The sequence below is a fragment of the Falco rusticolus genome, chromosome 17 (assembly GCF_015220075.1).
Source record: "Falco rusticolus isolate bFalRus1 chromosome 17, bFalRus1.pri, whole genome shotgun sequence".
Taxonomy (NCBI): Eukaryota; Metazoa; Chordata; class Aves; order Falconiformes; family Falconidae; genus Falco; species Falco rusticolus.
Genome location: NC_051203.1, coordinates 6,899,760 through 7,164,848, shown reverse-complemented (window position 1 = coordinate 7,164,848; position 265,089 = coordinate 6,899,760). Strand labels below are relative to the sequence as shown.

Here is a 265,089-nt window from a genome sequence, read left to right as displayed (position 1 = left end):
TGCTCTCCTGCTCTTTCCATGAGCAGCTGGCAAGGACAGGCCTTATTCCAAACTGCAGGACCTGATGCGCCTCCTTTCCCACAGCTTCATATCCCCCAGAAAGAGGAGCACAGCTAATAGAGGAAGCTGGTTACGTTTCTGTATGAGGATCCTTGGGAACGGAGACGATTGCCAACACATGTGTCATTTAGGATTAACTCTTCTGTCCATTGTCACCTGTGGAAGGAGTTTATTAAGTTGTGAAGTGATCAGCAAGGGTTTTCTTTGTTCTGTTATTACTGATAGGAGTATTGCAAATGCTGCTTTGGGCTCCCAGGAGAGATCCTTGCAGAGGATGCTCTGAGGGTAAGCTGTGCATGTAACACAGATCTTCCATGCAGAGTTGTGTGTTTCTAGCCATAAAATCGCTTGGGTTGCTGGCTCTGGATCTTGTGAAAGAGGTTTGCCACCATCATCCAGGATGCGCTGGGACTGTCCAGGCAGCAGCAGGCAGGCCTGGCAGCAGGACCTCCCCCCCGCCTGGTGTCCATGAGGGCAGGGAAGTGCCTGGGGGAGTAGGAGAGAGGCACAGACTCAGTGGCCAAAGATGCGGTGCCAGGCTCAGTTCAGATGGGCTGGGTACTGCAGAGCTCAGCAGGCGAAGAGCCGTCAGTCCCTGCGGGGCTGAGTGGTGCAGAGTGACGGGGGTGATGCCATGTGGTGTGGGGCCATGCAGGGCAATGGGGGCGATGGGGGTGATGCGGGGCAATGCGGGGTGATGCAAGTAATGAGGGTGGTGCGGGGAGATGCAGGGTGATGCAGGATGATTGGGGTGATGTGGGGTGGTACGGGGTGATGCAGGGCAGCAGCACTCGGGAGCGGGGGCTGCGCCTGTCTGGAAAGCACCGTTTGAGAGGAGAACACTCACATCCTTCGGAGTGTTGGATGGAAAGCATCGGGGTGGGGGAGCAGATCCTGCAGATCTGTGGTGCTGCTGGAGGCTGATAGAGCAGGTTAATCAAAGAGCTCTCAGGTTTCTTTTCACATGTTAATTTTCTCCTGAAATAAAATCACTACAGCATTTACTCTCAGAGGCACAATTGTGCACCATTGTTTTTGTTTTCTCTGTTTTAGAAATACTGCTATTTTTATTACTTGTATTTCCACCGAGAGGGATAAAAATAACTAGAATATGGCAAATACTTTGTAAGCACACTGAGGGGTAAAAAACCAGCTTATACCTCCTTATTTTCCATTACAGATATCAACTTAGTTTGTTTCTTCCAGAAGGTTGAGGTTAAATATATTCTACTTTGCTTTTCTATTTCCATGAAAAAAATGGTTGTTAAAGCCTGTGTTAGTTCCGTGGAGAGCTGGGCTGGCAACCTGCACTCTGCCAGGTGTTACGGCCTAAAGCGCAGCAGAAAGGTGACTGCAGATGGATGTGTTCCATCTCTTACTGTGCTGTACAGATGTGGGATTTTTTCCAGATTTTTTTATCCAGCTCTCTCAGTGTCTAACTCTTCTTTCCTGAGAAGAAGCCACATGTGGTGCAGTCTGGGGCTGTTTCAAATCTAAACACTACCCACCTGATGGCTGCTAGAGCGGTGTGCCTAGGTGGGCTTCAAAGTGCCAGGTGAACTGTCAGTGGAAATCACCAACCAAGCCCTTGTTCTGCTCTGGAAACACTTCATGCCATCAGGGAAGTCCTGGATGCTATCGTAGTTACGCTGCAAAGGGGCTCCACCTGCTTCCTGGACTTGCGGTGGCTTAGGACTGTGCGAGAGCAAAGGCTTTTCAGGAATCTTTAGCGCTTTATTACTAAAGACAAATTTTAATCTGCCTTCTGAGTTCTGACACCAGCATTTCATTGGCCTTCAAGGAAAGTGCAGTCTTTTTAAAGGAAATGATGCAGTGATACCGGTAATAGTGTCCACAGCACAGAGGGCTGAAATGAGACCCTAAAAGCAAGTTTGTATCTCTTAGAAAAAGAGTGTGTTAACATCTGTTGTTAACATTTATGCTAGCTCAATCCTTCCAGTAGCTATGTATCAGACAACAGCCACACCTGAGGTTCCCGCAGCATTGCAGAAACACGCTTGTGGCCTGGGGGGACACAGTAACTAACTTCATAAATCAGGTTGAGGAACTGAAATGGGTCTAATCCCAGCCTAACCTCACTCCTGTGAGGCCATACCATGTTCGGGTAACAGGATTTGCTGCCATAATCTTCCTGAAATTTAGGTCCTAAGTAACTCTTGCCTGTCAAACGGCTGGGGGGGCTGACGGGTCGTTGTGGCACCGTGTGTCAGCGGGACCCTGCACACAAGGCTGGGCGCAGCCAGGGTGCCAAGCCCACCGGCAGGGACCCCCGTGTGGGGCCCAGGCTCTCACTTCAGTAAGTTTATTGAGATTGTGCCTTGTGTTAAATGCAGATGTTTGGTGCATGGAAGGTCGGAGGTCCCCCAGCTATTTAGCTAATGGCTTTTGAGCGTGGCTGATGGCTGCAGTACTCACTCGCAACCACATCTCTCTGATACAATCTCATCTGATGTCTCTCGGCCACGTGATGCTATTGGAGCAGGAATGGCTTTTTAGAGCTTCCAGCCCTGCGAAATCACTCTGTGACTGTTCACCTTGAGGACATACAAAGATTCCAGATCAAGAAAATATATTTCAGAAGTCCCATCACCAGAAAACAATTTTTGATGACAGTCCTGCCCCCCTAGAAAGCTTCTTGTCTGGATGCACTTGGCTTCAAGGAGGTCTGTCTTCAGTGTCCATTTTGTTGTGCAATAAGCTGCAATGCGTCTTGGAATCAGGATTTTCAGGACACCAAGGCACCTTTTCTTGCCATGAAACTGACAAAGCCAGTGCTACCCAGCAACACCCCGCTGACACTTGAGGGCAGGAGCCTGCGGCAGGGACTGCTCGCCCCTTGCCGCCCTTTTGCTGCGCAGGGGCATCATGTGCTGTGGAGTGAGCGAGTTCATCCTTAAACTTCCATCTCAGAGTTTGCTTGCAGTGCAGTCCAGGGGCTGTCACTCTAGGCTACAAATTCAGGGTTAATTTTCTTTCCCTCTTCCTTGTGTCACCAGGATATTCAAGGAGAGGTGTGTCTAAGACTAACAGCTCTCAGGAAAGCTCAGCTGGGGAATGAGCAGCCACCGTGCAGCTGGGAGAGCCTCGGTGCACACAAGTGGGGACCCAGCATTTCCTTCACGTTTCTAGTCTTACTTTGTGCAATAAATGGAGCCTGGACAAGTTCTGTTGCTAAGCAGTATGAGGGACCAGGGTCCTGGAGACCTTGGTGTCAGTGAATGTTTCTGCTGGAGGTGAAGAGAGGAGCAAACAGAGGTGCCGTTTGTGTGAAAAAAGTGTAAATCTTTGGGGAAAACACGGCCCTGCCTGCCTGCCCTCTCCACCATGGGAGGCGCTTTTTTTGCAGCAGCTGCCAGCAGCGATGCAGAGCCCTGGCGGCTCCCCAGGGCAGGGGCAGGAGGCTGCTGCTGCCTGGCAGCTCTGCCCTGCACACAGGCACCAGTACAGATCTAATAGGTGGCACAGAGCTTGTTTAAATATTTTTTCCTGAAGTTAGTTTGAGCTCAATTCTTGCGACTAGCGTTGGATTTAAGCTCATTCTTAAAGCTCTGTCTCCGTTAGGACAGGCAGGGTCACCTCCTCCCTCTGCACGTGCCGGTGGGAACAGGATGCTGGTTTCATTTGCCGCTTGCACCCCATCAGCCACCACAGAAGATCTGCAGATCAAAGCCGTGCGTGAAGGTGCACAGCAACACATATTACATTTATACACAGATGGCACATTGCCGTTGCCAAAGGACCCAGATCAGCGTCTTTTTTCCTGGCAAGCAGCTCTGAACAATTTTTGAGTTATTTCCAATTATATTAACTGGAAGAGTAAATAATATAACACTGTTAGTCACACTAATAGTTAGGACTGACACAAATAAATGCTGCTGCTCTGTCTATAGACTTGATTATTATTAAAAAAATAAAAATCACCTTCAAACACATCCTAATCCAAATTAAATGAATAGCATATTCTGTCTCAGCTGGACAAGTGTGTTTGTGATTCTACCTTAGTGGCACACATTCCCATAGGTGTGATCAGATACATTGCATAGAAAAAAAATTGTACATATAGTTAGCCATGTTAGGACTCCAGACGTGAACAGCCTACAATTAGATACGTATTGAACACACTCTCGTTAATCCAATTGCAGTATGCCCAGTTCCTCAAATGTTTATGGTGAATTGTCTTTGGTGATTGTCTTCTGCTTTAGCGAAGGGAAAATTGCCATCCTTTCTCAAGCTGCTCATTCTCGGATTATGGCGTGTTTTACTGCTTTCGGTCCCGGTCACCAGGCAGTAGGCAGCCCCTAACTGATGCAAGTGACCGCAGCGCTTCCACTCGCTTTGTGGTCTTGGTTGAAGTGATGATTTCAAAGGTAACGCCAGGGCTGGGGTGTTGCATGTAATGCATTTCTGTGTGTGATCCAAGTCCATTGAGCCATTTCCCCCTAACATTTATTCAACTCTCGGTCCTTCTGGGCTATCTACAGATGCAGCCTTTTCTGCCTAACAGTTTGTTCTGCCTCTCGATGTGACATCAGGCCACTGGACAGGAAGAAGATAAATGCTGCCATGGGAGAGGAAGGCATGCCGTGCTTGCCTAAATGCCATGTGAACGCAGCTGCAGGGAAAAGCTTGCCAGGCACGGGAGTCTGAAATGCCAGCGTGGGTGTGGGTGAGACAAAGCCGCTGAACCCCTCAGAGACCATCAGCTCTGCCCGGGGGGTGGGGGTGGGCTTGCCTCTGCTGTTCGTGCTGGAAGGTGGAAACAGGACTGAGGGAGTGATGTGCCCTCCGAGTACAGGTCAGTGCCGAGGCAGGCTGTGCAGGACGCGCTGCAGCAGCGCAGGAGCTGCGTCTGGCACTGGTGCCCACCCTGTGTGCAGCGCAGCTGCAGTGGGGCCGGGGGCACCAGCAGCCCGGACATGGCAGTGCCTGGGGACAGGGGTCCGGCCCCTCTGGGGCTTTCTCTGGGCAGCTCCAGGGACAAAACTGGAGCTTCCCAGTAGGATGCGGGTGGCATCACCTCCCATCTGGGTGGCCGTGTGTAGGGGTACGGGAGGAGAGAAGGAGGTGCGAGAGTCCTTGCCTGGGAAAAGCAGCGGTGGGATCATCAGGTGTGGCAGCTGCTACCTGGCTGTTTTCCAGCTAGGAAATGTAGGACAGCAGACGGTGCATATGACATAAATTCAAAGTTACAAGGTGCAAAAAAAAATCTGGCTTTCCATTCCAAAGAAATATTTGTTGGGAGTATGGACACTAATACCAGGGTCTCCTGTTAGTGTTACCCAGCAAGCCTGGAGTCCTCTGATATGGAAATGAAGGTGAATAATTGACCCAAGGTGACTTTAGGTTTAAAAGTAAAAAGTTCTTGGTATTACATTTGAAATAAAATTAGCCTTTTTTCCAAATAATTGAATTTTATTATTGATTTCTGTGTTATAAGCTCTCAATTGGACATTAACCTTTTTCTAAGGGTTTGGTTCATGGAGTTTTTGTCTGTTGAAATCTCTTTAAGGTAAATTACAGTTTCAAATGCAATACTTGACTGATGTGTTCCAGAATGTTGTGGTTTAACCTGGCAGGCAGTTAAACACCACACAGCCTCTCACTCACTCACCCCTGCCAGTGACATGGGGGAGAGAATTGGGGGAAAAAAGTAAAATTTGTGGGTTGTGATAAAGGCAGTTTAATAGGGCAGAAGAGGAAGGGAAATAATAATAATAACAACAACGCTACTACTATACAAAACAAGTAGCGCACAATGCAGTTGCTCAGCACCTGCTGACGCATGCCCAGCCGGTTCCCAAGCAGCGGCCCCTGGCCAGCCCCCCTCCCAGTTTGTATACCGAGCATGACATCATATGGCACGGAACATCGCTTTGGCAGGTTGGGGTCAGCTGTCCTGGCCGTGCCCCCTCCCAGCTCCTTGTGCCCCCTGCCTGCTTGCTGCCTAGGGTGGTATGAGAACCTGCAAAGTCCTTGACTTAGTGTAAGCTCGGCTTGGCAGCAACTGAAATGCCGGTGCGTCACCAACATTCCTCTCAGCCTCAAGCCTAACCTTAGCACTGCACCAGCTACCAGGAAGAACACGAACCATCCCAGCCAAACCAGGACCAAGGAATTCTTCTCTTGGTGCCAGTTTTGGTGGCTCAGGCAAGAACTGTTGCTGTGCTGGGGAGACATGGTGATGGGACCATTAGCCAGGGGCACACTTGCATCCCCTTTGGGTTGGGGACTCTGGGCCACAGGTGCCTGGAGAAGGTGATGAAGGGAGGAGCAGAGCAGCGGTGCTGTGCCCTCACCAGGTCCTGGTCAGCTCCTCTCTTGCCTGGCTGTGAGCATGAGCACCCACCGCTGCAGCACTGCTGGCAGGCACGAGCTGATTGCCAGCAGCTCTTGCGAAGCATCATCTGAGATGCCGGTGCAGGCGGCAAGGCCAGCCATGTGTCTAACACATGGATTTCAGTGGTGCAGGGGGAGAAACTGCTCCATTTAGAAAAACCTTAGGAGGCTGAGATGAGCGTTGGTGTACTTACTCCTTGCTTCTTGCTGGTATTATCTTGTATTCTGAAGCTGGCTCACAAGCCTGGCACTCTTCGTTGCTTGTGAGCTGTAGGTGGTCACTCGGCACAGGAGTTCGTCTCTAAATCCCCATGTACATGACTTCCACTGATTACCAGGACATGGATTGCGCAAACCATAGCTACTTGTTCCACTGTTTTGTCAAAGTAAATTGGGTGAAATCTCTTTTTTTTTGGGGGGGTGGTGGTGTGTGTATCACAGTGACAAATGTAAACTTGAGCCTACTTCAGTCCCCTACTAGAAGCTATGTGAGCCTGGTTCGGGATGGTATGATGCTCTGTATGCATTTCCCACCCCTGTTTATTAGAGTACCAATGGCTTCTAGGATATATGGTGTTTCATGAGGCCACAGAAGCTATAAGAAGGCTGGATTTGCAGTGCTCTCAAATTTAGCATGGCTTCCATCCTGACCCACAGAACAGCCTTCCCCAGCGCTGGGGAATCAGGTGCTGGTGTTTGTTCCCTGCCCTGCCGTGGCCTCCCGGACACTGCATGCACCTGAGTTTCCCCGAGGAGGGTAACATCATCCTGAAAGGTGGGGGTTGTTTTGCTAACCTGTCTCTAATGACTTCTGCATACCCCAATGGGGTTCCGGGCCTGCTGCCATCAGCAGAGCTTTCAGGCAGTGGGCAGCAGGCCACTGACAGAGGCAGAGCAGCTCTGTGGGTCCAGTCACCCAGGGGAAGACTAACAGGGAAGCAGCAGCACTGGCACAAGGTGATGTAACCTAACCTATGTAGTGTCTTGTTTGGTTTTTTTCCTTTGTATGCTGACTGATGTGTTATTAATTTGCTCAGGTGAGCAGCACACTCATTGCAGTAAACCAGTTAAGTTTTGTCACAGTTGCCGAGTAACATCATCTCTGATCCTTCCAGCCTCACCACAGAGGTCTTGGGGCCCCAGCTACGGCTTTGCCCTGCGTGGGCTCTGGCAGCATGCTCTGGGGACTGCAAACCCCCATGCTCAGCAAAACTGTATCTGCAGGGTGGACTCAGCTCAGCCCGTGTTCTCTTTCTCGTGCATCTTCTCAGTCACAGGTGGAAAAAATATTCTGCAGGACCTTCTGCAGTGGCCCTAAGGTTCTTTGCATACCTGAATTGTGCATGTACAAGTTTTTGCTCTGGAGCAGGAGGCAGAAATAAACCAAATGTTCAGCTTTGGAAAAGGCTGAATGCCTGTTGAAGCAAAACCATTGTTAACTCCTTTATACTGCAGTGCAGCTAAAAGGCTGCAGCAGGGGAAGGCACAGCCCCTGGCAGGTGTTACATGGACCCAAATCAGGCAAGGAAGGGCTCTACAACCTCCGGAAAAATACCGTGAAATTAATAAGGAAAGATGAAGGCTGGGCGTGTGTGTCAGTGATGAGAACAATTTGGGCATAATTTCAGTTTCAGTTTTCTTAAAAAGATAAATAGGTGGGTGGTTTTCATGAGTTTGCTGTAGAAATGTGATGCAAACCATACCTGAGCTTGAGCTCCTGGCAAATTACTGGTTTGGCTTCCAGCCTTGCACAGTCTGGAATCTCTGCTCAGTAAACACAGAGCTTTGCAAGCCATGGTGCTGCCAGCAGGCAGCTGGTGGTGTTGATGTTTGCTTGCATGTGGTAAACACTTCCAGTAATACTTCCTCATCTGCAGGTGTGCCTCAGACTGTTTGCAGCAGAAGGTTGTGTGGCACTGACCGGAAGGTGGTAGTATCTATTTAAAAGTGTCTCTTTGCGACCAGCTGTAGGATATTGCTGTGTTAATAAAGATTTCGCTCATGTTGTCCTGGCAACAGAAGTTTTTGGGAGGAGAAGTGCTTAGTAGGAAGTTGCTCCTGCCCAGAGGGGGGTTGCCATGCTGGCTAAAGCACGGTGGCAGAAGCCCAGCAAGCCACGGTGAGGCGTCCCAAGCGCCTGGCGCGGGGCAAGGAGGCAGCAAGGAGCGGCGTGACCCAGAGGGCGCCGGGCGCGGCCCGGTGCCGGAGCGGTGCCGTTGTGTGGCGGCCACACGCCGCCGCTGCCGGCCGCCCCGCCGCGCTGGCAGCGAGTCGCTGACCCAGCAGCTGGAGGAGACGCAGCACGTTTGCTGCGGGCAGCGAGGGAGCGGCCAGTGCCCAGGGGGCTGTGGCGTGGTGGAAGGGCAGCTCGGTCCCGCGGAGCACCGGGAGAGGTGTGGGCAGCGCTGCGTGCCCCGTCCTGGTGGCGCTCAGGCTGCTCCCAGGCAGCAGGAGCAGGCAGGAGCAGGCAGGAGCAGGCAGCGCGACGGGCACCCGGGTAGGCGCTGCAGCTCCCAGGTCTCAGACACAGAGCTTTGGGGAGGGTCGCTGCCCTACACAGCCAGGGGGCTGGGCGGCGGGGCGTGCTAGAGGACCCACGTTCCAGGGGAGCCTGGTGCTGCGTCGGGTGCTTGGGTAACTCCTGGGACTCACGTGGCGTGATGGCTCAAAGTGCTTCAGCAACTAATTAACAAAGAAAATAAATACAGTGGCATGAATCTAAGCATCCTCTATGGCAATGTGGGGCTGAGGGACCTGTGTAGCTTCAGCCCTGGCTCTCTGGTATGCTCATTATATCTGTACTTCTCTGCTCCAGAAGCTGCAAGAAACCATTCTGCTGTATGTAATTTTAATTGCCTGTTACACAATTGCTTCTTTTCCCATGACTGTCAACTATATACTCTGTTCAAAAGTGTAGCGCTACCATGAGGCACGACCTGTCTGCTGAATTAAAATAAGAATAAAAAAACACTGCAGAAAATAATAATAAAAAATATCTTATTATAAAATACAGTGGTATTCTCAATCTCTATTGCTATTTGCAGCCTGTTGTGTTAGGACCAGTGCAAACAAATCAACAGAACCTGCTGCTTTTCTTACGTTGCCTTTAGCCATTGTAAGTAGTTTGTGCAGTGTTCATGGCAGCAGTCCTGTTTCTCCTGTCTGATGATGTGCCGTCCTCAGCCAGAAGATTTCAGCATTCACTTTATTTGCAAAATTGTGCTGGGGCTGGGATTTGAAACTCTGCACCTGGAGAATGGTGAAGGGGCAGCAATGAAATGGTTAAAAAATTATCTAGGCTGCAGCACGAAACTGAATTGGGTAGGAGGTTCTTCGCCTGGAACCCGCCTTGGCAGTAAACAGCTCTCTGATCTCAGAGGCAATAAGGCATCAGGAGCACTGGCAGGACTGCAGGAGGCTGGTTTCTGGAGGCTGACCGGAGACTCCCTGCTCTGGATGCCGAGGAGGGTTTGTAGAGCTGGACCACTGCCTGGCACAGGGTGTCCCTTAGGGTGCTGCCATGCCAGAGGGTGGAACCGGTGTGGATCTGTTAGTGTGACTGAAAAAACCCAAACCCTCTTTTCCTAGTTTGACTTTCTTAGACAGCAGAGGGGGATAGCGGAGAATGCAGTGTGGGAGATGAGTGGTACCAAGGATGACAGCCGTTGTCAGAAGGCAGTCCGCATTGTCACCGAGCTGTGCCAGAAGAAAAGCCTGCCTAGCTTGGACCTGGACACTTGCAGGGAATTCCTCCTGCTGCCTTCCGACCAGAGCCTGATTATCTCCGAGCCAGGTACAGTACTCTGGTCCTGCCTGCTCGAGTGGTGCTTGTGAGTGCCAGCAGCCAGAGGAAGGCAGGAGGACTCTCACAAGGGGAGGGCGATGTTTGCAACCCCCGTGCTAGACTTGGGGAGACTGGTCTCAGCACGCATCGCTGCGTGGCTGTTTTCCATTACACGTTCCACTGTCAAGTTTTGGGTGCAAGTACTGCCTCACCTGTTGAGGCGAAACGGTGTAGCCTGATGGGGGTCGCTGCACGGAGGGGACAGGGAGACTGTTACGTGATGGTGAGGACGTGGTTAATGAGATAAAGTCTCTGTGAAAGTTCCTTATTTAAAAAAAAAAAATGGACCCTTTGTCCTGTAGAAAAAAAGCAGTAAAATGCCTGTTTAAGTAACTGAGATGACAGGAACTGATCACCATTATCCCAGTTTGAGAAAAGGAGGGACTCGCATGGATTTTTGTCCATCAGTCAGGGATCTAAATGTACTTTCATGTATTGGTTTTACTTTCCCTAAGACCTGCCTGAAGCTGTTCCTTGCCAGCTTACAGAGCTAGGGAGACACGCTGGCATGGCAGTGATGAATCAAGAGCGAGCATACTGCTCTTGGAGCGAAGGAGCATTTCTTTGTTGCAAAGAGGTTGGTTTTCTGTGCACTTCTGCTCACGGCTTCATGTTCCAGAGAGGTTCTCTTCTGCTGTAACTTCAGAAGACATTGGCAGGGGGAGCTTACATCCCGGGCTCATACACCAAGGAGCAAAAACCAAAATCCTGAGCTTTTTAGCATTATTGATAACGTGCTGTAAGTTGTTTGCATATTAGAACATTTGCACAGAGTGCTTCTTTTAAGGTTTCTGTAGATAATGATCTACCAGCCCAGCCTGATTTTGCAGCATACATTTTCAGAAACTTTCCTCCTCTTCTTCCAAGGACGCCTGTGCATAGCCCAGGTAGAGGCAGTAGCCTGTCAATCCCTGTCCAAGTCTTTCTGTGCCATCATCCTTCAGTTTCTTCTGCCTCTCTCTGCTAGCATCTTGCACCGGGATGCGACTGGCACCCGGGGCATGCTGGCAGCTCTCTGGTTTCGCTGGTCTTCTGCCATCTGTCTGCTTCCACCACTGTTTTGCCAGTACGTCCAGCCTGACACCTTCCTTTCACATCCCACTCTACTTGTAACTTAGTTGTCATCTTAAAATGACTTATCCTTATACCTGCTTGTTCTGAAGGCCTCTTACCACCGCTGCTGGTACTGTCCCTATGTGGTGCATCCAGTGCAGCTCTTTCCTCTATAGCAAATAACTTGCTGCATTGCTTCGTAATTTTTTACCTTGGTACCAAAATCAATGTTTTCCTGACTGTGCAGCAGAAGTATCTGTACTGGCCTTGTTCTCTCCACCCTGATATGACTGATTCCCATTTGCTTGTGCAGCCTGTTCAGGACCTCATTTTCAGGTCACCATATGCCTTTAGCATCTCAAGTGTTTGTCTGCTCTGATCGCTGCTCTAAGTGTCAGCCTCTACCCCAGTGCCCCGAGCAAGTCACGCTGGGCTGGCTGGCTGCACCGGCTGCGTTAGCAGCTATCGCCGCTGTCTCTGCTCTGCACGGCTGGGCCCATTTTTATGTCTAGACAGCACAGACGACACGGCTGAGCCCAATGGATAGTAGTATTTCTCAAATGCCTGGCTGTAAAATTGCTCCAGCAAAGGAGAGAAATCTATTTGCATTAAGTGTTAACGAATCTAACAGCTACAGTGGTGAGATACCTTTCCTGTTAGTGTCTGGATGTTTATTTAGTTATCTGCACTTGTGCTTTGTCTGTTTCACACTGAAGACTTACGTTAAGCATATTTGCTGTCGGCTACCTGGGGTCCTATGAGCTGGCAAGTCCTTCCTCATAAGGATACACAAATAAAATGTGAGGCTGTGCACAGAGGAGCAGTGATACAGCCTCGAGACAGGCTGCTGTGCCAGTGCGGGCAGGAGGGTCAGCGGAGCCATGCAGCACCAGGACTGGGTCCTGCTGAGGTGGACCTGTGCTGGGCAGCACAGCCCTGGCCACTGGGCTACCAAGTTTGCTGGACTAAGATGGGGTCTATTTGGCACCATCATGTGAAAGCAATGGCTTCTCTGCTGGTTTGTCACCTCCTGGGTAAACCCATTAGCAAATGGCTGGATCAGCTTGGTTTGTCAAGTATCGCGATGAAGTCTGTGTCGTCCATGAGCAGGCAGATGAAAGCACTCCCAGGCCTGCTTCTGCACAGCTCTGCTTGCCGTTAAACCCTCAGGGGTGGTTTGTTTTTTACTGATGTTCCATATATTAATGGAGAGCAGTATCTTCTGAGGAGCTGTGGGGTTGCAAAGGAATTAGCCAGGTATTAGTAGCCCTCTTGACCTGCATCTGACAGTGGAAAAAAACTGTGACTATGGAAATATTAATGGATAGTTTATGTAAGAACATGCCAGAGTATGATTTTATGCAGTGATGATGGAGTTTTAACATTTTGGACTGAATGTGGAAGGTGCTACTGTGTGTGAAGCGGATGCTCCCCTACTCTCTGTAGCCCGGGTTATGTAACAGCTGATTCTCCTGCTTAAAGCAGTGAGAGAAATGGAGCTGCAGCATTTCCCCAGGATGCTGTACATTACTGTACATCCAACAAAGGAGCGTCGCAGGCTGCTGCTGCTGGATGGCTGCTGGCTAGTAATCCAGCAGCTAAGTATGTCAGAAAAATAAGGTATTTGGATGAAGAAGGTTTTGGTATCGATGCGTCAGTGGATATGCGAGCATGAGCTTTGCCTGCAGTTTGGCCTGTGGTGGTGCCAGGAACAGAACTGATCTCTTGGCTGTGGGCCCTGAGATCGAGCAAGATGCAGCATCTTTTTGTTGTGCCTCTCTAAAATCCTCCCCCGTAGCTCCCTCCATCTGATAGCTCTCTTCCCTGCCAGTCCTCAGCCATTGTGCAGCAATGCTGTGAGTGTGACTGTGTATGTGGGCATAAGCTCTAGACAGTGGAAATGCCTGTGATACAGGGACATTTACCACTGCGGTGATGTGCCTTAAATAAATGGATAAATCTTTCCTCTGCTCTGGAGGTGCAGTGAGTGCTCTAGGATATAGCTGAGAGAATTTGTGGACAAGCCTTACTGAAGTGCTAAGTACTCGGCTGGCGATGCAGGGGGTGCCAGACCCCACAGGATGGCTGCAAGCCACCCCACGTCACCCGGTCCCTCTGCCCCTGGGAGCAGAGCCGCTTGCTGGAAAGTAACAGGCGTCAGGGTCTTTGGGAAACAGGGTGCCAAATCCTGCTCCCCAGGGCTCGCTACAAGCTACTGCGGTGCAGTGAGCTCTTGCCTGACTGCTCCTGCCCAGGGTGCTCCCAGGGGCATGAAGCCTGTGGTCCTTGCTGCAGGCAGCTCAGCTCCAGCCTGCCAGCATCCCTGGGTACCAGGCATTGTGCCATGCCCTGGGCAGCTCTTGCCACCATGAAGTGTGCTGCATGCTTGTCTGCATGGGCAGGTTGTTGCTCAGTTTGGGCTGAATTGTGTTACTGACTCACTCCCAGCATTTGCCTGAACGAGGTCCCATCCCATGGGGCTGCGGTGCCAGGTCTGGCCCTGGACAGAGGCTGCCAGCCCATCCTGGGAGGTTGTGCCAAGCAGGGGATGGTACAGATGGTGGGAGCCTGACTCCACAGAGAGATTTAAAAACAAAATGATCATTCTGAAATGAGTGTGCAGAACTGCTGGGGTGTGACTGGAACCTGTGGCTTGTGATGCTTGCTGACCTTAAAGGACAGTACATGGATACAGGAGAAATTTTCACTAGGATCAGAGCACATCCAGGAGCAAACCCCCAGGTTTGATTCCTAGCTCCAGCACTACTCTGTCGGAACTTTCTTTAGATAACATAAGTGGGGGGGAGGGGTTTGCCTCAGTGTATTTTTTGTAAAAAGCTTCACTGCCCTGCAGAGTATGTACAGGATAGAATGGATGATGTGCAGAGGTGTTGCAGGCTTTACCCAGAGAGTTGCTATAGGATTGCATGCACAGCAGTCCCTGTTGGTCCCGGCACAGTTTGTGTCCCCTCCTCAAACCCTTCCTTATGCACTGATTCATCCCAGGAAAATGCTCTAGTGCTTTCCTAGTGCAGGGTGTGAAAGCTGAAGTAAGAGACAGAGAAAGGATAGCTGGGGAAGATGCAAAACCAGGAGAGACTTCACGGTATTTTCTGTTCCCTAGCACACTGTCAGCTGTCCTTCTGTGCTCTAATCCCACAATAATTCAGAGCACATGTAGAGTTTTGCCCTTTGTATGAACTGTTCTTTTTAAACTTCATGATACAGGCAGTACATCCTGTACAGCACTGAACACTCTCCTGGCACTTCGCAAATACTGTTAAAATGTTAAACCCCCAAGTGTTCTTGCTGCAGGCAGAAAAAGGAGTGAATTTTTGTGCAATAGAAGTTCTTTTCATTGCAGGAATGTTGATGCGGAAAGATCACTTTTATATGGAGAAATTGCACCTGGAGTATTTTTCTTGGAAAACAATTATTCCTCGATAGGATCATTTGACTAATGGGAAAATTAGTGACATGCCCATTCACTGATATGGCATGCCTACAGCCACTGCCTATGAAATATGGGCAAGTCTTGAATTTACTTACCAGCTGTAATAAGACACTTTTCTGAATCACTGGTCAAGTGCATTTTAAGTCAATACAACAGTAAATATGTTTAAAACCACCCAGGCAAAGCTAATATTAATCACTGAAGCTTATGCTTCCTGAGGCCAGGCATGTGAGGAGCAGCGCCTTGGGGCAAAGATCTTTCTTATCACGGAGTAATGCACTTGCAAAATGGATCTTGCCTTCCTCTGTGAGTCTCTGGTCCACCAGCAGGAAAAGAGCCAGCTAGAGCTGCATGCAGCAGATCTGCTCTTTAGCTCAAGTAAAACAGGTTTGTGCTCTGATGCTGTAGGTGTCGGGTTCAAACCTTGCTACCAGAGGAAGGTTTGCAAAACTGAATTAAAATAAGGTTAAAACCAGCAATGTACATCCAGGAAAAATGGATTATATAGCCATGTCTAGGGATATGTGTCTCTGCTCATGTATTGCGCGTGGATCTATGACTCTACAGCTGTCTCTGGCTATGCACTGTGATGGTCCCAGTAAATAAAATGCACCTATGGAGCTGTGTGTGTGGGGTGTGTTCAGGAGCTTTGCAAGTACCTCTCTGCATAGATGCAGGTTTGCATCTGCCTAATTGCTGTTGGTTGATTCATTCCTGAAGCAGTACAGGGAGGCTGATCATGTTTTAGGTTTTTTTGTGGACCTCGGAGCCTATTCCATTGCAGCTGCAGTAGCCTCATGCATAGTCAGGGATCAGCATCTGAAACTCCATAGAAACAGGCAGCCAGATTGCTGCTGGTGTTAATTGAGTGTGTGAGCAGGCTGAGGACAGTGACCAGGGGCTGAGCTGACGAGCAGTCACCTCTTGGGTAAGTCCACATTTCTGAAGTTACTTTGTTCGGGTTTTTGCCTTTTTTTTTTGTAATACGAAGCCTCTTTTCCTTAACTAACGTTTTGCTTCAGCCGTTTGTTGTTTGCTGTTGAAACATTTTCTTCTGCTTTCAGGATTGTCCCTACCTTTCACTGAAACCAAGCATGTGCTTTTAGCTGGTTCAAATCAGGGCATAGCCTGACTCTTATCTTCTCCATTGTTTTGTGGGATCCCTCAGAGAAGCTGGTGGATTTGTGTTTGCAGGTGTTTGTTGCTTGACATCTTTGCTTTGCTGAAGTCATACTAGTGTGATGTGCACAGACTGCTGCACATACCATGAATTCACTGATAGTCATATAGCTCCCATGTGTGCATCCATTGTTCAGAGAGGAAAACAGAACCATAACTGGATCTCACGTCTGATACAATTTTCCATTTCATTATCGTTTCAACTACCCTTGTTTTTCTTAACGGTTTCTTCTTCTTACTGTTCATTTCCCAGATACAATTGCATATTCTTCCTTAGGACCCCAGGTTTCCATGCCACGTTGGTCAGGCAGCTTTTTCTAGCTTTAAGATTTGTTATTTCTTTTTCAGAGATGAAAATGTGTTTTTTTTCTTCTTATCCTTATATTGTAAAATCAGGAAGCTTGTCTGTAACAGCCCTTATTGTTTCAATCCAGTGGGCTCACTAATGTAACAGTCACTTAGGCTGACAGTTGTTTGGGAGATGTGATTTGTCTCTCTGCTATGTATTGTCTTTAATTATACTTGTACATTGCAAAATGGCATCCTAGAGGGACAGAGAAGGGATATTAGGTGTGACTGTATGTTAACTGTATATTTTCCATGTCTGTGGAAAAAAGAAAGTTATCCTGCAGGGTGTCATGTATATAGTGAAACTGCAGATGCTAATTGAGGCTGCCTTTGTATTTAGTTCAGTTTGTTATGCTGTAGCAGGTTAGTGTTTGACAACATCACAGAAACTGTGCAGCGAAGGCTAAAGGCAGGATGCCAGAAGCTCACAAGCCCTTTCAAAACCATCATTAAGACATACAGTCCCAGAGTATTTGGTTCCATGGAATAATAATTGCCCAGAAATTCTAGCACACCAGTGTTTCTGTTAATGCATTACTCTGATTTTCTATGCACGTTTGTAACTGCTGCACAGAAACACATGTGCTCATGTAACAGCACAGTGTGAGATGAGTAGGGCGAGCACCCCCGTAAATGCATGCTTTCCATACGCAATACTTCATCATTCGGATAGCTGCGAGCATTGGCTCAGAGTTATTTGCTCAGTTCCAAATCCGGTCTCTGGTCAAAATGTTCATGCTAAAAGGGTTCTGAGCTGCATGGTTTGGAGTGATACAAGTCATTGACACGGGGGAAAAGGAATCCCAGAATCCATTTAATAAATCTGTAGGATCAGGCATTCCAGCCTACCCAGGGGGGTGCTGTGCAGTACATTTTAGGGGTTAAAGATCTCTGTCTGTTACAAGCTAATGGAAACAGCAGCAGCAGCTAATGACAAGAGCAGAGAGCCATTCAGGGAGGAAATTTCCTGATCATTCAGCAAAGCTTGAACAAAGAAATGCTCTTTTCATAACCACTGCATTTTAGTGCAGGGTCTCCACCGTACTGAGCAGCCGGTCCCATGCAGGTGGGCGGCTGGTGGATCCCCCCTAGCTGCTCTGCATCCCGCACAGAGCCCGCTTCAAACAACCACTGCCGTTTTGCCAGGCAGGTCAGACTGGTTTTTGTGTGCCAGGGGTTATCAGCGTGACAAGTTGAGAGAGAGAGAGAAAGAGGGCATGTCATGGGTTTATATGGTCATACTGGGTCTAGATGTCTTTAATGGGTGACCTGACCTCCCGAGGACATGGACCTGTACACCACCCAGTCTTTGCAGCAGCTGGAGCTGGGGGAGCTCTGGATGAATCCCGCATCTCTTGTGTTGCCTTTCCTGTGGGGCAGGTCCGGGCAATAAGGCTCTCCCAGCATGCTTTCATGTAATCAAGGGGGTCCCTTGCACTGGGGGGCCTTCTGCCCCTGGGACGGAGGGCACTCTGCCAAAGGGAAGCCTTTGTCCCCCACATGGGGCCTTCTGCCCTGTCTTGGCTGAGCTCTGCTTTTTCGGGCTCACAGGCTGTCCCCCCGCATGCCCCTGGATGGTGAGCTGGAGGCTGCCTGCACCCATGTGGGGGTGAGGACCAGCACTGGCGGCAGCGCCCATCCCTGCAGGGGTGCATGCTGGGATGGGGAGAGACCCTGCTTCTGCTTCTAGCCATGCTTTAGCTTCAGGTCTTTTCAAGGTGGCCTGAATCTAGGTCTTTTTCAACAAAAATGGAGTCAGAGCGAGCCACAGGGAAGCATTTCCCCAAAACTGAATCTCACTTTCGAAAGTGAAGGGCAGGGGGATGGCAGCAGTGTGGCAAGCCTGGACACCGACGTGCTGCTGACCCTGGCCTCTGATGTCTCACAACAGTTGCGGCTTTAACCACATTTTTGCAGCAAAATTTTAAGATCCAGGTCTTTGGTCACCTAAGGGAGATAGCGTGACAGTGAAAAGCTTTTGCTTGTTTCATTTGCATTGCATCTTGAAACACAATTGTATTTCTGCGTCCGTCCCAGAAGTGTCCATATTATAGGGTTTTGCACTCCACCCAGCTCTGCTCAGCTTCAGCAGGTCTGGATGAAGACCTCCCGTCCTGTGTGGAACAGCCTCAGAAAGGCCAAGCCCTGGTGCGTCTTCAGGGCTTGGCCCAGGACCTGCGTGTACGGGGTCACATCATGGGAGGAAGGTGATGCTCAGTGTCAGTTATCTAACCTCAGCCCAGGGACACCGCGTGTGTTCAGCGCTGCCGAGTTGTTTACAGATGTTGCTACAGCATATTGTGGTAAAGTATCGTGGGATTAGCACACAGCTATGCACTATAATTATATGCAGTATGGCTTACAACAGTTCGTTAGATTGTCATCAGTTAGGCATAGAGCAATGACAACTCTTGCTGTCTCATTTATAATACTCTAGAGAACAGCTGTTTAAGATGCAAAGCAACCTAAATCACTGGGGAATGTTTCCTTCAGTTTGGAACAATTGGGGTTTTTTGTTATTTTTTATCACTTTTGAGAACAGAAATGCTGCGTTCCCCTTCTGGTTGCACACGCCAGCAAAAATTTGAGTACCAAATGTGCCTCTGATGCAGCCTGGAGGGAAAGTGCAAATTGGCAGGCGGGTCAGTAACCATTGGACACCAACATACCTGGTCTTGAAGCCTTTGATCAGTCTTCTCCGGTCCAGCTGTTCTGCTGGGGCATGGCCATTTTAATGTGCATTAGTTATATTCTCTGGGTATTGGTATGGGCTTCTCTGCACTGTGTATGAAGCCCGTTGTCACTAATGGGCCAGGCAATGGTGGAAGGAGGGACTTTCATGGCCAGGTCCCAGCTGGGAGCCCAGGCTGAGGACAGGTTAGGGATTGTCGTTGGCAGAGCTAATTCCGAGGGGGGCGACACTGCCGGGGATGTCCCTGTGCTGATCTGGCCACCTGCTCCGCTCTGCCCAGCATGAGCTCTGCTGCCACGTCGGCTCTGCAGTGTGACCGACCCTTGCTCAGGGCCCCTGATTGCTTCTGCACGGTGTCCCCTGCAGCGTGCCGGAGCTGCGCCTGCCTCTGCATGGCTGGCCAGGGAGGAGAGAGCTGCAGCAGCTCCCGGCCCTGGGGACCACCCGCCATCAGAGACCTCCTCTGCCAAAGCTGTCTGTCCCTGGGCATCCTCTGCAGCTGCCCCGGGCTTGGCTCCCTTCCCACATGGGGGAGCATAAAGAGGAGGGAGGGGGGCTCCCCAGCTGTGCCGGGACCCTTTCGCAAAGAGCTGCTCCAGATGTTGCAGGGGCTTGTGCCACATGGGCAGTGTCACTGCTCTGCCTGTCACTTTTCTAAAAGCCCTGCAGCCAAGGTGATAGGCAGCACGTTAGTCCTGGCTCCAATACTGACCTTGGTGGTTTAATACATTTTGGCTGGATCTTCCCACATGGATTTGAGATTTTCCCGTTTCTAATCCATTTCCACGATCTGATCTGGGGTTTTAAAGACGTTCAGCTTATGTGGGCTTTCACTGAGCGACCCGTCACCTTCGATCTGAAGGATGGTGAGTAAGGGAAAGGAATGGGCTTTTTCTAAGCTCGAAACTCTGATTTTCTTTCCCCTGTAGAAGGTGGCACTGGATCCACAAGTCCTGTGGCTGGAAATAACTTTTTGTTTTGGCCTGTTGCCTCGAATATGTAAGCCAGGAAAAGGCTGTAGGCAGGAGGAGTGCCTGACCTGTGGTGGGTAGTAGGCAAAGCCCCTGGCCACAGTGGTGTGGCATTCCTGGTGTTCCCGGCACGCCCAGCTGTTCCTGGCGATGAACACCGGATTGCAGGCACCTGAGACTCCTTCAACCTGCTTGGTATTGTGGTTGCCACAGTCTAAATGAACAAAGAACCAGGTATATCGTGCCACGGCAATTCAGCAATTCCCGTGGCAATCCCTCTCACCCATAGTTGGCATTGCTGCTCAGCAGAGATTTCGCTGAGCTCTTGTTGTGGGGGCACGGTGTTTCATAGCTGTGTTTTGGCTGTCCAGAGCCTGATACGGTGGAGCCTTCTCCTGTATGTAGCAGGCATGCAGACATCTTTTGCTTGTCAGCTGTTCATGATCTTTCGCCTTTTTTGGGGGGCAATTAAATCTTTCTTCGTTCTGTTTCAGTGAGCAAAGCAGAAGCTCCAGGCTACCAAGGTCTTCTCCTACGTAGCATTCTTTTGCCTGGTGTATTACATATTTTCATATGTATATGGGTTTTTTCTTTTTTTTAATATATACATACATGTGTGTAAAGTACCTCATTGTTGACTCTGCACTTGAAAATCACCTTTGGGTGTTTCCCTCTGAATTACTGTTCAGATTTTCTTCTGCTCTTTTAAGCTCTGCCTGGGGGACTGGTGCACCTCCCTCTCCTGCATCTGAGTGCATTTACCGCCTGCTCCCTTGCTGATAAATGTTCCAACCCATAAACTGAAAAATGCCAGGTAGTAAAGGGTATGATAGCCTCTATTTCCCCCACCTTTCCCCTGTTTAATGCACTTGTGTGATCAGCTCTCCCAGACCATCAAGTGTGAAGGACCCTGGCAAGGGATGGGGTGCCCAGGTGCAGCAAAGATAAGGACAGCAAGCATTGCCCTCCCTGAGGGAGCGAGCAGCTCGCAGCCCTCCCACCGGCGCACCACCTTCCTCCAAGCCATCGCTGGAGCTTCAGCTGAAGCCTGGATATGTAAGCAAAAATAAGAACAACTCTCTTTTCTTCTTGCAGGCAGTGCACAAGGCAGTTAACTGCTCAGGGGGTGTCTCAGGACCCTGTCTTCTTGCAGCGATGGGCTGCCACAGTCTCCATCACGGCATGGGAAGGGTGGGTCACGTTTGCCTGCTGCACCCACGGCCGGGCTGCTCCTTGCTCCTGTGGCTGGAGTTGCTGGAATAGTTCTTTATTCCATGTGCAAATTTATTGTTTAAATGTTTTCTCCTTAATTATAATTTGAACCGGAGTTTATAAAATTTGTGAATTTGCAGGTACTGTCACTAACAAGCTGATAGCTGGTTTCCAGGACAACAAATTACTCAACTGTTAAAGGAACAAAACTTTGCCTGAAGTTGTCCGTGTCTCATGTTCTAGTTATCCTCCCAGCTACAGAGCCGCGTCCCCTGAAAAATTACAGTAAACGGTGAAAAATCCCTGGCTTTGCTTAACCGAGGAAGTTTTGTCTGGACAGGAGTTATGAGGTTGCTGTTGGCACTTGGACCATAGATCATAGTTGCTTTAAACACTGGATCCCTGCAAGGTCTCCTTATGAAGCAAGTTTCTTCATACTTAACATGCAATAATGAGATGGTTTGAATTTTATACTCTTATATAATTACTCTCAAAATAGCTTCTGATTCATCCTTCCCTTTGAAGCTTATAGTTTGCATTCCAATAAGCTCTTCCATGGCAGGAACCCTGTGGTAGTGGCAAATTAATTTTTAAGAAGTTTTCTTTCTATCTAGCTGATAGAAATGCCACTTTGGGCATTCATGTCTCTGTCTTCTTGTAATCCGCTACATAGCTGGGTGCGCACAGCAGACGAGGAGCCTCTGTCTGGGTTCCTGTGGAGCCCGTGCTTGCAGGAGGCTGGTGGGAGCTGATAGCACAAGATGCAGTGTCCAAGGGCTGAGGAAGCATGTGAGCAGGGTAAACCTCCTTTGAGCTTCATGCGGGAGGAAGGCTGAGTTTGCAGAGCTTCCAAGAGGGCAGTTCAGAGACTCTGTGACTGTCTCAGAACATCTGCAGCGTTCGTCTCATGAGGATTTCCACCCCTCTGCTGAGTTGTGAGAGGAGTTTGCCATTGAGCTACGTATGACGAACAGTGTGTGAAAGCGCTGTTCATCTATGAAAACTCTTCCTGCTTTCACAGCGTTTTCAGTTTGCTTTCATTGCACTGTCTTCTGTGGGATTGCTTGTGGCTGACATAGCGTAACAAAACAAGATACGGGCATGCTTCACAGCAAAAACCAGCTGGAGCCAGTGCTTGCCTTCACCTAGAGAAACTGTAAAGCATGCCAGGGTCAAGGGAGTGTGCACAGTGCAGGGATCTCTCATGGTCTCTGCAGATGTTTTGTACCATTGTGGTGCACTGGGCAGTTGAGAGGAATCATCAGTGAATTTTTACTTACATTACGAAGAGGCAAAACCACCCCGCTATCTTTCTTTCTGGATAGGTCGTGGTATCAAATATTTCTGTGACTTCGTTTTCCTCTCCCATCCTCTAAGGATGTGGCACTCTCCTTGACTGGGAAACACTGCTGTCCCCCTGCAAGGAAACCTGACAAGCAGCCAGGGTCTGGGCAGGGAGTCAGTAGGAGCAGGCAGAGCCAGAAGTGACAGCTAAGACTTGCTTCTGTTGCTTGGGTCACTCCCTGGATAGGAGCGATTTGGAGGCTCTAAGAACATGGGCTTATAACCCGTGGACCTGCGGGTGACAGATACCCTGGTGCTCCCTGGTCTTGCTGCCTGACTCGCTGCTGTGCGAGGGCTGCTCTGCAATCCATATCGCCACCTGCAGCATGAAATAACGTCTGAGGGACAATGGAAGCTCTGCTCAATCCGTAATTGTTTTCTGACCTGGTCCTTTAACATCTGCTGAGAACTTGATGAAATACTTCCACCTCACTAACGACCCACACCTCCCTGATCTTGTTTGAGCAGCAGTCCCTGCTGCAGTGCTTCACAACGCATCCAGCTCCTGTGCTGCTGCTTGTGAAAAGCAATTTGACTGCAGTTAGACTTCGAAGTGACAGCTGCTAATGACTTGTCTAGCTCAAGAATATTTCACGATATACTCCTCCTAGCTGCACAGAGAGCACCACCAGCAAATCAAGAAGAGAGGTGTTGCTGAAGTTTCAAATGACAACCAAATGGCAGCGAGTTGGCCTGGAGGTGTGACACTGGAGACACCAGCAGAGGACTGGCACGCTGGGCATAATCCCAGCAAACAGAGGCAATTAGTAAGCAGGCTTGCAATGCTTCCCTCTTGCAGCCATGTTCTCTGCAGCCCTTAGCTGCAGGCTTGGTGAGATATTGCTGCTTGCTGAAGCTGCACTGGGTGACACGGACAATCTGATCTTTATCATTTGCTCTGTTCCCATTCCCAGCTGTGGCATGTGTGAGGAGGGGATGAGGAGCTGGCTGAGAACCACACGCTGCTGCACTGCAGCTCACCTCTCATCCAACACAGCATTTCACAATTTAGAAGACATCCAGTTTCCTTTTCAAAATTCCTGTTGCAAAGTGCTCTGCCTGCTGCTGCAGCCCTGGCATCTCGCAGAGTTTGCTCGGAGCTATATTCCCATAGGGGCAGTTCCCGCGATCTGCCAGGTTTGGGTTTGGGTTGTGGTGCTGCTGGATGCTGTGCTGCTGTGTTGGTTTAGCATTCGGTTTCTGTTCCATCCAGTCCCTGCTCCTTCCTCTGTGAAGCTTCAGAGCTGAATAGCACGGCTAAATAAAGGTGACTACAGCTAGGATTTAATGGAAACCTCTTCCTCTTCCCCTGATGTTGTCCTGTGCTCTCCCCTGCCCCCACCTTGGGCATCTGAGATTCACCAGTTTCTCATGCCCAATTTCCAGCTCTCAGCTAATCAGACTTATGTTGCTGATGCTTCTTAACTGACAGAAAATTAAATCAGTAGTTGGTGGGTGCCTCATGTGGCTCTTTGTAGCCCCAGAGCTGCCTGTCTTCTCCTCCAGCAATAACTCTCGTAGTAATCCATCATTTGAATGTGTGATCTCTACAAAGCCCTACAGAAACAGAACAATATATTCTCACAGGCACTGTTGCAACAGAAAAACATAGCAAAAATGGACAGAGAAGCCTGGAAATATCTCCTGGCGTGGTATGAGCAATGGTTGATACATTACACTGGAAAACCAGTCCCGCAGCCAGTATCAGCAAGGTTAAGGTATGTCACCATCACCCCGTGCCTCTGGGCTCTGCCATCTCCTCTAACTGCTCTTCCAGGAACATTAGCTCTGGCAAGACGTTACATGCTCTGAGTCATGGCTCAGAATAGCTGGGGGCTGAAGGAAGCCTAGTGGGGAACAAACCAGCCAGAGCTCTCCCTGGAGCTAAGTTTTTCCAGTGACCACCGGGAAGCTTCCCAGTAAAAGCCCCTCGCAGGGAAGATGTCCATCTGCTCTTGGCAGGATCAGGTTCAAGGCTTTGTCCGGCTCTGCGTGTGATGGCGGAGCTGTGGGACCCAACGTGCCGTGGTGGTGGTGCTGCCAGCACCCCACCTCAGCACCAAGTCAGGGCAAGGTGCCCGCACTGCTTTGGTGCTTCGGGTGCTCTAGGGTCTGCAGAAACGCATCTGCCCTCTTGCAGGAGCCGAGGGGCTTAGGAAGGGGACCACCAGGTGGTCCTGGTGGCTGGTGTCCACTGCAGCCCAGGCCCCCCAGCATAAGCCTGGCCCACACTGGGCCGCAGCCTATAGTATTTAATTTTTTCAACCCCCTTGAACTTCCACTTCTGGTATTCAAGGTTTAAATCCAACAGGTAGCAGGAATGACTAATAGGTGCTGGAAGCACTGAGAGAGCAATGAAACATATTTTGTTTTCTCTATGGGCAGTGGGTGGAAGGAAAGCTAAATTATGTCTTCAAGATATTAAATATAACTCTTCACATTAAACTCAGAGTTATCCATGAATCTTTTTAATGATAGTGTGAGCTACTTAACAGTAATAAAAGTCAATGTTGCCATAATTAGACCAGTATTGTCTTGCAGTTAACAGACTGTTGTAATCATGGCTTTGTCATATCATTAATCCTTTTCTGTTTGGACTTTGCTAATTATCCCCTTTGGTAACTCAGTTTGGGTATTATGAAGTCATCAGGGACATAAAGCTGAAAGGTAGTTCCACCGTATTCTCTTAATTACTTCCCATCCAAGATGAAACAAAATGGGTAGTTGTGCTGATGAGCTGCTTTCTGAGGGCTGGGCACCAGAGCAGGGGAGGGGCTGGATAAACCAAGAAATGACCCCCCTTTCCCAAATTTGCTTTCAGCTTTGCAGTTTTAAATCACTCCACTGTCCCCTTGTCCTGCCCTGGGCCATCTCATCTTTTATTTGAAAGGCAGTAGAAAGTAGTGACCTTCTCAGAATTTGTATTGCTTTGAGCCATTCTGTGAGTTTTTTGTAAGACTCAATAGCAAGGTTTCTAGAAGTTACAAAAACACTAAAAACACAAACCAAGAAGTCAAATCAAAAGAGAAACAAGATAATTTGCTGGTAAAGTTGATGGGTTTCAGATCATCTCCTTTGTGCTCTTGGCGTCACCATTGCTTGCTGTCGACTTCAGGTCTTTTCTGCAGTGAGATTGTTCTGTCAAAGAGCATTTTGCTCCTTGGGTCCTCCACCAAACATTCACAGTCCTGAAATGTGTTTCTGTTTAAATTCTTGAATATGATCTGGTGTCTCAGATTGCCACTGACTTGGGGTGTCCCTGCATGTCCACGTTGTCTTGCTGGGCTTGCCACTGCTCCTGATGGCTCCGGGAGACCGGTGCTGCCCTTTGCCATGGCAAAGGGGCAACCCTGGGCCCCACAGCTCCTAAGCATCACCCAGCCAGCTTCTCGCCGCCCTCAGCCCCAATTCCTTCGTCCATACCTAACTGCTCCTGCTGCAAGAAAACCAAAGCACAGTGTTGGTTTTGTAACAACTCAGCCAAAGCTGTTGATGCAGTCTCTGAAGTCTCCGATTCATTTTTTTCCCTTATGCCAGACTGCAGGTGTGGGAGATCAGTGTCTCCGTTGACTCAGTTTTGACATTTAATGGTACCTCCTATTGCATAAGTGATGATAAATGATCATTTATCATGAGCATTTCAGGTATGGCTTGCTTTCTCCTGTTTGCCAAAGGAAAGCACAGCAAAGACCATGGTCTGTGGGCCTTCCTGTGCGTATGTTTGTGTCTCTCCTGGTGGCAAGTGGCTTTCTGGTTTAGAAAGCTCTGTTTCTCTCTCCATCGACTGCTGTGATGGGGAATCTGTGGCACAACTCATCAAAAGTTCATTCCTGGCTGAGAGGAGCCTATTGCTGGTTCTCCTGGCAGGGAAAAGCTTTTGGTGAAGGTCTCTGCTTTGCAGCGAAGGGCCAGGGCTGCTAGTGGTGGCTGTCAGTGGTCATTGTTGGGGCGCTGCTGGGGGATGTGATGGTGCTCTGTGTCTGCCTCAGTTCAGGTGCAGATGGAAACATAGGAGGTCACAAATTCACAATTTCTCTTTTGTTTTACATACCGTGCTAAACCTCTTCCTCAGAAAGACCTTCTGAAGTGAGGCAGACCATCCCTGAAGGAGCTGTCTGCATTCCACTCGGTAAATGACTTATGCTAAGTGTATCAGCTTGTGCAGGTAAATGTTGATGTCCGGTCCATGTCTTTGCTGTTGCTTGTTCTCCCCTCCCTCCTTGTTAGTCATGCGAGAGCTTTGTCATTGCTGCTTTGTAGCAGTTTCCAGCTGAGGGTTCCTTCGGGAAACAGCTCAGTGCTCCCAGGGGGGTGCAAGACTGGAAAATAGCCATATTAATTTGTATTCCACCTCCTCCTTTTAAGCTTTATCCTTCCAAATTACAAGTTGCAACAAAATCCGTTTTCCAGCATGGCAGTTTCTCCCGAGTCTCTCGTGGGACCTGGGCTAGGATGAGGTCCCAGCACCGAGTCAGAGAGGAGCAGGGTGGGGAATGGCTGAAGCTGCTCTGCACTCCTATGGCCTCGCTCCCCTGGTGACAGGGCAACAAACAACTCGCTGTTATTTTCTTAGAGAACGGAACAGAAAGAGAGTCCTTGTACTTTTCCTCAGACGGGCTGTTTCCCAGCCTGCCGGGGCCGGTGGCACCGTGCGCAGGGGGGGCGGCCGGCGGGCTGGCTGGGCACGAGTGCTGGTGAAGCCAGAGTCAGCTGCGGCCCTGCGGTACTGCCGCCTGCGCTGCCCTCCTCACTCTCCACCCGGGCAGCCTCGGCTCCAGGCGTTGCGTGTGGTGGGACAATATAAACCCACAAGTTGAGGTGCCCTTTGGGTTTGTTCTGCCTCTGGCGAAGCCTTTGGGGACGGGGCCTTACCTCCGTCTGTGCCAGCAATATCCAAGCAACCTTGGCCCTGGGGTATCTTCTGTTAGACGAGGAGTTACCTTGGTTTTACAGTTTCTTGTAAGTTGAAGGACATTTAAAGCGTAACATTTCGAATGCTAGGAATGTTTTTAAAAAGTAACTGGTATTTTCAAATTCATAAGAGAAAACTCATTAAATCAATTAAGGTCAGCTCTGTCCAACTGATATTTAAATTTAATAAGTCACGAAAATTCTTGGGGAATTCAATGTCATCTTCAGAGAAACCAATATCCTTCTCAGGCAGATGCTTAAAAAATGTCTGTAAAATCCTGATCCTTTCTACTTGTACTTTATGTGAGCTGTCAGAGGAAAGAGTAGGAGGTCATGCATAAAAGTATCTGTGAATCCTGTCAAATACATTACGAATGCCAGCTCAGCAAGAAGTGACATGAACTAAGATCTTTCTCAACCTGGCAATAGGTTTTCGGGGGGATAACCGATTATTTCTGATCTTTTCTGTTAATGAGTCTGGTGTGCTGGCAGTCATGCATGCTACATCACTTCTCAGAACAGGCAGAAGTAGCTTAACAGAAACTTCTGCCACAGAACAGCTCCCAGCAGCGATGGGTTCTGCATTGCCACTGTTTCCTTTGCAACAACACAGACATATTTGCCAAAAGTCCGGGTTCTTGTTTCCTTGTGAAACCGTTTGACGGAGTTTCCTGGGCACAATTCCAACACTTAACTGAAGGTATGGGAAAGTGGTACCTCTGTGCGCTCCACTGCAGTGAGGATACATTTAGCCAAATCTCTGAGGAAGCTCCACCACTGACTTGTACAAAGCAATCCCATTTATTATTGAGTAAGATGGGGCCTATTTATTCACCCCAGTAGTGATTTGTAGTTCCACCTTGGAGCTGCAGCAGAAAATAAATGGTGCAGTCTGACCTGTACAGGGGGCTGGAGAGGGAGAGGAAAAGCTGCAAAAACCTGTGGATGGCTTCTCTTCTTCCCTTCTGTACCTGTGGGCAGCCTCCAGCCCTTCCTTTCGAGTTGGAGAAACTGAGGGCAGTCAGGAAGCTTTTACCTCAAGCTCTTAGTGAATTTGCTAAGCTAGGTAATTTTGTGGAAAAACACTGCTTTTCCTCTGGGATATCCAAAACAACATATGGTTTCCCAGGTGTTCAGCAGAACTGTTCTGGTGTAGATGTGGCAATTTGCATCTGGTGCTTCCTTGAGATTTCACTTATAAGAACTGATGTGAAAATCCTAAATATATAGTTACTGTTGTATTCCCAGCTAGCATGTTAGCAAAGTTTGACGGTATAAATGGGTTCCTGAATACTTTGCTGTTACGATTCATCAATGGTGGTTGGGGTTTTGTTAAGTTTCTCAAGAATTTTTTAATTCAGCTGTTTTGTCAAGGTAAAAATTTAATCTTTCCTCTCACATTTCCTCACACAGATTTTTCTCAGCCTCAAATATTAAATGTCTTATTACAGCTGTACGAAAGTAAACTATATCAACCAAAGGAAACAGAAGGTATTCTGGCTTCTGTTTAAGGTAAAGCATATGTGGGGGATCACACTGACAGCAGCTATGAGGACGCACAGGTGCGAGTTTCCCAGTTTATCTCCTAAGAGCTAAACTTCCTGGTAAAGGTGGATTTTGTGGGAGATGGTTGTTTTAAATGCAGTTTTTGAGTGAGTCTAGCATTTCTTAGCACTCATGGAGGCGAGGAGGTGTTTTCTGTAAGTACATTTACACACAATCTAGAGAGGTGCTGTCAGCTCATGTGGACAAAATCCATACCCGCAGCCATGAACTTCACTTTGAAGCAGCTTTGCCAAAGGGCGGGCTGGCGTGGCCGTGCGGAGGGAGGCCGTGCAGGCCCCAGGAGCAGGAGCAGACCTGGCTGCGGGGATGCTATCCCACGCCTCCCAGCCGGCATGGGCTGCGTGCTGAGGAGCAGGGCTCAGCCCCGTTTAGGAGCCAGCCCTGTGCTGCAGGTGTCCTGCGAGTCCCCAGCCACACATGAAGCACTTGCTTTCCAGCAGCTACACCTGGTCCTGCCTCCCTTTGGTTAATTTTACAAGAGGCTTACTCACTGGGAGTCACTTTAGCTGTGACTCCTTACACAAGTCTGAAATACGCAAGGCACGAGCCCTGATCCTCTGCTCTCGGGTAGGGGATTAAGGAGCTGCTGCCTGTTTCATGTGACAACACAACATGTTTATGGTCCAAGCATACACGTAAACGCAGGCAAGTGAGCGGCGATGGTTATCCTGCATAAACTTTTGGAGTGTTGGATAGTTTTTTGCCTGTCATTCTGTCCTGGCTTGCACTTAGGTAATTTAAGGAGTATGGCTTTACAGGGCACTGCAAGGAAAACAGCAGGCAATCAAAGAATTGCCTGTGAACTTAGCAATCTGTGATGGCAGGCTTAACTCCAGAGCAAAACCTGCCTTCATCTTCTGGGACAGGATTTCTTTGTGATTCTGAACTCTTGGTATTTTAGTTTGGGTGGGAATCTGGGAATTAATACACTGTAAGAAAGGAACTAAAAAGAGCTAATGTTTTTTCTTTTTGAAGTGCTGTGAATCATTTCACAGTCTAGATCGTGTGTGTGTATATATATAAATATACACGCATCTATATATATGTCTCTATATCTATATATATCTCTCTTCCTTTTTTCCTGATCCTTCAGCCGTAGGTATGGGAGCTCTTTCCTCTCCAGAAAAAGATTGAAATATGCTGAAAAACATAGCTTATGAGGCAAAAGTGACTCAGAGAATCAGAGAACATACACAGCTTCTGTGCTATTCAGAATAACGAATAATGTGTAGTACTTTCTGTACAGCCTTTTTCTATATTTAGTTTCACTGCATCATCAGCTTGTGATATTTTTTTTTTTTTTGTATTGGTGTTTACTTTTTGTTCCCTATGGGCACATCTGGACAAGATGTGAGCTTGGGTAGCACAACAACAATCTGCTTCCAGGATCATGGTAGATAGATTATTTATTTTTTAATATGCAGTGTCTGAACACCTGTGGTATGAAGCAAAAAAGTAGTTTCTGTCAGTACTGGAGCTTGTTTCTATCATACAGTTCTGCAATTCTTCTCAATTTCAGACTCAGCAGCTTGCCAATGCCACAAAACAAATCAAGGATGATATTTTATAGCCAGTCTAAGCATCACAGTGTAAAACTTCATAGCTCTGGCCATCTGGAGACATGCATTTCTACCCAGATGTGTCTGGGGCAGGAAGTGGTCCTGAATCTGTCAGGGGATGCTCACTCAAGTTTGAGTCTTGCTTGCAGAACTTGCTAGGAGTTCTCCTTTAGTCATGATTTAAGTCAGTTTGGACCATTTCTTCCCTTTACTTATGGTTTTCTCTATCTTTCTTTTCTTTTCTCCTTTTCTGTTCCCACCCCCTCCCTATCGCTGTCACCTTCTCTGCCCCTGTAGAGCTCTCCGTCAGCCTCCTTGCAGTGATAGTTATTGTGTGTGGACTGGCCCTGGTGGCACTTTTTCTGTTTCTCTTTTGGAAGCTGTGCTGGGTTCCCTGGAGGAACAAGGCCATTCCTTCTAACCTGGCCGTCTTGCAGAGCGAGGCAGGCTGCAATAAGGAGAACATGGCAGACAAGCTCAAGGACACGGGTGCCCTAAGTTTCCTGGAGGCAGCAGTGAAGATCAGCCACACATCACCAGACATCCCGGCGGAGGTCCAGATGTCCATGAAAGATCACATCATGCGCCGCACGCGGATCCAGAGGCAGACAACGGAGCCTGCATCTTCTACCAGGTGAGCAGGAGCGAGGCCATGCTCCGCCAGGATGCTGTGCCCTGCACCGGCTGGCAGGGTGGGAGCAGCGCTTAACGCAGCCTCAGGTTCAGATACCCTTGCTGTCTGTATTCGGTGTCTTTGCTAAAGAAAGCACTCCCACCTCCGTGCTGGGTTACTTTCCAGAGACTGGTCATTAACCAATTAATGTGTTAAGACTGGCTTACTGTGGGCGCTTTTAAAAAAATTAAGGATTCAAGGCCTATTACTGTGACTTGACCTCATTGTGTCAAGGCATCAGTATGCTTTGGCCACTTTATTTTTGTACCAACATGAAAGGCAGGCTGAAGTATCAATGATGGTATGCTGTCAGCCAGAATTAGACCTTTCTGCCCTCTCTTGTTGTTGTGGCTCCTAGCAGAAACAATTAGATAAGCAGAATTGACGTCTCGCTCACTGCACAAGCTTAGAACCAGCTGCGCTCCGCACTGGTGCTTCGTGCGTGTCTCTGTCTCAGCCAGGGACAGAGATGTCAACATCATACTCAGTAAATTGGGGAAAGGCTGTACGAACCCCGGGACACCTTCTCTGCAAGAATACTGAGAAATATGGTACCTCTTCCTTGACACAGAATGCCGTGAAACTGGGACGGGAAAGGGTGATGGCAGGGGCCTGGCTGCACCCCAGCACTTCTGCTTGCTTTGCTGGCCCTGCCCATGATGTGCACGAGAGTGCAACTGTGAAAACAGACATTGGTAGGAAAACTGGCTGCAGCATTCCAGAATTAATAAGGCACCGATCACAGCCTTCTGTTGGAAGAAGCCAGAGTTAAAAGCAGCATGGTGCCACCCACAATTGTGCCATATACTCTGATTTAACTGCAGTGCTTTGTGGAGAGCTGATTGCCTCTTGGCCACGCACAAGCTCATTCTGCTTTTATTACACCTTTCTGATGGAGGAGAGAACAAAAGCTCAGCCTGTCTGAATTAGGAGAAATAAAGGGGGATTTGGTTGCATGTGGGAAAGTTTCAAACTCACTTTCTCAAGCAAAAGAGCCCAGCATGAACCACGTTCAGGCAGCCAGGTCCAGGGACACGAGGGAACAGCCTCAGCGGTTTGGGACCTCTGACTCATAGCCCAGGCCAAAATGCCTTTGAGGAGTGAGGTCTCTGAGCACCACACGTCACCTAAAGCTAATGCTCTGGCTGTACAAGTTCATAGTACGGTTAAATAACTCCATATACTGCTCTTGGAAACGCCAGATAATCTGAAATAATGCCCCGAGCCTGCAGAAGGGTTTTATGCTTTGCTGAGGTAAAGCTTTGCTTACAGTTTCCCTTGTGCCAAAGGGGAGCCCAAGGCAGGAGGCGGCTTCCTGATGAGGCTGTGTGGTCCCCCTGCCAAGAATTATTTATCAGTTTCTGAAGAGAGTCTGCTGGAGACATTTGGAGGCAGCAATACCCAGAATAAAACCTAACTCTGTGATCTGGTTGTGGTTCTCTCACTTTAAAAGGGTTTCCCCCCCCCCCCCTTTTTTTTTTTTTTTTTTTGAGGGAAACTTAGTCCCAGTATCTTGGAAGTGTAAGGACTGAGGGTGGAGAAGAGTCTCCGCACTGGGTTGTCTGTGGCTTGGCTAAGGAGTTGTTTGGTCTTGTATATTTAGGTGTGGACTGTTACTTGTGCAACAGGTGAAAAAATGCAGCTTGCTGCAAACACTCCAGAAGTTAGGAAATTTGCTGGATCGGTTCCTTTTGACCACTGGAGGTGTTCCCTTGAGTGTTCATTTCCATCACATACCCAGTTTCTATACAGAGATCAGGAGCGCCTATTGCACTCATTCTTGTGCTCTCCCTGCTTTCCTAGCATTAGTAGTCCAGGGGAGAAAAAGGATAGAAATGTCCTTGGAAAACCATACAGCTGCTGTTTTTCCTCCTGCAGGCACATCTCCTTCAAAAGGCACCTTCCTCGGCAAATGCACGTATCCAGCATGGACTACGGCATGGACCCGCCAGCTGTGGCTGAGCAGCCGACCAGCATCGGTCGCATTAAGCCCGAACTCTATAAGCAAAAATCTTTTGACTCTGAGGACCCCAAAAAAGAAGTAGCAAAAACTTGTGGGAAAATTAACTTCACTCTCAAGTATGACTATGAGAACGAGACGCTGACTGTCCGAATTCTCAGGGCTTTTGACTTGCCAGCCAAAGACTTCTGCGGCAGCTCAGATCCCTATGTGAAGATCTACCTCCTGCCTGACAGAAAGCGCAAGTTCCAGACACGAGTCCACAGGAAGACTCTGAATCCCACCTTCGATGAGTCCTTCCACTTCCCTGTGCCCCATGAGGAGCTGGCAAGCAGGAAGCTCCACCTGAGCGTCTTTGACTTTGACAGGTTCTCCAGACACGACATGATAGGAGAAGTTATCTTGGAGAACCTGTTTGAGGCCTCAGACCTTTCCCGGGAGACTTCCATCTGGAAGGACATTCAGTATGCAACGACGGTGAGTATCTGCTTCGGAGGGCCATCCCTGCCCTGGGAGTGCCGGCAGCGTGGTGCCGTGGCGTGGCCATAGTACCGTGCGTGCAGAGGACGGGTACTGAGAGTGTGGTGAGCGGTGCCAGGACAGGTTGGTATTCTTTTTTTGGCTGGACTGCCTAAAGGGGTAAGTCCCGCACAACAGGCATCCGACAGGTTTATTGCCTCTGGGCAGATGGTACCATTAGCCCTGGGGACCTATGGCCATCGTGAAGGCTGCTGTACTCAGAAGCCTGTCAGCTTCACCTGAATCCCCATTTACTGGAATTTCTTCTCCTTACTCAGTGAGGGAATTTCATCCCCTTGCTGTTATCTCACCCACAGCGAGTCTCACTGGTAACAGGTTTGCTAAAAAACAACTGAGGGGTCCAGTATGTTCCCTGGCTGGCCTCCCACTGGCACATGAAGGGTCTCAGGTTCTGGCTCCCTGCCACGTGCACATGATAACAGTAAGAAATAGCTCAGGGGGCCACTACCAACCCCTCGGTGGTACTGGGCTTTGATGTACTTGAGAGTGTTGTCCGGTTCGTGGCTGGCAACTCTTCCAGAGCTTGATGTGGGTCTTTTAGTAGTTCTGTTGAAATCCCTCTGAAAGCGAAGCCAAGTGTCAGAGAAGGAAAAGTCCCAGCCACCTTCAGAGTGGCAGGGAGTTGGCAGGAGAAGCCACCTCCTCACATTGATCGCTGAGAAGCAATGACATTAACCTGTACATAATAGCTCTCCGCTCTTCCACTGTCCTCCCAGGAGGGCCTGGCTGGTTCTAAGGGCAAATAAATGATTGAACTGCTTTGCAGTTGAACCCAAACTTAGTTGTTTTCTTTGTCATTTCATATTGTTATTTCTGAAACTGGGATGTGAAGTGTCCTTCACCTCTGTGGCTGAAAGCACAGGCCCTGTCAAATCCTTCCTAGTGATTGGCATAAGCCCATGACTTGCAAAAATCTGTTCTGCAGTGTAGCTCATCTCATCCTTTTGCTCTCCTGCTTTCTGTATGGGGGAATGAACTGTCAAACATAAATATTTATTGCATTGTGGTCAGCAGTATCAGAAGACATTCGCTTTGTAACTCTCCGCAGCTTTCTTCTCAGTACCACGTTCCTTAGCAGTTATATACTTTGGTCATTACTATTAGTGCTTGTTCTTTCATTGTAGCGTGTTTGTAACAGTCTAAAAGAACTGTGAGGTCTGATACACGTGCCACAGCTGGGACTGGGTGCGGGAGCTCAGCGCCTGGGCACGGTGGGGAACATGGTGCGCGCGCAGCGTTTGGCCCTGGTAGGCAGCTCTCAGTCTAGCAGCTGCCCTGGCAGGGTGCAGAGAGTGGCCGTCATGCTTCTGCGGCTGTGCAGGTTTTACTGTGCTGGTCTAAGGACACCGAGGTGTGTGTGGTGCCTGCCAAGTGCCCCAGGGCACTGCTGGGAGCACGCTGCGAGCTGCACCTGTGTTGCCTTTTGAGCATCTTGCCTGCAAGTGAGGTGGGAGGGAGGCACAGGATCAATCACAAGGAAAGTCAATGGTATTAGTTAGCAGGGTGTTTACAGCTCTTGGCTTTCCGTCCACAAATAGCCACATCTGTTATGATTAATGGATAGTAATGAAAGGAAAAATGCTGGCGAAGAGGCAAGCAGGCATCAGGCACATCCATTTGCCTGGCAAAGGTTTTACTAGGAGAAAAACAAGGTGCATCACACATGCAGATGCCTCTTGGAGGCATCTACCTGTTTGTATCTGCTCTGGCTCTGAGACTCAGCTTGCTGTCAGCTCTGCCAGGTGGGCTGTGATGTGCCGTGGTGCTGAATCCTGCTGTGGAGCCACTTGTGCGGTGGCAGGGAGTTACCATTTTCCTTGCTATAATGTCAGCACACAGTGTGGTGAACCTCAAGAGTTCAGAGGGAAAAGACCTGTGGGTGGAAGTGGACCCGGGAAGGGTAGCACTTGGTCTCACTAGAGGAAAAGCACATAAAACATGAAGCTGTAGGAGAACGTTGTGGAGTTTTTAATCTGTGTACGTTCTGTGTTTTGCTGGGATGGTTCTGCAAGAAACAGTGAATGTTTTCCTAGCTAAGTAAACTAATTTAATGGGACTTCCCTCCCCCCCCAAAAAAAATACCCCAAACCCAAAACAGGTGAAGAGACACCAACAGAAGGGTTGTTGAGGGAAAAGCCTACAAAGAAGGTGTGAGAGGAGCAGAGCCAACATCATCCCCAAGACACTTTGTGTAGCAGTCCCGTAGAGCTCCTGCAGAAACATTGAGTGCTGCATTTGGCTCCATCCCCTCCTTCTCTCTGTGCCATTCTTTGGGAATGGGCCAATAGTGGTACATCTCAGCTGGTTGTAACACACCCAAGGACATTTCTGTTTAATCAAAAATGAGAAGGGTAAATACAGTTTTCATAATACCCCCAGAAAGCTCCTGGTGACTAATAATACATTAGATCAATCGTGTGGATAAGAAGATCGGAACACACTTAAGCAATGATATAAGCTATTAAAATAGCTAGCACTCAATTATTCAATTAATGATTGTACAGCTTGTGAATCAGTGAAACATTTTTGGTTTCAACTCTGCAAAGGTTATGGATTCAGAGCTTCCATTATTTCCTAAGAGGTACTGATAGGAATTTTGGAAATGTCCCAACGTCTATAATCTGCAAGAAAATAATGTACCCACAGGACACGTTTTACTCTCTTGTATTTATGGTTGCAAAGAAAAATCTCTTGACCCAATACAATGAGGTCAAAGAACAATTTGTGTTAGTTTTATACCCTGAACAGATCCTGTCAGTGCAAGGAGAGGAATAGAAGATGAGATGATGCCCAGAGGGTGGCCCCACGATCTCATATAGGGCTGCTCTCTTCTGACACTTGTGTCCAAGGTTTCCTGCTCTCGTCCCTCCCAAACCAACATGAACCAAAGCCCCTGGGAGGACAGACCCAGCCCAGTGTGCTGTCTGGATGCCAGGCACCCTTGCACCATGCAGCGGACACAGCCTCCAGTATAGCCGGTCAGATTTGGGTGCTCATTTCTTTGGGAATAGAACAACCATTTCTAATCATAATTTCAGAATATTTATTTAAAATTATTTTCTATTGTCAGTAAGGTCTATAGGTGACACTGGTAGATGCAGTGTCTGATTGGAGCTGGAGGCACCAAAGTGAAAGTTACACTCGCAGTCCTCAGGCTTAGCTCTAATGCAGGGCAGTGTTTGTGGCAGGTTCCAGACTCTCCTTACAAAGCACTGCCTCCTCAGTGCAGAGTTCTTTATTCAGGCTCTTCGTTATGTAAAACAATTCATCTTAAAAGAGGAAGAATAAGTCTAGAGGTAACAAGTGCCATGTTTTAAAAAGGAAATTATAATTTCAGGTACATGGGTTTTGAGCAGTCATTTAAAGACACTGTAAATGAATGAGGCTCCATAAAAGGCTGAGCCCCCTGGCCTCCGAAAACTGGCTGTGCTGGGGCAGGCCCAAGTCAGCTCAGTTCTCAGGGTGCTGGTAACACCAGCAGTAAAAGTGCCAAACGTTTTGGAGCGCTCAGAGGTCTTGCTCATCGCTGCTGTGCCCCCGGAACAGCAGCCCGGCACGGGGGCACACGTGATGTTCAAGGTGCCACAGCTGAAACGCAGTCAAGGGTTGGAAGCTGACGGGGGCTCTAAAGGCGCTTTCATGTGTGATGAAACTGATCCTGGTACCTTAATATGGTACCTTTAGTACAATATTTTGTGAGGCAAGAGATTTAGCTCCCAGTAGAGACATCGAGAGGCACTAAAGGTAGAGGAATAACAACTCAGTAAATGTTTCCACATCTTCCATTATTGCTTAGTGATGATGAGGCTGTGACTCGACATCATTTTGTCACACTGGAAAGGAAGCTGTTTGGGATGCTGTTGGCTTATTAAGGTGAGCCAGAGATCGGAGCAGGAGCTCTGAGTGGGTGAGGGTATGAAACTGTTATCTACCAGCAAATAGCAGCTTCTGAGGCAACGTTTATTTAGGTACTTACAAGTCCAGTCATACATTGCTGTGTCCAGGAAACATTTGGCTGCCACTGTTTCTTTCATACACTCTGTGCTTGAGATTTTCAATTTATTTGCTAGGCAAGTGAACTCTTGTCAAGAATCAAGACTTTCATATAACGTTCATTAGTATTCGGCATGTCTAGGTGGAATATCTATCCTTTGCCTTACCAGAGAACAAGAAGGAAATAATTTGGCAAAAATCTCATCTATCAACAAGATCTATTCTTCTAACACTTAGCAAAGCTTTAAGTGCATTTACTTGTCTTTATAGTTCCATCGCTCTACTACTAGCAGCTACAATTTCTTTTCAGCAGATCAGTGTATCATACTGAAATGAAGCAAACACTATGTTTCCAAAAATGAATGGGTTGTTTGCTCTACAGATGTGGGATCTGTATGTACAAAATAAATTTTATTTCTTTTTATTCCACTTTTGGAAGTTGCTTGGAAAATTTCTGCTGACTTCAGATGATAATGTTTTCTAGTTTAAATAGTACTTTTGGATTCTTTAATTTTTTTTTCATGAATTCCCGTGAGCAAGGCAATGATGCTTATCAGGAGATAAGGCTGCATGTACAAGAGGGCTGAGTGACGTGTGGAAGTTGTTTCATGGGACACTAGGAGAGTAAACTGTATTGGCCTCTGTGTAATCCAGAAACTACCAAATGTTGCTGAGTGCCATCTGCTGGTTAATTCACTATTTATATACATACATATATGTGCCTCACGCTGTGTTAGCTCTCTGAAGGCATCTCGGAGGGGTCGGTTGTCAAAACAACAGCAAGCCTGTCACTCAGTTGCCACTAAATGGGTCCCTTCATGGTTCTCTTCTGTTTTAAAGCTATGACCCCCGGGTCTGTAACTTATCTTGTAATTCGTGCTCAGCTTCAAAGAAAATCACCATGTTACTCTGAGCCATCTGCACTCTCTGCAAAATGCTAGGCACCGACAAAGTCCCTGAACCTCTATTACTGAACCAGTGGCGCCGAGCGCACTAGAAAGCCATGAGTGGGCTTGTCGCCGTGTCCGGGCAGAGAACACGGCATGGCTGCGTTCTGCCGTGGTCTTGTGCTGGGTTCGTACTACATTCCTTCATTTGAGGAGATAGATGTTTGTGTCACACCCTTGGCACATACGTATTGTACATTCAAGCAAAACTTGATACTAATATAATTTCCTTAATGGCCTTCATTTGATGTTAGATATCACTTCACTTCTGCGTAAGAAATGGAGCTGAAAAAGAGGCATGCATTAGCTGTGATGTTGCAGTAGGACTGTGCTGTGGCAGTGCAAGGTGGTCCTTCACTATGATTTGAAGCTGTAACATGTGGACACATGTTTTTTTTTCCTGTTCTCTGTATTCATTTTTAGCCAAACAATGGCTGGGATACACTAGAAGCGCTGCCATATAGCAACGTGTCATTCGCTTGAAAATGTCAGGAAGGAGAAATAGTGTGAGTGCTGCCTGAATCCTGCCTGAAATATCATGGTGGAGCGTGGAGGCAGCCTTGCTGGTTCTTGCATCTTTCCAATATAATGTGTTCTCTGTTTTATTGAAGGAAAGCGTGGACCTGGGAGAGATCATGTTTTCCCTTTGTTATTTGCCAACTGCAGGTCGCCTTACCTTAACAGTCATTAAATGCAGGAATCTCAAAGCTATGGATATCACTGGTTACTCAGGTAGGTGCTGGATGGCTGAGGACCCCACTGCATCCACACTTCTTCCTCCTCCCTCAAGGTAGTCTCAATGAACAGCAGGCATATGACTCTTGATGCCAAGGATGTATCATCATGGAAACACCTGACAAGCTTTTGTCAAGTATGAAAAAAGTGTTAAAAGTAAAATTATATTTTAAAACCATTCCCAAGGGCATGAATCCAGGGAAGGGGATTATACATGAATACGCTATTCAAGGAGATGGCCAGTGGCTTCCCATCCCTATTGAAGGGTTTGCAGGGCCAAAGCTCTGCTCCATCTCTTGGTTTGGAAGCTTCAGACCTGTTGCAGGTTCTGACCCCAGTAGTTTTACGTTAGTAGGGAGTTTTCCATCAGATAACCCCCTATAGCCAGAATCCATCATTTCACCCCAAGATTAGGAAAGGATCATGGTCCACCTGGGCAAATCCCATGTGAATGTACAGTGGCCAGTACTTAAAACTTTAGAATCAAAGTCACCTGAAGACTGTATGCATTCACAGTCTCAGAGGGTTGGCTTGCAAATTCAGCATGCACAAATTCTGGATTTCAACATAAAAAGCAGTTTCTTTTCCAGAAATCAACATCGTAGTATTTGAATTTCATCAGCGACTTGTGTAAAAGGCAGTAGCAATACAGTAAAAGATCTTTGCAGAAAAAATTTCTGCTCAGCTGGAGCTTGATGCCATATGGAATGTCTCAGAACTGAGACTTCAGATTAAGCCAGCTCAGTGTTTCTGTAATAATACATTGCACGTTTACTGTTACTTGAAAATGCATTGAACTTGCCTGGGCAGCCGTTTGTAACTTCAGGGCATTCTGCCATGACCAGCCAGTGGAAAGCATGTGAAGCAGAGCTGCCCTAATACCTTTTCTTTCTGCTGCTCTCTGACATTGGGGAAATGGGGTTTAAAATTCCTCTGCTTGCTGTCACTCTGCTATGTCCTGTTAGCAACTGGATAGTTTTGGTAGCAGTGCAGGAAAGGATCCCTGTAAAATAACCACCTCTGCCTGTTTGGACTGCCAAAATGCAGCATTGCATTTTGCTCTCTTAGGCACATTTTGAAAAAGTTGCAGTTGCTCGCTCTGCGAGCACAAGTTGCTGCCTGTGGCCATGCAATTAGCACAAGCTAGGGTGCCTGAGTCCCCATTACCATCTTTGGAGGAATATTGGCTTATGGTTCGATGTTGGTTCTTCTTACACTTGCAAAACCCTTACCACAGCAAAACTGATGGAAGCGGCTGATTTTTCCTTGCAAGAAGTCTGCAGTACTGGTTCCTCAGTGCTGGAACCTCATGTAGCACTCACACCAGTTCAAGAAATGGTGGATTCAACTGGTACACAGACATGTACTTTTTTCTAAAAGTACATTTGAGGAGTGCCTTTGGCTCATGGTAGCTCACAGTCTGTGAGCTACTATTTCGATAGTGCTGTTTCTGTATTGTGATGGTACCAAAATAACCTTCCATAAGCAGAAGGCCTTTTCCTATCTCTTCCTCTCCAGATCCATATGTCAAAGTGTCATTGCTCTGTGATGGGCGAAGACTGAAAAAGAAGAAAACCACCATAAAGAAAAACACACTTAATCCTACTTACAATGAAGCAATAATCTTTGACATTCCCCCAGAGAACATGGATCAAGTCAGTCTGCTTATCTCCGTCATGGATTACGATCGGTAGGTGGGAGGCTCTGGAGAGCAGGAGGGGAAAACATCCCACTGGTTGCAGGTTTTCCAGCTCAACAGCCGTTTTCCTTAGTATCAGGGACTCGATTGCACAACTCTGTGGCATCAATCTGTCTCTAGCGATTTATTGTTGAAGTGTCATTGGTATTTATGGTTATGGAAAGTTACCTGCTGGAATAGTATGGTAAAGCTGATCCTTTGCTTTATGACATTTTCTTGAATGAGTACTGTGTTCCCCTTTGCTATTTGCTTGTCCTGCAAACCATCGTCCTATTTTAGAAAGCAAATAGTCTCATGCTAAGCAGCAATTGGTGTAGGAATTATCCATTACTGAACTTGTACTTATTCTTGCTGTACACCACTACACCACACAACCTCCAGATTCTATATCTGGACTGATCTGCAGTTCAAATAATTTTAAGGCTGTTATAATTATCTCTGGCAATAGCAGCCCCTCACGGCGCTGAAGGCTGCATGCACTGGCAGTGGCAGACAAGATCTGGGTGTCGTCGCGCAGCTGCGACAGCCCGTGTTCACCAGCACCATGCCTTGGGGCACTCCGACAACATGGGGTCAGAAGCCTCGGTTAGCCAGCACACGGACAGTCTGAGCGAGGGATAATCATGTTTCTTTCCTGTTGTTCTTCAGGGTGGGTCACAATGAGATTATTGGGGTTTGCCGCGTGGGAGTCAGTGCTGAAGGACTGGGCAGAGACCACTGGAATGAGATGCTGGCGTACCCACGCAAGCCCATCGCACACTGGCATCCGTTAGTGGAAGTAAAGAAGTCTTTCAAAGAGGTGCGTGGAGTTATTTTTCCTTTTAATGCATGTGTTGAGTATGAGTGAGCTGGTTCAAGGCTTTCAGAGAGCTTCTACTTCAACTTGGGATTTTCTGACAAGAGCTGAAGGAATTTTCTCACTAGAAATAAACTCCAGAAAACAAGCATCTCTGTATTGTCTTGAAATAGCTCCTTGAGCTTGCAAGCAAGAATGAAAGGGACTGTATTTACAGATGTGACTGCTACCGTATTGGTTTTTCTCTTTTTCTTTTTTTCTTTTGTTTTTGCTTTTGCTTTTGCTTTTTAAATTAGAGACCAAGAGCAGTAAGGAAAGAGAATGCTGTTCTGATGGCAGAACAAATTGTCCAGGGATATCACCTATTTCAAGTTTAAATTTTTTCTTCCTAAAAGATTTTTCTGTTGACTCATCTTCAAGCTTTTGATGGAAGAATAAATAGAACAAATGTAATTGCTCTAAGCATCTCCAGAGAAAGAGATTCACTTGATGCAGCCCCAGATGATAAAATGGGGCTTGAATGCCTGGGTACCATTTTGACCGTCTCTAGCATTTTCTTTGTCTTGGCACTCCATTTTGTCACCCTTCTGTAGAACTCTTTGGTTTTTGCTGATTTAGGTCGTAAATTCTGCAGGAGAGAGATGTGGGAAATGGAATGCATGCTGTTGACACTTCAGGTATGAAAGGAAAGCCAGCATTTGCAGCCAGTGATAGCATCATAAAGGCAATAAAACCTTCCACTCTATCTGGGGCTAAGGAAGCATTTTCCCTCAAAGCCGCAGACTAAGTGCAGAAAACGCATCTTATTTTCCCCTTCAAGCTCAGATACTAAGCTCTACTGGAAGGCAGATACAGAGCTTGGTGATCTTCCACAGCACTCTGAATTAGTATGCATCAAGCCCTATGTTTCTTTGAAATCTGCTCTTTAACAAGAATGCAGTTTGTGCTCAGCGTGCTCTGTCCCATCTCATATTCATCAGGCTGGTTTCTGAAATTCAGACGTGCCCATCCCAGAGGCAGGTCTGCTGCTTCTGTGGGTTTCTTTCTTTCTCCAAGCATTTGTAAGCAGCAGCTGTGTGAGGTGATACCAGCCACCCGGGCACAGCTCTGCAGCAGTTTTCATTACTGCTGCATCCCTCGGTGGGCATTTCTCTATCGCAGATGAAGCGCGGCTGTGGGGCCCTGTGCAGAGCCAGGGTTTATCAGAGAGATATACTCACTTCCCAGACCCAGGCCGATTACACTCAGTGGGAAAACCTGGCAATTAATATTTTAGTTTAAGACACAACAGAGGTGCATAGATCAGACAATGGAAATCTGAAAATTCACAGTTACTTGTATGAGGCTTGTGTTGTATGAGGCATGTATGTTACATATCATGATCTCATATTGCACCAATGTAAATTGGGAGTAACCACCTAGGTCAGCTATGCAGAACAGGTATAGATCAAAACAGAATTAAACCGACGTGCAAATTGTGTATGTGTGTATATTTATATATATATAAAATGGTAAATACTGCCTTTGGGTGGTGAGCAGTACCAGGTTTTCATTAGCCTTTGCATGCTAAAACACTGGCATCGTACACATGAGCCGTAGCTGTTTGGGCAGGCAACACATGCCATCTCACACCACCACTGAGAGCTGGGGATCAGCGGCCGCTGAGCTTCAGCATAAATGCTTAGTGATCTACCATTTCATGGGTTAGCTCAGTGTCTGTATCATCCGAAGCACCTCACAGCATGATACCAGCTGCCACACCTGACCCAGGGGCAGGAGTTCCTTCTCCAGTCTGTAATTTATGACTTCATTACACTATTTTTCAGATGCAGGTAGGAGTTTGAAAGAAAGACTCCTGTAAAGTTTTTGATAATCAATAGGAAAAAAAAAAGCCATAATTATTGTGGTGAAACTCAGAGAAACAAAGGAAGGCATGTAAGATGACTCACCTTCTAAAATATACTTTGAAAACTACTGCTGAGCACGCAAGACTTTGGAAAAAAAACTGAATGAATCATTTCACCCCCCAGTGTACAGGTCAGGAGCTCTGCTTAAAAGAAAAGAAGAAAAAAAAAAAGGCAAAAAAAAGCGCCTCTGATCATCTGTTCTGGTATTTCTGCCACAAGCTGGTGCACAGAGCCAGCGAGCAAATGGTCCCTGTATTTATTTGCCCTTTTAAGTTTTAGCACTGCTGTCTGCAAATCCCTAGTGAAGCTTAAAAAAAAAGAACAAACAGAAAAGGCACAGGCTCCTGGAGAGAAATCCATGGGAAATGGTGTTTGTTGGTTACAAGCAATTGCATCATCTTTTCCATATGTGTTTGTGCATTTTTTAAAAGCAATCTGGGCTTTGTATCCTGTGTCATCAGCTCCAGGTCCCCGCACAGACGGAGGCCGGGCAGCAGGGGCCGATGGCTGTGGCCGAGTTGCCTGCCAGCTCCGCGGTCCAGCCCCGGGGCTGCCAGCCCCCTGCTCCATCTGCCCTTGACTGCAAGTGCTGGGGTTAAGCTGCTCACCCTCCATCCCTTTTTCACCCTCGAGTATTCTTGGAGGTGAGCTCAGGTTGTGCTGGCAACCTGAGCGGTCATCTTCATCTTCACCTTCAAAAGCATTTGCTGCTGGGTGCCAGCAAATGGAGTGTTTGCTTTCTGGCTGATCCTTGTGATTGTCCTCCATTTGCTCCAGTGGTTAGTGATGGCCTCTGCTGTACATCAGTGTCTTTCCTGATGGAGGGCTTGATCTTAAGCTGAAAGCAAGAGAACTGGGATTGAATTGTCTTTCTGAACGTATAAATTGAGCAGTGGATGACTGGAGCTGTTAACCTAGGAGCTGCTCTGTGCCTGCTGCCGCCTGCCCACGCTGCTCCTGGCTGGCCATGCAGCTCAGGGCCACAGGAGGGTGAAGAAAAGAGGCAACCTGGAATTTCTGTGCTAGCCTATACGCCTACTGCCCTGCCTGCTATGCCTTGGAAAAACCCTGGCCAAAAAAGGGGGCTTCCACCACATTGTGGCTGAGGGAAGCTCAGAGTTGCAGGTTCTGGTGGAGTCCCCAGGAAAACCATCATGTGTTGCACCAGGAGGACCAGCCGCGGCCCTGGCGCCAGGACAGGCAGATGGGTGCTGGACCACCGCAGCACAGCTCCCGAGCTGTCCCATGCGGGGGCCTGGGCCGAGCCGAGCCGGTTCCCCTGGCCACAGTGCGCTGATGCGCCCCCAGACCCTCGTCCCTGGGGGGGCAGCTTGACCCGTGTCCTGCCAGCCTGCACCCCTGTTGCGCTTTTGTCTCTTCCATTGCCAGAGCCTTGAGGGGAACTTGCTTCTGTTACATTTGATGTCTTTGGTTGCTCCACTTTTATCAACAGTGAGTAGCAAACAGTAATGACTGCACTTCTTTAATGACCATCGCCATTAGAAAGAGAGCACGTGCAAATGAATCATTAATTACAGACTTCTAAGTACTATCCTCCTCACACAGTTGTTTAGAAGAAGAGCTTGTAAGCAAAGACAAGAATCTCACTTAGTGTTGCATTTTGAAGTTACTCTGGCAATGAACTCTTGTCCTCAGCACAAAGCTGTCCCCGTTTTTCAGCCCCGAGGTTCCGCTTGCACCCGCTGCTGTGGCCTCGGCCGCCCAGGTGTGCCTTGGCCACCCCCCATCGCCCATTCTTCTACATTGCTCAGAACACCCATCAGCCAGGTTAAGTGATGTGTCTCTAAAAAGAAATACAAAATTTCTTTCTGGAAAGACTTTGAAGGGGACTTCTGGAAACTGGAAATTTCTCTGTTATCTATGAAAGACAAACTCTTGTCTGATATCACAGAGTAGCATCGTCAGTGCAGTGCAGAATGGGTCTTTGATGTTGCCGAGTATGTCTGATATTCAGCATAGGAGCATTTATTTGTTTTAAACGTTTCTCCAGATAAAAACTGGTAACTTGGCTGAGAGCTAAGTCATGCCCATAATGAAGAGCAATCATTTATCTTTAAAGACATGCAAAACCAGCCTCTTCCAGATTTGTGGGCATGTTTGACTTTCATTGAACTGTTTGTAGCTTCTGACTTCTAATTACTAGTTACTAGTTGGTTTACCTTTTCTAATTAAATAAGGGAAAATATCATCCTCATGGCACACTGGTGTCTTGAACCTACTCTCAGAAGAGTTTTCATCATTATTTTTGGAGTAGCAAACATTGTCACTGTAACTGCAGGCAGATCAATGCGAGGAGCATGCGGCGGACTCTGCCAAAATCCCGTATCTATTGCAACTGCTGCTTATCTGCTCATTTATTGGTAGTTCGCATGGGAAGGCTGTATCCATATTATCAGTTCCTCAGGGATTTCAGCAAATATGTTTGACATGAGAAACAGAATAAACTGTTTTCTTACCTTAAGGTAGCTTGTTTGGATGGACAAATTTTCCAGCTTCTTCATTCATTAATTTCTGCTCAGCTCTGATGAAGTATGGCCCATATAATGCAAACCTGTGCAGTACTTTACAGACTGGTCTTTTTGGGAAATTGGCCGAATTCTTGACCCTATCTCTGCCCCTGCTTTGTAGCTGGCCTTGAACGAACATGAAGGTGCTTTGTGCACTGCACAGGCAGGGCAGACCCAGAAAGGGCTGGCGCCCATGAGCAGCCATGCCGTGGACAGCAGACTCCATAGCACGTCACCCACCATCATCAAGGGCTGCCTGCAGGGTTGCAGCCTGTGGCACACAGCAGCCAGGGAAGCACTGGGATGCAGTGGGGTGCACCCCCAAAGCAAGAAGAGGGCCCTTGGATGCAGTGGGATGCATCCCTGGAGCACGGAGGGGGCCCTGGGATGCAGGAGGATGCACCCCTGGAGCAGGGAGGGGGCATGGCCACCCCAGCCCCAGGCCCTTTGTTATTGCTGACACCGAGAACATCTGCAGACGGCTACTTGGCTTGCTCAGCCTTCCCGCAAGCACCATGCTGCCTGCCTGTTCTGTCATCTTCAGTTGCATTTCATCTGGAATGCCTTTGCCGAGCAAGGGTGAAGTTCAATTTGCTGAATGAGTTTTCACCCACAGAAGTGAAATTCATGCACGCTAGAGCATTAATATTAGCCAGCAAAGAGTTTCAGCTTACGTAGGAGAGGAAGGAATTGTTCCCGAGGGAGGATGGAGCAGTGGAAATACTCTGCCTCCTGTTGTCTCTAGGAGATGTATATCATTTGTCATTTGAATTTAATAAAATAACATAGTGAGATGGGCAAGGGTTCAAAAGCTTAAGGAATAATGGGTTTGAATTATAATAACAGACCCCAAGGCAGATGGCTAGTAATTTATGATCCCATAAGTATAGCAAAAAAAATGTTTGCTACATCCACTGACTCTCTGATCTGGTTTTCACTTTGAGAAATATCTCTGGCACTGTGGACATAGTTTCTGTGGAGTAAAATTACCAGACTGGAAAGACTTGAGTAATTTGCAATTAGGCAGTATTTCTAAAACAAAAAGGCAACAGCATGAAACCAGGAAACAGCAGAAAGCTGAACTGAGAGCAAACTTTGTCTTCATAGCACACCCAGACACCGATTATTTTTCCTTTTTTGTGAGCACTCTTCATGATTGTGAATTGATTTACAAAGCAATAAAGTAAATTGTTCAGTAATTCTTCCTGAGTGGTTAAACGCAGGCGTTCAATAAGTTGAAACAAGCTGTAAGGCAGATGAGAAAACTGTGGAACAGGAGACAGGCAATGCCGTAAGGGGACATGAATTTCAAATAATCTCTCCCATTTGCTGAGACGTTCTTTCTTTTTTCTCCCACCAGTGGCAAGGCCGGGCAGCGAGCTTTGACAGCCAGGGCTCCTGTCCCTCACCTAAACCACCACCCACACCGTGATCCCAAGCGCGGCCAGCGAGGTGGGACTAAACCAAGTTATTTTTGCACTTGGCCTACAGTCTCAGTAATTTGTTGCTGAGTGGCAGTGGCAGCAGAGAGACTTTCCAGTCTAGTTGTTCCCGCGTAAGTAAAGGCAGAAACCCGTTTTGTGGTCAAATATGTCTTTGTCTAATACGTCTCCCAAGGTGATTTTTTTTGTGGCTTTTACCGTATGGATCTGTTTCCAGAGGAAGAAGGTGGCCTGAGACATGAGCTGGAAGTTAGGTCTGTAAACTAACATGTAAAATAGTTTTTAGTGTGTACAGAGGCTGGAAAAGTGCAAAGATGCTCTGAATGTCTACAGACAGCCTAGGTGGCCAGGAGAGGGGACATGCGGACCGGCCCTGCTGCCCGGGCTGTGCCTGCTTGGAAAAGCAGCAGCAACAGGCATGAGAGACTTCTGATCTGCCAGCAGCTCTTTACTCTTGTGGTCAGCCCAAACCCAGCAGCGTGTTCACGGGATTCCTGTTCTTGTAGAGGTGTTCATGAGCTGTTAGCAGTTTGTGCAGTGTGTATCCCAAATTCCTTTTGTCATATATAAAAAATGCCGTTGATTCCTCAGGGGGGGGGAACTGGGTTTTTTTCCCTGTATTTGAAGTCTCCCTAGAGCTACTTGCATGAACAGTTTCTTGAAGACCCCTTTGTACCTGCTGCTTACCCCCCTGTACATCACCACGTCGCCTGGAGTGCAGTGGAGAGAACTGCGCTGCCACGAATGGGGCCCAGATGTACAGAGGGAAAGACGTTACAGAAACAGGTGACCTCCTTGCATGAACACTAGATCTTTATTTCTTATATCACCTTAGTAATAAAGATGGAACAAAAGGGTAAAGGGGAATATAGAAACACAACCAATACTAAAAAAAACTTCAAAAGTTTTTCCTTGAACTATCAGCACATCCTTACTGAAAAAAGTTTCTAAGGCCCAAACCCTGGAGGAGGATCAAGTTTTGGAAAAAAAAAAAAAAAAAAAAAAAAAGAAACTTTGCTGGTCTCTTGGCTGCAGAGGCCAAAAATGAAGTTATAACATCCCAAGTACTAGCTTTGCAAATGCAGCTAAATCAGCTGATCTTTATCAGACAGCTGCAGATTTTGGACACTTTCTCATTGTGGATTTTTCTCTGAGTTAATAAGTACATTAGTGTTGTTTGTTCCACTGTAATTAAATTAAGTAAATGCAAATATTTTGGTTTTGAGTTAAAACGAGACTTGCTAGCAAGGCAGCCATTTCTCCTCACATCAGGTTAGTGGAACTGCACGCATAGGCCATGATCTTCAGGTCAACTTCAGTTTCCACGTTCCTAAATGTCACAGCATCAGCCTTCACTGAACATCATGACTAGCAGAGAAGGGTATTTGTTTGCGTTGTTTTTCTGGGTAAGACGAATCCTTTGTTCAGTGAAGGATAAATACATGTTTTCTCATCACACCTTATGTCTTAATTCTCTTTATGTGCCACATGCTGTAGAAGCAGAAACTCAATAAAATTATTTTATTTGTAAGACTTGCCTCGCGTGGTGAAATATTTCCTCTTGTAGTTATGTGATTTTGGACAGTTACAGTAACCACAGCAGATGCTATAAAACGTGGCCACACCAGCCCCCCACGTGGTGTGAGGCACTGCAGGGGCCGGCTGCAAGACACGGAGCAGAGGCTCCTTCAGCCATAGACTCTGCAGGTCTTGGTTGCCCTGGGACAGCAACGCACACACCCCACCCCACCCACCCCCGGGAACTGCTGAGCACTAGTCACAGCAGAAAAATATATATATCAAGCACGTACACTTCACTGAAATAAAAAGGTAGTAAAACTGCATTAGCTTTGCATGATAAAGAGCACTGTAGACTTTTACTAAGGGACATGGTTGAGGGCACCCCTTTTTGGGACACCCGTCCTTTCTGGGAATGTTCCAGGTCTTACTACAGGAAAGAGTTCTAACTGTTCAAAATCATTGACTTACAGGGGTGGATGGTTCAAAAACTGACTGCAAGCCCCCTGAACCTTGACCTGGGCTGCACTGAGCCGCAGGTCTTCAATGCCAGAAGCTGGAAGGGCCCCTTGCAGGTCTGCAAATCAGAGTACCCGTAAGGCAAGGCTTACCCAGGAGAAGCTGCCGCAGACCCAGCTGGATGCAAGGATGGCACTTGACAATCATAGATTGCACTAACCCACTCAAATCCTTTTCTTCTTTAATCTTGGCTTCTTGGTTTTTGGTGTTCTCTGTATAATCTCTGTCTTTTATCCATTCTTCTCGTTATGTTGGATTTAGTCAAAACATACGTGGGATTTGACACAAAGCTTCTATTTTTAATCCTTGCTTCACACAGATAATCAATTTCCACTCAATACTGGCTGTCACTCGCATTGCTTGAAAACTGGATCTCACGCTAGTGACTAACACCCATGCCTCGATGGCTCAAACCCCCTACACTTATATTTTAAATGCTGAGATTTTGCCACATCCCTCGGTGACAGGATGATCAAACCATTGTGTGTTGATCGTTGCCTCGGCACAGCCACTCGAGAAGATTGGTCACACTAATGGAAACAAGATATGCCATACAAGTGCAAATATTTCCCTTTCATCTAGAGAGGGATTATAACTCTGAAAAGGAGCCGAGTTTAGCACAAGTGCCATCCCAGGATTAGCTAAATTGCTTTCTTGCTCCTCACTTTCCATGCTGCTCTTAACTGTAATAATCGTAACCCCCAGAGAGGTTTAAATTATTACCAAGCAAAATAAGGCAGACCACCACAGGCCCACATCCCATGGGAGATGCCATCGTGGGACTCGCACCCCTTTGGAACTTCTGCAGAGGTGAATTTCCCTGGCCGGGGAGGCTGCCTGCTGCCCTCCCTCTGGCGTGGAACCAGGCAGCTGTGCAGGGCCCGCTGTGCCGTGCCAAGCCGGTGGCAGCGTGCGTGGGAGCCATGCTGGGTGGCCGGAGGCACCTCCTGGTGCACGGCTGCTGGCCACGTGGCCAGCCAGGGAAGGAGACGCTCGCAGACCCCTTAGTGCCTGCTGGGCACTTTGCAAAGCCTGCAAGCAGCCACAAATGAGTAGTCTATTTTATTTTGAGTACTGCAAGCAAAATAAAAACACATGAGCATTCCCAGACCTTGGGTTTTTTTCCCCACCCCTTTTTAGTTTTCGTCTCAGTTTCCAATTTTGTAGAACAATGGCTGACTGCAGGAAAAGAGACACTGAGGTCAGGGCTGCCACAGCGACTGCTGGTTTAATGATGGGGACACAGGGAGGAGGGGCGTTGCAGGGGTCCACTGCACTGCTCGTTACAAGGGGTCAACTTGTAGCAACTGTCCCAGCCAAGTGCTCTCCCACCGACTGGAGAACAAAATAACTTGGTAGATGAGGAAAAAAATGCCTAAGTGAGTTTTAACTAAGAAGTTAAAAATGCCTAAGGAAAGTGACTTCAGCCATGGTGAAACTTTGTTCTTCATGCTGTGAAGGAAGCTGGGATGGGAAAGGAGGGATTGTTCCCCCCCGGGTGGTGGCCATGGCCATGTCACAGCTCCCACAGCAGCAGGAATCCCCTAGTCCCAGCACCAGCGGGGGGCTCTGAACAGACCCCTTGCTTGGGGAGGCAGCTGTTGCCCTGTGCGCCCGAGAAGCCCACACAGCAGCGCACAGTGCCCGCGGCTGCCCTGCGGCGCCCCGAGGGTTGCAGGGCTTCTGCTGTTGAACCCAAGCACTGAGCACCGCATCCCAGTGCTGGGACTGGTGCTCACCAGCAGCAAAGGCTGGAATGAATCATCTCTCCAGCATCCCCCCTTGAACAGTCCCACAGCCTCCGAACATCCACTGTATCAGGCAGGTGCTCAGCAAACTGCCCCTAAGCTGTGCCGCTGGGGACATCAGCAGCAGCTACCGGCGTCTCCGAAAAGCCTTCACCTCCTCCGGCGTCTCCAAAAAGCCTTCATCTCCTCCGGCATCTCCGAAAAGCCCTCACCTCTCCTGCTCCTGGCACAGAGCTGCCTTTTCAAGCAAATCCCAAGCACTGTCCCTGGCAGAGGTGTTGCCAGGATGGAATGGGCTGTTCTGCTCTGCCAAGCAAACGGCCCAGGTCAGCAGGTGCTGAGAGGCGGCAGGACAGCTGCACTGCCCTGAGCAGGGTTCAGTCCGAAGCTGCACCCCAAGCCTTCCCTGGCGTGCCTCAGACGGCTTACTTGGCATCGCTGCTGGCACCAGGGAAGCACTGCCTGCAGCTCGCACCAGCCGTGTCCCCCCCACCCTCCCCGCCAGCTGGGAGCCCTGTGTCGCTGCAGGAGGGGAACCTTTAAATATATTTGCCTTTTCAGTTGAGGAGCATACACAGGCTCTTCTCTGATATGGGTTTCCAGGCTGATTACATTGTTGTGTGATTATTTTTTTTTCATACATCAGTGATGCATGGTTTGGCAAAGAGAAGAATCTGTGATAACAATCTAGAGTTATTCTCCAAAAGCAACCTTTAATTTCCAACTATGGAATGCTACTCACAGGTAGGCAAATAAAATAAACAGTGATGAAGAAAACAACCGGGGATTCATAGGGTTTTAAGAAATAAATAAATAAATGCTCTGTAATTATCTTAGGAAAAAAAAACCCTCACAAATAAATTTAAACTCAGTACTGATGCTGAATGCGTGTGTCACAACTGCCATATTAAGGATGGCCCTGTGTCCCCACCTTTTACAGCTGGGGATCGCTTATTATATAGGAAGTTTTTGTACAAATTTGGGCAAGACTCACAGACTCCCCATGGATGCCAGGAGCCAGAGGGAAGGACTGACAGCCTGGGGTGTTTGGACTCTGGATCACAAATCCCTTACCACCGTGCAGCCTCACTGGAGCCACTGGGACGCTGGCAGTGGTGAACAGGACAGGCACACAGGACAGGCACGGGGGGTACTTGGGATACTCACTGTTCCTGCTCACCCAGTGGTTGCCTCCCACGGTGACAGCACTGGCCACTCCAAGGGTGACTCGGCAGCAGCAGACGTGGGCTCCTGGGCAAGTGGGCAGCTCGAGCTGACCTGTGCCTGCCAGGGGCTCAGCAGAAACTCTCTAGCAGGAGCAGCTTTGTGTGTTTTGTTTTAAATTCTATTGTATTTCTTTCAAAACCTTTTATTTACACGTAATTCTTGAGTAGCCTATGAAGAGTATGTAATAACATATACTCAGTCCCATACATGTACCAATCCTGCTTTAGTCTTTAGTCCAAGTATCTTCAGTCTGGATACTTTTGTCTTCATTTATGCAGTAATAAATTAAAAAGAAAATTATAGTTCATTTGAGAAAAGTGCAGCCCCATTCCTTGAGATCCTTATCTCAGTTCTCTGTTTGTTCTTTATTTTTTCTACTTTCAGTATTTGCCCTCTTAATTGTGTCTCTAATCTAGCAATGCCAGACTTCTCCATCTCATTTTGCTGGAGGTTTTCTCCCCCCAGGGCCCTGACCATTCTTCCTGCCAGTAAGATTATATATGTCGGTATAGTTGTGCACTTATTTAAATGCTGGGTCAGGAATCTAATTACTGGTTATAATGCATCATGCAAGGATGAACTCCCTGGGACTGGAAGCTCTGTCATTTATACGGAGTCACAGCTCCTAGATGCATAAACCCAATTGCTTTACTGTCTTTGATCTCTGCTTACACAGCTGCTGCCAGGGCATACCCCCAGCCCCGAGCGGTGGTCGTCCTGCACCAGCTCCAGCTGCCACCGGTCCCAGTGGTCCAGGAAACCTGGGTCATGCCTGCTTCAGCATGGTGGGCATCCCACACAGGGCAGGCTTTTGGCCGATGTCTGAGGAGCGGCACCAGTCACAGTGGAGCTGCTCATGCCCTCAGGGAGGACGCAGTCCCGAGATACTTGTCTTGGACCAAAGATCTCATGGTGCATGCGAATACACTCAGCGCTTGGTCACTCCAAACAGACAGGGAAGAGGGGTTGGGTTTTTTTAATTTTGCGCTGATGGTTTGTTGTTTGTTTTTTTTTAATGCCCCCACAGAAAAAAAAAAAACAACAACAAAACACCAAAAAAAAACTAGTCTTCATTTTGCAATAAAAGGTAACATAGCCTGCTTTTTTGGCGGGGTGAGCATCACCCCAAAATCAAGGCTGCCAAGAGGCCAGTGCTCAGATGAGCCTGGGAGAAGTGCAGTTTTGCTCCTCTTTGCAGATGGCCAGGCTTAGAAAATTTGAATCTTTTTGTCCAAATGCCAGAGGCTTACCTGCACAAGCCTCTGCAGTCAGCCTTCAGCAGCAAAGTTACTGGAATGTTCAAGAAATGTTGGGGTTTTTTTCCCTGGATTTTTCTCGAAGATAATTTGTAATTATATTTTACAGCTTTGTATATATATATGGGTTTTTTTAAGACAGTGCATTAGTCACGCAAATATAATTATGTATCTTATGTTCCCATGTCATTTGTAATTAAAAACACGGAATTTAAAGCACATATTTCAAAAATCCAGTGTAGGCTTCTATTAAAAATGCAGTTCATTAAAACTAATAAAGTACCTTAGAATGGGTCAAGGCAAATCCAGCGCACTTTCTGTTGCCATGGCAACAGCCGGGCCCAAAGCCAAGTGCAGACACGGTAACCTGCAGCATCAGAAATAACCGGCAAAAATATGATTAGGAGCGAAAGCTGCCCCAACCCCAGAGCAGCATTTTCCTGTCCGTGGTGCCAGCCTGCTGAGATCCTCACAGTCCTTCCCGGCACTGGTGGAACCGTCGGGACCTGCCGGCCCCACGGCCCCACCGTGGGCTTGGGCCGGGTGCGGGGCACAGTGCTGCACCCCCAAGGAGGGGTCCTGTGGTGGTGGGGAGTGTAGCAGCCTGGGGGTTGTGGGACATCGGCTGTCGCAGGGGCAGCAGTGTCAGAGGCACTGCTGGGCCCCTGGCAGGCAGAGAGACATCCCATAGCAGAGCTGTGACTGGGAAATGCGACCCAGTCATCAAATTCACAGCTGTAAATACTTTCTGCATTGTTAGTTGCTTCCAAAGTAGAAGACTTTCTTCTAATCTCCCATTACAACTGCACACTCCTCTCCACCCCAGATTGCTTTAGGAGATGAAGGCTTGTTTGCTGCCATGAGGGGCAGAGTGGATGAGCAGTAATTAATTTAAAAATGAAGTCCATTTTCTGGCGTTACTCTTGGATAGCTTACATAAACGAAGGAGGATTTTGCTCATTGCTCCACTGATTTCCTCCTGACACCCAAGACCACCCTACCGACCCCTCCAGCCCCTCAGTCCCCAGCCGTGGATGCTCCACCAAGTCTCCCCCTCCCTGCTCCGGCAGCCCCGCTCTCTGCCTCAGCCCGCCGGGGGCTTTGACCCCACAGGGCTGCTCCGGCGCCGCAGGACCCCCCCACCCCCCCGGTAGCCACAGCGCAAACCCCCTCGAGCAGGTCTGCGGCCCCCACCCACCGGACGCGCATCGATGCCGTTTTTCCAGGGCAGAACAGTTAAAGAGACCAGCAGGGGCTCTCCGCCTGCTGCAGGACCTCAGCTTTGTCTAATGAGCCTCTAATCGCTGCGTGCTGCGAGAGTTCTGCAGGGCTGCGGAGCCCCCTGCCCCCTCCCTCCGACGCGGCAGCCCCGGCGCCCGCAGCGCGGAGGCAGCGTGTGTCCCCGGGCCGGCGTGGATGCGGGGACCCGGCTGCTCGGTGCGGGGCCGCCGGCCGGGAGCACGCGCGGCGGCGGGGACCGGCCCTGCGCGCGGACCCGGCTGCGTACGACACCGTGCGCACGCGCCGCCGCTTCCCCGCACGGCGCCCGCCCGCCCCGCGCCTGGGTGCGAGCCCCGCTGCAACCCGCGTCTGCGACGGGCGTGCGGGGCCGCGCGGGGCCCGGCTCACCCGGTGGGACGGCGGCGCTGCTCCCGCCTGCAGTCTCAACAGGAAGAGTATCGCGAAGGCCCCGCACAGCACCGTGCAAACAGGAACTGATGTTGTGTTTGTTTTCCAGATAAATGGGCTCGTGCTGGTGTGGGAGAGGGTCCCCCCAAGCTCATCCCCCCAAGGCAATGCCGCTGGCGAGGGCTGTGCTGCCCCTGGGGTTCCTGGGGACGCTGCTGCAGCGCTAAGAGCACCTAACGTCATTCCCAAAGTGAGAGCTCACAGCAGCAGGAACAGAGTTGATGATGCCATGAAAACAATTCTTTTCTAAAATTTCATGTTCCTCTAAACCTATGAAAGGGGCTGTTGCAATGAAGGGGAAAATGGAAGAGCCAGCAATGCAAATCAGTGGCATGTGGTTGCCTGGCTTGCCTCCTTACAGCTGCACAGCACGAGGGGTACCGCACAGTCAATACATGGGGCGGCGACACTGCGCCCCAGCTGCGCAACATTTCATGGGGTTTATTGGTACTGATGTCTCTTGATTAAATTATATCTCTTTCTTCATTTTTTTCTGTAACAAGCTGAACAGTTTCAGTTTCTGAGGATTGGGAATGGAAGGAAGCAGGAGATGGCAGATGATGCTGACATCAGAGGTGGCGCAGTCGGGGAAAACTGGTTTCCATTTAAACCCCTGCTTTCCTGAAAAACTGCAGTCAAGGAAAAACTGACAATTTAGAGCAAAGCCGTGAGGAGTAATCTTCCGCAGGAGCCAGTTACAAAGCACAGCACTGGTCTGTGGCCTTCGTGTTTGGCTCTTAGGTGTCCTCCAGGCTGCAAGGCTTGAAGCGGATTTTGGGTTAAAAGGGAATGAAAACTAAAAGACGGGAAGGACCGTAAAAGTCATGGACTGGACTCCAACATTTGGCGAGGAGCAGTTACCTGGAGGTCAGGGACTGGATTTCCATTGCAAATTAGTCGATGGATTAACATTTATTCCTTTGTTCTCATTATCCCCTTAGTGGCATGTGTTAAAAACCTTGCTTTCCCATTCAGAGTTTGCCTGTCATCGCTGCTGCTACTACCCCATTCCTGCGGGACCCCTGCCCAGTGCATGACTGGCTGGTGGGCTCCTGCTGCCCGTGGCCACCACCGCTGCCTGGTGGGGGGCTCTGTCCTGCTGCCACCTTGCCCTCCCTGCCGCAGCACTTCATCTCTGTTCACCCAGAGCCCTGGTCATCCTCTGCCATCCCGGGGCTGGGTAATCTGAAAAACACCGTTGCTCTAAATCAACACTAAAATGTCTCTACAGCCACAGAACGTTTATAGCTTGAATTAAGAGCTATTAAGCTTGCTTCTTGGCAAGGGACGAAGAGTGAGGCATGTTGCTTTGGGGGACTGACAGATCAGTGTTGGTGGACTTGGGACCACCAAGTGCCCTCTGGGATCAGAAATGGGGACACACCAGGGACATGCATGTCTGTGGCCTCTCACAGGCGGGTCTGGAGAAGGACCCCGCAGCAGCACCGGCACTACGGGCACCACTGGGAATGGCTGCACCAAGCACCCACCTGCACTGCTGCAGATGCTCTAGTGCAGTCAGTCCCTCAGCACACCAGTCCCTGTAGCACGACGGGCTGACTGCCCCTCTGCACGCTGCACCTCTGTGCCAGACATCTGGTCTCCTCGGACAGACGCTCCTCCAGTGGCTTTGCCTGGTGGATTTAATCAGTGCTTTCATTTTTCTTTGCCTGAGCAATTCCATGGAATGCTAATCTTTGCATGGGTTTAATTTACAAGGGTTAGTAGGTAATTTTGAAGAAATCCATTTAACTGAGCAATTACTGAGTCAATAATACACTTCTCTATTTTATTAGAAACAAAAAAATTGGTAATTTCTGTTTGTTTTGACCCTACCTCTGTAGTAATGGCAGCAATTTTCCATAATAATCACAGTTACCATGGTTATATCTCCCTCCAGGTTGTCAACCACCTGCCACAGCAGGACACTGTCTCTGCATGAGCACTGCCAGGGGTGCTGCGCTGTGAGGGCAGCTGCTCCAGCCCCCCACGGGGTCCCACATCCTCATGTCGCGGGTGCAGCTGTGGGTGCTGGCTCTGCCAGAGACCTTGGGCAGAACAAGGCACGTGCCTCTGCCAGCACCGTGCATCCTGCCCCAGACGGCTGATGGGAAGAGGGGGGGCTGGACACCCCAAACGGTGGGGGTCCCGGAGCAGTGCTGCTTCAACTGCCACCAGCCAGGTGTTTCAGGAAGGTGCTGCTGGAGGTTGGCAGCTTGTGCCTGTTGATGTGACTAACTCTCAGGGCACAGCTCCTGCATGTCTGTGGCGAATGGTCAGGTCATTGGTTTCCAGATGTCCATACTAAACATGGTGGCTGTAGGTGTGAGTGCTGCTGCTAGTAACTACTACAAAGGAGAAAATTTCAAGAGTTAATATGATGAATTTTTCCTAGTTGAAGTTGCTTTCACAGTTCTGTATGATTTGGAAGCTCTCCTGACAATCTGGTGTTTGGGTTTCATGGGATACGTCAGCTCATCTCTTCACAAGTGTGAGTTGCTGCTTGTAGTCAGAACCACTCTGTATTTCTCCAGACCTTTATCCCTCTTGGTGTACATATTTTCAGTTTCTTAGAGTAGTTTGGCTTATAAAGACTCTCCTGCTATGGAGGATTTGGTGTATAAGATATTTGGACCAAGAAAAAACCTGGGGGTTTGGTGGTGTTTACTGCCAGCCTTTTAACCGTAATGTCAGAAATCAGTTTAAAGATGTTCTGCTTTGTGGAAGAACTGGACAGATTTACAACCTCTCCACAGGCAGGTATAAAAACATCGGTTATTCTTTACTTGTTATTGTTTTCTTATCATTGATAAGAAATTTTTTTTGCCATTGATGGTGGAGCTGGCAGCGCTGGGTTAACAGTCGGATCTTAAAGGTCTTTTCCAGCCTAAATGGTTCTCTGATTCACTGAGCCTCAGCTAGGGGTGAGGGAGCTGGAGGCAAAGACAAACACAACTTTATCTCATGTTTCTTGGAGCTGGCCCACAATCCCCAACCTGCAGCCAGTGCTGGGGCAAAGCACTGGGGAGGGAAACCCAAGCCCTCCTTTGCACAGATGGAATCGCTGCATCCTTCAGCATTTTTGCCTCAGGAGGATGTATTAAGTAGAAAACTCGGATCTGTTCCAGAAAGGCTCTGGGGAGCTGATTTTTCAGAGAGGAAAGAAATTAAAGAACTGCTTAGCTGAATAGCTGAGCTAGTATTTTTTTCGGTCCTCAGGAAACAACTTTCATGATAATAGCATTAGTAGTAATAACACCCCAAAGAAAATCTGAGTGAAATCATGTAGACTACAGGATGCGTGAAATCCCTGGGATGGTGTGAGCTGCCTGCATGGGTCTTCCTCATGTCAGTGCTGTCCTTGTGGCTGGAGACGGATACGTTATCACAAAAGGGAGCGGTGCCCACGGAGGAACCCATCTTGACCAAAGTACTGAAATAACTGCAAATTCTGATCACAAATGAAACTGTCCAGAAAATGACGACACTCTGTGTGTGTCACAAACAACAGCTCCTCTGAGAGGGTCATGAGCTCCAAATTCAGACGCTGTATTTTTAATCTTCCTGTCAAGAGGAAAGGAAGGAGCGGGCACCCCAGCACCTCCAGCATTCAGGTGGGCTGGGCCAGGTGGGTAACCAGCTCTGCAGGGACCCTACCATTCTGCAACATCCACCTTTCTAAAAGAAATTTTTGTTTCTGTCCCTTAGAGCTGCAGCACGCCTCCTCCAGCACAGCACATGCAGCAGTGAGAGAGCAGAGGAGGTGCGAGTGCTGTGGTGGTTCTGGGGGGCTGGCAGTGGGCAGCACAAGGGACAAGGTGCAGCTCCATGCTGCCGAGGGTACAGCAGGAGCCACGTTTGGTGTTTGAGGAGAAGAAGCAGCACTGGGGGAAGTGGGGGCAGACTGAACGCAGCCAAACGCAGCTATGGCCTGATGTGCTCATCCTCAAATCTCAGCATCAGCATCTCCCCCAGGCAGAAACAGCTGTGGGTGAGGGGACCCCCAGGGACACTCCCCAGCCAGGCTGAGCACCCCTGGTTGGACCATCCAGGGCTCAGCCACACTGCAGGCGAGGGACATCCCTCCGGCTGGACAAGCATCCCAGGAAAGCCTCGCCCAGCACCCTCTGCAGACCCCCCACTGCACCCCCACTCCTGGGGCTCGCCTGTCCCTGATGCCACAAAACTGCCTTGTAGGTCCCTGAGATCACTGACGATGTGAAAATCAGAAGTAGCACAGAGCTCTGATTAAGCACACACTTCTAAATCCCTGGTATTAATCAGAAGATCCCACTTTCAGTGGAAGGAGACTATCGATTTCAGAAAGCAACAGCCGGTTGTCCTCGCTGTCAGCACATCTGGCCAGCTGCTGGCCATGCTCGGCAGAGCTGGATTTAGCTCCAGCCCACACCAACACCAAGCCACAGGCCTGAGCTCTCCCTCTCTGCAACAAAGCTCCAAGCGAATATTTCTGGTGAATTTGGTTTTGCTGCTTCTACATTTTCATTGTGCAAAGGACCACAAGCAAGCTGCTGCCATTCTGCGTCCCTCTGAGCACATCCGAGACCATCCCAGGCTCCAGTGTCCTCCCACTTCTGCTGCCAAGTCCTGGGTAGAGCGCTTTGTTGCCTCCCAATTCATGTGTGATGAGTTAGACCTCAAGCAGATGTTACATGGGCAGGAATACCTATTTGAAGTTAAAAGCCTGTGATTATTCTTGCCAACCAGCCATTAGGAAGGTGTTAAATGGAGAAATTATCCCTCCATCCCTTGTTTTAATACAATAGCATCTTTATAATACACTTAAGTTGTCTGCTTTTTAGCTCCCTTGCTCCTAATAGTACATTTCACTTTATCAATAGCTCCTGTGAGCTGGAAAAGAGTCAGGGAGGAAAAAAAAACCAATATCCTTGAGAATTAGACAAAGGGGGGGATATTAGCCAGAAGATCTTGCTTTCTTTTTCTTGCTGCTAACATAACTTCTCAATTTACTTTACCAGATTGCCTTCTAAAGAGAAGTATTTTTCAAGAGGAGCGGAGATGAAAGGGGTTATTACTTACAGAGACTCTTCTTTAAGGAGATAAAATATTTGGCAATTAAAGCACAAGAAGCCGTGGACTCACAAGGAAAGCAGCCACTCCGCTGGAGCAGTCATATTAGCATATTTTCCACTAACCCCTTGCTACGGAAAGCGATAATGCTGCTGCAAAGCGCTGCTGCTGCTGCTGCGGGACTCCCCCGCCCGCTGCCCAGCGCGGGTCAGGGCACAGGGCCACGAGCCCACAGGCAGCGGGGGGACATGGGGAAGGGCCAGCCCTTGTCCCAGAGCCACCTCTGTCACCTGGCTGAACAGAGCCAAGGGCTTGGCAATGAGGATTTTTATCAGCCTGCTGTGGGGAGAGGGCCTGGGGGTCCGCAGCGGCTGCAGGGAACCTGCCCAGGGCTGAGCTGGGGACGCGGTGGGGGTCTCAGCCACCTTGAAGTCAAGGCTGAACTGTCCTGAAAATCTGACAGCTCAGCGGGAGCGGCTGGGAGGGCAGAGACCGGGGCAGCTCCGGCGCCGGAGCTGCGCAGAGCAACCGGGAACAGCATCAAAACTGACAAAAAACCACATTTCCACAGGGGCAGAGGGGCTTGGGGCAGCCCCGCCAGGGGTCCCTGCATCCCGCCGCTCCCACGGCGGAGGGGCTGGCTGGGCAGCACAGCAGGTGGGGCTGGTGGGAGCAATTAGCACTAATTAGGGCACTTGGGATCCCGACAATCCTACCAGCTGTGGCACAACCTTTGCTTTCTCCTAATGGGGTTGATAAATACTTAAACAAGAAAAAAAGGAATCAATAAGCCCTAGCAGGAGGCGAACTCCCACCTTTGCCAGCAGCAACACCCGCGCGGTGCATGGTGAGGTGGCCGCAGGGGATCGGGGCAGGAGCCCCCAGCAGGTGGGGGAGTGTTTCCACTCCACAGTAAATACAAATGGTAAATAAACCCCTAAACCTAAACTGAAAAACTGTAAATAAAACCTGAATCTCTGCTGCTGTTCTCTCTGGTGAACAACCTTCTCTTCCGTGGGCTGAGAGCGGCTCGGGCAGCCCGTGCCGTCTGCCCAGCCGGGTGGTGGCGGGGGGTCGTCGCCAGCGGGACGAGGGGGTGCCGGGCGGGGCCGACCTCATCCTGGGGGCAGCGCAGGGCCGGTCCCGCCGCCCGCACCCGGGCTGCAGTCACCCTCCCGGGGAGGGCAGCGGCCGGGGGGCCGGGGGCTCGCCGCGGTTCGCGTGGCCCTGCGGGGCCACGGCGGGGCAGCCGCCGCTCTTGGCCCCAGCTGCCGCCAGCCATCTCGGCTGAACCACTTCTAATGATCAAACTCGTGATTTTTGTCAAAGTGTTTGTCGGCAAACGAGGATAATGCCGTTCTGCTTTACGGGGGCTATTCCAGGCATTAATTAGTTGATGTTTCTCGAAGCGCTTTGAAGATGCGGAGTGCGCGGTAAGTGCTGCGCCTCACAGCCCCATCAGGCAGTGCAGTTCGTTTTCCGTTTTGCTTCTCATTCCCAAAGCGTTTGTACAAAACAAATCCCACCAGCATGTGGTCACTGCAGGCGCTGGTCACGTCGGGGCTCTGCCCCCCGCAGGGCTGCGCCTTCCCGTGCTCCTGACCGCGTCCCGGAGGAGAGGGGCCGGCCGGCCGCGGCCACGCGCCCCCACGGGACATCCCCGCCGGCACAGGCGGCACCGTTCGGGGGTCCAGCGAGGGACCCTCACGGGGGTGCGAGCGGGGGACCGCACCGCTCGGGCAGCCCGTGCAGGGAGATCCGTTTTCCTTCTGCTCCACGAGCAGATCCCTGGCAGCGGGTGGCAGCGGCGTCTCGGCCCCCCGCAGGGGCGCGGGTGCCGCTCGGACAGGGTGACCTGCGCGGCCGCTCCTGGCTGTCCCCTCAGCCGCGGCCCTGGCCACCCGCCCTGCCACGCCGCCCGCCTGCCCCTCCTGCCGTGCCAAGACGAAGCCTCAGGAGGCAAATTTTCTAAAGAGACTAAAATACTTGATGAGCACGCGATGATCAGCACAAGCAGGACTCTGGCAACTGCTGCCAGCAGCTGGACCCTGTCCCCCGCCTGTCCTGCCAGGGTGAGCACCGCTGTCCCAGGGAGCGAGTGTCAGACTTTGCAGGACTTGTTTCAGGTTAGGAGATGGTTTATGGTGCCGAATCATTACTGCCCCATCAATTTTAATTCAAGCTAGAGAAATCATTGGCGTAATTATTTACAACTGTGCAATTTCTGAAAATTATATTTCTGTTACTGCAGTTATTGATCTTGAAAAGAGCTATAAATTAACTTGACAGTTCACATAGTCCTTCCCACTTGAAGGGAGTCTCTGCTTGACTTGCACTGTGTTGAACTTTCAGCACCATCCAATTACAGTCAAAGTCCATATTTAAATGTTTTTCTTATGCAACCAAAAGATATTTTAATTGTAATACAGGAGAACTTGAAGCAAATACTAAGATACCTCCACATCGCAGGACAGCTTCCCTCGAGATGGGCACAGGGGGATGCCGAGTGCCTGGCTTTAGGGCAACACCAGGGTGGCACGGCCATGCTGTGGCTCTGGGAGGGCTGGTGACCCCGGGAGCCCCCCAGGTGCTTGGCAGCAGTGCTCCCCCAGGGCCAGCGCCTCCCCTGGGTGTCTGAGTAGCTCTGTGGCCTCTCGCCTGGGATGGGGGCCCTGAGCTGGCACCGGCAGGGTGCAATCCTTGCCTGGCCAGAACCCCTCACAGCCTCATGTCTTCAACGTTTGTCCCCAGAATTAGTCTCTGATAGGAAAAAGGGATGTTTAACCACACATAAACACCTCATAAATCATCCTCTGCGCTCTCAGGTCACTGTGACAGGGACAAATCACAGCAAATCCAGGTTTCTCAGGGGGCCCACTGCATCTCTGCCCAGCAATGGGCCACATCCTGCACCTCCCAGGGCTGTGGTGCAAGTGGCAGCATGTGGAACAGTTGCTGCTGGGTCACATGGCAGGGACAGGAAGGACATGGTGTGGTGGCCAGGTGGGGCTGTGTCTGTGCCCAGCAGGTGCCTGTCACAGTACCAGCCTCTGCCTCGGGGACGGGGGTCTTGAGCCTTGGCAGTGCCATCCCGAGGGGCTCCCAGCACTGGCCCTGCACTGCCCCATCCCCTCTGTGGCGCCGCTGCCATGGGTCCCTGCAGGGACTCAGCACTGGTGAAACAGGGATGGGAAGAGTCTTGGGGGGACCCAGGGCCTTACATAAAGTGTTTGTGGCAATCCTGCGGCTGCAGGGGGACAAGAACTGTGCTTCATTAGAAATTAACTGGGCAAATCAGCAACATCTGGTGCCTGCTGGCTGGGATGCCTCCCTGGCATGCGAGGAAAATCTCCAGTTGTTCTCTCAGATTAAGGGATTTTGCTCGCAGTTTTGTACATGCAAAACAGGCCAGCCCCGGCGAGGCACAGAGGGTCCCCTTGCTGCAGCAGGAGCCTGCTCAAAGTCCCAGCTTAAATCCCTGCCCAAAGCTCTGGCCAAAACCCTTCCCCAATGCTCCAAAATAAATCCCTGCCCAAGGCCCCTGCCCAATCCCCCAACCCAGCCCCCCAGCCCAAGCAGCTGCCTGTGCTCGCTGCTCTGGCCAGCCCTGCACGGACACCCCACCCTTGGGAAGTGTCTTTTGGGGTGACTCTGGGGCAACGTGGAGCCCACAGCTCTGGCAGCCTGGCCCCAGTGCCCCATGCTCCCCCAAGCAGGTGTCTGCAGCTCGCTGCATAGTATTTATTCATTATATCACAAAGAAGAATATTTCATTAAATTAGTCCTGGTTTCTGCAGGGTGGTCCTGGCCAGGGATGCTTGGTGCTGGTGGGTGGAGGGTTGCCAGGCATGGGGGTCCAGCATTTCACCATTTCGCAGCGGTGGGAGAAGGGGAGAGATGCCATCCCATGCCAGGGCCAGCTGTGCCCCGTGGGGTGAGATGGCCAGGGCTGCACTTGCCTGGGCAGGGTGACCAGACATGCGGGGGTGCCCTGCCGTGGCCCCTCAGACCTCCAGCTTCTTCTTCATCTCCATGCGGTAGATGATCTGGTAGCCGTCATCCCAGGCATAGATCTGCCTCTCCCGGGGACTGTACTTCATGCTGGAGTGGGAGCCATAGCGCTTGGGGAAGTAGACGAGGGAGGCGTCCTCGGGGGACAGCGTGCCACTGACATCAAAGACACACTGCACACGGGAGCGGCTGGGCAGGCGAGTGTTGTAGACCACATGCAGTGCCCCACACACCACAAAGGCACCCTCAGCGTTCTCCCGTGGGCACGGTGTGTCCCACATCTGTTCGATGTCCAGCGAGGTGGGGTCCAGCTTGGCCAGGCATATGTTCTTCTCGTCCTCCTTGGTGGCGTAGATGGCCCAGAGCCCCTCCTCATCCGCCGCCACCTCGATGTAGGTGAAGGGGGAGAGCCCAAAGACAGGGATCTGCTCCTCGGCTGGGAACACCGAGCTGTCCACGACTGTCTTGTTGGCCAGGTTGAACTTGATCACCTGGAAGGGGCCCTGCTGGCGGATGTAGTAGAGGTGCCCATCATAGACAAGGTGCCCGGTGCCCACCCAGGGGTAGGGAAGCTTGATGCGGGCAGCCTTGCGGGTGGCGGAGAAGAGGGTGAACTCCCGCATGCGGGGGAAGACGTACACAGTGTCATTGGCAGTGCCGTCAAAGACATAGATCTTCTCAGAGTTCCCCGCAGCATCTTTGGTCCAGAGCCCTGAGGTGCTGCCGAAACGCTTCAGGATCTTCATGGCTCTGACACTGGCAATGGTGTCGCTGCAGTCTGCAAGAGTGGGGCAGGTGTGAAAGCCTGGGAACCACCCAGCCCTGCAGTGGGCACCGCTCTCACCGCACGCCAGGGTCCCACAGGTCCCACTGTGTCCCACCCCAGCCCCCTGGCAACTGCCTTGAAAACTTGCGGAGTCTGCAGTGCAGACCCTGGTGGCATCAAGAAGTCCCCTTGTGTGACACACGGTGTCACGGGCAGGGAAGGCTACCGTCACCCAGTCCCTGCCCCAAGGGCTTTGGTGAAGCCCAAAGCTCTGGCAGCTGTGGGGATGCAGGATTTTGTGCCAGAGACACCTGAGAGAAGCCCTGCTGGGACGTAATGCCACGGTGCGTGGCCGGGGCAGACTTGGACCTGGGTGGGGTGGGAATTCCCAGGCTAACCCGCACCCAGGACCACCTCCCCAGGGAGCCACGGCAGCCCCTCACCTGTCAGCTTGGTGTATTTCTCGTTCTTCCTCTGCTTGGCCGTGGCCACTTGCTTCTCCATCAGTGTCTCATCTACCTCCACGCAGGGCGGTGCGGGGTTCTGCGTTTCCAGGTAGTCCACTTCACGCTCCAGTCGGTCCACACGCACGGCTGCGCTCTCTGCCTCCGACCGCATTGTCTCCCGCTCCTTCTCCGCTGTCTCAAGCATTCCCAGTACCTGGTTCTTGAAGTCCCGCAGCTCTGCGGAGTAGCGGCTGCTCTGGTCATGCCACTGTGAGATCCTCTCCTGGGGTGGCCAAGGGGACACTGAGGGAGACCTCTCCACACTTCACGGCCCATCCACAGCAGCCATCCCACCGCCCACGTGTGGCTGTGGGACCCGGAGCCGCAGGCGCTGCAATCCTGCTGCTTCTCGCTCCGGTCCCATCCTGCCACACCCCACACCCTGACACCCCTGATGCTCCCTGACCCGCGATGGTCACCTTGCTTCAGCGGGACCCGCAAGCCCTGGGAGCAGACACCACCGGACCGGCGGTGTTCCCAGACCCACGGTGGCCCCGCTGCCGCGATCCACCAGCCCCACGGGGCTGCCGCCACGCTCACGCTGGGCCGGGGTCCCCACGGCAGCTCCGCTCTGCTCGCGGCCAAGCGGGTCAGCGCGGCCGGCCCTACCTCCAGGAGGCTGAGGCGCCGCTCCACGTACTCCATGAACTGCTGCTGCTGGGCGCGCAGGGCCCCGGCCAGGAGCGGCAGGAGGAGCAGGCAGCGCCAGGGCCCCATGGCCTCGGAGTGCTGCCGCCACCTCAGCGCTCAGGAATGCTCCGGCCTCAGCCCTTATTGAGTCCAGATGTGAGCGGGGGGCTGCGCCTTCCCCGCAGGCCGGATTCAGGCGCCTTAACCCCTTCGCGCCCTGGCGGGTGCCTGCGCAGCGCCGGCGGCCGCGGGGGGCGCGGGGGGCGCGGGGGGCGCGGGGTCGGTGCCCTGCGCAGCCAGGGGAGGCCTGTGCCCGGCGCCGGGGGCACGGCCTGGGCCAGCGCGGGCCGAGCTGGGCCTGCTGCGAAGCCACAGGCTCCCGGTGGCCCGAGCTGCAGACGCCTGAGGCAGGTGGCCCCCTCGAGCCTGCCTCGGCCGAGCACCCGGCCTGGTGGGGACAAAGCTGGGCCGGCGGCACAGCCTGCAGCCCCCCGAGCCCGCGGCACCCCCTGGCCTGTGCCCGCCTCACGGGGGTCACACCGCGCAGAGCCGGCCAGGCCTGGCAGCTCGGTCACGGGCAGCGGCCACCCGGGGGCTGCCCCGCCGATGCCGCCATTTGGGGCCGTTTGCTCAGCACCTGCTCCCCGGGCTGCCCCGGGGGGGAAGCCTCTGCGCCCCCGTGCCACGGGGCAGGCCCAGGCGCAGGGCGAGGGACGGAGACTGCGGCTCGGTGCCCCGGACGCAGCCAGGCCCGCGGTCACACCCGCAGCCCTCCTGGGCCTGGCCGTGCTGCGGGTACTGGCCCGTGGGCCCTGGGGTCTGCGCAGGGCTCAGCACCGGCCGCATCCATGCGCAGCGCTGCGGTGCTGTGCGTGGGGCGAGTGTGCCATCTAGTGCTCCTGCATGCGGCACGCCACAGCCCCCATGTGCACCCCCACCCTGCACCCTGCATCTTGCACCCCACATCCTGCATCCCGCACCCTAAACCCTTCAGCTCGCACCCTGCACCCCACAACCCCCACCCTGCATCCCACACCTTGCAACCTGCAGCCTGCAGCCTGCACCTCACACCTTACAACCCACCGTGTGCACCCACAGTGCCCATCCTGCACCCCAAAACCCACAACATGCACTCCACAACCTGAAACCCACACCCTACACCCCACAACCTGCACGCTGCACCCCAACACAGCACCGTCCACCCACGGCCCCAGGCTCGGCTGAGGCCAGGCTGGGCCCCAGCACCTCTCTGCTGCCTTTCACACCCACCGCCGTTCCCAGCAGGACACATGGCTGCCAGTAAAGTGCAGCCCACGGGCGGCTGGGGTGCATCTCTGCCAGCTGGGTCAGTGGCGCTGAGCACAGCAGCGCTCACCCCTCCTGTGCTTGGGGGGTGGCTGAAGTGTTGTCGGATTGTTAAAAAGTTAAGATCAATTGATTTTATTTGTTTGATTATCTGTTTTTATAGAGTTATTTTCTAGAATAGAAATATAGGAGGATAAAAATATATTTTGAAGAAAGTTATGATTATTTAGTAAAAGCAGTTGTGAGACCCTTTGTACATTTTGTACTAAGGCCAGAAGAATGGGCTGGAATCATTGTTGAAACGTAAGTAATAATTTAGGGTTTGAAAGGTTTCTTTGTGTCTAACTAGTCTTCTGTATATAGAAAGTATATTGAGATGTCAGAACGTAGGATTAATGGGAACTGGGGGGAGTCGACTGGAACAGCTTGTGGTTACCTGCCAAGAAACCGTGAACTTTAGTAAAAGGTAATTCCGGCAGGGGGAGATCGCGACCACCGACTCATACCACCTACCCAAATCGTACCCCAGACCCATTTCTAGACCTTTCTAAGCTCTACTGTGCAGAATCGGATATAGGAGGAGAATATGTTAATGATTTATGGGAAATATCATGGTTATTTATGAATACTTAATGAATATGTATGAATAAGTTCTATATATGGAATCTGATTTGGGGACCTGGCGTGCGTTGATCGTGAGAGGACTCGCTCACGCACCCGGCCGTCAATAAAGAAGTGTCTGCTTATCTACATCACATTGGTGTCGATAAGTTCTTCATTCCGAGATTTCGGTAACAGAAGGAACCCACCCGTGGCACCGTGACGCTCCTAGACCTGTGATGCCCCTGCTCCCATCTGTGATGCCCCCACTCCTGCTATCCATCTGTCCCACGGTGCTGCCATGCTGCTGCTGGACCAGTTTCAGGCTGGCACCGGTCCCTTGCTCTGCAGAGCGCATTGGCCTTGGCCAGCGCAGGGATCCTTCGTCTGGCATGGCCAGGCTGCTGGGCCCAGGAGGGTCGGGGTCTGCCCCGGGACCAGCACCAGGCAGGGGGCTGCGGCAGCCCTTTCCTTGTGCAACTTCCCCGGCGAGGACAGGACACCACGTCACCGCGCTCGGGAAGGTGACTGGCTCTGCCCTCGCCTCCTGCCGAAGCCCACCCGGGGACCCTAGTGTTTCGGCACCTCCCAAAGCAGCATCTAACCCAGGTGGGACCCAGACCAGAGCGGGAGGCAACACGGCAGCACAGCCACCTTCAGCAGTGCCCAGGTACCTCAGCCAGGTGTGCAAAAGCAAATGTGTTTATGAACGTGAACCAAGGTGACGGGAAAGCTCTTTTTCCATTTGAGAGAGTCCTGATCGTGGTTCCCCCACCACGAGCACCGCTGACAGCTGCAGAGCCCAAGGGACCCTTCGCAGAGCCAGGGGCTGCTCCAGCCCGGGCCGGGCTCTGCGACCGGCACCGCGGCACGGTGCCACACGGTGCCACCCATGCTGCTGCCGCTCTGAGACCAGCTTGCTGAGCATCTTGCATCGCGCGCTGCCCCAAATGTGCAGTGGCACCATGATCTCAGCAGCGAACAATTAAATCAGTGCTGATACTTCACCCTGGATATCCCAAACCCCCTTTTCCACCCCCTTTAATAAATCAAGTGGCCACATGAATAGAGTACAGAAAATTAACCCTTTTTATTGATGCATTGCAATTGTTCTACATTTTTACCATATTATGTAGAAAATACTTAAAATACAAGCTACTTTGTAAAACCAAAGACAAACATTGAATCCAAAGATAAACTATGTTTTCACAATGGACCCTTTTCCCATATAGTTAGTATTAAATTTTTAAATATCTATTTCTTTTGTTAAAATGATTTTTACATACCCCCTAAGTACATCAGCAATACAAACATAGATCAGTAATTGTCAGAAACTACCTGTATCTAGCGGCTTGTAAAAAGGAAGAGCACAACCATAAAAGAAAGTTAAATTTTACACAGTAACTAGCATATCAAATACATTTAATAAAGTAGGAATTCCATTGCAATATCAAGGATTCAAGCAGAAATACTAACGTTACATATAATGTACTGCTACATGTAGTGAGATAGATATATTTCAAGCTGAATCTGAAATCACACATTATATAAAGTTCAGCAACAAACAACCATGTGGACATGCGGCACCATTCAGAAGTTTAAATAAAAAAAAGAAAGCAGGGCTGTGCCAATCCTGTCATTTAGAAGCAATTTAGTCTTGTGTACTAAAAGAAATTGCTCAGTCAGAGGTAAATTGCTGCATCCATCAACTAGGTGCTACGCAGGGAAGCCTCGGCAGTTGCCTCTGCAGCGGCTATCATAGCTGCGAACACAGGTCAGGCAAGAGGAACAACTGACTTAGTTCAAGAATCACGCAGACAAGTCTAGATGGGACCACACTCATCAAGTATTCAAAAGGTGAATCCCAAACTAGTTTTAAAATAAAAGGACTCCAATTTCTATCCAAAGATGGCACATTTCTTTACAGAATAGGTGTAGTGGCTCTGATGACGACAGTTAATTCGTTAGCCGAATTTGAAGGCTGGATATTGGAGGGAAGAAGGGATGTATCTCCTTAGAGCAGACTACCAGACACTTAGACTGGGCAGCACATACTGGGGCCAGACCGGGACCCACCACTCCTGCGGAGCCAGCACTGTGGTAAGACCTGGCCCTGCTGGGATGGGGTGGTGTTCGCTTGGCTTCTGCTGCGCATCACAGAGGAATTTCAGGGTAATCAAGAACCTGTTTTGAATGGAGTATGTTTCATTTTACTTATGCCGTTTCCATCTCGTCCTCCCTGTACCAATACTTTTGGAAACTTGGACAGTGGAAGAGATGACAACGTGCTTTGTGCGCACACTTGACTGTTTAATTATGTAATACGGACCCCAAATGGTCATTTTAACCTGCTTTTGGCGGGGGGGAGGGGGGGAGGTGGGCAAGTTCTTCTCAGAATTACTAGTAGATTCTGCTAGAGGTCTTTTTTTCCTGTTAGGACTTCATGGAAAACACTTTACTATTTGTGAAACAGGGAATGTTTTCCCAAAACACAGGAATGCGAGCTTATTTTGCCTTTGATGGAAAGGCACAACTCTGTACCCAAGAGGTATCTCAAGGCAAGTACTGAACACAAGCAATGTAATACAGAGAAAAGTAAGAAAGTGCCCACAGCAACAGATATCATCGTTTACACCAAAGATGTGGCATAGCAAGATCGGCTGGTTATCCGCACATTTACAGAAGTGCTCTGACTAAAAATACACTGAACAATGACGTCGCTAATGCTACTGTCCAGTTCCAAAGTCCTTGATCCCTCTATCGAAAGAGTTGCCAAACCTTTAAACAGTTCATCAATTTTGGGTCAGACCAGACTTTCTTCTATCAATAATGTGGAATTTCAGAAATTACTTTTGCGCTTCTTGTCACATACTGGTCAGAGAACTGGCCTCTTTTCCACTGGGACAGAACATAAACTGGGATTCAAGGTTACCAAAACCTCTTATTGCTGCAGTAATATGACCGCTCAAGCCAGTTTATCATCCATTTGGACAAGATACTTAACCTACGTACTGAAGATGAGAAATAATTCCTAGTACAAGGGACCCAAGAAAACAAAGTGTAGTTTAAAAACTGCACCGATTATCCAAAATGAGTATTTCCTCTGAACACTAACTAGGGCTAGAGCTGACAAACCTTCCCAACAACTCCACATTAGCAGTAGCATTACAAAACTTTTTAATGGTATTATGTGCTTTACAGCAGGCTCTCTTTGGTATAAATAGTCTATCACCAAGCTAGCAATATTTTACAAGAAATGTCTGCTATTAACGTGGGGGAAGGTAACGCCATACTATCTAATAAAAAGTGATTGCACATATTTAATCACTTCTGCAATATGAGACTAAACATTCCAATGCATTCCCAGCACTACCTTATTCGAAATGCACTGACAGACATCTAACAGTACATGTGCCATTTCAAGGAAAAGCTTTAAGGAAACATCGCTTCACTCCGAACAAAAATGTAGCTTTTTATGATAGCATTAAAACTGAGAACAATGCACCTATGCAACATACTGCTGTTCTTGCTGTGGTAAGCTTAGTGAATTGCTTCAATTCGACGGGGGCTTGCTGGTCCCTCATAAGGCAAGCTCACTGTAAACTCTAGTCACACTACATCATCATTTAAGGCACTACAATAAGGGGACACACCAAACAACTCTTCATCACACATACCTGTGCAAAACAAATCAGAAGGTATCCTTTCCTCTCATGAAGCTCTACTCCTCTCTCAGTGCTACAGTGATGAGCTCTAACCATTGCATTATATCACATACATTCCAACATGAATCAATTCATTTTGGTTTAAATACAAAGGATACATCAACTCCATCCCCAGGAACGTTTAAGATTTAGACAAACACTAAGTACAGAGTTCAAGTATAATCACTACACATTTTGATTACAAAGACAGAACGTTTGGGGTTAGCAGGAAGTTTTGCTTGTTATATTTTTCTAATCAATATGTACATATTTCATTTTATGTAAAATATTAAAACACCACCAATACAAAACCTCTAAAATAGTTTTAAATTCAGTAATAAACTTTAAAATCTGGATTTTTTTTCCTTTTTTCTTTTTCTTTCTTCCTTTTTTTTTTTCTTTTTTTGCGATTCCTACATGCGTGTACTGTATACAAGTCTTAATAAGAGCGCTTTAAAGTAGCTGTTGACATATCCAGGAGGATACGCTCACAGGAGTAAAAAAGGCTGTACACATCAATACAGTGATGTTTCATTGTATTTCAAATTCAACTCCCTCCTAAACAAATCATGTGAAGAAAAGTATTAAGAAAAACAGAACAAAGAAAAGCCCTGTGCTTCTGTGAAGGAATCCAGCTCCGTTATAGGGCCAGCATCTAATAATTTGCAGAAACCAAATTTTAGATCAATGCTGCACTATTCATTCCCAACTGAAGACCACAGCATCCTGACAAAGCTGCTGAGTTCTGTTACACAGTAAAACCTTGAATACAGTTTGAAAAACTTAGAAGAGTTCTGCAATGAATACAATAACAGGTCAACTGTGTTATGGAGATACAGAATTTTCAAGAAAAGACAACAGATTTCAAGGTTTACACAGACTCCTGAATATGTGATGCTGCCAGTATGAGGCTGCTGCCTCTACCAGTCCTTAAACAAAACAGAGGAGTAAACAAAAAAACCTTTGACAGTAACATATATGGAGATGTAATGGCTTTTGCAGAACCAGCAATTTGTTAAGAGACAAAGTAAGTTAGAGAAAAAATGTTAAAATAGATTTTAAAACTGCCCCAGCAACGTAACGAGATAAACATGCATTACATTTTTAGTGGCAACATGGATTTGTGCAAGCTGCTAAATATAATCTGCTAGTCTGTTTAAGTTATACAAGTTAAAAAAGTCATCAGGATCTGTCTTCCAAGATGCTGATTTCCTTTCCTCTTTTGATTAGCACAACATAACAATTTTAAATAAATGTGACCATGAACTTTTTAAAAGCATCTATAAAAAGTAAGTAAAATTTAAAAAACTTAATTAGTGACCCTCATACTGGTAACAAAGCACGCTGCTCAGTGATTGAACGCACTAGAGACTTTTTTGAATAACATACAACCACATCAGGGAGAAACAAAAACCAGACAGTCATTACCAGGTAAAGGTTCACCTGAAATCCTTCTCCAATCTCTCAGGCCTATTGCAGGACAGTGCTTTACTGGGAACTACAAGTACGAGTACTGGTTGATCTTTGTAGGGCTCAGCGGATATCCAGTGTAAATAGCAGATCCTCTGGAAGCACCAATATAGGACTGGGGAGCAAACTGGTGTTGGTACTGCGCAGGTGGAACATTTGCAGAAGTCAGCAGACTTGGACCAACACTCACAGGGACCTGGTGGACAAGTGTGCTAGGGTGGGCAGCGTACGTGGTGTGCCGCGAAGAGCCCTGAGGAGAGAAGAGGTGGGCGATGGAGGTGGTGGAGCCCAGTGTTGCAGCAGTGGTTGGAGCATAAGTGTACATATGTGGCTGGCTGGACAGGTGTGCGTTTGCCGTTGCTGCTGCCAGGTGGGGATGCACTGGGCTGCTGTGCTGAAACGTGTAGGGAGCCTGAGAAATAGTTGATGTGAGGGGGGCCACATAAGCTTGCTGCCTACGTGGGACAGCATTTCCACTTCTCTCCTGTGAGGCCAGCACTGTTGTTTGCTGGTTCTGCAGGGAGAAGAAGTAAAGAAGGTTAGTGGCTATCCTCAGGGAAAAGTGCAGGGGACAGGAGGTGAGCAAGGAAGGGTCAGTCAGAGCCTTCCGATCAGCACCTCCATGTAGCTGCAGGACTGACACTCCTAGAAATCCTCCCTTCCCAGCTCTGTGAAACCCTCACGTAAATTTGGGAAGGGTTACTGCAGTTCTGCTGAGGCAAAGGTTACACTTCTCCTCTACAGTGGGATCAAACTGCCACACCCGGGGTACCACAGTCCAAGTGTCTGCAGATCTGAAGACTGACCGACCTAGCCCTTGAACTCCTCACACATCTGTTCTGCACCTCAGTGAGAGTGGCAGCAGGGCTGCCCCATTTCAGCACAACAAAGCCTGTCTTGTCCCCACGCCAGAAATTAACTGGAGGTGTTAATGCTTCCTCCCTTCTGAAAGGCTACTGCAGCTTGACCCAATGATCAAGAGTTGCAACGCAAACTGAAGTGAAACCAATCTCTGAAAGTTTCAAGGGAAGACAGGTGCTAACTGTTTAGTTTGAGAGACAAGGTCCAGCCTTAATCTCCTGGTCGGGCCTTTGCGAGAAGGTAAAGGAAGGTAAGGAAGAGAAGAATCTCCTCATACTGTTGAGTGCCTTCAGTGCTACTCTAATTCAGCAGCTGGATCCTGGTGTCGCTTTCCCACCCAAGTATCAAGAAGGCCTCGCTGCAAGACAGGTATGACTAGGAGCACAACTGAAGAATACGGACATAACCATGCTTCCTTCTCCTGCCCTCTGGTACAGGAACAAAGAATTTGTTATGAAGTTGAGAAACTTCACATATACTCCCTGTGGAGTTTACCCTACCCTGCACAGCCAAAGGACAGAATTGGCTTCAAAGAATTAATGAGGTAGCAGCTAACAATCTTCTTGCAATCAAGTCATTCTCCCTGCCGTACAGCACGATGTTTCTAAAGCAATTCTAAAGCATCATGTTCAAAGGTCAGCAAAAGCCATGCAGCACTTACCTGGCTGAGATTGAGAGGCTGCACACCGCTTGTGACCACGCGATGCGAGCGGTACCCAGTAGGTGTTATACAGCATCCTGACGACTGCCCGCTCACAGAGGCCACTGGCTTGGTCTTACTGGTGCTGCTCAGGATGCCTGAAAGATTTCAAAAGCTTAGCCCATGCTCCCCTCTCACACACCATGCACTGTGATAACCAGCTTAGGTAACCAAGGACTGTACAGGGGCTATTTCCGTAACAGGGCCTTTTCTTCAATTATGATTTAAAATCTGATTGTACAAGAATCATTGTGAATTTTTACCGATCTTTCTAAAAGCAGCCAAACATAGAGGAAAGGTAAATCTATCAATGAAACTGAAAACAGACCAAGGCTTGCACTCTCAGAACAGCAGCTGTGAAACCTAAAGCTGCTGAAGACCCACTGCAGACAGTCCAAAACTGTGAGAACAAAGCTGTCAGGGACAAGACAGCACCTGAGCCTTAGCAAAAACTACTGAGCACAGCAACCTACGAGAGCACGCCTACCTGAAGCCTGGGTAGCTACAATGCAGTCATTGAGCTGTGTTTTCAGTGGCGGCACAATGATAGTCCGAGAGCTGGAGCTGTCAGATGCTCCTCTACTCGGCAGCTCCAGGGCACCGCCTGTACTCCTGAGAGAGGAAAGTGGGTCTGTGGCATAGGGGCTGTTCAGGGAGGAGTCGGAATCAGGGGAGTCATTAACAGTAACGTAGCTGATCACATTGGATCTCTGCTTCATACCCAAACTGCAGGGGGAAAAAAAACAAAACAAAACGCAAAAACATTCTAGCTTTTCCCACAAGATGCAGGGGTTCTCCCTCTAGAATCTCATACCCTCCCCTCCATATCAGATGAAATTCTGGTTAACTAGAGACACAAACTGCAGACATAATGCAGAATTTTCTGTCTTACGCAGTGCTTCTTAGCCTAGCCAGGGCTTTGCATGTAGTGTTCTCCACTCTCCTTGACACTTGGGCTGAGCTCAGGACAAATCAGGACTGGCTGCTGAAATGATCTTCCTACCTGGCAGGTTTGTATTTGCTGTCCTCTTCCTCATCAGTGTCGCTGCGAATGGTGATGACGCTGACAGGTGGGCTTGGAGTGTCTGGGATCACAATGGGCTGGTGCTGTTCCTGCACTGGGACGAGCACGTTAGAAGAGGAGGAGGTGGAGCGCAAAGGACTGCTCCCAATGAGCGAGTAAACTTGAGAGGGCATGGTCTCTAGAGTTGAACTGGGCCTGATGGAAAACCAAAGCAGTATTCAGCTTCGTGTCAGCAGGCTGGGACAAACCAGCACCAGCATTAGGAACAGCCAGGCTCCGGCAGGCTGGAGCACATGTATGAGAAGAAACATCTTGAAACACATAGAAAGAACCTCAGCACAGACACTCATACAGGAGAATGCTGCAGAACACATCCCAGAAGAGAGCAATGCACTCAGTGATGCTCTGAATGGGACCGATTCATCCGAACACGGCCAGAAACCTGCCACCCCTTGTTCGACAGCTGTCAGCTCTGTCACTTCTATTGGTATGGCACCAACACACCCTGAATGTGCAAACCCCGCCTTTGACCAGTACAGTAAAGCACTTGGTCAACCACATCCCCTATACTCTCACCAAAATTAGCATTGCTTGTATCAGTGACTACAGCGTGAAGACTTTTTCCAAGATATCTTTAAAAGCAACTGCAGCACATAAAAAAGCTACACAGACAACACCACCATGATCAGAAGATCAGTTTTTCACACCATAACTAAAACCTCCACAAACACACCCACAGCCTTTCTAGGACCGGGAAAGGAAGCCTTACTTGGCAGCGCTTGGTGCTGGCTGCTTGTTCTTCTTTGCTGGAACATTGCTGCTCTGCTGCTGCCTAACAACATGAGCAACTCCAACATTCAGAGGCTGCGCTGTAGCTAATGTCACGTGGTTGGTCAGTAGTGATGGCTGTTGCATGAGAGTGCTATACTGATTTCCATGGGAATGTGCATTCCTGGAGCAGAAAAACAGAAAGAAAAAGACCCAAATCCCATGGCTACACTGCAGGAACTGCAAGCTGCACCGAGCACTGCGTGAATCTGAAGGGAAGGGAGAAATTCTGTACATTGCAGGCAGTACTGCAGTGGCACGTATTTCCATTCAGCACAGAGCTGGACCCTGTGCAATCCCTACCTCCAGTCAGCTAATTGCTGGCTGCCGCTGATCGTCTCTGGAATCACAGTCGCTGGCTGAACGGAGTTGTGCAAAGCAACCCCTGGGAGCTGCTGCCAGGTAGAAGGAAGCAGTATCTGCTGGGTTCCCCCAGGCCAGGCCTGCTGCAAAACAACAAACAGATACACAGATTCACTAGATTTCAGTTCCTACAGGTGAAAAGAGATTTGTTCCAAGCAACAAATGCACTTGTGTAGATTGTTAGCTTGCAGAGATAACAGCACATCATTGCACTTTCTCAAAAGGTCTCAGTACAGCAACAGAACAAGAAAACCAGAGATACAAGCTTCCCCTGACACTTCACTAACCTTCTGTATCACAGATGTTACCTGGGGAGAAGAGTGTTAATACTGTACTGCACAATGCAGCCAGATACTGTAAGGCCAGACGCAGCCTGAGTGTTCAGGACTGTTTCGGCATGTAAGTTTATGCACACTGCTCTGCTGAAGGATTCCAAAATAGCAAGCCAATTTGGTCCTTTCTGTTTTTCTGGCTTAAAGGGCTCATATTGAGAGAGCTGAGACAGTGTTACTGTTGTGGAAATTCACCCTACCTCAACTAAAGTATTTAAGAAAAACCACACTAAGAGAAACATTTAGTTACAAGGGAGATATGTGAAGATATTTTTAATTCATTAATATTATTAATGTTCCTGTCCAAATTGACAAAACACAGGTTTTCTCTGGAAAAAAAAACCAAAACCAAAATAAATTTGGCAGTACAATATTTCTATGATTTTGAAAATACATGCCACTCTTTCTTGCAGTTTAAACTGCAAAACCATAAACACCTGCTGTTTTAAATAAAATATTTCTGCAAGTAACAGATCCACTTATTACAAATGCCAGTTCCAAACAAGAAGCCTCCAAAGCAGAGAGCTGCTAAAACCTCTGCCAACATAAGCGGAATAATAATATTAAAAAAAAAAAGAAGGAAAAAAAAAAAAAAAAGAGAAACATGTTAAAAGTCACACCATGCGTCTTTCCAAAAGCCAACACCTGCACAAGACAAAGCAGAGAGTTTAATACAGCAAGATATAAATTCCCAATGAGAGGCAGAAATCGGGCCTTCCAAGCGACGAACTGTTTTGACAGAGGAAGGACAAAAATATGCAAAGCTTAGCAAATGGCTAATGCAAACTCAGGGGAAGCAGCAAGGGAGAAGTGTCGGAAGCACTAAAGGTGAGCAAATTCACTCCAAAGGCTCCCAGAATCCAAACAGAAACAGTAAGTCCTCCAGAGAAACTCAGAATCCAGGCTCATAGTCTGGAGACAGCTGGCTCTGATCTCCACTGCTGTACAGCGGAGTTGAACGACAAGTCCACTGCACACACGCAGGAGAACAGAATTTGCCTGTTGAATCAAAAGCCCAAATACACTTTTGACAACATCACTAACAACTCGCTTGTGTCCCAAGCTCTGCTACAGTCACCCCTTGCCGTTTTCAGAGCCCAGATTGCAGCCTTTCAGCAATCAAAATTCAAAAGGAGGAAAGGAGATGCATCGCTGGGCTGATACACCCAGGAGAACTCCACTCTCCTGCCTTCCCATCCTCAGAAACCAGAAGCAGTTAACTTGGTTCAGAAGAATCCAAACAAGTGGGTTTTAATTTCCGTACAGGTATGACTTGAGCAAACTCCACTTCAGCAGAGGTCTCCCTCTTGGAAGAAAATGACACTCAAACTATGACTTTAAAGCCACAAGAAACAACATGATTCACATAATGGAATGTGCTTTGAAAGACATGTGAGGATACCAGCACGTAACTGTGCACTGCAATGTTTTCATAAGCTTCACTGATCTGATTCTGGAGTTTCACAATGACTTCTTTGTGGCACCTGCAAAGTTGTTCTGATGCAGGTGCCAAATGAATACAGAAGAGGACAATTTTGAAAACATACATTTCTTAAAGGTGTGTTTTAATTCCCTTCCCCCATACTTTTTAAAAATTGTTCCAAATAGCCTAACAGCTAGCTATTGCCAATTTGGATACTAGAGCTCACCTTTAATTTCAACCAAGAAATACATACGAACTGAAAGTATCTGTGAAGAACAGTATCTTTATCTGGATGAAGTAAGCTACCTGCGATTTGCTATAAATAATAAAAGGCCAGAAAATTATTGTCAGTGTTCAACAGAGGTTAAGAGAAATCGACTGCTAAAGCAATACATTAAAGAATTTGCTATCATTAGAGATTTTAGCCTGGGCTTAACGACCTGAAACATTTCTACATGCAAAGCAGCTTTACACGTGTTGAAAAACAAAACATACTGCTAACTTGCCAAGTAGTTCAAATTCTGGCCATCCAGGTACCTGTAGCAGAGTCAAGCTAAAGACTGATTCCTTTGCATTCAACAATCAAAAAAGCAAAGATAGGATAGTAAGCAAAGAACAAGAACAATTACAACTCTTCTACAGTATCACTTAGAAGAGCTTTATAATACTAGGCTAGTAAAAAGTAATAGTCAATGGATCTGGATTCTTTACAGAGCCACACTAAACGTCAGAGTCAGACAGTGCTTCAGCAATGTTGGGGAGGAAAACAACAAGACATTAAGATGTAGCAAGAACACAGCCACAAGATGGCACATGCTTCCATGCCCTCTGCAAGTCTAAGTTAAAACAAAAACTCAGTTAGTGAACACAATCAAGGGAGGCAATTACCAGTACTGCTGCCGTCTGTTCTACTAGCGCTGGCCGGCCGGCTGCGCAGTTCAGAGTAAAGGGGACCGCATACTGCGGCGTGATGGTGGCTACTTGAGGATGAAGAGTTGCTACCATTAGTGGTGTACAGCTTCCCTGAAATGTAGATCAGGCAGTGAGTGAAACACACGTACTGATGCAGGTAAGTGGGTTCAGCAATAGGGCCAGAAAAGGTTTCACCTCACTGGCATTCTATGGTGCTTGAGCAGACTCCAGAATTGCAATGAATGCAGTGAAACCAGAAATACCCAGACCCTCCGGGCATGTTCCTCTAAGCACTTACATGTCCCTGAGGGGAACACGAAGAACAGGGAATTTGGGAACAGGATCTCTCCGATGACACATTTAAAAAGTAAAAACGAGATAGTGTTCAGCTATTGATACTTGACTTGGTCCCAGCAAGTTACACTACATATGCTGCGCTAACTGTTAACACAGACTGCACCCCTAGCAGGATGCAGCATTTACTGTCGTACCTCCAAACTCACACACAGTACTCTTGGAAAAAGATAAACTATGGGATTTACTAGAAGGCACGGTAGGTCTTTTGTGTCATCAAAGCGCAAAGTTACCTGTGATGAAACTATCAAGACACATATTAGTCCATCAAATGTCCAATTAAAACTAGATTCTTAGTGTACAATTTGCACTCTCAGGAAAAGCAGGTTTTTGATTCCTGTCAGCCTCCTTCAAGTATTCTGCTTTTTGGATACCATTACCTGTATAATTATGCTAAACAAACCAGATCACAGAATGCCACCAAAATTATTTAGACCAAACAATCTAAAAATTACTCCTCTACAAGTATGTCAGTAAGTACAATATACTGCACTAACAAAATGTGTGTTAATGTCAGCAGAAACTAAAACTATCCAAATAAATAAAGTGTACTTAATTATAAAAGCATTTACAAATTTTCAGTGAATAAAACCTGTGGCTCACTGGGAGCTGGCTACATACTAAAGCATTACTAATTGGAAATAAAAATTGTTTTACTTTACGACATACTACTACTATTTACAAAATAATTTTTTAGAATGATTTACGAATTTTGCTGTCGTGTACAGTTTAAACTGCAAACAACAGAAATAATTATGTCATCACTTTGCATCAATTCACACTAATAATGTAACTAATTAAGAATTCAGAAATAATTTCATTAATTTAAAGATGGAATTTTAACATGAGTAATCTGTGTTGCCACTTCTGTCCACTGGGTTCTCACTTCTTACAGAAATTATTTCTTCTAAAATTTGCTGCCATATTTTTAACATGTAGGCAAAACCGTACACCACTACCTACAAGGCAGTGTACACCTGTGAGAAAATACAGCCTGTTTTTAGCAGCAGCAAACTACATATTTATTCCCGTTATTAAATAAAACTCCTAAAAGCAGGGAGGGACATAACATAAAATAGTTTACACTTCAAATATTACAGAAAAAACAAAACAAAAAAATGCTGTCTTAGAAGTGATGTGCATTTAACGTTTCAGAGTTAAATGAAATTGCACTCACCCCAGCACCAGAGGGGCAGTCAGGTTCTCCAGGATGGTGGCAGGAGTTGCAGTTAATTCTATGGGTGTTTGGGGGTTTTTTGTTTGTTTTTGGTTTTTTGTTTTCTTTACCTGCGTGAGAACTCCAGACTGGATCTGCAGTGGCTGTGCTGCAGGTGCCTGTGGTACAATTGGGACAGCGTTCTCCATCCTTACTGGGAACCCAGAATGCTTTGTAGTTGCCTGAAGTCCAGCTGTGGAGGACAAGAATACATCACTGCTAAGCTGCTTTATTATTCTTTTTTCTTTTTTTCCCTAGTTTCTTTCCAAAATCAAATTTGTACCAGGTAAGGGCAGAAGACAGGGTCAGATGAAGAGAAAGAAAAGCTGTTCCCTTTGTCAAAAGCGTACTAATAAAACACCAGCTGAAGTAAGTACTTCTGAAGTCCCAGTATGCCAAAGGGCAATGATGGACAGTCCTCAAAAGCTTGGCTCTGTTGAAGTCCATAGTCATGTTTCCAGAAATACAGATAACACAGACATCTAATTCTGTGTGGCTTCAGACTATGTTCAAAGTTCAAACCTTATACTACCAGTTCCACTTCATCCATAACCGTACATACCAACACAATCCAGATATAAGCATAAACAGGGAACTTTCAGGATTAACAGACCCGTGCTTGTGCTAATCTTTTTTTTTTTTTTTTTTGCAAGCTGTGAAGACGTGCTGCAAACAAACTACACAGCTGTATCAGTGCCTGTGAACCGAGACTCAAAGACCAGACATTCACTCCTGACGTACAAAACACAGCATGAGACTTTCTTGTTTTCAGATAGGTCTGGCTCCTCTGTTCACTGCTTTCTGTGGAATGCTGTTGTGTTCAGTTTGGGGGGAAAAACTGGTTGGGCAACCAGACCAAGACTGCAACCTAGGCAGGCAAGATACTGTCACCTGTTCAAGCATGATCTGGAAGAGACCCAAGTGTCTACACATGTCTGACCTGATTCTGCACTTACATCTGATGCAAGAGGACAGAGTGGTCTTCTGCACTTTCTCAATTTAGTGCAAATTACAACTTCTCTTTTCTACCTAATAGAAACCACAGTATCACACAAAGGGTTTTTCCGCTTACTTTGAAAAGCAGGGGGACAAACAATGAACGTTTGCTGGAATGGGTCAGCCTGCGTGCAGATCTGGGTGGTTCCAGGTTGCAAGGAAACACTCTGTTGTGTCACTCCTGCAACTGGTGCTGCAGATGATGGATACAGAGCAGACTGATAGTTTAGCAGCGAGACATCTGAGTTTGCCAGGGAAAGAGTAGCAGCAGCAGTAGAATTGGAAGCCAATACACTGGCCTAGGAGGGAAAAAAGAAAAACAAAAAAGAAAAAAAATCAGATTACTTGTTATAAAACAACAGGAACCATCAGTATCATACTATGAAGTAAGCACCAGGAAAATGTTTCAGGTAAAAACAGAACCTGTTTTTAGGTTCTGTCAGAAAAAACCAGAAATTGCAGAAACTTTACTTATGTTCCTCAACTGATAGGCAAATATGATTTGGTGAAGTAAAGAGACTGCCTTGGCCTAAGTTTTGAAGAACTGAATTTCAAGACAAGACTATAAATCCTGGGGAGTAATTTAAAGACAATGGTTTTGCAGAACAGGATTTGGTCTGATGGAACAAAATTAAGATGACTCTGTTTCTTTGATTAGTATAAAATAGCTAAAAGATGCTATACCTGATTGTGTACTGTATTGAGCTGGTTGTTAAAGCTCATCGTCAGATTTGTGCTTGTATTAGGAGCAACATGAGTCATGAATGGGCTTTTAATCTGATTCACTGTATCATACATGTTAACTCTTCGCTTGCAGATCTCCATATTTTGAAAGCAAGATTTCACACTGAAAGACAATGACAGAAGGAAAATATCAGATATGTAAAACCAGTACAACAGAGACAGAACAGATTCCCATCTTTGTGCACATGCCTTTACGTTTAGGTTTTGGCTTTTTTTAAACCAACAAAGGATGTCCTAAAACATGAAAAGGAAGCTTATGAACATTCCTTTGCTTATACATGCCATCACTATTTTCAGATCAGCCAGAAACTGCAGAAAACAGCATTGACAGAAAGCAGAAAAGTGCAATGCCGTGTTTCCAGTAAGCCAATCCTGAAACAAAATAAGAAATCTAAGGAAGCCTACTGATTACTGTGTGGGAAATCCAGTAGGTGTGTCATTGTAACAAAAGGATGGTTCAAAGTCTTCAGTGGAGTAATTCTCTTGTCTGCATCAATTGTCAACATTTTCTTCAACAAATCAATATATTCCCTTCGGTCAGCCTTCTCTGCCAACATGTCAGTCCCTTCTAAGTCTGTAGACATATTCACCTTGAAAATAAAGTGAGAGTAGTTCACACAAACATAAAATTAATCGCTACATAACAATTCAGTAATTTCACATCATGCAGAAATATTTATTGAGCACTTCTGTTTCTTAGCCAGCTTAATTACAGACACTACAACGCTAAAACACAATCTTTCCCTTGCCCATTCTATGAAAGACAGTCAAACTTGCACACTGATTTCTCACTTGGTCTGTTCAATAGATACCAACCAGGCTTCAGTCTCCACTGCCTGGCAATATGCCCTTATTTTCTGTGTGGGGCTATAAGGGGCTGGCAAATCAGAATGGCAAGATTCTATATTCTCTGCACAGACGAAAAGTGGTAACAGCTATAAAAGCAACAGAAAATTAAGACCAACATATTTCAAGACTCAAGGCCTCATGATATTTCAAACAATCAGATATTCCTTCATTTTACTTCTGAAAACAGAATGAAAAAAATAGAACGATCTGTAGTTCCTGTCAACATTTCCGAAGTCCGGTAAGAAGCCCAATCCTGTAAACACATCTGAAGGTGTTCAGCTACTGCTCCTACTACTCAGCTACCTCTAGTGACAACAGGCTACGCGCACTTGTTGCATCTACCAGATCAAGGCCTAAGAAAAAACAGGAAATTTCTTAACAGCTTCATAATTAAAATTTTGAGGGTCTTTAATACAGTGATTTCTGATGCAAACTGGCTCCATGGAAAACCCATATCAGTGCTCTCAACAGCATGCAGAAGAGGACTACTGCAGCACAGGAGCCTCTTTTAGGGATCCCAAATAATGTATGTAATTAATATGATAGTTATCCGTGTGTTACAAGATTTCCACACACCTGCGCCATATCATCCAAACAGTTGAATATATATTTCCGAGCCTCTTTTGATTTTATTCCTGTCTCCAACTCATGCTCTTCTGGGGTCTATAAAAGAAAGCAGTTGTTAATACAAAGATATCACATACTGATAAAGAAAAATCAGCAAGAAAGAGTTAAGCCAGGTGATCTTTCGCCTCTTTAAAACAAATCAAGTGCCAGTAGGCCAAACCAAAACACCCATGGCTTCTCATTTCCTCAGCTGGAAAGATCATTCATCACAAAGCTAAATTAACAGCAGGATGACTTAATTTCAAGGCTTCGTTAGGTAGTGCAGTAGCCAGAAGAACTGAAGATATCTGATTTAGGAAAAGAGGCTATAAATATTTTAAACCCCTCTTTTACAAAAGAGGAAGAAAGGCAAAATCCCCTTCCTTCTGCTGCTCAGATTTAAAGGCAAATCAAGTGTATATCTGACTCTTTCCTGTCCTCTGCCAATACATAAATAAATTTCTGTTAAACTAACACAGACTATCATGAAATACTCCCCGTTTTACTTTTTGTATTGTCAGGAGATGACACACTTCACCAAGACTGAGCAGGCCGTAATAAGTAACCATTATCTCAATTACTTTAACACCCACTCTTTGCTGGTACTATCATGCACAGATGCTATTGTTAAGATGAGTACCAGGAGGTCTGTACAGGTTCTGAAATGAAATACACAAATCAGCTATATTTGAATGGCATTTCACATCCAGTCTTCACTCAGAATGTTTTCACAGAACACTAAAACTAGGTGTAAATTTACGTGAAGCCCTCAATGAACAAAAGAGAACTGAGAATTAAAAAGACAAGACAAACCTTTAGCCTCCAAAGTGGGTATCCCAAATTTGGATCTCTGTTAAAAAACCTGCTTGTTTTCGTTCCTGCACTGAGAAGATACTCTGCTGGAAGGCCTTGAGTTTGTGAAATATAACGGATCTAGGAAAGAAAATTAAAAAGAATGAGGACTCCCAATATAAAGAACTCATAGCTAATGGAGTAATTATCAGCCAGGTTTGTTCACAGCAAATAGGAAATAACATGTAAATAAAGAACGCCCAGATAGTCCCTTTAATTTTGCACTTTCAGCTATCTCAAGCATTTATAAAGACACCTAACTTTTTCAATCATATTATCTGCAGAAATTTTAGGTTTTAAATACATCTTTCTTATGTTACAGAAATATTATTTGTACAAGTGTATGTGAGCAGCCTGTAAGCTTTTGATATGTGGATAAAGTAACACCAACAGTCTAAGCAGTACATATTTTAAGAGAAAAATACCACCATGTACGTATCTGTAATTAAACATATAAGTATCCAAACAACACTGCTGTGGCTGGCTACATGTACTCTAGGTACATGATTTAAGAATAATGTCATGGTGAAGCTCTCGCTGACCAAGAAAGCAAGGCCAAACCTACAGTACAATCAGGTTCTTATATTCTCAGTAACATTTCATGTACTTCACATGTAACAAAAAAGTGGCTCAGAATTTCGGAAAATGCACCTGAATAGTTGTGATGGTATCAACAAAACACTGGTAAAGAGCTAACAAATAAAAAGGTATGCTCAAAAGGAAAGAAAAGAGCAAGTTATGAAAAAGCACAATAATAAGCTCTTTAAAATATTCCAAATATTGCCCAACTGCTAACGCTATTTGCTCTTAAGATGTATGGTGAGAAATGTGACATTCATGACTTTAAAGAGGTCATGACTTTGAAAGAGGTCTACTTTAAAAGTTTAAGGAAAAAACCTGTTAAGTCTGATTTATAAAATGAGGACTGGAAACACAGTGTTAAGGTAACTAGGTTTTGTTGGAATTAACAGCTATAGGTCCCTTAGCATGTCACATTTCTTATTTGCAAAACTCCTGCTATGCCACTGTGGCGAAACAGATGAACATTGCAGGGCACTTAACTCACTGTTCCAGCTTGTGATCCGTATGAATTTATTGACTCACTTTTCAATTACGCCAGTGTGAATCTGAGTGTCTGCAAGCGAATATTTTTTGTATCTACACAAGAGTTCAGCTAAAAGTTCTGCTATTTTTGTGAGACATAACTCTTATTTTACAGCCAAAGGGTGTTTCAAAAGTAACTGTAAATCCCATCCCAACCCATAAACCCATTCCTGGAGAGGTCCTCTCAGAAGACCTGCCTGAGCTTTTACTTGCTGCTGCAGAATCTCAGAAAACATGAAAGCAAGTCATCCCCAGTTTTTGAGGGCAATTCAGATATCAAAGTCAACCACATGAAGTCACACCTCACGCTGCATCACAAAGGACTGCAAAATCCTATTAAGCAATGGAAAAAGCACCTCCTCCCCACCCACCTACATGACTAGATAAGGTTCTCAGAATTACACAAAAGTCAGTGTGCAAGGAAACCGCCATGCTGTACCTCAGTTATTTTCTAACTTATTTTGCTCATTAAGGTATCACTGTGTTTCTTTTGGAAATTTACAGTGCCGGGAAAATGTAAGTTTTCAAACTTAGTAAGTTTTTGTGTATTTTATCACACAAGGAAAAGTATACCAAGCACTGTAACAAGATAACACCATAAAAACCACAGTGGAAAAGTTACCCTCAAAAAAACTCTTATATAGACTTTTTGCCCTTTTATAGGCAACTGACTAGCCCAGGTAATAATGCTAAAGTATCCACGGAAAGAACTAATTAGTTCAAGAAGCCTTTTCGGACTCTTGCCCTTGTATTTCAGGGACAGCTTGGGGCTCACACTTTGCGTTAAAAATGAGGGCTGCTGTAGGTATTAAGAGGCCATTACTGTCTAACATTAGTGTAGGCTCACGCTGTCCCCACACGGAAAAACTGCCCTCATAGTAAAATTACAGAGAGCGTTTCAAGTCAGGGCACACACCTCACTTCTGTTTTGACAAGAAGGTATTTCAACAGCTTTTGGGCTTGGAAGCCAGGGGTTAACCATAAATTGACTCTCTATATTGGGTAACTACCTTCAACTGAAGTTAAAACACAGAGAACTCCACGCTCTCCTGTACAAGAGAGACAGGCAATGCGAATATCTCTGAGAGAAAATGAACTTAAGATGACAGATAACAGTGATTTGTACTAGGTGAAATTTGATGTAGGATACACTGGGTTCAGAGGGTCCAAAGACAGATCAGTGTGGTTTCATATGAACATCCCCACATCTGCCCCATACTCTCACCTGATCGTACTCAGATGCTCCCGGATACAGAGGCCAGCCTAGAAACAGCTCCGCTATCACACAGCCCAGTGACCACATGTCAATAGCTTCACAGAATGGTAAACCCAGTATGATTTCAGGAGCTCTGTTGGGAAGAAGAAAAAAAAAGAAAAAAAAAAAGAAAGAAAAAGTAAAAACATCCAACTCTGAAAGCACGCAGCTCTTTCCCATAAAACACTCTGGATAATGTCCCTCCTCCTCTCCTTCAAGCACAAGTAAATCCATGTGAAATGAAGTGATTCACTTTAAAGCAGAAGATGTTTCCTCAAGTGGCCTAACAGATCCCAACCTTTTTATCACTTAGCAGCACGGCTGGATTCGCTTTATTGACATGGTGCCCTCCAACTCCTAGGCGGCCTTTATGCAGCTGTAAGATGAAGTTACTCCTTCAGTACCCAGTTTAATTACACCTGACAGCATGTATGGTGTGAGGCGTCCCTGAGATGGCACACAACCTACCCTAACAGAACTGGGAAGAAAAGTTCTGGGAAATGGTGCTCAGACTCTTCTCGGAAGGCCTCAAGATCACAGGTAACCAGCTGCAGAAGACTGCCTATTCTCGTGTGGAAAAGAACAGCATCTGCAGAGCCAGAAAAAGGAACCCTTCAGAGAGCTGCTTAGGTTTTCACTCAGGGTTTGTTTGGAGAGGTTTGAGTTTGAAATGGATGGAGAGAACACAGCTGGAGACTGTGACTGCTTTGTAAGGTTGTGTTACAGGTTTCTGTGCACTGAACCACACCTAATGCAAAATTTACCTGTCTGGCCTAGCCTTTACAAGAAGATGATGAAAAAAACTCAAACTCCAAGCAGGGTTTGCTTCTGCAACAAGGTGGAATTTCAGGGAGATTTCTGTCCGAAACTGACTCAGAACACAAAAGGATGGTTTAGTACAACTCTTCACCTACACACAGTTCTGAAACAAACCAATGCCCTTCCGTCAGGCTAAATTCTGGTCATATATTTGCATAGAGCATAAAACCGAAGTGCTGCAAAAACCATGTGAGATTGTGTGGGATTTTACTCCGGAAAGTACAGGAAACTCAAAAACCTTGATCTTCTTCATGCATAACTAACACAAGCACAAAGGAAGACAGAAAAGTCCTAAACTCCAGGCTATCTATTTTCTGGTTGTGACTCCTGTAGCATGCCCCAGGACCTGCATGACATTTCTTGCGTTATAGTGTGGATATTTCAATTAAACAAAGGCTCCGAAACCAGTTCTGACCTTTCTACAAAACTCTAAAAGAAATACCCAGGGCTTGTACAACGTACAGGTACCAATAGATCTCCACCAACAGACACTCACCTTCCTCCACTGTTCAGCCTGAACATACCTCCCAATTGGCTCGTACATGGCAAGAAGTGACTCTCCAATTAATCACCCTTTGTGTCGTGGTGACATAGATTCAGCTTTTGTTTTAGGTGACTACACAATTACCATTAGCCAGTCTCCAAAACAAATGCATTCATCCCAGTTGCCCAGGCACAGTGCCCCTGAGAAAGCACAAGATCTATCAAAAAGATAGATAGCTGAACCAGCCGGTTGCTGCAGTGGTCATACCTATTCTCTATTGTTCAGCTTTAAAGCACAGAGGACCTTCAGTTATGTCTGAGCCCCTCAAAAACAGAGCCCTGATACAGCTTCGGTAATCAGAATAATAGATTATCTAAGCTAATACATTCCAACCCTTGCTCTACCTGACACTGGCCTGTTTCTGCCTTCTTGTTTGTCTATCCCTGGCAGCAGCCAATTTTGCAATGGTTTCGCATACGTGAAAATATAAAATTATTATGCAAGTATGATAGGTATCCAATATTTGAATGCTGAGTGTCCTCCTAAACATTTATATTTTAAAGAACTACACTAGAATAGATCCAACTTTCTATAGGCCAATAGCTGCAGCCAAGAGGAACCCACTTCTCTAGTACTTTGGCCTTCACAAGCAGAGCAAGCATGATGTAGTCATTCACACAGGATTTTCAGAACCCTGTGTGCCATCAGTTTTCTAGCCATTGTCAACTGTATTGATTCTCCTGATTATCCTACTTATGCAGGTATTTCCAATTTACATAGGATCGGCCCCAAACTTGTCATATAAGGAACACTGCACACAAGTTTTCTCTGTTTGGGCTGGCAAACGAACTAAAATACAAGTGGTTTGTGGAGTAAGCAGAGCATGCTAGCCCTTCACATGTGCATTAAAAAAATCCCACTGATTCCAATGGGAAGAGAAGTCAGTGGCAACAAAAGCTGGATGTGACGGTTTGTTGGTCTTTACCTACATACTGGAATAGACTTAGGTACTTCAATACCAAAATGACAGCAAGTTGAACTCTGCATTTTATTCCCTGAAACTAAATAAACTAATTTCTCACAAGCCACCTGATTTCATTTTGATTGCAGGACAGAACTGGTAAATCAGAATCTCTCTCACCCCCTTTTACACCACTGTAATCAGTGGCCTTACGAGATGCGAGCTGAAACAGGACAACAGGCAGAGGTCACTTTCATAGCTGGTCTGTAGGGGATTAAAGTGATTTTACAATCTTAAGCTCTTTGAAATAAAAATCAACAACATTCATTCTTTGCACACATGCCTGCCAAACTCTTAACTTCCAAAGCTGGCAAATATGCTCCAGCACTCTCAGAAGAGAGAAGACTCACAGCAGCTACAGAAAAAGTCAAGACTGACTTTCAGCATTTCAAAACACACCATGCTTACACCTGGGTCTTCAGCCCTCCCCCTTGTGAAGAACGAGAGTAATATGAAGCTTGTACAACCAGCAATGCAGAGAATAACACGATCACCACTCAGAGCTGGATTAGCAAGCAGAGTTAGATTTGGCAGCACGCACTGCTGCTTCCCAGGCCAACACGACTGGGGCAGAAGTAGGTCATGTAGCCCAAAGCAGACCTAAGAAATACTACTGCACTCTGCAGGCTCCCTCAGTCTGTTCAGTCCTTCGGCTTCAGTTTGCTAGGCGCCTCTACAATGACCCACAGGAAACATCAGGAGGTAGGGATCTGAGTAAGACTCACATGATGGCTCTACTTACATGACATAGGACACAAGTAAACCTCATTCTCTGCAGAGCAGGGGGATCGGTCTTCACAGGGATCTTTCATTTCTGCAAGCTGTCTGCTTACTTCTATTGCTTATCGTCCCCAAGGAGGACAAAAGCATCCCAACCCTTCCGCACCTGACATAGCCAGCACATACTCTAGTTTTCAGGTCAGGAATTACTGCTAACAGATCTCAGGACTGCCACAGAAACTAGTCACTGCATAGAAGCATGACTCCTAGAGTTAGTCCACTCCTAGTCCATGCCTGGCTTCAGAGTCAAAGAATTCTTCACAGGAACTTCTACCTGTGCTTTAAGTCAACCATATTCCAGCAGTAAAACTGCCCCTCTTGACCAGGGTTACAGGGCAGAGGCAGCAGTAACGCCTGTGGAGAGAGGGAACCTGCCTCAGCCCTGAACACATTTGCCTGGACAAACCCAATACTACATCCCAACTGGACGGTACTGCAGGAACCACACACTGCGACCAATGCAAGCCATCCAGCTGCCAGAAGTACAGTCAGAACCTGGAGCGAGCAGGGCTGTTGGACAAGATGACCTCCAGCAGCACTAAGCAGAATTAATTAAGGAAGGGTTTTTTCCCTTCAGGGTGTGGGGGTGTGCTTGTACATATTTTTATATATATCTATATATATCTCAGAACATTCACCTTACAGTACCTGAGTTTGGATGGTTTAGATGTCTCCACAGGAGACAGAGGTAACAAAAGTGCCAGCAACAGGTACTAAAAACAAAAAAGTGAACACAGAAGAAGAAGTCTATTTCTAATAGCTGACAGAGAACTGAATGAAGAATTGGTCTATGCTGTTTAATAAAAAAACAGCAATGAAAAAAAAATTTACAACATGGAACTCATCTGAACACTAATTTAATGTGAACATGGTTAAATAATCAAGTTCTCCCACAACAAGCTGGTTTCTACACTATCTCCATAAGTTCCTAGACTATGCATTTTAGTAATCATCACTATTAAACTAATTACATATCACTAAATATTAGATTTCCACATCACAGCATTCTTTAACTTCAGTCAAGCAGACAGTCTTAAATGCTGTTTAATCTCAGGTTATTTGCCTTTCTGGCAGTGTCAGTCACCCCGCGTCAGGGAGGCGGAAGTGGCTTGGAGTTCAGCGCCATACACAAAGATGAAGCAGACAGCTTCCTTCCAAGCAGCCCCTTTAAGATACTAATCATCCCTTGCTGCTTCTGCCTCAGCCAAATCTGGTTTTTGCAATACCAGAAACTGGAAAGCACTATATGCCTCCCCAAACTCTTTTGATCATGTGTGGCAAGTCAGATAGAGCAGATTCGTGATCAGTGGTCACCTCTTTCAATGCAACAACAAAATTGATAATGTGTTTTAGACAGTGAGCATTTTGACAGAACTACGGCACACAGAAGACAACTGCATTACAAAAAAAGAAGGATCAATAGTATGGAATTGGAAAGACTAGTACCAACAAGCTGAGTGAAGACTAAGAGGAATGGATTAAGAAAAGTCTGTATCACATGAAAGAAATGGCACAGACAGCTGGTACTCTTGTGTTGAGGAGTAAAAAAAAAAAACCCAACCCCAAAACAAAGGGGAGAGGGATACAGGGAGTATGAGGAACAAACAGAACGAGCCTACAAGCCAGGGCTTTAAACTGAAGCTAGGAAGACGTGAAAGACATCAAACAGGGCAGACACACAGGGTGGGGTGGAGTGTCTCAAGTCCTCTTGTCTCCCAGCTGGAAGGACTAGATACTAGTTAAGTTTTGCGTCGAGTGAGCTCACATTCCACTGAAAGCAACCCTGACAACACAGCACAGCCTTTTTCATGTTCCTTTAATGCCAGAAGTTCTTTCTGCATCCATTTATTGAAGTCTACTCCTACTTATATTGAAATACACACTATTAACAGAACGAAGCTGGAAGAATAAGTGAAAGAAAAAGCACAGCTTTCTTTAGCTACACAGTTTCTTGACTTTTTAACATTTTTGCCCACAGTTTATTTTTAATTCTTAGACAGGAGTAGGCTAGAAGCCACTTCTACATTTTGCTAACGGAAGCAGAGATCTAGCTCATTGCTGTTTTAAAAGAGCTACAGGTCTCATGAAAGCTTGACTTATCGAGGGTTGACATAGGAAGTCATGCGTTCGTGAAGTGGGTTCGGAAAAAGATGGGAACAGAAGAAACAAGACAAAAAGAAACTGGCATGCCTTTGACTTCTCTCCCTTTTAAATGATCATGGCTAATGAACTAGTTTCAGGTCATGGCAAACAATCCAAAACGTACTACTTAATTACCAGCATACTACTTCCCCAGTCTGCTACTTCACACATCGTCACAAACTAGTGACAGGGTAAAATCAGCTTCCTGCACTAATCTGGGATAAAAGGTAGGTACGGGACTGCATATTATGTCACACTCACAAAGCAGAAGTTCTATTTATTTACATACAAATTTCAGAAGAAATCTCCAGGAAACATGCTGGACAGTGGACAGGCTGATCATTTCCTCCCCCTCAACTGGGATTAGACCTAACGGCAGAAGAGTTAATCTTTTGTGGAAGCAAACCCCTAGCACCTCATCAGTATCAGCTTTACTTTGCTTGCACAGCATATGAAAGTGAGCGCACTGTCAGCACTTACCTGTAATAGCGTGACTGCAAGTAAGTGGAGCACACTGCTTTAGACACGTGGCTGGCTGAACCAAAGTCTATCACCTTCACTCTGTAGGGCTGTCTTGCAGGATCCACCAACATGATGTTCTCTGGTTTCAAATCAGCATGTATCAGACCTAAGCTCTTTAACTTCATCAAGGCAGTAGCCACTTGCTGCAGAATTGGCCGGATGTATTTCAGGGGCAACGGACTGAACTTATTTTGCTTTAAGAAATCATATAAGTTCTGTTCTAGCATCTCAAATACAAGGCATGTATGATTCTTGTGTTGAAAGCACTCATAGGAGCGAACAAAGTTATATTCGTCAGCATTCTCACTGCTCAACCGAGAGAGGATGCTCACCTCTATCTGGCCCTGCCTAGCATAGGAAGGATGGTTTTTTAGGATTTTGATGGCTACAATCTCCTTCGTGCTACGTTTCCAGCATTTCGCCACCTGCCCAAACGTCCCTCGGCCCAGGAATTCCAAGACCTCGTAGCTGTTTGTCATAGAGCACAGGATCTCATGCTGGACCAGCTGATAATCTCCTTCACCACTGGAACTGCTGCTTTTAGTGGTTACCGTGGTGGTTGTGGCCGCAGCACCCACCGCAGGTCTGTTTTGCAGCATGAGAGGTGGATGTTCCTCAATTATCTGCACACTACCGTTGCTGTCGACCTCTTCACTTTTCCTTTTTAATCCACATTTTTGGTATGGTTCCAGTAAAGAAACGTTGCTCCTATGCGTTAGGGTTTGGCTGTTCTGGAAGGAAGCTGTGGCGCTGCTGCCTGTGCTGTCAGCTGCTGTAACCACAATGTGCTCAACCGAAGGAGCAGGGAGAAGGAGGTTCTGATCGTAAGCAGGGATGCTGAAACTGGCTACCTGATGAGAGGAGCTTGCTTGCCCTTGAGCTGCTGGGAGGTTTTTGCTGTGGGTATAATACTTGTCACTACTGCTCTGTCCTGAAACATCCCAGACAGAGGGCTCCACTTTTAGTTTCTTGGCACTGCAGAAGGCACTCGAGGATACTGACGGAGGGGAGAACACCTGCAGCTGTGAGGCCATACCTGAAAAGGGAGAGATAGAACGCATTAGGACTGCTTAGCAGCAGCAGGCTGTCGCGGGATGGGATCCTCCATCGCACAAAAACCAGAATGACAAGTATTTTTCTAAGCACCGTGTGGTGCCTGCCGCCCAGGAAGGCAACCTTTTGAACGGCGGATCCCACGGGCACCCACGGAGCAAGGCTCTCTGGCAGAACGGCTGCGGCTGGCCTTGCTGCCCATGGCACTGGCAGCAGGCCGCTCTGTATCTGGCTTGCTGAAGGCCAAGGAAATCCGGCACGAGAGGGAAAACGGTGCTGAAGGACGGGAGACAGCACGGAAGTGCCGAAGCGCAGAGGGAATTCCCCTGGCTCTCCCTGCCCGCCGCCCCCGGGCCTGTGCCCCCCAGCGTTGCCACAGCAGGACGGGCGGGAGCCCCGCGCCAGGCTCGCCGAGGGCGAGAGCAACGCATAGCAACGCAACGGCCCGGCCCGGAACGGCCTGGAACACCGCGGCTCGAGCTCAAGGGCCGGGCCCGCGCCGCCAGCCTGCTTGCCCGGCGCGGCGCGAGGGCCAGGCCCCGCGCGGCCCCCTCGTGCCCCGGCGCGGCCCCCCCGCCCCGGCGGGTGCCCAGCCCGCAGCGCCGCCCCGCCGCGTCCCGCCGGAGCGAGGGGGGGCCGGGCCTCCGCCGCGCGGGCGCTGAGGCGTCCCCAGCCCGGCGGGCCGCGCCGGGCCGGGCCGGGCCGGCCCTGCCCTTCCGTCCCCGCGCCCCGCCGCCCGCACTCACCGCCGGTGGGGGGTTCTCAGCCGCGGGCCGGAGCTGCCTGGGGGACACACGGGGGTGCGGAGCCCCACAGCGGGCGCATCATAGCCTCGCCGCGGCCGCCGGCCCGGCCCGCTCGGCCCGCGCACGCCGGGGGGAGCCCCCAGGCCGCTCCGCCGCCGCCAGGCTCCGCCGCGCCCTCACGGCCCGGCCGGGCTCCCCCCCCCCCGCCCCGCGCCGCTGCCGCCCGGGCCCGCGCGCCCCCGCCGCGCTCCCGCCGCGCCGCTCCGCGCCCCTCGGCCGCCCGCGCCAGACTGAGCCAGCCGAGCCCCGAGCCGGCCAGGCGGGCCGAGCGCCGAGCCCGCCCACGTGACCGCGCACGCCGCCGTCGTGACGCGTGCGGCCCGGAAGCGGCGGTCGGGGGGAGCTCAGCCCGGGCCGCGGAGACCGCCCCAGGCCCGGCGCCCCCTGACCCGGCACGGGCCCAGCGGAGCGGGGGGGCGGCCCGGGGGTCCTTGCCCGTAAACCCCCGGAGCGGGCTGTACGCTGCCGCCGGGCCTGGGGCTCCCCAGCAGCCGGCGCCCGGTAGCCCAGCACGGAACGGGCCGCGGCTGCCGGAGCCCCCCGTGGGCCGAGGCAGCGCCCGGCGGGGCCGGATCATCCTCTCGGCCGCCAGGCGCTTCCACGAAGCACCTGGCGAGTCACACCAGCATCACCCCCCAGAGCTCCGTCTCCAGCGGCTTTTATTCAGCCCCTTTCAGAGTCAGCACACCGGAGGGGTTTCTTGGGTTTACTTCAGAAGCTCACAGTCTTTTAAAAAACTATGTTTACAAATACTCCTGCCCAAATCTCAAACCTTCACAGCTTCCTGTTTACTCTTATGTGAACAAGCGTGAACAGGAACCTTCTAAGGAGTGTAAATAATCAGGGATAGCAGTTTGCACCCGGGTGGAGACAATCAGAACAAAAGAAAATGCAATAAAAAAAAAGAAAATCCCGTGATCTCGCAATCCATTGTGTGCTGCTTGAGTTAGACCCTTGTAGGCAGAGACAGGAATAAGGTGAAAGAAGGAGACCACACCAGCCTAGCAAAAGCCACCACGCATGGCCATCTCGAGCATTTTGAGGCTGTTGGAAACCTGCTCCCATAACTCTGGGGCGTTCATTAACTGGGCACAGCAATGCTGAGCTGGCAAAAACAGGTCTCCACAGCCCGGAATGTCACGGCGCATCTAATAACTTCGCTTCCCCCAAGGGCATGACAGGACTTTTGGTCCTCAGAGAAAAAGCACCGAGTTCCAGCACTAAGCAGACTGCATTGATCAGGGATGGTCGAATGTTCATCGTTAAAAAGTACCAAGTAACGTCCGCTACACATAAAAACGCAAGAACAGAAGTACTATTCTACAGTTCCTTCTGAAATGCAGAAGGAAGTTGGCCCTCCAAGACCCCTGAGAGATGCAGGCACATGCTAAAATGCAAATCTGGGAATGCACACTGACAGAACCTTCCTCGTGGTGTTCACTATTACAAAAGCGCCTCTCTGAACCGTCCTCAGGGCCACTGTCAGATCCCTGGGGGAGGGAGAGGGCTCGGGGTGTGCTGAGGTGGTTTGCTGCCTTGCAGAAACTTAAGCACAGCTTTTTTGTGTGAGTGCTGGGCAACTCTAACTGCAGCCATGATTTGAGGCACAAAATAACATTGCACTGGACAGTGAGACAAGCAGCTGTCAGCAGACAAGTGCTAACGGGACATTACTGCTCTTTTGTGGAAAAGCCTACAAGTAAGGTGTCTGTGTGTGCTTCAGATTCCAGAAATAACATTTCCCACTTTCTTCCTCCAGCAAAATACTGTTCAGAAGCTCACCCCTCTCTACTATCCGCTAAAGGAGGGTCTCAGTCCTGCACGGAGGACTTGGGGGCTGCAGTTCTCTTGGCCCTATTTTCTTCAGGCTGACAGTGAACTCCAAAGTGAGAGAGCATCGAACATGCTTCAGTGAGGGCTTGGCTCAGAGCCCCTTGAAACCTGAGGGAGCCTGACAGTCTGTGCCCTGGGCTCACTGTGGAACTCATGCCCTGCAAGAAGCAGGGGAACCCACCTCCACAGGCTCTCCCTCCTCCTCCCTCATGTAATTCTATGGCTCCTGCCTGTTGGGGTGAGGAGTATGGCTCCCCAGATGGCCTGAGTCCCACACTCCACCATTTAATGGTAGCAACACTTAGAAAGCAATCATCAGGTCAGCGCCATGTGCTGCTCCATGCTGCACATCTGCCACAAGCAGAACACACACACAAAACGAAACTACTCTCACCTTCTCGGGCACCAGCTCACGAATTCCCAGACTGCCTGAGTCAGGGCCAAGAGGCTTGCTGTCAAGTAAGGTCCATCTCGAATGATTTACTGCATGCTCATGTCCGCTTCTGCTGAGGCTGGCATTTGTCCAAGTACAAAGTGACAGCAAGGAAAACTTGGGCACGGTAGCAACCTTAGCAAAAGAGCCCAAACGTAGCAGAAGGAACCACAAATGCACACAGAATACCCACAGCCAGCCTTCACTTGAACAAGGCACCTCACATGATTATCAGGGTGACTCCACCTTTTCTACACTTTTTCAGAGGGCTCCACAAAAAAACATAAAGCCAGAAATTCTAGGCTTGATGTTCATGTGGAATAAATCCAGCTTTTCTTGGTGAAGCAGAAGATTCCTCCATTACACAGTTCTTTTTATCTAGAAAATAAAAACCTATGCTGCAGAAACGGACAGCAGCTCTGCAGCAGAAAGTTGTCCTGAGAGCTTTAGCTTTGTAGTGTGGGAAGCAGAGTGCTCTAGGGTGTTCCCTACAAAATTGCACTATACACTCATTTGCTGTGAAGCACATGAACTAGGTTAAGTTTTACCTCAGTCTCTTGGCAGCAACCTAAACTTAGAGTAGTTCTCCTCCTCTCCACAGCATAAGCAGGGTACCCCTTCTCGGGTTTCTACTCTGTTTTAGAGAAGCTACATCCAACTAAACTGTTTCATAGTAGAGCAACTAGACTTTCACCGGCAACTGTGTGAAAGGAGATCAGCAGGCAGCCCTGCTCCCAGAACCAGCTTCTTAAAAAAGGTGCTGAAAACTTGCCAAAAGGAACTCAGCTCATTCCTACCTCCTCTGTCAAGCCTTGGGTGAGCTGCTTCATCCCACTGGGGCTTGGTTCCCAACTGTGGAACACAGATAAGCAGCTCAAGCATGCTCTGCATCTATAGATTTGGGAGGGCTTTGGTCAGATCACCATGGTGGTTTTTTTCCTGCTGGAAAACTGTATGTTTCCAAGCATGTGGCCCTTAGATACCCCACCAGCAAGCCAATACTTGGCTACAGCTTCTCATTGTCACTGTTGTGAGCAAAACACACCTGTGGCAGCAGCTGAGCTGGAAACAGCATGTTCAGACCATGGTGCACGTGACGCTCCAGCTCTCGGCTGCACCAATGCTCCCCTGTGAGCTAGGCTGGTGGCAGGGAAAGAGGGAAACTTTGGAGGCAAGCACAAGGGAGGGAGCCTGTAAGAGGCAAGCTACATGCTGCTGGGAGACTTCAGGACAACTGAAGGATTCTCAGAAACCTTAGAGCTCAGCAAAACTATACTGCCAGTTTTCCCCACAAGGCCACGTTTTGTTTTCCAGGATTTTAGAATAATACACAAAAGTAGTATTTTAATGCCCAGGAGAGGGAGGAGACACGTGGCACTCTAAAACGCCTCATGCACCTGCTCTGCAGAGGCAAGATCTCCAACGTGCTGACTGTTGGTCAAGCCTTTCCTGCTTACATTGCCTTTTAAAACCATGGAGAGATTTTAAGTTGCCTTGACTCTATACTATTTGGATGATTTCTTTCTTAAGTGGCAGAAATTACCTTTTAAGCTCTAGTAAAGGAAGCCAGCATGTCTTCTGCACTTTTAAATAAGTGTTCAGAAATGGGGTGCAGATCCCCAGCTTCTGGTCTGCAATTTTCACTTCTTTTTGTGTGATCTAAAGATCAGACTTACCTCAGCAAAGAACTACCATTTACAACTCCATTTTGCCCAAAGGTTCACCAGGAGGTTCTCTATTTCATTTACTTGAATAAAGGGTTGAGAAGAAAGGCTGGTAAGAATAAGAGAGGAAAGGCTGGAATGCAGTGAAATGCATCAGATCTCTGAGGTGATTTGCAACATACCTAATTGGAGCAGTGAGTCAGAAGGCAAACATTCCTTCCGAGCAATGGAGAGGCTGCACGCACTAGCAGGATGTGGAATCTGGGAGTTCAGGCAGTGCCTCACTCACCTGCCTGTCAAATGAGTCACTTAAATTTCAACGCTATTGAAATAACAGCCTGCGTCTCCAAGGCAGCCAGCATCACACAAAACACTACAAGCATAGCACAATTATTCCCTGGCTGCCTCAGATGTTATGAAAGATGCAGGTGTCACCACTCAACAGTGACCCCATGGAGCTCTGCAGCTGAGTTTTGCTTAGCAAATAATCCACACAGAAACCTCCAAGGAACAGGAGGACCACACAGACCACGGCAAGAAGCTTGAGCTGCCCTTGCTATCCCTTTTGAAGTGTGTTGCACAGAACCCTAGTCCATCATGTCCAGCATCCCCTTAAGCAGCTGGCAGGCAGAACCAACAGGCAGTCACAGCCAGAGGCGCTACTTATTTTATTATATATTGTTGCAGTGCCTAGGAAGGCACAGGGTTGCGAGTCAGGACTCATGTTTTACAAACAGCTTTCCAAATATACCCACTTTTGTTGCCACCATGATTACTGTTCAGGACAGCCTAGATTTTAACAGGTGCGACTGCTGCATCCACAGGCATCTTTGCTTTTCGCAAGCCCTAGCTTTACTAAAGGAACAAATGCTTCCTTTTCTGGCTCGATTCAGGGTATTCAATCCATCTAGCTGATTCGTCTTGGAAAGACCTTGCAGGACGCTACATTCAGAAGAGACCCTGATCCTGACTTAGACCACGTGAAACATTTTGTGTTGAAAGTAACGAAAAGGAGGCTAGGAAAAGCTGAGTAACCAGCTGGTTTGTAACTCCAGGAAAGTGCCTACTGACCACTTCCACTTGAGTGTTGCTGCCTTGCCCACGCAGGGAGCCAATCTGTAACGTGGCTAGTGCAGTTTGGCACAACTACAGCATTTCCAGGCTCCACAGTGGGTGCCCGCTGGCTGGTCACGCTGCTGACACTTCCTGACTGTGCCAGGCTGTGGCTCTCTGCAGTCGATCTGGAGTGGGAAAGTGCCCGACCTCTAACTAGCAGAGCCAATTTTGCTGTTCAGCTACAGTATTCCTTCCAAACAATGCTGCTGAGACCAAGCATTTCATACCACTAAGCAGATGTTTCATTATCTTCCATCCCCTTTGCTATTGCTTGAGAACAGGCAGCAGATGGGAAGGCAGTGGGCCTAGCAGAAAGCTGGCAGTTACTACAAGCGCTTTGCAGTCAAGTGGAATTCAGACATGCAAATTTGCATGCAGAGACTGCAGGGATATCGTGATGCATTATGGAAAGTCCAAAACTCAAGAACCCAGACAATTCCTACTTTTTCCAGCCAGTAATCTGAAAAAGCATTGATAGTTAACATTAAGATGGTGCTTTCAGGAGAGCAGAACTACATCCAGCTGCAGCTGGCTGGATGCAGCAGTAGTGCTGTCAGTAGGTATTAGCAGATCAGTAAACAGAAAACAGATTAATAGACTTACAGGCACTTCATTTTCTAGATTTTTTTAATCAGCATTTCTTAAACGTACCTTAATACATAATATTTGTAATGCATCTTGGAATGAACCAGTCATTGTCAATGAGACATTACAGACAAGCAGAAAGAATCTCTTGCTTTTTTCACCACGTTCCAGCCCCATTAATTACTTCAGCTGCAAGCAGCTCACACCCTCTGCAGCTCAGCCTGAATCAACTTAGCAGCATTTTTTGTCACAAGAGATAGGCAAGACACCGCAAAGAGTGGATACAAGGCACACAGGCAGTGGGGCTGCACAGCCCGAGTGTAGTGTGGAGACCCAACAGGTGTAGACAGAGATTTAAAAATAAATAAATTTTGAAAATACGTAACACTGACAAAGTGGTTCTAGTTTCCTCCTTGTCCTCTAATAAGAGGTAAAGAAAGAAGAGTGCTATAGCTCAGCAGCTCTCCCCGGATGGGAAACCTGAGCACAGAGAATGGGACACAGCAGTAAGACCTCTAGAATCACTGCCACCAACTGCATTGGCAAGCATCACGCTATTTTTTTGGACACTTCTCCCCTCCTTAAAAAATCTTCTACCCGCTTGTAAAAATTCTGTGTGGAATTCTGCTTTAGGACATTTAAGGGAGTGAGTAAATACTGCTCTGCAAATCCAGGTGAAAAGTGCTCATCAGAAACAGGTGCCTGACTAACAGTGCTAGCTGCCCTTGCTACTGCTGGCTGTGCACTCATCTCTTCATTCTCTTTCTCCTTGCCCATATGAGAAGTGCAACCTTCTTTTGAGCAGAAAGCTGACTCACAGCAGTTCTGCTGAGGGGCATTAGCACCTGTGAACTCTTCAGATTTCTCAGTACATTTTTCTGGGGACTCATAAACAACTCCTTGGGGCACAGAATGCCGCACAGCTCTTCTCAAGAGACACATGGGTTGCTGCCTTTTTCTTTTGCTTTGCTGCTGTACAGACTCTTGCACAGGCTTTGGGATTTTGAGGTCAGGAAGCGCCTGAGGGGCAGAACTTAGGTATTCCTGAAAGTAAGCCTGGCACATGCTGCCCCTCACAATTGGAATGACCGAGCAAGGTTTCAGCCACTTCACAAACTCGCAGAGCTCTGAAAAGGACGAGTGATCCGAGTACAGAATGGGGTGGATGTTGGGGTGGGTGACTTTCACAGGCCTGCCGGTAGGGAGGATGGCGATGGTAGGGTGCAGCATGTTCCAGCTGATGAGGGTATCCAGGCGGATCTCGGTGACATCCACAGCACGGATCCAGCCGGCCTCCTCCTCGGTAGTGAACACATCGGGCATCTCCAGCAGCCGCATCTGCTCCAGGCGCCAGGGGCTCACCACCACCCAGGTGCTGAACTCCAAGGCCAGGTCCACCAGCAGCGTCTCCTTCCCCAGGCTGTAAACACCTGCAAGGAGAGCAGTCAGCAGCGTGCCAGGGACGGGGCTGAGGGGCACGAGACCCTGCCAAGGGGCCCTGCCACCGGGAGGGAAAGGGCAAGGATGCTGCGGCATGAGGCAGCACTCACCGATGACGACCCGGTGCTGTGGGTGCGTGCGGATGATGTGGGCGGCCTGGCGCATGGCGTGCTGCCGCGAGGGCAAGGGCCGGTGCGGGTGGCAGTGGGTGTTGTCCAGGTAGAGGCGGTCAATGTGGCGGCCCCTCAGCGCTGGCTCGCTCCGCATGGTGCTGGTGTAGCGAAAGTCCCCTGCAAGGACAACACCGTCGGGGTGGGAAAGGCCGCGGCGGGGGCCACAGGGGGCTGCCCTGTACCTGTGTGCAGGATGGTGCCGAAGGCGCCCTCGAAGAGGAACATGACTGAGCCGGGGCAGTGGTTGGAGTCAAGCAGTGTCACAGTCACCTCGTGGTCCAGCACATGGCTCTGCCCCACCTCCAGCGGCCGGATCCAGCGCGTTGGCACCTGCAGCGGGCCGGGGGCAGTGGGGGCCGGGCCGAGCCGGGGCTGGTGGGGGCAGGCTGGGGGCGGTGAGGGTCGGGGGCGGTGGGGCCGGGCCGCGGGCGGTGGGGGCCGGGCCGGGGGCGGGGGGGCCGGGCCGGGGGCGGTGGGGGCCGGGCCGCGGGCGGTGGGGGCCGGGCCGCGGGCGGTGGGGGCCGGGCCGGGGGCGGTGGGGGCCGGGCCGGGGGCGGTGGGGCCGGGCCGGGGGCGGTGGGGGCCGGGCCGGGGGCGCGTACCTGCAGGCGGCGGTGCAGCAGGCGGGCGGTGAGCGGCGAGCAGTACAGCGGGCGGCTCCAGGTGCTGGACAGCCCCACCGTGTGGTCCGAGTGCAGGTGCGACAGGAAGAAAAGGCGGGCGCCGCCCGCCCTCCGCACGCTCCAGAAGTCCACGGCGATGGGCGTACCGGGGATCACCGTCCCGCTCATGGCGGCCTCCCCGCCGCTTCCCGCCGAATTCGGCGGGCGGCACCGCGCGGGCGCAGAGCGGCGTCGGGGCGGGAACGCGTGCGCGGGGCGGGGCGCGTGCCGCAGCCATGCCGTACCTGGGCGGTGAGGAGACGGTGCGGGAGCTGCGGCGGGCCCTGGCCAACCCGCACGTGCAGGCGGACCGGCTGCGGTACCGCGCCGCCGTCCTGCGCGTCATCCGGTAGGTCGGGCCGCGGGGGGGGCCGCGGCGGGGGGGAGGGGGCGGCAGGGGGGCTGCGTCCGCGTCTCCGCCGGCGCTGAGCCGTGTCCCCGCTGCAGGCACATGGCGCAGGGCGCGGACGTGTCGGGGCTGTTCCCGGAGATGGTGAAGGCTAGCGCGGCCGCCGACGTGGTGCAGAAGAAGCTGGTGTCGCTGTACGTGCGGGCGCAGGCGCCGCGGCAGCCGCAGCTGGCCCTGCTGGCCGTCAACACGCTGCGCAAGGACTGCGCGCACCCCAGCCCCGCCGTGCGCGGGCTCGCCCTCCGCAGTATGTGCGGCCTCAGGTGGGGCTGGGGAGGCCGGGGGGGCGGGGCGGGGGGTTCCGTGCTGTGCCGCGGGGGGGCTCAGGCCTGCTGGTGCCCCTCCGCAGGATGCCCGGCATACAGGAGTACCTGCAGCAGCCCCTCCTCAACGGCCTGCGGGACAAGGCCTCGTACGTGCGGCGAGCGGCCGTGCTGGGCTGCGCCAAGATGCTGAAGCTGCAGGGAGACGCCGAAGTGGGTGAGCGGCGCCGGCCCCCCCCATCCCGCGGCACGCACCCCCCCCACCCCCCCCCCCCGCCCCCACACACACCCGCCGGGCGGGAGCAGGAGCCCACGCAGCTGTTTTGTCCTGGCGTCCGACGCTGCCTCTGGGTTGTGGCCGCAGGACAGCGGGAGGGAGATAAGTAGCGGTCGCCGTTCCGCGTCGGTGCCCCTCTCCTGCCTGCTGTGGCAGGACCTCCGGCAAGTCATGGCTGTTCCCGCAGCCTCTGCTTGGCCGGGTGCTGTTCTTGCACCCGCAGACTGTCGGGGAGTTGTGCCAGGGGCATGTGCTCCTGTAGACCTGGAAGTTTTGTTGACTGCTTCTTCCAGATCAAGCTGTATCTTTTGTCTGAGATAAGTGTTTATAAGCAGTAATTAAATCGCAGTGTGTCAGCCAAATTTGATATAAAGACCTCTGCTGCTTTGCAGATGGTGCGTTGGTGAATGAGCTATACAGTTTGCTTCGCGACCAGGATCCTATTGTAGTTGTGAACTGCCTGAGGGCCTTAGAAGAGATCTTGAAGAAGGAGGGAGGAGTTGTCATCAACAAACCCATTGCCCATCATCTCCTCAACAGGTTTGTTTCGTTTTCTTTGATACCAGGATGGTGCTGGAAGCTTTGTTCTTGTGTCCTGTCAGTGAACTTGAAGTTCTGACCTCCTGTCAGAACTTGCAGGGAAGAACCTAGCACCTGAGATGGTGGTGCCCATCCTAAGAGAAACAAAATTACTTTTCCACTAAGGTCTTAAGAGAGATTTGAGATGCTCTGTTTTTCTAGGGAGTCTTTGCTTCAGCTGGTGGCTTGTTCTGGAATTGTAGGTTAACATGATTAGTTGTTTTTTTTTGGGGTGGGGTTGGTGACAGTACTCAAGATACATTTGCGGGATAGGTATGTTCTAGTATGTCTCTTCCAGTCCGTTTGAAGATACATAGCTTATCCATTGCCATTGCTTGAAGAAATTAATTTTTTTGCAGGTAATTCTACACGATCCAGCAAAAGAGGGGTATTGCTTTGCCCAAGGTTCTTATCACTATTGCTGTTTGGCTTAGAGCACCAGCAAAAGTGCATGTGACTGATACTGAGCCTATGTGCATAAACTGCTTGATACCCTTGAGATGAAATTGCTGTATCTACTTCTGAAGCATAGCATTTGGTTTGGAACAGAGACCGCAAGAAACTCGGAAGCTAAGGCCACTGCTCTGCACAGCGCAGATTTTCACATACTTCTTGACTTCTGGAAAAACTGTGTTTATTCTCTTGGCAGGATGGCTGATCTGGATCAGTGGGGGCAAAGCGAGGTGCTTACCTTCCTTCTGCGTTACAAACCCCGCAGTGAGGAAGAACTCTTCGACATACTCAATTTATTGGATGGCTGTCTCAAAAGCAGTAGCCCCAGTGTTGTGATGGCAGCCACCAAGCTTTTCCTGGTGCTGGCCAGGGAGTACCCACATGTACAGGCAGATGTTTTGGTGAGAGTGAAGGGACCGCTGCTGTCTGCCTGCACCTCTGAGAGCAGGGAGCTCTGCTTCACCGCTCTGTGCCACGTGCGTCAGATCCTCGGTAGCCTTCCCGGCCATTTTAGCAGCCACTACAAAAAGTTCTTCTGTTCGTATTCTGAGCCCCACTACATCAAATGCCAGAAGATGGAGGTGTTGTGTGAGCTGGTGAACGATGAAAACGTGCAGCAAGTGCTGGAGGAGCTGAAAGGTTATTGCACCGATATATCGGTAGAGCTCGCCCAAGGGGCGATCTTTGCCATAGGTAAGAGCTGCGTCTTGTCTCGGGAGCAGCTGCAGCCCTATACCTTTAAGGAGGGCCTTTCTCTGCTGAAGTGTATCTGGGCAAATGCCAAATAACTGATCTGTGCTGAAGCAGTACAGCTCTCTGCAGGCCAGCCTCCCCAGGAATGTTTTGCACGCACCTGTGTTTCTAAACCACGATTGTGCTGTGTCTTTCAGAAGTCCTGGCATTGCATTGTTTCAGATTCCGCATAATGTCCGTGAATCTCATTCAGATGTCTGTGCTCTGATGAGATGCTCTGAAGAAATTGTGTCATTTCATCTTATTAACGAACCTTACAGTGTTGAGTGGAACTGTGTAGTGGGTGGAGTGGTCTAATACCTGCCTGTTCTTTGAGTTGTGATGGGGGCAGAGTTAAGGTGATTTGGGGTATTCTAGTTTTGTTTTTGTAAGCTTTAAAGTAGGTGAGTTTCTATAGTGTTCATAAGGGGAAAGGCATTTTAGCATGACTGGCTTTCTTACGTGTTATGCTTAAGAAAAGCTCAGACTTCTGAGGCATGGCTTTGGAAAAAGGAGTTCTCCCTTGTGTGGAGAGCAAGCTCGTTTCACTACACTTTCAGAAATTGTAATCAAAAAGGAGAAGGGAAAGACTGTTTCTTTAAAGTGAGTTTGTGATGAATAGTTGGGCTCATGGTTCCTATTTCACTCTTACAAAAGGCTGACTTCTGTGTCCTCTGGCATCTCTGCAGGCAATATTGCTAGGACATACACAGAACAGTGTGTGGGGATTCTGACAGAGCTCCTGGGGCTTCAGCAGGAACACATCACTTCAGGTAATCAGCTCCAGGTTGTTTGCCTGGCTTATGCTTTCAGGAAGTGGCCTTCTGGGGCTTGTGAACCCAAACTCAAGGCTCTCAAAGGCACTTGGCTTTTAATTTAATTGGCATCTTCGGGTGGAGGTCTTCCTGATGCACTTGGGTGTATACAGTGTATACATTGTAGTTTTTGCTTCCGTAGGAATTACACTTTGTAGTGGAAGGGGCAGGGTCCTAGCTGCGTTCATGGTCTGATGTGGAAGCTCCTTTCTGGCTGCCACCTGCTGACTTTGGGAGTGAGGGACTCGGCAGAGACACTTGAGTGACTTGAGGGCCAAGATGATTAATAGATCTTTTAAATCTTTGTGATTTCTGTTCCTTGTATAGTAGTCTGGATTCACTTGTACCCAGGTTTCTATTGATCTTGTCCTGCCCCTCAGATCTAACTTCATATCGTTGCTGTTTCTGCTCTCTCTTTTAAATGGTCTTGCATTCAGTTCTGAAAATCGCACACTTGCACTCAGCTGTTGAATTAGATCTCAGAAGCTGCTAGTATTTCTGTAAGCGGGCAGCAAAGTCTTTAAAATTTTGACTTAAAAGTTTATGAGGCTCATTTTGAATTGGTATTAGTTTTAATTTGTCATTCTAACCTTGTGTGTCTGAAGCATCATGAATCAGTGTCTTTTTAAAGGCTGGGGAATGTCCAGAAGAGAGATTACTTTCCAGCAGACAGAGGAACAAGCTGAAGTTTCAGTGCTTTATTTGAGACTTGGTATAACTTTGCTCTGACAAATGCAGTTTCATGGGACTTTGAAGGAGGGTGTCTCAAATCATAGTCACAAGCAAGGCACTGACCTCCCTGGCTAAGACTTGCAAAACGTCTTGGCTGGGGAGGGTTGGAATTATTTTTTTTTCCCACTAGTGGTTGCATAACTTTTGGGTAATGCTGAGCATTTTGTTTCATTGCAGCGGTAGTACAGGCTTTTCGGGACCTGGTTTGGCTGTGTCCCCAGTGCATGGATGCAGTGTGTCGGGCCCTGCCTAGCTGCGAGGACACCATCCAGGACAGTGAGGTAAGGTGGCTTTGTGCCGTGGGCTGTCTGCCCTTCCTGTTGAGGCTGGGTGGACAACGACTGTTTGGCTTTTCTTTGGCTCGGCATTGGTGGGCAAAGATGAGAAATCTTCAGAAGACTTGTTCTTTTATATCTGTTTATTTCATGTCAACACTGTCTTTCTGGCAAATGATGCCTATTTGCTATTTTTCCTGTGGTTCCTTTAGGGCAAGCAAGCACTGATCTGGCTCCTGGGCACACATGGTGAGAAAATACCAAATGCCCCCTATGTTTTAGAGGACTTTGTGGAGAACGTGAAATCGGAGATGTTCCCAGCAGTGAAGATGGAGCTTCTGACAGCATTGGTGCGACTTTTCCTGTCTCGTCCTGCTGAGTGCCAGGACATGTTAGGGAGACTGCTCTATTACTGCATAGGTGGGTTCCCTTTCTTCTCTTTCACTGAAGCAGTAGTACAGGCTTTTTGGGACTTGGTTTGGCCGTGTCCCCAGCACACGGATGCGGTGTGTCAGCATCCTAGCTGTGAGGTGACAATCCAGGGTGGCAAGGTAAGGTGGCTTTATGCCTTAGGCTGCTGCTTGGCCCCTAGCTGTCTGGCTGATTATTGTAACAGGCTTACTTTATCCCTGAGAATCTGTTTTTAGTAATTAAGCGTTAGTACTTCAGGGAAATCTGAATGGTAAGAGCTCTCCATAAAGTATGTGTCTCTGATTCCCAGAGGAGGAGGCAGATATGGCAGTACGAGACCGTGGATTGTTCTACTATCGCCTTTTGCAGTCTGGTGTGGAAGAAGTGAAACGGGTCCTGTGTAGCCCCAAGTCTGACCCCTCTCTGGGCCTCCTGGAAGACCAAACTGAGCGACCTGTGAATACATGGGCTTCAGAGTTTAACACTCTTGCACCTGTTTATGGCAGAGAACGCTGGGCACTTGTCACTGCTCACCAACCAGCAGAACCCTCTTACACTTGTTCTCCTTGTACTGATTCCAGGGAGAGAGACACAGGTAACCTGCCTCACCTTCCTCTGGGATCTGTTTTCCCTTTGTCAGTGGAGACTTATGTGGATTTCTTTGAAAGAAGATCACAGTGCTTTGCTGATGTAGTGTTCCAACTTTCTCCGTCTTGTGCAAAGCATGACTGGTCACCACCTCACTAGCCCAGGGTATGCTGCTGAAGGTGCTGTGATTCCAGCCACCTTTGTCTGATGGCTTCATAAGATAGTCTTTGTGGAGTTGGAAACGGCACCTTATATGCCACATCTCACATGTTTGTGGTTTCGTTTCAGAGTCCCTGATTTCTGAAGGGAACAAAGAAGTCCTCAAGGTTCATCCCAATACAAGCAGCCTGACCTTAATTCCTGACGTTTACCTGACGGCAGAACAGTTTGAGAAGACCTGGCTGAACCTAGACGTGAGCTGCCACTTCTCTCTGCCCTGGTGTGGGACTGTTCATCAAGATACCATACAGACTGCTCTTCACGTTGTCCACATCCAGACTATTGCTATGAGCAAAGCCGGCGTCCAGCCCTGGAAAGCTTATCTCAGTGCTCAGGATGACAAAGGTTGCCTCTTCCTAACAGAGCTTTTGCTTGAGGCAGCAGATTCGGAGATGCAGGTTCTGGTGAAGCAGAGTGAGGCAAAACCAGAGGCACTGCAAACCTTTATTTCAGCATTAAGGACAGTCATGGGGACAGTTGCTGGACTGAGGGCCTGACTGGTCCCTGATCCCAGTAGGATGCTTGCTCAGGACACAGGAAAAGTTTATTTCTCTGGCTTCATTTGCCATACCCGATGCTGGTTTTGTGCTTTTAGATTGCAGGAATGTTAGCAGCCCTTTCTTGGGCCTAGAGGGCATGTGTGGTGTGGTGGTAGCTGCAGCTGGCAGGCACAGGATTGCTGCAGCTGACAAATGGGGCAGGGTGAAGGGTCTGTCCTCCTGAGCTGGGGAGGGGACAAAGCAATGCATTTGTGAGCCTGCTGCTTCTGGCATGAGTCACAGAAGTGGTGCCATCTATGGTGATTGTCACAAGATGCTAACGTGACAGATGGAACCAGAAATGAGCAAAATTCAGGGATGTGTTTTGGAGAAGTTTTTTTTTCTGTTGAGAACTGTAAACTCAAAAAAAAAAAAACAAGTTCAGAGGCTCCAGGACTCTGCTACTTACCTCACATTAAGGGGAACAGTGCAGTGAAGAGAGAAGTATTTTAGTTCTTGGCTCCCTTTACATGTGATTTAGTTTTCTGTCTCATAGAGGGGTTTCGGTAGTGGCTTTGTGTAACAGGTGAGCGGAGCTCTGCTGTGTCAGAGATGGGTGGACGGGGTACGTTGTGCTTACCGGCACCAGCATGCTGCTTTCGCGAGAGAAAGAAGTGTATTTTCTAGTTGAAATGTTCTACTGTAATCACGGATCCCCCTCTCTGAAGTTCTTCCCTCTGCTCCCTGTGGCCAGGGTGACTGTAAGAAAACACAGGAGCATGCAGCTTGTGTACGATGTGTTTGTGTGAGTTTTGTAGCCTGAGTTTTGTAGCCTGCATCACTTTGGCCGTGTCACTGAGCTGTCGGTCCTTGGTACTCACACCAACAATGGCAGAATTGCTGTTTAGATAATTAACCTGTATGGAATATTTAATTTTTGCTAATTCTGATTTTTACCATTTGTTACTTTGTAACTGGAATGGGTGTTTAAAGGTGTGTTTTCTGTGTGCACTACTGTCATCCTGTCCCCACAACACAGTACATGAGTATGTGACTAAAGTTTTACAGTTTTTAAAGTTATCCTGGTCAGCTTGGGACTTGTTTTTTGAAGAGCATGTTGAGAGCACTCCATCTGCTCTATTGAAAGTTACAGAGAGTTGGACTTCGTACAACGTCATGAAGAGTTTCCGTGTCACAGCCATGTTTTACACAGTGGCAAAGCCCTGGAGAAGGCTCCTTGGCTGAAGGTTGAGGTCTGTAGGTTGCTGTAACGGGGCTTTATGGTGCTCTGTAAGGAGTGGCATTGTTAGACCTGTTCTATAAGATTTCTTGTAATTTTTAATTTCTTTTAATGACTGTATTGTACCTTTAAATTGCGATATGCCTTCCATGCCAGTGAAACGCTGCTGTCACTGTTAAACAACAGGTTTTAGTTTTAGTTCTGATTTTCCTAATAAAATGTGAAACATTCCCAGCTGGTTTCTGGAGTACTTGTTCACTCAACTGTGAAGTTGGGGGTGGAGTTGTCCGATCACTACCGTGGATCCAGATGGGATCTGGATCGGGATGGGACTTCGAGCTTCTAGCCTCTTATCCAGGCCCCTTTCTTGATGAATGAATAGGTCAGCAGTCTTCGAGAACTTGTAAATATTTCAGTTGATCTTAAAAGAAATTACTTATTTTGAAACTAAACCACACCCATAGCTCGAGTGCTGACAGCTAGGTACCGGTGTGTTGTGCTGGCCCAGGGAGGAGCCTGGGGTTACCTTTTCCCAGCAGGAAGGACCTGTGCTGCTCTGGGAAAAGGAAGCCAAACCCCCGAGAGGCAAAGCTCACCTGCAGAGGAGCAGCTGCAGCGGTGTCCCCGCCACCGGGACACGGGACACGCACTGCATGCAAGGTGGAAGCCTTGGGCTCTGACCCCGAGGGGAAGCTGAGAGCGGCTGCCCGAGCTGGGGGGGGAGGTGAGGCCTGCTGTGGGAGGGAAAATGCTTTCTTTGCTGCAGATGAAAAGAGCGTTCGGACTGAATGCTTCAAGGAAGGAGGCTGTAGCTTGGGGGGGTTGGGTTTCCCAAAATGCAGGCTTGTCATGACTTCCAATTATCTCTCTTTTGGCTGATAAGTTAGCAGAGTAAAGGTATTTGAATGCTGGCCAGCCCACAGTCGCAGCCTGCCTTGGCAGGGCCAGGCTGGGGGGCTGCAGCGGAGGGGTGCGAAGATGGTGGTGATGTTTGCCGAGGTATTTATGGCTCTTCCTTTGTGTCTCTCGCCTCTCCCACTGGCCTTGCTTGGCTGGTCACTGGTACCTAGCGCAACCCTCAGCCACCCGCACCACTGACCCTGCACGTAGCCGTGGGAGCATGACTTTGCTGAATGCCTCGGTGAAGTCTTACTGCAGTCAGCATAAAACGTCTCATCCGCTTCTCTGTCTCAGGGTTTATAAAATTCCTTATCTCAGTATCCTGGGCGCTAAGCTTGCTCCCTTAGATGAGAATCAAAATCACGAAGGACGGGCCGTGTAAAAAGCGCTGCCCCGCTGATGTGGCTTTATAGACCCCTCCGTGCGTTTTACAGGGGGAAGGGATGAAATCGGTGTGGGAGATGGGTCACTCATTCCTCCATCCTTGAATTCTTTCTCCAAAACACACGCACATGGGGGGCTTTTGTTTGTCTTCAGGAGAACTTGGACAATTGAGAGAGGGCTATAGTACTTTGCAGAAGGTGAAGCTGGGCTTTTCATGGATTTAACTTGGAGAAATGCTGTTCTATTTCTTCTGGAGACTACAAGCAGAACTCTACACATAAGTAACATGTAGAAGAGATTCTGTATCACTACAAGCAAAAAATCATGAATGTTTGTCATTTTTAATTTGAATTTGTTTTTCTTGTTGTATTTCTCTGAAATTTAGCCATACAAGTGGGCTTCGTTCTTACTCAGTTTCTGCATTAGTACTTAGTGCTGCAGACTCTTCAAGTGAATATTTATTTTAAAACACATTTCCATTCATTATTCTAAAGATCTCTCTGTTCCTCTCAGGTGATTCAAAGGGTTATTTTTGCGAAATTAGCATTTGACATTATTTTAAAGTAATGGTGATGGCTCTTTCAGAGTAATCAGCAGCCCTTTGCCTTTTAGCAACCAGATACGGAAACCCTGCGGCTATTCTGTACCTGATCTGCAAGAAAACACAGATGGGGAATACGTGTAATGGCTCTAGTTACAATCAGAGAGAGAAACAGCTTTGGTACAGCTAGGCTGAAGTCTGTGCGAAATGTGAGGTACTTGAAAGATCAAGGTTGTGATTCCCATGTAGTTTTTGGAGGTTTTGGGAGCTGGTTTTAGTTCAGTTTTGGTTAGTTTTCCCCGCTTTGCAAGTAGAGGAAAATGGATGGCCTTCGAGAGCTTTGCTCTCTGCATCCTGTTCCCACTTTGGAACGCCCTGCGCTTTGTCCTGCGGGGATTGTTGGAGTACCTCTAATTGTTACCAAGAGTGAGGTGAATTAGGCTGGCATAATTAATTTGATTTCTACAGCCTACTGGAGTCAGATTTGACCCTCTCTGCTGCCACAAGCTACCAGACGTGGGGAGCTGTGGCTGGAAGAGCTGACCTGAAGTACGCTGATGGGTTTTTCTCTGTTCAGAAGCGATCGTGCAGTTCAGGGGGGTAACACGCTCAGCACCTGCCTGCAGTATTCTTCCAAAATATCTTGCAGTTAACGTGGCGAACAGACCACATTGTAAGTATGAAGGGAAACTGTGGATTTTGCGTGCTGGTTTAGGGACTCTTCCAGCCGTGGCATATTCTGAGCCTGAAGCCTCACCCCGGCAGCAAAGTGCAGCCCCCGGGCGGGTGGGCGCTCAGCACAGCCCCCTCGCTCACCCCCCCGGACCGTGGCCTGGCAGTGCTGCGCTGCTGGCAACGGCTGGACATGGTGCTTGAAGAAGTCAGATGTCGGGGTGCTTGGCTCTGCTCTCCAGCATCTGCCTACCTTCGAAGCACGGTGAGCACCGGCCCCCGAGGGACCCCGTGCAGCTCGGTGCCACCTACCCTTGCTGCGGGGAGCACGTGCAGTGCCTGTGGTTTAAAAAGGAGGTGCTAGAGCCCCAGGTTGTGTGTTTTGTTTTGTTATTTGACCACAATATCTGTTACGTACTAATTTCCTTTAAGACTTGTGATGAAGTCAGTAAACCACAGCCCGCCGCGAGCGCTCTCCAGGCTGGTGCTTTCCACGGCAGCACACGCGTGACATGTCCCAGGTTTGGCAGGCCAGCCACGCTTGGTCTCCGGCAACATGGACCAAAGGGAGATTCTGCTGCAAAACCTGGAAAGGGCCCAAGGCAAGAAGCTGAACCGAGAAGAGTTTGTAGACGAGTTTTTGGTAAGTTCACTTCAGGCACAGCTCTGTTTTAGCTGATTTTCAAGGGAACCCGCTCAGTCACGTCTCCAACGGGGACGTGATTTGCATGTGGCAATAAGATTTTCTACGAATTTTACAGCAGAAGGAGACACAGGAGTTAACTGGGGTAAAAGGAATGTAAAGACAGAAAAGTAATAGTTTGCATTCAAAGTAAAGCTGTTTACTTTTTAAAGATTACCCGAGCGGTTCCTGTTTTCTACTTTGTGAATGCACTTGTCAGGACACAGTTTCACTTTGCCTGGTAATACAGCCAGGGCTGCGGTGAGGAGCGCAGAGCTGCTGCTCCTTCTCCCCGCTGCACCTTGTTCTGCCCGTGATGTGCGTGTTCCTGTCGGGGTTCGCTGGCTGCTACCCGGCCCCGTGCAGCCTGTGCCGCAGGGAGCGGGGGTTCACAGCAAGGCTCTGTGGACCCCAGACTCTTCTGCCTCACATCGGCACTGGGCACCTTAGCCCAGGAGCAAGGAGGCAGTGACCTGGGCAGTGGAACGGGTGTTTCTCCAGCCCCCAGTGCTGCGCTGGGTTACGTGCGAGGGCTCGTGCATCCACCCGCAATGGGAGAGTGTGCCCTACGCCCAGCAGTGCTTCTGGCCCTTCCTGGAAATCAATTTCTTGTTCCCTCAAGGCAAAACTAGCAAAAAAAGCTGATGGCTGTCACCTTCCCCTGTATTCTGCAGTGTCTAGCTGGTTGAGTGTGCAGTGCCATGATCTGTGCACTCTGAAATCTTTTTATTTGCTTGGCTGGCAGGGGTGAGTCCTAGGTGGCAATCTGCTGTCTCACAGTTAAAGCTGATGGCTGGCGATGGCTGCTGAATGTGGCTGGAGGAGGGCTGCTCTGGCAGGCTCTCTGGGTTGCTCTGAGAAGCAAAGGCATTGCCCAGCTTTAGCAGACATAGGGAAGGATAAAACTGGTGCACCTGTAAGATCTGAAATGTCTCAAACACCAGAATAACCACTGACCCCGAGCCACCTCCCCAGACAAGGGTTGCATCAGACAGTGGTCTCTGGGGAAGGCACAGGGCTTCCTTAGGAGTCCCCATGAGATCTAGCCCTGCTTTGTCGTACCAGTGAAGACTGGCACTTCAAACACTTGGGAAAAGATTAGCACTTGGTTTCCAGGTGTCTGGGTTGAAGGGAAGTGATTAATCTGAGTCTGCAGCAACAGTCTGTTGTTCCACGGAACAAAGCGCTGTCACAAGCTGCTGAATTTCCCCCTCGCTGCTGTGCTGGGGTTGCACTGCACCATGCGAGGCAGCAGGCTGCCAAGCCCTGCTGCACGGGATAATTCTAGCAGCCAAATGCACCGTCAATTTTCTGACCAAAACAGTAGGTAGAAGCGGTCAAGGCTGTGTTTCCTCTTGTACTGGGAAGCAATCTTCCCAGGATGGCCTGAGTTGCCGGCCACTTTTGCAAGTGCAGAAGCCTTAACAGGCGATTGTGATGGCATGCATTTCCGAACTTGGTAGAATGTTTGATACTATTTCTCCATCCTAAGGCCTCCCTTCTCTTTGTGTGAGCAAGCATTCGTACATGCAAATTGTGGTGGTGTTACTGGAAATGGCAGGGTTTTTTGTCAGAGTCCCTTTTTTCTGTTTGTGCAGTCTCACAACCGGAGTTTGATCCTTACTGTTCTCACTTGCTTTCTCATGCATAGACATTTCCCAAGCAGTTTTATGTCAGTTTATGCAGGGGCAGAAAAGTAAGGCGATTCAGAGCCTCAGCCATGACAGGACTGGCTTCAGTACTAAGCGATGCCCCTTTCATAAAAGCTCACCTTGGAAGCTGGGGTTGCCTCAGAAGGAGGCACAGGAGGATGCAACCAACGCCAGAAGAGCTCAGGAGGTTACCTACAAAAAACATCCTGATCCCACAACTTCTATCACACTGTGCCTGCCTCTGTGTTCTTGATTAATAGGGCACGGACAGGTGGACTGTCCTGGCCCTCCTGTACTTTATTCCTGACTCATTCCATCCAGGTCAGTGAGATGCGACTCCTGAGGCATAGTGGCTAAGGAGCAGCAGAATTTAGGGTTTAAAAATTGCAGTTTAATGTTAAAAACCATCAGCTCTGACTTGGATCTGAATTAGAATATCTGTGCACAGAAATACTGCAGAGGTGAGGTACACGTTGCCATTATACACCTTTTATCTGCAGTATTGCTAAAGGGCTGCTTGGCTTGGTTAAGTATGTACAAGCTACAAAGCCCTGCAGCTCCTGGTGTGGCCTTTTGGCAAATATCTTCATTCTGTGGCTTCATGCATGCTGGGCCTGGAGGGTGGCATGTCCCAGCAGGTGCTCATCTAGAGCAGGCTGGAGTCAAGGGGAGTTTTGCAGCTCTCCTGCAGCTGCGAATATATCAGCTCTGCAGCAAGGAAGGACGGGGGACAGGATTCTCAAAACTGGATGAGAACTTTCGGGAGAGCTGAAATGCAGTTGCTTATGAGCTCCCATGGGCATGCCATAGGTGAGCACCCAAAAATCGGGGCCCTGAATCTGCCAGGGCTGCGTGATTCTGGCTCACCTGCTCTGCGCCAGAGCTGCAGCTCCGAGCCCTCGAGCGCGCCAGGTGGGTACCAGCAGGAGAGCTGGTGTAACCCCCGGCATAACTGCTTCGGCCACGGCGCTGTTTTGGTTTGGTGAGCCCAAGACCAGCAGGCTGCTTTCCCCGCGCCGTGAGCGGCCGAGCCACCATTCCCACCTGCTGTTAGCAGCTCAGGTGTGTCACTGCGAGGTGCACAGGAGCATAAGGAACCCTCTCACCTTGCAGCTCAGTGTGCCTGTGGTCCTTTCCCTTGGCTCTTTTCCCCTGCACACCTTTCTTTCACAAAGGCAGCCGATCCCGAGGCTCTCGTGTGTCAGCCCGATTCGCTGCACCCCAGCTGTGATGTCCAAGAGAAGGGCTGTGAAGGTTGGCTCCAGGGTGGTGGGAAAGGGAGACTTGCCCTTGGGAGTGTCCAGCCATAGAGATGCTCGTTAGAGATGGCCTTTTGTTTTAACTACAAAGCACCCCTTGATGGCAAGAAAAGTGGTTAGGTAGACAAAAAATTATGAAAGAAAAAATACAGCAAGAATGGTGCTTTCAAAGTTGATGGTAATGAACGGTGTGTGTTACTTAGAAGCGGATGTCAGTGAAATAAAATTCTATGCTTTGGCAGGAAAAAGATGCTTGAACTCTCCAGGAGTGCTGCAGCTTTATCCTGGAAATGAAAGAGAAGAGAGATTCATACCCCTAAGGGTCCATCCCAGGACTCCTCCTCCTTTCTCTTTCATCAGTGCAGGTAGCTACTTTGCTCGGATTGCTTGTGCTCCTTCAGTGGCTTGAGCATTGCTGTTTGCAGCTACAGATGGAGGCATCTTTACCAAAGTGAGAAAAATCAATTGATTTATCTGTCTTTTCTTAGACAGTTTGTTAAAGGTGATGTAACATTGTTACTCCTCTTATCTGGGTGACATTTATACTGAGGATGATTCCCCTGTGTCTCACTTATTTGTAAGGGCGATGCTTTGTGTGCTGTATAAATGTATCATTTCATTTCAGAAGCCTACGTGCCCGAGACTCGTGTGGGCACTGCCTCAGCACACACTTTCCATTCTTCAGGAGCCTGTGCTGGAGCTCTTGGGTGGCTTCTTTCTCTGTTCTTTTCTTGCTCTGAGTACCTTGAGAAAAACCACTCAGGAAAGAATTAATGGTGCAGACCTTGCTTTGTGGTAGTGAACCTGACCCCTAGAGACCTTCACACGTTCTCTAGTAGTGCGTTGCAAGTAACACATCTGCTGTAATTTGTTCCATTCTTTTATCACAGAAGCTGAAAAGGCAGTCAACAAAGTACAGATCGGATAAAATCTACCCTACAGCAGCATCTGAGCAACCAGAGAACATCAAGAAGAACAGATACAAGGACATCTTACCATGTAGGTTGGAAATAGAAAATGTTCCTATTCCGGCTTTTTTTTCGTCCTAGCTCGAGTCTGTTCCCATCCTCCAGTATCTGCCTGCACGGTTGCTTGTGTGTGAGGATACAGTTGGCTGTCAGTTGGCCTTGAATTCTGCTGTTCAGTTTTAAGGCTTTGACTGTTGCAGTGCATGCTCTGGAAGACTTTGGCATGCATTTTCTACAGACAGAACAGAACTTCTGTTCAGAAGGAAACACATCCTCTGATAATTATCCTTGCAAGCTTTCAGGGTAGCATTGCAGCCACTTGTTTTCCAAGGCCTTGTAGAGAACAGCTTTGGACAAAGATGCCTCCATGATGTACAAAGCAGACTATAGGCAAAAACTGCGGTGGCTTGTCCTGGCTTGATGCAGTAGTCTCCAAAGGAAAGCCTGTCCTAGGATCAGAGCAGATTGTTCCTTTCATCCGTTCTAGCTTGAAAAAAGAAAAAAAAAATCTAAACCCACAGACCTCACCTGAGCCTGTAAGGCGGAGTGCAGGATGATTTTAGGCTTGGCTTGCTCAGTGGTCAGAGATGAGCGTTGCACTGGGCTAGTGGCAGCATCTGCAGCTCTTGCCTAAGCCCTCACTAACGCTCTGAGAGCTGGCCCATTGCTCGCGCAGAGGCAGCGGCAGCTCCATGCAGGGCTGTCGGTAGGCATGGGAGGAGGTGTTAGCTGCTTGCACAGCCACCCATCTGCTATGGGATGAGCTCTCTGACACACATGCTCCTCCAAAGCACCCTGTGCTGCAGTCTGAGGAGCTCGGCTACCATGAAGGACAAACAGTAACTGCTGCTGCTTCTGCTTTTGTGCCTGCAGTTGACCACAGCAGAGTGGAGTTGTCCCTGATTACATCAGATGAAGATTCTTGTTACATCAATGCCAACTTCATCAAGGTATTGCTTCTTTCACGGTGTTTTACCGTGCAAAGGTGCTTGTGGCAGCTGTTAGTGCTACCTGGTCGAGTTGTGACAGGGGGAGCAGGTCCTGTGGCACTGGTGAGCAAATGGACTGTGCGTAGTTCTGGGCTGTGCTCAGGGATAACTGATGTAGCGACGCGCACAGTCAGTGAGCGCTTCAAAAACACCCCTTGCAGGAGGGAGGCACCAGGCCACAGGGCAAGGGACGTGTGCTCACGTTGGGGTGGGTAGTGGAACAGTTTGTGGCTCGCAGCCCCCACTTCCTTGGTGTCACTGCCTTCAGTGGGTGACAGTGGTGCAAAACTGCCTGCGGCCAGAATCGCCACGCACAGGCAGGAAGCCGCACAGTGCAGCACCGCTGAGCCCCGCTGCAGCCGCGAGCCACCAGGCAGGTCAGCGCAGGCTGGCTCTCCATCAGGAGCTCCATGTGCTTTGGGGCTCTCCTGTGCTGACGACCCTTCTCTGATACATAGAAGGTTTCCTTTGTTCTCCACCATAGTACACGAGGGCTCTGCAGAACAGACCTTCACAGGGGGATCACGGTTTGTTCTTTGGCCAACAGACACAACGTGCCCAGAGCCACGCTGCAGAGCTGGGTCAGCTGTTGCAGAGGCAACAATGCACAGCTCCCAAATGCACCGCAAGAACTGGTGGCCTCTGAGAGCAGGTGTCCCCTCAAGCCCAGCTCCCTGGCTTGGGTCTGCCTTTGGGAGGTTTGCACACCGCTGGTTTCTGGTTGCTTAATTTAACGTAGGCGCCTAAAATTTAACTATGTAACCCCCCTTCTAAATCCTTAATGGGCTCACTGAATAGAAGTAAGATTCAGAATAAGGAATTACTTTATTTCTGCTAGTGAACTATGCAAAGATGTCTCCATGTCTGATTTAAATGCTGTTTTAGGGTGTCTATGGGCCAAGAGCATACATTGCAACGCAGGGTCCTCTCCCCACAACTGTCATTGACTTTTGGAGGATGATTTGGGAGTATGAAGTCCTGGTAAGGTGCAGATTTATACACCTTTCCCTTTTTTTTTAAAGAAAAGTTGTCTGTACAAAGAGAGCCAGAAGTCCTCTTTGTCTAAGCTGAGAGCCGGAGTGTCAGGGCTTTACTCCAGATGTTGCATGCGCCCCACACCCTTCCTGTGAGCCTCCTCCATGCTGGTGCTGAGGCAGGGTCTGCTCCTGGCTGCCTCTGCGGTTGGGCTCTGGGTGGGAAAGGCCCTGGCGCCCAGGCTGTCCGTGTTGTCCCGGGTTTGATCTGCCTGGCGGTCCGGAACTCTGGGGAAGGCAGCCCACAGAGCTTCCTCATTGCTGATAAGTACCCACAAGTGATGAGTTTGATTTGCTGTCTGGATAAGACACTCGCGTTCAGACTTTCCTAATGAACGTTCTTTCTGCAGGTTGTGGTCATGGCTTGCGTGGAGTTTGAAATGGGAAAGGTGAGTAACGTGTCAGAGGTGGCCTTTGCTGTGACAGTGCCGGGACAGGGTGGAGAAATGCAGGTTTTCATTAATTTCATTAGTGCATTTCTGGTTGATACGAGCTGTTCCCTGGGGCTCCAGCTGCAGAATCTTCCAGCAGCGTATCTGGCTTCTTTGGGAGGGGAGAACCCAGCAATGGTGGCTCCAGGGAAGGGGAGGCTGGAGCTGGCCAGCAGCGAGAGCCTGGCCTCTGCCGAGTATGAGTTTTGTCTTGCCAAGTGAGACAGGAGACAGCGTGGGTGGGCCCGTGGTGAGTAACCAGACGTGTCCTGCTTCTGGCAACAGAAAAAATGTGAGCGGTACTGGGCAGAGGTGGACGGCTCTCCCCTCCAGTGCGGCCCTTTCTCCATCGCCTGTGTGAGTACAGCTGCAAGCACTGGGTCACATCATGTGCGCTGGAAACTTGTGTCATCTGCAGAAAATGTGACTAACTTCTTCTTCTGCAGGAAGCTGAAGAGAAGAAAAATGAGTATGTGATTAGGACTTTAAAGGTGGCCCTGAATGAGGTAAGTAGGAAAGGCCAGTGCAGGAAATGCATCCTGGCTTGCTTTGCTATGTAAATGATATATTAAAATATGGCACACTTTGTGCAGAAAATGTTATGCTGCTCGGCCTGCTGCTTTAGATTTGACAGTAGCTAAAGGAACAAAGAAAGTGAAAAATTAATTATCTCGAACCTCAATTTCTGAAGCTGTTTGCCAGCTATGGCAAGTCAGACCCTGGGTAAGTAGGGTCAACGTGTGACATCAGGAATGTATAAAATGGCAGTGCTGCTTTTATAGCGAGCACAGCTGCAGCCTGCACCTCTGACCTTCGCCTACCAATGCAGACGGGAACTGGATGTGCCTGCATCACACCAGCTTCCCGTGCCGCGCCACCGTCCCGGTCTGCGCCTGCAGGAGCTGCGGCAGCAGCCCCTCGGTGGCGCGGGTCAGCCCCAGCCCCTGCCAGTGCTCTTCTCCTCTTGCAGAGCATCCGCACCATCTACCAGTTCCACTATAAAAACTGGCCAGACCACGACGTCCCCTTGTCCATTGACCCCATCCTGGACCTCATCAGTGAGATTCGCTGCTACCAGCCGGATGACAGCGTCCCCATCTGCATCCACTGCAGGTGGGTGAGCCGGTCACCAGTGGGGAAGGGCTGCCGGACCCCTGGACCCCACAGTCTCGCTTCCCGAGCGGCGGTGGGGGTGGTGGAAGCTGGCACAAGCCCCAGCCAGGCTGCTCTCATAGGAAGTCTGAAGGCAAAGGTGTCTGCTGGGGACAGCAAGCACAGCCGGGTGGCAGGAACGGAGACAGGCAGCAGCAAGCCAGCAATCGTGCATGTAGTTAGGAGACCACCACTGCTGTCGGGCATCTCCACATGCGGGCTGGTCGCCACAGGAGGACTGGGAGCTGTTTGCAGGAGCACAGATGTGCCTGCCAGCCTGCAGCAGAGCTGTGGGCAACTGGAGCTTGGCGTGGGGTGGGTGAGGTTGCAGCAGGGCTGGCTGGTGGGTCTGCACCTCCCGCAGTGTGGGGCGGGAGGGTCACAGGGGGCTTCGGACCTTTTTCAAATACCCTTGTCAGAAAATACAGCGTGCCCATCCTCTGACCTCTGCTAGCAACCCCGCTGTGACTGTCATTGCAGTGCCGGCTGCGGGAGAACAGGCGTCCTCTGTGCCATTGACTACACCCAGAAGCTGCTGAGGGACGGGGTGAGTGTCTGCCCGCGCTGCGCTTCACATGGCGCCGCAGGCAGCAGCGCTGCATCTCTCTGTCGCTCCCTCACCTTCTCTCTCCTCTTACCTCACTGCATGCAGATGTGTTTCAGACAACAGCCATGAGTGAGAACTCCCCGCAGCCTGACTGGAGAACAGTGGTGGCCAAACTGCCGATGTCCCGCTCCCAGTTGGTGCTGCTCCTCCTTCTTTAGGCTCTGCATCATCCACGCACTGCTCGTTGCCATTGCTCCCCTCCCCATCCTGATGCTTGTACCGATGGGGCAGAATCCTCCCTCTCGTTGCTCCTTCTGGCAGGACCTTCAGGTCACAGAGCTGGGCTCTGCACTGGCCTTCACTCTTCAATATGACTTAACTATATGTGTCTCTCTGCACTTAAGCATCAGAAATCCAGTGTCTCCAAACTAACACCTTGCTTTACTCTGACTCTTTAATAAAAATCTGTGAGGTAATCCCTGGCCCTGGGGCAGGTTGCTGGGACTCAGAGGAGTGGCTGCTTTCTGCACCACAGCACCCCTGAACCCACTGATCTGGGAAATCAGTGTCTTGTCTTTTCATGCTATTCGCAGCTGTTACCAATACTGTTATAAAAAGGGTATTTTCTGTGGGATGCAAGACAGGAGGGAGGAAGCAAGCTGGTTCATAATAAAAAAAAATAATACTTTAAGCAGTTCCTTTGTTAAAAATTCTTGCAGCGACAGGGCTGAATTCTGGACACTGCTCTAAACTGCATCATGACTTGGAAGCTGCTTGGAATTAGACCTGTCTGTAATTTTTCATCTTTTCTCTTTCTTACAAGATTGTTCCGGTGAACTTCAGTATTTTCAGTCTGATCCAGGAAATGCGCACGCAGAGGCCTTCCATAGTGCAGACCAAGGTGTGTTTGGGCAATTCCACCAAGTGGTACGCTCTCCATATTGGGAGCTCAGCTCTTCCCCAGGAGGCTTTGCAGTAAGGAAACCCCGAGTGGTTGTGCTCTGGGAACTGGGGTGCATAGATGTTCTGCAAGGTCCCCCTGCTGAGCAGAAGAATGATTTTGCAGAAATTACTTTGGTAGCTGACCATTTCCTTGTAGACAGCTGGAACGGCTTAGCGCTTGCAGTCTGATACATCAAACACTTATGCTGTGGGAGAAGGGACTGTCCAGGAAATAAAGTGGGAACTCTTCTCAGCTGAGATAGACTGAAGAGGAAGCTTGATGCAGAACAGCATTGTTTGTGCACCCGAAAAAACCCCCGAATGCTTCAGTCTGAACCCTTTGAAAGCTGTGGCTTCTACCTCTTCTGGGAACTTACCCTGCCAGTGCACCAGAAAGTAGCAGCTTCTCTCAGGGGCTGATGCTTGATTTGGGTCATGGGTGACCATTTACAAGTACTGCAGGTGCTGGCTCTCACGTCAGTTTTGTTTGTCTGGAATGCAGGAGCAGTATGAGCTGGTTTACGATGCAGTGATTGAGCTCTTCAAAAGGCAGATTAAAGCATTCGATGCCCAGGCAGAATCTGCTGCTTCACAGGTAAAAGTCCCCGGGATAAGCACCCTGCCTCTTGCAGCCTCAGTCATGCTGGCTCTAACCTAGATCCCTACTGCAGAGGTCTGCTCTGCACACCTGGAATGAATCCCCATGTTTTCTGCTACCCTTGATGCCCAAACCCAGCCTCTTTTCAAGTTAGCCCATGAGAATCCAGCCGTTTCCCTGACTGTGCAATGCTTACCACAGGATTTGGCCCCAAACAAGAGCTAAATTTTCTGCAGTCTCGAAACCATTTTCCATATACTTATATAATTGTTTAATGCAATGAGTGAACAGAAAAGCACCAGCTTTCCACAGTAGCAGCTGATTTCCATGTGGACGTGCCAGGGAAACTTGTCTTCAGGGAGTGCTTGCAAGCAACAGAGTGACTTTCAGCCTGGCTGGGAAGCTTGGATGCACAAGGCGGTACGGCTAGAAGTGTTAAATCTGCAACACGGTGGTATTCTAGTGAGACAATTAGCATTCCAGCCTGTCTGTGGGAGAGAGTAGGCTAAAATAACTTGTGAAAAAACATGTCAAAGTCTTTCAAATCTGATACGCTTCTGAGAAAAAACAATGTGGCCTTGGTATGAAGTTGCAAATAAACAGGAAGATCCAGAACATCCATGATTGAGCTTTTCTTTGCTCTTGCTGTTTTCCTGTGACTGCTGGCACGAACCTTACCTTCCCTGTGTAGCTGTTCGCATCTGGCTGGAGTAAATGCATTGCCATTCTTAGGCAATGGCTGAAAAGTTACAGTTAGTTTGTTTTGTCAGAAGCTTTTGTGTAAAGAATTGGGAACAGGATCCTGCGATGGGACTCGGGCCTCAGTTTTGCCATAGGATTTGCAGGATGTTCCGAGCCAGAGCTGAGTGAGAAAAGAATGGCAAGAGCCTCTTTCTGTGCGCTGTGGACAGTCTGTAAGCAAAGGAGATGCAAAACTAGGTTGGCAGAAAACTGTTCAAATCCGGATGTGGTTTTGTAGCTCCTGGCCAAACCTCTCGCCCACCTAAACGTCACTGCCCTTTGAACACACTTTTGCAGGCTATGGGTGATGGTCACATGCTGAGATGTCACAAATGAAGCCAGCGCCTGACCTGCCTGGCTGAGTGCTCACGTGGGGTCGCTGGCTGTTCTGCAGGTGTTTGGAACAGCTGGAGGTTGCACAGCTTGCTATACTCTTGTTTCAAAAAAGGTGCTGACAGGAATTGCTTTTTGGGAGGTTCTGTCCTCAGTTTTCAGCTCCAACTTGGTGTTTTCAAATTGATGTTTGTCATTTGCAAACTGCATTAATAATTAAAAGTATTTGGCACAAATTTCAACTCCCGAAATAGTACGTGCGTGTTCTTTGCATTCTTCTTCCTCACTCTTGTTTTCTAACCTTTTCTTTCCCTAGGTACATGCAAGGCATCCCGTAGCCAAACCACGCCTGACTGCAGTGGAAGATATTTATTCTCTGAGATTACTAACCTGGTAAGTATCCTCTGGGTTAGTGTTTTCAGTCACTCGTACGATTTCAGGAAGATGCATTGTTTCATGTGCGCTTTGTGGCACGGTCCTGTTTGAATGTTGCATTTCAGTTGTCAGCAGGATCTGCAGCTTCTCTCGAGTCCCACTTTGACTCTCACATCTGTTCCTAACGTCATTCCTGCTCTTCTCACCGAAGTCTCTCTGCGACTGAGCCTCAGCCTCTTCCCTCCATGCCGTTATCTGTCCCCTTCTTCTGCCCTTGGCTCTGTTTCATGTTGCGCTTACCTGGTGTTTCACACATGCACTGCAAACACGTCTCAGGGCAGTACAAGAAAAGGCTGATGCACAGGGAGATACCCCAGTGCTGGGTCACTTCAGCCCTCTGCCCCGAGCTGTGCATGCTGCAGGGTGTCCCCAGACCGGTCCCATCTTTCATCTGCGTGTGCCACTCCAGTGCCTCTTGCTGTAAGGAACAGCAAGTCTGAGGAATCCAACTTCCCAACATGGACAGCTTCAGAGAGCGGTGGGATCTCTCTGAGGGCATGTTTTGGTTTGCAGTGTCTGCTTTCTGGAAATAATTTTGCTTTTTGTTATAGTTTACCCACATAAAGGGGCCTCCTCTGTTCACCAGGGTGCACAGCCTTTCCCTCTGCTCCTTGCTGGAGGCTGGGCTGGGCTCTGCGTTCCTGGGGGACAGATCTGTGCTTAGGAGCAATGTTGTGGGGCCTTGTAAGCAGGCTAACAGAGATTTCAGAGGACTAGATGGCTTTGGCTTCACATCACGGTACTTTATTGCAGCTCAGAGCCACAGGAGCAGGACACACATCAACTTCCTCCTCCGGTCGTACAGAGTGAATCATCCCCGACATCGGTGTCTGCCACGGGAGTGCATGACAGCTCCGGGCATGGAGTCCCTCCCATCAGACAGGCCATCTCCTTTGGTACTTTGAACTTCATCAGCTGCAGGAAGGCAGCTGCTGCTGAGAAGTGGGGCGCTGGGGATGCTCTTCAGAAACACCACAGTTTGGAGTTCAACAGCATCTCTCCTGAGCAGCTGCTTCTGAACCCGGAGCCAACGGGAGTGGGCAGGAGAGGGCCTCGTGGCACAGCACCCCTCACACGGACCGCATCGACCCCTTTCGTGCTGGCGCAGCGGGGAGAAGGCTGGGCAGGGGGTGGAGGGGATGCAAAGCCCACTTGGAGTTCACGGTTGCCAAATGCCTGTTACTCAAGCTTTCAGGTGAAGCAGTGGGATGGATTTTCCCCTGTTGAGCTGAACCACTCGAGCATAGAAGCCAACAGCCCCCCAAGCCACAGGAACCACGGGCGATATCCTTACCCCTACTTCTGCTCAGCAGAAGACCCCTACTTCTCCTCACTCTCTCCAGAAGGCCCTGTGTCCCCGGTGTTTACCGAGCACTTTGTGGAGGGGCAGGATGCATTCCTCCCTTCACGCGCTGTGATCTCCCCGTTGCCCGCTGCTGTGGCCAGCTCCCCGCCACCCGGGCCTGCGTCCCACCATGCTCCCCCACTGAGCAGCGAGGGGATATCCTCGTTCTTCCCCAGTAAGTGGTGTGCTGCAGCATGCGGGGCTTGGTGGTGCTGGGCTGCGGCGTGCCGGGGGGGCTGGCGAGTGTTGTCTGCTGGTGTCCAGGCGGGGCTGTAGCTGCTCCTTGGCACTGCATCCCCCTGGGAGCTGAGGGAGCGACTGGTTTCATCCTCACACTCATTGCATCCTGCGTTAAGCTTTTCCCATAAAAATCAACAACATTTTTAGAACAGTGTGATTTCGGGTTTCACATTACATGGCAGCTCTGCACTACCACGTCACCTCGGCACAGCTCTCACAGGCAGGCAGGGATCAGTGCTGACCAGTTTGTATAACAGGGCGCTCCAAGAAGCGTTCAGAAAGCTCCCAGAAATGTTTTTCTCTGAGGATCTAGTTTCTGGGTCAAAATCCGCTCCTCTGTGCAGGGTATCATGCAGGTGGATGCTGACATCCCACCGAGACTGAGAGAACCAGGACTTCGATGTTAGTGTTTTGCCCAGATCTGTAGCTTTAAAACCATCACCTGCCACATGAATAATGGAATTGTTCCTTGGTCTGGTCAGCCCTGGCCCAGCTGGACATTTCCCGTTGTCCACAACTTTGGCATTTGCTCAGATTTGTCCTGCTGAGGCCCTTCAGCATTCAGTGTCACAGAAGTATGCTTGTTATCTAGATGCTAGAGACTCTTGGACCATTTGGGAGTTGCACCACAAGCCAAGCAGCAATGGTACTGCCAGCTGTGCGCTTGCTGTGTGCTGGGGGTTCACTCACTATTTTCCCCTGTGCAATGGCAATTCTGCTGCCAACACTGCTGGAAGCCTGCCCTTGGGGCCAGGTAGCTAGCGGCAGATGAATTGGTGCTGGGGGGCTATTTAGATTTTTAACTAAGGTTTAGAGATGTTTAACCATAATTTCTGGGGCACGCTTGGGCAAGAGCAGTCAGCTCTTGGAGTCTCTACATAGGTTTGTAGTTCTGCTGTGTTGTGCTGCGCGGGTAACCTGTCCCTGTCTCTGCAATCAGCCACCCAGCCACAGCCAGATGATGATAACCCTCCGCCCCTGCCCGAGCGAACCCCGGAGTCTTTTATTGTGGTCAGTGAATCTGGTAAGTGCATTTGACAAGACAGGGGCTGAGAATTGCTCTGAGGGCTCTTCCCATGACTGTGCCATGCCGTAGCACCTGGCAGTGCCTTTGCTCTGGCTGCCTGGGATGAGAAATGACTGCTCTTGTGCTCAATTATTTCTAGGAGAATTTCCTCTGGCCACTTCTGATTTTCAGCTTCCAACCAGAAATACAAATATCAGAACGTCTTTGAGGTGGAGTGGTGAGTCTCATTCGGAAGTGGTTAATGATTCCATAAGGCTGAGACCATGCAAGGTAAGAAAATGGGGTTGTATCTTTTCTCCAGCACTATCACTATGCTAATTTCCTTGTCACGTTTCCTTCTGTGAGAAAGACCCTAGTTTTGGCACTGTGTATTGTCCCTAAAGTATTTCAGGGCTCAGAACAGGAGTGAAGATGTGGTCTCAGTCAGGATCCTCCTCATCAACACTTGCTTTACTCCAAAAATTATTTTTGGAGGTCCTAAATCCCATACAAGGTAGTAAACATACTGTCCCTCTTTTAAAGAAGGATGATGGAGACAGAAGTTGGTGGTCCGCTGAGGTTCACACTGCCCTGTGGAACAGGCAGGAGCTGAAAAAAATGTAGGCATCTCTTGCTCATTCCCGAGTTGAATTATAGCTTTGTAAAGTGAAACAGTCAGGCATGAGTCTCTCTTCCATTACACGAGCATGGAGGTGTGTGTGGGAGGCTGTTTGCACATAACATCATTTCCTCATCTTCTCTGGCTTGCTCGCGTGCAAGAGAACGACATGTGGTTGTGAGAATTTCAAACACCTTCCTTGTTTTTTGTTTCTAGAGTGTGAAGCTTCGGAGCCCAGAAAGAGGTATAAGTTTACTGCTGGGATAAACTATCTCTGGAAATAAGATATGCTTTTTACTGAAGCTGCTTTGCCACATTTAGTAAACGTCTTTAGGATCTGTGCTCAGTCCAATGGATATTTTGTGTTGCTAAACAGTTCTGCCACTAAATGGTTCTAAACAGAACTAGGCAGTTCTGCAACCCAGTGGACTGGCAGTTTTGTGTTTCCTGACCAGCTCCCGCCACACTCTGCACACGATGATGCTCCTTGCAGCTCCTTGGCTGAGGCTTGTCACATCTTTTGCTGCATGTTGTGTTTCCGTTGAGAAAGGAAACATATATATATGTATAAAACATCGCTCTCTCTCTCGCTAGGTAACCAACTCTTTTATCTTTGCTTTCTTAGAGACAGCCCGGGATTGCTCTAACTCTCCCCCTGCCCTTCCTGAAAGAACCCCAGAGTCATTTGTTCTTGCTGATGCAGCGAGTAAGTGATAAGTTCTTTTCTCGGCATGTAACTGCGATTTTATACTTACACCTAAACCTGTATATAGCTTAGGAGATTGTGGCCCACTTGTTCAAAGCATTGACAACGGTAGTGCTTCAAGACTTAACTGCAGGAGAGCTCAGCAGATAAAAAGAAAGTAAATGCAACTAGGGGACTGCTGGAAATTTCTAGAACAGGAAATTAAAAGCAACAACAAAGCACTTAGAAAAAAGCAGGAGGATTTGTGAATGACCACTGCAAATGTTCTGATGTATGTTCCCAGGTCTGCAGGCTGCTGCAAGAAATTCTACGAGTCCTGTGGGCTTGGAGAGCAATGCTGCTGAATCATCATCAAAAGAGCCTACAAAATGCTTCAGGAGAAGCAAGGTAAGACAAAAAACTATTGAGAATGGAGAGAGTGAGAAGAAGAGATAGCTCTAGCTACAGCTATTGCTACTCTCTTACTGCTAACCTTGGGAAAACTGCCTGCCTTGAGACCACTTGTAGTTAGGGCAAGGAAACAAGACTAATAAAAATACTCTGTTGTAGAAATACAAACAAAACCACTGTCTGCACCAGGAAGAGAGTGCCACAGCCATACCCATGTGAATGGCTATGCCCTCTGCCTGAAATGTCAGCTCCTCTTGGAAAAAGTTGCTCGAGCGGAGTCTGAGCAGTCTCTTTGTGCTGTGACCTGGGTTAATTATCCTCATGAGTGACTGTACTTCAGGATGTTATGGTTGAGCAGAAAAGCATTTGAGGAAAACAGCAAGAATTAATACAAACTGGAGGCATTTGGGATGGCTAGAAAAAAAGCCAAGACAAAGGGAATGGCAAAACTCTGCATTTCAGTCTCAGCTGCTAGGCATGACACTTTTTATGAGATGTGATACATGTATATTTAGTAGCTGATATACTGCTTGCCACACTTTTTTCCAATAGGCCTTTTATCTCTCTTTTTTTTTTTTTTTCTCAACAGAGCTTGAAAATACTGAAAAATGTGAGAAAGAGTAAGTCTTTCAGGCTAATGTGCATCTTCCTGATGGCTTTAAGCAAGTATATAAGTATGTGGGACTGACTTTTCAAGAACGTGAACTAGTCAAATGTGAAACGTCCTGCACATCCGCCTGCTTTGGAATAGGACATACAGAGCTGCGCTGGCTAGCTGAGCACCATCACATCTGGAGAGCAGTACTGGTTTCAGGAGTATCATAAGGATGCTGTGGTGCCCTGGGGTACCCTGGGGACAGCTCCTGTGTATCCAGATTATCAAATTCTTGAGGTCATGCAAACCAGTGTTGTGGGACAAATACCCTAAAAGTGGGGGATAGGGGAGCTGTGGGGAATGTGAGCCCCATCCTGGATTCTGCTTGGTCTATTTGGAGTGTAAATAAGGAGTTTCTCATTAAGTTCCTTTTGATCTAAAATTAAAATGCTTATCTTGAAAATAGGGCTGTTAAAAAGTCCTTAACGCACTTCTGAGCGAACATTTTCCCAATGGAATCACACTGCAGTAGAACCCTTGCTCCATGCCATGAGAAAATAAGGTCATTAAGACTATGTGGCATTCATGCTAGTGTCGAAAGTACTTCGCTTTGTCTTGTGCTGAACAGCATCCATGTGGCAGTACGTGTTTTCCTGTAGGTGTGTCCGAGTCTGGATCTTCAGGGAATTGCCTTAGTGACTAACTGCTTCAGTCAGATTTTTTCTTTCTAGGCATCTGTAGTCCGTCTTCACTGACAAAACCATCAGAATCTGCCCCGTCAAACCACTCGAGGTCTTTCCTTAACTTTGGTACGTTTTTCTCTTTGTGTTTTGGTGTAGGAAGTACCTGGTTTTTGAAAGTCTAAATGCAGGTACCAGGCAGAATACTAGTAGATTTCAAACATTACAAGTAATGCTTATTATTTTTTTTACACATTTACAACTTTATTCACGAATTGTTTAAAGAACAGGTAAGGATGGAAAACACAAACCCTGAAATCTACTCTGACACATGTTTCTCGGTGTGTGAAGGGTCTGAAGCATGCATTTGGCTTTCTTGTATCTGAAGCCTTTATGTGGCAACAGAGATAGGAGCAGACAAACACAAAGCTGTAGCATTGCCATGAGGCTGCTGGCTTACGTTGTGTAATATGGCAGAAGAGAAAGAGCGCAGTTTCCATATAAAATTCTTCTACTAGACAACAGTAATTTATTAGATTAAGCATAAAATCTAGTTATCTTGATATGCATGCTATAACTGTATTTTTTGACAGACACGTAGACTGTTTTTGCAGCAGTTGACTTACAACGACAGGATGTTGCTTTAAGTCTACCATCCCTTAAAGTTTGGGAAAGGACTGAGATTACAAGTATTTTCAAATACCATACTATCTTAAGGAATTACATAATCAACATCTATAACATACAGAATTTGTTGCATTAAAAAAAAATTTCTTTCTAGGCTTTGCAAATCGATTTTCAAAACCTAAAGGACCAAGAAATCCACCACCAGGATGGAATATTTAGATACATTTTATATATTTGATGTTGCAGATTTGTGAGGCCCTGATGTGCCTTGAGCGCTCCTCCCAGTAAGGTTTCCATCAATACATCAAAAGCTGTTGCATGATATTTGCAGCTCAGGCACCACCTGCACATTCATCAGCTAAACCTTAAGTAAAGAAGAATATAAAAACACCAACAGTTAAGCATTTTCAGTTAATTTACCACAGGATGGAAACTCAAAGCGGGAATAGCTATTTTATCGTAAGGAGGGATACATTTTTGTTGTGTTTTGGAATGTATTCACTTCAAAAGGACGGATTTGAGTGTTGTGAAACAGAGCTACGTGAACTGGTGACAGGATCCAGTGAAGACCATTGGGTGACATGGATGGCCAACGGAGCAGACCAAAGCAGAACGAGACTCGGGATCGTGCAGACGCAGCATCTGTGTAGCTCCACTCACGTGTGTAGGTCCACTGTGATCGAAGACCCATGCTTCCTTTAATGTTTACGTTACTTGGACAACAGGAGAATTAGCATCTCAGATTTTAGAAATAATTTTAAAGTTTTTTTTCATCTGAGCGAATCAGAGAATTTGTCTGTTATTTCTGGTCAATAAGATTGATCACATAGAAACTAAACTAGTGTTAACTGACTGCCCTTGCTATCTGGGGGGAAAAAAACCCAAACCGAACAAGACACCACCACAGCCAGTGAAGTATCATTGTATTTTCAAAGAAATACTGGTTTTAAGGATTTGTGACTCTCCAGCACAAAATTTCAGATGGATAGCTTGGAAGATGAGATTTCTGGCCAGATTCGTCACCAGGTTCCACCGCTATTTATGTTCTCCGTGGGGAGGGATAAAGCTGTTGAAAACTGGTCTATGTAATTGCTTTTCTGTAGAAAGAGAAAAACGAAGCGGGATTTGGGGACCGCGGCGGAGAGGAAGCTGATGAGGCTGCGGGCACAGCGCGCTCAACCTGCCTGAAAGCTGCTGCTGCTGGAGCAGAACGGTAGCGCGGCGGGCACCCGCCTGCCTGTCGCCAGAGCCACCCGGCTTCCCCGCTGCAGAGCCCTGCACCAGCCCCCCCTCAGGCACAGCCCGCTGCCCAGCAGCCCCGCGCCGCACCGGAGCCGAGCGGACCCCGCGCACCGGCCGCCATGTCGCGCCGGCCGCCCAGCCCCCGGGCCGTGAGCGCCGCGCTGGGGCAGCCGCCCGCGCCCGCCGGCCACTTCATCGACGGAGCGTTTTACGGCGTGTCAGAAATGCCCTAAAAATACAGGTTCTTTCCCCGGCCCGCAGGCCCGGCTGCGCCGGGGCACCCCGCCGCTAGGCCGCCCGCCCTGGGCTGTGGCAGCGCGGGCCCCCGCCCGCCGCCGGACTACACTTCCCGGCGATCCGCCGCGAACTACGGCCCCCGGGCCGCGGCGCCTGCGCGCTGCCGCCTGGCGCTCGGGCCATTTAAATGTGTGTGAGGGAGACTGTGAAATGGCTGCGCAGGTCGCTGCGGTGCGCGCAGTGTCCCGGGCCCCGGAGGAGCCGCCCCCACTGCCCCCGGGGGACCGGCCCGGCCGGCCTCGCGGCGGCGGGCGGCGGCGGCGGGGCCCCCCCGGCGAGGCGGCGGGCAGCAAACGGGCCCGGCTGAGCCAGCCGCTGCTGGCGGGGCCCGGCCCGACGGAGCCGCTGCCCCCGGCCGCCCTGCCCGGCCTGCCCGCTGCCGCCGGGCTCTTCACCTTCTCCCCGCTCAGCCTGCCGCCGCCCGCCGCGCTCGAGGAGCGCCGCCACCACCACCACCGGCATCGCCCCGCCGCCGGCCCCGAGCCCGGCCGCCTGGCCGCCGGGCAGCCGCAGAAGGCGCGGCGGGGCAGCCCCGCGGACGGGGCGGCCGGGCGGCCCAGCAAGCGAGGTGAGGCGCGGGGCCGGGGGGGGGGGTGGGTGGGTGGGTAGAGGGCCTGACCGCCCGCCGCCCGCGCACCGGGACCGTCGGTAGCTCGACCGGCAGGGATCGCCCCGGCGGCGGCCCCGTGCCCGCCCGGCCCGGCCCAGCTCGGCGGCGGAGCGGGGGCGGGGGGGCGCGGGCTCGGCCGCCCGGGCGAAAGTGGGAGCGGGGCGGGCGCGGGCCGCGCTCGAAGCCCTCAGCGCGCCCCTGCACCTTCGTGCGGAGGCGAGCGCGGCAGCGTGGGCAGCCCCCGGGCCTGGCGGGGCCGCTCCGGGCCGCGGCGGGCACGTCTCCTCCCGCGGGCGGCCGCCCCCGGGGCCGGGCCCTCGCCGCAGCGCTGCGCTCCGCGGGTCGCGGCGCGGATGCGTTGTAGGGAAGGTTTCACCTAGCGCTGCCTGCCTTGGCGTGTGCTGGATCCCAGGAGCCGCCGCTTTGGCAGCGGGTGGCGGCGGTGTTTGGTTTTGGTGGTTTGTTTTCGTTTTATTTTTAAATAAATGCCCTGAGATTTCCCTAACAGGAAAGCCAAAACGTCTCTGGATTTTGTTTTTTGGGGGTGTATGTGTGTGTGTCTTTTTTTTTTTTTTTTTTTATTACACTACCGAATGACTGCTCTGGTTCTGCTTGCAAATTTGTGGTAGTAAAAAGCCTTTTGGTGAGAGCAACGCAGATTAAAAGCAATTGCAGAAGCTGCTGTAATAAATATATTTATGTTGTGACTTATACTTCAGGAGCGTCCGTGGAGGTGTTGTGCCAGAGATCAGAGATGCAGGCGCGTGCAGGAGTCGGGTCTGTAGCACAAGCTCCAGGTAGTGCCGTCTTAAGAACGGGCAAAACTATTGTGAGGAGAGACTTCTCACTGGTGGTTAATGCATCTAAACCACGATATCTGAATAACGATGCTAAAAGCTACTGGATAGTAAGCTTCAAAGTTTAGCTTGATACATGTCGATAAAGCTACAGAAGCAGTAGATCTTCCTAGACAGGGAGTGTCATGGTGGGTCAGGTCTAGCCCAGTAATCAGGTGAGGCCTTCTTTTAATGAAGCCTTAACCACCACTAAAATCACCATCTGAATGCCAGATTTGCAAATTAAAGCTGTTTGCTAACTGGAATTATTCTGAATCTCTTCACTACTTGCTCTAGACTGCACATCTAGTGGGTTTGGGGATGGGGTGGGATTTCTTTTCCTGTCTATCAGTTTTTATTTCTATGTATGACCTAATTAAACTGCCTGTTTCTTTGACTATACTATTCTTATCTTTGGCCACAGGTGACAATATCTCAAGTGTTTTTGCTGTTTAATAATGATGCTAGTGTGTTCAGTTACGTGGTGTCTAGTTTTAGACTGGCTGAGTTACTTGCCCTGCTGTTACTCTGCCTCACTGTGGGAGCCCATATTTTGATGACTTGGCTATAGCTCTCTGTGTTTGAGGTAGTAGAGGCTTTCCATTTATTTAAAGGAATAATTAAAACTATATTTCCTTCAAGTGTGTCAGACCTTGCCGTAATGTCACTGTGTAGCTTCACTTAATAGAGAGGTTGCTCCCACTGTAGTACTGGCGCTGCCGTGTTCAGTGGCCACAGCAGCGGGCAGGGTAGCTTTTATCCTGAGAACAGACCAGTGTTCACTGGAAGTTCCAAAATGTACAGGATGCAAGGTGTACGTCTGCTCTATCTTCAGGCAGGAAGAGAGATACTCTGCATTAAAGCTAGTGCATGTCTGAGGTTTTTAAACTATATCTAAAATTAGAAATGCTTAAAATAAGACACCTTCAACAACCAAAAATTAACTTGGAAACATCTACAGGGAAGCATTCCCAGCAGCTCAGTGGCGGCATGAAATTCTTGCTTAGTTTCAACTTGGAATCCCTGGTTCCACCAGAAGAAAAATGTGTGTGATTAGTGTGTTCACTGCACTTAGTAAAGAGGTATCTATACTTGAGAGCTTAGTGATTGAGAAGCTTATGCACGCTTAACTTCCGAGATTTCCAGAAAAGCTTATTCAGAGAACTGTTTCAGTTGACTTAACAAAACAAGTGGTACTGTGTTTCTTTTCCTGGTTTCCCTAGCTGTAATGCAAAAATAAGGGCTTTCGCTGTTTGTAAAGGCTAACAGCGGTACTGTGAAAACTTGTATTTCGGGTCCTAAGACAATTGTATGAAGCTAGTATTAAGCAATCTACTCTTTCTTTGCTTCGTGAGTAATTCTGTTCATTACACTGGGCTGTTACAAGGTCAACCATCTTCACTAAAGAGCTCCAAGACCAAACTGGTAGTGATACAGTTAAATACTGTGATTAGGCTGAATAACTTGAAGCTGCATGTATCTATCATTACACCTTTTCTCCTAGATCGATGCAACATGCTTTTTTATTTAACTTCAAGTACTGCAGGAGAGTAAAGAGGGAATACAAATTTGAAAGCTTTGCAGACAAAGAAAGGGAATTTTGTTAGCACGAAGCACTGTGCTGCTGGAAACTGAAAAACTTGCAGCTCTTGCTTCTTCTAGTCAGACGTTACCTTCAGTTGCAGATTGTTCTGACCCCCACAGCTATCCTGGTAATATGGCTCTTAGAGGTTTATATCTGTTGTTGGCATGAAACAGTTCTTTGATTCGGGCAGATTAAAATCTTGTCTTGGCAATTGAGTATTTTAACAGCTGGACGATCAGGATTTCTACCTACCATTGTCACTTGCTAAACATTACATGAATTAGTTTTTATTCCTAAAAGATGAGCAATTAAACTATTACATTTTGCCTAGCAGTACTACTTTACATTTTGTCTCTCAGCCTTTAGCCTCTTACAGGTTGATTAACCTTTAAAAGAAACCAAAACAAACAGCCTCTTAATTTCTAGTTCTGAATTAACTGAATAGTTAGCTATCTTTTGCTAGTGTTATAGTTATGGATGTGATGATTCTGATCTTTTAATACAAAAGACTAGCAGTGTCAGATTTTATTGTTTGGCTGGAAGGGTAACTTCTTCAAGTATTTTTACCTCTAAATGTCTACAATGTTTGTATCTCTTCAGTTGTGCTCTGTTTTGCTTCTATATTGCATATCCGAAATTGGGGAAGTGTTCTCTAATGAAAGTCATTATGTTTAAATGTTATGCATACTTGTTTATCCTCTTCCCCTGCATGGCACTGCCTTAAATGTCAGAAGTTATTAATATACTTAATTATAGATGTTCTGAAATATGGACTCCTTCTAAAGGTATTCTAGTAAATCTGTTAAAAATTGAAATTTTTCTAAGATACTAAGCTTGAATTTTGGAAGTTTTCCTTAATTCCAGGCTTTCTTTGCATAATAAAGTACTGCATTTTTTGCTGTGTAATTAGGTATTGTAAGTAAAAGTCACGACATTACTATTGGCCAGTCTTCCTGGGAATAGATAGCCTTAGCAAATCGGAGGTCTTAGTTCTTTTTGGGTGAATATGCAGCAACTGCAGAACTCTAATCTTCTCTTTATTGTTGCTGCCAGAAACTCCAGACGAAAATGGCAAAACCCAGCGAGCTGACAGTCTTATTATGAAGAAGATAAAGAAAAAAAAGAAAAAGAAACACCGGGAAGATATGAGGGGAAAACGCCTGAAGATGTACAATAAAGAAGTGCAGACGGTGTGTGCTGGACTCACTCGAATTGACAAAGAGACTCTGTCTCAAGGACAGTGTGATAACTTAGAAGTGAACAAGGAATCCTTCAGGTATCTGAAGGATGAGCAGCTCTGCAGACTGAATTTGGGTATGCAGGAATATCGAATACCCCAGGGAGTACAGACACCATTTGTGACACACCAGGAGCATTCTGTTCGCAGCAGCTTCTTGAAAACTGGCACTAAATTTAGTAACTTCATTCATGAAGAACATCAGTCCAATGGTGGTGCTCTGGTCCTTCATGCTTACATGGATGAACTCTCATTTTTGTCTCCAGTGGAGATGGAGAGATTTGCAGAAGAGTTTCTTGCGTTGTCATTCAGTGAAAATGATAAAAATGCAGCTTACTATGCTTTAGCCATAGTACATGGAGCAGCTGCTTATTTGCCGGACTTCCTGGATTACTTTGCTTTTAACTTTCCTAACACTCCTGTGAAAATGGAAATTTTGGGCAAGAAGGACATTGAAACAACAACGATTTCAAATTTTCACTCTCAGGTAAGAGCTGTTTAAAGGCGTAAAACTTGCAGAACACGTAGATTTGATTAATCTCATTAATCCAGAGCAGGGATGGCCTAAAATAGGTGAGGCATAGTTTCTTTTTTTTTTTTTTTTCCCTAAGGTGATGGGACTACTGCTACTGTGCTATTTATGCCTGTTTCTGCTTAAAGCTGTCTTGTGCCCACCGGTAGTTGGTGAATCACACTTTAGACACTGCTAACTGTGATCTGAAAAGATCTGCACTGATCTTCTTGCAGACTTTCAATTAATCTTCTAAACTTGGGAGAACACCGATATCATACAAAACGATAGCCAAGTCTGTATTAAGAGTTGGATAGATCGCAGATACCAGCGCTGCTTTTTCTATTCAATAGATCTGTTTAGATTTTTTTCAAGGATGTTATTTTTCAGATTCCAGTATATAACTCACAAATAGTTTGTTGGGGTTTTTTTAACATCTCAGTTCTATCAGTAGCTGGTGCTGGGTGTTTAAACTTTCAGAGAAGTGTTTAAACTTTCATTTTATATACTACCTTGATTTCCATAGTAGGCTTGAAGTATTCTGCATTCTCAAACAGTATTTCCATGTAAGTTAAATGGATGCAACAGTAATAACTTCAAGATTCCCATATGAAAACCCCTTGGGTTTGACTCTTGTGATCAACTTAGAAGCATTTATGAACCTACAGCAACACTACAGTTTAGATAAATGTGTTTCAGATGGAGTAAAACCTCTTCCTGCTTAGTCTACTCTGATAAAGATTCAGACTGCTGATTACTTCTAGAGAATTTACTCAAGACCTTAATTTCTTTTACTGGTTCACCTGTTGGAAGGAAAAACTTGAAACTCTGTAGTGGAGTGCAGTTCAGTACTATTGGAACAGACCTTCTTTAGCAACAGTTTTGAAATGGTAATGCTTGTGGATGGGCTGTCTGGATCTCTCCAGAGTTCACCAAATGCCTATAAGCAAGAATGCGTTGGAAAAACAGTTGCCGCTTGGTCACTTCTGGAATTTGTCATAGGTATTATTAATTAGTAATTCTGATACTTACTTGTTTGACAACAAATAGTTACTACAGCACTTATTTAAAATCTGTTTTTATTTCTTGGTTTAAGGAACTGTGCTGCCAGAGCTGCATCAGAGCGCACAGTACTTCAAAAACAGTCTGTCTGATGAGCATACAAACTGCTGCTATCAGCAAGAACACTTTTGCACAGTACACACCTGTACTCTGCAGATGTGAAATTTGGCCACAGGTTAGGCTTTAAAGTCGTCTTTGTTAGAGATTTATCTATGTTCTTCAACATCATGATTACATTCTGATTTACTTGGAGTACATGTGACGACCCCCTGAAATGGCTGAACAGTGCCAATTGAATATTTGACAGTTAGACTTTTTCTTGGTGAATGTTTCCATCTTGTAAGCATGCATAGCTTATACTATAAATACATTTGAGAAATGCATGGTAATAAGTAAGAGGCTTCGCTGGGTTATAGTCAGCGCTGGTATTTCAATTAATTCTATTTTAAGTACTGTCTAAACTTGATTAAGATTGAGTCATGACATAAGGTTCAGTTGGTCTAAAACACCTCTCTAAACCCAGCTTCGGCATGACCTGGTTAATCCTCTCTGAAGTACGTTAGTGAGGTTCACACACTGAGCAAACACAGAAAAGTATAGTTGTCACAACTCTTTAAGACAGCTGGAACAGGACTCGTCAGAGAATGTAGATGATGGTAAAGTATCTAGTTTAAGGGTGCATTTAAGCTGATAGTAGATTCAAACTATGGTAGCTGCATGCTGCTGAAACTCCCAGTTTTTGCAAGCTGGCTTATATTTAAATAGAGAAGGCTAAAATGCCCTGCTTAAGAGAGCATAGGGAGTATGCTGTGGCTATTTTGCTGCTGTTCCTTGGCAGCACTGTTGAGGAATGAAGAGATGGGCAAAGCTTCTCTTTTGGACCTTCCATAATGAGAAATTGTACAATGCGAAAGCACTTCACAGTTATGCCTTTGCAGATTAAATGTATTACAGTATTTGTTGTATGCGGTAATACTGAGAATATTTTTAATTGAAGATACTTGGATGAAAGTCACCTCCGTTCTGTATGCATGAACTTGTTTGCTGTACTGGCACAGTATGTCTGCCTGCACTGTGGCAAGGGGATTTTGAGCATTAGGCAGTCTTGAGTTCTGATGTCATGGTGTCAAGAAATCAAAATTTGGTCTGTTAACTGAAAGTTGGTGTGACCTTTGGCTTGTACAACATTCATCTGTTCTGTGTACCTTGTCAGATAAACCGAATTTTAGTAGGAAGTTTCCCCAATTCAAAATAAGGACTTTAATCTCAAAGACTTCATAAAAATCTAGTGATAATTAACTTCCTTGCAAGGTGAATCCCTTTGTTCTTAGGGTAGTGAGGACAACATAAACTAAATAATTATAACAAAGCACTCCAGTGTGTATTTATACTACAAATGTTTGGTTTCTGTGTATTAAAATAACTAAGCTTCAGTGTTCTCTGGATTTTTTTGCTTGCATTGGCTCTGGCTCATTTGCTCTGATACTTCAGTGCTAAAGCTAAGCTTCACTTTAGAGCTGTTCACTTGGACTAAAGCTTTCAAGACTGAAATCACTGAACAGTAATTTGCCTTCACATAAGGGCATACTTCAATTTAGAAGCTCTTAGCAATGCAGCTAGAACGAACTCTATTTTCCTTATCAGTTGTTTCAGTACAATTGCTTCTGGGTCTACTCAGTGAATTGGAACATCTCTAGACTTGAAAAACCACTTCTACTTTTTATTTATTCCTTTCGCCAAGAAGAAAACTGATCAAGTGCTGTATGGGTTCTCTATATGGCCCAAAGTCCAGTTAAACTGCCGTGAGGGACTGGGGGTTCTGGGAACAGGCCAGGGAAGAGTTGGGGGAACTAGGTGTTGCATAAGCTGCTTTTGCCTCTGGGAAGGACATGGGAGAAGCAGCAAACAGGGGATGTAGGCTAAGTTTTCCTACTCCTGCAACATACTGTCAGAAAAGCTTACTCCTCTCCCTGACATTTTTAGTTAATGAGCCATACCACAGTTTGGTTGTCTGCCCCATCTTTGTCTTACTTCTGGAAGAAGGTCTCTTACCCTGGAAGGGTGACTTGATTTTTAGTAGAAGCCTTCAAAGTATGAAATGGAGAAATTGTGCATCAGTACTGCAAAGTTATTTTGGTTTATCACTTAAGCCATATAAATAATGATCGATGGTCTTAATCAAGCATCTGACAGGTTTTAGTCAAACATACAACCCTCGCTGTAATGGCGTGTCACACTATCCTCCTTTCCTCCTTCTGTTGTAAATAGTAAGCTGCCCTGCGTTCTTGCTTTCTTCCTTGCAGCAAAGTGTTTGCATGGCTGGTTTTATAGCTGACTTGACATACTAAAATACTGTCACTGTCAACTGATTCAAGCTTTTCTTGGAACTAGAGAGAAACTTCTGAAACTTAACCTCATTTGTCTCAGGCTTGTGCCTCATCTGTGTGTCCTCCTCTTCCCCAAGCTGAGGTATACTGCTTGCTTAACCCTTTGTGAGCCAGGGGTCTGAATTATCTCAGTAACATGCAAATACCACATCCGTAACTTCTACAGGAAGTGTTGTCTACTTCTGTTCCCACTCAGGTGTGTGGAACAGACAGGCGTATTGTTCAGCTGCTATAAAAATGTCTCCGTGAACACTGAAGAGCTAATCTTGAATATTCCTGCAACTTCACTTTTCATGTGATCCTATATGGAGTAGGGGAATACGTAGGGTAGCTGTTTGGCATTTCAAAAGAGTAGAGGACACTAGCCTGATGGTCCTTTTGCAACAGTAAAGATAGAGCGTGGTCTGATCTGTAGATAGTGGCAGTTACTGATCGTATGATCCACTAATGTTTTTAAAGAAGCGTATTGAAAAAATTATAGCAATGAAGGTGCTGTGGTAATAAGTTACTAACTTCTGACAGCCATGTAAACTGGAAGGACCCAGGCTAAGTTCCTAAACAAGAGCTGAACTTTAAATATAAACAAGAAACTTCAAGAAAGGTCCTAGTGGATATAGCAAAGTGACTTCACATATTTCATAGTCACATCTTTCTTCCCTGAAAAGAGGGGTGCTTGAAGATGGCTGTGAAATTAATATGGCTGTGGAGAGTGCATCTAGAGTGCTTGGAAAATAAAAGGTCAAAGTAGTTTGCAGGAAGGTGCAGCAAGCAGGTTACTTGGTCTTCCTTTACACTTGGGTGGTTGAGTGTCCTGTGAGTAAGGTGCCAGTTCTTCTAGATGGTCATGAATATGCTTGTTGTTACACACAAGTGCTTAGCATATTCTGTATTCTTGAGACTACAAACCTAACCAGTGGTATTAGTATCTCTGCTGCTCTGGAGAAATTGAGGAGAAGGTGGAACCTTACATGAAAAGGAATTTTTTTTACAGCATATTAAACTAGTAGACTATTTCCCCTATGATTGAAGTGCTTGAGATGAATACTACAGCCTGCTGGGGATTGCCATGAGTTAGTACGTATTTTCAGTGTAAACATGTCCTGATTTTAATTCTCAAGTGTGTATATTTCTTTTAAGTTCTATTAAAAACTAGCAAAACGTTGAAATCCAAGATCTCCTTTTCTAGTCTCCTTTATAGCTCTTGAATTCTTTTCTGTTTTTTCATTGCATTTCAGTGCATTTAAAAAAACCAAACAAAACAAATTAAAGCTCCTAGTTTTTCATTCCCTTTGAAAACATTACAAGGAAAAAGTGCATATGGTATTATAATTCATTCTAACTTGTGACAAACACCTGTGAAATATTAGTGAATCTCAACAGGTGGTTTCAATAGAACAAATCTCATCTGGGAATAGTCTGTCTTCACTTACTTTAATAGTACCAGGCAGTTAAGTTTAACTGGCTTAAGGGCCAGAGCATTTCAGTCCTTGGTTCTCCCATAGCTGCAGAGAACTAGACTAATGCTACGGTTTTCTAATACTGCTGCTCTGAATTGCGTTCTGGCTAGCTGGGGAAATTGTTCCACTTCATTGACATTGGATATGAACTTTTAGTAGTAATGTTCTAAGAGGATTTGGAGACTTCATTTTCTCTTAGGTCAATGAATAGCCTCGGAAGATAGCGCCTGCCTCCTAAAAGCTGTACAGTCAAAACCAGGAAGTTTGTAAGTGCTCATTTGGTGGCTGCCACTGGACTTGAAGGTGGAGTGAGTGCTTGAGCTGCACAGTGAATTTCTGTGAGCGGTTTAGGATGTAAACTCTTTACACAGGGAGGTAGGTAGAGGTGATGCGGTGCAGTAGTTGGCTTAGGGCTGAGGAATAAAGCTGTATGTGAAGACATCTTTGGCTCCTACTCAGCTTTTAATTAAAAGCTAAGTTTGTGCAATCAATGCAGAACTGCTAACTGCATATATACAAAGCTAAAGAAAGGAGGGCTCTGGAAATAGGAGTGAGCTAGGCTCCTATAATTAAGAAGCTAAATATCTATGGTTGCTGCTAGAGAATAAAATTGTAGCAGTAATTGTAACTCTTGCTTTATTAGTCTCTCCTAATTTAGCTTTAACAACTTCATGGAGTAGTTTAACTACAACTGGTTTGTTGGCTAAACTGCAAAACTTAAACTCAAGAAACTTAAAACTGAGCTGCTTCATACATGTATCTATAAATGCAGTTACAAAAAGGTATCACACTTTCTGAACATGACTATAAAATTACAAATCTACCAGTAACCCTCTGTCCTTTGTACCTATCCCACTGTTTAGCCAAGGGGGTTGGCTGGCGTTTTCCACTGCTAGAGCCACTTGAATATTAGAGAGGCTGTTAATGAAGAGTGGCGGAAGGCTGGGGATCAGACACATATACATATACAAACCAGACTAATTACAGCAGAATTCCTGATCTTGTAAGACTGAATAGCTGCAGCATCTACATACAACCTACCCTGTGGCCATATGGCATGTTATAGCTGTAGTCCATAGGAGGAGACTAGAGAGCACTGGAGCCCTGCCAGTGGTTCTCCTCCGGGAACAGGAAATTGGCAAGAAAAATTCCCAGATGACCTGGGAAAGTGGGACAGCCTGTGCTACGGAGGATGTCAAAAAGCTGTAAGTGAGATTAAAAGTGTTTCTGGCCACAGCAGTGACATCAGGTTATATTGCAAATGGTAATTCTAGAATTGTTGAACATGAGAGCTGGATTTCTAGCTGGACCTCTGTCATGTCCTCAGGGTTTTTTTTGTCCAGTCTTGTGACACACTATAACAATATTATCAGAACCACTGCATGAAGGACACCTAGATTTTTTGCTACAGTTGGGAAAGGCCTCTGGGACATGACTGAAATGAAAAGTGCACACAACTCTGTAGCAAACAGTTGGAAATGTAGAAGCAAATGTGAACTGCGCAAATTAGTAGAGTTGAAGCTTGCTGGTGAAAGACTGAGTCACAAGGGAACTTTGCATGACCATTTTCTCAAGGCAGCCTGGAAGCGTTGAATTGTTCCTGATTTAGTCAAATACTAACTTACTGACAGGAAATACTTCTGAAGTCTGAATAGCAGCAATACAGACAGGCGTTCTTTTCTCTTGGGATACCCCATGGGCATCTGTTCTGAACAGCCTCTGTGTATTCCTAAAGGCATCTCTAATGAAATAGGTGTAGATGAGTCCAAGATTCATTTCAGTTGTGGCCTAGTGTATTATATTAATCAATTTTTAATCTCTCTTTATCAGAACTAAAGCTATGATGGAATTGTCTTTCCCTTTCTGGCCATTCAGGTCAATCGAACGTATTGCTGTGGAACCTACAGAGCAGGACCAATGCGGCAGATCAGTCTTGTTGGAGCAGTGGATGAAGAAGTTGGGGACTACTTCCCAGAATTTCTAGATATGTTAGAAGAATCTCCATTTCTCAGAGTAAGCAGTAACTTGTGGTGTTTGTTGAGAGCACTATAGGTATTTAAACAATTACTGTTTAATATATTTCCAAGTAATTGGAAACCATAAAGTATTTTTTCTATTGATGGGCTTATTGTTTGGACTACTGAGTTAGATTTGTTCCTGTGTCCAAATGAAGGGAACTGAATTGGGTAGCTACATTTGTGTGAATAATTAAAAAATTATCTAGTGCATATATATGATAAACTATATTTAACCATTTACTTCTCTAAAAACTAAGTCGGATAAAGTTACCTTGGAATAAATTTGCCTCCTAAACTTATTTTAGTTCTGTACAAGTCTTTTGACAGCAGATTTGAACTACTTTTACCAAAGGCATCATTTAATTTTTCTATCTCACCCAGTGTTTTGTGTTATGTGTGTTTTGTGGGTTGTTTTGTTTTTTTGTTTTCTTTTAGATGACTTTGCCCTGGGGTACTCTTTCTAGTCTCAGACTTCAGTGCAGGTCACAAAGTGATGATGGTCCCATAATGTGGGTGAGACCAGGAGAGCAGATGATCCCGACAGCTGATATGCCAAAATCGCCATTCAAACGGCGCCGGTAATGTTTTGCTTTCCTTTCTATTTTAAAGGTAAAACATTGCAGTTATGTCTGTGTTAGACTTGAGAACAAAACCTAAATACTTTGTGTAACCAGTTCTTTAGAAGGCTTGTTCACAGATTTAAGTTTTGTTTTCCTTTCTGTTTCGCATTGGCTCAGTGGATAAGTAAGTTATTTGTGATGGTTATTTTATTTCACCACTTTTCATAGTGGTATGTCCTAGATCAGTGCTTTTTTTAAGACTGAAACCTCTTTTTATTATCCTTCAGGAGACTTCTTTGTTCTTCTTACTTCTGTGGAGAGAACTAATGTGGTGGTGAGGGCAGGTGAAATGCTCTAAAACAGCAGAGATCCGTAACACTGTGTCGCATTTTAATGCTAGTGCTAAAGCACTTGTAATGCTGTCTGCTTCTCAGGAAATACTGTGGTATACATATGTGCTTGCTGTCTTTCTCAGAAAGAGTGTGCTGTAGAACAAATTTTAAGAGGTAAAGAATTGGAAACATACTTTAATTGTAACTTCAAAAAGAATTTTTGGATGTACTCCCAAATAAGTAAAGCTCAGTATCTGTTCACATAGCTCTGTTTTACATATTATATTCCTGGGAGAGTTCTTTCAGCACAAGTGAACAAAAAATATTTCTTGATTGGATTTGTTTTATATAAAGTTTGATTTCATAAGCTGAATTGTACTTTGTTGTATTTGTTTTGATCTTCTGTTGAATAAACACCCAGAAGAAATCAGAGGGAAGTGCTTTGGTCTTTGATTATGAAGCCTGTAGCATGCAATATCTTAAGATTATTTTAATAAGAGTATTTATTTTTGAGTAGTCTGAAACACTTTTTTAGTATGTCTTTTCTGTTGCGTTGTAGGTCAATGAATGAAATAAAGAATCTTCAGTACCTACCTCGGACCAGTGAGCCCCGTGAGGTTCTGTTTGAAGACAGAACAAGAGCTCACGCTGATCACGTGGGCCAAGGGTTTGACTGGCAGAGTACAGCTGCTGTAGGTGTTCTGAAGGCTGTACAGTTTGGGGAATGGTAAGTGCCACTGAAGTGCGACTACTCTAGTCTGAGGGGGAAATTCTAAACGTTTTCTTTCAAAAAAAAAAAAAAAAAGATTCCTTGGAAAATGAGCCTAATCAAAGAAATGGCTTGAATCCTGTGATAATATAAATGCTGTCTAGAGCTCTGGAAAACACAAGCTACGTACCCACTATTTTTCCCTCTTCCTGAGGTGCTAGAAAAGTTGTAATAGCCCTTTGCAGAAGATTTTGGTGACCTACAAAATAAGCCTTAAGATACCATGCCTGGACAGTCATCTGTGACTGTTCTTTTTTTCCTGAATAGGTATATTAACGCTAACTTCTGTAACAGTAGTCTAAGAACTCAATGTAATCAATTCCACAACATTGCATGTACCCAGGACATTGCTGTTGACCTTGCACAGAAACTAGACTTGCATCATTGTTATTTCTAGCAATTACAGTAGAAATTGGATAGCATCATTAGCAATATCATTAGATTTTCATATGGATAAAAGGTGCCGAACTTCCTTTGCTCTGATTCACAGCTGTTATTGTTACTTTAAGTTTTTCCTTTAACACGGAATTATTCAGTCTAATTATAGAATGGAAGAGTTGAGGCACACTGTGGTCCCTAGAACATACAGAGAACTTAGGTAGTGGCAATTTGAACCTAGTTCTTGGACACTTCAGGATAGTATTTGTCCATGAAAATGTCACTTCTGTTGTGCGTGCATCAAGAAAGAAGTAAAATGGGGGGGGGAAAGAAAGAGAAATCTCTGAATTATAGCTCCTTTTCAAAATAATACATGTATTGAGAAGTGACAAGACTTTGCGCACAGCGTAAAGCTGAAGTAGGTCATTGGTTCAATCAAACTGTGTTGGAAAGAGCTCTGTAACTCAAATCCTTTAAAAATTCCTGGAACTCTTGTCTTTTTCTTGTCTTTTTCTAGGAGTGACCAGCCTCGTATAACCAAAGATGTGGTTTGTTTTCATGCTGAAGATTTCACTGACGTTGTGCAGAGACTTCAGCTGGACCTGCATGAACCTCCAGTGTCACAGGTATTGAATCTTCCCTAGCGACAGCTCATTCTTAGCATTTTGGAAGTAGCTTCTGACAGTTTGCAGGTTCGCTGTATATATACAAAAGGTTCCCTTTTGTATCTTCCGTGGCCCTCAGTTAACAGCTGTTGGGCATCTTTCCTTCTCGTGTTTCAGAATAGAATAGTTCAGTTGGAAGGGGCCTACAATAAGCATCTAGTCCAGCTGCTTTTCCTTTCTACCAAGCTGGAGTCATGATGGGTGCTATAGAAACAATTAGAAGTTCATTAAGAAGTCACGTATGCCTGTTTCTGCTTTTTGTAATATACTGATGTTGTCTTATGATGTGAAGGCATCTCAACTCAGTCCTGTCAGTGAAAACAGTAAAGCCTCATGTCAAATCTGCTGTTTTCAGCTCTTAACAGTAGAATGCTGTTAAGCATTTGTTGTCCCTTCCTAAGGTGTGCACATCAGATAAATGACATTTAAAAATTCCAATTCTCATTTAAATTTGAAGTTTTACCAGTTAAACAGAAACATTCTAACTTAGATATGAAGTACGTTGAAAATAGGTGGGTACTGAATTGTTTAAACAGAGTATACCACTAACTTTACCATCTTTCCTTCTCTCAGTGTGTTCAGTGGGTGGATGAAGCCAAACTAAACCAAATGAGACGGGAAGGCATTCGCTATGCTAGAATTCAGTTGTGTGACAATGACATCTACTTCATCCCTAGAAATGTCATTCATCAGTTCAAAACAGTGTCAGCAGTCTGCAGCTTAGCCTGGCACATAAGACTTAAACAATATCACCCTGTGGGGGAGACTTCTCAAAATGCAGAAAGCAATTCAAGCTTGAACAGTAGTGTTCCTGGAAAGACAGAGTCAGAAGGTGAACCCCAATGTGTAAGTGTAAAAATAGAGTCTGAAGAACCAGGTATAGAAACACAGCTTACAGCAGGGGTGCTCTCCTCCTCTGTTTCTTCAATATCAGGACTTGTGCAACCAGATCAGGTGGCCCAGCCCCTTCCAGGTTCTAAAGTAGAGTCTGATCAGCAACACAATCCACAGGATCATGCAGGCTCTTCTGTGTGATATGTATATAATCAAACATTTTTTTAACAACTTTTTAAAATTTTGATGTGAAGTTATAGTTTTATAACTGGCTTATGTTTTATTGGAGAAATCTTGCCTATAATTCTATAAAGAAAGGTGACATTCCAAAATGTCAAGCATATCTTTTTTACACAGATTATGCAAAATTCAAGTTGTATTTTAACCCCTTAGTACAACCTGTAACAGTGGTCTACCACTTCTTTCTGTTTAAGTAAAGAGATATTGAATATCTCCTCAAAGTCAGAATGAAATTCCTCCAGGAACATAAAATGATTGAACTACATTGGTCAGTGTTATTTCCCTACTTTTACGTTATCTCTAATCTTTACCAGAAAGTGATGCTTTTGTAGACTTGCAAAGTGACTTTCCCATCTCATTTTAATTGCTTAAAAAAAAAAAAAGCACAGCACTTTTGATGATTTGTGAAATTTTTGGTATGTCTGTTCTTGACATGTTGGTTTATATACAAGTTGGGTTTATACACAAGCTATAGAAAATGATCTCTCTTTCTTACAGTTCCTATAAAGGTGATCTGTAAAATTAACTGAAGAAAGTGTCTGATCCTGTTGAAATGCAATGACTTACTGACCTAACACTTTTCATAGCACTGCTTATGTTGTTTGGTGTGAGGGTTTTGCTTCCAAAATACATCTTCCCTGAACATGGTTAATACTAGTGTCAAAATTAGAGAACCTATCAGTAGTCTTGTGGAGGAAACCGCTATCTTTGAGCACTTTAAGGCTTTAAAATACTAACCAACTTGGCAGCTTGTTTTGGTCAGGTCGTAATGTGTCCAATGGAACCACACTTTCCCCTGTACTGATGCACTTAAGATAATAGCATTGAGTTGATAACTGACTTTGGGCAGTAAGGCTGTCCTTATTCTAGGAAGTTCTGTATTACTGTTTCACGATAAAAAGTATTACGGCATTGGACTGCTTTTTCCATGTGTAGCTTCTGGGTGCCCAGGTGCTGTGGAAAAACCAGTGGCACGTGCTAAGTGTGTAGAGTGTCAGCTATCAACAGTGTTTAAACAATCTTTCAATATTTCTGGATGTTAATGTGTAATCTGTATTTGACTTTCACTCACCCCATTTATTACTGCCCTTTCCAGTTATCAAAAGGGAAAGTCCTGTCCCTTTCTCCCTCTCCCTTCCCCCTCCCCACATTTAGAGTACAAGCTGGGTTTTGGTGCAACTTAAGCTGTCTCCAGATAAATTCATTTGTTCTAATCCTCACTGGGGTAGGAAAGATTTGAAACACTATGTTAGACTAGACAAAAGCAAAGATGCTGTGTTAGTTCTGGATGCATCTTTTTAATATCAATTATTACTCTTCTCTTTATAAGGGTCTCTATGTTACTCTATTATAAATCTTACTTTGTGCAATATTGTTTGTGTAGGCTTTTATATACATATTAGCACCTCAGTGTAGAGGTCACTATTTTAAACTGATAGAAGAATAATCATCAGAAGATACTGCAGTGATTAGTTAGAACCTGTATTACTCCTTATGTGTATGTATGTATTGTCTTCGGTACAAAAATGAGGACTAGGAAATATTTCAATTTAAAACTAATTTACAGATTGAAGTGGTAGTGACTTGTTTAGTAATCTGTGTAAATAAGGTGTTAGAATGGAAAGCTTTTTATGATGAAAAGTAATGTGATTCATGCAGGGGTGTAATTTAATCTTAGCAGAAATCCTAGATGACCCAGACCGGCTCATAAATGAGCTGTCTGTTCTCTGGTGGGTTTTTTCCACTTTTTATGTTGAGAGGAATTTCATAGCTTTAAGGGTTGTGCAAAGTAAAATTCCTCACAGGCAATAGTGGTTTCAGCTCATCCTTCACATTCAAAGATCGTATTACCCAAGGGTGTTCTTTCCTTTTTACGAAGTCTGCTGGTCTTCCAAGTGCCCATTTCACTTCCCACATGTGCTATTCTTTGGTCGTGTCAGTAGAGGTACATCAATAAGGTGGCTTTTCTTTGACAGCCAGCACTGCATACAATCACTCAGGAATTGACAAAACTGCAGATACTACAGTGAGTCTGCAAACATAACTTTAAAGGCAGAATAAACAGATTAAGAGCCCCCGTACACCAACTTGTCTGTTTTGTAGTGAAAGCTGAAACAGAATGAAGAGGGAATAAATTTGGAAGTCCTCTGTAAATTCTAGTAGAGTGTTTTCAGATGGATAAAGGAAGAAGACCAGAGTGGCTCATGTTGCTTTCAAAACTAGCTTTAGTGAAATCTGACTACAGCCAGAAATACCTGGAAAATGCTCTGACTTACCGCTTCGGATGGAGTGACATGACCAATAGCATCATGCTCTCTTTGTGTTCTGTTCAGTTGCTCAATATCTAATGTCAGATTTAAATACAGAAATGTATCTTCACGTGACTTGAATGTTGCTGATGCTGTTCTAGCACGCTTGGAAGACTGAGGAAGAGAGGAGCAAACTTTATAGAAATCTTACTACCCAAATACATTATCAGCTTTGGTAGGCTTTAACCAAAGTGGTGTACTGCTTTCAAACTCCACCTCAATTCTGGATGTGAAGTATGAGAGGGGTTGCGAACGAAGCAGATTGCTCTACTGTCTAGCCATTGTTTCAGGATTGCTCCAACTGCACTGAAAACAGAGCAGGATTAGAACAATGCCTTGATGTGAAAGATGCAAATGTTTTCCAGAACAAAACATGTAGAGTACTAATTTTTGTAAGCTACAGCTGTTCAGAAATGAAGCAATGAGTTCAAGCCACTTGAGATTTGCTGAGCAAAACAAATCTCTGGGTAGGTCCAAGTAAATATTTCTGAATATCTCCCATGTTAAATAGATGGCTGTTTGGATTTCTCTAAGATTTTGTAAAACAGCCTACATGATGAGGTAATAAAACTTTGGCAGATTTTGTGGGTTGTTCTAATATTTCTCAGTAGTACCCAGATAGATATGAAACAGTTCATAAATACGAATGTGCTGGTCAGTTCCTGTAAATCCTCAGTTCTCCGTGTCTGAGGACCTGCCCTGCTATCTGTGTCAGTTGATCAGTAGAAGATACTCCTGCTATGTGCTGGAGACGGCCGCTGATGGCCCAGGCGCTGTCTGTAGAGCCATCAGCTTTGGGATATGGAACTCTGGCACAGGCTTCTATTTTAAGTAAAGTGCTGTTGATTAAAAATGCCACTTGGGATAAAGGTGAGTGACAGGGTTGTGCTAGAAGTGGGCTAGCATGAGGCAATTGACAGGCAAAATAGCAGTTAGCTTCACTTTCCGCTCTCCCTTAGACATGCTACAGGTCATTTTGTGCAGATACTTGACACGTTCTCTTCCAGGAAGGTGGGACGCTCGGTGAAGTGTTCTCAGGGGATTTATAACCAACACTTTTCACAGGTATAGCTCTTGCCATACAGAAAAGGGCTCTCCGCCGTGCTCTGTCAGTTTTCCTGCACATTACAGCTCAGTTCCCCCTGGACCAGGCCGATGGTCAGAACTTGTCTCACAGGCGCCAGCTCATGTCCTTAACCCGGCGCGGCCTTTTCGGGTCTGGACGGTGGGAGTAGCGAGCCCGGGGCTGGCGGGTTCCCAGGGGTTTCTCGCAGGATCCACACGCTTCTGATTTCTTTGTACAAGGTGTAAAGAGACTTGTGTTTCTGGGTCTGTGAGGTTTAATTTGATTTGGATTGGCAGCTACGATTATTTTTTTTCTGTGGTTTTAATTTATCTAAGGTCTCTGCCTGCAGAGGACGTGTACAATTGCCTGGAAGACTGTTGCTTTGTGCGGCCTTAGTATATTTATTACCCTGGCGAGTGGCCCCGAGGGTCGGGCGGGCACGGGCCCGCGCCCCACGCAGTGCATTTCTGTCCGTAGCTGACTGTACACCAGTGTCAAACTGTTAAGCTATTTCTTTGTAAAATAGTCCAACGGAATGCATAGAATTTTTTTCCTGTAAAGTATTTTTTTAATAAACAAAGTCTGATTTTGTCCTTTACCTGCCTGGCTGCTTATTTCCGCGCTGGAGTCGCGGCGCTCGGCGCTCTGCTAGTGCTGCCTGGGTGGGGGCGGGCCGGGGGCAGGCGGAGCCAGTCGAGCACCGGGCTCGCGGCGGTCTCCAGGGTAACAGCGGCCGGGGCCGGGGCCGGGCCGCCCCGCGCTCGCCGGTGCCCCGCGGCGCCCCATGGCCTCTCGCGACAGGGATGCCATTTCCTGGTACCAGAAGAAGGTGAGTGTGGCGCGGCGCGGGCGGGCGCGGGCCCGGCCGTGCCCTCAGCCTCCTCTCCTTCCAGATCGGGGCCTACGACCAGCAGATATGGGAGAAGTCCATCGAGCAGACCGAGATGAAGGTAACGGCGGCGGCCGGGCGCTCCCGCCGCCCTCGCAGCCTGGGTCCGGCTCCCCTGGCGCCTAACAGGCCTTTGTTTTCGGCTCCGTAGGGCTTCAAAAACAAGCCTAAGAAGAAGGGTCACATCCAGCCTGACCTGATCGACGTGGACTTAATCCGAGGTGAGCAGTCCCGGGAGAGATGCCGGTGGCCGGCGGCCCCGCGCAGCCGCTTTCCGCCGGGGGAAGGGCCGGCCGGCTCCCTCCGGAGCTGCGAAGCGGCTCCCGCAGCCGGAGTCACGCAGCTTCGTGGCGGCAGCGGCTCAGGGCGCCGCCGAAGCCCAGGACCTTACCGGAGGTCCGGCTGCCCGTGCTTGCCCCCCTCAGCGTGGAGGGAGCGCAGACACGCCGATAGCGGCGGCAGGAGGGGCGCGGGGCGGCTGAGAGCGGGCTCGGGGGGGCTCAGCAGCCGGTGTGCTGCGATAAGGCAAGGGGCAGCTTCCCCCAGGCCTGTTCGAGTGCCGTAGCTTGGACGAGTGCCTGAAGCTGGGCTGCTGTCACCCTCCCGAGCCGCAGCGTTCTGGCAGGGTTTGGTCTTGGCCAAAAAGGAAGCCATAAGTGAGCAAATTCTTGTAATTCGTGATTAGTGACTTGTTCGTTTTTCCTTTTATTCCAAGGCTCTACGTTTGCCAAAGCCAAGCCTGACATTCCTTGGACATCCCTAACTCGGAAAGGAATTGTCAGAGTTGTATTTTTTCCATTATTCAGCCAGTGGTGGATACAGGTCACTTCCCAGCGTATTTTTACGTGGCTCCTGGTGCTCTACATTATGCAAGGTAAGGGCTGGCAGCAGTCTGTGCCACAGTCCTTTTTCTGCAAGGAACGTAACATAGTTTTGTCATCCGTAATCTCATAAAGCATAAGGTTCCCCTCTGAAACCTGCTTAATGTAGATTTCAAGATGTGTGGCACTACTATTTGCAGAAATTATAAACCAGAGTAAAAGTAAATAGTGATGACCAAAGAATTGGGCAGTGCTCTTTCATTTTTGCATTTGATACAATTTTCTCCTTTCCAGTCATAGCAGTTGTGTTGTATTTCATGATGCCTGTTGTGAATGCAAGTGAAGTCATGGGACCAATGTGCCTAATGTTGCTGATGGGAACTGTTCACTGTCAAATAGTGTCCACCCAGATCAACAAGCCTTCAGGAAACAACGGGCTCAGCAGGCGAAGGAGGTGAGTGGGGTAACAGGTTCGTTTATTGCATCAGAGCATATGATGGATTGCTCATGGTAGAAGTTAACGGGTAAATCTCTTCTATTTTTCTATGTTATTTAACTATAACTGTGAAAATGAGTATTTTCTGCCCTGCTTGTGATCTCCTCATAACCAGACAGATGCTGCAGATTTACCAAGCTATGATAGGTCTGGTTTAGTTGCCAGCTGGGCCTTCTCTTTCTAGCTTTTTAATCGTTTCTTTTTGTGTCCAGAGGAGGGCATTCTGCGGGGAAAGGCATCCTCAAGGTTTTGCAAACCAGTCTGGTGCCCAGCTTTGGCATTGACTGCAGGGAGTCGCTGATGTGTGTTGAGAACAGGGAAATGATGACAGAGATGACTGTGGTGGATTCATTGCTGGCAGTTTGTGCATGTGGGAGATGTCACGGTCCACCTACTAGATATTTGACTGTTAGGCATCGGACTCAGTTTAGACCCTGACAGAATAGATTTGGATGCGGGTTGGTGGATGAGGATAGAGTTTTGCCTCTATCAGGTTTCTGCAGCAAAGATTTCTCCCGGATTTTGTCTGTTGTATCCTTTACTAGTGATACACTGGTGTCCTGCATAACTCTGGTTAATCCGAAGAAAATTTATTTTGTTTATAAATAAGCATTCTGTCTGCATGACTTAAGAAAAATAGCATCTAAAAAGCTGTTCAGATCTGATTCAGATCTTTTAGGAAAGACCTAAAAGTAGCTTGCTATGCAAATGTAATTCTCCTTTTTTTAAAAATCAGGAAGTTACGCAAATCTGTGGGTGTCGATGGGAACAGTTGGTCTTCTGACAAAAACAGTAAAGAAGAGCAGTCTGAATCTGCATCCATTGTTAACAATTTATTTAGTATGCTTTTCCGAAGGAGGTATGTGATCTTCACTGGGTTTGTTGTATTTGTAATGACACTGTGAACAATTCGATGTCTGGAAAATGAAGACAGAATGTGTACTGTCACTGACATCCCCCAAGTCTGCCAATTAGTTTCTTTTGAACTGAAGCCACTCTTGGTATTGTAGGAGGCTGACTCCTCATGAATTTGTAGTATATCCTTATTAGGAGATCATGCCATATCTCATGGTGTAGCTAAAGCTGAGCATTAGAATGAGTTGCAGAAAGTGGCGGAACTTATTTTTATTTGTCAGATAAGTGGCCTTTCTTGAATGTGCATGCTCAAATTATATTGCTGTTTTGCCTGATTTCCAGAAGCAATTGTGCCTTCTATTTTAAGTTGCTTGAATAGTCATCCCACTTTACCACCTCGCTTTTTCTAAAAGTAACTCGAGGAAAAGGAGGATGGATTGTTTGGGATAATATTTCATTGTCTTCCTACTGTTTTCTCAGGTGAGTTTCTTGATGAGTTTTCAACTGAGAGGTCCTTTCTCTTGATGAGAAGGCTTTTTTTTCGGAATTGTTATGTATTTCAAAATAATAACAAGAAAAATATTCCTTCTTGGTTTAGAAGTTTTAACATACTATTAGAGTTACTAAAGAACCATCCAGTGAGAGTGAAGCTGATACAAGACTCTTCAACAGAATCAGGACACACAGAGCCTGTCAGCAGAAGACAATTACGTATTCCTTTAGCTGTATTGTTTAATGGCGAACCCGTGTGGCAAGTGAAAGAGACCGTGATGTTTTTCTTCAAGAGTTTTTCTCTGACATAAAATCATTCAATTTATTTTCTCTCATAGGATTAGAAGAGTAAAGCTGGTAGCTGAGAAAGGGACTGAGACAGAAAATGGTGTGAATGCTGTGAATAATGGCATTAAACACAGACACGCCAGATCTGAATACAGGCTGTTGCACTTCAAAGAGAAAAATAAACTTTCCGATGGGGAAAAGAGCCATCAGGTACTAGCAGGAAAGATCCATCTGAAGTCGCAAATTTCAGTGTATTCTGTATGTGCCCAAAAGTTTGTTGAAACTTAACTGTATGGTTTGATCTAATACAAGATACTCCATTCTTCTGCTAATCTTTGCTGGCATACCAGAAATGTAAAAACCCTTTCTCGTTCTCGGCTGAACAGCTGACAGGGTGCTGATATGACAAGCCTGGAAAAGGCTTGTTGTTTTGCCCAAGTGTGCATTTAGTTGTAGAGACTTCTAATCACAAGATATTAAGGAAGACTGCGATAATGATTAAAAATAAATAAAATGACAGTTTTCAAGAGCAGTTCTGTAAAATAATTTGCCTTGCAAACAGTTCCCTGTAATATGCTCTCAGAGGGAAGGCAGGAAAGTAGATGGAAACATCCCTTGGGAAGAGAGAAAGATGGAGGTAAAGCATTGTGACCTCTGTTGAAATCTCTAAACCAGAAAGCTCTGTGGAGTTACTTTTGAGGTTGGTAAGGTGCTAACTCCCACATGAAGAACTTAAATGAGAATCTGTGCGGAACACTGTAGTACTCCGCCATCCCAAGGCCTCTGCCTCTAGGCATTTGGAGAGGCACAGAGCTAGGTGTCATCTCACGATTTCAGGTCTGCTAGCCACCAGCTTACAGATGCATCTGTTCTCCCGGGCTTAAGGTTGCTGGCAAGACATAGCCAAGAGCTGCTGCTGCCTTTTCCTCTTCCCTGCGTTGCCCCAAATCTGACTCCACCCCACCCGAGGTTCCCTCTTGTTACCTCTGTGGCAAGGCAAGAGGGGGTTAACGAGTGTAAATTTGTGGTGTATCTGTGATGCTGTTGGATTCTGTTTCTGCATGTTCTGTGGGGGTCATCGTCTGCTGGCTTTTGCAACTGATGAGAGATCACTGTGCGTACCAGCGTAGTGGCAGCACTGGCTTTGGGCCTTTGGTTTGATGCAGCTCATAGGCTGGGCCTTTATCAGTGCCTTAGTCTTACTTTGACTGCTGTATTTCTAGGACGACTGCACCAGCAGGGGTGGTGTTTCTGACGAGCTTTCCAGCGAGGAGGATGCTGAAGCGGTGGCACAAAAGGTCTTGTTATTCCAGAACATAGAAGTGGCCTCCAGTGACAATAGCTATGAAGAGAAGAAAAAGAGGCCTCTTGTTTCTCTGAACCAGGCTGTCTCACAGGTACTCATGTTGAATTTGTGCCATTTTCCACACGGTCCTTTGCTATGGATAACAAGCTGGTTTTCCTTTGGTTTTGGCAGGTGAAGCAAGCCCTGAAAGGTGCCAGAGACTCTGATAGTGTCGTGGAATCTGAACTAGAATCCACATTGTATAGTCAGGTACGGTCATAAGTTCCAGAGATTTTACTGAGCCTGGCCAGAGCAGGGACTTTCTTCCCTTCAGCACAGACCGTGATTAAATGGGGTATTAAATTCAGGTGTAAGGTGTGGCCTCCTTCCCTGCTGCTTTGCAGCTTTGTAAACTTTGTTCACAATTGTGAGTATACTACTTTGTTTAACAGAAACAAATCAAACAAAACCACTCTGTTGGCAGTGCAGTATGGCCCAAGCTGCCTCTAATTGCTCATGTTGAATTGCTGCAATTACTCTTGTGGTTTGGGGGGGCAGCACTGTATTGTAACTTTTATGCTAATAAATTTCGATTTTAAAATAAATAAATAAATCAATCTGTTCTGTGATATATACTCATTCACTTCATTATCTCACCCCCTGCCACTCCATCCACCTGAAAATAAAGTAGAAATAAAATACATGAATATCGAATTCTAAATACAAAAATCTATAAATAAATACAAAATAGAAATGAAATCTTAAGAGATGATGCAAAAGCCAGGAAACTTTTGCATTAGAATGAATAAGTCAATTTTTGTGTCGTAAAGTTTGGAACTGAGGTGGAGAGCTGATGCTGTGTGACTTCCTGTGTAGAAAAGCTGGTTGCAGAAACGGTCCCGGAGCAATAGTGTCTGTCACACCTGGGACCCGGCGGCTGTGATGGGAGTGCTCAGCTGCCCTGGGAAGCCGATGTAGCTGATTGCTGGTAGGAGGAGGAGGTGTTTCTGCACATCGGTGCACGGGGCTGTGCTATATAAATCTTGCTCTTCTTCAAAGGACGTGAGGTCCTGCATTAGCGTGGGATCCCGGAGCTGCAGTGTGAGCCGGGGAGACTCAGAAAGCACTCGCCACGACTCTGAGACAGAAGACATGCTTTGGGACGATCTGCTTCACGGGCCAGAATGTCGCTCGTCCTGCACCAGCGACAGTGAGGAAATGACTGTGAGAGGCACCAGGCGGGATGTGAAGGAAGATGTTTTCCAGCAGGTTTGTTGATTTGTATCCAGGAGCTGGGAATACAATGAAAGACTCCACACAACCCCCCCCCCCCCGCCTTTTCCCCATCTGCCCAAATATGATGGAAGACACATCTGAGTGGTGTTGGTATAATGTGAGAAACCTACTGCTGGATGAGCCCATTCTGTCAGCTGTGCTAATCACACGGAAGTCCGGAATGATCTAAGTAGTATCAACTATCAGCTCCCTCCTTCCTGCCAGTATTATCTGGAGCACTGCTAATCCCAACACAAAGTATTTCACCCAAACCCAGAGTTGGAACCCCCTCTCAATCTAAATGTTTTCTAGGGAAAAGCTTTATTTAATAGCAGGACAGAAAGCGATTATACGTCTTTTGCATTCTTTTCTCTTTTATAGAACCATTTGTTTTGGCTGCAGAACACAAGTCCAGCATCTGCAAAAGTGAGCGCGCTGATCTGGGAAGGGAATGACTGTAAGAAGGTGGACATGTCTGTGCTGGAGATCAGTGGGATTATCATGAGCAGGGTAAGAGGGCTGTAAGGCATCGCAACCTTCCCTCACGCTTTAAAAAGCAACCACCCAAAAACCTGAAAGTAGCAATACGTGCAGATATGAAGTGCAGTATAAAAGTGGTCCCTCTTCAGTGGTAAACACAGCTGTCCCAAATGTTCTTACTTCAAAATTGCGTAAACCAAAATTGAGGAAGTCCTGTTGAGACTGGCGAGTGCTGATCATTGTCAGCTGCAGTGTGCTGAAGGTGGTGGTTTTATTATTTATTGACTGATTGATTGTCGTTCGTTTTGGACTGAAGTGGGTGGAACTATTTTAGGTTATGCCCTTTGAAGGGAAGGGGAATGGAATGCTTGCTTGATTTCATGCTGCCACAGCAGCATGCCTTTTCCTTGATGCAAAACCCTGGGTAATCAGCCTACTTTTGTTCCTGCTTGCCAGGTTAACGCCTACCAGCAAGGAGCGGGGTATCAGATGCTGGGAAACGTCATCACCATTGGATTAGCGTTCCTACCGTTCCTCTACAGACTCTTCCGCACAGATAACCTGGAGCAGCTGTGCTCCATCTCTCTAAAGGAGCTTCTGCACATCTTCTGTGGAGCACCTGCTAGCATCCCTGTTATTGTTCTGTCTGCGATCAACTTCCTTGAAAGACTTTGCTTAACTTGGATGTTTTTCTTCATGATGTGTGTCGCTGAGAGAACATACAAACAGGTAGGTTTAAATGGACTGTTGCCTTTCCTGAGCCCCAGGGCAGGCATTGTACCAAAACCATGCTGCCCATCACAGAAGACGCTGGCAAGACAAGCATGTTTCAGCAGGCTGAAGGGTCAAAGCTGCTAAGAGGCCCCAGAAGTTTAGGTAGGAGATTCCGGTAAGACTCGTGTTCATCAGTCACGAACTTAAACCTGTCAGTAGCCTTCCTGACCCCTGTGCTCCCCCTGCTTAGCCTGGCCCCAAGGGAAACCCAACCTTTTTAACGTGTTGAAATGGCACTCCGCATGGACGTGAACGCTTCAGCATAGAGCTCTTTGGGAAGAAGCAGCCAGCTTAGCTGGCCTGTTCTAGGATGGAGCATTAGCTTAGGCGGCTGCATCGCCCTCAGCCCTCTCACAGCTGTGGACAGTAGCTTTGTCAAAGTGGCTGTAAGTGTTGAGTGGCAGGCAGGCTGGTGTTACTTTCTGTTTCAGTGAGAGCTCTGTGGTTAATCTCGCGTCGCAGCAACAGCAGTTCTCCCTCTGCCATACACAAGGTGACTGTAGTTATCTACTTGGGAGGCTGGGCACCAGGGTCCCCCCAGCTGGCTTTTGCAGCATGCCGCAAGGCTGACCTCTTCTGCCAGTTACCACGCAGCAATATTTTTTTGTTGTAGACTAATTTGTGTATGCGTATTTTTGTTTTTAATTCACAGAGGTTTTTGTTTGCCAAGCTTTTTAGTCACATTACATCTGCTCGGAAAGCCAGGAAATATGAAATTCCTCACTTTAGACTCAAGAAGGTAGAAAACATTAAGATCTGGTTATCCCTTCGTTCCTACCTGAAGGTGAGTGCTGACCCAAGGTGTGATCATTGCAGGGGAGTAGCCCCGTCTCTCGGTGCGTGTCCTTTACCTCTCTGCTTCCAGCACTTGGACAGCGCTGGCCGAACGGTTCAGCAGCTGCAGCTGTTTGTGATGAGCCTGGACAGCTCTGCATCCCGCCTCGGACCTGACTCTGTCTTTGTTTCTGCAGAGGCGAGGCCCCCAGCGATCGGTGGACGTTGTCGTATCATCGATCTTTTTACTGGCTCTTTCAATTGCTTTTATATGCTGTGCCCAGGTGAGATTTTAACGTGTTTGTTTGGTGTTTGGTTTTTTGTTTTTTTAAGAAGTAGGGGGAAAACTCCCAAAGTGCTGGAGGCTTTTCTTTTGCCAGCCCATAGGTGCTTGAACTGTAGCCGTTTGTCTTCAAAGTAATGTGGAATGTTTTGCATTTTTTAAAAGCTTTGTAATGTTTAGTTGGTAATAGATATTAATTCTCTTATGTATGCAGAGGAAAGTCTGAGTTTTTGTAATCATTAGGAAAATTTCAGGACATAGACAGCCCTGTCCTTTCTGCACAAAAGCCTGCCCAAGTACCTCAGAGGTTCACAGGACATTTTATTTAAGGGGGCCAACTGCAGCATCCTCTCTAGCCACTGTTGTTGCAAAGCATGTCAGTAACTATTAGTTACACCTTTTAAACCTTGTGTTTCAGTAAGCAGTGTAAATGCTGGGGCTGTTCCCTTGGGTTTCTTTGGTTTTGGCAAGAGATTAATTACAATATTTCGGGAAGTTCTTGAGACCATGCGGGTGCAGTTGCGGTAGCAAATTAGATTAGTAAATTTTATTAGTAAACAAAAAAAGATTAGTAGATACTAACTCTTGCCACTGTGACTGCTGCTGTGTGCTGCGGGTTTCTGGGGAAAGCGATGACAATCCCAGTCCTGCTGCATTAGACTCGGCGAGCACATACTGGGAAAGGCAGAACCAGCTTAGCCCGGCCTAGGTGGTCTGAGGCTGCCAGTGGGACGAGCACCCATGAGAGGAAAGGCACTGCCATTACATTGACTGTTAACTGGAGGGAGGAAAGAGCAAGAACAAGCATCCTCTTCTAAGCGGAAAGAAAAAAAACAAATAACAAGCTAAAGCCAGGTTAGAAACAAGACCTTTTGCTTTAACCCAGTGACATGAATGAATTACACTTCAAGGGAAGAACTGTCAGCAGCCACAGAGCACGGATGTCTGCGGAGCAGTAAGGGCAATGCTTCTGCACTTTTCCCAAGAACGGGCACGTTACTCACTACTGACCTTTTTTTTTTTTTTTCCCCCCTAATACAGGTTCTTAAGGGTCACAAAACATTTCTGAATGCAGCTTACAACTGGGAGTTCCTAATCTGGGAGGCAGCACTTCTTCTCTTCTTACTACGTCTGGCATCTTTGGGCTCTGAAACCAACAAGAAATACAGTAATATTTCAATTTTGCTCACTGAACAGGTATCTTAATTTAGCTTGTTCTCCCTTTTGCTTTGTGGTTTGTTTGGATATAATTATTGCATTTCAAACCAGCTTAAAAAATACTGTGATCAAATTTTAAAATTTAGAAATCAACCCTTGTGCTGGACAGAAGGCAATAAAACACTGTACACCTGGGGAGGGATGAGCTCTTAAACATTTGGACAGATTCAAATTCTAAAATTCTACACTATTTTTATCTCTGGGTTAACGTGTTTGTGTTAACCATGTCAATCAGGAAAAGAACCGTTATCACTGCTAAATTCTGTCAGTGGATGAACCACTTCTCTAGGAGTGACGGTAAACAGAAAAATGACTCTTAATTTCTCTTAGAAATTAGCTGGGGGCTAGTGCTGGAGTATCAACACCTGATCTGTAATGTCCCTCTGTCGCAGATAAACTTATACCTAAAGATGGAGAAGAAGCCAAATAAGAAAGAGCAGCTCTCTCTTGTAAACAACGTTCTGAAACTATCTACAAAGCTACTGAAGGTAAACTGCTCCCCCTAAAAACAAACAGGTACTAAATTTTATGGAAGCAATGACTAATGACAATGACTGTGGTTTTGCTCTTCCCATTTCTCTTCTCTTTGTTAGGTAAGTCAGTTCTCACAAAGGGAGTTTCTCTGTCTTTCCACAGCCTATGGCATAAGATCAAGCAACACAAGACCAATGTGGTTAACTAGTGCTGCAAACATGTGATTAGTAGCAGCTTATTGTGATTTAGGTAAGTGAGAGGCTGGTGTGAACACGGCACAGCTCCCTACTGCTTAAATCTCCTTTTCCTTCAGCAGCTTCTATGTTGAAGCTTGTTGACAGTAGCAAAGCAGGTATTTGGAAAAGAAAGAGCATAGTCTGAGTGACATAAATGAGCCTCGGCACATTCAGCAGCCTGTCGTACCAAGCTCTTGTTACGCAGCCGGTGTTGCTACAAAGGAGACTTCTGAGATGCAGCACGGCTGTTAGAAAACACGGCTGAGCTGGGAGGCCTGAAGTACAAAGTGGGAATTCCTGTATGTTCCTGTAAGAAAGGACGCTGAGGCAGTGCACGGTTAGCAAGGTCTGCCAGAGAGCCAGTATTAAGCTGAAAGTCAGAGGATTAATTGCTTCTGGTATGGATGAACCCTAATGGACTTTACCTCCCCTTCCTTTCCACTGCAGGAGTTAGATACTCCATTTAGGCTGTATGGACTGACCATGAATCCATTAATCTACAATATAACACGTGTTGTAATACTCTCTGCTGTCTCAGGTGTTGTAAGTGATCTTCTAGGATTCAATATCAGAGTAAGTATAACTCCCACCACTCACGGAACATCTTGTAGGGGTCACTTTGTACCATTGCCCAATTCCTCCCACCAAGCAGAAAGGTTTGAACTGGGCTCCCTCTCCATGAGGCTCTTCTCCCTCGCCCTGAGCCAGTTGTGGTGGGGAAGGAGGGGGCTGACAAATTTCAGCCCCGCTGAGGACTTCAGTGCCCACTTCAAGCCGTTAGTCAGAGTCCTGGGTTTCTCCCTTCAGCCTGAAGACACGGTCCTCCTGTGGCTCCCCCTTACACGGGAGCTTGCTGAGCCGAGCCCTCAGCACAGGGGGGACAAAGCAGACCCCCCCCCCACTCTCCCCTGTAGATGAAAAGCTTTTGGCCCCCTGTGGCGTTCACACCTGTACTCACTCTCAGCATCTCTTTTCAGTTATGGAAAATTAAACCGTGAACTGACCGAACGAACACTCAGCCCTCTCCACCAGAAGGACCAGTGAAGAGAACCAGTAGCTTGGGCAAAAAGCAGAGGTGCTCTCAAACTACGGAAATCTGCGATCATGATTTTTAAAACAGATTCTCAGTGTACATATCAAAAGTTCTCCCTCTGCTTTACCGTTCTACAACATCCAGAATAAACTGGTCTAAGCAGTCAGCAAAGTTATCCCATGGCATGCACACACAGAGTTAATGGGGCCAAATACGAGTAGCTGGCCCAGGGGCATCATCTTCTTAGGACGCATCGTTTTGGGCAGCTGGCTTTGCTCAGTGGGGGGAGCAGCTGCTGCAGCTCCACACCACGGCAGAGCCTCGCAGCGAGGACCTGAGGAAGAAATCTGCCCAGTGCAAGAGATGTGGCAAAGGCTTCCCCTTCCTCAGCCAAAAGTAACGAATGCATAGAAAAGGGCAGAGGAGAGAAACAAAATGTTTTAAAGACATCTGTTAAACTTCCATTTTCCTTCACTGACTCTGCTATCTTCTATTTATTAATAACAAAAAAAGCAAAAACTGAGGAATGTCTTTTTATAGTTTCATTCTTTCACATAAGGGGTAAGATGGCGTAAGAATTTTGGTAGCAAATTGTTTACAGCTATTTTCTGTACAAGGAAAAGTTGTAAGATGTAAAAGGAGATGACAATTTTATATATCAAAATGTACAAATAAACCTACAGTACAAGTATTTCATCATTAACAACTGTTTCTACACGACTTGATGATTTTTTGAATACCTTTGTTGAACATTTGTTATTAGAACAGGGAGTCAAGGAAACTTCTAATAATAAATTGCATTTGTTTTCCAGAAGAGTATTATGTTTGTGGGGAAAACCTGGGTCGTAGATTTAGCTGTTTAAAGTATCACTGAGAGTCAACAAAGAATCTATTTTATACAGTGCAGAACCAACAGGCCATGAACTGGAGTTTCTCTTTAATATCTATATAAAAAATAATGAGCGATTTACAGGTCTCTCTCTAGTCAGAACCTCAGAAGTATGTATAAAGGTGCTGTACAATATATAAACATTTACACCCAGTACATCCATACATTGCTTAGCATTCCAAGGCCACGTTGCTAAGACATCTGATACAGTAAGTACAGATACAAGTTCCATGGAAGGAGAAATCACACACGGGTAAGACACTAAATCAGGTCACATTAACATACAGAAAAAATATAGGGGTGGTTGATGACAGGGAAATAATTTCAGTGGTGCTAATTTGTCTTTGTATTAAACGTCTGAATTTGTTACTGTATTCAGTGGTTAGGGCAAGTGCATACAACTCAACATAAAACGGCATCTCTTGTTAAGAATACATGGTTAATATCTACATAGGCTACTTCAAAGTATTAAATATTTTCACAGTCATACTCCACAAGATGGAGTATTTGTATGTATTATGCTACACAGCAAATCTCAACAGATCATCCAATGCCAAGCAGCAGAGCACCATTCAGGTCTGCTTTAAAGCCCATTTGATTTTCCAAGTCTTTGTTAAAAAAGCTGTTTGAGTAGTCATCGCTACGGCTGAAGGAGTCAACTCGGAACTGATGCACCGTGCTTCACTGAGCTTTAAAAACACAGAATGTTTCAAAGCCAAAACAAGATAGTCACACACTCCCTTTCAAAGAGCAAATTGTGTTGAGTTTGAATTTTATCCCAAGTAAGTAAATTTGACCTTTTACACTTCTTCCTCCTTCTGCAAACTGGACCAGTGGGCTCCTTTTACCACTCTTCTGCAGTCATTAAAAACCTACCACGTCAGGAAATCATCACTAAAACTACAAATAAAATAAAACCCTTCAATTTATGCAGTCTGTTGTTCTTACAGACTGATGTGTCAGTAGATTCTAGTGGCAACATTTCTCTTTTTAAAATATGTATTCTAGCCCAGATGACAGATATTAAGTTTCATGTACCCCGTAAATCATCCTGTTTAGCACTCTTGGAACAGACCAGACATTCAAAGTAAAATACAGGAGACTTCTGACGTACACAGGCAAGAGCTTCATTTAAGAAGCAGCTACGGTGGCTGGTTCTGTCCTAAAGATCAGTTGTTCTCTCCACAGAGGGAAAAAATCCAATTCCTAATTAACTACCATTAAATAATTAAAGATGGGACTTCAGTCTACAGCACCACAATGAGGCTGAAAATGAACGTGCACTCATTGATTACATTTACAAAGAATGCTAAGGATGACACAGCGCCACACTGAAACCAAAAGGAATTATGTTATTTAACAGAACCTGGAATTTTTTTGGACAGATGTTTGTGAGCAGTTGTTATAAGCATCTTTATGAATCAAGAAAATAAAGCAATTTTGCTGTGTTCATAAAAAGCAAAATTACAAAACATCGATTATGTCAAATATAATTTTTATCTACACGATTTTATATTAGGTATAAAAATTTAAGAAAAACATCAATTGAACAGCATCAGTGGCTCATTTGCTGCCCTAGAATTGATAGAACCAACTCATCCATCTTCTTACTGAACCAGTAAGAACATGCATATTTCCTATGTAAACATGCAACATGCTCTTGAGCAAATACCCATTTCAAACAAAACCTTGCCTCTTCTGTGACTGGAATACATACAAGGATCAGATTGACCAGATACAGTAGATAACTTGGCACAAGAACAAGAAGTGAGTCATGATCACATTGGCAATATAGGCATTAAATAATTTTGTTCAGGAACTCACAATACTATCTGAGAAAGCCGTAGCAGTGCAACGTTGAGAGCAGCAGAACACCGCCTTCAAAAGGGCAAGGGGACAGCAGCTTATGGAGGAGTTTCATTTAAGCGATCCAAAAGGTCCTTCATGCAGCTTAGATAATTTAAGAACGAATCAAATACTTTCCACCCTCTAACCAGTTTCTGAAAAAATTGACAATTTTGCGAAAAGAAACAATGCTTTTAAATGACCATTATTAGAAACTTGATTAAAACATGTTCTAAAAAAAAGCATCAGTCAAACCCGTTTTTCAGCCACACCTGCTGCTTGGGTGACTTTACATGCGCTTGGTACCCTCCAAGGTCCAGGAGTTATCGGCGTCTTCTTGACTGGAGAACTGCTCTCAGATTTGGAAATTCCATCATCTTTGGTTTCATCAGGCAGCTCCACGTGTCTCTCCCCGTGTTGTTTGTTCAGCGTAACAGTCTCCTGTGTTTCTGGCCGCCTTTGTTTCTCCATGGAAAGCAGTGGAATATTGGAAAGACTGGAAGTTTTGAATCTGCTGGAACTTGGCTCTCCAGAGCTTGATTTCCTTATTTTTTCATCCTCAAATGCATTTCTCCTAGAGTCACTGAATGGGAATATATTCTCGCCAAATGCTGCATCTCGTCGCTCTGGAGACCACCCGTCTGTCTTTCCAGTTGTTTTCTGCTTCGTGTCTCTCCTGGTGCCTCCTGTTTTACCATTTCCACCTTTCAATTGCTCAACAGGCATCTTATCACCACCAGTTGTTCTGTCTTGATATTCTTGTAACCTGCCTACTGTTTCTGTGTTTCCTTGCTTACCGAGATGCTTTTGGGGACTGGCAGACCTTCCCCGATTTCCACTGGGATACTCTTTTTTGTTACTATCGTTCATCCCTATTTCTGTGGTTTTGCTCTCACTCTTTCTGGAACTGTCAGATTTGTGTGAGAGATTGCCATAGGCTTTTTCAGGATCCCCTTTTCTGGGGCTGTGGAATCCTCTGTGAGTGTGTCCCTCAGCAGCCCGTAACTTTTCTGGACTTGCAGATCTGTCTCCTCTGGTCTCTGCTTCCAAGCTACCTCTTGTGATTTCAAACCCAGGATTGGAGGGACATTCCCATCTGTTCTCTGTTCTCTGGGGAGAAGACTGAGGCTTCATCTCAAACTGGTTTTCAGTTAAAGTGCTTCTCTTTTCAGGCACAGTGTTCTTTGCTTGTTCCAGTTTCTCAGACAGCTGAACTCTGGTTAAAGCTTCTCCTGGTACTGGTAAATAACACACTTCAGATGGGGAAGCAGGATGCGAAGATGAAGATAATGGTGACTGTTCTTCATATATTACATTTGACGAAGATGGATTATAACTATCCCAATCACCTGGAAGCGAACATTGAGAGATTTGACTAAATTACTAAAAATAAAATAAAATAAAAAAATCACTAAGTGTTATAGGAATGTGCATACTACTGAGGTTCCATGATGTTATATGAAATCTTCAATTTAAAAAAGATTATGTAGTGGCATACTCTTAAAAGTCTGATCGGGTCAGTTTTCTATATTGCATTGTTCCACAACCTACAACCACCACAAGGATGTGATCTTGGAAAAACACTTGTGCTTAGAGTGCTGGCATGATCTCTGCGGGACTGACACGGTCTTGCATCAGCACAGCTTTAGAACCTACACAGCAAAATTGCAGAATGGGAAGTCCCTGACCTACATTGTTTAATACAAGAAAACCAATGAATTGAAACTGCTGTGCTAAAAGAAAACTGAAAACAGTGAAAAGCTGAGGTTATTCATAGCTTTGCACTTTAATAATAGGAAGAGATGAAACACAAGACATGCAGATTTACCAAGTCTTTAAGGAAAAACCAAGAAAAGCACTGAAAGCCCTTAATGTTGCTCAGGTTTCACGTAGGGACACAGACTGGAAGGAGCCAAACCTGAAGGAGGAAGAGAAAAAGCCCAGAACTACATACCAAAATCACAGAGTACAGCAAGCAAGATTTCAATCAGAAATGTATGATCAACAGCAAGACAAGAGGCAACAAAATCCTTCCCCTCTCCGCTGCTGCCATCTAATCCAAGTTGCTTAACCTAATCTCAGGCCCCAGTTTGGACAGAGGGCTGGACCAGATGGTCTCTAGAGGTTTCTTCAGACTCTTCTACGATTCTGTGTTTCTACCTCAGACTCAGGAGATTTCTGTGAGCCAGAGGGCCAGGAGTGATTCCAGGTAACTCCTGTGCAGCCCTTGTGGTGCAGAATAAATGCTATTTATCACTGCTGCAATTATATGAAGCTTAAATCGCTGTTAGTAAGGAGAGAGCTGGAGGTGCCCTCACACTGCTTCCCTCTCCTGTAGCTTGTAAAGGCTGGTGTTAAAGAGGGCCTTAACAGAAGCTCCTCAGATCACAAAGACTATATTTAACTTTCACCCTTAATGACAAGGTAATTCAGTGTGAGAGAGAAACCCAGCCAGCCAGGAATCTAGCAAGACGGCACAGAACAGACCTCGCAGATCACAGATGGGCTGTTTCTATGCCATGTGCTAATTCACTGATTTTACTGTGCTGTGCAGGTTGGAACAGTAAGATGTTCGGGGCCATCTTCTAGCTCTCTGGAGGAAAGACATGGAGAAAGTTCTGAGCAGATTTTATCCCTTGAGCGGATGCCAGTTGCTGCTTGTAAATGACTGAACCCAACACTATGTGGTAGTTCAAACTGTGTGTTTTAAAATTTTCAAAGGATGAACTCATGGTTGGTTACTGTTACTGAAAAGCTCTTAATCAGAAAAAGTGACCCTACAATTTAAGAAGTTTAATCTTGGTGTCGGCATCAACAGTTAAAAGAGAGAACACAGAACAACTCAGAGAGAAAGTGTTCTTTGCTTTAGAATACTACCACGACCTCAAGACTTTTTGATTTGTAGATTCTGACCATTTCCTAAGTCAGACTCAAAATCATCAGTTCCATGCTCTGTAGTGGAACTCAGAGCTTCTGAAAGCATTTGCTTTTTTGTCTGTCCTTCTCCGCCCCCCCCCCCCACCCCCAGTTTGTGCTTTCCTGTTGTGGATGCAGAAGTTGCACCTTTAAACAAACTCACTCCATTCTGAGAGCAAAGCTGTCTCTCTCCCTGCTTTCTGAAGTTTTGGCATTGAAAAACAAAGCGTTCTGTAATTTAGAAGGCTAAAACCAGTACAGGAATAATATTCTTAACAATATAGGCATTTTGAACTGATTACTATATCTTAGAGGATTTTAATTTAAATTAAAAGGCAATCTGTTAATTATCACATTTGTACAGGAAAACTTGATTAGCTTGGACAGAGCTGAGAAACTTACTACAATTGCAAATATGCAGTAATTTCACACCGTGTAGTATTCCTAGGTACTTGGCATACATTATTTTTACTCAAAATATTCCTTTTATTTTAAAGTAAATATGAACACCTGCACAGCTGTCAGAAAGGAAACTGCTAACTATTCCAGGGAGCAAACACCAACGTTTCCTTATCAGACAGTACTCTATTGCCTTGGGTCCTCAAAATGAGACAGCACTTGAGATGACGTACTGTGATCTGGTATCAGGCCAGTCCCTGGTCTCAGCAGCAGCAAAACTTTATTCCCTCCAGCCTGAATCAGCTCAATGGCTCGTGTGTGAGTGATTCCTTGGGTGGGTTCTCCATTAATTTCAACAATTTGGTCACCAACCTGACAAGAAAAGAGCAACCAGGTTAGTTGTCATGTGTCTCTGACACTGTAAACCAATTTTTAATTTAGAAAGGAAAAAACAGAGGCAGATGCTTATATTTTTCCTCTCATGCTACAATCCACTCAGCAATAGCAACACGATTCCATGGCTGCTGATCAACATGACACAACACAACACTCTGCCAGCTCAGATCTCTTCACGCAGGTCTTCTGTTCAGCCAGCTCAATAAAAGATCTCAGATTACTTCAACCTATCTTTCCGTTTATTTACAAGCGACGAGACCGTGCTTCAAGGTATTTTCATTCTGGACCATTAGATGGGAGGGAGCCGGTGGATGAACTACGTCAAACCTGGCCCCGCGTGCCTGTTTCAACATCACACTGGCCAGGTAACAGCAACTTCTCTGCATTTAATGAGGAGCCAAGTGCTATCATGGCAGAACAGGCTTTATGTAAGGAAATGGGCTTTTTTCTTCCAGGTAGGAGAGACCGTCACTATGCAGTTGTCAGTACCAACGTCTACGAGGCCAATTAGCAACTTGCAGAGGTATTGGGCAGGTAATTACAGTTCACACGGACTTTGCAGACTGCTGGAAAGGGGTTGGAATCGCACCCCCGCAGATGGGGTCACGAAACCTGTTTCGCAATACAAGGCTCAGCCAAAGGATGTCACTAGTGCATAAAATCAGCGGTTGAAGGGAACGGTCTGGGCTTTGGTAAATCAACCGCCTCTGCCAAAGGAGGTCACCGGCTGGTTACTCACCGGACAGGACAGGATGGCCACACTGCACGACGTGCCCCCCCCATCATGCTCAGTTGCCATTAACCGGGTGAGAAATTCATTGTCACCGTTTCAAAAGTACAGTCAGAAAATGACACCATTTGGCAGCTGAAGGAGGAGAAACTAAATGACATGAAAACTGCGAACCAACCTCACGCTGGGTGAGAGCAGCCTCTTGTGCTGAGCTGCTGGGGACACACGGCACAGCCACAGCGCTCGTGGCTCTGCTCCTCCACAGCCACCAGCGCCAGCCTCAGAGGCTCACATTCCCTGTGGGACATGACCCCCCAGCATCGCAGCGAACACATCCCTGCGGACACACGTCCCCTGCACAGCTCGTGCCAAGTGGCGGAGGAGGCAGAGCTGGCACGGGGAGGTGGAGCGCTTCCAGCCATACTGTGCTGTCACGGTCCCACACGGACCCGTGCCTTGGCACAGGTCATCTACACGAAGCAGAGTGCAGTCAGCTGGGAACCTTTTGGTTGCTTTTGCCTGGAAAGCAAAGCCCTCAGCTTAGTCTAACGCTACTCGAAGGAGGAATACAAAAGAAAATATTAGTACTAAATGCTACATTCATGTAGTTTCTCAAGCATGAGGGAAATAAGCTGATTACTGTAAAGAATAGGGCCTAGAACTCCACATCCAATGAAGCCTCACAGTAGCCCCAGCAAGTATCTGTGTCAGCCCTATTCTGCAAATCATAGTAGCGATGGAGGCAGAGCCTTGTGCCGATGGCCGCACGTGCAATGCAGCACCAGGCTGCACGCGGGACGGCAGCTCATGGGCACCTGCTTCAGCTTCACGCTCCAGCCTCTGAAAATTCAGCTCTGGGCAGCAGGCACAGGTTGTCCCGCACCATTGTTCTTTGCTGTTGTGCCCATGTATTTTGCTGTTACTACATCACCTGAAAATTATTTCCTTACACAAACATAAGAATTAACACACAAAAATTTGGAAAAAAGTTAGGCATGGATCTGCAAACATGGCACAGAACAGCAATAGCACAATGTACACACAACGTTCCTTACAAATTCCCTGACTTTGACAGTGATTCTCCTTTCAGTTCTCTGTTCCACTGTGCAATTTCTTGTCTGGGCTCCTAAAGTGTGCTGAGTAGCTGCTGCTCAAACCCTGGGACACGTATGTTACTGTCACTCAAGGACAGACGGACAGTTCATTTTGGACAGCCAGAGCTTTTCATATATTTCTCCTTTAAAAGCTTAACACTGCAGCATCTGCTGTCACTGCACAGTAACAGCTGGAAGAAGGGCAGCTGCCCAGATGTTGTTCTGTCTATTTGGACCCTGCACTCGTGAAAAAACAAGGGTTGTTGCCACTACGGGTAAATTAATGTGTCAAAAGGCCAACTTGATCAACAAATCGATTAGAGAAGACAAACTCACATGTACTCGCCCATCTTTGACAGCTGGCCCATCTTCAGCAAGCCGAAGGATGAATAAGCCCATGTTGTATTCCTTTCCTCCTCGAAGGCTGAATCCAAACCCTCGAGGGCCCCTTTCCAACTCTACTGGGAAACAGCCAGGATTCTGTGTGAGAAGGCAGAGGAAAAAAGATGAGGACTTGTAGGCAGATTCAAACATTTATTTTTCTGAAAAAATGCTTCACACATGTTTGTATTTTGACAAATGTGCAATCCATGAATTAAACTGAATTCATCACAGCTCATGTATGACTAGGTGTAATCGTTTCATTCTAATTCTAAACATACAGAACAATTTCCCTTCTAAGTTTCAGATATGCATGATATTTCCTTAAGAAACTTTGCCAAAGGGTCTGTAGTAGCCCTGTTGCAAGCATTTTTTGTTTCCTTTATAATTATAATGAGTACCCACCTACACCAAGGAGATCATAAAAATCTAAAACATCAACAAAAACATTGTGTGAAGCACTTTGGGGCATCTTTGTACGCAACTTTTCTACCCGTGTCTGACAGGGAAATGCTTTGTTGTTCTGCTTTTGAACACTCCGTGGCAATGCCACTGTGGTGTCTGGACGGACAAGTATTTTGCATGTCTCCGCGCCCTCTGGACGGTTCCTGTACCTGGGAGTGACGGCTACCAATAACTGAAGCAACGCCAGCATCAGACTGTGCCAAATGCTTATGCTCGGGCCAGGAAAGCCTGTAACTATTTGAAACTTCTTTTCCAGCTTCACCTTCCGTAGCTCCCCTACACAGAGGTAAAAGGACACATATGTCACCTTTGCATTAACAATCCCTCTGGTCAAGCTTTTCTAGCTGTTGTCCATTCCTTTCGCCAAACCCCAAAGGCCTGTACCTGTCTGTGCCGGAAGGGTTGATCTGTGCTGATCCCAGTGGTCGGTGCTGTGGAGCCGGACTCTGCCTGGCAGAGTTTGTTCCTGATGGAGGACCACGGTGTTCTAACAAATTCAAACAAAATCAACGGTCAGAGAGAGCTTCCCGAGCATACTGCGAGGCATGCTCCCCACATGTGACCGTCAGCGCTGTGCCTGCTGTTCCTAAGGATGCCACAGCTCAGCTGACCTCAGGCACAAGGTGAAGAGAATTTTCCAAGGTCTAACGCCGTAAGCCAGGAACCCAAGTGCAGTTCATTGGTTCCAGGGAATAAATTCCTAGGAATTTTACTCTTACCTACACTGCTTTTCCTCAGAAAACTCCCACAATTTTAACTGAACCAGACATGAACAGAAGGGTTTTAGACTGTGAATTGATAAAGACCAGAAGGGATTAGGGCTAGTCAGATCCACGAAGTTGGTTTGGGTATTCAATATAATAAATTTTTGTAAGAATAATGTCCACTTGAGAACATTTCCCTTTTTAAAGGTACGAGGAGAATGAGGCTCTGCAGAGGCAATGAGGATTCAGAGATGAAGACTCTCAGTGATAAAGAGAAACTGTCAACTCATTTAAGGCACAAAGGAGAGTTTGCTACTGGCCAGCTCCGGAAAAGGTTATGAACTGGTCCCACAACTACACTGGAGGCACTAGTTCACTGTCAGGTTATCAACAAGAACTTTAAAGTGTTTCACCTTCCCTAAAAGGCATGACATTTAAATAAATCTTTTAGAATAGCTTATTTTCCCTTCCACAAAAAATACAGTGATTCTGTACTTTACAATAAATCCAGTGCCTTTATGAAAAAAAAAAAAAAACATGCTTCAGGATACAAAATGTCTGTGTCACTTCAGAGCCATGAAGCGGCTATTCAAAAAGCTGCCTCTTAGCTAGAACCTGAAATGGCAAGTAGTGGCCCAAGATGAACTTATGTGCTGAGTTATAAACTAATATACTCCTTTTCTTTATAAGGGTTAAAAAAAAAAAAAAAGTATCTCAAGCACCAAAACTACGGAAGTTCCAGTCCTCTGTTAGATGCATCACATTACTGCATTCCTCAGTTAAGAACGAGCAAGCCCTAGTGAAATATACAAAGCACTCAAGCATCTTAAGGGAAGGAAAATATAATGCGTATTATCAGACTGAATTTCTCAGGTATGCAAGACCTTCCAAGTCCTTCACAGGACTGCTTGGTGCTATTACTATGACATGCCTTAAAGAGGTTTTTCTCTAGAGACAAAATGTCAACTTTTAATCGTGGTTTATACTCAGAGTTTTAATTTAGAAGCACAGGCAAGAAAAATGCCATCTGTTTGTACAAATTCTCCAGTCCTCTTTTCAGCCTGCTCTCTTATGTTTCCAGCTAATACATGACAAAAGCTGACAGGCTCCTGCTTTTGTGAAAAATGTTAAAGAATGTCTTCTGGCGCATGAAGTGGAATTCGTTTATTCATATGGAAAGCAAAGATCACACATCTGTGAAAGCGAGGAGGGACAGCGAAGGGGTACAAGGCAGTATTTTCGTTGTAAGTCTGAGAGGACAGCGCTGAAGATGCACCAGGGAACAGCAAACTCTGTTAGGGTTTATGCTTTGTGATGCTGAACAGTTCCTGGCAAAATGGGCATTCTTCTCTTTGGAGCTGCATCCTGCCTCCTCCTCAGTGTTAAGCAGCAACTTGTGAACCATCTCTGCGAGGCTCAGCCCTCTCCCCGCCATCCAGCGGGGAAAACGCCTGAAGCCCTGACTAATTCACATCCACTCTGGCTTTCTACAAGAGTCTGCTGTATGGAAGGTTATGCTGTGTGCTAAACTGTATTTCTCCAGCTAAATCAAGGAGGATATACTTGGCAATATATTCCATTTTGGTGGAACATGTTCTGTTTCTCTCTCCTTCACTGTCACAAAATTCTTTACATCTGAAACACGCCAACCCCAGCTCCTCTAAGCCACACATTTTTTCTGACTGGTCTCTTCAGCCGTTTTATCACCTGCTACTGACCTCTCTTCCCCTCCCTTTGTTGATTCTCCTCAGGTTCTCATTTTATCTCTACATTTTGGCTACAAATCTGTAATTGAGGAAGTGGGAAAAGTTCTTACACAGAGTCCAGGTAACATCATGCATAAACAAGGGACAAAAATGTTATATTCAGAAAGCTTATTTTGAAAACAAAGCTGAGTAAGAGCTCTGGAGAAACAGGTCTAATGCAACCAACTCAGACTTCAGTTGCATTTTAAGCATTGCCCTGGGCAACTGCTTTGAGGTGTGTCCCTTCAAACTGGAATGAATTAGATTTGATAAAAATCAAAAACTTAATAGAAAAACAACAATTTGTAGAAGTCTCTCTGCTTCAAGCATTAATAAAAAGGAAAATTAAGTCTTTGAAATTTTGTACTACAGGCTGAGATAGTGTGTTACATATTTGCAATGCATGTGAAATTAGAGAATCATCTGTTGGCTTTACTCACATTCTGGGTCTAGGTATTTATTATTCAAAAGGTGAAGAAAGCCAGCTTTCTGGCAAAATAATGTGATAGTGAGTTTAATTAAACCCATAAGCAGCAATCCAGAAAAACGCAGTGGGAAGCAGGGTTGAAGCTTTTCTCCTCAAATGACTGGATTTTACATATTTATAGTGAATTGCTTGTGTAGAAACAAAACCATACTGAATGCAGTGTTGCATGGGAGCTTTCATGAAAAATATAGTCTCTAAAGCAGCCACGAATACTCACTTCTGCTGCTCAGTTGACATGGCAGTTGCGTGTGAAGAATTTGCTAGCAGCCTGGGAGGCTCTGCAAGAAAACCCCAAGCAAGGTTTTCATGGTGGGATGTGATGATTTTTCAAAGGGTAGCTTTGGCAGACAGAACTACACGACGTTTCTCTTGCATCCCAGGGATGCAACATTCAGTAATTTATGTATTTTAATGTGGCAGGTGTGTCTAAATGGAGAGGATCTGGAATGCAGGTGTCCCTGCAGCCCTACAGCAAGCACCCTAGCTGCCTAGTGTCCCAGCTGGAACAAAGCTCCGGCAGCGACTGCAGCAGCAAGAGACGGGCACTGTATGTGGTGAGATTTTCTCTCTTGGCATCATCCTGTGTCTGGTGTAGCTCCCCCCAGGAGAGGTCATTTCTCTTTCGTTGAAGAATACAAGGTCTGGACAGGACATCATTCCACGTCTGTCTCTCATGTGAGAAACCACGAGAATTTCTCTAACCCTGCATCGCACTGTTAATACTTGCATCTTATTTTTCAGTACAACCACCTTGGTAGCTGTATCTCTCTGCCCCACCTGCCTTCAGCTCTTCCAGAGCAAATGGATGAGCTTCACACTCTTTAATTTCCAAACATCTTAAAATACTCCATTTTAAGTGAGTTAACTTCAGAAATTACAAACATTAGACTCTGGCAGTGTGGTAGGACCCATCCACCTGCCAGGGCCACGCACCCTCCATACCTTCCTCAGCCACAACAGTCAGAGTCACCACGTTGCCTGCGTCCTTGATCAGCTGTACTATGCTGTCATGAGAGAGCTCAACGATGGATTGACCGTTCACTGCCGAGATGCGGTCTCCCACTTTCAGCTTCCCACACTGGTCAGCTGGGCTCCCATCTATAACTCGCCCGATCTTGTGAGGAATCACTAGGAAGTCAAGAACAGGCACAGCAACATGATTAATATTCATGTAAGATAAGTACCACACAGACCCAGCACTGCCACAGCTATACCAGAGACCGCTCCTGCTCTAAAGGGTGGCGCTGCTAGTACAAGAAAAACCCGCAAATACGAAGAATGCTTCACTCAGTAGAGCGAATGGAAGTGCCAACCGCTGACAGCATGGCCTTGCCACATACAAGGTGTTGTGCCTAAGGGAAAACACAGGAAGGAAACGGGTCACAGCTGCGTAAGACCATGTGTCCCAGGAGCACTACAAAGCAGTCTGGTTTGCCACTTATAATGTATTTTTTTTTCTATTTCATGCACAGACCCTGGGGCACTGTGTGGACTCCGAGACAGTTACGGACATCCAGTTTACTACGGTCATCAGAAATCTGGATGCACAGATTAACTCTTCCTCCTTGCAGCCAAAAATTAAACCTTACATGCACTTCAAAAGGAAATCAAACTTCTCCTGCCAGAGATCGACTTAGTAACCTGCTGAGCAACTCAGCAGCAACCCTCAGCACACCCAGGCAGCACAACAAGGTGTGCCAGCTCAGCTCTGCACAGACCTGCTCCCTATCCCTGCTCTCTGAGATGAACTTGCACATGTAGTAATTGTCTTGAATTTTAGCTAGCTCTCCTGGCTTGCTTTCCTCAGTTCCTCCCATAGTGACACTCTGCTCTGTGTGCAGGTTCCTCTAGAGGCCAAAGCAATGGGGCCAGAAAAGACAGAACAAGAAGAAGATATAATTTCATGAGAAGTAGAAGGAAAAAAAGACTGCTTTTAGTTACTTTCCCAGAGGTGAACACAAATGCAGGAACAAGTAGAACTAAAAAGGCACCAGGTGGGAGGGATGCTGCACTCCAGTGCGGTGCCTCCTCAGGCACCTGTCCCGTGGGACAGCACGGCCTCGGCGGCTCCTACGCTCTCCCCACCAAGAGCCCTGCTGGCACTTGGGGAGATCCTGTTTTACAGTTTGCTGACCTGAACATCAGCATTGCAGATGGCACTTGGCAGCCACCGAGATGCTACTGTGGTCGGGGAAGCCTACCAAAACCTGGGGCAAGAGCGGCTTGTTGAGCTGCCTGCGTGCTGACGTGGCCCTGACAGAGCAGATTCGCATTACATCAAAGCACATCAGCCAGCATGCTTTCCCATGCGTCTAAAACAGCCTTTCATTCATTCGGATGCCTGAAAGCACAGCAGAATTGGATTCTGTCTTTCCCAAATCCCTCATCAAGGCTCTTCTGCACAGGAACTGCTGCATTGCTCCTTTGTAACTCATTTCCAAACACCTCTCCAGAATGACCTCTGCATGTTTCATAAACGCTCTCCTTGCTATTTCATGTAAAAGCCTGTTTGTGCCTCCAGTGCCTGAAGCGGGTTTGATGGATACCCGTTTTCTGTAGTGGCTGCTCTCCCAAACATGCTTTTCTCTGAGGGATAGGAGAGGTGAGGAACACTGTGTGCCTGTCAGGATTATCAGCTGGCTTTTCAATACCATGACAGCAAATCTGAAACACTTTCACAGGGTCATCAGCCACCCAAGATTAAAAAGCCATCAAATATTGTTTGAAGGAGCTAGGACATGCTGAAGTTACCGCAAAGAAACAGACATTGATGCCTTCCAGCATTTACTGTAAGTTTAAATTTTATTTATGCTTTCTTTAATAGACTATATATAAACTTAAGAGACAACTGTGAAGAGTAAAGCACTGCAGGGTTGCAGACCCAATGGCTGATTACTTATTTTGAAATATCCTGTAGCTTCATGTTAAACTGCAGCACAGAAACGTTCAGCACAACACAGCCTATGGATGCACCAGCATCTCTTTTTTTCCTGTGTGTTAGAAGCCACCTGGACCACAGGGCTTACGTTACCGGCACTGGAACTGGTCTCAGTTGTCTTCTACTTTCAGTTCTAGTATCAAATAAACCGGGATTTGCAGCAGATCCTTAGACAAAAATGTTGTCTGTATTACAGTTATATCGTAACAGAATACCAATGTATTGTAATGTTTTTTTCTTATTGTGTGACTGACCAGACAACACAGTGAACCCATGGCCACTCTGACATGGGACACAATTGTCTGTGCAGCATGATGCACTGGAGGGTGACAGTTTGCTCTGCTGCTGCCACAGGAATCTGACAGCAGCTCTGCATGTGGACCACTGCTGCTGCGCTGTCCCACCGCACCAGCCGCTTCCAAAGCCGCTGGCTTTAACATTCTTGAAAGGCATTGTCTGAGCCAAGACTGCATCACACTCTAAATATATATCACATGAATTCAGCACAATGTTATTTAGAAACAGGATTTTTCTGCGCTCCCGCTGTTTTTTTTTATTGTGCAGTAAAATTAAGTGGAAAAACAGAAGAAAGTGTCTGAGGCTCAGTAAGAGAGAGACACACTTTCAAACCATCATTATATCTGACTGGAATCAGCTGAGGAAGTTTCAGAAGGGTGATTTACACTAAGGAACTAAAGGAACCAAGTAACAATTTCACAAGTTAGCCGTACCTTAATGTCAGTGAATTGTGTTCATCTGTGGGTGAACACACTGAGCTGGCTTGTATTTCAAGGGCTGACACAGGTAACACAAACCTGATGGCCAAAGGGAATGAATCTCAGAAAGATGATCCTACTTGCCACTTCATGCAAAAAAAATTATCCAATAGCCTCTACCTGGCACTGCTGGGTAAGCAGCAGCCATCAGCACAGGGAATACAAGTCCGCTTGATTATGCTGAGCAGAACTGCTCCTGTGCAGGCTTCACGGATCTTTCCACTGAGTTGGACTCCAGGGTTTCCTGCAAGCAGCTTCTCTCATTCACTTCTGTTCACAGTATTTCTTTTTATTTTTGCTTTTAACCTTGGTTATTTTGCTGTTTATCTTTACAACTATGCCTGAGGCCATGTCCATATATCAGAACTGTAATGCCAGAGCATGCTACTTTTTCATTTTGACGATCTTTCTAGACAAACACCCTGCCTGACAGTTACAACTTCATTCCTTTCTTCCAGGTACTGCAGTCTCTGCTTTCTCAGATCCCCAAAATAAGAAATGCTACCCAATCAGGTAACATAAAGCCAAAGTTGAAACTATATTTCCATTAAAATGCCTATGAATTAATGCAGTGTGAGAACAGGCATCACCACCACAGCCTGACAACTATCCACGTCTGCAAGACTGTCCTGTGACAAGTGCACACTCCTGTGTACGGGCTCGCTGCCGGTGATAATACTTTCCCCCTGCCCCCCACTTACGTCACAGTTGAGTGAAAAAGAGCATAAAGAAGCAGCCAGACAGACCGAGCCTCAGCTGGCTGGGCTGTGAAACAGTGAGAGGTGACTGTATCTACACAGAGTGCTGTGCAGGTAAGACCAGCACAACAAAGACAGAGAAATCCCCGAAGAAGCCACGGCCCTGCTCACGCCTGCTAGTGCCAGCAGCAGCTTTGGTACAAGCACCACGCAGCGAGGCCAGGCAGCAACAATGCTGCCAGAACATGGCACTTACCCCCAGGAGGAGGTTTGTTCTTTGAGGTGAGGATGACAAAGCCAAATCCTTCGTTCTCCTTCCGCTGCAGACGGACATCATAGACCTCTGGGGACTGCTGGTTTGCAAACTCTACCCGATTCAGTCGGGGAGAGCCGTTTTGCATCAAGACAGGCTGCGATTCCTCCTCCTCCTGTGGCTTTTCCCCTTGCAGGTAACAGACAAACAAGTAAGAAAAACCCAACACTGCTGTTTTACCAAGCAACTACAGCAAAACTCTGCGTCTTAGTGTCAGTGCCAGCATGAGGAAACACCCATCTGCCTGGGAAAGTAGGAGGCGAGTTCATTAACGATATAGTTAATACAGAAATCAGACACAGAATAGAGCATTCAAAGGTCCAGAGCCCTACACAGGCATGCACAGTTACAGAAGGTAAGTCTGCTGCACACTGGTTGCACACAGCCAAACAGACTTGGCACTGCGTGCACAGACTTTATCAGAGCGATCTGATGCCTTTTTATAGTAAAAAACCAAACCATCGTGGCTTTTCTGTGTGCTCCAAGTACAAGATCTATGGCAGAAATCCAGCTACAAACCAGATCTATTGCTATCTTAACTGAGGAACAACTGTTTACTTGGAACAATGGAAACATTTTTTAAAAGGCAGTTTAAAAGACTGAAGCCAGGCTTTCTTTTAGGAATCCTACAAACTCTTGGTCCTGATTGCCTTATCAGAAGGCATTTTAAAGAAACTGAGAATTGATCTTAAAAATACTTTTTCCTTTTACCTGTATATACTCAGAATTAGTGGTTGAATAAGGCAATGGAAAAGCAATACTGACTGCTCATCAGAACAGAAGATTGTTACCAGTTCTCCTGAACCCCACCCCAGCTGTCACTCACATGATCAGCATCAAGTGAAGGACAATAATCTTCTGTACACTGCTGATCTGGACACTGAGCTAAAACTGCAGAATCACAAGATGCTGCCCTGAATCATCTCTGGTTTGAATGCACTTATTCTTGCTACACACAGATGCCCAAAGACTTAAGAACATAGCATGTTGTACAGAAAAGAGATTGTGTTATTACTCAATTTGCATAGTATCAGTGGCTGTTCTAACTAATATCTGCAAAAAAGTTTGAATAAAACAGCACTGCCATCATAATTTTCAGAGCCTTACCTGTGCAAACAGTGCAACCCAGCAAGAACCGAAGCATCAGCTTATTACATTCTGCTTTTCTCCCCTTACTCAGAATTACAGCTGACCTTCCTGAATCTCAGATTGCTCAGCTCTAGTGCAATAATTGATAAGTTTCAGAGCGGCTTTATTTGATTTGATTACAAAAATGTAAGTACCCTCTCTGGAACAGACACATACCACCAAAGAAGATCTTCCTCCGGACTGTGAGCAGCACCTGACCATTCCGTGCAGCACTGGTCATTAAGTCCAAAACTTGTTTGTGTGACTTCCCCTTAACCGGGACTCCATCAATACACATCAGCTCATCTGCAGCTCGAAGCCTGCCGTCTTTTTCTGCTGCTCCCAGCGGGATTATGGCTCCAATATAAATCTGTCAGCAGAGCAGAGTCAGGGGGTTTGAACAGCAGAACATGAACTCATCAAAACACGTAATGGTTGGAGAATCCAGGTGAATCCAGACACATGAGAGCTTCTGGGAAGATATTTTTAAAGATCATTTGAGCATCTAATTCTAGCAGAAACACAGGCAGCAAGCGTACTTTGCACAAGGTGACTCAATGGATACAATTTGGGGTCTCAAAGCATTCAAGTAAATAAAGTTTTGGGGTATTTTTAATCCTTATTCTGGAAGCATCACTATCTCTTGAGTATATTTGTTATTTTGTCAAAAAGCCCAACTCTTGACATAAGTAGTACACTGTGTATTTACTACACATACATGATTTCCCAGACATTACTGAAACAAAAACCTCTGTCATTCATTCTACTTACTCCGTTTTTTTTTAAACCAAGACTAGGCCAGAGTGCGGAAGAAGTAACAGCTTTTGAAAGAACTCAGATTTACTTCTGAAAAGCTGCTCAGACAGTTCCACATTTGAATTTTTTTCAGTGCATAGCTTTTGGTGATTAGATAATGAATTCAAACAGCTGCACTCCCCTTATCCATTTTGTCTACCCCCACCTCATAAAGTGCTACTAAATGTAACAGATAAGAACACCACAAACTATTTTGTATGCTAGAATCACATTCAAGTTAAATGAAAGATTAAGAGTAATCACGCCGGTATTTGCTATTTGCTGGAGGTTAAGCAATGGTGGGCAGATCATCTGTGCACAGCATTCATGACATTAGCCTGACGCTTGCCAACAGCTATGGCTGTTATGGAAACAAAACACCACACATGCTATGAAGTGCAACAGAAGTAAAATTCTTTGCTTGTGCTCCTCCTTTTCTTTAAATGCATGTTAGGGGGGAAAAAAAATGCAATCACAGCTGTGAATGGAAAAACCCATATTCCTTAACTGTAGTCAGAAAACAATCTATGAGTATCTAATTCCAAAAGCTTTTCCTCTTAACTTGACAGCTGAAGAAACAGCCCCTGACATACAGTGCAAGTTCTTAGCACTTCTTCCCAGAGAAAAACTTCTGCATTTTTGGAAATAGAGGAAAGTCTCCTAAAGCCTGCTGTCAGAGGAACAGACTACCCTGGGGTTTCCACACTGGCATTTGCCCATCTGCCTCCAACTCCACCATTCCTCGGCAATTACCTCTCAAGCAGTGTTACCCCAGTCCAACTGCAACGGCTCTGCAGGCTGAGGCTAGGAAACATGGCTACACTGACAACTTAAAATCATAACTGAACTCTAGTCACTGACCAGGTTAAAAGAAGCCAGACCCTAACTAGTATTCTTCCCCCTGTACAAACATCAGAGCTACATATTGATGCCAGTTACAATGCAAAACAATACCAAGATCCATTTGCAGAAGGAAGCCAGTCTTAATTGGTTCTGCTTCAAGCTTCTCATGAAAATCCTGAAGTACCACATTTTGTATTTTCTGAGATGAGAGAGAAAAACACAAGGCTAATAAAAGCCTGAAAGAATGTATGAAAGGCTGTGCTTGTCTCCTTAAGATGAATCCACCAGGAACCACACTGACTGACAGAACAAAATGCATTTTTAAAAATTCAGTAAGAGAGGTGGGGGAAAGGGTTGTGACACAATCCCAAATCTTGCCTTGTTTCACTGGGCTGCACTCAAAAGAACAGCCTCATGGAGTTTTTGCAGGGTAAGCAGCCGCTTCCTTCCAGTCATCTGCTCTCTGGGCCATGCCAATGTGCACGGCACACTGGGCATTACCAGGGCACATATTGTGCCAAGGCCACCATCGGGATCAGGTGGAAATGGGCAAAGGCTGGGTAGCACTGCTGCCCTTATGAGGGCTCCTGAGACACAGCAACAACTACAGAAACACCATCAGTATTACCAGCCTGACTAAGAAAACTGCTGCCAAAGACAGATAGCAGAAAGGGCACAGGAGCCTCGCAGATTAAAGTCAGCCATGAAGAGGAAGAAAAGAAAGTTAATCTGAATCAGTTGTGATCTTTATAAGGCAGTTACCAAACTGATCCATTTTACCATCACTGAACTGTTTAGAATGAGAGGGAAATGAGGATGACAGAGCAGGAGTCATTCTAACAGTAATACTGGAAGATAACACGTAGGTAAACAGTTTCACTTACAGGCTGGTCTGGTCCATCCCCTCCAAGCACACGGAAACCAAAGCCTGACTCTTGTTTTCGCAGGAAAACATCCAAATCTCTTGTGTTTGGAGCTAAGACAAAGCAACATTTCAAAACATGTAAGGAGCTATCTTTGATTATTGGAAGATTATGCTTTGATGGTCATTCTGACTCTTTTTACTGACAGAACACAGTAACCAGAAATACAGTACATAACTCAGTCAAATCTGCAGTGATGTTCTCTTTCCAAAATCAAAAAGTAAATTTTCAAGAAAAGGCTGAAAAAGGAAAGGATAGATTGACAAATGCCAAAGGAGAGATCACAGCTGTATTTGTACGGTGGCCCAAGATAAAAGCCAGTCTATAATACAACTCAGAGCTACCTTCTATAAATTCTGAATTGGTCAGGTCTACTTCAGTTCACTTGAGAACTGGATCATCCCTGAGATCATTTCTATGATTAACTGGGGTTTTGTATGATGTTGTTTTTTTTTAAAAAAAAAAAAAAGCTGTTCCACAGTTTTCTCATCTCTGTATGAATTACAAATTCCTTGAAATGTTTTATCTACATCAGGTTAACAAATTTGATAAGAAAGTCAAACAGTTTTACTACACATATGACAAAGAAAAAGTTCCTTAGTAATTGAGTATTTCGAAGTGGAAGTTGATATACTCACGTTTGTCCTCATACATAGTCTTAGACTTCAGGTAGACTTCTGAAGGGTCCAGTTTAGGAGAGCCTGGTCGTACAGCAGTGGGTGGAAATGGCATCGGCTGTGGGATGGGATCACTGACAGCTTCCAAACTCCCTGAACTGTCCTGTTTGTCTTTCTGAAACAGACCACACCCCCACAAAATCCCTATTAGATCAAAAGCATAACTGGACTCGTGTGCTTGTATGCCCAGAAACCACAAACATCATGCAGAAGATGCAGTCTTCCTTCTGCCTAATCTAAATCTCCCCTCTTTCAGTTTAAAGCCATTCCTCCTTGTCCTGTCACTACATGCTCTTGTAAAAAGCCCCTCTCCAGCACTCTTGTCGGCCCCTTTAGGCACTTGAAAGCTGCTCTGAGGTCTTCCCAGACCCCTCTCTTCTCCAGGCTAGATACACCCTTTTACAAAGAGTGGAAGAAAACTCCCCCAAGCCATTTAGCAGTTTGACACTTAAATGTTTATAAACACAAGAACTTACCCTTTTTAACTGAATTGTTTTGCCATGCTACTTAATGCCACTGAACATCAAGTGCTCCATGGGAAGTTGCTACTGCACATGTGCTAGAACACCAGTACCCAAGTCCGAAGCATTTTTACGTGCCTGCACAGAGTGCACTGACACAGGAACCACACTAACGAGGCCTGCATCCGCGAACTGCAGAGATTTATGCACCGATTTATTTAGTGTGGACAACTGCATGCTTGCAAGGAACAGAATCTGAAAATCTTATTGAGTGCACTTGTATGAAGCACACTGAACTTGTGTGCTCATATTATCTCATTGCTGGGATAAGACTTGAATATTCAAACAGCAGGACAAAGATAGAAAAAGCCACATCTACATTCTGGTAATTGGGTTTTCCTAAAATGCAATCATTTGTTCTGTACAAGAAACATTTTTAAAGAAACAGTCTGTTCACCAACTAGCCTAACTCATAAAAGAAGCACTCATGACAAAAATATGCATTACTATCAGCATATCAAATCAGAGGGTATTTTATTAAGCCCAAGGATTCTTTACTGAGCTAATGTATATTAAAGATACCCCAACGGATCAAACTTCCAAGAATAATGGGTATCAGACTAGGAATGTACAGCCCCATAGAGACTTCCTGAAAATATGGATTCAAAGATAAGCAAGCATTTTGAGAAGGGAGCGCTAACCAGTCCATTAAATCTGTGTGAGGACTGAGAAATATATGGAATATAAACTTCCTTCACAAATCCCATTTCACTTTAATACAGGCAATTAGCAATGTAAAAAAAAAAAAAAAAAGATACTGTATTTTGTTTCCCTTTTAATGGGTACTCTGACAGTAGTTCCTTAAGACAAAGAATCTGTGCCAGCTAAGCAGACATGGTTTTGCCAAATCATCTTACAGATTATCGCAGGGACTAAAATCCAGAGGAGATGAGATTGCAAAAAGCAGGTCGAAGCATGCATGCAGATAGCAATTTCAAGTACAGTGCAAAAAAAGGAAATAACGATCAAACCTAAGTGGTAATGTCATATTTAAAATAATGACAAATCAACAGTACTACACCTATTGTCCCACAAGGTCTTTGCTGTGTTCTTGATTCTTCAACAGTAAGGGAGACATCCATCGCCTCCATCAAATAACTCAAAGGAATCTTTTGTGTTAAGTAGACCATATTTACATTTGGTTTGCAACCAAACCCCCCCTGAATATTCTCCAGCAGAATCAAATTTAAGTACATCACTAATACTCACCCCTTTGGCAGTTTTAGTAGGTGAGGGTGGACCTGAAGAAAACACAACACAGAAAGCAATTTCAATGCTAGGTCACCAAAAGCTTAAACAGCATTAAGGCAATGTAATCAGCTCCTCCTGTGCTGAAAATAATAACTGCTTATTCACTCTTCTTTTAAATGGCAAAGTGAATGTTCAGTTGGCCAAACACACCACTTCAGAGAAGTCTTAAATTAGAACTGCTAGCCTGTACAACACTGAAAAATATCTATTTCTTTTTTTGCTAGACACTGGTCAACGAAATCACACATCAGTTCATTGGATACAGGGACTATGAATTTGTCTGGAAGAATTTCACTTGCTACCAAAGAAATCCAATTATTTCCTTAGCTGATTAAGGAATAGTAGCATTTATATAGAAAAAGACCTGGAGATTTTTGCAGGTGTGGATGACTGTTTGAAGTGACACTCTCAGGGCTACAGTAAAATCTTAAAATGACACTAAGCAGCCACATATTGGTTCATAATTCTTTCAGCTCCTTCTGGCAAACACACACTACCTACTAGTCAGCTTTTGGGGAGAAGATGCATTCTGGTCCATGACTGACAGTCAATGAAAAGGTATAAATATGCAAATGCAAAACTGACATTTTTCTGGTATTTCCAGTGGTCAGCTCCACATCACTGCTGATGCTTCTTCCCATCTCCTGTAATCACCTATCCATTACAGCTACAGTTACTGGAATACATTTGGAGAGCCTTGGAAAACTCTGTCCATCATATGCTTTGTATTATGCTAGAGACTGCATTTTTGCTTTAGCACTCCCCAGACACTTGGAAGAGACAGTGCATAAACATATCGTAATAAAATTTTTGAAAAAACCCAACCTTAGCAACATGCTCTCACCCCAAATACTCAGGCATATAAATTCAACCTAGAACATAACAGCTGAATAATAAGCTGCTACTTGGCTGCCAAGACTGGACACGATTTAGCTATCACACTAAAAAGGGACTCTTAAAATGCATATAACCATACTTGACAACTGTAAATGTACATATGTACCTCCTCTTAAGATAAGCAGTGGCACTTCTGCTCCTACTGGAAACTGCTTCAGTACCTCCACCACCTGCAGATGTGTCAAGCTCTGTACGTTCTGATGGCAAATCTCCTTGATTACGTCCCCTTTCTGAAGGCCTTGACACCACTGGCTGTCTAAAATCATTTTCACCTTCTGCCCTGTAGGACTGTCTGCAATGGCAAACCCAAAGCCTTTAGGGCCTTTGACTAGGGGAATGGTGACCAGCTCTGGCTGAGAGCCTCCTGAAGATGCAAGAGAGATCCTCTGTTCAGTTGTATCCATGGAAGGGCCGTTCAGACGACCATTGACCAACATGGGGCCCATTTTTCCATTCTGGTCCAACACAACTGCTCCAGCTATTAGATCTTGGCTGGTCACACAAACATCTCCTTTAGTCACAGGTGGTCCGTTGATAATAGGTGTAGCTGTCACTATATCTATCACAGGGTCTTCATTGTCGTCAGGAAGAGGATAACCACGACACAAAGTCATGTTCACATACTGATTGACGGGAACGAGCTGAAACATCTGGACAACATCTGCATGGGTATGGCCAAGGACACAGCTTCCATTTATGTCTACAATGACATCACCTGTTACAAAAGAAATTTCAACAGTGTCAAAAACAGAAACAAAACCATCCACACCTGGACTCAGAACAAAGGCATAACTGGAGAAAATCACTGTGCAGTTTTCAAAACTAACAATGAGCAGTGGCTGTGCTGTTACCTTTTGGCTCGACGTTGCCAGAAAGCATAAAGGTTTTCCTCTTTGCATTTTATCCATTTCATCTCAGAACACAGTGTGCTAAATATATAAAGTTTAATCTGCAGCAGATTTAAAAAATGATACTGTACAGTCACAGGAGATGAAGCAGTGCACGCACACTACTGCAAGCAGATGTCTTCTACTTTAATTCATGTTGTACAGCATCCTAAATTCAATCCAGAATAAATCAGATTTTGGGGGGAGTGGTCCTATGTTTATTTTAGGACTGGTTGAACTTAAGCTAGGATTGCGCCCACACACATCCTATACTCTTACACTGTTGCACCACACGGCTAAGCATCTATTTTCAAAATGAAGTGGAAGTAGGCTTCAGATCCTGAAACCTTGTTTCATAATTTACATCATTTTGACCATGAAACTTTGCACGTGTGATACAATATTCCCAGCAAGCAAACCGCCTTACCATTTAAATGCCTGGGCATCAGTAAGACAGTAACTCTCTTATTACATGAACTACAGCAGGAATAGGTACGTATCTTTTCACACAAACACGTGTGCACCACCACACAATACTGCAGGATCATTATTTTTACAGAGGAGGAAAATGCACTACATACAAACAAGTTCAAACAATAGGTTGGCAACAAAACAGGGAATTGTTTCATTTCATAAGTAAATAGTATTAGATAATGAATCGGAAGCATGAACTCTTATTACTCTTCTTATCTGAAGAGTAAAGAGTTTATGTGATATGTAAAGAAGCATTTTGCCTTTTCTAGTATGTAAACCAGATTACAATAATTTTATAGGTAACAGTTAAAGGTATAATAACAATGAAAAAGCGTGCAATTCTTCATGGATTGCAGGTACATTCATCTCTCTTGTTTCCTCACTTGTCCAGTTCATATAGCTTGGCTTGCTCATTCCTGCTGCAGGTTTTTTGCAATTTTAATATTTGGTATTATGCTTTGTGGCAGCAACAAGGCAAAATACAGACCAGGTTTCAAACACACCATTTTTACTTGACATATAGAAAGGCAACAACAAAAAAAAACATTCTGTAAACAACCCGGAAACCAAAAGTCTTAGGCTAAAGCAGAACCACTGACATCTTCAGAAGCATACTCAAAGTAGATTTGTATCTACAACATTGCTTCTTTTCCTTTTCTGCCACTGCTCTGCACAGATCTTTCACAAATTTGAAAACTATTTCATTTAGTGAGGTGTTCATATTCAGTCAGTGGATGAAGTCATCCAACCTCTCGTGCTTCAGAAGCTGTGCTCTCTAAAAGCACCACAGGAAGTGCAAGTTCAGAGAAGTAATACTTGACCTGGTGCAATTCTCCCATCTTGTGCAGCGGGTCCATCTTTTAACACGTTCTTCACCTGCAGAAACTCATCAGGTCTGTCTCCTCCAATGATTGTAAAGCCAAATCCCATTGTACTTTTTTTCAGTGAGGTCCGTATAAGTGCACCTGTAAGCTGGGATGGATCTCTAGTGAAGAATGACTTCTCTGGTCCTTTTGAATTATGGAACAAAGACATACGAAGGTAGGAAACCACGGTTAGCTTTGCTAAGTTTTTTGTTTGTTTTTTAAGGTGTCATAAAGGATAATGATTTGTGTGGTTAGCATTGGCTAACCTCTGCAGCACTGTTATGGAGTAAAGCAAACGATGCCGTTACACTCATTTCATGGCTGAGTTAAGTGAATGGAGAAGTTGAAGAGCTTTTTCAAGACCATAGTACAGATTACAGCAGAGCTGGAGCTAAAGCTCCCACCAATAATCCCCAGGTTTACACTCTAACCCTTGAATATCAAGCTTAAAGCAGATGAAAAGATTCAAGGTGTGGTTTTACCTGCATCTTCCAGCTGGCTCTTCTAACTTCCCCCATATTCAAAAGCTGCTTACGACAAACAGCTTCAGAACGATCAAAATGTGTTTAAAGTAGTCTTAAGGATCGCAGTTCAATTTAACGTTCAAAAAAAGAATCGTTCAAAAACCCTACAGATTCGGGAGGGCAACACCACAACATCCAGTGAAAAGACAAGACTAATGCCTTGATGAATTCCAAAATCGGTTACTTATGATGCATACTTGCAGATAAAGATATTAGTGACAAAGAACACAATATTCAGCGATACCTGATTTTGAAGGGCCAACATCAGTCTGTCCTAGTTGTTTTTTCCTTTTGGCTTCCAATACTGGGTTTTCAAACTGAGTTTTCTGGTTAATATGACTGTAGACATACAAAAGGTAGATCAGGATTTCAGCAGAAAGCATTCTGCCTATTTCACAGCAAAAACAACCACAAAAGATACATCTACAAATACTATTTTTTATTATCTCAAATTATATATATAATCAAAATCAAAATATATAATTTATTATCTCAAAAAATCTCTGGAGGAATGAACAATAAACTATCATGATCAATACTGAAAGCATTTTTGTTCTTTCAGCAACTTGATTTACTTTAAGAGCCAATACAATTTTACTTCCCGCAATTATTAGGTAGAGTATACCTTCACTCTACTCTGCAAATTTTCAAAAGGTTGTAATAATCTAGAACTGAGAAAACCTGCTTTTTCTCTTGACCCTATGTGTTTCTTCCATCTACCTATAATGCTTACAAACTCACCTTTTTACTAGTAGATATTAAAGCAGTAGAGCAGAGTGGAAAAAAACCCAGTAAGTCTGAGCAGAATTTAAATATCTGTGTCAGTTTTCCAAAGTCAAAAAATTGTTAGCTAGCTCTCTGAAACTAACATTTTCAACTCTACTGATTTTCTTCCCCATGGTTAGAGAGATTTCCTTTACTCTGACCTGAAGAAGATTCAAAAGAGCTCTGGCAGCAGTTTAGTAGTTATTTACTTGGCTTTTTGGAGACAGCTATGAGAGATAAATTGATTTTGCTCTTTTACAGTTATCAGGTACCACTCTTAAATCAAGTGACCCCATTTTTGTTACAGCTAAGAAAAATGACATCAGCTCACTCCCATTAATAAATTACTTTGGTTGCTGCTTGCTTCCCTCCCCAAATGAAATACACTTCAAGAAGTCAGTACAGTCACACCATGGATCTTCCCACATGCCAGTGCTTCAGCAGTGTGCACCATGTGTTCACTGCCTCTAGAATTGTTTCTACTGGATATGTTTAATACTCGCACTGCATTACAACCTATACGTACTGCATATCAAACGCTTCATTATTTTCTGCTCAATTTATAACTATGTCAAATTAATAATTAGCACTTACTCAACATAGTATGTTCCATATTGAGGGTCTTCTATTTTTTCCCATCCATAAGGAAGTTCTGCAATCAGAAAGACCAAATTTTCTGTTACAGTGGAAAACTATCTGCAAGTATCAAAGCTCTTATGAAGGAATGAGAGGACAGATTACAGACTCATGAAAAATATAAGGAAAATACAGGTCCTTTTTTATTCCCTTCATTTGCTGGAGGCTGGTCCTTCCGACGAAAGGGTATCAGCCTGTTCCCAGGAACGTGAAGCCCTGTAATTCTCACTTTGTTTCACCAGATGCAGAGACTTGTATTCAACAAAAGCACACCACTTTAAACATATAATAAACTTAAAGACAAGATACAAACTAACCTATTTAGAGAGGAAGAACCTATAAAGGAGGAAGAAAAATACATTATTTAAAATTAATCTAATTATAAACTATGAATGTGATTTGATAGCTGTCAACTTTCTAAGCTATACAATTATTAATATGGTCACACTGCTTCTGCCCCCAAATACACCACAAAAGAGAGCTATAAATGCCTTGCAGTATCATATCTCAAGCTTGCAAAACTCTGCATCTCCATTCCTCTTGTACTTTCTGTTTCAGACCACCTGGCACAAGTAATGCCATCTTTAATTATTCTCTCAATAACATCAGGATATCTCACTGTACTCTGACAATGTTTCAGTTTTCAGTCAACCCAAGAAATCTTCATAGAGTTAGAACTATATAAGCCATACGTGATAAGTAAGAAGACAGCCCCCTCCATAGTAGGCTATTTCACCCTGATGTTTACAATACAGTGAGACACCCCAAAAATACCAGCACGTGTTTAGGTCTGGCTGCATCAAATTCAGCACAGACTGTCTAGCCTGCCAAGAAGATGAAATGTGGTTCTGTGCTGCTGCAGCCTGCCGGCTCCTGCAGCCACACCAAGCTAGCCGACAGTGGCTCGGGCTTGGGCTGCCTTGGACATCCCTACATTAGGGGTCTAAAATAAAAAAAAAATCACCTGTTTGATATAGGTACTGGAAGTTACGTGTGAAAAGCTCCTTTTTATGGCAAATTCAGAATCTGGTAAGATGGTGCCTAGCAGCAGATCGTAATTGACTGAAGGTGATAAGCAGGTAACACAAAGGTCCAATTATTCTAGATTTACTGTTCTAGTTATCTTGACTATGGAAATTTAAATATTAGAATAATGGACACACTCAGGTAGCTAGCCATTTTAGGGGTAAAATTGCTATGTAATCTTGTTTGAGGCTGCCCTAAGTTTGACAGTAACAGGAATTTTCCTAACATATGACAGCATTACCAATTATTAATAACAGCATTACTCCACAGGGTTTGACAAAAGACCCAGTGGGTCTATTCATTTAAATGTTGTTCATTCGGATATCCTACATCTATCTGTTTAAAGTGCTCTTTTTATCCTGTGGTGAGCTGCACATATGTTTAATAAGTAGCAGTATGCGTCCATTGCTCCAGCTGGCTTCATTATGAATACACGGTTGCTGTGCAATTTAGGAAGACGACAGGCTATTCCGAGTCTGCCTCATCTTTTGTAATGTCAGGCATTTGCTGAAGACAGAGCTATTTGGTACTCTTTTCTAGCCGAAACAAGACCTGTAACTCTTGAAGCAACAGCATGAAGAGTTGAAGGGAGTCAGATTGTTCCCTCTACTTATGCATTCAAATATTATATCATCATGTCACATGCAAAAGGTATGATCGGCAACAGGTATAATGCTGCATCTTCTTTATTATTCCTATATTCTAATATACTTATGGACCTCTTCCTCCTGCTATATTCCACCTGCACAACAATTTCCACTGAGATCATCACTAAGGTATCCAGCTTTCTCCTTAGCAATGATAGTAACTGGAACAAAGTTATCTCATTCTCTTCTCACGAATGCAGCTAAACCCATGATTCAGTCAGATTCTACTACTCCAGAGAAAATACAATGTGGACCTTCCCAGTCTTATGCAAACTCCTATCGCCACCAAACTGGGGACACTCAGCACTACCCTGCCTGCTCCAGTCACGTGTACCAGGAAGAAGCTTTACCACAGCAATAATGGATTGTATCCAGCTGGGATAAACTCAAGACATTTACCAGTCACAGGTGCAAAATTAATTCTGAATATCTCACCTCCATCTTCACAGTCTTCAGGAGCTTTGGCCTTCTTACAGAGCCGTGGATCAAGCCATGTGGTTGTCTTGGTGTTATGACTGTAGAGCAGAACATATGCCATTAAAAGAAGAGAACTCCCTCAGACTGAAGAAATTTTGCTTTACTTTTACTTTTAAATATTTACTACCATGGGAAGACTGTAGCTTTTAGATAATATAACCTCTATTTGCGCCCTAGTCACACCATAAAATGCTAAAGAAAGGCAACAATGATGCTCAGAGGTACCACTGCACTGGAGACTCTCCATGACAGATGTGAAATGTTAGGGGTATAAACACTCTCCCCTGACCCCGAGAGCTCATGTGGGAACAGCAGTTGTTTCTACCTGAAAGGAAAAAATATTTTTAGCCTCTTATGATTAACTCTCAGTAAGGTTTCCGCTGCATTTTTGCCTTACAGCTTATAAATGAGGCTGTTCCACATGTGCACATACGAGCTACTTTCCTATCCTGGGCTTTAATCTGTGCTATTTGTACTTTTCAGCATGCATTCCCAGCCAAGGAACACAAGCATTGAAGAAAGAATAAACAAGCTCTCAGATTTCAGAGGAATTTGACACAGAGAAGGTTTATATGATGTTATACCTCCCTTAGCAATACCCAGCCAGCTTCATATTTTGTGAGGTACAAAACTCGCATTACAAACTGACGCTGCATGTGGAACCACAAGGCTTTCCTGTGTGACGGCAATCGTACTAAGTGTACAACATAGATGACCAGCAGTAAGGAATCTAACAGCAGGAATATATTAAATTTCATAGAGAAACAGAAGCAGTAAGAGCAGCAGAAGAGAGGTATAAGAGCAGCAGGCAGCTTCCTAGACTGCCACCCATCAGCACTTCTCTCCTGCGAAGGGCACAGCAACCCCTCCACACTGTCAGTCTACTCACTCAATGAAGTAGATCATGCCAGTGTCGGTGTAGGCCATCTCCCAGTTCTTGGGCAGTGGTTCCAGGGTTTCATCCCTCAACAAGTAATTTCTGAAGTCCATGGAGCTGCTTGTCTGGTTGTAGCTGGGAACAGGTTTCATCCAGTCAGGAGAATCTGAATGTTTTTCTTTGTTTTCTGCAGTTGTTCAGGGAAAGTGTTACTATTTGTCAGATGTTTATGTTGTTTCTCACAAAGAACCACCCTCTTAATCTGGCTACGAGTGGATGTCAAACACTGCCCCATGTGTGATGTGCATTTTTCCACCTTTTTTTTTTTCAGCTGTGAACTTTGAAAAGCTGACATGAAAACACTGAACTCTGCTCTTCCCCTGCCAAACAGAATTAACCTCGTATCATGTGTCTGAGCCTACTCTGAAAAAATCAATGCTGGCAGAAAACCAAGTTGACTACACTTTGTTGCTGCTCTTACATACAGAACAGTGTTTGTAATACCATACCCCCCCACCCCCCCAATCCTACTAATATTCCTCAAAGCACCAGAATGAAATGTAGAGAAGACCTAAAGTGCCAATAAAACACACACCACCCTCCTGCAAGGCACAAGAAAAAGCTCCCAAAAATCCCCACAGGAAACTTTCAATGCAAGCCTCCACCCTTCAGTCCTGAGGTTACGCTCAGTATCTTTCATCACACAACAACATCTGCGACCTTCACCTAACCAGCAGCCCGGTCACCTCGCCGCTCTGTGCTGTGGTGTTGTCAGCCCTGAAGCTAGCAAGTTTAGGTCAGGTCTAGTCAATACAAGTCTGTCTTAAACACACAGACAGGATCATCTGCAAATGCAATGTGACATTTCTCTCCGCCATCAGTTCCTCCCCCTCAAGATGAGTAACTGTGACAGCGGAAGGAAAAGGGCATCCTGCCAACCTTTGAAAGGTCCAACCGGACACTGGTCCAGTCCTCATGCACTCTGCTTTATTTCTCTCCAGAAACTCCCCTTCAGGCAGTTTCAGGCTGTGCAACAGTTCCTTAACCAAAATAATCTGAAAATTTTACAGTATGAGCTAGCGTTGCCCCTTAAACCAACAGCTTCACTAAAATCTCCTGCATACAAATACAGTAATCTCCTCAAAATTAAACAATAACATGTACAGGGTATGAATTATACTCTGCAAAGGATTCTGTTACTTGAAGAGTGGATAAATTTTTCCTTCCTCCTCATGTAACTGGCAGATACCCAGCACTACATGTTCTTTACTGAGCAGTGCATTTTATGATGCAATTGCACATCTGGCTGGAAGAACAGCTGTTTCTTCTTAAAAGATAATTTCAAAATTGAGTAAAAACACCAGTCTGAATAGAAAACTGCCTTCAAACTTTACCAAAACTAAGGAAGCAGTTCAAGCAAGCATGAGCGTTATTTGTATGCTTCTTATCCATTCATACCATACTTCAGGGAATTTCTCCCCTTGTCAACCAACCTATCCCTCCGCTGCCATTAACTGCTTCCTTTTCCTCCTCTTCCTCCTCTTCAGGGAGAGCGCTGTCCATCCTTTGCATTTTGCTGACAGATGTGGTTCTTTTCCTCTGTGATTCGGTATCAAAATCATTGTCAAAAAGAACTTGATCCACGGGATCAGGCTGAAAGGGGCTGGGCTCCGCTGGAGGCTTTGGAGTACCGTAAAAATTACCTGACAGTGAGACAGAAAATCAAGATTGCTAAAGCACTGACACTTGCAGAAAGTACCGGCAGTGAATGTTTTATTGCCTATGTAACATGTTTTTGGTGAAAGACCTGAACTGTAACTTAACTTCTTAAAAAAGACATAAGCACTGTCAAAAAATCGATCAAGAGTCAAAACCTATTTGCCAATGATGCTATCTGACATCAGAAAACAATAGGTTTAATTCAAAATTTCTATCCTGCCACATGTTTTCAAAGCAAAAGACAGATTTGCTACTTTATGGAACATTAGTGAATTCCAGGCAAAGAGACTTGGGGAACAGTCTTGAGAAAAGCAGAACAGTGAAAATCAATTGTTCTTACTTTATATACTGATTAACTGATTAACAAAGTACTATGCAGCAACAGAAACACTCTGAAGTAAAAAAGCAAATTAATTTTGTGCAGAAGTATCTATTTACATAAAACCATTTAGAAATAATTGATTCTAAAACTACAATCCTACTATTTTCTACTGATAATACATGCTGTTAATACAGCTTCATCTAAAAAATGAGCTCTGCTTGAGAAAAATGAAGAGATATTTTTCTTCAATATTTTAATCTAAAACACAAAGACTGGGAATCATCTGTTGTTTTCCGGAAAACAATTTCAGCAATTGACCTCTCTCCTGACTGCTCATCTGACTTTTATTAGGGAATGGAGCACACAGTAAGAGAGCTTCCCAGAATTCCTGCTGGGGTAACTTTTGGTGCTGGATATGGTTTTGACCATTAAAAAAAAAAAGTAAGAAACCCTTCTGAAAATATAAGTGAGGGCGAGGCTCAAAGTGGTGACAGCCAGATAAAGGAGAGCTAAGGGGGAAAAAAAAGTGTCAGTTTAGTCTAAATTTGCTTAGATTTCCACAGACAGGACGACGTTGACAGACAGCATGAGACATGTAAAAGAAGGAGGTACAAAGCCTTTCACAGAATCTTCTACTTTGGACATTTTCTTTTTCTTTCTTTCTTCCCTTTTTTTTTTTTTTTTAAGAGGGTGGAATCAACCAAACTCATTCGAGTGCCAGTAAATCCACCAACTACCAAAGAAATCCACTTGATGCATATGTTGGAATCAAATATATGTTAAACAGATGTAAAAATCAGGCAGGTTTATAATCTCAAATTCTGTTGATCATCAACGAAAGCTGCACATGCTCAGCATTTCTGAAAATTTGGCCGTAATTTAGTTGACTTCAAGTACAACTATATATTTGAAAAAAATCTAGCCAGATCATATGTCAGATTTTATAAACTTAGGTTAAAAAGCAGCACAAGATGTTTGCAATTTGTTCTGTTCACGGTGTCAAGTCATTCAATAGTAAAAAGCAGTAGAAACCAGGTGATCGTTACTTGAGACCCATCTGCAACCAGGCATGCTCCACAGCAGTGCAAGACATCCCCAGGGCTGAGCCAGTCAAACTGGTATCTCCTCCCTCTCACTTTAAAAAAAGGTGGGTTTTGGTTCATCCCCCCACCCTAGAGCACAGGGACAGGAGGAACCTTGAAGTTACCTCTGACTGACATCAAACGCTTGAAAACAAACCAAAGCAAACCAAAGGCCTGCCACACAGTAGCAGCTCCTTGACTCCCCTGGATAACCAGTTCCTGACGGTTCGCTACCTTCATTATGACGTGTTTCCCCATCACTTTTAACAAAACTGACTCTGCTACAGATTTCGACAATCTGGTCTAGAGCTGTTAGATTTTTCATAGCAAAATACATTTGCTTCCTCAAAAATGCAATGGGGAAAATAATCAGATGGCATTAAGACTGGCTGAAAGGACACCTGTGATTTAGTAGAGAGCTTTAAAACAAGACCACTAGTCTTCTTCACAGGTAGTCCAAAAATAGACTTAATATTGCCGCTCTGGTAGCGTAACGACCATCAACGGGCAGGCCAAGTGGCACCTCCGGGGTGTAAGGAACTGCAGGAACTGCACTTAGACCAAGACACCAGACATGAGTTCTGGGTCCTTATTCCCATTCCGTGTCATCAACGTACCATCGTATGTTCCACTTTCTAGCAAGGCTCCACTTTCTTCCAGTGCTTTAAACTGCTCAACCGGAATGAAATTATAGTCTACCCCAGGGACCTCCCCATCTCTGGGAGCCCGTGTAGTGCCTGAAAAGACAGAGAAAACATTCTTGTAAGATACTTAAGTGCTGCCTGTTTACCAAATGCTGCCTGCTGTACAGTTCAGTAAAAACAATGTATTTTTGTACCTTTATACAGTGATGATGTCACTCCGGTAAGATAAGAGATAGAACACTGGCGAGCAAATGAACAATAATGTATGAAAACTAGGCCAATAAATTATGTAGGAATGACAGTTCTGGTATTGAGGAAGGAGGAGGAAAAAAAGCTGGGTGAGGTGGTAATTAGAGAGAATTTCCTCCATTCAGTGAACCAAAACCAGCTTCTGTGGAAGCTGACAATGCCTGGGCCAGGCCGTCACAGGCTGGGATTCTGAGGAGCTGTTTAACAGCTGTGGTATGTTAACCCAGCTGTAAGGGTGCTTCATCTCTCCACTGTTTCCACCAGTACCAACTCACTAACTCGCCAAGAGGTCAGCATAACTAAGCACATTTGATTTTTGGGCCACCAAATCCGTAACCGGGCACAGAAACTGTTTTTTAACCTTACAATTCAGAGTGTAAATCAGCTATACACCAAACCCTGGCTGTAGGTAAGATTTTTCACGGTAATCAGTAAATTGCTGGTTTAATGCAGAAGTTCTCGAAGCGTTGTATCTCTAAATATGGGTCTCCCATAGTCATAACAGCTTAATTAAAGCTCTCCTGGAAAGGACTCTACTGATTTGTTACTGCCTATAACATAAAGCATTTTAAAGGTGTATGTCAATTTTTTTCAGGCAGCAGCACGAACAAGAGCTGCTAGCAAATAAACTGCATTTCACTATTATTATCTTCTGAGAAAGTCGCAAAGCCTTGGGCACGATCAGTATAATAATGATGCTAAACTGAGAACAGAATTCCTGTAGTTACAAGAACATCAGTTGACAAACTGAGGGTTTTACTGCAATGAATATTTAAATACAGTTGGTGATGAGCCATTTTAATCAGTGAACCTTTGAAAGAAGGTAAAGGATGATCTTGTGATAATTAAGAAGTGAAATTACACAGAAGGGTGAGAAGCAATGACACAGGATTTTTGGCAGCTGTCAGAGCGTCCTGTGCCTTGAACGGTGCTTTCTATAAATGTCCACTCATGGGAGCAGTCACCTTTAGGCACCTCGCTAAAGGCAAGTTGGCATCTGTGCTGGCTGGACCAAGTGATGCTAGCAGATGCTCACAGCAGAAGGGCTGGCATAACCGATGAGACAGGTCTACCCAGATTCTCCCACTAATTAATTCTTGCTGTGACACTAGTTTGTCCACACGCTGTTCCTTCCTTCTCCTCTTGGGCCATGGATTCACTCTCCCTCTTGCCACCACCACCTTGTACTGTCTTCTCGGCGTGAGCGAACAACAGCTCCCCTGCCTGCACCTTCTGTCGCTGCAACCCTTTCTGCGTACAATCCAATCCCTCCCACACCTCTCCTTCAGCTGCGCTACTCTGCCTAATGCATGTGACCCTCTCGAGGTCCCAGTTTTCTCTTTGTGCAAAAAAACAATAAACTGACAAGAATCAGGACATTTCCACTGTTTGATCATGCTGAGGATGATTTATTTCTTGTGGCAGCTGTGGTTACTGTAACAACAACTGACAAACTGCCAAAGAGTAAAACACAGGTATTACTGAAACGCTCTGAGCGCTGGGTTCTGAAGTTTTTGCTGTTTTGTCAGTCCATATTGGCTGGACATTTTCATTGCAGCTTAAGATACAAAACTATTCCAGCAAAGACATTTACAGAAGTTGCTGCTGCAAGGTAAAACTACAAACCAGATTAAGAGAGAAGGCATTTAAAGCTCTCAAATTAAGCGATGGTTAGCAGGAACAGATCAAATGAGGGTGATCTTACATACTTACAAGGGATGGTTCTCAAGTAGAGATTGTCTCTGATCACTTGCTGGAGTTTATGGTCTATAGAGCCCTTCTGGAACTGAAGGCTCAAGTAGTGGCGCAAGTCTTTGTTGATGACTTTTCCTTAAAAAACAACAAACAAGAATAACTTGTAAAAAATAAGCAGGATCTCACAACAAGAGTGTTACATACAAGTGCTATAAATGTTTCAAAAAAAGGAAGCATCACAGAGAATTGGGTTGTTTTTAATACAACGACCTGAATGGAAAAGCCATTCTATGCTACCAAAGCCTGACTCTGCTGCTGTAAATTGGCACAGTGATTTTAAGCACAGCTACGCAACAACCGTCTAATCTCAGTATCTCCCCAAGCAAGACAGTGACAATATCCTGGAATTATTTGGAAATCAATAAAAAGTATTAAAATACAAAATCTATTGCCAAAATTAAAGTCTCTACAGACAGGAAACTGTTTCAAAATACAGTGATAATACTTTCTATTCAATTTACATCAAATGGATAGGCACCTGAACTCAATATTTTGTCACATGGGAATCTGCATACTATAAAAAGAAATTATTTCCTTTTTAAAAACAACGCATGATAGAAGCGAGAGGTTTTTACAATTATTCCTTTGCAATACTTCTGTCAGGTATCATTAGCGAATCTGTCATATCAGTAGATAACCACGGCCCCTTCAGCACACAAATAACTGAGCTCTTGTATTACTGCTTCATCCTTCTGACAGAAGGGTACAAACCAATCTTTTGTACCCTGTCATCTTCCCAGAAAGCACATTAAATAGGGTTCAGTGACCTTGGTAAATTTAAGTTACGTACTACAGCAGAATACTCAGGGCTTTAGGGAAAAAGACTCAGTCTTTGTCTTCAAAACCCACTCTAGGAGATGGCCAGTAGCAGGCATATGCTGGTGTATCACAACAGCGGGAACAAAAGCTGGAACAGACAACTGCTCCTTTTAAATTGCATCAGCAACAGGTTATGAAACCTGCCGTTGGGAGTGATTCTGACAGGAGCCTTTGAAGCCTGCTGAGACCCGCTGCTAAAGAGACCATCTCAAAAGGCCCAAGAATGAAATGGGGCACAGACCCACATCAGTCTTTCTTAAAACAATGCTCCCCTACAACTTAAAGTGAGATTACTACACTTATATAAAATGCCAAGTTTGGAACAAACCCCAAAACACCAAAATCACCAAAACCTAAAAAACCCTTCTACCACTAACCAAGCTTTCCCAATCATGTGTCACTGCTGCAAAGTTGGTTGCGTATTTTGGTTTTGGCAAGTTTATACTTGCCCTTCCCATTTTGCCAAGTGAAGGGCAGATACACACCTTACACTTGTCTCTCAAACACTACCTTGGCTACCACCATTCACTAACAGCAAACTGTATTTCAATTTGCACCTTTTTCCCTCCAAGCAAAACAATAGCATGGTATTTAAAAGAGAAACCAAGTTTACCTATCATCTCTCTCTTCATAGAGGTCTGTGCCATCCATAAATTAACCAAAACCAAACAAAATCACCCTAAGCCCCCAAGCAAAGAAAAAACCCACCACACACATGCATGTGCCCAGGGATGCAGGCAGCACATCCAGTGCTTAACATGAGTCCCGAGATCCAAATGAAGCCAAATTCTCACCCCCCTTCAAAGCTGTCATTTTTTTTCAAAACTAAGCACAGAAACACTAAAAGCATTCTACAGCGTGGACAGGACAGTCCTCACGGCTCCCCAGGAGTTACACAAGCGATGCCGTACTTCCACTGATGTGGGTGGGGTGAGCAGTGTCCCTGTCCCCAATCCCTTCCCAAACACACAACTCTGAGTAACTCCGCAGCTCCCCTGGGTCGGATGCTCTCTGTTGTTATGGTAGCGAGCCCCCAGCTCAATTCCCTATATTGCCATCACGAGCTGTTCTTTATAAAACTTTGGATTTGCTTCCTGCAGTGTAATGAGCAAAACATGTCATGGAAAATGAAAACAAATGGTGTAATCTCCAGCAAGAAAAATATTTTCCATTTGTTTCTACAAATCACTTTATTGTTAGTAGACAAGATGGTTTCTCAACATTAAAAAACGCTTCACTGCTAAAATGGACCATCCATCTCCCTGTCAAAGACAGATCTATAGCACTGCACTTTAACAATACAAACATATTTCACTTAGGCAGATCAATACACACATCCTTCACTTGGGCAGATGAATCTGGTTGTTAGTTACGTTCAGAGCACTGCGTGTTGGAAAAGCTTGGCAAGAAGTGAAAATCTGTATGAGATGTAGAATTACAGAGACTTTATTTATTCCCTGATCTTACCCTCTTCATGTTTTAAAATTTAAAAGCCTCATAAACCCTTTTCAATAAATATCAACTCAGTCAGAAAAAAAAGAAAAGCTGCTACTACAGGTATGCTGACACTGAGGGGTTAATCTTAACATTAAAACCCTACAGATTGGACTATACGCCGAGAACAATATGACTAAATTAAAGATTGAAAGGATTGCCTGGGGAAAACAGAAGAAAGTCAAACAAAATAGTAGGCAGAGAGAAAATGACAGAAAGTCACATAGAGAATGGTGTGCGTTACAAAGCAGAGAAATAAAGTAACAGTAAGGATGCTTTAGGCAGCCTCCAGAGCTTGTTCTTACGTAAAAGCCAGATATTTCCCCCTTCAGGAGCCGAACATGCTCCTTTACACTGTTTCACACAGGCTTTTAGAAGAACCTCATGTATCAGACTCTCCAAAATGACTTAATAAATGTTGAGTTGGTGTTTGCTGTGCTGCTGAGCTGTCTCTGAAGGATGACACACACAACACAGGGACCAGTCAAGAGGAATAATGTACTTTATACCGTTCAGGTTCTGCAAGATGAACAGGCACAAGCCTCTTGTTTTCAGTTTTAATTTAAATTAACCACAAAGGTGGTGTTTAAATGAGGATATGCACGCTGCAGTTTGGTAAGGAAAACTAAGCGACTGCAGAAGAAAAAAGGGCTTGAGTACCACTGCAGCAAAATACAGTGCTGTGAAGGACAGAGGCAAGCTTGAGTGACAGAGACACTGTGAAAAACGGGGGTAGTGGCTTTCATTTCTTGTCACACCACAAACGGCAACAGTAAAGTTGCCTTTGCTGCTGTACCTAAGCAGGACGAACATAGCTATTTATACATCCAACCTGTCACGGAAATGCTGAAGTATACATGTTGCGGTTACAAACAGATGGGTATTGCTATGGTGCTACTAGAACTCAACACAAAGCAGCACATTTCTAGATTAGCAATGCTGGTAAAACAGCAAAGCTCAAAGCTGAAATATGCAAATAAATGCTAAAAACTCAATCTGTGAAGATTTTGTGTTGCTGTCCAATAGTAAGCTGCAGCAAAATAATGTCCAAGTATGTCTGGCTAACACAGCAGGTATATGGATTGCCTGTGACATCCTCCCCCAATCGCTCTGAAGACCACATAGAAATTCTCCATTTCATTTTGATGCACGATCTATGCAGCCAGAGGTGACAACTTTCTGGAGGCATGGCACATCCTAGTCACTGCACCACGCAGGGAGCTGTACCCTGAAGTTTCCATGCCAACACCTCCCAGAGACAGTGGCAGCTATATGCCAACACTGACCTGCAATGCTGCGCTGATGGGAGAATTAATGAGTACATAGCGTTTTTCTTTCAAACTTTTTGAAAAATATTTTACCGTTAATTATGAAAGCAATTTTACAAAGTAACCGTTTATTAAGTGTGCTACTCTCCTATGATATAATTCATTACTACGGCTTAAAATTTCACTGCAGCCTTTAGCATAAAAATGGAGTAGTCGCGAAAACGGAACTGCATTCCCTCACTCTTGGCTCCCCTCCGCCCGCTCCTGCCCTGGCCAGACCTCGGCACCACTGCCCACAGGGGTTTTAAGCATCAAAGAATGAAAAAAAGGGCACATTAGACACTGCTGCAGTTTTGTTTTCTCAATGGCAACAAAGCAGAGGAAAAATGTAAACAGAATTTCATCATGTAAATTCAGAATTTCATGAGTGTAAACAGAATTCCATACTGTCCAAGGCTATGCTGGACTGCATGAGGTGTTACATAAGTGGCGACTGCAAAAGGCAACCTGGAATATGAAAATTCCACGCGAAAAACATGAAGGGCTAATAAAGCCGCTAAATGGCTTTGCTCAAAAGCAGCCAAGGAAAACAGGAATTGTCAGAGTTGATCAAGTGGAAAACAGTTACTGTTTAATTAAAAACTAGCCTATCAATACATAAAGTAAGATTAAGTGATCTTCGACGTGATGAAGCAAAAACCATTTAAAGAAACCTTCAGCAACAAAAAGCAGACACCATGCATTAGGAAACCAAATTATAATTAGGGTGCAACACGTTAACTTTATGATATTCTTCAGCAACTACTCACATGTGTAATGAACACAAGGTACGTATCCAAACACATGCATTCACTGACACAAATTATTTCTAAAAGCATGAACAGAATCACCATATTCACAGAACACGGGAAAGATGGAAAAGACAAGCAGTAACCCGCTGCCCACCAGCAAATACAACCCACGTTCCCAGTACAAGAAACAGGTGGGAGGTTCAAATTTTTCCAGTTATATTAGAAAAAGACAGCAACATTTTGCGCACGTCAGACCCAGCCAGCGGGTGCAGCCTTCCTCAGCTTGTGGGGCAGAAACACCGACGGGTTACTGCGCAGAAGCCTGCTTGTCCTTCAGGCAGAAGGGGGCCCTGGATGGCAGAGGAGGCAGGCTGAGACCGGCAGCCCTGCTCAGCACCTCAAACCCCAGAACCTCGCTCCCCAGTTCGGCACCTTGCCCCTGAGCAGCCCCCAGCCCACCAAGGCTCTGTGGACACGCTCCCACTCAACACCTCCCCGCCCCTCTTCCAGAGAATGGATGCAAGAACCTAAGTTTGGACTCTGCCTGCTAAAAAGCAGAGCCCCTGGGAAAAGGCAGGCCAGTAAGGAAGGCGAGAGGCCAGCCACATCTGGGCCAGTGATCCGCCTGGGAACAGAGACCTTGGTCCCATTAGGGACTGATTGCCCCTTGAGGTAACTCCTGCTTGTTCATGAGGTAACTGCTGCTGCTTCGAAGAGCAATCAAGCTCACCATCAGGTGAGGCATTACTTTCTAAGAGACAAGGAGTAAGAAAATCACGGTGTTCTGCCCACAGGGCTCAATAAGCACCTTCTAGGCCATCCGGCACTACCAGCTGCTTTGGAGTTCAGTTGCTGCAAGGATGTTCAGAAGACCAAAAGCAGATAATCATCTCAGGAATGTGACATGTAGGCTTCTGCTCCTCTGCCTTTTAATGAGACTCAGGCAGCAGTAGGTCCACACTGCTCCGCTCCCAAAGTCAAAATTAATCACGTCTTTTGACTGCCAGGTCCGACACCAGAAAAGGCCAACCGTTGACTAATTCAGTGAAGATTCTCCAAAGGGCTGTAGTGGGCAGGTCTCTGGCTTGGATACCGTAAAGGCATCTTGATTTGCTGTGTCACCGGTAGGCAACGACATTTGTCTGAAAACAGAAATCTGTCACAAGACATATTTTCCCCTGACAATGAACAGAACAGACAAGGTAAAGAATGAAACTTCATTTCCTAGAACAAACGTGGGAGAAGAGCCAAACACATCAGAAGCTTCTTTTTTGGATGTGAAATGCGAATGATGTATTTTACAAAGACAAAATAATAATAAAAAAACCTTAGCTCATTAAAGGGCATGAAGAAAAGAATAAAAATCTATTTTAATGTTCTGTTCACATTGACAGACTCTTCACCTTCTCCCTCAACCCAGGATCATTTGTAGAACTTTGGGTCGAGAGCAGACCAAGAGACATCAACAATCAAACTCCTCTGAAATTACAGATGCTGTTATCAGTAGAGGGAGAACTGGGGAATGACTTGGGAAAGTTGTTTGGAGAGGGAAGGGAAAGTCCTGGGGATGAGAAGCTGATAAGCGCAGATAAAACTGAACTGTACTATTTGGGAATAGGGATAGGTATCAAAGGAGGTATTATGATTCAGAATAATGCTGTCAGGAGAAAATATATTTAAAGTATATTTTAAATTCCTCAATAAGATGTCTTACAAAAACTTTCAAATATTCATTAACAAAACCTCACTAAAGCCTGCTGGGCTGTGTGAATTTCCCTCTACTAAATGTCTGCAAAGAATATTGACTGAATATAGGGACAGTAAAGATATTTTTATTAAGCCATGCTGCACTCAGCAAGCTACATGAGCATCCCCCAAAAAAGCTCAGACAATGTTAAATTCTGTAGACTAGAGCCACTGGCACAGGGTTAGCTGCGAGACAGACACAGAAACAGCAGAGACAGCCTGGGTTTAGGCGATGAATGTACACAGGTGAGCAAGAGGCTCGGGAACAAGTGGAGCGAACACAGAGAGGAGAGGGGGCAGAGAAGCAGCCCTGCACGGCATCTGTGTGCAGAAAATCCAAATCAGTCTTGTTACACAGTTCTGGAAGTTATTCCAGCATCTGGAGAAAAAATGTTATAATGAACAACAACAAAAAAGAAAGCATTTAAGAAATTATCAAACTTTCAGGCAAAGGACAATTAGAGAGAAGTCCTTTACACCATGCTTCCTTTGAGATGAGCTTTTGAACACAGTCCTGCCAAGCACATCGCAGCTTGGAGAAGATTGCTACTCATTTCCTTTATTTTACCATGCTTTTTAATTGTATTGCATAAAGATCTTCAGGAAACACTAGCCATATGGAAATCACAGCCCTCCTGCATGCCAGTGTCCTACAGAGATAGAATGAGGAGAGATTCAGAATTCGGGGAGGTTTTTGCAGAACCTGACCCACCCTGTGTACTCTCAAGCTGTCTGGCCTAACATTTGCCTGTGCAGTATGGCCAAGAACTGGACGTCTAATAAACATCGAAGACCTGTGCAAACAGCTACATTTAGAAGACCGATTTTACTCCAAGGCACAGATTAATGACACAAGACCAACCGGTACGGGTGGGAAGTCCCAGAGCGTCGGCACAGAATGAAAGAAGCAGGACTGGAGGAGACCTCACTGACAAGTGGCGGGACCTGTCCGAGCGGCAGAGGAAGGAATTTAATTCCCCCATAACACAGCTAATCCATAAACTTTTAACTACAACAGCAAATCTCGTTTCTTTATAGTGAAGAGAAATCATGGTGCAGAGCATTTGCCAATTACCATGCTGTGAAATAAAGGTTGTTAAGTGGCTAAATGTTACTAGTGTCAATCTTCTTTAAAGAAAATTGAATTAAGGATCTTTCATGTAGCTGAACTATGGCTGTGTCATTAAAGATATTCTACAAATTCAGAAAAAGTAAAGGGTAAGTATGTCAGAGTCATCTAATTGCATTAACATGACAGATGCAGAAGAATTAACAGAAGGATTTACATAGGGTCTATTGTACAGAAAAAAAATTTCAAGGCACTTCATAGCCACAATAATCCATTAGGCCAGACTAATTTACTAGCTGAAAGCTGAAAAATATTAGAAAAGTTTACTTTGAGAGGCTGGTTTAATTGTAGTTTGTTATATGCTGTCCGATAAATTCTTGGTGGTATATTCTTATTTACAGAAATTATGGTAGAGATAAGCCTTACAGTATTCATAAATCATTTACCATAGCATTCAAAATACTGCAAGGGTGTTTTTACAATACTCCTGAAATAAGTGAAAAAACATTTATCAAGATCTAAGAAATAATGTTGCTGCAAACCTTATTACAGCATGTAATCCCACCTCACTTTGGGGAATCTTTTTTTGTTAGTAATACAAAATACACTCTGAAAACATCAAAAACTGTACATGTTGACTTTTCAAGCCTACAGATTTGGGAGATCGCTCCTTACTAAAAATGATCAAAGGGGCGACCAACACAAGCCTGTCCAAGATAATGCCCTAAGATCTTCAGTCAAGGTGGTGACTGATACAGGGAGACAATGTTTCTCAAACCTCATTCCTGAAGATCACAGCACACTGTACAAGGTGTTACAACCAATAAGCCAGCCCACTGTTGGTAAACCTATGCAAAAATAATTTGGCTTTGTGCTCGCTTATGAACTTCATCATTAAAGCATTACAAGTTTTGAAGACAACTAAAATATGCTTTGGAAGGCATATCCCCAAACAGTCTTTAAGAAATACAAAAAGTATTGGCAAATTATGCATTGTTTATTCTGAACAACACTTGGGAGCTGAGAAGGACAAGAGATGAAATGTAAACAGTGGGAGCCTGTATGCAATCCTCCAGGTTTTTATTTTTGGCAGTACAGAAACAGCAAAGCCAACTGTAACGGAAGCCTCTAGATTGTGAATATCCATGGCTGGGTTCCTCAACTGCCATGAAAAAAAAAATAATCTATTGTTTAGTACAGAAGGAAAAAGAAAGAAAATATTGGCAGAGCATAGGCAGCGTTTAGATGGGAGTCTTTCAGTGCCATTTGGTTCATATATGAAAATAACACTTGTTACCCAACTAACAATTGCCTGCGTTTGCAAATAGATGCATCATAGTTGGCTGAATCTTGGAAGCAAAGAATAAAGATTCACTGTGCAACCAAGAGGTTTTTAACAGAGGAAGTACCTTCTACCACCCACCCCAAGCTCACCGCTCCACCTCCAGAGCACAAAACATCTATGGGCAGGGTGGGGCGACCCTCCCCTGCACCCACGGATGGCAGCTCCCATCTAACCACAAACAACAAACATGGCTCTTCTTTAAACTACCTGAAAGCAAAAAGCATTTAGCTCACATGCCAGGACACATACTGAACGAGGACATCACCAGTAAAGCTCAAGTGCGAAGCCCAGGGATGCTGGGGCTCGAGAAGTGCAGAGCTCCTGGCAGCCCGGCTGCCCCTGCCCTCTGATCCGCTCCCTGCACACGGCAGCATCTCCGCAGGGCGCCTGCGGCCAGCTGACACATGGCAGGACAGTGACACACACCACTTCGGAATTGCAGAAAAAGTTGTAAATTAAGACCAGCTGCATTTGGAAACCCATATGTAGGACAACAACAGATAAAGGCTCTACCGGACTCAAAAACAAGTAGCATTTTGCAGCAATACTATTGTGACACAAGACTCTCCATTAGAGCCTAGCGCAATTTTGTGAAGAGGTATGTATCTCATCATGAAAATAAAGTATATACAGTTAGTATTGTTAACATGAAATGAAACATACATGTAAAAAACCAAAAAGATTAGCACACAAACGATGAGAAATGTTGGCAATTACTGATGGACCACGCAGTTCATTATTTTTCACTGAACACTACTTTTTTCCTGTTCTATATCTTGTTACATCTACAGACACTCTTAACCTATGCATGACTTCTGTGGAATGACAGCAGATGTCATTTTAAGTTGGGGTTTATGTGATGCATTGGTAGCAAAAAAGCTTGCAGAGCCTAATACATTTTCTGCCTACGACCTTAAGGATTTTTAAAATGAAAATCCTTTGAGTAAAGAAGTTCAAACTTTCAGATGCCAGCTTCAAGCATACTAGTATCAGATATAATTACAGTAATACATTGCACGCACACAAAAATCCATTAACAATGGGAGTACAGTCAGGAGAATTACCAATGGGTAGGGTTTTCTCTGATAACGCCAAGTATTTTAATGTACCATTATTAAATAGGAGAACAGCAAGGCACAAAGAACTGTACAGCTGTTTCTGATATAAGATCAGACACTGAAGGAGATATGAGTAGAACTCAAATGATTCAGAATAATGAATGGGTTTCAAATAAAATGCAAACATAACTGTTTCCTTCAACTTAACAGTGGGGAAGAAAAATGCAAAAGAACTTTCCACAAGAGAACAGTTTGACCTTTTATATTGCATACGGAGACTTCACTCTTCTCTCTTTGATTTAGTATTTTCTTGAGAAGCGAAAAAAAGCACTTAAGAGATGAACAATCTTTTGCCTATTTATTAAGATTTGCTATATTTTCAAGAGGTATTTTAATTCTCTGCTTTCCTCGTGATCCTTCCCCACACTTCACTGGGAGGCAGCATGTATTCTACTTTACTCGTGGGAAAGATGGAGCATTTTACAACCTTCTGAAACAACTAAGACTCACTGCAAAGAATTTGTTTTTAATTGCTGTGGGGTAGTAACCTAAAAGCAGAGATACACTCTGCTATCAGCTCACAGACAGCACTTTATACTTTGATACTATGACAATGGCTGGGGGGAAGAGTCAGTGAAGAGTGTCTGTGTGGAAAGTCACCCCTGAGACATCACTGTTGATACAGCAGATGAAGCTGTCCTTCTTGCAGGCCAGCAGGGAAAGGCATCCTCCTTCCACCTGCCTCTGGCTGCTTTCTCTCCTCACACCTCCACTGCTGCTCTGCTTGACCTGTCCTCCTCATTTTGTAGCAGTCCCCACAATAATCCATCCACTACAATGGCACATGATTTCTGTCTCAAGTAAGATGTGTTTGCACTGGTGATGAGGAACAAGAATCCAAATAAACTGCACCCTGTAAGCCTCCACCACTGCCAGGTTTAAGTCAAAGACAGGGATTTACACAGGTATCTGGAAAGCTCACTGAGCACAGCCTGGGAGCTTGAAACAACTCACAGGACAAAAACGTGGATTTGCAAGATCTAACTATGCCTCTCAAAGTAAGAGAAATGCAAAGCACGAGAAGCAACAGGTTTCTGACGTCACAACAGCAGATTAGTACAAACACTGAGCAGGACAGTACAGTCTAGTTGAACCACCATGCAAGTGATGGATCCTGTTCAGCAACACACAAACAGGCACAAACATGCTAGAAGACTGTGTTACAACAATCTAAAGGGTCAAAACAACAATTAGAATTTGTAATATGCGAACACGTTAAAAAAAATAAAAATACAGGGTTGTTTTAATAATAGCACTTTATTAAGGCTTTCTAATTATGCACTCGATCCCTTGCTGAGTTTAATCACTGTGCAACTCGCTACACCTACCAAGGCTGTCTGGCATGAGTAATATCTGTCACTGCAACACTCGTACTGTAAAGTCAAATACAGACACTGGAGCCATGAAATCAGAGTCCTCTGTAGCTGTCATAGGTTACAATAATACATAAATCATCTAGTCTGCTCTTAATTGAGCAGATACAGAAGTGAAACACTCCAAAACAAAGATAGGTAACCCAAACAATAGAAGTGATTTTCCTCGGGGTAACTATGGCTTGTTTTTTCCGATTTATAAACAATCTGCCATTCACTCCCTTAAATTTACAATGTGAGGGTTTAGGGCATTCACACTAGAGAAAATGATTTACTGAGACAAACCAACCAATTTGGTCTAGAAAGCACAATTAACATACGCAACTGAACAAAATGTTACTTGAGTCCGAAAACTGTTCTAATATTAATGCTTCCCTTTGACAATCCGCAGCCAGCGGGCAAATTCAAACTTGCCAACATTTAGTAAGTATTGTTTCAATATCCCACCCCAACAAGGGGTTCTACACAGGGTATTTTTGTAGGTTAACCTATTCCCACTGCAGTGTTTTGCAAAAACTGCCTGCCCTTGTGTTTGTCCTAACGTTTCAGACACTGACATACGTATAACATACCATATCTTATTGCTTAAGCAGCGTGCAGTTCTATAGAATGACATTTCAGTCACATCCCCAAAGAAAAATGTCCTTGCAGCTGCTCTGTGTTACACAAGCGATTTAATCTGCTTGGGACTTGGCACTGGTTTTCCAGCATAAGGGTACACGTTACATGCCAAGACCTTTTTTGTGTGTGTGTTCCGATTAGAATAGAATTTATGCAAATCACAGATTTATTTTTAGCCTGCTTTCCATAGGAAACAAGACATGCAGTTACACTCTAATTTCTAGGCCCACTAACCTGTTTCAGTCTGGAGTTCAGCAGAGTAAGGAGCCTGACAAAGACACTATATTCACAAAGATGCTGCATGTCTGTTTTGCTGGACCAGAACAAACCTCTTGGGTGACCAACCAGCAACAGAAAACGTCACAGCAAAGGCATCCTTCAGCTGTGCCCATCAGTGGCAGCACAAGGTCTGTCATAGCTGGACCCATAAACCAAGTTTACACAACAGCAAACCCAGCTCTCAAATACCTGACCCACCCCAAACGTCCCCATTCCACATCACTTTCAAGTGCAACAGTTCTTGTTAACAGCGTGGTTCATTCCAAAGCACTGGCCCACGCAGAAAAGTCACTGATGAGGTTTTGGGCGCACAGCTCTGTTGGGCTCCTCAGCCCCCACTTACTGCAGGACCCCAGAGCTCCAGCCAGGGCAGGGACCCCCACCAAGCACTGAACACACAGGCTAAGGAGCAATTCCTGCTCCGAGTAACAGTCATTAAGTGGTTCTTATGAAGGAATGGAGCTTCTCAAACTGGCTTTTCAAGGATCTCGGGAAGTCCCACCACTCCCAGAGGTAGGCTGCGGTATTCCCAATGGATCGCTTGCACTTGCACCAGAGAGAGGCAGTTCAGCAGTAAATTCAAACTGCAGATCACACAGCTGTGCCTCACCATGCTCCCAAGGACTCCCAGGAACTCAAACACCAACATCTAAGTGCCATCTCAGCACTCCTCTGATCAAATTAACAGATGTGCCATGTCACGGCATTATTGATTGGACATCTCAACATTTAATTGGAAAACAACACAGACAGACACCCCCAGCACTCTGCACAATATGGACAGTCAGCAAAATCCCTGTAACTCCAGATGTGCACTGGCCATGACTAATGCTAATGCCTGACTCATACAGAGTTCACACAGCAATTCTGCATCAAGACATGCTTTATTCAGTCTGCTACTACAGCTAAGGATCGAGGGCACACCAACGCACACCACAGTGCTCCGGTAAGGAACAGAGAAGTCCCTGCAGATGGCCCAGGACAGCACCCAGGGGAACATGCACGAGCTGTGGCAAGCACCAAGTCTGTGAGCATTCCTCACAGGTAGCCTCTTCGCACAAGCATGGCTGCAAGGAAACAGGTTTATGTTCCTCAGATTCTTCAATGCATTTCTTAGCAAACACAAACTTGTTGCAGAAAAGTATCAACACTGACATTTTAAAGTGCTGGTATAAACAGCACTGCAACTTTTAACTTGCTTAAGTCATACCATTTTCATGAACTATGAAAAAGACTTTCTCTCAAAACACAACCTAAAAGCCAGCATTTAGTATCAATTGCTGTTAACTCCTACCCTTAAGGAATCTTACAAGATTTAAAAAGCCCAGAATGCCTCTGAGAAGGTACTGAACACCTACTGCACAGTTTTACAGTAGGCATATCCAGCTCACAGCACTACTGCACTATAAGCTAAAAGAAAAAAATAATTCAAAACATACAAACATTATTCAAAATACTTTAAAAATCTTCCAATTCAGAAAATAAGGTAATTCTCTCTTTTCACCCACATGAAGATGTCAGTCAAGCATCTTTTCCATCATGTATTTGGCACTACATTTACACGTGAAAAGCACAAAAACAAGAGCCAGGAGACTTGTTCCAGCCACCTACAAGACGGGGTCAGCTACCCACAATGTGCATCCAGAGACACAAGCAAGCTTCTGCCTTGGCCACAGAGAACAAGCACACATTCGTCGGTCACACCCCTGAATCTCACTGGTTTCACTCAATGAACTACAATTCAGTTATAACCTGATTTTGCAGGGATGCCTGTGTTTATGATCTTAACGCATTCTGTTGTTGAAGTAATCACATTAGGAAAGAACATGTCCCTATGTGTAAAGTTAATTGAGTAATATTAAAAATGAAAGGAATTTATCCTTTCCCTTGCACAGCATATCCTATTATTTCATCACTATTCATTTAATAAGATTTATTTCCAGTTACGGCACCCAGGGTTTTCAATTAAATATGAAATAGTGCTTTCTCTAAGGAGAGCAAGCGTGAAGAGCTGAACACCAGCAAAGAGGAACTGCTCAGCTTTTGGGACTCAAATTGCAAAAACTGAAATTGTCCAAGCAGTCCTAGCACATCCCATCACAACTCTTTGCCACAGAAACTCAGCTCGCCAGCAAGGTGGGTCACAGCAGCTAGCCTGGTGCGACTGCATCAAAGGCGCCAATTTGCAAGCTCCAAAGCAAGTCGTGGGAGCAGTGCAGGTCATCACCACTGAAAGCTGCAGCTCATTCAGAAGAGCTGTCAGAAGCAACTGCGCGCTCACCTCCACCTTTTGGCTTATTAATTTACATTTCAAAATTGGGCAGATGAGACTGACAAACTACTTCTCATTACTTACAATCCCAGAGAAGCAAGGTAAGACAGGTACATGGGGTCAGAAACTGCTGCAAGCAGTGCGGTAAGCACCCACCTGCCCGAGCCTGCTCCCAAGCATCTGGGGACCCTAAAAGCTTCTTGCCCAGTGCTCAGCACTGGGTTCATGCAAGTTTTTAAACTTTCATCTAGTTGTTGCCCATGCCTGCTAACATGGGTGCAAACCAAAATGGGTGCTTGACACACTCCAGAGCGTGGCACGGCAGGTGGGGGCATGAAAAGGTTCAGATGCACCTCATCCAAACAGGTTTCCAACACTGAGACGGGCTCCTCAACCTTCCTGCTCCTTATGAGCATGTCTGCATGACAAATGTGCAGTGACCGAGGGCAGACTGGCTTTAATGAAGTATCATCAAGATAAAAGAGTGTATTATCAACCTAACTTGAAACACAATTATAAAACCACCCATTTGCAGCAGCAACTCAGCCAACGTAGTCTTTTACCAGATGAGCCTGCTCTGAAGTATAAGCTTCATTAGGCTTTAACTGATTACATCTTCTGTCCTAACCAATTGTTCACAATTTATGTTTATGGTCATGCAGGCAGAGAATGTACAACATAAAATAGGAACCACTATGTTGACAGAGGACAATGCAGTAGCTTTAAATTTACAGGAGGATATAGATACTGCAGACTGCCAATTTACTGAAGAAATTTGCTTCATTATTGTTCCCACTCTAAAATGCTCCATAAATAAACATGTTTGGACCCTGGAGGACTCAGAAAAAAACACGGGTGAACGAAAAGTGATTTAGTAAATCAAACAGTCGAACTATTCCTATCCTAGAGATTAAGCATGCACACACACACACAAAAAAAAAAAAAAAAAATCACAAAACCAGACACAACTCCATTCTAAGAACAAAGCTCACCTATTACAGATTCCTACAAAAATGTCCTATTTATCCCCAAAAGTACAATTATAACCTAGTTAGATATTATTTTCTCTCTAGGGTGACACAACCCACATTCAGTTGCACTGTGTACATTTGAGTCCACATTTCACCATTTGTGTCTGTGTCCGTCTGTCCCCCCCCCAAAAAAAAGTACCTACTGAACTGAGAATTATTTCAATATTTACTTTATAGATTTAATTTCATAGCAAGTGGTAAAGAAAGGGGAAAATAAGAGGCCAAGAGGCAGGTTGGTCAAGAACCACACCAAGGTTCAGCGACCACCCCAGTACTCCTGTCGCCAGGGCTCTGGCCAGCGCTGTCATCCGGGTCACCACGAGAGGCAACGCTGGTGCCAGGGGGAACCGCATCCCAGTAAAGGGACTTTTCCCATCCACCAGCTACACATCCCCATCAACACTAAGCTGCTGCTGGGCAAGGAACACGGACACACAAGGAATTACGGAAACGCAATACCGTGAACAGGTAAGGGAATGATGCAGACTTTGCAACCTAAAAGGTATTCACGGAACAAGACCTGTTAAAGGATCAGAAGGGAAGCCCATGGTCTGTGTCAGTCATCACAAAGCTGCGAAACCGAACACTGTTACAGGAACTGCTGCCTTCTACAGTTGTGTCTTCTACCTTAGCATTGCCTGGGAACACGGGACTGAGACGGTTGGGACATGCAGCTCAGCCTTTCAGATGATAGCTACTTTAAAGAACCTGGGATAATTACTCTAATTACATTTTGTTGTCTTCCATATGCCGTATACTATGTACGCATTTCTGACATCTGACAAGAAGCAGCATTTCACAGGGAATTATTGGGTTTTTCATAATATAATTAATGTACATTGATTTATTTCCTTGGGCAGCAACTTAACATCTGCATAAATGCCAGTGTTCTGGAAAGTTCACCAAGAAATTTAGTGCCAGGATTATCAAGCAAAAAATGGTTTTTTTCTAAACATAATATAAACTCAATTATTTGGCAATCCAGTGTATTCTTCAAGTGCAAAAAAACAACCCAGAAGCACAGTATTTGTAAGCACTAGTAAAAATCAACAGGACAGATATGTACTGATGTTTTTAAGTTGTATGATTTGCATATGTTCCAACACGGTGAATTTACTTGAAGTCTAAAGTCTACTTAAAATTTAAAAGCCCTTAATGTTACTGTAAGTTATCTTGGCCAATGGGCCATGTGGATGAATATACACGATACATTTAGAGTAGCACTACAGAAGAAAGACGTAGTACTCTATACTCTCAGTCCTAATATTGAAAGAAAACCCCTACTACCCCAGACTGTTTTAAGAGAGATGGTTGTCAAAGCCTCCAAACACATTAATCACATCTCCGAGCTAAAGCCTGAACTCAGGCACCCCGTAATCAGATCAACAGCATGGAGAAAACGTAACTCCTCGATCTGACTGTAGAACAACAGCACAGGCACCATCAATAAAAACGACAGGAGGCAGGAAAGGCTGAAAAACCCAGCATGGAAAACACATCTTGATAGAGAGGTTCATGCCTTATGCAGATTATACGCATATAACAACAACAACAAATTACAAAAACTAAATACCTGACACTTATTAAATTATCAGACAAGCGTTTCCAACGTTCTGCGGAACATAAAATGTTTTACTCCTTACGTCGGTTCCTGCACCCTCCTAATGCTATCCAGCACATGTAAACAAGGACAAAACCAGTTCAACCCTGGCAGAAGCTTTTTTCAGAAACAACAGCCAGTAAATACAAAAACCCCAAACCCAACGAACCAACCCCCTGTCAACAACTCTTCCCTTTCAGGAATTCCTCACATCCCTACGCACAGAGTCTGGTGCAGTTTTAATCTGCACCCATGGGAATGCCCCACAGCCACGTCCTGCTCATGAAGCCATGCATGTGAATGCATGGATCAATTTCAGGATTTAACTTCAAAATCTGCACACCTTTCCATCACCTGTCTGCCTGAAAACACTTGATAGCAGCCGCTGTAGAATCCAAATGTTAATTCTGCATTTTATAAATACATCTTTGATTGACTAAATCCCCTTATATCCACATGCTAAACAGCACTATTTACAACTTACACACTTTCTCCACATTTACTTGTCAAACTGTTATTACTTCTGATGAGTAACTGGTCAGAAAAACAAGGCTGTACTGTTTTATTGGACTGTGGGAGCAAGAAGGGCACTGAAGGGGGTAAAGAGGGAAGGATGACGGCATTCACAGACTAGCACATACTCATATATTTCTCTAATGACGGGGGGGAAAAAAAAAAAAAAGGCATTGCAGAAGAGAATTATTCCAGAGGGCAGACTGTTGTAACTGCAGCCACAGCTCTAAATTATGTAGCCAGAAGGTCATAACGATCTTTATCTTCCTCCTTTGCACGCACTCACTCATAGATATAACAATGGCAACTCCATTCCAGCAACAGAGTTAACCTTAAACTTCAAAGGTTAACTTAAAATGGCTGCCTGTTTGGGGTTTTTTGTCAGCTCCTGTGCTTTGCTGCTGTTGACTAAACACCTTCGCGTAACAGCATGTAAGGACCCCACAGCACTAATGAATATTTTCCGTTATTGACAGTTTAAGTTCAGATATCCATGGTGTGGCTCTCATGTAATTTAAATTATGATGCACTCCATGCTTCGAAAACAAATGTTAAGTTCTACTAATAAAGGGTTAAGGACTTCTAAGTCAGTTCAACTGACCTTGGTATGACTTACCCACAACACAGTCAGCTCTTCAGCAACACAGATGGTTGAACTGATGTTGCCAATGTTTTAAGCTCAGAAAATGCTTCTTTTTTTTTTAATTATTATTATTATTTCCCCATGCTGTGTTTACTGTTTTACATATGCCTCTGACTGCCAAGGAATTGTTAACTAATCACCATGAGATTCATTTTGTTAGTACACAGCTGGGTACTTGGTCATGCAACATCTGCTTCTCAGCATTTCTTCTTTTTCTTATCTATCAGTAGTTCGTAAGAACACAGCCTCAACAGAGTATGTCAGTACATGGAAAAAGAAGCTGGTAGCTAACAGCTATTAAAACAGAAACCTTCAGGTTAAATAATGAACCCATCTCTCTTACAGAACGGAAAGCCCACCTAGAGTAGCCATAAAACAGATAAAAAGACATTCTGATTTCCTCATCGCAAGGCATTTCTTAAAAGATTGCTGCAACTTGGAGAACATAACGGGAATAATGCACACTCTGGAGTCACACGTTCTGCAAGACCTGGTCTCCCAACCAGTTTCAGTCCCAAGCCCAGCTCACTGCCTCTCCTGCCGAGCCCTGGCTGCTGCACCCAACTGTCACGCAGGAGAGGAGCCTCACGCTGAATTTGGCAGCGGGAAGTTGCATTTTGTCCAGTATTATGGCAACCACTTCTCAAGCGCTAACCAAAGCTCCTCCCGACAACTGACCACAGAGTCAGGGTCACCCACCCACCTTATGACCAAAGCCACTTAGTTCCCTCGCCACCAGAACCCAACACACAGTGTGCAGCAATTTTGAAAAGAAGTATTTGCTGCCTCTCCTCTGTGCTTTTAACTGCTAAATATTACTAAGAAGCTAATAACAAACAAAAACACCCACCCCAAAAACCTGTAAAGCTTCCACAAAAAGTTTCTAAAAGATAATCTTTCAAGAAATTTTTCTGCAATAAAGTTTTCAGAACATCTGCATTTGAGAGGTCGGCAGAATAAAAAAGGGCAAATAACCTGTTCATTAAAAGGATAAATCTGGTTTTCATAATCAGAACTTACTGAACATTAAAGAAAACGTGCTCTTTCACTGCCATCCATGTGAATGTCTAAGCACAGGCAACAAGTCAACTCTGCAGCAGATTTAAGCTTAGTTAGCATTTGTTCACCTGTGGAAAGGTCACTCCACACGGGGAGCACAATAACTGTATTTCCAATTATTTTTAATTTCAGAACAAACTTCTGCTACTTTAAAACATACTATAAACTAGAACTAGTTGAAGCAGAGAGAAAAAGCAAGGACAGCAACTTCACAGCAAGATAACTGCTGTTTTCATTTTTACTTTGTGCTTTCCATCATAAAAACTAGTCTACGTAAGCCATATACAATCATACTTAAAAAACAAAACCATTTGATTTCAGAAAGTCCTCATGGGCCACAGCTGCAGTCAGATACAAATGGCACATATCACTTCAGTTGTGGTCGGATTCCAAGCCACCTACGCTCCCTTCTCCAAGTACAATAAATGGCCACAAAACAGACATACTGGCAGTGAACAAGAATCAAAGTCTAAAGAACAGGGCAGAAAATAACTGCTCCCCAGCAGATGTCTGCAACAACTGTGTGAATGATAATCTATTAGATTCAGTGATTAACTTTCACCAGTTGCTTTCAGTTTGATTTTTGCCCCCAAAAGTTTGGCACCACATAGATATCATAAGCAAAATATAAATGTTTGTATAGACTATGAGACAGAAAGGGTCATCCAGTTACAATAATAAAAGTATCACATTCGAAGCGCTTAGCTCTTGGATTGCGGTGCATTCAGCTCGGGAAGCTTGCCAGTCATCGTCTTTTTGCAGCTGTCTCCAAAGGCTGGACTCATTTATATCTGCTTAAAGAGCTCACTACATTCAAGACTGACACAGAAATGGAATTCTCATAAGAAAGCACTTCAAATAAAAAGACAGCTTTGAAGGCAAAGCCAAATCTAATTTCTGTTCTCAATTCACAATCAATCAGAAGGCAGCTATGGATGTACACCCCAACAGGAAAACCCAAACTGACAGCATAGTAGTTTTTTCCCCCTGTATTTATTGCATCATTCCCTTTTCTGTCACCCTTGCCTGACCGTCTAGGTTCTGCAGTAATCTCCTTGAAATGCTTTGCTATCACCAGAGCACAGTATTGCACAGAGCAGATATTTCTGTTACCCACAGCAGACACTTTTTACAAAAAATACTTCCTTTCTCCTTGCTTCCAGGGCACACATATGAACATGAAGGCAAGAGTTTTAAAAGGTTACCTTTTTTGCTTGAATACAAGTACATCAACTTACCAATACAATAAAACATACAGCTAGATGATGAAAAACTACCGCGCACTGATGACCATAGGAATTACATCAAGCAAATCCGACAGCAGGTACCTGTCCTAACAATATTCATCATCTCAAAAAACTGTGACTGGAACGCAGTCAAGAGCCTTCCTAATTTTACTCGTCATATTGAGTCAGAATCAGATAGCAATTACATAGCTAGCACTTGACTTGTTACTAAACAAAACCACTTAAATGCCAAAATTCACCGTTCAATCCCCACTGGCAGCTATACAGAAACAGCAAAGAAAAGAAACCAGACATCTTGCTGCTCAAATAAATAAAGCGATAAAACAGAATTATCTTGTCTTTATCTGCCAATTTAAATTCTTATAAAGAGACTAACAGAGCCTTCCTGAAGGCACTGTCAGAGCAATCAGGTGAAACCACTGCTGTGGATGTTTGATATGAAGCACATCAATGTCTGCTTGGAAAGTTCAGCACCCTGTGCACTGTGTGCAGCAGGAGGGTCTGCTGTGCCAGGAAAAGTATTACTGGAAAAGGGTGCCTGCCCGATTTGTTACTGTAAAAAAAACAAACAAACCAACAAAACAATGCATGTCCAGCATGTAGGCCAAGAATAAATTTTCAAGACCAAAATTTCAAATATCCTCTGCTTCTAAATTTATTTGGCAGCATTTGCAGTAGCACTGAGGTCCAACTAAGTCTGCAGGCATCACTCACATTTCCTGCATTTGAATCAGATGCACATTGTTACTTCAAAAAGCAGACTTTATTTTTATATCCACAAACCTGATAAATATAAGAAAAGCCTCACACTTTGCATTTAAATCTTGTACTGCCAGGTAACAACAAATACTAAATTTTTCCAGATCACTGCAAGTAGCCTGAAGAAAGGGTCCAGTTCTCATGTCCCAGTTTCTAATTCTTTAGATAGGATAGAAAGTTCTGCCAAAAAACTAGGTTTGGGTTTATTATTTTTGAACATGAGAGGTGTTGTTTTTCTTCGCCATTGCCTTAATACCCAACATCTCTGCAACCACACCCCCCCAGGAAGAGCAGATCTCTGAAGAGCATAGCTCAATTAGGAGAAATAAAAATAAGTATCAGATGTATTTGCCAAAAGGCAATAAATAAGGATTTCAGAACAACAAATTTTATGCCCCCCAAAGGTGATTCAACAAAGCAGAAACTGATTTAAGTCCTTTTTCTCTTTCCTGCACTTCACCCAGTGTAAGAAAAAACAGTCCACAAAAAGAACTTCCTCAGGTAAAAACCCTTTTACTATTCCTGCAGCATGACACTTCACATTACAGATCAGAGTTTGATGACTGAATGGAAGAATAAGCTATTTTTAGTAGACTTTTAACTGCGAGAAAATGCAGAGAACAAGTTGGTAGTTTCTCAATACTTTAGAACTTCCCTGTGGATGTACTACGCGCATTTGTGTACAAAAGGTTAACAAAGACCCCAAGATCCCGTCCTCGGGGTCACCACTTTCCCCAGAAGGACCACCACAGCCTGATGAAAAGAATTCCATTTTAAGCAGTGTTCAGCACCACAATTTAAACAGTTTCCCATCCACAAAGCAATTCTCGTCTTTGTTCCATGTTCCTTCCCTCTGCAAAGACCAGAGAATGCGGATACCTTCCTGCTTCCCGTCTTGTCATTCTTTTACTATGGAATTGGTGCCAAGATCAGACTGTTGCATGGCCAAAGGTTATTAAATTTACACAAGAGTTCCAATTCTCCGTATTTGGGATAAGGAACTGTTTGAACAGCACAAACACTTCCAATGCTTCTTTAAAAAGCCACTGACAGCTCTGATGGCAGACAGCTATCACAGGAAAACTGCTTTAAATGAAAAACTTGCAAATCACTTAACTGTGCTTATGTTTAAAGAAAGTGTTAAGAACATTGTTTCAACAATACAAATACCCGTGACTTACAAATACTTCTAACTCCAGGTTCAAACCACAAAGTCAATGTTCCACCTGACCCAGGGAAGACCCTGACACCAACAGCGTCTCACCAACACCCACTGCCAGGGACAGACCAGCACCATCCGAGAGGGGTGCCCACAGGGCATCTCACCCACTCCCTGATCTGCCTCAGAAACACCCTGAAACTTCACTCACCACCCAAGTCAGTCTGAATGACACCCGTCTGCATGTGAGCTCACAGGTGAGTGACATCACTCGTTACACATCTGGATGGCCTGCACTCCTGTTTGTCCAACGGAAGGGCACTGGAGCAGGCAGCCACCACACTCTCACTGCCTTCTACAAGGTATTTACTAAGGCAGAAAGATTAATATGAAAGATTCATATTAATAAGGCTATGCAGCTACCAAAACTAAGTGACAGTGAAGTATTTTCAGTGCAGCACCTTACGGCTGAGCAGGCAAACACACCTTTTTCCCCTTACATTACTCAATTGCACAGTGACAAAGCAGCAGGAGATTTATGCTCTGGACCCAAACCTTATTTTGAATCCATACACTTTACACAGGAGTTAGAAAAGATGTCTCTGGCTAGCAAAGACCCATATATCCTGAAATATTTTGCAGAACAGAGCAGAACAAAAGGATAAAATATGCAGTACAGCATAAACAACATTAACTCCACTGCAATTATTTGCTATTTTGATGAACATTAAGCGTCCTGCCCTAATGAATTCATTTAAGTACCAGCAGCATCTCCTAATGGGCATTAATTAAACTTTTCCAGCATCTCTACCTTCACCAGAGAAAAGTAATTACTCACTGCTGTCCTACAGAGAGGGAAATAAAATCCACAGGATTAGGGTTTTTTTATATTGAGTAAGTAGGGCACATAGGAAAGCCTGCAATTTAGAGGCAAGTTGCTGTAGTTCGTAATTCCACGACATGAGCAATACTTCAGGCCGTGCACTGGGTAAAACAGGTTTTCTGCTGCCTGTAAATAAACCACAAAAGCAGGTTTAATAATAGCAGATAGGTCTGTCAAGGACATAACAATTCGTCTTTTTCAAAATTCGTAAGAGGACACAGCATAAGCCAGTTACCCATTACCTCAGCTATTCTGTATAGTTAAACCACCAGCTGGATATACTCACCAGCATTTCATACCCTATCTATCAGTGAATACATTTAAAAAAGATTTTATTCATAATTATGGCATACTAATGCTTCTATAGTAGGCCATTTAAAACAAGAAGTATACGCATGAGTGGCATCTGAAGAAGTCAAGAGATCTAGAATAACGGACAACAATTTTTATTCATACAAAACTGTTTTACACAATAGGGAGCAACTCTCAATATGAAATAAAACCACAGCAATTTTGTCTTCAAACTTATGCCACTGGCATTTTTTTGTCTACACCAAACACAATGCATTAAAGTTCATGTTATAAACATTATCTTCCAACGAAACACTATCAACTCGAAGCAAACCCATTGCAATAAATATTTCAAAAACACTGCTCAGCAATGGAACACCGTATTTGATTACTTACTGGCACTTCCATTCGATGGCACCCACTAAGCAGTATTCACAAACAAGTTTTGCCTGCACCAAAGCATTTACAATCTAATCTCACTGCAAAGGAGATTAGTGAAATTACTGAGCGATAATAGTTTCAGCAACAGAGGTAAAAATAGCTCCCTGGCACTTCTGGTCAGCTGTTTTCTGAGGAATTCTTTAGACCAATAAAGGATGAAACAAGCCATTAAACATCATTCCCTGGGATTAATAGAGGGCTATGCCTCTCTTTTACATAACAGAATTCTGAAATTCTCCCCAAGTACATGCATTAGGATAAAATAATTTCTACAAACCTAAAACTTTCGGCTTACTTATTTCCTAATAGTTCTGTGGTTTTAAAGGAAATAAACTGGATGTTAATCCTCTTGCATTTAATGAGTAGTACCAGCAAACTCTGCTTCTGTCTGTTGCAAGAAGGTCACAGTAAACTTGGCATATAACCAAAACGAAGTTGCATATAGTGGCAATGAAACCTTAAGTAGGGGAGGAAGGCTTAAGTGGTTTGGGTGTTCTTGTTGTCTACTTGAACAAAAACTGCGTCAAAACGATTTAAAAACCCACCTATGTCCTTAGCCTTTTTCACACAAATCACTTAACACAGGATGGAAATACTTAATCAGCACGTTGACTTACACCCAGTTCAAATCATTTGTCAGTGGGTTAACGTTTTGGTTTTTAATAATGTCAGGAAAAGAAGAAATAACTTATGCACATACATCTCCATACTCAGCTGCTGGGTAAAGCTGGTAGGCCACCAGCTGTGCAAACACAAGAGATGTGCCAAAGGGAATAAACCAGCCCTCATTTCTACTTCAGTTATACTTTTCTTGTGGTCTTCTAACAAGTCTTGCAGGGAAAAGGAAAACTTGTATCAAGACAGGCACTTCTGCTTTTCGTTTCAATTCGTTTTCAAAGGAATGATCTTCCTACCCAGACTCACTAGGTTTCATGCTAGACATGGCTCCCCTGGTAAGTGCTGCTTTTTCCAGAATCCAAAATACGTGCCCAAGATACTACGCACATTACTTTTTCCTAAAAACTGACTACAACTATAGCAACTATTTAAGAGTTACAATACTATATAAAGAGGCTTTCTTTACTAAATTAGTCAGCAAACCACCTAGTCACCTAAAGATTATATATACTTCATTACCTTTAAGTTAACTTTGTTAAAAATATCATACAGAACAAAAGCACGAAGTTATCTATCAGATGCTTTGTCTATTTCTTTGTAACTTTTACTACCAGTCTTCACCACCACAGGCATTTTATTTTCAATGACTTACAAGAATAATTCCTTTAACACTGAATCAGATCAACTTTTTTTCTTAGGATATCAAGAATTAAAACTTTTAATTATTTGGAGTCTCCTAGCCACCTGATTCCACGAGTTAAGAAAAAGGTATCTGTAGATGCCCTAAGACCTACTCAATTGCAGATCAAATACCTTAGGCCACATTTTTATATTTTTTTTCTGGGAATCGTTTCGGTCAGTCAGCAGAGGCTGCACCACTCTGTAGGCACCCCGCAGTGGCAGGTCTCGGCTTGCGGCCATTGAAGACTGAGATATCCTGAATGACTCCCACAGCGTTTACAAAACATTTAAGAAGAACAGACAGATTAAAAACAGGCTTAACTTTGTCACACAAGCCTTAGTGACGCTGGAAAAGAGAGACAAAGACTTTCTACCCTAACATTATTTCCACTACAACTTAATTTGATAAACTACATCACTGTATCAAACAGTAATTAAGCAGCCACTTCAGATGGAATTTTTTCCTCTCATCTGTCCTTTCATCAACATGAAAGGAGATTTTTTTCCTAAAGTTTCTTCTAGCTAAGCACAAACCTGGTACATATGCCACTGTGCACCATCCCACCCCGGTCAGGGGGATCTGCTGAGGAAGCTCTCCGCAGGCACGCCAGACCTGCCAGCATTCCACTTCACAGCGAGCAGGACCGACCCTGTGGGGCACCAACAGCCGCTTCCTACCGTGCCACAACTGCAACGCAGCATTTCCACATCAAAGCTCAGCACTCGCTCCTGCCCACCCAGCTGCAAACTGCACCTTCTCCGAGCCAAGGGGAAGGAGGATGCAAGAAGGTGCCTGATGCCATGGCTGGAGAGGACTCCAGCAGAGCACTGCAGAAGAAATCAGCTGCCACAGACTCAGAGGCAAAGGCCGAGGCTGGTCACGGCCTTTCCCCTTTCCCATACCAGCACACCCCACTTTGCCCACAGAGCACGCCAAGAGCTGACGAACCCTTTCCATGGGCAAACAGATGGTCCTGGCAAAAGCGCTCCTGAGTTGCGTGCTACATCCTCGCCTGCATGCTAAAACAGTCCTTAACAGAAGAGACACAATTTGAATCCCAAAACATAATAGCTAACATCGAATTGCTCTTAACATACAACTCCAAAACGATCCCAGTCCAAGGGAAATTACTTTCTCCCTAAATGTTTTATCAAAAAAACCTCTGGCAAAGCCAGCTGGGGCATTTCAGTAGCAACCCAGCACTAAATATGTTCCTTTATGCTCTACATTCAAAGCCTGATATACAGGCTAAGCCACCAAGTATTGATGGTTTTTTTTCAGAACAATTTCTGGCAGAGGACTGCACAGATCTACCAACTTGTATTTTTAAAGTTCAAAATGGCTTTCAGTGTTCTTCAGAGCCCTGAGAAACTGGCCAAAGATGTATAACTCAAACTGCATTTGATTACTGGGAGGTAAACAACACTGGAACATACTGACCACTCATTTTTACTTCTAAGACATGAGAACTTTATTCATATTTCCACTATGAAGTGAAACATCTAATGACCAGGCCTAAAAATGCGTGTGAGTTTTTAGTGGGATGGCCAAGGAAGAGAGCTTGTTTTTTCTCTTAGATTACTATCATGTTTAGTCTATGATGCATCTAGAGTTGAAAACTTCTGAAAGTGCTTTTATGTAAACCTGTAATGATCTGCAGACAGCTACTGAATGCTGTAAATCTGCAAGCCAAGAATCTACGATGGAGTAAACATCACCCCGATTCACATCTCTCAGGTGCTTGAACAATGGTTTTCAAGAAAAGTGAAAAAAAAATTAAGTAAAATGTGTTTCCAATTTCCAATTCTTTATTTCCTATTGTTAATAAGCTTCATAAATCAACCTTGAAAACAGCCAGGCTGCAGTTACCTCCTCCTCCTCCTCCGCAGCCCTTGGGCAGTCACCCCGTGCCGGCCCGGCAGCCCTGGCACACCGCACTGGAGCGGTGCGGGAGGGCCATGCCCGGCAGGACAGCTTGCTGCACCGCTGCAGAATGTCACACCTGAACAGCTGGGAGGCACATTACAGCCGAGACACGACCAACATGCCCTGCAAAGCCAACATGTCAGGCTGCACCGGGGCCGGTCTCCCGCGGGACGCAGCCCTCCCCAGGCGCGCCGTGTGCCAGCTTGAGTGCCCTCCTGCGAGCGGGGGACCTCTGCAGGGCGTCAGTGCCACGCTGGTCCTCACACCCTGCCTCAGGCTGCCGCGCTCTTCAGCCCCAAACAGATACAGCGAGTAAATACATATTTGTAGTCTGACAAAGGAAGGGTGGGAGGACTGCCACGTCCCCACTTCACCTGAGAAGCCCAAGTGACATCCAGTGGTATGTGAACATTTAGGGCTGCAGCGGTTTCTGGGAGACTTTGATGGAAACTTCTATATTCCCCCACATGACGTTTATGGAGCAAAGAGGACACGCTCGAGGGAACCAGCTCCACCCCGACAGAGGCAGCTGTGGGTCTGGGGCCTCCACGGGCTCCTACAGCTCCCACGTGGCCGACGAAACAATGATATTTTAACTAACATCCAGCACGAGGGAAGCATTCCCATGTCTTTAGTTTAAAGGTATACTGGGACTAAATTAGAAGAAAACTGGACATCTGTGCCTTCCCACACGCAGTTATTAATTAGCACGTGCAGGTTGCTAGAACAATAAGCATCAGAAGGCAAAGGTCAAACCGTTACTGAACCCTGCTGAGCCCTTCTCCAGGGCCTGCCCCTGGCACTTGACATGCCCAAATGAAGACATGTTTCCCACTATCAGGGATTATTTGCTGTCGGTTATGGCCTCGTGCTTGTGCTGAGAGAAGAAGCAATAAACCCCTAACCCTACTCTTTTGTACCATTACTGAATCTCACTCATACTTATTTCCATTCTGTTGTAATTCCACCTTTCTCTGTCTCACTGCTCAAGTACTTCCAGGCTGCTGACCTCTTTCTTCGCATCTCCTCTGCTTCTGGCTCTCTGAGGCAAGTTGAGGAGTGACCCCCAAAGTACTCCCTAATACCATCTACAGAATTTGGCAACACCAGCTCGTGACTTGCATCTCCCACGTCCCCCACTGGATCAGACCTGCCTGGCACATGTCAGCTCAGGCACTTGCATCACAGCGGAGACAAGGTGATACCACCAGCTTCTTCAAAGCAATCTGTGCTGGAGATGGTCCTGGAGGGTCCCAGCCTCACCAAACCAACGCAGTTTTGTACAAGTGCAACGCAACTATCGTTGTGGTCAGATTTTGGATTAGGTTCTCATTTTACAGCAATACTAGTTTGAATTTCTAAGAATACATGTTCTCTATTTCTAAATGCAGTGGATTTAAGAAAAGACAACTTTAGTAACAGGTGATTCACACAATCACATTAACCTTGTTGATTGCCTTTAGCACCTTTTTGAAAGAATACTTCATTATCATGCAGATTGAAATAACGCATTTCTAGACACTAAAACCCAGAATACTTCTGATGTTTATATAGTGTCCATAATCCATATTCATAAGGCACCAGCTGTTAGTCTGATTGTTTTTAATACCAAAAGTCAGTAATGAAATGGCACTGAAGTAGAACTCAGTAAGAATCAATATTCAAGTGTACCATGATCTGACAGAGATAGAATTCAAGCTTGACACTTTTTGTACAGGTAACTGAAGAGACGGCAATCCAGAGCTTAAAGGAATTAACTTTTTAACCATATCTCAGGAAGATAAATTTACAATGGATCTAGCTACACAAACCAGACTGCTGCTGTTCAGCAAGTGAAGAGTGACACAGGATGGATAGTAAACACCCCAGTGATCTTCAATTTGAAGAAGTTACATTCAACTGAGAGCAACCAACAATTCATGAAAAATTACAGGCTTGAGAAACATACATATTGAAAAGTAGCTTAAGCAAGCATCTTCAAAAGTAGCTATGAAAACAAGCTTTAAAAGCTCACTGTCAGAGAAAGCCTAGAGTTATGTCTAACCACCCTGGTGTGTTTTGCAAATGAAATTACATTTCCACATACGATCACTACTTTAACACGTTGCATTTGCATATGACAAAAAAGCACAGTGACATAAGCTTGAAGATTGCTATGATGGTATTTCATATCAAAAGCTACACCTAAACTCATCACAGAACATGGCTATGTGCAACCACCCGTATCTGCATCTGTACAGCACTGAGGGGCAGCTTGTACAGAGGTTTTAACAGACAGTATGGAAAAATTAACACAAACCCCAGTGTCCCTCAACTTGATGCACCCATAGCAGCTATCCCCTTTTCTCCATCAGTGCCTTTACAGTCTCCTTGACGCCACACCGACAAACACCCTTTCCTAGGATATTCCCCTTTTCACCAAAGTATATGTTCTTGCTTTTAAAACTGATTAGCTTGGAAGCCAGCCCATCGTATTCAACTACTGCTGGTATGCCACCTGGGAGCAGCTCCTGTTCCCACTGTAACCTGCTGAGGGCCCAAGAAAGATTAATTTAACACAGATTCAAATACCAATTAGCAACCGAGAAGATGAATTACTTAGGATTCTTGTTTTGATGATGATGTAACAGATCAATACAAGTCTGCAATCTTCCTACTGCATTTTTCCCTCACCTTCTGTTCAGCAGAACTAAATAAGGAATTTACTCTCAAATACAAAGAGCTCATATTTTTCTTAATCCAAATCTAGTACTCTCAGGAATACTATCGCTTTGAAAAAGAAAATTGTTCCCATTCAGGGAACAAGATGCGATTTAACTAACAGCCCATGAATGTGACAAAATGCTTCTTAAAAGGAAGCATCATGAATTAAAAACAAGAATCAGAAGAATGAAATCAAAGACATCGAAATAGAGCAACAATCAAAACTAGAATAATTTTTTTCAGCCGTCAATTTGAATGCACAATACCTGTTATATGATTTTTTTTTTTAAGAATTATCAGCTGAAAAGTATCTTGAAGCAGAGGTTTCAATAATACAGGAGCACGATGCATAGCAAGTTATACAAGTGCAGCTTGTTTACCTCAGGAATATTCTAAAAAGGCAGTTCAGTTTTAAAGTGTCTTTGTTTTATAATAGAAAAATGAGAATTCCTTTAAAAAAAATAAGGAAATTTCATCTTCTGAGAGTGGTAAAAACTAGCCATTTTCTACAACTGACTAGCATTTCATTAAAGCCAGCCAAGAATTCAAAAGCAACACCTAAACAAAAATTATGAAGGCAAAATATGCTGTTGAAATCATGGCTTCTAATAAAGGTTCATGTTTATTTCATTCTTGGCTTCATTCACATAGAAGAAAAAGCCTCCTGCCATTGCAGAGTGGTGGCAAAATTACAGTTTCAAGGATTTTAAAGAAGTTCTATGCTGGCTTATAGACCAAAGCTTTTTTTTTTTTCTTTTTTTCTTTTTAATAGAAAAGCACCATAAAGATATATGCAAGAATTTCAATCAAAACTGTCTACCTGAACAAGAAAACTTCCTTCCAGGCATAACAAGTGCTTGATCGTTCAGTCCTAGCGAAAATCTCCTTCCCCTACAGCAGGGGACACAGACGCAGAGGAGGTGGGTTGGAGAACACTGGCTGCACTACCCGCTCTGCCACCAGCTCCAGGTAAATGCCAGCGTTACACTGCACTGTTCTACTGGGTCTCGGGAGAGACATCAGCAAACCGTACAGGGAAGAGAATGGCTTTCCTGAAGGGAACAAAAAAAGTGCAAATTAAAACCGTGGTGTTAAATAGCGCAGCAGCAAAAGCCACATGAGGCCTCGTTATCATTTGAGACTAACACGCCAAGAAAGAATAGAATAATTAGAGCGCATTTATGGTGAAATCATTAACACGGTACTCATCGCAGGAAAATTTAAACAAAGGAGTATGTGAAAGTGAAAGGCAATACATTCTATGCCAAGAATAATGTGTTTATATAAAGATGAATAGGAGAAACAAGATTATAAATTACACGCACATACTAATACCCATGCCCTGGCAAGTGCTTGATAGTCCTCTGCATCCACACATCTGAGATGTAAGCTAATAGCTTTTCGTGCAAGATGGCTCTCTAAAAATGCTATAGGACACACCACTGCTACTACCAATGCTTTGGAGAAACAACAGCCTCCAGCGAAAAGCATTTCTTGATCAGTTTTCTTTTTCAAGACTGCACATCTGTCTCCTGCACAGTTTCAAGGAACTGGGATGCCCTACACATTCATTATAGCAACCCTGAATGTTTTCATCATTTCTTAAGTGTGGTAAAACAAATCAGCCTTTCCTTCTGTATAAAAATGGATCAGTTCCCCATGCACCCTGAAGCAGGGAGGGCAGTTTTCCACACCAGCATCCAGCAGCCCCCCACCCAACGCACATCAAGGACTGAAGGACCTGAGCTGGCTGCGTCAGCTCCTCAGACTAGCAGACTAACACATTAGTCTGTTTAATCTCCGAGCTGGCATACTGCCAGCTTCCACAGAAACACAGAATTAGGGTAATGCCTTTCCTCTGAGAGGCAAAATTATCCTAGTGTGTACTCTGATCTCTGTTTTAACATGGCACATTTAGAATTCATCTGATTTTGCAAAAACAGCTTCGGAGTGTGGCGTGCCCTCCTCTCTGCCTTAATTGCCAAACATGCAAATGTTTACCCCCGCACGAAGGCTTCATACCTACCTCAAGCACAAGAGAAAATGTAAATGAATCTTATATACTCAGCTTCAAGTATTGTGTCTCGAGTGTCAAATCCTGATCTGAATCACTGCATGTGTCATCACCATTTTCATTCATTCTGCTTCAGAGAAGGGACCCCCATGCACAAGCTGACTGCTAAACACTTCCTTCAACTCCTCTCGGTAGCAGACACATCAGGGATCGATCACCATGCAATTTTACAGTCACATGAGAAAATGCATCCAGCAGTAAGTTACCTTCTCGTAAGGTTGTACTAGATTTTGATCAGGAGAGCATTTTGGTAAGACAAAGCCTTGCTGGCTTCAAGATCCTCAAGTCCCAAGAGTATTACATCATTTAGTGAAAGATACTGACTCGAAGAAAAAGATCAGTTTGGTACCGAGAACTTCAGAGTACCACATCCACCTGTCAATCCCCTTATTCTCTGTACTAACGCATCATAACTCAAATAAAGCAATAGATCTGAAGTAGTTAGAGATGTCACATCAAAAGGCTGCAGATTGTGGCTGAGCACACACAAAGCAGCAACATGTGTCAGCTTTCAACTGGGGTGTACTGTATGTATCATAAACTGCACGAAGTACTGAAAAAAATAATGATCCCACGAGTCCTGCGAGTATGAGCTGGGAAGTACTCCATGTGTCCCAGCAGGGAAAAAAAACCATCAAAGCACAAACTGATAACTTACTGCAGGCCAGGCAATCCAGATGGGAGATAACAAATAAATGCCCCAGTCAGAGGAAGAGCTCCAGCCACCACTGTGAAAGTCAGCTATGAAACAAATACATAGGAAATAGAGATTTAATAGTTTCAGGAGCACTGAGACTATTAAAAAAATTTAGTCTGAAGGGGGCTTTTCATCATTTAAAATCTTGCTGCATTTTTTGATTAAAGATCGGGTTTGATACAACGGAGCCAACATGCATTCTCTCAATAATCAAGGGACAAAACTATGTGCTCTGAAGCGTTTGTCAAGTGGAAGAGTTGCAAGACTCTGCCCTTTTCTTCCTAGGTGCTAGTTAGAGTGGCCATGAAACCATAATAATTGCCACAGAGTAGCTGTATTCATCAAAGCTCCTTAGTTTGGAAGGAAAACACATTCCTTCCTACGTAGTATCTGGCAATTCAGGCTGCAGAAATAGGAACTTGCAGTAATTTTTCTTACTTCAAGTCTGTAACCTAGTTTTGATGTATTTTGGCTACCACACTGCTGTGAAGAAAGAAGGCATTCAAAGCTGTATTTATGAGTATTTTAGCACACAGCCTCACCTGTACACACAAACATCTTTCTGGCTAGATCTGAATGCCGTATGCAAAAAAAAAAAAAAAAGGTACCTTTAAAGGATGAACTTAGCACTCAAAGACAGTGGATTTGACTAAAGCAAAATGCTTTAGTTTTTCCTTAATGGAAATAAAACCTGCAACAGTGCCAGTTAGTTACAAGGCTCATGTACTAATACAAGTAACACTGGACAGGGAAGGTCCTTGAGCCACATGGCAGCCATTGTTTCAATGCATGTAAGCCAGCGATTAGCTTGAGACCAGCACTTACCAAGCGTGGCTAAAATACAAATGCATTCATTATGATGAGCTGGCCTGCGTTAGCATGCATGCACATACATATAAGTATCACATTGCACAAGAAGCCTTATTTCTCTGTACTGCCGTTTTGCTCGTCTGATCAACCGGCACCAGAATGGAAGATTTTCCAGCTGGCCTGCACGCACCTGAGCCAGACCTCATCCAGGGGCCCAGCTGCAGCACCAACAGCATGCATCCCCAGCCTGCGGCACACTGGTCTTGTTCCCCCTCCTCAGCAAGTAAGGACAGAGCAAGAAAGGGAAGGACAAATCTCTTCATCAACAAAATGGTCCATCATTTGTGATGTGCGGTTAACAGATGGCATTCAAATTAACATTCATATCTTTCAAGTGTCTTATCAAACAAGACTAAACAGCATCTTGAAATTTCCATTTTAAATTTTCTATGAGCTTGCTAGAAGTATCACAGACAGATTTTACTGCTGTCAACTAAAGCTGTTGCTGCCTTTAATGAAGGACTACATCACTACTTGAAATAAAGCAGTCCAGTCCCCCAACATGCTGTTCAAGGCCACTGGGACACCTGCACAGACTTCACCTGGAATACGGAGCCAGCCCTCAAACCCAAAGCTGCGCTTCTAAAATGCAGAGGCAGATCACGAGAGCATCAAGGCCTTATAAGCTCCCTAAGACTGAGACACAAGGTGACAAATTCCTTGCTGTGGTGGTAGAGACCCCTGAAGTTGGATCCCCTCAGACTTCTGTCCCAGCAGCACTCAAACCCGAAAAGCCATCAGGGACACGAAGGCCAGCTGGCAGAGGCACTCCTTGCCTTCCAACGTGATGGTTCTTTTGAGAGAGAACAGTTTTGACTGAAGGAAAACATGAAACACGGGACCTTAAAAACCAGTAATACAATTACAGGTCTCTGAGAATCCAGACCTGTTACGAGTGCGCGCTGCCAGCACCCCAGCCCTCGCTCCCTTCACCACCCGCACGACCCCACGCATCTCCCCAGCTGCCTTCCAAAGGTCAGCAAGTCTGGATCGCTCTGGATCACAAGGGGTAGAAGGGAAGCCAAATTCAAAGTCACAGGTCTTCACAGAGAACGCCTTGTCAACAACTTTCCTAATTACATATACCCTAACTGGAACACTGCCACTGAGTGCTACTGTGGCAATCTTGTAAAAAAACAAAACCAACCAAGAAAAACAGTATGCTTTAAAATACTGTATTTAAGGACACTAAGTCTAACACAGAAAATTGCTGCACAAGTCATCTGATGTGGTAAATAAGCTTGCAATATGTTCCAGTACGGGAAGAATTGTTGGATCTGAAGCTTCAATTTTATTTGTTCCAAAAGTTAAATAAATTCAGCATGAAAACGCTAGCTCTCTTTTTACAACTCAACCCAGCGTTCGGTTCACAAGCTCTGGATGACTATGCTAAACAGCACAGGTCTTTGCAAGACTCCAGCAGTAGCTTCCTTCTGTTGAGAAAACCATTGCTGTATTTTAACCACTCACTAACCCACTGGAGAATTCTGCTCTTATCTTTTGGCAGCTACGCTACCACACAACGTGCGCTCAGTGAGAGCCTTACTCAATGTCTGTTGATACCTTACTGAAAGTCTATTTCAAAACCCAGCACATCAAAATACTTCGATTTGATTAAACCAACCAGTGAACCTTCAAAAACTAACAGCCTTTCTTCTAAAAAGCCACCCACTCTCCTCATTAGATGGTATTTATTCACATGCCCAGTAGTTTCAGTCTTACCTACGGTCTTAACCAGCTTGCTGGCATCAGAAGCCAGTCCCAATGGTCTTCTGGACCCTTTCCCTACTAGCACCATGTCCTACACCACTGATGATTTAAGGAATGGGCAACACAGTGCTGTTTAGTGCTTCATATTTGGAACTCCTAATGAACATCACCCAGCTCTGGACCTTTTCTACTATTCATTGCATCAATTTCTTCTGTATCTTTCCTGCCAGTTTTAACTTGACAGTTTGAGCCATCTCTGTTGTGGAAAGTCCCCGTACAGGAATACCCCTATTACCCTCCATAATAAACACAAGAAATACCTTTGATCTCCTAACTGTAGTTTTTATCTTCCACAAGCTTTCTCTTTTTAAAAGGGATTTACAATTATTTCCTATCTTCCTCAATTTTTTTTAATCCTCTTATTTTGCATTTAACTTGCAGCTGTTTGTTCTTTTCTATTTTCTTCATTAAGACAGGATTTCTAATTTTGGAAATAAAGACATCTTTCAAAGCTTACCAGGCTTCTGTAGGTGCTTTTAAGGTGTGGGCTTGTTTTTCTTTTGTTTTGTTTTTTAATTTGTTTAGCAAGTGATATGTATCAGGATCAACTGCACAGTTTTCAGATGACTTTTCATTACTGGTCAAAGAAGGAAAATCTGATTTAAAATACGTGTCGCTTAAAGTCAATTAGCAACCCAGCAGTTACGAAAGAAGCACAAGACAGATGTCAAACAAAGAAACTGCGTAAGAAATCGCATCAGAAACACTGCTGTCAGTTGGGATTCAGATAAAAACGGTTCCACCGGAGACAGTTTCTCTGTAACGCATCACGCTTGCACCTGGACCGTCTGACCAGGAAAGCGGTAAATCTGAAGCTCATTCCACTGAATCATCGGCTCATGTGACTGCAGGTACCACAATTCAGCATTAACTTGACATCTGACAGGCACGTTGATGAAATAGATTTTACCACAAGGATCTGGTATCGTTAGTTAATTAAAGGGCATTGCAAATTAATCTAAGCGTACGGAAAAAGAGCACCCAGAGTTTGTCCTCGGTGTTTGTCTTTGGCAAGTCAGAAACCAAACAGGGCACAGTGACGGCACGTCGCCAGCCACGCTCCCGCCTCCGCGGTCCCGAGCATCCAGCGCCCGCCCGGCTCCGAGCGGGTCACGGAACCCCGGGGCACCGCCTCCTCCCGCTGCCGAGCCGGGACGGCCGGTGCCCAGGCGCCAGCACCGGCTGCCGCGCACACCAGCACGGCGGCGGGTAGGGACCCCCGGCAGCCCCCGGAGCCCCTGCTCGGCCCCGGGAGGGCACAGCCGCTCCGCCACACGCCAAGCACGGCGGCGCGACAGCGGGAGCCGCGGGAAGCGCTCGGGTTCCGGAGCCGGCCGGCACGGCGCGGGGCGAGGCGGGCGGCAGCGGCTGGGCACCGGGCCCTCCCCCGCGGCGACAGGCGCGCCCCGGCACCGGGACCGAGCCGGCGGCCCGCGACGGCCACCCGCTGCCTAAAGCCGGCGGTCCCCGACGGGCCGGGGGAGCGAGCGCCGCCCCGGGGCAGGGCCGCGCCGCCGGGGCCCCGCGCAGCCCCACGCGGCGGCGAGGCCACCCCTCCCGCTCCCCGCCTGTCGCCCCGTTCGGCGGAGGCGACCGCCCGCGGCGCAGGAAACTTTCCCAGCCCGGCAGCCGCCCCCCGCGCCCCGCCGCCACCGGACGAGCGCTCCCACACCCCGCCGCGGCCCTCCCGCCGCCCCGCAGGGCGCCGGCGCGGCTGGGCCTACCCGCGGCCGGCTCGGCGGCGGCGCGGGCAGCGGCGGGGCGGGCCGCGGGTCCGGCGGGCGCGGCGCGGCCTGCGGCGCCCGGCTCACCTGGGCGCACGGTCTTGAGGCGCACGGGCTCCCTGAAGTGCCGCACGACGGCCAGCGTGTCGCGGTGCGTGAGGCCGCTGACGGGGGTGCCGTTCACCTCCAGCAGCACGTCGCCCGGCGCCGGCGCCTTGCCCGAGAGCAGCGCGGGGCCCGGCGCGCCCTCGCCGCCCGGCAGCAGGCGGCCCGCCAGGTAGGGGAACTCGCCGCGCTCGGCGCCGCCGCGCAGGAGGTCGGGGTCGGGGCCCGCCGGGCCGCCCCAGGAGACCACGCACTCCTGCACCTTGCTCAGCCAGTGCCGCTTCTTCCGCAGCGTCTTGGACATGCCGCACCACGGGGCGCCGCTGCCCGCCCCGCGCCGCCGCCGCCGCTCCCGCCCCGGCCGCGGCTGCCGCCCGACTGCCGCCCCGCCGCGGCGCCGCCCCGCCCGCCCGGCCCCGCCGCTGCCCCGCCCCGCCGCGCGCGCCCCCGGCCCCGGCCCCGGCGCGCGCCCCCGGCCCCGCCACGCCCCCGCCGCGCCCTACCGGCCGCGCTGGCCACGCCCCCCCTGCCGCCGGCCCCCGGGGCGGGGCTAGTGCCGTCACGGGCAGCGCGGCGGCCGGCTCCGGGCTCCGGCGCTACGGCCGGGCCGGGCCTCGGCTGCCCCCGGCCCTGCTGGGCGCTCCGGCCCCGCGCCGCCGGCTAGGTGTGGCCCTCTTGGCCGGGAGCAGCCCCGCAGGCGGGGCCCGCCGCGGCCGGGGTCTCGCCGCAGCCGGGAGCCCCCCTCGGGCAGGATCTCCCGTCAGCCGGTGCCCCCTCAGCCAGGAGCCCCCAGTCAGCGCCCGCCTCAGGCAGGCTCTCCCCTCGGGCAGGCTCCCCTCGGCCAGGGCCAGCCTCCCCCCGGCCAGGAGCTCCCCTCGGCCAGGCCCACCTCTCCCAGCCAGGCCGTGCGGTGGCAGCAGTTTGGCGAAACCCCACTGCAGGGAGGGCCGCCATCCCTGCGCCGTGCTGCCCACAGCTCCCTGCAGAGCCTCCACTCGGTGCTGAAGTGGGCTGTGCGCGCACCTCTCTTCCAGCTACTTTCCCTTTTTGCTGCCTTTCCTTTTTGCGTTTACTGCCAGCACAACCGGAGCGGTGCAGAACGCCACTCTCCGCATGGCTGCCATCGCTGGGGCCAGTTGGTTCAAAGCCAGCTTGAGCGCGCCAGGCCAAAGCAGAGGTGAAAGTGATGGCTATAATTCAGATATACCCATGAAGGTGTTTTTGCAATTGGAAAATACAAATCCAGTGTGTTTGCTCTCCACATGAGCTTTTTATTTAGCTGTGTATCAAAGATGTCAGTGTAGCAATTAGCTCATGCCAGGTACAGATTGCACACCAGGTACGCGCTATGAAAATCACAGCATTTGCATTTGGGAGCATAGCACAGCAGTTTAACAAATGAAACACTAAAAACTGCTAACCACAGGAAAGTTCATTCAAAATCAACATCACCACTGTAAAAGCTGAAAATTAATCCTTTGAAACCTTTATGGTTCAAATTGCAGATTTCTCTGCCCAGTCATTTTAAATTGTTTTTCTCTCACTCAGAGGCTGAATTCCCACTACAGATCTTTTTTGACATCTACTGTGTTTTAGGAGTGTCTTGAAGGCTCCAGCTGTGCCCCGGGGGTCGAGGTCCTTACCAAGCAGTGGGGCTGCATTAAAACCGGAGTCCTGAAAAGGTGTAGCATTGCCATTGTTTGCAAATAGAGAGGTGTGACTTTGCATAACTCAAACACTTTCCTTAGCATAGGCGGAAATGAAAAAGCCGTATCTTCAGAGTCCCAAGAATGTTTGCTGAGCTGTAAAACAATAGATTTTTGTTTCCACTGCTGTGTTCCTGTGTTCACCTCAGTTTGCACAAGAGAGCCCCTTAAAAGTATCACATTTCAACACAATGTTTTGCAATGGTAAACAGCAACAACTGGTTAATTTCTGCGTAGTACAGAAACCACGAAGAAACCTGCACCTTACAAATACCAGTAGCTTCTGCTACTAGATATTTTCCAGTTCTCAGAGACCCCTCTACCCTTTAAGGCCTCTTAGTCTATGACTTACATCAGGGGTTCTCAAACTACGGCCCATGGGCCGGATACGGCCCCCCAGGGTCCTCAGTCTGGCCCCTGGTATTTACAGGCCCCCCCCCCCCCCTCCGCCGGGGGTTGGGGAGAAACCAAGCAGCCGCAGATGGCTGCCTGCCACTTCATCAACCACCCGGCCCCATATTTAAAAAGTTTGAGGACCCCTGACTTCCATAGTAGCTATTACCAAAAAAGCAAGAATGTTTCCAAAGAAGATAGAAGAACGCCAATCTTATAGCAAAGCTGTGCTTGATGGGGTAAAACAATGTAATCTAAACTTGTCTGGGGCCATTAACCAAATGCTCCCCATACATCTGAGGTGTATGCTCCCCCTTACATCTCCGGCACTAACGGAGTTGCAGCCAGCACAGGTTTAGCTCATTGTGTTCGGTGCTGTTCGAGGTACATGGGGCTGTCTGCCAACAGGTGTGGAAAAAACTGCCAGTGATAAATTTGCATTCCCACTTGCAGAATGGAAGCAAGAAGGCTGAAAGCATTGTGGTGCTCGTAATCGGGACATTAAAAGGGACACTGTCACATTATTTAAAACCAATCTTCAATATTTTGCACAGGAATTGTGACACCAGGCATGATCCATAATTTATGAGCCACTGACAGTGGCCTGTGCCAGGCGTTACAGAGAATACATGCAACTGTATGTAGACAATGTGGACATCTCAAGAAGACAAGCATCCTTTTGGCTCCAGGGCTAGCAGCTGATCCATCCCCTTCAACAGAAGGCTCGTCCGCCCATTATCTTACGAAAATGCAGCTCAGTCTTTTCGCTGGCTGAGACTTTCAAACCTTGGCGTGAGATCCCCACTGTGTTCACAGACCTGAAACAAGGGACACCTCCAGAAATGCTGAGCTCGACACACTCGCTAATAACAAAAGCAAGTCATGAAGCTGCTGTTCTTTCAGTGAAAGTCCTGTTGTCTTTAACAATATGCTTCAATATAAACTTGAAAGCCAAAAAAAGCTGCCTAATCCTCTGTACATGTTATGAAGCTCCCCACCTCCACAATGCTGGGAAGTTATGCAGGCTGGTTGTACATCGTATGAACGATAATCTTCTTCTGGAGCTGCACATTTACCTTTCAGTCTTATTGTATGCTGAGAGAGTCAATGGCATTGTTGAATGTATTTACTTTTTCAGTATCGTTTTGCTAATCCGCTGTCTCCTCTTCAGCACCCTGGGTGCAGATGCACTGGCACCATGTGCAGACCCAGGAGATGGGCGAAGCCTCCCTCCAGGGGCAGCCGCAGCCCACAGGGCTCCCCGAGGCCCTGTCCTGGGCTCCCCGCTCTCACCTCTGCTGGTCACTGCACCTTTCAGGAGTGGGCACTGCTGGAGATCGGGGCAGCCCCCCTGCCACCATGCTGGTTTGGGGTAGCCCACACCACGCAGCACACCTCACCCCACAGGACCTCCTTTATTTCTCTGTCACGAGCAAACCTTGAAACATGAGCAAACTGCTTGGGAACCAACAGTTCTAATTCTCATTTATGCCACATGATGACAAGTATGTTCGTCCTGCTTTCCTTTCTCCTTTGCAAGTACTCATTGCAGCTCATAGACACATGAAGTGTCTGCAACCACCTCCAGTGATCAGAAGGAACGTGCTCTGTACTGTCACCAGCTCCAGCCCACCAAGGTGTGAAGAATTGTGTGTTTACTGAGCACTAGCATTTGAAATCTCAGTGAGCTAAAAGGGGCCATCAAAGAGACATCAGTGCTCCAGTGTCACCAGTTCATCACCTGCCATGCCATGGCAGCTGCCATCCCTCTCTTGCTGTTGGCATCAGCACATGGACAGATGCCATGAAAACAGTGCGCTGAACTCTGCCACATCAGAACTAAGGAAATAAACTGCTTCCAGGCAGTGCAGCTTCTTAGCAGGCAGGGAAGCAAAGTTTGTTTATCACACTGCCAAAGTTCAAAGGCAATCAAAACAGCAAAAACATGTCAGAGTGCTGTTTAATTAGAGCTTGAAGACACACATTCTCAGAGAGGACAGAAAAGGAATTGTGGTGTTACATTTTGACTCCTCCAAAGTCCTTCTAGTGCCCAACACTTGCAGTGCAACTGTCTGTGCTACATGCAGCGCGTCAGTCCTGTGCTTAAAGGGAAGAGACCCAGGCAGCGGCAAATACACAACACATACACACACAAAACAGCAATTCCATCCTCAGCGAGGATGAAATGGAAGCAAGTTGCACCAGTACAAAGCAATGTGCAGACATTTATATGTGTAGAAGTGTGTTATTTTCTGTTTGCCCAGCAGCTGGGCACACAGCAGCTCCGACTGTCTCACAGCAATACTACCTGACTACAATGCTGTTAAAGCTTTCGGGAGAACCAGCAGTGATGGTTGACTGCACCGTGTTAACTGAAAACAAAAATAGTTTCCAGGGAGGAGCAGTGGGCACAGTGTTCCTAACAGAAGCACTCGTCTCAAACACCAAGTAACAAATTATTCAGCAAGCTACCTGCCTCTAAGGAAGCATAAACAAATCACAGTTGGGTAAGGGTGCTTCAAAGCCAGACACCTGCTGTCCTGTGGACAGAGATATCCAGGACTGCCTATTTGAAAACTGTGTGACCCTAAGATACAGTTATCTGAAGGCAAACTTTTAAACATGTCATAAATTAACTTGTACAAGAGCAAAAGCTGCCATGCAAGCAGATCTTACCAGGGAATTTTGTCCAGCTCCAAAAAAGCTTAGAGAATAAACCCAAGTCTTAACAGTGATCTGTGTCAGCCTGGGCTGGCTCATCCCTGGTGTCTGGACTCCTCACCTGGGAACAGAAAATGTATCAGCCCCAGATAGATCAGGATGAACAAATGCTTTGCCAATACAAAGCTGCTCCATAAATCTGCCTGTATTTGATACACACATTGCCATGGCCTGCAAACAAAAGGCAATACCAGCAAGAATGGCATTCATGCAGCATTATGTCCTTCTCTCCTCTCTCTCCCTGCTTCCACAAATAAAAAACCACCCTTGAGCAATGCAGGGCAGATATTAACTAGTGATCATTACATACGATAGACCTTGAATGTCTCATAAATAATCACACAAAATTTTCAAACAGCAGGAGCGTTGGTCTGGGAATTTACTATGTTTTGACCAAGATTTTACAGGAAATTAATTCAAGTCAGATCCTCTGTATGCCTCAACTTCCCAGATGCACATTCAGCAATATTTCATACCTGAAACACCATAAATTCCCTTAAACTAATGCTCATAAAATGATAGAAACCTCCATAGAAGGAGGCTGTGTATAGACAAATATCTGCAATGGAGACCACAAAAAAAAAAAAAAAAAAAAAAGACACCGAACGATTTGCCTGCTTGATGCAAGCATCTACCATCAGGTTAAAAGCTTGGACAACTGAGCTGTGTTGTACTTGCTTTGCACAATGACAGCAGTGTTTAGTTATCCTCAAGCTGACAAAAAAAAAAAAAAAAAGGGGGTGGTGGTGGTGGGAAGCGAACAACAAACAAAGCACTGCTGAAAGAGTAGAAATAATTTCCATCAGCAGGTGTAACACAGATACGTACAGAGCACACAGGAATATGTTCTCAAGCACTTTTCATCTACTTTGCTTTCTCCCGTGCAGCTCACCCTCAAGAGTCAAAACTTCCATAATAAAAAAAATAATAATAACTACAGAGATTGCTCCACATATGCCTGCTGCCTGTGCGGCTCCTTGCTGCTGTAGCTTTCTGTGTAAGAGTTAACAAGATGAACTAAGAGGACTTGTCAAAGTGAATAAAGAAGCAGCCTATGCAAATACCCCTCAGCCTCTTGCTCTGGGGCACACAGGAAACATCTGCAATGCAATGTGATCAAGCACTGCAGATGTGGATGAATGCAAAGTGAGGATAAATGCCCAGTCAAACAGTGAACTGAGAGTCACGGAGTCATACAGAATCACAGCTAAGCGTGGGTTTGAAGTCTACATTTTGGATTGAGAGCCTAAAAGCAGTAATGGAGCGTTTAAGTCTAGATCTAAAGTTTGGGGCTTTGCAGAAAAATCAAGGCTGGAGAAAACCAGTGGGATGCTCTGACGTGGCATGGGGAGACAAGCAGGACTGAGGGGCTGGAGACTAAGGATGCAAGCACAACATGACCAAGGGAGCGGCAGTGGCAGATCGCTCATAAATTCATCTGGGTATTTGCAGTCAGGGCACACTCAGGAAATAAATGCATATCCCAGCTCTTATTGCTGACCCGACCTCTGCTGGTCCCATCATTTGGTGCTCTCCCTTCTGCATCACTGAGGGATGTCCCCCCTTTGCCATACTGAGGCACCGGGACCATTTCACAAGTAGCCACAAGGCTTTTATCATTGGCCCGTGCTCTGTTACAGCAGAAGCAGCTGGATGCAGCCCTCGCTCATGGGTGTCACAGGCCAGCTCTCCTCCACGTACAGGACTGACTGGCAAAGACCAGGCGGTTTGCAGCGTGTGCCCTCAGATCTGACCACTTCCAAAGTCTGCTCATGCTGGCTTTATTGAGGCAAATCTTGACCCCTTCCAGCACTGCCGTATGCTGTATTGTTGAGGCTACTGCCAGCTCAGGAAGTACCTTTTGACTTGAACCAGACAACTCAGGAATTGAGAAAAAGGATTGATTTCTTGCTCTTTCAAGCTAAGCTTTTTTGTTTGTCTACTTGCATACCGGAGGGAGAGCTTTTTGTCTATGAATCCATAATCACTCATAGGAACAGAACTACCTGTTGCAAATGTTTCCTTTTAAACCAAATCTAATTCAACCACAGTGTGAGCTACTGCTTTTGGTGTGCTATTTAGACCATTTATCACAAGCAGCAGAAGCTATTGGTTTGATGGTGGTTTACCCTGTTCATCATTTCAGCTATTTCTCTCCATTTGGGTGTGTTTCTGATCATCACTCGCTAAAATCCCTTGCTTGAACCTTCTCCCTGGTGTCAACCTACTTTACCAGGAGCCGAGTTAGCATCTGTAAGCGGTTCAGCTCTGTCAGTGGTTTTACATCTTCAATAGGATCTGAAATATCTGTAGCAGCCTTGTCAAGTTTTATAGCCCCGTTCACAGGGATTTGGGATAGCTGACGTGGTCCAAAAGCCTATCCTAGTCTCTGCCTGATAAACGTAATCCCCGGCTCCTCTCTGATTCCTGCTCCTTTTCACCAGTCACTTTCTCTTGCCTAACTGGGTATCTGCTGCTTGAGCAGCTGGGGAAAGAAGGAGGAGCAGACCAAGGCCATGGAGCAGCACTACAGGCACTCTGCGCCTGTACACAGTCAAACTTCCCTGGAGAGCGCAGAAGGAAAATCCAGTTCCTTGAGAGCAGATGCCCACTCCTGTAAGTTGTTGCCTTCCAGGACCCCAAGAGTCCTACAGTCACTTGCAGGCCATACTACAGCCTGCTCTTGTCTTTCAGAGACAAACCATTTCTATCGCAGCAAGGGAACTGGATTTGAACTGGTGAGGGAGGGCGTGATGCTGTCCTGCCCCCTCCAGTTACACCCATCCCACTGAGAGAGGAACTGCTGGGGGGAGAGGGGGTTTGAGCTTCAGCAACACACTGACAGTTTTCTTTATTTCTAGAAAACAGGATGAAGGAGAAGTGGAGTGTTGGGACTGGAAAAATACGTCTCCTTCCCCTCCCGCCCCTCCTGCATTTGGAAGAAGAACTGGTTGCCTACCTCTGTGACCTGCAGTGTGCGCATCAGCCTTCTCCAGGGGGTCGCTCCCCGGTGTCCAGAGTGTGATTTCAGACTAACACAACTGCCCTTTTGTTTTGCTGCTATTGTAGATGTAGCTGGCTTTGTCACTTTGAGGATCTCTTCCAACTGCACTAACATTTCAGAAAGCCTCATTTGAGCAAATAAACCTTACCCAGCTGAAGAAGGACGGCTGCATTCGTTATTCCTGGCAACACGATAATTCACATCTGGTTACATTACTGTACAAAGCTATATGATTAATACATATCTTGTCTTTCCATGATTAGTATTTAAGCAGCAGCAATGGCATGCAAAGGTTTTTACAGACTTATTTAGAAAAGACTGTCCCCATTCTTCCTTTTTTAATGTTAATAATGTAGTTAGAGTCTCGGTATATCTGTCATAAAAATATTATCAAAGGATCCAAGATAAGTGCAGAATTATTTGCTGTTTGGAAAATCCAGACACATCACAGAAAGCAATAATAACACAAAATAACTTTGATAGAAGTTTTAAAGAAAGCTTTTTTTACAGCCCAAGCAGTAATTACAGCTCATATTGAAATAAGCTCCTTGCAAGTGCGTTTAAATTAATTTACATTTTAGTACAAGAAATCAAGTAACGCACTCTGACAGAACAGACTTCACCTCAAGGGAGGGGTTATCCAGGTATCGCTGCTATAGATTAAGAACTTGGCAAGAAATATACCTATGGTTCAGAGGAGATCTGCAGAGAGCCTTCTGGCCCCTCTGTTTTGCTCCTCAGCAAATGGCAGGAGCATAAGGTGATGGAAAGGGGACTCCAAGGATTGCACGGGCAAAGCCCTCCCCAGGCTGCCGCCCTGGATGGATGGCACAGTTTGGCCATGAGAGTGCTTGCCCCACACAGGACCCTCGGCGAGGGGGCAGCGGCTCACCGCCACACTTCAGGGCGCTTGGGGATCTTCTCCCAAGCGGGCGCTGCCGGCAGCACTCATGGACGCCAGCCCTGGCTGCCTCCTGCCCCTCCGAGTGGGGATGTAAGCGGCTGCTGCTGCAGCTTGCCCAGACCTCCCCGAGCTCGGGAAGTGAAGGTGTCCTTATTTTCCATGCCCCCCATGGCAATCTCGCTGTGAGGTGCAACGGCTGAGCTCCCACCAACCGAGAAACAAACTGCCGTTCCGCCGCACCATGTTCATTTCCTAGATTGGGTTTCTCTGTTTCCTCATGGTTTTCAGCACCTTTCAGAGGCAGTCTCAGATTCAGAGGCCTTTTACAAATGTCACTGTTCCTTGAAGAGCACTGGCGAGAAACCTGTAAATTATTTTTCTTTCCCCCCTTCCCGCCTATGCCCAGTCGTATCGTCCAGACAAAAATAGTACCGCTACATTATGATTTCCATAATTTGGGAATTACTGTTCTGTTTTAATTCAGTTTTTAAATTATTGCTCTAAACACAGTGAGACAGATTTTCTAGATTCTTTTTTTTCCTGGCAGTGTTTATACGGCAATACATGTCACTGTTAAACCAAAACCTGATTAGTGCTTCTGGGGTTTTGTTATCAGGCTAAAAACAAAGGACCCTTCTGAAATAAATGGCATATAATAGAAGCTTCATAGGTTTGCCATTATACTTCACCATTATCGTTTAGAGGTAGTTTCTTTTGGAGTCATTAATGAAAAATGACAATATAATAATCTTCAAAAATCACCATTCCAGCACCAGCCTTTCCTCTGACTTATACTTAAGATGTCAAAATTAATTTCTCTCTCAGAAAGCTGGGACTTTTCTTTCTTTGCTGATGGATCTATTTTACAGATATTGATTCTCAGCTTCCACAGCTCAGCTTGACCTCACCGTGAAGGACAGTGTGGTGGAGTACACGTTCTCCATTTTTCAATGTCAGCTCTCAAAACCAGTTTCACTAAGAAAGAAAAGAAAAAAAAGAGAGTGACCTGCTGGTAGATGGCCCCTGTGGGGCTGTCTGTTACCAACATAGGGGTCGGGAATCATAGAATCATAGAATCATTTAGGTTGGAAAAGACCTTTGAGATCATCAGGTCCAGCTACCAGGGTCTTTCACTGGTTTCTGGGTCATGATACGGTGCCTTTCATTTTTAGGTGAATGAGATAAGATACAGCAAGGACATGCAAAGAAGCAGGTCAAGGGCCCAGTAAAGGTGCAAAGACAACGAGCACACTGGCCAGGCAGTGCAGGCGCTGCAAGGCTGCAGAACTGTGCCTCGGAGATGCTGCAAGGGCTGCACGCTGGAAAGGAGGAGTGCTCCTCCTCTCCACTCATGCTAGGCCAGCCTGAGTGACAGAGATCTGGGTATCCTAGAGGATGCCCTCATCCAATTAAACATTCATGTCCTCTTGCTTCTTCTCATGTATTTTTATTACTAACGCGTTTCTCAGCTGATAACACACCAGGAAATACATTATTCAGTCTGGCTCACTGACGGCACTGCTGGCTGTCTCCATTACGCTGACATCCTCCAACATTTACGAGCAGGGAACCTGGGATTCAGCGTGCTGTGTCTGAGCGCCCTGGCAGAGTACGACCAGTGCTGCGGGGGCAGTGCCCTGGCACGGTGGGGAGAGGAAGGGAGAGGCAGCAGGATGGGACCAGAGCCAGGGATCCCTGTCCCAGCGCAAGCCCTGCTCCTCCAGCTCCCTGTCAGCCCCAGGAGACATAAGTGAAGCAGGAGGGGCTTTTGGGGCTGAAGTGCCACATGTGCTTCTGCTGTTACGTTACAGAGCCTCTGCTGCCACAACAAATCCCTTTCTTTTCCCACATGTACCGTGAACATAGCAATTACCTTTGCGTCTCACAGGGGGGCTGTGAAGCTTAATTAATTTGTGGGTTTTGGTGCTTCATGTTCTCAAAATGTAGTGTATTAATTCCTTCGTTGCTTCACAGTTAATAGCATTATTTATTTGAGTCAGGGCAGGCCCCACAAAGCCTGTGTGATGACGGGTTCCTAATGCCGTATGGTGCATGGGCAGCAGTAGGAGTGGCCCTGGCACAGGGGGTTGGGGTGGGCTCAGCAGGTGCAGGTGGCTCCCCAGCACGTCCAGCTGCAGCATGGGGGTGCGAAGCCATAAGGCAGGACCTGGCCCTGCAGCATTAATCCCCCCCTGCAGCGAGGCCAGGGCTCCCCAGTGCTCACTCTGGAGGGAGTCCTGCCTGCCTGTCCTGGCACAGCTCCCCACGGTCCCGGGCACTCACTGGCACTGGCAGTGCGTGGACGTCGCCAAGCGGGACACGTGTCTGCTCTGATGGTGAGCCAGCATCTCTGCAGCCACGACAGGGACCGGCCCTGGCCTGGCACAGGCTCCCTGTCACCCACCAGTGGGCCTGGGGGAGACCCTCCCCAGGTGGGTCTGTGTCCGTGCGTGCCTACAAGCCACAGGGTGGGGAGAGGCCACAGCGACACGGCTCCCGGTACCTGCGCGTGCTGTCATCCGTGGGGAAGAGGACGTCCGTGTGTGGTGAGTGGGGTGGTACGAGGGGGATGCGGCGCCTGGAGGTGAAGCTGAACCCCTGCTTATCGCAAGGCAACCTCCATGCTCAGTTGCTTATAAAGACCTATGCAGACAAAATTTAAACAGGCCATTAAGCAGCACTCCAGTGGATTAACATTAGTCTGTCTCCCTTGCACTGCAGGATTTGAAAATTCCTTTGAAGTTAGCGTATTAGAAAATCACTTTCCAAGCCATATAACTTTGAGCTTTAGATGTTTCCTAACTGTTCTGTGGTTGAGGAACAGCTGACTAATCCTTTAGGATTTAATGAGGTTAACTAACTTGCACGGCTTTTGTAGGGGAACTGTAGTTGGTATTTTGGTAGCAAACATGAAAAAAAATGACAATAAGTAATGTTCTGTAAAAAGCCATTATGGGAGCATGGCATCATTTTGGTAACTTTTGTCAAAGCTGCTTTTTCCTTCAAGGAGCACAGGTAGGGATTCTCGTCTTGCTCAGCCATAACAATTAATAATGAACTAAAGGACTCTTTGTTTGTAACTCTCATTAAAGTCAGTAGGATTACACATTTCTGTTTGCTGGGTTAATGTCTGGGTTTGTAGCTGGTTCTCTGGCTGCCCAGGGAGCCCCTTCCACGTGCCAGGAGAGCACCAGCACCGTCTTCTAGCAGCCGGTGGCTGTTAGCAGCCGGGGCAGGTGGCAGAGCATGCCCAGCGCAGGGCTGGGACTGGAGCCTGCATCCTGCTGCTTGACCGGCAAAGCCCAGACCTGTCCCTGGCCAGGTATGGCACCGAGCCCTCCGCTCGGCTGAGCGCCTGGGACAAGGACGACCCTGCAGCAAGCCGTCTCAGCACAGCTGTCTATAATGGGCAGTCTGTTGTGCTGTTAATACTTCCCACACATTTATCCCCCTGCTCTGGGTTCGTTCGGCGAGGCAGCTGTGCCGGCCCGGGGCTGGAGCGCTGCCGAGGAGAAGGACAGCCGGTGACCGCTCTGCATCCTTCTCAGCTTGTGAAGCTGGCTGCAGAGTTGTGCTTCGGGTGCCTGGAGAATGAGCGATTAACTTAATTTGGTATTTACAGAACACACCGAAGTTGCACGTAGCAAGTTGACACATAAATTCATTAGGATGCAATTACAGTGATCAGAACTTAGGCTACTCAATTACTTTTAGAAAGAACATGTAATTAACTGCAGGTTCACATCAAATGCTGCCTGCTGCCATGAATTTGGCTCAGAGGATTGGCTTGCACAGGCAAACACCACAGCAGGGTTTTCCCAGAGCACAGGCTCCTGGCTGGGAGATGGCAGGCTATCGGCAACGACAGCCAGGCAGGCAGCAACGGCTTGTTTTGTGGGAGACAAGATGAGCAGAGCATCTTGTCCATCACCTGACAACCCGGCTGACGGGGACAGAGCCTCTCCCTGAGAGAGAGCTTCAGACACCCCAAGACAGACCAGGCTCTTCACTGCTGAAGGCATGACTCTCAGAAGGCATGTACAGTAACATGTGTGGAAAGCGCATGAAGTGTGAGGCAGTGCTGCTGGCACTGACGTCAGGTCCCAGGAATGACTTCAGATGAGAGGAGGCAGAAGAGGACCTTGCTGTTCAGCTAACTGCCCTTGCAAGCTGGCCCACACCACACTTGCGGAGAGCAGCAAAGGGGTGCAATGTGCACATTGGTGAATTTAAGGTCCGAAGACCCTTAAAGTGCCTTTCTAACTGAATACTCATTTCATTTGATTACCAAAACATCCTCATCACTTCCAAACTGCTACTCAGTTGCCGTTTCAACAAAGACAATTCAGCCTCAGCTGACAGTGCGGATTCAAGGCTCGTTTTCTTACATGGGAGGAGGACGCGTGCAGCCCCACCGCTCTGCGTAACCAACACACAGTCCAGGCTCTGTAGCAGCATGGGAGCTGCAAGGACCAGGGCTGAGAGGGCACCCGGGTGCAGACAGCACATTCTGAGAAGCCCTTACAAGGGAGCCCCCCACCCCTGGGTGCACCGACACCTTGCTCATCGCCCCTTACCCAGGCAGTGCTGACACCTGTCCATGCGCAGGGCCTCCCTCGGTGCTGAAGGCAGAGTTTCACCAGGACCAGAAGCAAGACGAAAGCTGCAGATCCTGTTGGGATACAACAAAGCTAGTGCCCTACTCTTGTAGCACCTTGGCTGGAGACTGGGAGCGACAGCCTGGCCCATCAGCCAGGTCGGCAGCAGTGCTTGAGGAGCCCTCCCCAGGGGTAGCTCCTCTCCCCACCCTTCTTTGGGCAGCGATTTGGGGACTCACTGGTGTCCCCAGGACATTCCTCCTGCCCAGCCCACGCTTGCTCTTGCATCACATGCATGGTCATACTCCAGCTGCTCCCGTGCATGCTCGGCAGCTGTGGGAAAAAGGACAAGGAGCAGGAAAGCAGGAGGGTCCCCCATGCAGGACAAGTAACAGAGCTGTCCTGGCTGCCTCAGGGACGCGAGCCCAGCACACTGAGACTGTCAGGTGTTACAGCTTCTGCACCATTGCTGCCTGATGAATAAGCATCATAAATATTTATGAGTTATTATAGCTGCTTCGCAAAGATCTGCCTGTTATGGCTCATAGACCACAGTGGTGCTAGAAGAAAATAAAACTTCGTAAAACTGTTCACCTGTTGCTCATTTGTAACTCTCTCCTTCACTCCCAGCAGCCTGGAGACAGTGGCTGGGGCTGTTCTGTAGAAGCAGTTTCCTCACCGTCTGTTCCACTTGTGAATTATTTCATGGGATGACCTCTTCTAATAACAAAAGTGGAAAACTTAGTGTGTCAATTAATAACTCAGTACCCCCAGACCTTCACGGTGCCTGAAAAAATATACATTACACAAGTAAAAATCCCTCACAGAGCAGTAGCCGAGCAGGTGGCTGTTTAGGGGCTGTATGTGAAAAGAAGGAAGGAAAAAAAAGCGAGCAAATCTTTCAGGACACATGGGGTTCACAAAGCAGGAGAGGTGTGTGGGTGTGAGCAGCGTAACAGGACCTGGGAAATGTGGCAGAATCCTGTATGTTACTGAAGTTAATTTGATTAATGGTCGTCCCTCAGGCCCCAGGGCAGTGCCTTGGGGTGCCAGAGTCCTTTCTCCCCACTCCCGTCTCATCTGTTTGGGAGGAAGGCTTCTGCAAAGAGCCCAGGCTTCCCACATCTCATTTGCAACTGGACCTCTAACAGAATCCTACTGTCTGCCAAATAATAAATAAGAAGCCTTTATGCCGCAATATTCAGCTTATTGCAGAGAGCTTTATACAAAGCCAAAATAGTAGGTGATTTAAGAAATAAGGTTGGGAAGGCAGCGCTGCCGATAGCTGTAGCACGTGGGTGAGCGCCTGCAGGAACACACCAGCGAGCAGTGCACAGGCAAGTCCTCAAACACAAACCCTGTTTCCAGGCTTGAAGCCATCACTGGAGAGCTTTCATGTGCAGTGACGAAGCGAAGGCGTCTGAGGCATTACAGAAAATGCCTCATTACGGCGAAACCGTGCAACTCTGGATTTCATGGTTTACCTCTGGTCGGGGAGAAGCCTGCGAGCAGGTGCGGCGAGGCCGGGTGGCACGGCAAGGGCAGGACCAGCGCCCGGCAGCACCTGCGTTCTGTACCGGTGCGGAGCCGCAGGGCAGCCGTGCCCTTCCCAAGGCAGAGCAGAGCCAGACATGCTCACAGACTTCACAGGCCAGCGCCTGGGAACTGGGAGGCACCAAACTGGAGCAGGAGCCCATGCGCCAACTTGCAGGCAGCCGGAGCTGGGCTGGGGAGGCAGGAGCACCCCGGGGCTCGTTGCAGCTCTGTGTGGCGTTCCTGCGGGCGAGCCGGTGCTGGTGCTGCTGAGCGATTTATACACCACTAGCTCATGTACTTCCCTGCTGCATAATTCATACCTTTTTAGCAGAAGATAAAAACTTCACAACTGCTAATGTGCAAGTGTTTATTAACATGGAGACTGTCAGACAGACCTCGGATTTGGAAGGAGCTCTTGAGAAAGAGCCAAAGTCCTCTGTAAGCAGATATTTTTTGAAAGCTACTACCTGGTAGGTAACAGGCTCCAAGCGATTCTCTGGTGGCTGCTGAGCTGCTGCTTCATCTTGAGGCCCCTGAAAAACTTGGAGCATCATAGAAGCAGAAATAAATAAATAGATCTTTTCCTTTATGCAAGGCTGGGTGCTGGATGTGCCATATTGTTCGTGTTCCTCTCCTGCACGGTGGTAAACCAAGCACAGAGAGGAGGAGATAAGAGCATTCATTCCCACAAGGAACACAGATAGGATGAAAAACAAGTTTTAAGTCATGTTCTGTGCAAGGTTGTTTATAATGCCTGTGACTATTTTTAGACGTGGGAAATGAAGGGCTGCTAGCTGCAGAGAGCTTTTGAGGGTAGGTGCATATATATCACTGTCAGGTGAACAGGAGTGGAGACTTGGTACCCAGCAGCTGACACGGGGACATCGATGACGCTGTCTCTCCCCTTGTCTGGCAGCAGCCTGGGCAGGTGGCTCCACACACCCGCTGCCCGGGTTACACCAACCTTCCCAGGGACAATGTCACTGCAATAAAACCTTCCCAAAGACACTGCTGGGGAAAAAAGGCAGTTTCTGGGTCTAGAGGAGGAGCGTGGCAAAGCCTGCCGTGCAGTGCACTGGGACAGAGGCATGCTCAGGCAGGATGGTTTGCAAGCAGGAGGCTGGAGGCAGGGCGAGGGCAGCTGCCTGCAGGGCTGGCCTCGGGCACAGGGATGGAGAGCGCTGTGGGAAATGCAGCGATATCCTCCCGCTCCTTCGGCAAGGGAAGGCAAGGGCAGGATGGGCAGCCAGCCCCTTCCCACCTCCCGCTCCATCGCTGGCACACCAGTGCACATTAACTCAGGGATGCTGACAGCAGCTATTTTGAACAGCCTCTGACACAGTAAAGTGAGAAATCAATTCCCAGAGCCAGAATTTCTCTCTCTAGCATTTTGGAGAGATTTGAGGCCACCCAAGCTCATGTTGTAGGGTATCACTGCGGTGCCTTGACTGATCTGTACCTTTGTAAAGAGCCTTCCAATGGCCCCTATCAGGGTGAGCCCAGCCAGCGTGATGCAGCACGGCGCCGTGGCATGGCTCAGCTCCCACAGCTCAGTCCCCGCTTACCTGCGGATCTGCTCTGTCATTTCCTGGAGGTTTGCTGTGTGTTCATCAAATTGAATGGGATTAAAAAAGAAATGAATATCATAAATTCTCTAAATGAGTTGGATCTATAAATGCTTCCCTGGCACCACTAGCATACTGTCAATATATATAACGTTATTTAAATAATAAGTTAACAACTTTAGCCTGCAAGTTAAAATATCTTATTGAAATATATGCTGATTACAAGGCAAATGTCTTTGCTCTAATTATCTTAATTATGGGCTTTTAATGGCAAGAAACTGTAGAAATAAAAACACACTTAAATGGCAGCTTATAATGGTGATAGCTGCACCTGCTAGCACTTCCACTGTGTTGTCAGGGTAATTAACACACTGATTCTTGTTGAAGACGAGGAGAAGGGTGGGTTTGCAGGGAGGCTGGCTGGCTGAGGAGTGTGTACACACATGCCTGTCACGTGAAGTGACGGTGGCAGCTTGGGCAAACTTAGTTCAGCACCCCTGTTTAGCAGCACTTACCCCATGGGTACAAAATGCACGGGCTTTGCTGGGGGGCGCAGAGAGCAGCTGCTTTGGAGGCAGTGGAGTGGGAGCGTGTGCCGGGGCGACCTGCTGGGTGCTGCGGCACGTTGGGATCCTCATCAGCCGGTGCTCTCCCTGCAGCTTGCCCACCCCCGACTGCCAGCCCCTGTGCTCATTCAGGCAAATGCCTCCGACTGTAGCAGAGCCAGCTGCCACCAACCCTGCCCATGGCCAGCTCCATGTGACAAGGTGATTACTTAATTAATTTCTCATAATTTTGTCCTACCTGGCTGGAACACCGACGCGAGTGCTGTATCCCTGGAGGAGGATTTGCCATGGACCAGCTTGGACGGGGTCCGTCTGCTGTGCCTGCTCTGCAGGTGGGTCCGACAGTGCCAGGGCAGGGGGCTCCCTGTGGCAACAGGCACATGCCTCCTCATAAGGGCACGGAGCTTGGTCCTGGGTGCCGGGACACTGGACAGGGCCATGTCCAAGCAGAGGACTGATGCAGGTCTCTGTTTCACAGCGGATGGGCAGCAGTTCCCTTTTCCGCAAAGAAATGCAGGGAAGGAGAATTAATTTCCATTTGCTCTGGTTCAGTACCAGCGATTGCATTCAACCTTTTGGGCTCCTGACTGCATTCCCATTGCCTGTACCTGACAAACTAATGAATTTCTGTTGATTACTTGTCTGTGCTGTCTGCTACCTTTATTTTATTCTCATTTTAGCTCCTTATCTTTCTTCACACTCTTTTAACTTCAGCCTGTGAATAGCTTCATCCTTTCTAAGTGAGGTGGTATGCTTCTCACGGGCTCTTTCTTATCTCTGAGAGCACAAGAGGTAATCACCCACTTTGTCCTATTGCTGGGTGCCACGCAGCCCTCTCAGGGACACGGGATTGAGCTCACGGGAGAATAATACCTGGTTGATTAGCGGATAAAAAAGCCCCAGCAACAGAAGCCAGAGCTGAGGGCTGATGCCTGCAGGCCTTCCTCACTGCATCGCCATCCTCAGCAGCCCGGCTGCTCCATCCCTGGGGCGCTCCCATGCCATGCCATGGCAGGTGGGAGTCTCCCGATGGCTGCCACATGGGAAAGCGGACAGGAGACAAGCCACGCACGTGCAGAGACACGGGCTTCGCTCTCGTGCTCGTGTGCAGCCATGTGAATTAAAGCAGCGGTGCTGGGGGCAGAGGCTCAGCGGCAGCAGCAGGGGAGAGCGATCCCCTCTCTCCCCATCACTGGTGTCACTGGCAGAGCCTCCCCTGGGGCACTTGCCAGCAGGAGGGGTCTGCTGGCTCCTGCCATAACCTGTGATGGTACTGGCATGGCTTCTGCAAAGCGTAAACCAAAAATAGATCAGAAACAGGTTTTATTTACTCTCAGATTTATGCAGGCATGACAGTTTTTGCTCTCCAGCTGTGCATTAACCTGCATAGCCTGGGAACATGAAGTTGTGCCCAAACAGTTGAGATGGTACTATTTCAGATTGGATTCCCGGTCTCCCGACTGCAAATTACGGGACTCCACTTCTTTTCCAGCATTTGCTGAGTAACCTGCCCTCCTGCCCCATCTCTCGTTTATTCTTGAATTACCACAGGTACTTAACACGAGTCAGAAAATCTCAGCACTACCTGTTTACACTGAGCTGAACAGGGACATTATTTTTCCTGGCAAGGTATTTGAGCAGAGCATGAAATCAACCATGCAAAAGGTTAAGTCTGTCATTCAAAAAAAAACCCCAAACCCACCATGTTGAAACAAATGCAGCAATGACACTCACGGCCTGGGGCATCACTGATTTTGTCCTCAATATGAATATTACAAACTTTTTAAAGGCTCCTACAGGTCATTTATCAACATCACATCCTAGGAAAGAGACTCCCCAGCGCTTGCCCTCAAGCTCCTGAGCTGCACCGCTGACAGCAGGAGCAGGGCTGGTACCGGCGCTGTGGGACACCCACAGCCAGTGTCGGCCGTACATTGGGCCATGGCACCCGGCTTGGGACCACCAGCCCTGGCGATGTGCCGGTGGCAGCGTGGGAGCTCTCGGGGCCAGCTCCCTGCGGAAGGAGTCGGTGGCTGTGGCTGCCCCGTTTCCCACGGGGCTCCTCGGGGAGGCTGAGGTCGGTGAATGCTGGTGGGCTGTGGGGGGTGCAGGGTAGACCCCCGCCTCGAGCCTTGCTTTGCCCACACGTGGCTGCCTCCCTCTGTGCCCAGAAGGTGACTGACACCCCAAAGCGTCCTGCTGCCTGCTGCTCATGCCGGGCTTTGACTTGAGGACACACAATTGCTGCACCAGGAGCCGTGGCCCTCACGTTCATTTCTCCTTAGATAATTTACCTGGCTGAAGTGCAGCCGCAGTGACTAAACCTTAGCCTAAGAAATGTTGTAAGCTTGCAAAATACTGTTTACTACACTAAAAACAGGGTTTTCTGAAATATCATGGGGAATTTTCAAGTTCTTTTTACAAGCAAGGCCAGAAGTCAGTTTTCATCCGTGAGACCCCAGCACTGACTTCCTAGATATCTGCAGTGTTTTGTGCTGTCACATTGTTCATTCGAATGCCGAGCATCCTGCCTGGTTCTCAGCGTGGCGTGGCACTCATTTGCTTCACGTGCCTTCAGAAATGCCCCCTGAAAAGGGTCTCTCTCTGCACACAGCCTTGCAATGTATTCTGAAGAAAAGCGGTGTATTGTAAGAGCAGGCTGGCAGGCAGATTTCAGGTTGTTTTTCTTTTCTATCTGGACATATGGATACAGGAAATCTTTTGAGACCTTGAAGAGGAAAAGTGCCTCCCTTTGAATTCCTAAACCGACAGTGTCTCTAAGAATAGCCTCCGAAGGGAGAGGGAAGATGAATGACATGAGGAATTCAGCACCTTTTCTTACCGTGCAGTATTCTTGAAATTTTAAAAGTAAAATACCATGCAGAATTAAGGAGAAGGAGGATAGCCAGTCACTCTGAGGACATTTGGAGGAGTGTGCTATTATGTAAAGTGAGCCAGGGAAAGGTTAGCAAATACCACTGCTTCCCTGGGGAGCCCTTCTCTTGCAGGAGTCATTAGTGCATTGGCAGGATAACAGATCCTCTCCGCTAATTCTCTAGGTCATAAGCAAATTAAGACAGAAAAGCTGATCTGCTATCAATCTACATTAGGCACAGCTGACCAGCTCACCTGTCTGGTAGCCGCTGTTTTACAGAAAGGTTGGGACTGGAAATACCAAAGTCTTGTCATTAAACCAAGCAGGTTTTCCTCTTAGCTCAGTGGGGCTGGTCAGGGGGCACTGGGAGGTTACAGGGCTGCAGGATCAGGCTGCTGCTGGCGTACCCTCGGGTGGGAGCACTCACCGGGTACATGATTCCCGGCACTCCAGGACTTCCATCGGTGGTGTGTTGCCTCTTTGAGAAAATCCGTGGCTGCGGGGTTGCAGCCGTGCTCCGTGGCTGGGGGCTCTGGCTCGGTCTGCTGGGACCCGGCGGGGAGAGCTGCAGTTCAGCGAGCTCCTGCTCAGCTCAAAAACTTGATGCCAGCTCATGCTAGTGCGGTTCAAGATTTGGAATGGGACAGACAAGGAAAATGTTGTTCATGGGACATCGGAAACTGCATCCCTAGGTAGGAGCAGGTGAGGGAGGGCGGCAGGGAGACAGAGGCTTCCCTGGGAGCAGCCCAGGTCTCTCCCAGCGTGGGCACAAAGCGCTTTTAATAACCTGTGATAGAAACTGCTTGGTGAGATTAAAGCAACCCACTTGTGGGTAGGATTAAGCGCAGGTCTGGAGCTTCTCCCTCGCACGGACATACCACTGCTGCAGATGGGCATCCTGGGCATGGCGGCATGCAGGGAGAGCAATATCCTCCACCCACGCCGTCCCATGGGAATCACCCCCAATGTGAACACCAGGCAAGACCCTGGTCTCTGTAGGGATTCAGCCTCATGTTGTGTGCAGATGGGCTTTCACCGTGCCGGTTCAGCAGGAGGGAGGTTTGGTCTCTGCCTGCTCCGCTTGCCCTTGCCCCTCCCCACAGAAGCGGTTCGCTCCAGGAGCTGTGCCCAAACTTTGGGCCAATGGCCGTCTTGGCTTCTTGCCATGTCTCAGACCCTCCCCTTGTGTTGCAGGGTGAGCAGGGAGCCGGCAGGGCCAAGAGCCAGCTGGGACAGCCAGCCCCAGCCCCGAAAGCACCCTGCTCACAGTGCCCACCTGCCCTCCAGCCCCTGCTGACCCAACTGCAGCACCCAGGGCAGGATGGCTGTGGCAGCATGGGGAGCTGCACCCCAAGGGCACTGAGAGGAGCCCGGGACACCCCTGCATGGGAACCCCCCTGCAAACCCAGGGGCAGCAGGCACCGGCAGCTCCGGCCCCTCCCTGCTCCACTGGCACGGTGGCCCTTTGGGGGCCCAGGGAGGAGGCAGCACTGGAGAAACCTCGTGCAAGAGGTTTGCTGCACAGCTGCTTTTGTGCAGACATGCATGCTCTTCCTACCTTTGGCTCTGCAAGTCACCTCATGCTCGAGCTGCGGCAGGACACAGCACAGGCACAGCAAACCTTGCGGAGCAGCAGAGCCAACTTCAAACAGAAACGCTGCCTGCGAAACCTCCAGAGTCATATTTGCAGTGAACAAAAACACCCACCCACATGCAACACAGCATTTCAAATCCTGCCTTTAATCTCAGGTTCCAGTAACAACCTTCTCCCCATCCAATTACTTGTCTTACAATTGACATTGCAATATTAAATTCCTAAGAACTAAAGCGCTTTGAAAATATAACCTACTTTAAAGCAGACAAGATTTATAGTGGAAGTATTTACTTTCTAGTCCTTGATGCTATCAAAGTCACTGATGCCTGATCAGCAGCTCCTTAAATGAGGCCTCCAAACACGTGGGGTCTGGTTGGCACTTGCAGGCTGAAGCCCTGCTGCTGCTCACCCAGCACATGTCCAGAGCCGGGCGCGCTCCCGGGGGCTCTGATCCCTGAGGCTTTGGTGTTGGGTTCGGCCAAGCTGCAATTTCAGTGCTCGTGAGCAGCATGGGGACCGCAGAAAAAGCCTTTGCCATTGCAGGGAAAGGAGGTCGATCAGCCATCCTTTGGGAGTCACAGCAGGACCTGCAGTGGGGCAACAGCCGAGGGCCTGGGTCTGGGGCATGGCTATGATTCGTTTGGTCAGAGTGTCTAAAAGAACAACTGTTAGATACATGCTGCCGGAGCGGGAGACTGGGCCAGCTCACCTGGCGGCACAGGGACCCGTCCCAGAGGAGGATCCCGCTGTGCTGGCCCCCACCTCCCCACCCAGCCCTGTCTGCCCCTCTGGTGGCACTGAAGCAGATCCCAGCTGAGCCCCTCGGCTGTGCGGCAAGTGACAGCCCCGTCACCATCCCCTGTATTGCTGCTGGTTCTGTTTGACAAAAACCACGTGCAGCTGCAGTTCTTGACACCCTCCTCCCGCTGCCACCCGCAGACACCGGCTGCAGCACCCCCAGCCCGACAGAGACGGGGTCTGATCCGTGCTCCTCCGCCCGAGGCACAGAGCCTGCTACATGCGGCATTAGCGCTGTGGGCTCATCGCTGCGCAACTGCAGTATCCAGGCGCAGCTCAAACATAAACCGGGAAACCTTTCCGCCAGTGCAAGTGGCCAGTGTCAAGCCAGGCGGGCAGGCAGCTGTACTCCTGGTACACGTTTCTGCCTGGCCTCATCCCTAATCATAAATTGCTGTGCTAACCTAAATGGAGAGGCATTAACTTTCACTCCTGAAACAAGGTGCAATTAGTTGGGCATAAAAGAACACTGAAGTGATGTTAATTACCCTCTAAAAAACGAATAGAATTGAGTCAGAGAAGCAGAAAATTACCTTTGTGGGAAATCGGCTTCAGAGTTTAAACCAAGCCAGTGGCGGAGGCTGGATGGGCACCGTGAGGTCCAGCGCTGTTTCTCCTACTCCCCATTTCCAGCCAAGCCACGAGCCTCCGCGCCGGCTGGGCAGGACCCCTGGCACCGCAGCAGGGTTTGCATCCCCCCGGCACTGCCCTTTGGCCATAGACTTGGCCACGACCACCCACTCGCGGGCAAGGAGGGGCAGCCAGGGGGGAGGATACTGCACAGCTGCAGCTGTGTCATCTCAACCTCTAGAGTGAGAACTTGCCTTTTAACAACTGTTCACAAGCACCTTGGCTATGCCATCTTGTTTATTCCGGGAAACTGTCTAGATTTTTAATTAGCCTTTAACTAGTCGCTACCCGTTCAGCAGTATTCAAGGAATCTATCATACTGGTTTCACATCTACCCTGCAGGCTCCTCCATACATCCTCACGACACTTAGCTGATCAGTAATTGCTTCTGGTAACAGCCCACAATTCATCACCAACAAACTCTCCTCACTGCAGCCTGCTCAGAGATGGGCAGCAGCTCTGCGGATGGGCTGAAACCCCTGTGACCTTCTGGAAAGACACAGTTCCTCCGGAGCATGGCACAGATTTGCCACCAGACCACTGAGTCGCAGTCATGTCCAGCCCTGCACCCGAAGCGTTTGTTACAGTGCTGCCCTGTGCCAGCTGCCACAGAGTGCTCCCACCGAGTGAAGGCTCCCGGCTCCCCAGCACACATGTTGGTGACAGGACTCCCAAAACAAACTGGGATCTGCCCCAGGTTTACTCTCCTGCAGCTGTGAGGAAATCTGTCTGTAGGGCAGCACGCCAGCCACTCCGGAGTCCAAGCTGCTTTCTGACTTCAAATCCTTCACTTGCAGAGGTCTGCTCTGCGGCTGCGTGTGCCCAAAGCGACCCAGAGCATCTGCTGGGGTGCTGGAAACCAAACAGGACAGCTTCAGGGCTTTGTATGACCAACACGTGCGGCGCAGACATGCCACAAACAGCTCTGCTGACAGTCCTCTGTGCAAGTACTTTATGCAAGTCCTCTGTGCAAGTACTTTATTCGACTTTCAAGGTTGAGCAGCCAAGGTGACGCAACCCTCTTGCCCTTCAGATTGCAGCGGTGAGGCTCACGGCTGCACCCCGTTGCTGCTGGGGCTCCAGCACTCAGGACAGACATCCCCGGCACATCCCATTTGGGACAGCATTTCCAAGGAAAAAGCAGGGGGTCGCAGGGGCTTTTATCCTGTGCAAAACCACCTGCATTTGAGACCTCAAGGAGCTTCAACCCCATCTGTTCCATGCAGGCAGGCAGCACGTAGTACCGTGTAGCTCCTGGGACTTTTAATAGTAATTAACAATCTGTTCTACTCAAATTGTGGTGGTAGGGGGCTAGAGGAAGCCGTCCGCTGGGGTCTGGAGCAAGGCAGCTCCCCGGATGGCTCTGGCATGGCTGCAAATGCTCTGAAAGGGGACCTGGCTCTCCAGAGGGCTGGTACCTCCAGAGCCTCCTGCTTTCCCTGCTGCTCTCTGAGTTCATACACATAAAACCTTGATGTTCCCATCAAAGCTGCTCCGAGATTTATGCTTATGGGAAAAGCTTATGGAATATGTTGTGGGAACTAAAGATTTAAAAAGGCAATTTGAGCAGCAGTCCAGGATGCAATCTGCTTCCAGGTACCGCTGCCGCTTGCTCTCCCTGTTGCACAGGACTGGCTGTACCTGCAGCACAGGCTGTTTGTTCCAGCCTGGGTTTGAATGCTCTTTTCATTTATAAGAAATGCTCATTTCATTATTTACCAGTCTGACACGCAGCTAATTTAAAAATAAGATCTATCAGCAAAAAAACAGTACTTGCTATAGTGGCTTCCAACAAGCACAGTAGAGTGTTTTGCTGGGCTTGTGCTGAATCTGCAGATTCCCACCCAATCCATCACCAAAGGGTGCTGGCAGCAGAGCCCGGGCCCCGCATGCCTCGGCCCCCTCCCAGTGCCACCAGGACACGGCCAACGCTGGACTCACAATTTCAACAGACATACCGAGCAGAAGGAGGCCCTGGCCAAGGGAACGACCTTCCCGGCATCGCAATGAGTTCTGTGCCGCCGAAGAGCCTGGACCGCACTGCCACATCCCTTTTGAGCAGCAGGGTGGCAAGCCCAGGGGTCCCCAGCCTGTCCTGCTCCACAGCCCCCACAAAGCAGGGGAGCAGCTGCAGCTCAGGGGAGTGGCAGCAGCAGGTCCTGGGGCTCTGCGGAGGGGCCCGGGATGCAGCAGGGGGGCTGTGAGGGATGCCAGGTACCCACTGCTGGCAGGAGTCTCTGTTGGCTGCCTCGGGGAGGCTGAGGGAGCAGATGAGCACTCGCCACACCATTACCTGACAAGGGAGGGTACGGACCATGCATGGGAAGATACACGTGCTTCCTGCAAAGCCTGCGTCCCAGCGGTACCCCTCGCTGCTGCAGCCCCTGCCCTGCGCTCGGACCCCACCAGCTCTCCGAGCTGCTGCTTCCCATGCCCAGGAGCTGGGTCTGCCCGGCTCTGTGGCGGCCGAGCTGTGCCTGCTCTTTGCATGGCACTTTGCAGGTGGAAACAGCTCCCTCCAGCTGAACAAAGCCGGAGGAACTGCTCTGGTGCCAAGGAATTTTTAGCAAGCTGTGGGAAGTGTCAGTCGCTTTGCAAAGGTGCAACTGTTCATAGAGCAAAGGGTAACCGGGGCTCATCGGCAGGTCAAGATCCACTGTGGAAATGGGATATCAGCTCCTGGAGGACCAGTGTCGTCTCCTCACGTGTTCCCTTCCCGGCTGGCACACCCATCCTCCAGCTCCCAGGACCAGTTACCCCATTGGCCCGTTAACCAGCACTAACCAGCACTACTTTTGGCGGGGGGAAAACCTCGGCATGGCTGAGACCTTCTGGACATGGTGGCAGCCACAAGCACACGGGCCAGTGACAGCCAGGCCAGGCTCAAAACTCACCAAGGGGCCCATTGCCGCCTCCATCACACCTGCGCCTTCACTCAGGGACACACGCGCAGGCACATGTGCTGCTCCTGGCATCACTGCCCCTCCTCTGCAGCCGGGAGCTGGAACATGCTGTAAACACAGATAAATATTTAATGTTCAGAGAAAGAGTTTTTGTGATGACCTAGATCTCTTTCGCCCAGACACCCCACTGGGACCCAAGGGGACTGCGTGAAGCAGGAGCACGGCCACTGACATGCACGACCCTCCCGGTGCTCCTAGCAGCCCCCAGCCCAAATCAGCCGGGATGGCACTTCCCTGTCTGGTGCCCGGTCCTCTCAGGGCTCCTGTTTGTGTCCAGCTAGACACATGTCAGCGGGTGCCACGCTACTGATCTGTGATGGGGAGCCAGCACAGAGGCGGGAGGCAGATGCTCTTCTCCCCTCCGAGGCACAGGAGGGGCAGCTGGGATGTGCCAGGCAGCATCAGCCCCTTTCCCATGGCAGGCAGGCAGCTCCCCCAAGAGAGGTGCCGCTCGAAGCACCGCAGCCTCAGCGCCCGCCTCGCCCCAGCAGTCCTTGGCTCCTCTCCCCACCTGCGGAGGCCAGGGGCCGGCTGACCTCCAGCACTGGCAGTGCTGCGGGGGCTGCTCCCCTGCTCCTGCTCCAACACGTGGCAAAGTCGCGTCCTCCAAAGGCAGCGCTGCCTTATCAATAATAAAAGGCGATTTCCCCAGACAGAGCCAGGAGATTAGGCAGCCCTTCGCGCTCACCTGCCACTGACAGGATGGGAAGAACTTTAATAAGATGCAATTTGACAGTAACACAAAACAACAGCATTAAGGAAAGAATAATGGCAAAGGCAGCTGTCAAAAACCTCATGTTCTCTAACTGGGAGAAAGAAATCAAAGCTGTCAGGCCCCAGCAGAGGAGTGAAGGGCAGCCGAAAGGGAGGGCAGGACCACAGCAGGCAGCCAGGTACCACTGCCTGCGGGGGACCGGGCCACCACAGGAACTCAGCATCAAGCCGGCCATGGCACCAACCCAGCAGAGACCCCAGCACCACCACAGCCTGCTCAGCAACACACAGGCTACATGGACACGGAGCCCAGGGGAAGGAGAAACACCACTGTCTACCAGGAACAGGGTAGGCAAGGAACGCGGCACGTCCATCACGGGAGCAGTGGGACACGGTGCCGTGCACCCACTGGTCCGTGCTGTGCGCGGAGGAGCTGCGCGCCACGGCCCCACATGCCGTGCCTGCTGCAGAGGATGGGACCTGTCGCTCAGGCTGGCTGTAGAGGGGGATGGAGACAGGCCAGACCCTTTTGCGTCAGTCTCTATGAAAACAAGCCAGAGGACATCTGATGGCGTTGAAAGACAGAGCGATGAAAGGTATCCGGAGGAGCTGGGCTCTGTGAGGTTGTGCCAGCTCAGCGACCCGAGGTCTGTGGCCCAGGAGCTCACCGCCAGGACTCAGGCAGAGGGCAGCTGTCCCGGGGGCACCCGCAGCAGAGGGGGCACCGCCAGCCCTGCAGGGACAGCACTGCCAACACCGGGGGCAGAGGGAGCACGTCTCAGCACCTTAGTGCAGCAGCGAGAGCCGGGCGGGATGCAGCAGCGCCGGCGGGCAGGCTGGAGCCCCCTTTCCCCCGGGCCGTGGCTAGGGCAGAGGCATCAGTGCTAATAACACAGCAGCGCAGTGCTGCGCAGCTCAGAGCTGCCCAGGCTGGGATGGCAGGGCCATCCTCCCTTTAGCAGGGTCGTGGGATTTATGGACACACACCTCTGCCACACCTAATTTGAGCCCATGCTTGGTAATTCAATTTTGCTCACAAA

The 265,089-nt window shown here is 46.7% G+C and overlaps 8 protein-coding genes and 2 long non-coding RNA genes across 36 annotated transcripts; 5 read left to right on the top strand and 5 right to left on the bottom strand.

Annotated features, from left to right (window-relative positions):
• The first annotated feature begins 9,807 nt into the window (after positions 1-9,807).
• On the top strand, positions 9,808-49,301 carry SYT6 (synaptotagmin 6). The gene is made up of 7 exons (XM_037410831.1): positions 9,808-10,210; positions 30,848-31,184; positions 33,102-33,660; positions 39,275-39,395; positions 40,917-41,088; positions 41,746-41,896; positions 47,689-49,301. The coding sequence occupies exons 1-7, from the start codon at positions 10,057-10,059 to the stop codon at positions 47,758-47,760; spliced, it is 1,566 nt and encodes a 521-aa protein (XP_037266728.1). The 5' UTR covers positions 9,808-10,056; the 3' UTR covers positions 47,761-49,301.
• Positions 49,302-64,500: 15,199 nt separating this feature from the next.
• On the bottom strand, positions 64,501-67,498 carry OLFML3 (olfactomedin like 3). Its single transcript, XM_037410826.1, has 3 exons — positions 66,672-67,498; positions 66,000-66,285; positions 64,501-65,568 (listed from the first exon to the last, which is right to left on the bottom strand). Exons 1-3 carry the CDS (start codon positions 66,777-66,779, stop codon positions 64,784-64,786), a joined length of 1,179 nt encoding a protein of 392 aa, XP_037266723.1. The 5' UTR covers positions 66,780-67,498; the 3' UTR covers positions 64,501-64,783.
• Positions 67,499-70,700: 3,202 nt separating this feature from the next.
• On the top strand, positions 70,701-88,127 carry LOC119158394. The gene is made up of 3 exons (XR_005107853.1): positions 70,701-70,783; positions 75,577-75,583; positions 88,117-88,127. It is a non-coding gene; the product is annotated as an uncharacterized LOC119158394 (long non-coding RNA).
• HIPK1 (homeodomain interacting protein kinase 1) lies at positions 70,961-96,007 on the bottom strand. 4 transcript variants are annotated; one of them, XM_037410219.1, is made up of 16 exons: positions 95,758-96,007; positions 93,917-94,994; positions 88,161-88,284; positions 85,793-85,912; positions 84,950-85,036; positions 83,930-84,114; positions 83,465-83,627; positions 82,857-83,079; positions 81,856-81,977; positions 80,191-80,325; positions 77,488-77,630; positions 77,126-77,308; positions 76,336-76,551; positions 75,820-76,058; positions 75,294-75,430; positions 70,961-74,285 (listed from the first exon to the last, which is right to left on the bottom strand). In XM_037410219.1, the coding sequence occupies exons 2-16, from the start codon at positions 94,990-94,992 to the stop codon at positions 73,800-73,802; spliced, it is 3,639 nt and encodes a 1,212-aa protein (XP_037266116.1). In that variant the 5' UTR covers positions 94,993-94,994; positions 95,758-96,007; the 3' UTR covers positions 70,961-73,799. The 4 variants fall into 4 exon arrangements, with proteins under 4 accessions (XP_037266116.1, XP_037266115.1, XP_037266113.1 ...); XM_037410218.1 differs by lacking the exon at positions 95,758-96,007 and adding an exon at positions 95,135-95,296 and having other exon boundaries at positions 77,488-77,627; XM_037410216.1 differs by lacking the exon at positions 95,758-96,007 and adding an exon at positions 95,135-95,294.
• A 5,465-nt stretch (positions 96,008-101,472) lies between these two features.
• Positions 101,473-103,869, bottom strand: DCLRE1B (DNA cross-link repair 1B). Of its 2 annotated transcripts, XM_037410443.1 has the most exons (4): positions 103,664-103,869; positions 103,244-103,391; positions 102,999-103,178; positions 102,693-102,868 (listed from the first exon to the last, which is right to left on the bottom strand). In XM_037410443.1, the coding sequence occupies exons 1-4, from the start codon at positions 103,850-103,852 to the stop codon at positions 102,807-102,809; spliced, it is 579 nt and encodes a 192-aa protein (XP_037266340.1). In that variant the 5' UTR covers positions 103,853-103,869; the 3' UTR covers positions 102,693-102,806. The 2 variants fall into 2 exon arrangements, with proteins under 2 accessions (XP_037266339.1, XP_037266340.1); XM_037410442.1 differs by lacking the exon at positions 103,664-103,869 and having other exon boundaries at positions 101,473-102,878; positions 102,999-103,351.
• A 44-nt stretch (positions 103,870-103,913) lies between these two features.
• On the top strand, positions 103,914-111,426 carry AP4B1 (adaptor related protein complex 4 subunit beta 1). 3 transcript variants are annotated; one of them, XM_037410438.1, is made up of 10 exons: positions 103,914-104,072; positions 104,171-104,395; positions 104,482-104,612; positions 105,065-105,212; positions 105,901-106,397; positions 107,126-107,209; positions 108,161-108,264; positions 108,471-108,678; positions 108,980-109,264; positions 109,546-111,426. In XM_037410438.1, exons 1-10 carry the CDS (start codon positions 103,960-103,962, stop codon positions 109,971-109,973), a joined length of 2,223 nt encoding a protein of 740 aa, XP_037266335.1. In that variant the 5' UTR covers positions 103,914-103,959; the 3' UTR covers positions 109,974-111,426. The 3 variants fall into 3 exon arrangements, with proteins under 3 accessions (XP_037266335.1, XP_037266336.1, XP_037266337.1); XM_037410439.1 differs by lacking the exon at positions 104,171-104,395; XM_037410440.1 differs by lacking the exon at positions 103,914-104,072 and having other exon boundaries at positions 104,357-104,379.
• A 2,720-nt stretch (positions 111,427-114,146) lies between these two features.
• On the top strand, positions 114,147-132,950 carry PTPN22 (protein tyrosine phosphatase non-receptor type 22). The gene is made up of 21 exons (XM_037410834.1): positions 114,147-114,335; positions 118,176-118,284; positions 119,127-119,203; positions 120,128-120,223; positions 120,627-120,665; positions 120,993-121,064; positions 121,154-121,213; positions 121,678-121,820; positions 122,340-122,406; positions 123,230-123,307; positions 123,851-123,943; positions 125,337-125,413; positions 126,209-126,975; positions 127,981-128,064; positions 128,207-128,337; positions 128,882-128,909; positions 129,291-129,371; positions 129,655-129,758; positions 130,351-130,381; positions 131,088-131,165; positions 131,818-132,950. The coding sequence occupies exons 1-21, from the start codon at positions 114,249-114,251 to the stop codon at positions 131,880-131,882; spliced, it is 2,367 nt and encodes a 788-aa protein (XP_037266731.1). The 5' UTR covers positions 114,147-114,248; the 3' UTR covers positions 131,883-132,950.
• Positions 132,951-133,326: 376 nt separating this feature from the next.
• Positions 133,327-164,434, top strand: LOC119158486 (putative homeodomain transcription factor 1). 18 transcript variants are annotated; one of them, XR_005107870.1, is made up of 24 exons: positions 133,327-133,770; positions 137,287-137,957; positions 144,763-144,900; positions 145,341-145,483; positions 146,357-146,524; positions 147,462-147,570; positions 152,952-153,008; positions 153,099-153,168; positions 153,663-153,821; positions 154,063-154,222; positions 155,001-155,123; positions 155,950-156,109; positions 157,123-157,296; positions 157,377-157,454; positions 158,244-158,453; positions 158,841-158,969; positions 159,396-159,668; positions 160,366-160,497; positions 160,685-160,771; positions 161,812-161,967; positions 162,381-162,476; positions 162,626-162,711; positions 162,904-163,044; positions 163,146-163,225. XR_005107870.1 is itself a non-coding variant. In XM_037410486.1 (23 exons), the coding sequence occupies exons 1-23, from the start codon at positions 133,353-133,355 to the stop codon at positions 163,694-163,696; spliced, it is 3,858 nt and encodes a 1,285-aa protein (XP_037266383.1). In that variant the 5' UTR covers positions 133,327-133,352; the 3' UTR covers positions 163,697-164,434. The 18 variants fall into 18 exon arrangements, 16 of the variants coding, with proteins under 16 accessions (XP_037266383.1, XP_037266386.1, XP_037266384.1 ...); XR_005107869.1 differs by having other exon boundaries at positions 162,582-162,711; XM_037410486.1 differs by lacking the exons at positions 162,626-162,711; positions 162,904-163,044 and adding an exon at positions 163,676-164,434 and having other exon boundaries at positions 163,146-163,271.
• Positions 164,365-237,861, bottom strand: MAGI3 (membrane associated guanylate kinase, WW and PDZ domain containing 3). 4 transcript variants are annotated; one of them, XM_037410480.1, is made up of 22 exons: positions 237,465-237,861; positions 200,451-200,567; positions 198,462-198,581; positions 196,215-196,424; positions 194,734-194,908; positions 193,803-193,882; positions 191,653-191,710; positions 190,538-190,632; positions 189,725-189,913; positions 187,649-188,257; positions 186,604-186,635; positions 184,835-184,988; positions 184,158-184,249; positions 181,813-182,005; positions 180,451-180,636; positions 176,725-176,910; positions 173,231-173,333; positions 172,990-173,122; positions 172,337-172,480; positions 170,014-170,152; positions 168,294-168,383; positions 167,524-167,814 (listed from the first exon to the last, which is right to left on the bottom strand). In XM_037410480.1, the coding sequence occupies exons 1-21, from the start codon at positions 237,784-237,786 to the stop codon at positions 168,334-168,336; spliced, it is 3,387 nt and encodes a 1,128-aa protein (XP_037266377.1). In that variant the 5' UTR covers positions 237,787-237,861; the 3' UTR covers positions 167,524-167,814; positions 168,294-168,333. The 4 variants fall into 4 exon arrangements, with proteins under 4 accessions (XP_037266375.1, XP_037266376.1, XP_037266377.1 ...); XM_037410482.1 differs by having other exon boundaries at positions 172,996-173,122; XM_037410478.1 differs by lacking the exon at positions 168,294-168,383 and having other exon boundaries at positions 164,365-167,814; positions 237,465-237,860.
• An 8,036-nt stretch (positions 237,862-245,897) lies between these two features.
• On the bottom strand, positions 245,898-253,937 carry LOC119158504. The gene is made up of 4 exons (XR_005107887.1): positions 251,403-253,937; positions 250,788-250,882; positions 248,714-248,853; positions 245,898-247,185 (listed from the first exon to the last, which is right to left on the bottom strand). It is a non-coding gene; the product is annotated as an uncharacterized LOC119158504 (long non-coding RNA).
• Between the last annotated feature and the right edge of the window lie 11,152 nt (positions 253,938-265,089).

What these genes read in the sequence shown, in the direction of transcription:
- OLFML3 (XM_037410826.1), bottom strand. Translation starts at nt 66,779, where the DNA reads ATGGGGCCCTGGCGCTGCCTGCTCCTCCTGCCGCTCCTGGCCGGGGCC. An exon ending in GGCGCCTCAGCCTCCTGGAG is followed by an intron (nt 66,286 to 66,671) that starts GTAGGGCCGGCC and finishes TGGCCACCCCAG; the next exon opens with GAGAGGATCTCACAGTGGCA. An exon ending in GAAATACACCAAGCTGACAG is followed by an intron (nt 65,569 to 65,999) that starts GTGAGGGGCTGC and finishes CCACTCTTGCAG; the next exon opens with ACTGCAGCGACACCATTGCC.
- MAGI3 (XM_037410478.1), bottom strand. Translation starts at nt 237,786, where the DNA reads ATGTCCAAGACGCTGCGGAAGAAGCGGCACTGGCTGAGCAAGGTGCAG. An exon ending in CCTCAAGACCGTGCGCCCAG is followed by an intron (nt 200,568 to 237,464) that starts GTGAGCCGGGCG and finishes TTGTTTTTTAAG; the next exon opens with GAAAAGTCATCAACAAAGAC. An exon ending in TCAAAGATGGGCGAGTACAT is followed by an intron (nt 170,153 to 172,336) that starts GTGAGTTTGTCT and finishes TTTTCTTGTCAG; the next exon opens with GTTGGTGACCAAATTGTTGA.
- LOC119158486 (XM_037410483.1), top strand. Translation starts at nt 133,353, where the DNA reads ATGGCTGCGCAGGTCGCTGCGGTGCGCGCAGTGTCCCGGGCCCCGGAG. An exon ending in GGTGCTCTACATTATGCAAG is followed by an intron (nt 153,822 to 154,062) that starts GTAAGGGCTGGC and finishes TCTCCTTTCCAG; the next exon opens with TCATAGCAGTTGTGTTGTAT. An exon ending in CTTTTATATGCTGTGCCCAG is followed by an intron (nt 160,772 to 161,811) that starts GTGAGATTTTAA and finishes CCCCTAATACAG; the next exon opens with GTTCTTAAGGGTCACAAAAC.
- DCLRE1B (XM_037410442.1), bottom strand. Translation starts at nt 103,155, where the DNA reads ATGCGGAGCGAGCCAGCGCTGAGGGGCCGCCACATTGACCGCCTCTAC. An exon ending in ACAGCACCGGGTCGTCATCG is followed by an intron (nt 102,879 to 102,998) that starts GTGAGTGCTGCC and finishes CTCTCCTTGCAG; the next exon opens with GTGTTTACAGCCTGGGGAAG.
- HIPK1 (XM_037410216.1), bottom strand. Translation starts at nt 95,213, where the DNA reads ATGGGCAGCAAGGCCAGCCGCAGCCGTTCTGCCAGAGAGCCTTGCTCC. An exon ending in ACCCACTTTGGAGGCTAAAG is followed by an intron (nt 85,037 to 85,792) that starts GTTTGTCTTGTC and finishes TTTCTTTTATAG; the next exon opens with ACCCCAGAAGAGCATGAGTT. An exon ending in GTTTGGATGATATGGCGCAG is followed by an intron (nt 84,115 to 84,949) that starts GTGTGTGGAAAT and finishes TTTATTTTCAAG; the next exon opens with GTGAATATGTCTACAGACTT.
- SYT6 (XM_037410831.1), top strand. Translation starts at nt 10,057, where the DNA reads ATGAGTGGTACCAAGGATGACAGCCGTTGTCAGAAGGCAGTCCGCATT. An exon ending in ACATTCAGTATGCAACGACG is followed by an intron (nt 33,661 to 39,274) that starts GTGAGTATCTGC and finishes GTTTTATTGAAG; the next exon opens with GAAAGCGTGGACCTGGGAGA. An exon ending in TAAAGAAGTCTTTCAAAGAG is followed by an intron (nt 41,897 to 47,688) that starts GTGCGTGGAGTT and finishes TTCTCCCACCAG; the next exon opens with TGGCAAGGCCGGGCAGCGAG.
- AP4B1 (XM_037410438.1), top strand. Translation starts at nt 103,960, where the DNA reads ATGCCGTACCTGGGCGGTGAGGAGACGGTGCGGGAGCTGCGGCGGGCC. An exon ending in GCAGGGAGACGCCGAAGTGG is followed by an intron (nt 104,613 to 105,064) that starts GTGAGCGGCGCC and finishes GCTGCTTTGCAG; the next exon opens with ATGGTGCGTTGGTGAATGAG. An exon ending in AGGGGCGATCTTTGCCATAG is followed by an intron (nt 106,398 to 107,125) that starts GTAAGAGCTGCG and finishes GCATCTCTGCAG; the next exon opens with GCAATATTGCTAGGACATAC.
- PTPN22 (XM_037410834.1), top strand. Translation starts at nt 114,249, where the DNA reads ATGGACCAAAGGGAGATTCTGCTGCAAAACCTGGAAAGGGCCCAAGGC. An exon ending in TAAAGGTGGCCCTGAATGAG is followed by an intron (nt 121,214 to 121,677) that starts GTAAGTAGGAAA and finishes CTCCTCTTGCAG; the next exon opens with AGCATCCGCACCATCTACCA. An exon ending in GCTTCGGAGCCCAGAAAGAG is followed by an intron (nt 128,910 to 129,290) that starts GTATAAGTTTAC and finishes TTGCTTTCTTAG; the next exon opens with AGACAGCCCGGGATTGCTCT.